The sequence below is a fragment of the Bubalus bubalis genome, chromosome X (genome assembly GCF_019923935.1).
Source record: "Bubalus bubalis isolate 160015118507 breed Murrah chromosome X, NDDB_SH_1, whole genome shotgun sequence".
Classification (NCBI taxonomy): domain Eukaryota; kingdom Metazoa; phylum Chordata; class Mammalia; order Artiodactyla; family Bovidae; genus Bubalus; species Bubalus bubalis.
In genome coordinates this window covers 74,239,698-74,528,055 of record NC_059181.1, presented here as the reverse complement: position 1 = coordinate 74,528,055, position 288,358 = coordinate 74,239,698, and the positions used below count along the sequence as shown (strand labels likewise).

The window sequence follows — 288,358 nt, the reverse complement described above, 5'->3', positions numbered from 1 at the left end:
TTTCTCTGATGCTACCTACTTCATTTATTCATTTTCCTTCTTTAGAGTTATTATTAAAAAAAGTCCTGGTGCTCAAAGACTCAAAATCTTCAGCTTCAAATTGATGTTCCAATTGAGGTCCAGACCACAACATTTCATCATGTGATTTGAGGCCAATTTTATAGAAATTTAAAATGTTGACAGCTTGTGTGCTCTTGGAGGGTTTTCAGGATCCCAAATTTTGCTAAGTAACTCTTGACTCTTTATTAGGTATTCAAGCTATTGAGCTTGAGTGAACAAACTTTCAAAAAGTTTGCAAATTAATTCTCTTCTTATAACTCAGTATATTAAAAGTAAATGATTAGATGTCTTTTACTGTATCATACAATAATTCTATTTTTAATTGTTTTAAGAATCTCCATGCTGGTTTCCCTAGTGGCTGCACATCAACTTACATCTCCACCAAGAGTGTACAAGGTTCCAATTTCTCCTGTCCTTGCCATCACTTGTTATCTTTCAGTTATTTACTTTTATAGATGTGTGATGATAGCTTGTTGTGGTTTTGACTTCATTTCCCTGTTCATTAATGATATTGATCAAACATATTTGTATTTATCTTTTGGCCATTTGCATGTCTTCTTTAGATAAATGTCTATTCAAATCTTTTGTGCATTTTTTATTGGGAAATTTGGAGTCCACCCCCCCCCTTTTTTTGCTATTGAGTTGTAAGAGTTCCTTTTATATATTTAGGCATTAACCCTCTATCAGATATATAGTATACAAATGTTTTCTCCAACTCCACAGATTGCCATTTTATTCTGATGGTTATTTCCTTGACCATGCAAAAGTTTTTTTTGTTTGTTTTTTTTTTTTTTTTTTTTAGTTTGAGTTAGTCCCACTTGTCTATTTTTGCTTTTGCTGCTAGTACTTTTAGTGTCGTATCCAAGAAATAATTGCCTAGGACCATATCATGAAGTGTTTCCCTTATGTTTTCTTTCTAGGAGTTTTACAATTTCACATCTTAATTTAAATCTTTAATTGATTTTTACACGGTTTTTAAGTTTGGCAAAGACAGGCTCCAAATTCATTCTTTTGTATACAGATATCCAGTTTTCCCAAAATATGATCTAGCAATTCCACTTCTGCGTATACATCCAAAAGTATTTAAGTCAGAATCTGAAGAGATAATTGCACTCTCATGTAAACTGCAGCATTATTCACAATAACAAAGCTATGGAAACAACCTAAATGTCCATTGGAGGATGCATTAATAAAGAAAATGTGGTATATGCATTCAAGGGAATATTATTTAAACAAAGGAAATCTTACCATATGTGACATGGATGAACATGTGGAACAATACACTAAATAAAATAAACCAGTCCAGAAAACAAATACTGCATGACTCTATTATATGAGAAATATTATAAAACAGTTCAGCTCAAAAACAGACAGTAAAATGGTAGTTTCCAGGCATTGAGGAGAGGGGGAAATAGGAGTTCCATTACTATGGATGAAAGATTCAGCTATACAAAATGAATAAATTATAGAGATATGCTGTACAATATTGTGCCTATAGTTAGTATTACAATATTGTGTACTTCCAAATATAAGTATGTTGAGTGTAAAGAAAGCTGTGGTACATATACACAATGGAGTACTACTCAGCCATTAAAAAGAATACATTTGAATCAGTTCTAATGAGGTGGATGAAACTGGAGCCTGTTATACAGAGTGAAGTAAGCCAGAAAAACACCAATACAGAATACTAATGCATATATATGGAATTTAGAAAGATGTTAATGATAACACTGTATGCGAGACAGCAAAAGAGACACAGATGTATAGAACAGTCTTTTGGACTCTGTGGGAGGGGGAGAGGGTGGGATGATTAGGGAGAATGGCATTGAAACATGTATAATATCATATATGAAATGAATCGCCAGTCCAGGTTCGGTGCATGATACTGGATGCTTGGGGCTGGTGCACTGGGACGACCCAGAGGGATGGTATGGGGAGGGAAGAGGGAGGGGGGTTCAGGATGGGGAACACGTGTATACCTGTGGTGGATTCATGTTGATGTATGGCAAAACCAATACAATATTGTAAAGTAATTAACCTACAATTAAAATTTTAAAACACTGTTCTTATCAGAATAAAAAATTAGTTGCCTACAACATTTTTATTTGGCATGTTACTGATTATAAACAAAGGGACCTTTCAGATCTTATTTTTATGAATGGTAGTGTTGAATCAGGACAGAATAATCCCCAAGTCTTTATCTCTTATTGTTACAGTTGGGATCTGAGTGGTTTACAAATGAGTTTAGAAACTCAAAGGCCAGGAAAACTTATCCAGAAATTAACAGATTAAAAGATAATTTGGGGGGCTAAAATATCTGAATTTGTATGTATTACTAGCAAGTGATTAAACCTTCAGAACCTACAGAATTGGTGAGTTGGATGTATTGTCTATACATCCCAAGGATTTAGAGCTCTAAAGGGAGTGGTGTATTTCTTGATTTCTTTAAATGAAGTTTATGACAGATACCTCCCATCATATATAACATACTGTTAATGGGCCAGATGCCGGTATGAAACTGTCATGGAAATTCTTTTTTATTTTTGAAATAAGAAATCCTGAGATTTATGTATATTTTCTCAATGTTTTCTATCCTCTCATTCTCTTTTTTTTTAGTTGGAGGATAATTGCTTTGCCATGTTCTGTTGATTTCTGTCATACATCAACATGAATCAGCCATAGGTATATATATGAATCTCCCTCCCCTCTCCCATCCCATCTCACCCCTCTAGGTTGTCACAAAGCACCAAGTTGAGCTCCCTGTTTCATACAGCAAATTCCCACTGGCTATCTATTTTACATGTGGTTATATATATATATATATATATATATATATATAATTTCAGTGCTACTTTCTCAGTTCGTCCCACCCTCTCCTTCCCTCACTGTGTCCACAAGTCTGTTCTTTATGTTTGCCTCCATAGTATTGCCCTGAAAATAGGTGTGTCGGTATCATTTTTCTAGATTCCATATATATATGCATTAATATATGATACTTGCTTTTCTCTTTTTTACTTACTCCACACTGTAAAATAGGCTCTAAGTTCATCTACCTCACTAGAACTGACTCAAATTCATTCCTTTTAATGGCTAAGTAATATTCCATTGTGTATATGTACCATAACTTCTTTATCCATTCATCTATCGATGGACACCTAGGTTGCTTCTATGTCCTGGCTATTAAAAATAATGCTGCAATGAATATTGGGGTACATGTGTCTTTTTCAATTATGGTTTCCTTGGGGTTTATGCCCAGTAGTGGGATTGTTAGGTCATATGGTAGTTTTAGTCCTAGTTCTTTTAAGGAATCTCCATAGCATCTTCCATAGTGGCTGTATCAATTTACATTCGCACCAACACTGCAAGAGGGTTCCCTTGTCTCCACATACTCTCCAGCACTTGTTTGTAGATTTTTTGACAATGGCCATTCCATTTTTTGACATGTGATTTTTTTGACAATCACATCATCAGTGTGAAGTGATAACTCACTGTAGTTTTGGTTTGCATTTCTCTAATAATAAGTGATGTTGAGCATTTTTCATGTTTTTGTTAGCCATCTGAATATCTTTGGAGAAATGTCTGTTTGGGTCTTCTGCCCTTTTTTTATTGGGTTTGTTTTTCTGATATCGAGCTGCATGTATATTTTAGAGGTTAATCCTTTGTCAATTGCCTCATTTGCAATTATTTTCTCCCATTCTGAGGGTTGTCTTTTCATCTTGTTTATGGTTTCCTTTGCTGTGCAAAAACTTTTCAGTGTAAATAAGCCTAATTTGTTTATTTTTGTTTTTATTTTATTTACTCTGGGAGGTGGCTCATAGAGGATCTTGCTCTGATTTATGCCAAAGAGTGTTCTGTCTATGTACTCCTCTAAAAGTTTTATAGTTTCTACACTTACATTGAGGTCTTTACCACATTTTGAGTTTATTTTTGTGTATGGTGTTAAAAAGTGGTAATGTCTATTATACTTTCTGTCTCTATGAATTTGTCTACTCTAGTAACCACATATAAAAATTATATAATATTTGTGTAGATAATATCCTCAAGGTTAATCCATGTTTTAGCATATGTCAGAATTTCCTTTTTAAGGCTGAATAATAGTATGTGTTATACATAAAAATATATGCACATGCATGTATATAAATATATATAATAAATATTACATTTTTAATCATTCATACATCATTATGGTTATCCAGTTCATTAAGACTTCTTTTGTGTAGTATTTCTGTGTATTCTTGCCACCTCTTCTTAATCTCTTCTGCTTCAGTTAGGTCCTTACCATTTCTGTGCTTTATTGTGCGCTTCCTTGCAAAAAATGTTCTCTTGATATCTACAACTTTCTTTTCCCATTCTATTGTTTTACTCTATTTCTTTGCATTGTTCATTTTAGAAGGCCTTATGTCCCATTTCTATTCTCTGGAACTTTGCATTCAGTTGGGTATATCTTTCCCTTTCTCCCTTGCCTTTTGCTTCTTTTCTCTTCTCAGCTATTTCTAAAGACTCCTTATACAAGCACTTTGCCTTCTTACATTTCTTTTTCTTTGGAATGCTTTTGCTCGCTACTTCCTGTACAATATTACAAACCTCCATCCATAGTTCTTCAGGCACTGTCTATCAGATCTAATCCCTTGAATCTACTTGTCACCTCCACTATATAATCATAAGGGATTTGACTTAGGTCATACCTGAATAGACTAGTGGTTTTTCCTATTATCTTCAATTTAAGCCTGAATTTTGCAATAAGGAGCTCATGATCTGGGCCACAGTCTGCTCCAGGTCTTGTTTTTTTCTGACTGTATAGAGTTTCTCTGTCTTTCACTGCAAATAACATAATCAATCTGATTTCAGTATTGACCATCTGGTGATGTCCATGTGTAGAATCATCTCTTATGTTGTTGGAAAAGGGTGTTCTCTATAACCAGTGTGTTCTCTTGACAAAACTCAGCCTTTGCCCTGCTTCATTATGTACTCCAAGGCCAAGCTTGCCTGTTATTCCAAGTATCTCTTGACTTCCTACATTTGCAATCCAATCCCCTATGTTGGAAAAGACATATTTCTTTGGTATTAGTTCTAGAGGATCTTGTAGGTCTTCATGCTGCTGCTGCTAAGTCTCTTCAGTCGTGTCCGACTCTGTGCGACCCCAGAGACAAAAGCCCACCAGGCTCCCCCGTCCTTGGGATTCTCCAGGCAAGAACACTGGAGTGGGTTGCCATTTCCTTCTCCAATGCATGAAAGTGAAAAGTGAAAGGGAAGTCGCTCAGTCGTGTCTGACTCTTAGCGACCCCATGGACTACAGCCTACCAGGCTCCTCCATCCATGGGATTTTCCAGGCAAAAGTGCTGGAGTGGGGGTGCCATTGCCTTCTCCGGTAGGTCTTCATAGAACAGGCCAACTTCAGCTGCTTCAGCATCAGTTGCTGGGGAATAGACTTGGATTACTGTATAGGCTCGGATGTTGAATGGTTTGCCTTGGAAAGGAACTGAGATCATTCTGTCATTTTTGAGATTGCAGCCAAGCATTGCATTTCAGACCCTTTTGTTGACTGTGAGGGCTTCTCCTTTTCTTCTAAGGGACTCTTGCCCACAGTAGTAGATGTAATTGTTATCTGAATTGAATTCCCCCAGTCCTGTCCATTTCAGTTCACTGATTTCTAAGATATCAATGTTCAACCTTGCCATCTCTTGCTTGACCATGTCTAATTTACCTTGATTCATGTATCTAACATTCTAGGTTATCCTATGCAATATTGTTATTTACAGCATTGGATTTTACTTTCACCTCTAGATATATCCACAGCTGATCATCATTTCGATTTTGGCCCAGCCACTTCATTCTTACTGGAGCTATTAGTAATTGCCCTCTACTCTTCCTCAGAAGCATACTGAGTACCTTCCGACCTGGAGGCTCATCTTCCAGTGTGATATCCTTTTGCCTTTTTTTTTTTTTTTTTTTTACTATTCATGGGGTTCTCCAGGCAAGAATACTGAAGTGGGTTGCCATTTTTCCCTCCAGCAGATCACTTCTTGTCAGACCTCTTCACTATGACCCATCTGTCTTGGGTGGCCCTGTGCAGCATGGCTCATAGGTTCTTTGAGTTATGCAAGCCCCCTTGATTTGACAAGGCTGTGATCCATGATGAGGATTAAGTCATACATTTTATTTTTTTTCAAACTTTTTCTACTCATTGTTTACTTTTGTAAATTGCATTAGATCTGTTTTATCAAGCCTGTTGACCCACTTTTTTTCCCTTTAATCATTATAGTTTTTCTTTATATATATATATATATATATATATATATATATATATATTTGAAGTATAGTTGACTTACAATGTTTCACGTGCACAGCAAGGAGATTCAGTTATACATATACATATATATATATACTTTTTGAAATTATTTTCCATTACACATTATTATAAGATATTGACTGTAGTTCCCTGTGCTATAGAGTAAACATTTCTTACTGGTTAAATATCTATTTTTTAAACTAGAAATCTAGCATTCTATTCATACTAAGTCAAACAAGTGAAATCAAAACATCATTTTTTAGTTAGACAAAAATTCATGTTTTCCAGAAAATATATTATACATATTATTTATATAAATGTATACAAAAACTTATCAACTATGCTTGATAAAAGCTTGAGAAAGAACATAAAAAAAGAAAATATGGAGAAATTAAAAGACATAAACTAAATGTAGTGGAAGAACTGAATGTGAAATAGAAGAAATGAAAAGAAACTAGGTAAAAGTAAAAGATGATCATATTTTGTTGTTGTTCAGTCACTCAGTCATGTCCAATTCTTTGTGACCCCATGGACCACAGCATGCCAGACTTCCCTGTCCCTGACCATCTTCCAGAGCTTGCTCAAACTCATGTTCATGGAGTCAATTATTCCATCCAACCATCTCGTGCTCTGTCATCCCCTTCTCTTCAATCTTTCCCAACTTCAGGGTCTTTTCCAATAAGTTGGCTTTTTGCTTCAGGTGGCCAAAGTACTGGAGCTTTAGCTTCAGCATCAGCCCTCCCAGTGAGTATTCAGGGTCTATAACCTCTAGGATTGACTTATTTCATATCCTTGGAATCCACAGGACTCTCAAGAGTCTTCTCCAACACCACAGTTTGAGAGTATTAATTATTCAGCATTCAACATTCTTTATGGTCCAACTCTCATATCTGTACATTACTATTGGAAAAACCATAGCTTTGACTATATGGACCTCTGTCAGCAAAGTCAAGTCTCTGCTTTTTAATACACTGTCTAGTTTTGTCATAGCTTTTATTCCAAGGAGCAAGGGTATTTAAATTTCATGGCTGCAGTCACCATTTACAGTGATTTTAGAGCCCAAGAAAATAAAGTTTGTCACCACTTCATCATATAGCTCAGTTGCTTTTAAACATGATGCTCATTAGAAACATACCTGGAGCTATGGCGAAAAAAAAAAAGCAATATCTGGGCATTTTTATTTTTCAAAAAAATTCCAAGATAGTTCTGATATGCATCTGCAATTCATAAAGTGATTACAGGCTTTTCTATTTAATGGTAGTTTTAGTGATAAAGAGTTCTATTATTTTCCTGTTGACCAATCATGATACAATTCTATTAAGTGAGTAAAGTTACATAATCACAATAGTAAAAGATGTTTATCAGTTTTCACAGTCAATAGCCATACAAAAAAAATAAAAGATCATTACAATTGTAAGCCATAATGGGAACCTGATTAACCTAAGGATATAAAATAATTTTACACAGTTTGGGGTGGGGGGGGGAAGCAGGTCAAGCAAAGTGATGTGGTAAGTGAAAGTGCATACATGCACATGTTTTCATCTGCCCATAATATAGAAAAAGAATGAAAGAAATGAAGACAACCTAAGAGATCTCTGGGACAACATTAAACACACCAACATTTCCATTATAGGCATTCCAGAAGGAGAAGAGAGAGAGAAGGAACCTGAGAAAAATATTTGAAGAGATATATGCCCATCCAGTCTATGTCTTTTGGTTGGTGCATTTAATCCATTTATATTTAAGGTAATTATTGATATGCAAGATTCTATTACTTTTTTCTTAATTGTTCTAGGTTTGTTTTCTGTAGATCCTTTCATTCCCTTGTGTTTCTGGTCTAGAGAATTTCCTTTAGCATGTGTTTTAAAGCTAATTTGGTGGTGCTGAATTCTCTTAATTTTCGCTGGTCTATAAAGCTTATGACTTCTCTGTCAAATCTGAATGAAAGTCTTGCTGGGTAGAATATTCTTGATTGAAGTTTCTTCCCTTTCATCACTTTAAATATATCATGCCATTCCCTCTGGCTTGTAGAGTTTCTGTTGAGAAATCGCTGATAGCCTGATGGGAGTTCCCATGTATGTTAGTTATCATTTTTCCTTTGTTGCTTTTAATATTTTATCTTTGTATTTAATTTTGACATTTTGATTACCATGTGTCTCGATGTGTTCTTCCTTGGGCTTACCCTGCCTGGAACTCTCTGTGCTTAATGGACTTTGTTGAATATTTCTTTTCCTATATTTGGGAAGTTTTCAGCTATTATCTCTTCAAATATTTTTCTCAGGTTCCTTCTCTCTCTCTTCTCCTTCTGGAATGCCTATAATGGAAATGTTGGTGTGTTTAATGTTGTCCCAGAGATCTCTTAGGCTGTCTTCATTTCTTTACATTCTTTTTCTATATTATGTTCTGTGGCAGTGATTTCCACCATTCTGTCCTCTAGGTCATTTATCTGTTTTCCTACTTCAGTTAGTCTGCTATTAATTCCTTCTAGTGTATTATTCATCTCTTTTGTTTGTCCTTTAGTTCTTGTAGGTCTTTGATAAACATTTCTTGCATCTTCTCCACTGTTTCCCCAGATCCTGCAACATCTTCACTACCATTATTCTAAATTCTTTTTCTGGAATGTTGTTTAACTTCATTTAGTTGTTTCTCTGGGGTTTTATCTTGTCCCTTCATCTGGCACCTAACTCTCTGCTTTTTCATCCCAATTAACTTTCTATAATGTGGTTTTGTTTTAGCCATTGTGGGACTGTGGTTCTTCTCATTTTTTCTGTCTGCCCTCTGATGGAGGAGGCTAAGAGGCTTGTGTGAGCTTCCTGATGGAAGAGACTGGCACTGAGAATAACTGGGTCTTGATCTTGTGGGCAGGGCCTTGATCAGTAAAGCTTTAATACAATTATTTGCTGATGGGTGTGGCTGCAGTCCCTCCCTGGTAGTTTGGCCTGAGGTGACCCAACCCTGGGCCAGGAGACTTCCCTGGTGGCTCAGATCGTAAAAGTGTCTGCCTACAATGCAGGAGACCTGGGTCTCCTGGGTTGGGAAGATCCCCACTTCAGTGTTCCTGCCTGGAAAATTCCATGGACAGAGAGCCTAGTAGGCTACAGTCCATGGGGTTGCAAAGAGTCAGACGCAACTGAGTGACTTCAGTTTTTTCATTTGGACCCATCCCTGAGCTCTATAGGCTCTATGGTAGGGTTAATGGTGACCTCCAAGAGAGACCTCCAAGGGAGATTTTCCAGGACTGCTGCTGCCAGTGCCCCTGTCCCTGTGGTGAGCCCCTGCTGAAACACCCCTCCACAAGAGACCCTCCAACACTAGCAAGTAGCTTTGGTTCAGTCTCTGTGTGTTCACTGTTTCTTTTCTCTGGTATTGGTGCATGCAAGATTTTGCTTGTGCCCTCGAAGAGTGGAGTCTCTGTTTGCCCCAGTCCTATGGAAATCCTATAATCAATTTCCCCTGGCCTTCAATGTTACATTCCCTGGGGACTTCCAGTCCCTTTGCTGGAAGCCTAATGTGGGGCTCAGAACCTTCACAACAGTGGGAGAACATCGTTGGTATTATCTTTCTCCAGTTTGTGGGTCACCCACATGGTGGGCATGGGGTTTGATTTTAGCAAGATTGCACCCCTCCTACCATCTTGCTGTGGCTTTTTATTTGTCTTTGGACATGGGATATCTTTTTTTGGAGAGTTTCAGCATCTTCCTGCCAATTGTTGTTCAATAGCTAGGTGCAATATTGGTTATCTCACAGGAGGAGATGAGCACACATCCTTCTACTCTGCCATCTTGAACCAGAAGATGCTGAACCACTTTTTATAGTTTCTTATTCCCTCCAAAATAGTTAGTATTCTCTCTTTAATTCTTTAATCCTAGTAACCACTTGTTTTAAAGGTATTTCCTCAGATACTATTATTTGAAGGGTTTTTTGTGTGCTATTTTTTTCCCACTAGTTTTTCTTTTGGTATCTGGGTTCTTAATATATTCATTGTGTGTTGCTTATTGTGCCTTGAACAATTAACTGTGGAAATAACTTGAGATCTAGAATGAAAGTAACTTTATCCAGCAAGAATTTGCCTCTGCTTTGAATACCTAGGGATCCTACAATTCTTTCCCCTTATTGAACTAAATTCACAACTTGAGGTGTTCAGGATGATACAGGTGATGTGCATTTGTGCAGCAAAATAGTAAACTTATGTTTTACTTTTACTCTGAGTACCCTGAGGGTCTATATTTTGAGGGCTCCGCTTCCAAATTTAAAATTTTTCTAGTTTGCCAAATGTTCTCAGGGTCAAAATAGTTTGGGTAATGACCTCTCTGGATTCTCACTTTTCCTTCAAATTTTATCTACTACCAAACTGTGTTTTCATTTCTTTCTTGTTTATAAATAGATTTTTTTAAACAGAAGATATATTTTATCCAGTACAGTAAGTCCCCCATATATGAATATTCAAGTTGTGAACTCTCAAAGATGTGAAAATGTGTTTGCTTGTCCAATCATGTGTAGTTCATGTATATGGTGTACATTGTCATGGGTGTTCATCCTCTACAAGTGACTATGTTTTTGTGTACTTTACTGTTCAGTACTATATAGAGTACAGTAGCACAATATCTGTATTTCAAGCCCAGGTTGTCTGGAAGCAAGCAGAAAAGCAGTTTGATGTAGCTGGTACTGCTGAGAAGTGCCAAGTGATAACAATGGAAACATAAGTAAAAATAATTGAGAGAGTGGAGTAAGGTGAAAAGATGGCAGACATCACTCATTCCTATAACATGAATCATTCAACCATTGGCACTATTCTAAGCAAGCTGTGAAGTCTACTGTGTCAATGATGTCAACAATAATGTTGAAGAAGTGTGGCAAAGTGATGTAGGATATGGAGAAACTTCTCAGTATGTGGATGCAGGATAAACATCAGCATCAAGTCTCTCTCAGCTTAATGCTGATTTAAGAGAAAACTAAAAGCCTTTGTGAAGACTTGAAGAATAAACATGGCAAAGAATCAGAGGGCACATCATTTAATGCCAGCCATGGCTGATTTCATTGGTTCAAGGCTAGAGACAACCTCCACAACGTAAAAGTAACTGACAAGGCAGTGAGTACAGATACAGTAGCTGCCTGGGAATTTCCTTAAATGCTTCAAGAAATTATTGATGAGGGTGCATATTTATCAGAATACTTTTTAGTGTGGATGAGGCAGGACTGCACTGGTAGAGGATGCCAGACCAACGTTGTATCAGTAAAGAGGAAAAGATGATGACAGACTATAAAGCAGCAAAAGATAGCCTAACTCTGTTATTTGGCAGCAGTCGTTCTGGCAGTATGAAGCTGGAGCCTCTCTTAATTTATCATTCAGAGAACCCAAGAGCCCTTAAATCGTAGCCAAAGTCTCTCTTCCTGTTGTGTGGAAGAGTAACCATAAAGCCTGTGTTACACAGGGTATTTTCCAGGACACGTTTTTCCACTACTTTATCCCAGAGGCATGGGAATATTTCTTGGAGAAGGACATCCCATTCAACATTCTTTTCCTGCTTGACAATGCTCTGGGCCACTGTCCATTCATACATGACTTTCATCCCAATGTCAAAGTAGAGCATTTGCCACTGAATATTATGTTGCTCATCTAACTTATGGACCAGGGAGTAATAGCGACTTTCAAGAAACATTATTTACCTCACACTTTTTGTCAGGCATTAAAGGCAAGTGACAATCCTGTGAGAATTTTGGAAGAACTATAACATCTACAAGGCCATAAAATCATTGACTTTGCTTGGTATGAGGTTATAGCCATCACTGTGAATAGGGTGTGGAAGAAACCTTGCCTGCCATTTGTTCATGATTTTCATGGATTTAAAGAAGGTTGATGAGGAATTCAAAGAAGTCTTCCGCAACTTAGTGACCCTCAGCTAGAAGCTGGAGCTAGATCTGCAAGAGGATGACTTCACTGAACTCTTTGCTGGGCAACACGGGGAGTGAACTAATGAAGTCCTGATGGAATTGGAGACTCAGAGAAAGGATGAAGAGAAACAAGAGGAAGAGGTAACTGAAGAGCCAAAGAGAATTACAATGCAGGAATTGACAAGCGGGTTTCTTTCTTTGAGGAGGCACTGTTAGTTTTTGAAACATAGGACCCTAAAGTAGAATGGAACACGAAGGTTGCAGCAGCCATTCTGAATGCAATCCAGTGTTACTGTGTCAACTGTGATGGGAAAAAAATAAACTATTACCTAGACATCAATGGATTTTTTTTTTTTGAGAGAACAAGTAGAATTTAGTCCATTAGGAACCAGAACCTGTGCCATGAATGTAAGGCATGAGTGAAATTGCAGCTTGCCCTCCTTCTCCTATTGCTGATGATCCTTCAGCTCTGCCATCCTTCATCCCCCTCCCTCCTCCAGTCAGTAACTCTTCTTGCATGTTCACTTGATGCCAGCACCTGTATGCCAGCTGTTGTACTGTACCACTGTACTTTTCAAGGTACTGTACTATAAGATTAAAAATGTTTTTTTGTTGTTGTTTTTTGTGTCTGCTTGTTTTTTCATGCATTATTTGTGTGAAAAGTATTATAAACCTATTACAGTGCAGTATTATATAGCTGATTGTGTTACTTAGGTACCTAGGCTAACTTTGTTGGACTTACAAACAGAACTGGATTTACAAATGTGCTCTCAGAATGGAACTTGCTCATATGTAGGGGATTTACTAATATCTTAATTTGTTTTCTCAGGGGTGTTTGGTGAGAATAAATTCATATTTCATTATTAAAATGTAAGTCATTCCTGTACTTTTTTGCAAGATCACCTATGCATTTAAAAAGGATGTTGTTATTTTCCCAGCATTCTAAGTGTACAACAGTAAGAGACTTTTCATGTTTCTGACCATAATGCTGGAAATATAAGTCTCCAGGTTTATATTAAGAATATACACATTAAGATGTTACAGCAATCTGAGCCAAAGTATGTATGAGCCTCTAGGCCACTCTTGTTCCTTTAGGCCAATGCTCAGATTAAGGAAGTCTGAGGTACCTATTCTGTACCTCGCTTTAACTAAGTCTTCTTCTGGAAGCAGAATTTTCTAAGCTGCCCACATGAGCTTTCCCCTGTGATTTACCCAGGTCCAGGGTTTCCCAGTCCTATCTTACCACATCAAAAACTTGTAAAGGAAAAGAGATACTTAAGAAGTCTAGAGGTAAAGTCTAAAGTCTAGAGGTAAAGAAGTCTAGTACCCTAGAGGTACACTAGAGGTAAAGAGGTAAAGGGGTAAAGAGTCACTAGAGGTTAAGAATCGGCCTGCAATGCAGGAGACGTGGATTTGATCTCTGGGTCAAGAAGATTCCCCGGAGAAGACATGGCAACCCAGTCCAATATTCTTGCCTGGGAAATCCCACTGAAAGAGGAGCCTGGTGGTCTATAGTCCATAGGGTTGCAAAGAGATGGACACAACTTGGCAACTAAACTATAACAGCAAATTAGGAGGAGCCAAGATGGCGGAGGAGTAGGACGGGGAGAACACTTTCTCCCCCACAAATTCATCAAAAGAGCATTTAAACGTCGAGTAAATTCCACAAAACAACTTCTGAATGCTGGCAGAGGACATCAGGCACCCAGAAAAGCAGCCCAACTCTTCGAAAGGAGGTAGGAAAAAATATAAAAGACAAAAAAAGAGACAAAAGAGGGAGGGACGGAGTTCCGTCCCGGGAAGGGAGTCCCGTCCCGGGAAGGGAGTCTTAAAAAGAGAGAAGTTTCCAAACACCAGGAAACCCTCTCACTGCCGAATCTGTGCCGAGCTTTGGAAGCACAAAGGGCAACATAAAAGGGAGGGGAAAAAAAAATAAACAATTAAAAATCACGGATTGTGAGCCCTACGGTAACTCCCCCAGCGGAGAAGCAGCGCAGACACCTGCACACGCCATTAGCAAGCGGGGGCTGGGCAGGGAAGTGCGGCGCGGGCTGTGTCCCTTAGAGTAAGAATCGGGCCGAATGTCCTGAGCGCTATCTGAGCGAAATAATTAGGGCTAGCAAACCAGACTGTGGGATATCTACCACGCGAAAAGCCAGCCCTAACCTAAGACACCGCCAGGCCTGCGCACAGAACAAAGGACTGAACAGAGATAGCCGGCTGCAGACCTTCCCCCTCCGGTGACAGGCAGCCAGAGCCGGAAGGGGGACATCGCAGCCCCAGAGAGACACTATCTATAAAACTGTAAGCAGGCTTCTTTGCTAACTAAAACTTCTTGGGGGTCTGGACGGTCAACAGCTGCCTGAGAAGGTGCGCCGGTTTTACACCCAGATAACCGAGTGGCGGGGAGGCGATAAGTCGCAGCATTGGCGCCCGCCAAACACCTCATCACCTGAGCTGCTCGGATCTGGGAAGAACACAAAACGCAGGCCCAACCGAGTCTGCGCCTCTGAGGACTACCCGAGTGCCTGAACCTGAGCGGCTTGGACCTGGGAGCTCAGCCCAGGGCCGGCCTCTGATTGTTCCCGGCGGAACAACCTAGAGCCCGAGCAGTGTGGGCAGGGAGGCTACACGCGCCGTGAGCGGGGGCAGACCCAGTGTGGCTGAGGCACTGCGAGCGCACGCCAGTGTTATCTGTTTGCAGCATCCCTCCTTCCCTCCCCACAGCGCGGCTGAACAAGTGAGCCTAAATTAAAAAAAAAAAAAAAAAAAAATAGTGTCCTCAACCATCCCCTTTGTGTCAGGGCGGGAACCAGACACTGAAGAGACCAGCAAACAGAAGAAGCTATAACAGAGGGAAACGCCTTGGAAGCTACAGGCCATAAATTAAAACCCTGTGGTTACTACGGATTACATAGGAAGGGGCCTATAGATCTTGAGAAATATAAGTCGGACTAAGGAACTGCCAAAAATGAACTGAACCCACAATACTCACAACAAAACCAGAGAAAGACCTAGATATATTTTTACTATTTTTACGATCAATCTTTCTTTCTTTTTTTTTTTTAATTAAAAAAAATTTTTTTAAGTCCTCTATTGTCCTTTAATTTTCACTTTTATAACTATTACTTTGCAAAAAAAAAAAGACCCTATTTTTTTTTCTTCTTCAGCAAACTTCATATATATATTTTATAATTTTTTGACCGTGTTTTTTTTTTTTTTCTTTTTTCTTTTTCTTCTTTTCTTTAACATTGTATTTTTGAAATTCCAAACTCTACTCTAGATTTTTAATTTTAGCCTTTTGATATATGTTATCAATTTTGTACCTATAGTTTTTTTCATAATTTCTGTGACTTTTTTTTCCTTCTGTTTCTTTCTCTTCTTCTTTTATATAACATCGTATATCTGCAATTCCAAACTCTACTCAAGATTTTTAATTTATGCTTTTTGGTATTTGATATCAATTTTGTACCTGTATTTTCTTTATAATTTTTGCGACATTGTTTTTGTTGGTTTGTTTGTTTTCTCTCTTTATTTTTCTTCTTCTTCTTTTTTTTTTTTTTAAACGTTGTATTTTTGAAATTCCAAACTCTACTCTAGATTTTTAATTTTTGCTTTTTGGTATTAGTTATCAATTTTGTACCTGTAGTTTCTTTATTACTTTCACGACCTTGTTTGTTTTCTTTGTTCGTTTTTTCTCTCTTTCTTTTCCTTCTTCTTTTCATTAACATCACATTTTTGAAATTCCAAACTCTACATTTCTAAGTTTTGTTTTTATGTATTTGTTACCAATTTTATACCTTTAAGAACCCAATCTTCAGGACCCATTTTTCACTAGCGTACGAGATTACTGGCTTGACTGCTCCCTCTCCCTTTGGACTCTCCATTTTCTCCACCAGGTCACCTGTATCTCCTCCCTAACCCCTCTCTACTCTACCCAACTCTGTGAATTTCTGTGTGTTCCAGACGGTGGAGAACACTTAAGGAACTGATTACTGGCTGGATCTGTCTCCCTCCTTTTCATTTCCCCCTTTTATCCTTCTGGCCACCTCTGTCTCCTGCCTCCTTCTTCTCTTCCCTGTATAACTCCGTGAACATCTCTGAGCGGTCCAGTTGTGGAGTGCACATAAGGAAGTGACTACTGGCTAGCCCACTGTCTCCACTATTGATTCCACCTCATCTCATTTGCGTCACCTTTAACTCCCTCCTCCCTCTTCTCTTCTCCATGTAACGCTGTGAACCTCTCTGAGTGGAGGTTCTCTCACAGTAGAGAAACTTTTCATCTTTAACGTAGATGTTTTATCAGTGGTGCTGTATAGAAGGAGAAGTTTTGAAACTACTGTAAAATTAAGACCGATAACTGAAAGTAGGAGGCTTAAGTCCAAACCCTGACTCCAGGGAACTCCTGACTCCAAGGAACATTAATTGACAGGAGCTCATCAAACGCCTCCATACCGACACTGAAACCAAGCACCACACAAGGGCCAACAAGTTCCAGGGAAAGACATAACAAGCAAATTCTCCAGCAACAAAGGAACACAGCCCTGAGCTTCAAGATACAGGCTGCCCAAAGTCACCCCAAAACCATAGACATCTCATAACTCATTACTGGACATTTCATTACACTCCAGAGAGAAGAAATACAGCTCCATCCACCAGAACATCGACACAAGCTTCCCTAACCAGGAAACCTTGACAAGCCACCTGAACAAACCCACACACAGTGAGGAAACGCCACAATAAAGAGAACTCCACAAACTGCCGGAATACAGAAAGGACACCCCAAACTCAGAAATTTAAACAAGATGAAGAGACAGAGGAATACCCAGCAGATAAAGGAACAGGATAAATGCCCACCAAACCAAACAAAAGAGGAAGAGATAGGGAATCTACCTGATATAGAATTCCAAATAATGATAGTGAAATTGATCCAAAATCTTGAAATTAAAATGGAATCACAGATAAATAGCCTGGAGGCAAGGATTGAGAAGATGCAAGAAAGGTTTAACAAGGACTTAGAAGAAATAAAAAAGAGTCAATATATAATGAATAATGCAATAAGTGAAATTAAAAACACTCTGGAGGCAACAAATAGTAGAATAACAGAGGCAGAAGATAGGATTAGAATTAGAATTAGAATTAGAAGATAGAATGGTAGAAATAAATGAATCAGAGAGGATAAAAGAAAAACGAATTAAAAGAAATGAGGACAATCTCAGAGACCTCCAGGACAATATTAAACGCTACAACATTCGAATCATAGGGATCCCAGAAGAAGAAGACAAAAAGAAAGACCATGAGAAAATACTTGAGGAGATAATAGTTGAAAACTTCCCTAAAATGGGGATGGAAATAATCACCCAAGTCCAAGAAACCCAGAGAGTCCCAAACAGGATAAACCCAAGGCGAAACACCCCAAGACACATAGTAATCAAATTAACAAAGATCAAACACAAAGAACAAATATTAAAAGCAGCAAGGGAAAAACAACAAATAACACACAAGGGGATTCCCATAAGGATAACAGCTGATCTTTCAATAGAAACTCTTCAAGCCAGGAGGGAATGGCAAGACATACTTAAAATGATGAAAGAAAATAACCTACAGCCCAGATTATTGTACCCAGCAAGGATCTCATTCAAGTATGAAGGAGAAATCAAAAGCTTTTCAGACAAGCAAAAGCTGAGAGAATTCTGCACCACCAAACCAGCTCTCCAACAAATACTAAAGGATATTCTCTAGACAGGAAACACAAAAATTGTGTATAAATTCGAACCCAAAACAATCAAGTAAATGGCAACGGGGTCATACTTATCAGTAATTACCTTAAACGTAAATGGGTTGAATGCCCCAACCAAAAGACAAAGACTGGCTGAATGGATACAAAAACAAGACGCCTACATATGTTGTCTACAAGAGACCCATCTCAAAACAGGGGGCACACACAGACTGAAAGTGAAGGGCTGGAAAAAGATTTTCCATGCGAATAGGGACCAAAAGAAAGCAGGAGTAGCAATACTCATATCAGATAAAATAGACTTTAAAACAAAGACTGTGAAAAGAGACAAAGATGGTCACTACATAATGATCAAAGGATCAATCCAAGAAGAAGATATAACAATTATAAATATATATGCACCCAACACGGGAGCACCGCAGTATGTAAGACAAATGCTAACAAGTATGAAAGGAGAAATTAACAATAACACAATAATAGTGGGAGACTTTAATACCCCACTTACACCTATGGATAGATCAACTAAACAGAAAATTAACAAGGAAACACAAACTTTAAACGAGACAATTGACCAGTTAGACCTAATTGATATCTATAGGACATTTCATCCCAAAACAATGAATTTCACCTTCTTCTCAAGCGCACATGGAACCTTCTCCAGGATAGATCATATCCTGGGCCATAAAGCTAGCCTTGGTAAATTCAAAAAAATAGAAATCATTCCAAGCATCTTTTCTGACCACAATGCGGTAAGATTAGATCTCAATTACAGGAGAAAAACTATTAAAAATCCAACATATGGAGGCTGAACAACACGCTGCTGAATAACCAACAAGTCACAGAAGAAATCAAAAAAGAAATCAAAATTTGCATAGAAACGAATGAAAATGAAAACACAACAACCCAAAACCTATGGGACACGGTAAAAGCAGTCCTAAGGGGAAAGTTCATAGCAATACAGGCACACCTCAAGAAACAAGAAAAAAGTCAAATAAATAACCTAACTCTACACCTAAAGCAACTAGAAAAGGAAGAAATGAAGAACCCCAGGGTTAGTAGAAGGAAAGAAATCTTAAAAATTAGAGCAGAAATAAATGCAAAAGAAACAAAAGAGACCATAGCAAAAATCAACAAAGCCAAAAGCTGGTTCTTTGAAAGGATAAATAAAATTGACAAACCATTAGCCAGACTCACCAAGAAACAAAGGGAGAAAAATCAAATCAATAAAATTAGAAATGAAAATGGAGAGATCACAACAGACAACACAGAAATACAAAGGATCATAAGAGACTACTATCAACAATTATATGCCAATAAAATGGACAACGTGGAAGAAATGGACAAATTCTTAGAAAAGTACAACTTTCCAAAACTCGATCAGGAAGAAATAGAAAATCTTAACAGACCCATCACAAGCACGGAAATTGAAACTGTAATCAAAAATCTTCCAGCAAACAAAAGCCCAGGTCCAGACGGCTTCACAGCTGAATTCTACCAAAAATTTAGAGAAGAGCTAACACCTATCCTGCTCAAACTCTTCCAGAAAATTGCAGAGGATGGTAAACTTCCAAACTCATTCTATGAGGCCACCATCACCCTAATACCAAAATGTGACAAAGATCCCACAAAAAGAGAAAACTACAGGCCAATATCACTGATGAACATAGATGCAAAAATCCTTAACAAAATTCTAGCAATCAGAATCCAACAACACATTAAAAAGATCATACACCAGGACCAAGTGGGCTTTATCCCAGGGATGCAAGGATTCTTCAATATCCGCAAATCAATCAATGTAATACACCACATTAACAAATTGAAAAATAAAAACCATATGATTATCTCAATAGATGCAGAGAAAGCCTTTGACAAAATTCAACATCCATTTATGATCAAAACTCTCCAGAAAGCAGGAATAGAAGGAACATACCTCAACATAATCAAAGCTATATATGACAAACCCACAGCAAACATTATCCTCAATGGTGAAAAATGAAAGCATTTCCTCTAAAGTCAGGAACAAGACAAGGGTGCCCACTTTCACCATTACTATTCAACATAGTTTTGGAAGTTTTGGCCACAGCAATCAGAACAGAAAAAGAAATAAAAGGAATCCAAATTGGAAACGAAGAAGTAAAGCTCTCACTGTTTGCAGATGACATGATCCTCTACATAGAAAACCCTAAAGACTCCACCAGAAAATTAATAGAACTAATCAATGACTATAGTAAAGTTGCAGGATATAAAATCAACACACAGAAATCCCTTGCATTCCTATACACTAATAATGAGAAAACAGAAAGAGAAATTAAGGAAACAATTCCATTCACCATTGCAACGGAAAGAATAAAATACTTAGGAATATATCTACCTAAAGAATCTAAAGACCTATATATAGAAAACTATAAAACACTGGTGAAAGAAATCAAAGAGGACACTAACAGATGGAGAAATATACCATGTTCATGGATTGGAAGAATCAATATAGTGAAAATGAGTATACTACCCAAAGCAATCTATAGATTCAATGCAATCCCTATCAAGCTACCAACAGCATTCTTCACAGAGCTAGAACAAATAATTTCACAGTTTGTATGGAAAAACAAAAAACCTCGAATAGCCAAAGCGATCTTGAGAAAGAAGAATGGAACTGGAGGAATCAACCTACCTGACTTCAGGCTCTACTACAAAGCCACAGTTATCAAGACAGTATGGTACTGGCACAATGACAGAAATATAGATCAATGGAACAAAATAGAAAGCCCAGAGATAAATCCACGCACATATGGACACCTTATCTTCGACAAAGGAGGCAAGAATATACAATGGATTAAAGACAATCTCTTTAACAAGTGGTGCTGGGAACTCTGGTCAACCACTTGTAAAAGAATGAAACTAGAACACTTTCTAACACCATACACAAAAATAAACTCAAAATGGATTAAAGATCTAAATGTAAGACCAGAAACTATAAAACTCCTAGAGGAGAACATAGGCAAAACACTCTCTGACATACATCACAGCAGGATCCTCTATGACCCACCTCCCAGAATATTGGAAATAAAAGCAAAAATAAACAAATGGGACCTAATTAACCTTAAAAGCTTCTGCACATAAAAGGAAACTATTAGCAAGGTGAAAAGACAGCCTTCAGAATGGGAGAAGATAATAGCAAATGAAGCAACTGACAAACAACTAATCTCGAGAATATACAAGCAACTCCTACAGCTCAACTCCAGAAAAATAAATGACCCAATCAAAAAATGGGCCAAAGAACTAAATAGACATTTCTCCAAAGAAGACATACAGATGGCTAACAAACACATGAAAAGATGCTCAACATCATTCATTATCAGAGAAATGCAAATCAAAACCACTATGAGGTACCATTTCACACCAGTCAGAATGGCTGCGATCCAAAAGTCTACAAGTAATAAATGCTGGAGAGGGTGTGGAGAAAAGGGAACCCTCTTACACTGTTGGTGGGAATGCAAACTAGTACAGCCACTATGGAGAACAGTGTGGAGATTCCTTAAAAAACTGGAAATAGACCTGCCTTATGATCCAGCAATCCCACTGCTGGGCATACACACTGAGAAAACCAGAAGGGAAAGAGACACGAGTACCCCAATGTTCATCGCAGCACTGTTTATAATAGCCAGGACATGGAAGCAACCTAGATGTCCATCAGCAGATGAATGGATAAGAAAGCTGTGGTACATATACACAATGGAGTATTATTCAGCCATTAAAAAGAATACATTTGAATCAGTTCTAATGAGATGGATGAAACTGGAGCCTATTATACAGAGTGAAGTAAGCCAGAAAGAAAAACACCAATACAGTATACTAACGCATATATATGGAATTTAGAAAGATGGTAACAATAACCCTGTGTACGAGACAGCAAAAGAGACACTGATGTATAGAACAGTCTTATGGACTCTGTGGGAGAGGGAGAGGGTGGGAAGATTTGGGAGAATGGCATTGAAACATGTAAAATATCATGTATGAAATGAGTTGCCAGTCCAGGTTCGATGCACGATACTGGATGCTTGGGGCTGGTGCACTGGGACGACCCAGAGGGATGGAATGGGGAGGGAGGAGGGAAGAGGGTTCAGGATGGGGAACACATGTATACCTGTGGCGGATTCATTTTGATATTTGGCAAATCTAATACAGTTATGTTAAGTTTAAAAATAAAATAAAATTAAAAAAAAAAAACAAAAAACTCAACATTCAGAAAACGAAGATCATGGCATCTGGTCCCATCATTTCCTGACAAATAGATGGGGGAAACAATGGAAACAGTGAAAGACTTTATTTTCTTGGGCTCCAAAATCACTGCAGATGGTTACTGCAGCCATGAAATAAAAAGACACTTGTTCCTTGGAAGAAAGCTATGACCAACCTAGACAGCATATTAAAAAGCAGAGATTTTGCCAACAGAGGTCCTTCTAGTCAAAGCTATGGTTTTTCCAGTAGTCATGTATGCATGTTGAACCATACACAAAGCTGAGCATAGAAGAACTAATGGTTTTGAATTATGGTGTCAGAATAGACTCTTGAGTCCCTTGGACTGCAAGATCTAACCAGTCAATCCTAAAAGGAATCAGTACTGAATACTTATTAGAAGAACTGATGCTGAAGTTCCAATATTTTGGCCACCTGATGTGAAGAACTGACTCATTGGAAAGACTCTGATGCTGGGAAAGATTGAAGGTAGGAGAAGAGGATGACAGAGGATGAGATGGTTGGATGACATCACCAACTCAATGGACATGAGTTTGAGTAAGCTCTAGGAGTTGGTGATGGACAGGGAAGCCTGGCGTGTTGCAGTCCATGGGGTCACAAAGAGTCGGACATGGCTGTGAGACTGAACTAAACATATTACAAGTTTACTTCATCTGAAATTAAATATCGATATTGATCATTTTGCTAAAACATAAAAAAAATGGATTTGGGATGCCTAAAAAAATTCAAAAATCTACTATAAGCTTTGATATTATCTTCATTTTATCTTGAAAAAAAAAAAAACAAAAAAAAAACAGCAAATTAGTCTAGTACATATTCTCTTTACTTGATTTAATAAAAGCTCCACTTCATGAAACTGTACACCTAATTTTATGTCTTTGAGGACTCTATTTTGTCTGAATCATTATCATTATTTCTATTACTTGGGAGTATATTACAGAGGGTGAGTGGCTGATAGTAGTAGTGGTAATGGAGAGACTTATGCATATAAATACTCTAAGGATTGTGTGTAACCGACATTAATCTTGTCCTGTAGTTTGGAAAATTTACAAGAATAAGTTCACATGGTATCCAAATTCATGGTCCTTGGGATATTTGCAGTATTTCAGCAATCTACATGTGATAGGAGTTTGTAGTCCCCCACCCTGTCCCAGTTGTTTTTCCCTATGTAAGAACATTTTCCTAGATCTAAGATTCGCTTTTTAAAAAAATAGGATGGTAGGGTGGGCAAGGCATAATGAGCATATTATTACTTCAGATAAATTGTTCTTATTTCTAGAAATTCCTTGACCACATATTTGCCTTTCATCTTTTGTCAAGGTATTGTGTTGCTTTTTATAAAGTTGTGGTTTGTAAGGAAGTTTACTATTTACCATATGATTTAATTTAGATTAAAAATGTCTTCATTGATAAAACATGGGTTTAAAAACTGAATAATTTCCATTTATCACCTCAGCACTCAATAAATTTGTATATTGATTACTTAAAAAGAAGTACATGTAATCCTATTTGCACATGATCTAATAGTTTCTTCACATTTATAAGGAATTTCACAAGTGTTTTGCTAGTGTGTTCACTCCATTCTAATAAAACATGTAATATATTACCATTCTAGCTCTTCAAATGACAGGTAACTTTCTTAAGGTATTTATAAATTATTAAAAATTTGATTATTCTTTAAAATTTGATAACTCAAATATTCACACTTCAAATTGAGAAGTAGGCAAAACCTGTCTTTGCTTCCACCTTTTCTCTATAATATCTACCCCTCTTAATCTTCTATCCCTTTCATGGTCTTACTGCCTATCTGTTCTCTCCCTCTACCCTAATCCAATAAAGGGGCTCACCCACTATTGTTAAAATATACTTCAGCATTAAAATTTTCCAGATCATAGGGTAGCAGTGTAAGAAATTGCTTCTTTTTCTTTTTTCCTTACTCTAAAGCAAGATGAACAAAGCTGAAGCAAGGCATCAGTCCCACCCTAGACCCAGGTAACAAATATACATCAATGAATACTGAGTATGGATCTTTATCTGTCTGAGGAGCAGGATACCTGGGGCCCTCTTACCAACTTTTTCAGTGACCTTAAGTAATTCTGGAGATTTCAGACACTCTGAGATTCTAAAGCCTTTAATGGTCTGATTCAATGTCCTTAGCCAAGACTGATGATGATTAGAGATCCGTATTGTCTTAATCTTTCTTTAGAATGGGAATTGGTACTGTATTGTTCAAGCCATCTAAAGACCCTGGACACTTGAACATATTATACCACCATCATCTGGCCATCACAGGAAAGCTACCTCTTCCTGAGCTCCCAACTTATTTATACTTGAGCATACAGTAATGATTGCAGCCATGAAATTAAAAGATGCTTACTCCTTAGAAGGAAAGTTATGACCAACCTAGATAGTATGTTGAAAAGCAGAGATATTACTTTGCCAACAAAGGTCTGTCTAGTCAAGGCTATGGTTTTTCCAGTGGTCACGTATGAATGTGAGAGTTGGACTGTGAAGAAAGCTGAGCACCAAAGAATTGATGCTTTTGAACCATGGTGTTGGAGAAGACTCTCAAGAGTCCCTTGGACTGCAAGGAGATCCAACCAGTCCATCCTAAAGAAGATCAGTCCTGGGTGTTCATTGGAAGGAATGATGCTAAAGCTGAAACTCCAGTACTTTGGCCACCTCATGTGAAGAGTTGACTCATTGGAAAACACTCTGATGCTGGGAGGGATTGGGGTCAGGAGGAAAAGGGGACGACAGAGGATGAGATGGCTGGATGGCATCACGACTCAATGGACATGAGCTTGAGTAGACTCCAGAAGTTGGTAATGGACAGGGAGGCCTGGGGTGCTGTTATTCATGGTGTCACAAAGAGTCAGACACGACTCAGCGACTGAACTGAACTGAACTGATAGAGTAATGAGGGCTTCCCAGGTGGCGCTATTGGTAAAGAAACTGCTTGCCAATAGAGGAGACATAAGACACAGAAGTTTGATCCCTGGGTAGGGAAGATCCCTCAGAGAAGGGCATGGCATCCAACTCCAGTATTTTTGCCTGGAAAATCCCCATGGGCAGAGGAACCTTGTGGGCTACAATCCATAGCGTCACAAAGAGTAGGACATGATTGAAGCAACTTAGCATGCACATACAGTAATGGATTTAATGTATTGTTTTTTTGCCTAGTGGCAGAAATTCACAAATGACTGAAGCTAGCCCTTTATTCATTTTTCATTCATTCATAAAATATTTATTGAGTGCCTACTATGTGTCTAGCTTCTTGGAATGTAAATGTGCACAAGTCAGACAAGATCCTATCCCTCATGGAATTTAGAGTATAGTGGGGAAAGAAAAGCACATTAACAATTAGCATGTAAATATATAATATAATATTATATAGTGATAGGTTGTATGTGGTAAATTAAGTCTGTTTAAGGTGTTATGAGAAAGCCAGAAGGGAGCGTTACTATTTTGAGTGGACAGGACATACTGAACATGTTATATAACTTAATGTAGTTATGGATTTCTATTATTTTCAATACCTTTTGGCACCCAAGACCTAAAGTACCTCATTCCTGGTAGCAAATTTGGAATGTGTATCTGCTGCTTCTGCTGTGTATGACCCTTTAGATAGAAGGCACGAGGCAGATAAGAACATGAGAACCTAATCCCTTGGCCACTGAGGTGGAACTGAGGGCCATAGAATGCTTGAAGACATTAGGTTCATGACTTCTTTAAAAATAATAATTATGAAAATGTTACATATAGACAAATGTAAAGATGGAATAATGTTGAAGCCCCCCATACAACCATAACTCAGATTCAACAGTTGTCTTTTTTTTTTTTTTTTTTTTTTTTGCTAAATTCGCTTTATCTAAACCTTTCTTTGGCTGAAATATTACAAAGTGAAGCCCACACATCACATCTTTTCACTGCTACATATTTCTGTATGTATCTCCTTTAAGAATGAGCATTTTCTTACATAATCACTATTAACTTCATCCCTAATAAAATGAAAATTATTTCCTGGTATCATCTATTACCCAGTCCATAATCAGATTTCCCCAATAGTATCTTTTTTTTTTTAAAGAATATGAATATCACATAAGCACAGAGGCAATATAGGAAAATGCTTATAAATGATGGACTTTGGAGTCAGGTGAGAATAAGGTTTAATCCAGGATTTCTTATTTACAAATGTTGTGAGGTTAACCTCTCTGAAACTAGATTCTTCCTCTGAAAATGAGGCTAATAATACCTCAACACTGTTGTTGAGCTTAAGTGAGAGAATATAGTAAATAATTTATTTAGTATCTGATATGAAATTATCATTCAATTGGAGTATTACCATCACTCTATGTGATATGAGAAAAAAGGAAAGAAATACAACCAAAAACAGGAAAATGTGGGCTTTGCTTTTTGTAAGTGATGGTTATTTTTTAAAAAATCTAAAACCTGTTTGATGATACAAAACTCATGCTAATTAAGATCATTTTAATAAAATGCTGCAACTTTTGCTTTATTGTCTTCAGTAGAATAATGGTTATTCATATTTAATATTCTTATTTGTAAAACAGACTTAACTCTTCTGAAGACTGAATGAGATGACATATGGGAACATATCCAGGATGATGTTCAATATTGTGGGAGCTTAATAAATGTAGATCATATTTGAATTTTAAAAGGCTTTGTAAGATTTATTTGATTACTACACAAAGAATTCATGTATTCTGAGTTTTCATAGTTTATTGCTCATGACATACACATGCAGACTACATCATGTGAAATGCCAGGCTGGATGAATCACAAGCTGAAATCAAGATTGCCAAGAAAAATATCAACAACCTCAGATATGCAGATGATACCACTTTAATGGCAGAAAATAAAGAAGAACTAAAGAGACTCTTGGGCTTGCCAGGTGGCGCTAGTGGTAATGGACATGCCTGCCAATGCAGGAGAGGTATGAGAAACAGGTTTGATCCCTGGGTCGGGAAGATCCCTTGGAAGAGGGCATGCGATGCACTCCAGTATTCTTGCCTGGAGAATCCCATGGACAGAGGAGCCTGTTGGCAACAGTCCATATGGTCTTAAAAAGTCGGACACAACCGAAGGAACTAAGCACAGCACACACAAAGAACCTCTTGAAGACGGTAAAAGAGGAGAGTGAAAAAGCTGGCTTGAAACTCAACATTAAAAAAACTATGATAATGGCATTTGGTCCTATCACTTCATGGAAAATAGGGGAAAAGTGGAAGCAGTGACAGATTTTATATTCTTGGGCTTCAAAATCACTGCAGATGGTGACTGCAGTCATGAAATTAAAAGATGCTTGCTCCTTGGAAGGAAAGCTATGACAAACCAAGACAGTGTATTAAAAAGCAGAGACATCACTTTGCCGACAAAGGTCCGTATAGTCAAAGCTATGTTTTTTCCAGTAGTCATGAACATGTACAGGTGTGAGAATTGGACCATGAAGAAGATTGAATATGCAATAATTGATGCTTTTGAATTATGGTGCTGGAAAATACTCTTGAGAGTCTGTTGAACTGCAAGGAAATCAAACCAGTCAATCCTAAAGGAAATCAATCCTGATTTTATTGGAAGGACTGATGCTGAAGCTGAGGCTCTAATACTTTGGCCACCTGATGCAAACACCCAACTCATTGGAAAATATCCCAATGCTGGGAAAGATTGAAGGCAAAAGGACAAGAGGGTGGCATAGGATGAGATGGTCAAATAGCGACTCAATGGTAATGAATTTGAGCAAAGTCCAAGAAATAATGAAGGACAGGGGAGCCTGGCGTGCTACAGTCCATGGGGTCACAAAGAGTTGGACAAAACTTAGAGACTGAACAACAAATACACAAATTAAAATTATTACTGAAATATTGCTAAGAAACAGGTTTATTTAGAAACAGGAGAATTGGCTTGAATGCTTGTGATTCCTGTTCTAAGTTATATTAAACAATTATCTTCCACAGTATTATACTACTAATGATGTTTGTCCAAGTAGAAATTATATTTAAGATTTGAGAATATTGGCCATTATCTCCAGGTGAGTTTGTTCAGCATATCCGGGGTAGCCTCACTAATAAAGGCACTGATTAACAAGTAGGTCTAAGCCATGTATCTCTAAAAGAGTTCTGGCCTGTTTCAGTCTTAACACTCACTTCAGATAAGCATGTTAACTTTACTATCATATTATTTTATACATTATTTCAACATCCAACTCTGTTTTTGCAGTGCTTGCTTCCATTTCTTATCACTTAGTTCCAGATCTTGCTTTTAACTATAGCTCACAATTCTGACCCATTTGACGCAGACCTTGCCAGGACCAGCTTAAATTTAAAATTATTTTGACCAACATCCTTTTCAATTCACCTCTCTCAAATCAACTTCCTTAGAAGATATACTCATTATCCCAGGTTTCACATTATTTAGGAATGTGTATAATTCTTTTTTTATCAAGCTAGAGGTAAAACTTGAGGTATATTATTATACCTCAAGATAACATATTATTATCAAATAACTTACCTACTCGATAATAATATTCAAAAATTAATTAGATTCAATTCACTTGCTAGATAAGTTATTCTATTTTAAATTAGAAAAATTAATTTGCAAGCACAAATAGAATGCAACGTTTTCACTTCTTCCAAATATAGGTTCAGTTTTCAGCTGCACCTCATATTTTAATAGTAATGAAAGTAAGTTAATAATCCCTCCCAATTAGCCCTCAAACTACTTCCCCATACTATTCCATAAATTCAGAAAGGAGTATGTCAAGGCTATATATTGTTACCCTGCATATTTAACTTATATGCAGAGTATATCATGTGAAATGCTGGGCTGGATGAAAAACAAGCTGGAATCAAGATTGCTGGGGAAAATATCAGTAACCTCAGATAGGCAGATGACAACACCCTTATGGCAGAAAGTGAAGAGGAACTGAAGATCCTCTTGATGAAAGTGAAAGAGGAGAGTGAAAAAGCTGACTTAAAACTCATCATACAAAAAACGAATGGCATCTGGTCCCATCATTTCATGGCAAATAGATGGGGAAATAATGGAAACAGTGAGAGACTTTATTTTCTTGGGCTCTAAAATCACTGCAGATGGTGACTGCAGACATGAAATTAAAAGACACTTGTTCCTTGGAAGAAAAGCTATGACCAACTTAGCATACTAAAAAGCAGGGACATTACTTTGCTGTCAAAGGCCCATCTAGTCAAAGCTATGGTTTTTCCAGTAGTCATGTATGGATGTGAGAGTTGGACTATAAAGAAAGGTGACTGCTGAATAATTGATGTTTTTTGAACTGTGGTGTTGGAGAAGACTCTTGAGAGTCCCTTGGACCGCAAGGAAATCAATCCTGAATATTCATTGGAAGGACTGATGCTGAAGCTGGAATTCCAATACTTTGGCCACCTGATGCAAAGAACTGACTCACTGGAAAAGACCCTGATGCTGGGAAAGATTGAAAGCAGGAGGAGAAGGGGACAACAGAGGATGAGATGGTTGGATGGCATAGCTGACTCCATGGACATGAGTTTAAGCAAGCTCTGGGGGTTGGTGATAGACAGGGAAGCCTGGAGTACTGCAGTCTATGGGGTTGTAAAGAGTCGGACACAACTGAATAATTGAACTGAACTGAACTTTTCCATACACTGTCCTCATATTTTCCTTTTCCTATACCCTCAGTGTGCTGGTAAATACTTAAAGTGACTCTCTGGTAAAGGGAAATCCTGATTTGTACTGTTTCCTAATTTTCATCATGTTATGATCCCCACCATAGCTAACTTGAAGTTACCAAAGTGTCAGAATTGAGAAAGCATGCATATAATCAGTTGTCCTGAGCAAGTGCTAGTAGATGCCAGCATTAAACTGTTTTTATTCATCCACTTAGAAGAATAATGTGTCTAGTTTTCTAATTATCAAATTTCTTTGGATATAATACTTTTGAGGACAAGAAGAAGTAAATAAGTGAGTACAGATATAAATGAGTAGGGATATAAAAGACTACATTAATACTTAAAACTTAAAGGCATTAAAATGGCAGATCCATTGAAGCTGCTATTTATTCAATATAGCAGATTCCCCATGTTTTAAAGACACAAATAACTGTGCTTCTGAATTTGCTACACAAGATTTTAACACTAAAGCTTTGGCTGTGAAAAACAAAATAATGGTAGGCTACCATAAGCACCAGCTATGTATAACCTTAGGCTAGATTGCTAGTTGAATATGTTAATGTTAACAAAATGACTCTTAGACTAAATTGCTGAATCCTAATTAGAAATCTGTTAAACTATAGAATCTGCTAACACTGTGAACTTAGATTTTTGGAACCTACAGAAAGAAAGCTCTCATGTATCATACCAGCTCAGGGAAAATGGTTATATAACAGCATAACTCAAACAAGCTCATTACATTTCACTTTCTATGCATTGTGTCACCAAATAAATTTGAGGTGATAAAAAAGTAAACTCAGTTACAGTGCTCAAAAAAGGGATGTGACTCTTGACAACATAACACCTATTGTATTGAAGGAACAATATTAACAGTAAAATTTCTCAGGACTTATCAGGTGACTCAGTGGTGACTCCCCACTTCCAGTGCAAGGACATGGGTTTGATCCCTGCTCAGGGAACTAAGATCCCACATGCTTCATGTCTTGGTCAAAATAAATAAATAAATAAAAGGAACAAATTTCCCCAATCAATGTGGTACTGCTGCTGCTGCTGCTGCTAAGTTGCTTCAGTCGTGTCCAACTCTATGCGACCCCATAGACGGCAGCCCACCAGGCTCCCCCGTCCCTGGGATTCTCCAGGCAAGAACACTGGAGTGGGTTGCCATTGCCTTCTCCAATGTATGAAAGTGAAAAGTGAAAGTGAAGTCGCTGAGTCTTGTCCGACTCTTAGCGACCCCATGGACTGCAGCCCACCAGGCTCCTCCATCCATGGGATTTTCCAGGCAAGAGTACTGGAGTGGGGTGCCATTGTCTTCTCCATCAATGTGGTACACCACATCATTAACAAAAGAAGGAAAAAGATTACATTAGCATCTCAACAGACACAGAAAAGCATTTGATAAAATTCGACATCTATTCATGAAAAAACTCTCATCCAGTGGGATTAGAGGTACTGTATCTCAAAATAATAATGAGCATTTATGATAAATCCACAGCTAACATCATACTCAATGGTGAAAAGCTGAAAGTCTTTCCTCTAAAATCAGAAGCAAGACAAGGGCACTCACTCTTTTTACTTCCTAGAAATCAGACAAGAAAAAGAAATAAAAGGCATACATTAACAAGCTGCATTCACCATCTCTTTTGTTAATATTATTCTCCCTAAAGATTCACAAAGTCATTATAAATTTTCACTTCCACACATGTGTCATTTCACATGTAAAACAAACAACAAAATTGATTTTCTCTCTAACCTTATTATGCAATGAATGAGCCTTAGGACTTCAGATGTTTACTTTTTGAACATAAAAAAATTATAGAATTAGCTAAAAGCAATTATTGCTACATGTCTACCCAACTCCAACCATTTTAATAAAAAATAGATTTATATTTGCAACATGATGTGCAAGCTATAAACAACAAAAAAACAGAGACTGTAAAAGTGAATGAGAAAAGCCTATGCAGTATGGAGTATATTAAAGTTACAATTTGCTGAAGCAGGATTGTTTTTCATCCTTTTTTTTCCCCAAAGAATTTACTATTTACTTTACTATTATCAAAGGAATGCATATATCAAAAGGTGTGTATGTATATATATATATATATATATATATACTTTAAATCTGAAAAAAAAAACAGAATTAAGTGTAAAATGTGAAATATAATAGGAAATTATTTTATTTAGATAAGTGATAAAACTATCAAAAAGAATGAAATACCTAGGAAAAAACCTCACCAAGGAGATGAAATACGTATACTCTGAAAACTGTAAAACATCAATGAAGGAATTTGAAAAATATAAAAAGAAATGGAAAGATATTCTCGCATTCTTGGTTTGGAATAATTAATATTGTTAAAATGGTCATACTACATAAAGCAATCTGCAGATTTAATGTAATCACTATCAAAATACCTACGATGTTTTCCCCAGAACTAGAACAAATAATCCTAATGTTTATATGCAACCACAATAGACCCTGAATTGCCTGAACAACCTTGAGAAAAAACAAATTTGGAAGTACCACACTGCCTGACTTTAGGCTACACTACAAAGCTGCAGTAACCAAAACAGCTTAATACTGTCACAAAAACAGACACCTAGACCAAGGGAACAGAACAGAGAGCTCAGGAGTAAACCTATGCACTTAAGGTCAATTAATTACCATAAAGGGGACAAGAATATACAACAGAGAAGAGACAGTGTCTTAAATAAGTGGTCTTGGGAAAACTGGACAGCTACATGTAAAAGAATGATGTTAGACCATTTCCTCACACCATGTGCAAAAATAAACTCGATGTGGATTAAAGATCTAAATGTAAAACTGGAAACCATAAAAATCTTAAAAAAGAACATTGAGGTAATATTTTTTTGGATCTGTCTCCTAAGGCAAAAGAAATAGAAGCAAAAAAAGAGAGAGAGAGAGAGACCTAATGGACTATATAGCCTGCTAGGCTCCTCTGTCCATGGTATTCTCTAAGCAAGAATACTGGAGTGGATCGCCATGCCCTCCTCCTGGGAATCTTTCCGACCAAGGGATTGAGCCTGGGACCTCCCTGCATCTTCTGCATTGCAGGTTCTTTACTGCTGAGCCACCTGGGAAGCCCACAGATTAGTAAATTGGTGCAGCAACTAAGAAAAACTGTATGGAGTTTCTTGTAAAAACTAAAAACAGAACTACTATATCATTCAGCAATTCCACACCTAGGTATATATCCAAAGAAAAGGAAAACATTAATTTGAAAATGCATGCACCTTAATAATTCATAGGAGAATTATTTACAATTGTCAAGATATGGAAACAACCTAAAAGGTCCATCGACAAATGAATGGTAGAAGATATGGTATATCTTCTATGGTATATATATATACATGTATATATATACAGTGAAATCCTACTCAGCCATAATAGTGAAATTCTATCGTTTGTAATAGTGTGGGTGGAACTAGAGAGTATTATGCTTAGTGAAATAAGTCAGAGAAAGACAAACAGTCTGTGTTACCAGTTATATGTAGAATATAAAAAATAAAATAAACATATATATAACCAAATAGAAACAGACTCACAGATGCAAAGAACAAACTAATGGTTACCAGTGGGGAGAGGCAAAGGGAAGCAGCAAAACAGGGGTATAGGATTAAGAGATACAAACCACTATGCATAAAATAGGTAAGCAACAAAGATATATATTGTACAGCTAAGGGAAATATACCCTTTATTTTATAACTTTAATTGGAGTACAATATATAAAAATATTGAATTACTATGCTGTACACTTGCACCTTATAAATCAACTTTACTTCAATTACAAACAAAATAATAAAAATAAACTTCTTAAGGTAAGCTTATAAAATAATTTTCATACAGCCTGTATAATGGAAGGTGTTTTTATAGAACAGTATAAATATTTTTAAAATTGGAGAAGGCAATGGCACCCCACTCCAGTACTCTTGCCTGGAAAATCCTATGGACGGAGGAGCCTGGTAGGCTGCAGTCCATGGGGTCGCTGAGGGTCAGACACGACTGAGCGACTTCACTTTCACTTTTCACTTTCATGTATTGGAGAAGGAAATGGCACCCCACTCCAGTGTTCTTGCCTGGAGAATCCCAGGGATGGGGGAGCCTGGTGGGCTGCCGTCTATGGGGTCACACAGAGTTGGACACGACTGAAGTGACTTAGCATAAATGTTTTAAAAAGAGTCATAAAAAATTTATTTACCAAGTTAATTTTCTGTGTGTCATTTAGAAATTTTACTCTAATGGGAACAATGATACCCATTTAATTTTGAAAGAAAGATGTGATTAATATAAATTTTTATAAGACATCCAAAACACTTCATATTTTCCTTTGGGTGTAATTATCAGATTATGACTGCCAAAAGCTGCTACTTTTATGGCTGTGATTTCTTGATTTGCCTTAACTCCAACCACACACTTTCTTGATTGTTTATTAAAGCAAATTGGCCTGGCCTGAATTTATCTTGTTTATAGTCTCTGGGTTTGTTTATTTGTTTGTTTAGCTTGGCTTTTAAAAATTAATTAATTTATCTTAATTGGAGGCTAATTACTTTACAATATTGTAGTGGTTTTTGCCATACATTGACATGAATCAGCCATGAGTGTATTTGAATCTGCTCAACTTTGGCCTGCCAACTTAAATCTTAATACTGTTTTCCCAATATTTTTCCTGCTTTCTGATACTTATATTCTTTAACTGAGTTCTTGATTTCTATAAACAAATCTGGCATCTCTAGATCAAGAATTTTGCTGCTGACTTTTGCTACATGTCTGATATGTTTTCTCTAACTGCCTATAATTTAGGCCTCACTGTCTGGTTCTGACTATTGGACATTTTATGTGCACTTAATTTGTTTTATTCACATGGTTTCAAATCATTGGTTCTACCTTAACTTAGACCCAGCCCTTAGATCCATTAACTCACCTTGCCAATCCTTAGCTCTTCAACTTGCATCCACTACCTAGGCCTGGAAATGACATGATTATTAATAGTCACTTTCAAAAGATCATCAACTCTATTTGATCAAAAGTATATCATTTAGTAAATTACTGATCCATTGACCTTAGGTGATTCACTTTGCTTTATTTTCCCTATCCAGAAAAATTGATGGCAAATGATGTGAAAAATGAAATAGATTTTTTTCCTTATTTGATCTACCTGGAAAATAGCCATCTTGATCCTTTATATTTTTAGTGCAGAGTCATTTTTCAAAAGGTTGTCAAATGACTCTGGATTTTTAAGAACTCTTCCTTTCCTTCTCTGATTCTTCCTGTACTACAAATTCTGGATTGGAATAATTAGATTTTTTTATTCTTCTTTTATAAAACAGATACCAAAGAATGTATTTGGGTACTTCTTCACACACATTTTGCTTGCTTGGGCAAAGGTAATCGCAAAGTATCTTCCTTATTTTGACCTGAGGACTACTGGTCCATTCAACTCCTCAGATCTTTTAGTTCCACAAAAAGATAAATAATTTCAGATAAAATTATGGGTGTCTGGTTGGATTAAAGGGTGAGAACTAGTAAAGGATACTGATTTGATGTTTTCTTCATGGCCCACACTTCATAGTGCTAAATAAATAACTAATCCCTCTCCGGGCAATTTATCCAGGCTACTACTAGCACTCATTACCAAATAAATCACTTTATGGATCATCTCAAAGCACGTACCACCAAAGTTATTTCCTAGAGTATAACCAGGCCAGCAAGTTCACAGATGATCTATAGGAAATCCATGGTCTCCTCCCACAGCAAATATCATGCAAATTTGTATGTGTGTACGTTTCTGGGGAAAGTATCCAAGGCTGTGTCATATTAGCAAAAGCATCACTAATCCCCCAAGTGGTTGAAAACCACTTTAAAATGTAAAGAAAGGCAATTTAACCTTGATAAAGCAGTATATTTCCTTTCCCATATAAACAGGGTTCAAGTGGCTTCCAGTAGGCAATCAGTATAATTATGCAGGTGTCCTAGATGTTTGGCAAGAGGCAATGCAGGAGACCTTGGTTAAATCCCTGGGTCAGGAAAATCCCATGGACAAGGGAATGTCAACCCACTCCAGTATTCTTGCCTCGGGAATCCCATGAACAGAGGAACCTGACGGCTTACAGCCCATGAGGTCACAAAGAGTCAGACATGGTTGAGTGACTAACACTTTCACTTTCTTTCTACAGGTAAATTTCAGTATGGAATTAGAGAAAGAAGTGAATCAATTTCATAGTCCCATCTAAAGAGAGATATTTACAAGTGGATTTTTTATGGATATATACACATTGTTGATTTTTTTTGGTTTTTATTTTTTAGTAGTTTGTGTTGCATAACTGCTAAATTAGATAACTGAGGCTCTGGTCTCTCACTTTTTCTGGCATTTATAGTATGACTAAAAGGGAAAACATTCAGAGAAGTATCAGGAATACAGTTGTTGACATCAGAAATAGAACTCCACTCTGCAAAAGCTGATCACTCATATTCATAGTTCTAGTTTGCCTAGTCCTCTCAATTCCCATCTCTATATCACTATTTTGATGCTGTACTAGACTATGAATATTTTGTGGACAAAATTCATGTTTTAGTAAATTCTCTGTGGCTGACACATAATAGGAGATAAATAAATGTTTGTGGAATAAAATTGCCTCCATTATTCCCCTTTATACTTAGATCTTAATGTATTGAATCTCAGCCTTTTTCATACATAAGAATTTCATGTATGGCTGGCTAAATACTGGTTGTCAGGCCCGACTCTCAGAGTTTCTGAATCTGTACAAAGGGCCCCCAAAATTGCCTTTCTATAAGTTCCCAAGTGATGATACAGAGAAAGTATACTCAGTTTTAGTAGAAACAAACAGGAATGTTAGTAATATGTCACATCTCAAAAACCACAGTATAACTCATAAATCAGTTTCATTTTGGAAATTTGCTAAGTGAACAAGTTTCATTAATACTTTTTCTATAATATGAAGTACTTTAATATGTAAAATATAAAATATAAACTTAATATTCTGGAGAAGTCATTTATAGAATCATTATATCACAGTATATGCTAATGATTCTGAAGGGTTTTCCACTAAATGCTTGCACCAGAGAATTCTTTCCTCTTAAATGTACTTTGACCTGCCCCCACAGTAAGGTGAGAGAAGTTCCTTCAAGGGGCATCTCTTTAACCAAAATATTAAGAACAAGACTCATGGATAATTGAAATCCATTGAGAACATATAAATTTAATATTTCACTTTCATTTTTAAGTTATTTCCTTCATGCTTTGAATTAAGAGAGTTTAAAAGGTCAGCACTTAATGTTCTCATCAATTTTTGGTGTACAACTTTGATTGGAGATGCCCATAAGCTACAAAATGCTTAAAAGTTGCACAGCAAAAAATGAAAGAGACAAAGAGCTTAAGTAACCTAGAAACAAAGCATTGAACTTCAGATTAATGATAATCAGCTCGACCAGAAAAATTAACCTGATTTTAAATAGCTTAGACATTAGTTCTTCTAACCTAGCAAGTCATATTGTTTAGAGCTGTGTTCTGGACTTAAATGGGCAGGTTTCACATATATCAGTGAATGGTTGCTTTCATTAAAACAAATTGGCAGATGAATTGCTTACTAGTAAGAAAAGTTGAAACACGATAAATGAAAGTTAAAAGCATTTTATTTGGTGTGTGCAACCCTATACTGACCAAAATGCACCAAGAAGATGTTTTTAATTAATTTGTTCTTTATTGAAGGATAATTGTTTACAGAATTTTGCTGTTTTCTTTCAAAATATGCTACCTATTGAAGAATAGTAGATTATTTGCCTTTTATTAATGGTATTCCAATCTAGAGCTTTCTTCCCATTCAATTCCACTAAACCAAATCCTAAAGGACCAAATCTACCTTTAAGGTATTTTCTTTTTTTTTAAATATAAATTTATTTATTTTAATTGGAGGTTAATTATTTTACAATATTGTATTGGTTTTGCCATACATCAACATGAATCCACCAAAGGTATACACGTGTTCCCCATCTTGAACCCCCCACCCTCCTCCGTCCCCATACCATCCCTCTGGGTCATTTCAGTGCACCAGCCCCAAGCATCCAGTATCATGCATTGAACCTGGACTGGCAACTCGTTTCATATATGATATTATACATGTTCTTAATTCCTATATGACATGATCGAAATGTCAGTTAAGTCTATATTGGAATGAACTTTAGTAGTCACTCATTGCAGATTATTCTTCATTCCTGACTGATATTCATTATGCAAGAATATTCACAATGATTGAGATCTTTGTCTTTACAAAGCAGTCCCTATCATTTTTGAATGCTTGAATGTTAAGCTGAAAATTGTCTCCCTGTAAGTTGTCAAGACCAGCTCGACAAGCAGGGTTTCCAAAAGCAAGATACGGTGAGAGAATGAGAAACAAGACACAAGAATTCAGAGAAAAGTGAGGATCAGGGGACCAACACCTCTCCAAGGTGAAGGTGCCGAAACTGAATCCAAGCCAGCTTTATTATACTTTCAGCCATGAATGAAAGAATATGTGGTGAGTTAAACTATAACTCATGTGGCCTTCAGGGCCAAAGAACAAAATGATCATTAACCGTTGAGTAGTTAAGAAACGATCATCATGGTCAACAAAAGAGTCTGAAATGCAGTACTTGGATGCAATCTCAAAAACGATATAATTATCTCTGTTCGTTTCCAAGGCAAAAGATTCAATATCACAGTAATCCAAGCCTATGCTCCAACCAGTAATGATGAAGAAGCTGAAGTTAAATGGTTCTATGAAGACCTACAAGACCTCTTAGAACTAACACCCAAAAAAAGATGTCCTTTTCATTATAGGGGACTGGAATGCAAAAGCAGGAAGTCAAGAAACACCTGGGGTAACAGGCAAATTTGGCCTTGGAATACGGAATGAAGCAGGGCAAAGGCTAATAGAGTCTTACCAAGAGAATGCACCGGTCATAGCAAACACCCTCTTCCAACAACAAAAGAGAAGACTCTACACATGGACATCACCAGATGGTCAACACTGAAATCAGATTGATTATATTATTTGCAGCCAAAAATGGAGAAGCTCTATACAGTTAGCAAAAACAAGACCAGGAGCTGACTGTGGCTCAGATCATGAACCCCTTATTGCCAAATTCAGACTTAAATTGAAGAACGTAGTAGGGAAAACAACTAGACCATTCAGGTATGACCTAAATCAAATCCCTTATGATTATACAGTGGAAGTGAGAAATAGATTTAAGGGACTAGATCTGATAGATAGAGTGCCTGATGGACTATGCAATGAGGTTCATGACACTGTACAGGAGACAGGGATCAAGACCATCCCCATGGAAAAGAAATGCAAAAAAGCAAAATGGCTGTCTGGGGAGGCCTTACAAATAGCAGTGAAAAGAAGGGAAGCGAAAAGCAAAGGAGAAAAGGAAAAATGTAAGCATCTGAATGCAGAGTTCCAAAGAATAGCAAGGAGAGATAAGAAAACTTTCCTCAGCGGTCAATGCAAAGAAATAGAGGGAAACAACAGAATAGGAAAGACTAGAGATCTCTTCAAGAAAATTAGAGATACCAAGGGAACATTTCATGCAAAGATGGGCTCAATAAAGGATAGAAATGGTATGGACTTAACAGAAGCAGAAGATATGTGGCAAGAATACACAGAAGAACTGTACAAAAAAGATCTTCATGAAGAAGATAATCACAATGGTGTGATCACTCACCTAGAGCCAGACATCCTGGAATGTGAAGTCAAGTGGACCTTAGGAAGCATCACTAAGAACAAAGCTAGTGGAGGTGATGGAATTCCAGTTGAGCTATTTGAAATCCTAAAAGATGATGCTGTGAAAATGCTGCACTCAATATGCCAGCAAATTTGGAAAACTCAGCAGTGGCCACAGGACTGGAAAAAGTCAGTTTTCATTCCAATCCCAAAGAAAGACAATGCCAAAGAATGCTCAAACTACTGCACAATTGCACTCATCTCACACGCTAGTAAAGTAATGCTCAAAATTCTGTAAGCCAGGCTTCATCAATACATGATCTGTGAACTTCCAGATGTTCAAGCTGGTTTTAGAAAAGGCAGAGGAACCAGAGACCAAGTTGCCAATATCCACTGGATCATTGAAAAAGCAAGAGAGTTCCAGAAAAACATCTATTTCTGCTTTATTGACTATGCCAAAGCCTTTGACTGTGTGGATCACAATAAATTGTGGAAAATTCTGAAAGAGATGGGAATACAAGACCACCTGACCTGCCTCTTGAGAAACCTATATGCAGGTCAGGAAGCAACAGTTAGAACTGAACATGGAACAACAGACTGGTTCCAAATAGGAAAAGGAGTATGTCAAGGCTGTATATTGTCACCCTGTTTATTTAACTTATATGCAGAGTACATCATGAGAAATGCTGGGCTGGAAGAAGCACAAGCTGGAATCAAGATTGCTGGGAGAAATATCAATAACCTCAGATATGCAAATGACACCACCCTTATGAAAGATAGTGAAGAGGAACTAAAAAGCCTCATGATGAAAGTGAAAGAGGAGAGTGAAAAAGTTGGCTTAAAACTCAACATTCAGAAAACCAAGATCATGGCATCTGGTCCCATCACTTCATGGGAAATAGATGGGGAAACAGTGGAAACAGTGTCAGACTTTATTTTTGGGCTCTAAAATCACTGCAGATGGTGACTGCAGCCATGAAATTAAAAGATGCTTACTCCTTGGAAGAAAAGTTATGACCAACCTAGATAGCATATTCAAAAGCAGAGACATTACTTTGCCAACAAATATCAATCTAGTCAAGGAATGTGCTTTTTCCAGTGGTCATGTATGGATGTGAGAGTTGGACTGTGAAGAAAGCTGAGCACTGAAGAATTGATGCATTTGAACTGTGGTGTTGGAGAAGACTCTTGAGAGTCCCTTGGACTGCAAGGAGATCCAACCAGTCCATTCTAAAGGAGATCAGTCCTGGGTGTTCATTGGAAGGACTGATTGTGAGGCTGAAACTACAATACTTTGGCCACCTCATGCGAAGAGTTGACTCATTGGAAAAGACTCTGATGCTGGGAGGGATTGGGGGGAGGAGGAGAAGGGGACGACAGAGGATGAGATGGCTGGATGGCATCACCGACTCGATGGACATGAGTCTGAGTGAACTCTGGGAGTTGGTGATGGACAGGGAGGCCTGGTGTGCTGCACTTCATGGGGTCGCAAAGAGTCGGAAACGACTGAGTGACTGAACTGAGCTGAATCAATAACAAATCAGTAACTAAGACTAATATTCTTATCCATAGATTTTCCACCAGATACGTAAACATGTGACTCTGAGACGCCAGTTGAGAAACAGTCTGCGGTCGATTTTCCGACCCCAGGATCATATCTTGTTTTCAAGATTATGAACTGTTCCCTCTGGACTTGTTCCAAGTCTCATGCCTTATAACATTCAGTTTATCAAGAATTATACATTTCTTTTGCAGCACTTGCCAGGACCTGCTTTTGTTTTATTCTTCCTGTCTCCTACAGTTATTTATCTTTGTGGTCTTGGTTTTGCATTCTGGAGAACCACACAATAAGTCACATGTGTCTTTTCCCCAGGGTAGTTCAGTTAAGTTCAGTCGCTCAGTTGTATTTGACTTTTTGCGACCCCATGGACTGCAGCACACCAGGCTTCCCTGCCTCTCACCAACTTCTGGAGCTTGCTCAAACTCATGTCCATCATGTTGGTTATGCCATCCAACCATCTCATCCTCTGTCGTCTCCTCTCCTCCCACCTTCAATCTTTCCCAGCATCAGGATCTTTTCCAACGACTCAGTTCTTTGCATCAGGTGGCCAAAGTATTGGAGTTTTAGCTTCAGCAACAGTCCTTCTGATGAATATTCAGGATTGATTTCCTTTAGGGTTGACTGGTTGGATCTCCTTGCAGTCCAAGGGACTCTCAAGAGTCTTCTCTAACACCACAGTTCAAAAGCATCAATTCTTCGGCACTCAGCTTTCTTCACAGTCCAACTCTCACATCCATACATGACTACTGGAAAAACCATAGCTTTGACTAGACGGATATTTGTTGGCAAAGTAATACCTCTGCTTTGTAATATGCTGTATAGGTTGGTCATAGCTTTTCTTCCAAGGAGCAAGCATCTTTTAATTTCATGGCTGCAATCACCTTTGGCAGAAAATAAAGTCTCTTACTGTTTCCATTATTTCCCCATCTATTTACCATGAAGTGATGGGACTGGATGCCATGATCTTAGTTTTCTGAATGTTGAGTTTTAAACCAACATTTTCACTCTCCTCTTTCACTTTCTTCAAGAGGCTCTTAAGTTCTTCTTCGCTTTCTGCCATAAGGGTGTTGGCATCTGTGTATCTGAGGTTATTGATATTTTTACCGGCAATCTTGATTCCAGCTTGTGCTTCAGCCAGCCTGGCATTTTGCATGATGTACTCTGCATATAAGTTAAGTAAGTAGGGTGACAAAATATAGCTTTCACATACTACTTTCTAGATTTGGAACCAGTCTGTTGTTCCATATCCAGTTCGAACTGTTGCTTCTTGACCTGCATACAGATTTCTCAGGAGGCAGGTCAGGTGGTCTGGTTTTCCCCCTTTCTTTAGGAATTTTCCACAGTTTCTTGTGATCCACATAGTCAAAAGCTTTGGTATAGTCATTAAAGCAGAAGTAGATGTTTTTCTGTATCTCTCTTGCTTTTCAATGATCCAACAGATATTGGCAATTTGATCTCTGGTTCCTCTGACTTTTGTAAATCCAACTTGAACATCTGGAAGTTCATGGGTCACCTACTGTTGAAGCCTAGCTTGGAGAAATTTGAGCATTACTTTGCTAGTGTGTGAGATGAGTGCAATTATGTGGTACTTTGAACATTCTTTGGCATTGTGAACATTCTTTGGCATCGCCTTTCTTTGGGGTTGGAATGAAAGTTGACCATTTCCAGTCCTGTGGCCACTGCTGAGTTTTCCAAACTTTCTGGCATAGTGACTGCAGCACTTTCACTGAATCATCTTTTCGAATTTGAAATAGCTCAGCTGGAATTCTATCACCTCCACTAGCTTTGTTCATAGTTATGCTTCCTAAGAACCGCTTGACTTCACATTCCAGGATGTCTGGCTCTAGGTGAGTGATCATACCATCGTGGTTATCTGGGTGATGCAGATTTTTTTTTGTACAGTTCTTTTGTGTATTGTTGCCACCTCTTCTTAATATCTTCTGCTTCTTTTAGGCACATACCATTTCTGTCCTTTATTGAGCCCATCTTTGCATGAAATGTTCCCTTGGTATCTCTACATTTCTTGAAGAGACCTCTAGTCTTTCCCATTCTGTTGTTTTCCTCTATTTCTTTGCATTGATCACTGAGGAGGGCTTTCTTATCTCTCCTTGCTATTCCTTGGAACTCTGCATTCAAATGGGTATATTTTTCCTTTTCTCCTTTGCCTTTAGCTTCTCTTTTTTCATCAACTATTTGTAAGGCCTCCTCAAACAACCATTTTCCCTTCTTGCATTTCTTTTTCTTAGGAATGGTCTCTATCTCTGCCTCCTGTACAATGTCACAAACCTCCATCCATAGTTCTTCAGGCATTCTGTCTATCAGTAGTCTTTCAAATATTTGAAGATACGTTCTCTCCAGATCTTGCTCTCTTTAAATTAAGCAATCTCAACTTCTGGAGCCTTGTCTCATATCATATTTTTTTAGGTGCCTCATCATTCTTGATTTCGCTTATATAGATGCAGCCATCTGTGAATATTTCCTTTAAAATAAGAAGCAATCAACTGAACAGAGTAAATGTGGTCTGATCAAGGTACAGGATACCTTAGTAGTTTTCTTGCTTTATATGTTTTTTCATAATGAAGTTTGTCTCAATTATCTTGTTTATGATCTATGGTATCCTAGAAAATATTGGATTATAAGATTTTTAAATAAAGCATTTCCCACCTTAAATATTTATTGCCCATCATTTACTTCTGTAACTGACTTTCACAAACATAAATGAAATACTTACTGTTGATCCCTGTCAAACTTGATCTTGTTCCATTTGTATGTTGAGTCTTTTGAGATCCTTGAAATCTCAGTTAATATATATGCTTCAAATATTCCTCCTAGATTGCTTTCACATACAAATTCAATGAACATTTAATTAACATATTGTGAACAGAGTAGGTACAGATGCATAAGTCATGATACTAGAAACATCTCTGATTTCTCAATGTTTATTACTTTAGCCTAGATTGAATCACACAATCTATACTTTCCTATATTCGCTCATTCAAAAAGGCTCATTGAATGCTTACTACATGCCAGGTGTCATTCTAGGTACTGGGGCTATAACAGTAAATAAAAAAGATAAAATCCCTACCCCCTTGGGGAAGAGCAGAATAAGCATGCAAGTAAATTACGTGATTTCTTATAGTGATGTTAAAAAATAAATAAAGCACAACAGGAGGATAAAGGAGAGAGACTGATTTGGGGATACTATTTTAAGTATATTGGTCCCTGAAGATACATCTGAGGAGGCAAATTTTAGCAGACACTCTGGGTGAAGAAATGTGCTATGTGGAGATTTGAGGGAAGAGTTTTCCAAGAAGGCACAAATGTAACATATATAAAGACAGAACAGGCTTCCCAGAAAGAAGTGTGATGGAGGCAAAGGCTTAGTTACAACATAGTGAACTAAGGCAGGAAAAAGTGGTGACAGTTAAGTAGTAACAATGATTTAGAACTTTATTTTTACTCTAATGGGAAACATTTGGAGGGTTTTAAACTGGGAAATGATATGATCTGATTCAATGTTTTAAAGAATGTTTTAACTGATGTTAAGAGAAAGTATTAAAGAAGGACAATAGAAGAGTATAGGAAATCATGTAAGATGCTTTTGTATTGTATCTATTCAAGCTAGAAGTGATAGTATATTTTGTATAGTAGGAAAAAGGAAGTAAAGAGTGCTCACATTTGGAGCATATTTTGAAGGTACAGCATACAGAATTTACTAATGTCTTGGATATGAAGTGTGAGGGGAAAAGAAGAATGATTAACTACCAAAAAAAACTACCTCATTTTGTACTCTGGTTTATTAATTTTTCAAGGGTAAGGAAGCTGCCACTTTTCTCTCAAATCACTTCAGTTCAAGGTATGCAGTAGATACTTAATGAGTATGTTAGCTTGTCATAGGTAGCTCGTCTCTAAATTTTCCACTTCCACTCTTATTATTCCTTCTTTGAAATATCTCAACTTCAGTTATTTCTCTTCATTTATGCTCTTAACATCCTGATCTAGACTCAAGTCATACAGAACCTGGATTACCACTACAACTATCTAACTGATCTCTGTCACAATCAGCTACCCCCAATCTGATTCAAACAGCAAATTGATGACTGACAGATCATTTGAAAAATCTTTCAGTCATTCTTTCAAAAGCTGCTTACTGATTTGTCTACTTTGTGTCCAGGACTCTTCTAAATGCCAGGGATATAATAATAAAACAGAAAAAAAAATGCTCACCCCTGTAAAGCCTATATTTTCAATAAATATACATAGAATATGTAGCAATAAGTGCTATAAAATAAAATTTAAAAAGGAAGGGGTATAGGTAGGTATAGGGAGTGTGAAAAAGATAACAATTTGAAATATGTTGATGTGTAACCTCTTTAGATTTTAAAGAAGTTACATATAATTAATGCATTTTAAAGAGGTTACATTTGAGCAGAGATGTGAATCAAGTAAGGAACTAAGTCCTAAAAAGATCAGAGGGAACAATAGTACAAGGGCTCTGATGAGGTCAGGAGCTTAATTTGTGTGAGAAATGGAAAATAGGCTGTGTGACTAGAAATTGAGTTAGTGGTAGAGTGGCAGGAAAGGAGGCTAGAGAGATGGGAAAAGCCAGATCATTTAAGACCTTGGGGTTAATTCGTATTTTGTAGCATATGTGAATGAAGGCCATTGAATAATCTGGAGCTGGTCATGATCTAAGTTTTGTTTTTAAAAACACTTAAACTGCTCTATAGATTGACTGTAAAAGTTTGAGGTACCTTGCCCTAAGGCCCTTAACAGCTTTTAATAAGATCAAAGTTCTCTGCTTACATTCAAAGGCTTTAGTATCAATCTACCTTATCTCCCACTGGTTCCCAAAATATGCACTCTGTTTGTTAGGCTGATTTCATCATGGACCTCCTGTGTGTATGTATATATATATATATATACACTTTCCTACTTTTGCCTATCTTCCCCTTTAAGACGATGTTTTCCATCCTTTTGAATCCTTTCCACCATTCAACAATCAGCTTACTTTTCAATACAACACAGAATTCTGCCACAACTATCCTCACCTCACTGATGCTTTCAGTCGTTAAATGACGTAACTCTTGTCTGTCTTTTATGACTGAACACATGGTCATGTACTTTATTGTATTGTTGTGAAAGCTTAATGTGTGCTAGTCATACTGTATCTATGAATGGTAAGTTCTATAATGGCAGAAGATCAATGAATTCTGTATGTCTAGTGGCAATATCTTTCAGCATATTTTGGGAGTGTATCAAGTGTGTTAACAGGTAACATATAGCTTGAGGGTTTTTTTTCTGTTATGGTATAATGGTGATTACTCAAACTTCCAACAAAACAGATATTAAGGTTAGGTGAACAGAAACGATAATTTTAATTTCTTCAGTTGTCAGAATCAATGGGAGACATAAACCAATACACTCACTCTTAGACTTGTTTCAACAATACAAAAACTCTAAAGGCTCAATGGACACCTTGATTTCAGTAACATTTGTCTGATGTTCAATACATTTGTCAATTGAACACGGACCGCAAAAAAAAAAATATATATATATATATATATATATATATATATATTTCTGTATGTGATCACTTGATTTTGGCAGTATGCAACAATTCTGCTGCAAGCGAATCTCAACTTGGAAGACCAGGCAGGACCTGCTCAAATGGCTGGCATATAACTACTATAGTCACAGGGATGCTGGGCGTTCACTTCTACTCAGGAAGCGATAGGTACTGAGAGACCTGGCTTCAGATGTAGCTGATATGTGCCGGGAGAGGCAGCCCCATAACAGGCAGCTATCTCTCCTCCCCCCTACCCACTCTTGGGTCCTGGGCTGAGGCCAGGGACTGTCCGGAGCTGATCTCGGGCTCCCATTGGCCGCTGTCTTTTGTGACGTCACGATCATGATGAGAATTGATGATCGGACACGCTGATTTCATTGTCTGAGGAGGCAGTGAAGACCCAGGAAAAATCTCGCTGAATACGCCTGCCCCAGAACTGCCTTGATCTGGGATCTTCTTTCCTTCCGGTGACCGCACCACGCCCGAGGTAAGCACCCTGCATGTGTGGGTGTGAAAGGTGAAGGAGGGCGAACAAGGCGCCGAGCTAATGCTCTGCCCAGTGCCAGGCACGGAGGTTCAGCGGCCTAAAAAGGCTGCCAACAGACTGGTGCGGCTTTTGGGGAACCAACTGCTTCTACCCTCCAAGTGAAGCCTAGAGGCAGCATGAGGTTAAAAACGAGCTGATGAAAGGGATACAGTAGACACTGGCAGAGAGCGAAGGATCTTGCTCCTAGAGAGGGCGACGTTTGGGACACGCTTCTGGCCCCAGAGTAAGAGGAAGTGGCGCCTCTGTCTCGGAAGAAAGGAAAGAGGTGAATTCTACCACTTCTAGATTTCACTGGATTGTAGATTTCGCACAGCCCTACTCGAACGCGCAGAAGGTGCCGCGCCTGCGCAATAATAACCTTTGTGGGGCGGGAGCTGGGGTGTGGGTGGGTGAGGAGTTCCTGGCTAGGAGAATAGGCTTAGAATTTGCGCATGCTCTTTTTCCTTTATCTGGAGGGGGTGGGGCTGAGTTCTGTCTGAGCAGAATTTGGGAAGGGTTGGTTGGTAAACTGGCCTTCAAGCGCTAATTGATGGAAAGAATCTACCAGTTACTTTAAAAGAGCATATCCAGCCCCAAGTGGGCCTGAGAATTTTAGGAAGGCAAATTCTTAATCTTCACTTATCGGATTTAGAATAATGGAAAGAACTCAGAGAGGAGTTTGGAATAGAAATTATTGAGATGAGAAACTATTTGGAGAAAACACTAATTATTCAAGTGAATCCAACTTTTAGTTTTCAAGGAACTCTGATTAGGTGTGCCACTCAGTGATGTTTGACACTTAAACTGTTTGGAGAGACTCAAAGTGAAAAAAAAAAAAAAAATCCTTACCTGTCTCCTTTTTTCCTTGAAAAAGCCTCTTATAAAGCTTTGGTCTCTGTTTCAGGCTTGGTGCTAAGTCCTTTTCCCTTCTTCCTTTGCGCCACTTTTAGAGCCAAGGTTAAATCTTATTTTGAGAGACTCCTGTTCAACTTCCCTTCATTGGGAGGGACTATATTACTCAGCAAACATGAGGAACAATCCTGCCTATCTGCCCTTGTTCTGTCCTTGGTGGATAAATTGTATAGTAGTGTTAATAATTCTGCTCCAGGGTCTGATCATGAACTCCTAATTATTTTATAAAGAAATCTGGATTTTTACCCCATTTCTCATAGTTAAAGGGTTATTAAGTCCTGGTGAGTTTTCCTTTGAAAGCCTCTTCTACCATTTTCCCCTTAGTTTGCAGTCTAAACTCTCATCACTGTCCATCCAGTCATTCCAGGAGCCTCCCAGCCAGCCTTCTAATTCATCCTGACAGTCTAATGGCTTAAGCACTTCCTTCAACAAATCATTTTTCTTCACCAAAATATTATTGGCTCCTTATTTTCTATTGTTCAAAGCCCAGGTATACTTGGATTGCAAAGAGCTTCCTAAACTGACTTAATTGTACCACAGGAACATTATCTTTATTTCTCAGTGCACAACTCTCCCTAATGACCCCTGAACAATCTACCTAAAGAACTTCACTCCTTGTACCACTACCACTTCCTTCACCTAGGATGCTCTCTCTTTGTCTAATCAAATCTTACCCACTTTGAAAGCTCAACTTAAGTTACACCTCTCATAAGTACCTCCTAAGTATAATCCAACTCTTATTAAGCTCAACTTTTCTAGAACTCCTGTGTCAGTTCTTACATTTGCCACTTTTCTTATAGCCTGCATTAATTTTTGACTGTGTGTGTGTGTTAGTCAAAATTCCTCAACTGGATTTTAAATCTGTCCTTAAGAGTTGGTACCATGCCATCTACCATGTATTTCTTTATATCCAAAGTACCTGGATGACTATTTGAAATATCTATTGCTATATGGTCTTTGTTTTCCACTTTCTTGGGAAATGAAGTGATATAGTTATAAAGAACTGTATATACGTGGGAACTTATTCATCATTGGTCAAGCAAGGGACCCTCCAGTGACTGAATAAACTTCAATATGAGTCAAAGAAAATGCAATACAGATATCTCTATATATTGGGTGGCTTGTGAATATATTTTGTCCTCATAAACAAGACCAAAGTAACATTATCCCAGAAGTGGTTCTGTCTGTAATTTTCTCAGTTTGAAAAGTACTAAGACATTTTCCTATTTCTGTTTTTCTCTTTGATAACATTGCTTTATGCAGTTCTCTTAAATATACCAATTATTCACTCTTTTTATTGCAAGATTTCTTGCATTTGCTGCTTTACATTGACTGTCACTGATAGTTTTCATCTTGAATCAGAGCTAATCATTGTGATGGTTTCCATAATTGCTATTTTATAACATTTCAACTGTCACTTTCCTACTCCTTGGGCTTCAAACTGAATTGTTTCACGGACCTCAATTTTATTTGAATGAAAGTGATTATGGTTTAATATGGAGGATTTCTATAGATTTTGCTTTGCTACTTCATTTTGAGGCACCATCCCAATATCATATCAAGGTTTGAGGTTGAGGAACATGCATGAAATGCAGTTCAAAGGGTATTATTATAACTTGTAAACTTGAAAATTATTGTCAAGTAAACTATGAATATTAAAAAAATATTTAATTAATTCTGCTTTTTGAAAATTCTACTCCCAGAGGGAATTATGTTTTTTTGTAGTAATGTATTTTTTATGTATTTATGTATTTTTGTGATCCCCAACAGGATAAAAATATTTGAATTTTTTATTTTGATTTTACTGTAGAGTCTGATAAACATGAAACTAGTGGTGTCTGAATACACTACATCTAGCATAGTGATTTGGAAGTAAACTGTGAAAATTCTAGAGAGATATGTTCTGCATACAAAGGGAACTGGAGAGGTTAGTATATTCAAAAACTGTCACCAACAACTGGGACCTTTCTAGCCTGCATAAAATTTCAAGACAATACACTGAAACCTGTCTATGCAAATGGAATCATTTTTGTGCCCAAAAGTAGCCAAATTGCCTGGATTAACCAGAGATCCAGGTACATAGCAGCTGAACAATTAACATTATACTGTGTCAGTCAAATGCTATTTTGTGCCAATCAGATGCTATAAGTTACATTTGACATCTGTAAAGAAATTTACAACAGCAGCTGTCTTACCTTCTTGATCTCCTATCGTTTTTCATGAGATTTATCTCCAACTGGGTTGATCCTTAGAATCGTGTTATTTTTTAGAGAGGCAAAAATTGAGGAAAATATTTTATTAGCTTCTCTTCCCTTGGAACTGGGGGAAATTTGCTTTAAGGTTCTTAAAACATCCATGGAAACATGTAACTTACATGCCCTGTGTAGGCACTTTTCTCAAGCAGACAAGCATTTGTGTATGGTGCTTGCCCCAAATCATACAAGTAGTAAGTGGCAGAGCCAGTATTTCAAAGCAAGCATCATTCTAGAGGCTTCACTCTTAACTACTAGGTTCTAGATTGGAGAGCTAGAGCGAGGCTGATCTTCATTTATTGTTTTAAAATATTGTGTGTGTATAAAATTTCTCCAGACTTATCTCTATTTATGATTCCGTAATGCCTGTGACATATTACTTTCTCTCTTAGTGGAAATGAAACTTTTTTAACAGATAGGCTGAGTTTTAGGAGAAGGGATCTTTGTTTTGACTCCAGTGGCTTCGATGGCAGAAGGCATATAGACCCATACATTATTTTTCCTACTGTCAAGTACCAAGCACTAGTGAGAGTATTTCTTCACAGAGTTTTGTGAAAGGACAGATTGAGGTGTTTCATCCTACAATAATACATTGCTTTATATATTATACTTTCTTATTTGGTTAGCTTGGTCTACCTATTATGTCTTTTATGGATAAAATTTGTTGTTGTTTAGTCACTAAGTCATGTCTGACTCTGCAATCCCATGGACTGCAGGACACCAGATTTCCCTGTCCTTCACTATCTCCTGGAGTTTGCTTAAACTCATGTCCATTGAGTCAGTGATGCCATCTAACCATCTCATCCTCTTTCGCCCCTTCTCCTCTTGCCCTCAGTCTTTCCCAGCAGCAGGGTATTTTTCAATGAGTCAGCTCTTCACAATAGGTGGCCAAAATATTGGAGCTTCAGCTTCAGCACCATTCCTTCCAATGAATATTCAGGATTGATTTCCTTTAGGATTGACTGGTCTGATCTCCTTGTTGTCCAAGGGACTCTCAAGAGTCTTATACAGCACCACAGTTTGAAAGAATTAATTCTTTGGTGCTCAGCCTTCTTTGTAGTCTAACTCTCACAGCCATACATGACTACTGGAAAAACCATAGCTTTGATATACACACCTTTGTCAGCAAAGTGATGTCTCTGATTTTTGATACAGTGTCTAGATTTGTCATAGTTATTTTTCCAAGGAGCAAGTGTCTTTTAATTCTGTGGTTACAGTCTCCATCCGCATTGATTTTGGAGCCCAAGAAAATTAAAAATCTGTGACTGTTTTCACATTTTTCCCCATCCATTTGCCATGAAGTGATGGGGCCAGGTACCATGATGTTCGTTTTTTGAATGTTGAGTTTTAAGCCAGCTTTTTCACTCTTCTCTTTCATTTTCATCAAGAGGCTTTTTAGTTCTTCTTCACTTTATGCCATTAAAGTGGTATCATCTGCATATCTGAGGTTGTTGATATTTCTCCCCACAGTCTCAATTCCAGCTTGTTCTTTATAGCCTCACATTTCGCATGATGTACCCTGCACATCAGTTAAATAAGCAGGGTGACAATATACATCCTTTCCCAATTTTGAACCAGTTCATTTTTTCATGTCCAGTTCTAACTGTTGCTTCCTGACCTGCAAACAGATTTCTCAAGGAGGCAGGTAATGTTGTTTGGTATTCCCATCTCATTAAGAATATTCTGCAGTTTGTTGTGATCCACACAGTCAAAGGCTCTAGTATAGTCAGTGAAGCAGAAGTAGATTTTTTTTTGTTGGAATTCCCTTGCTTTTTCTATGATCCAGTGTATGTTGGCAATTTGATCTCTGGTTTCTCTGCCTTTTCTAAATCCAGCTTGTACATCTGGAAGTTCACAGTTCACGTATTGCTGAAACCTAGCTTGAAGGATTTTGACTATTACCTTGCTAACGTGTGAAATGAGTGCAATTATATGGTAATTTGAATATTCTTTGGCATTGCCTTTTTTTGGGATTGGAATGAAAACTGAACTTTTCCAGGCCTGTGGCCACTGCAAGTTTTCCAAATTTGCTGGCGTAATGAGTGCAACACTATAACAGCATCATCTTTTAGGATTTGAAATAGCCCAGCTGGAATTCCATCATCTCCACTGGCTTTGTTTGTAGTAAAGGTTCCTAAGTCCCCCCTGACTTCACACTCCAGCATGTCTGGCTCTTGGTGAGTGACCACACCATTGTGGTTATCTGGGTCATGCAGATCTTTTTTTGTAAAGTTCTTCTGTGTGTTCTTGCCACCTTTTCTTAATCTCTTCTGTTTCTGTTAGGTCCTTGGGTTTTTGTCCTTTGCCTATCTTTACATGAAATATTTCCTTGGTATTTCCGGTTTTCTTAAAGAGATCTCCAGTCTTTCCTATTTTATTGTATTCTTCTCTTTCTCTCAGTGTTCACTTAAGAAGCCTGTCTAATCTGTCCTTGCTATTCTCTGGAACTCTGCATTCAGTTGGGAATACATTTCCCTTTCTCCACAGTATGAAATGGATGAAATAGCTATGCCAATTAGGAGAGTAATTATCTGAGACTCATTCTCTGAGTAGCTCTTCCCATTCATAAACCAATTGTTTGTTGTGTTGATATCCCCTCAACAGAGAAACAGTTAGACAAGATCTAAGTAATTGTATATTGTGGTAGAAGAAATATATTCTACATTAATGGGCAGTATTACATTAGGTATAGAATGTTCAGCCCTGACTCATCCTCACTATTCTAAGACAACATGAAGTTATTTTTAATATGCATGTGTTATGAACATAATAAGTCAAGCATTTTAATTAGAACTTAGAGGCTCACTCTTATCACCAGTGAATTCTTAAGAGATGCTCCCTGGTGGCTTAGAGGGTAAAGCATCTGCTTGCAATGCAGGACACCTGGGTTCAATCCCTGGGTCCGGAAGATCCCCTGGAGAAGGAAATGGCAACCCACTCCAGTACTCTTGCCTGGAAAATCCCATGGACAGAGAAGCCTGGTAGGCTACAGTCCATGGGGTTGCAAAGGATCGGACATGACTGAGCGACTTCACTTCACTTCAAAGATCAGGTTTTTTTTTGTTTTGTTTTGTTTTTTGTTTTTTCCTTTTCCCAACTAGGAGTTCTTAATGTAGAGAGAACTCAGTGTTCATTGTCATTTGGAGCCAGTTTACTTTTCTGGTAGGGTTTGGTGCTTCTGTGTCTATTAAATCCTTGCTATTCAAAGTGTGTTCCATGGAGTAGTAGCATGGGCATCACTTGGAAATTTCTTAGAATATTGCTGAATTTCTGGCTCCACCCAGGACCTACCAAATCAGAATCTGCATTTTAATAAGATCCCTGCATGATTCCCATGCATGTCAAAGTCTAACAAACACTGTTATAAAGTGAAATATGAATTCCTGTACAACCTAAACTTTTAGGAGCTGATAATCATAGAAAAAAGTGAACTTCCTTTTGTCCATTTTCACATGTGTAAAATAATATATAATCAAAGTATTATCTGTTTAATATGCATCAGTTTTGCTCCATTCTAGAGACAGCATTATCTCATTGAGAAGATAGCTACACCTATGTGATGGGTAAAATTGTTAAAAGTCTGAAAGAATCCATTTACTTTGTTGATAGTAACGACTTTACTATTGAAATGTTATGTACCCTAATTACTTGACTTGTCAACAGTGTTACGGAAGAGTATAGCTTTACTGAGGTCACTGTCACTAATATCTTCAAGAGGAACTGAATTAGTTTTCTATTTGCTCCTGTAATAAATTACCACAAACACAGTGACTCTAAACTACACATGTATTATCTTACAGTTCTGGTGGTTAATGGTCTGAAACAGGTCTCACTGAGTGAAAATAATGATGTCAACAGGGCTTTCTTTTCTGGAAGTTCTAAGGAAGAATATATTTCCTCATCTTTTCTAGCTTCTAGGAGCTATCCACATTTCTTAGCACGTGGATCTCTTTCATCTTCAAAGTCAGCAATGACTGATCACATCTTTCACATTGCATCACTCTGACATTCTTCTGCCTCCATCTTTCAGATTTAAAGAAAACTGTGATTACACTAGGCCCACTAAAATAATCTAGGATAATCTCTCTACTTTAAGGTCAACTGATTATCAGCCTTAATTCCTTCTGCAACTTTAATTTGCTTTTCCCATGGAGCATAAAATATTCACAGATTCTGGGAACTGGGAAACAGAGAGGTAAGAGTCTGCACAGGAACTGATGGCCTTCGGGGCTGATAAAGGAAGCCAGTGTCTAATCTTGTTATTGGGAGAAGCAATTAGTCAGTATTAAGGGAGAATGCCATGTAAATAGGAAAACGGCCATTTACAAGCCAAGGAGAGAGGCCTACATCCCATCTTTCCCTCACTGTCCTCATAAGCAACCAACCCTACCAACACCCTGATTACAGATATCTAGACTTTAGAACTGCAAAACAATAAATGTCTGTTTAAGCCACCCAGTTTTTGATACTTTGTTATAACAACCCTAGCAAACTGATATAGTCAAGATAGTCCTTTAGTTGATATCTAAGTTGATATCATCCTCAAAATCACTTATTTAATAATTTTGTGTTTTATAATATGCTAAGTATTGTATAAAGTGAATTAGACATCAAAGTGTTTATAATATATATTAGGCATTTTTGTAAAACAAAGTAAAATATCACATCTGGCCTTGTTTATTCAACTGTGAAATGAGGGCACAATCTTCATAATACCTAGCTTTAAAATCTATGATTATATTTATTAATTAAATTTTAATGTTATTAAATTAATATATTAATAAAAAGCATTAAGTGCAGTCAAAATTATGTTAATGTTCTCTTCAGGAAACAGTATTTTAATAATTACCATTCTTGCCATCCATTTCCCATTTTCTAACTCTCACCTTTAAAGAGAAGCAATAAAGATGTTATTGAGAAATACTGTTGTTCTTTTTACTCTCTTGACCACTTTAAAATTAAGACATGTTCAGAACACAGTACATTAATACCACTATAATATGCAAATATATGCTTAAGAAATACATTTTAAGTGAAAAAATTAAAGTGTGTGGTGTTACACTTATATTTCGGCAACTTTTGAGAGCAGTGACTTGGAGAGGAAAGGATTACTTTGCAAAAAGTTTTGCTCTGATTTCTCACTCTGCAAAATATATTAAAGCAATATGTGTCCTCAAAATTCACAGGTGAAGCTATACTTTCTAGATAGCCTTGAGAATATTTTTTACAAATTGTTATCAAGTTACATGAATCAAATTAGCAGTAAAATAACAATTGCTGAATATGGTCATGATCAAACCTTGGATAATATAGTCAATATGTTCAGATATGGTCTGATTAACACCAGTGAATATAATTGTGATGAAATACCCAGCAGCACCTTTGTTATGTAACAGTCTGTTGTGCTTCATATCCAAGTGAAAAATATGACTATGCAAGAGAAATGCAGTGCCAACAAAATCATTAGGGGTTACTATTTATCCCATTCTTCAAGCATACATACATTTATGATTTGGCTATAGGTTAAGTTTTCTCTTAATGTCAAAGGCTTAACATAGGGTGGTGTCTCTGAAATTGCAGTCTGCAGATCATAGGGTTCCAAGGACATGTTCTTAGGGGTCTGCAAGTTTTATGAAGATTTTTAAATTTGAGGGTTTTATTTCACTGATAATCTTGAAAAGAAAATCCATAAGATTCATGTATTCACTCACACACAGAGTCTTTCTACCAGGTATGGTGACAAAACTCCTCTTTTATAGTCATAAATCACAATTAAAATACATTTGATGGAATGAGTTAAGTACATTAAGACAGAGTTCCTCAAATAGAGACCCAAAGGTAGATTTGGACAATGTAGGAAAAATTTTGTTTTTCCTTTTTTTTTCTCTTTTAAAGGAAAAAGAAAAAAAAAATTACCTGTGACTATCAGTTTTGAGTTGTACTCCATGAGTCTTTTAAACTACTATACAGTTTCTTAGTCTATTCAAATTATTTGTAGGGATAAATTTATGCTTCCACTGTTTGATGAATTAAAAGTGTGTGTGTGTGTGGTTTCAACACTATGCATATTATAGACAGTGTCCTTTGAGAAAACTTTCTCAAAATTCCCTGAAGAATAGGATGTATATTTTTACCCTCAAAGCCTTTGCAGTTTTTGCAGTAAAATCAGAAATTGAAATATAAAAAAATCAAATAATTCATCTCTTTGATTCTAGGTTTCTACCCTTAAGTCTTAATATATACTATGTAAATCTGATTCACAAAACATTAAAAGACTATCTGGTTTAAGTGAATAAATATGGCTTCAACATTTTAAAAACAAATTTTAATTACCTATGAAAACTCTTGCCGAGAGTGAGAAAGAGTTAGGAAAGAGTAGGATAGAGTTATGTAGATGATAAGAAAAGGTTGAGAGAACTAAAAAGGATAAATTCATAGTACAGTGAAATTCAAGAGATATATAATTTTGATATAATGAGTTACTCATTAATAATTACTTTTGCAGTGTGCAACTCTGAGAAATTTTATAAAGCTCTCAATAGTAAATTAAAATGCAATCTGCATTTAAAAGTCTTAATTTAGAATGTTAATTACTAGATGTTAGTGGTCAGGGCTTATGGCAATGGCATCACTATCATGAACTGGTGAAAGATAGAAATGATTTACTTGCACAATTTGCTTGGAGCTAAAAATGTAAAAAGGAATAGAAATTAGCCATCAAATATATATGGATCAAGGTAGTATTTAACTCATTGGGAGATGCTATGTAACAATGGTCACATATTCTGTATGATTGTATGTAAGTAGAGCTGAAGAAAACAGGAAAATCAGTTTTCCAGGTGAGGCCCTGTTTATGCTTCTGTTGTCCAACAGGTTATCTGTTTGAAATTAATCTTTTTTACTTTGTTATGAGTTTTGATATCTGAGTGTATTGATAAGATATTTGTAGTTTAATGGTATTTTATTATTTGTGATAAAAGCAGCATCATTAAAAGCTAACAAATTATTAAAATTGATGAAATATCTGAGATCAAACATCTACTTGCCAATACTTTTTTGAACATTTATATGTGGCTATAGATATATGTCATTGTAGATATATCCTTTCATCTGCTTATATGAACAATGTATACATAATATTGTCTTGGAATTTGCGCCATGTCACTATGAATATATATTTAACTTTTATGTAACTGGATAATATTAACATCAATTGTAGAGAATTTTAAAGTGTTTTTTAAAATGAGATCAGTGTACAATTTCTTCATGTCCTGTGAAAATTATATAGATTGTTAAAATTTCTTCTTTCATATGTCTATCTTAGTGATTGAGGCCAATTATATCTCTATTAAAATGGAAGATAACAGATGTGTACAATGCATTTCAGTAGTTATAGCCCAATAAACAAATAAAGAATATCCTTTCATAGTCTTTGAATAGATGCAATGCCTGTTACTTGACTTCATGCTTAGAAGATGATGAAATTTATTTTTTTGCAATATTTGCAAATTCTGATAAGTTAATTATAAAATAGCTAAATAGAAAACTGCTATTTGTAAAGATGAGGATCATTAAATGTAAATGATAGATTAAAGTGAGAGCTTCTGAGAACAGATTTGCCATAGCAATTCTTTTGCCTGTATTCAAATTTCATGAAGTTCAAAGTGTCAGTTCATTATTGCATTTTTAATAAAATTTGTTAAATAAAACACTATTTAATAACTTAGTTTTTAATAGAATTCTGCTGTAATATAATATCCTTTAATTTTCAACATTAAATTTACATTAACAAATTATACAGAAACATCTATATCATCAACTCAATGGATATGAGTTTGAGCAAATTCTGGGAAATAGTGAAGGACAGGGAATCCTGGTGTTCTGCTGTCCATGGGGTTTCAAAGAGTTGGACATGACTGAGGAACTAAACAACAATAAATCTACATACATGGATGCCATGCCTGTTGGTGTTGTGCTTAATTTTTTGCATTCTCCCAAATTTTAAAAGATCAAACTCTCATTACACAGAAGATCCAAATTGCAATTCTAGAGACAAATGTAAAACTACTATGGAAGCAAACTAGATGTCCATCAGTAGATGAATAGATAAATAATTTGGAATATTACTCAGCCATAAAAAGGAATGCATTTGAGTCAGTTGTAGTGAGGTGGATGAACCTAGAGTCTGTTGTACATAGTGAAGTAAGTCAGAAAGAGAAAAACAAATTTCATATATTAATGCATATATATATATATATATATATATATATATATATATGGAATCTAGAAAAATGGTACTGATGAACCTATTTGCAGGGCAGGAATAGAGATGCAGATATGGAGAACAGACTAGACATAGTGGGAGAAGGAGAGGATGGGACGAAGTGAAAGAGTATCACTGACATATATACACTACCATGTGTAAAATAGCCAGTGAGAAGGTGCTAATATGGGCACAGGGAGCTCAACCCAGTGCTCTGTGACAACCTAGAGGCATGGGATGGGGTGGGGGATAGGGAGGAGGTTCAGGAGGAAGAAGATTTATATGTACTTGTGGCTGATTCATGTTGTTGTAAGGCAGAAGCCAACACAATATTGTAAAGCAATTATCCTCCAATTAAAAATAAATAAAAAACTTTAAAAAATACTAATGGACCATTAATTTTCTGCCTATAAAGTCAACCACCTAAAGTAAATGTACATATTCTTTGAAAGACAGAAATTATCAAATCTTGTTTGAGAAGAAATACAATAACTGAACACTTTATTAAATAAATTGACTTTATCATTAAAATTCTTCCTTTGAATAAACCTCCAGACTTCCCTGGTGGACCAGTGGTTAAGACTCTGCACTTCTAATGCAGGGGATGTGGGTCTGATCCCTGGGCAGGGAAGTTCCACATGTCACATGACAAGGCCAAAAAAAGATAGAAAAGGAAACAAAAACAAAAACAACTTTGTCTGAATCACTGCACTAGTGAATTAACTCTACAAAACACATAAGAATGATAAAAATTTACAGATTCAAGATCCCTTGAAACAAGTTAAACTCAAAGGAAATCATGACCAGATATTATAATCAAATTGCTAAAAATCAAATGTATTGTGTTGAAAACAGCTGGAGAAAAATAAATATATAGGGAAACAAAGATTTGAAAGTGACCATGAATTTGTCCCTGTGCAAGGATGACATGCAAATTCATGAAGTGTTCCATATTTTAGACTTTTCTGTAGCTCAAATCGTAAAGAATCTGGCTATGATGCAGAAGATCAGGGTTTGATCCCTGGGGTGGGAAGATCCTCTGGAGAAAGGAATGGCAGTCCACTGCAGTATTCTTGCCTGGAGAATCCATGGGCATAGAAGCCTGGTGGGCTACAGTCCAGGGGGTCACAAAGAGTCGGACACGGCTGAGTGACTAACACACACACACAATGAATTTCTCATGACAAATCATAGAGACCAAAGTCAGTGAAAAAAGCACTTCAAAAATATAGAAAGACATGTACCCGAAAAGCCAATGAACTAAACTATTCCAAAAACACTTTCAGATAACAAAAAGGAAGGTGGGAAAAGGGAAATAGAACAAAAAGTCAGAAGGACCAACAGAAAACAGTTATTAAAATAATATGCCTAAATCCATCCATATTAGTAATTATATTAAATATAAGTGATCTAAACACACTAGCTTAAAGACATATTGTCATACTGGATGTTTTTATAGTTTACTTATATAATTTTTTATTGTCTGTATCCCTTTATTATAGTATCAGTTCCAGGAGATTCTTCTCCCAACTTCTATATCTCCAGTGCATAGAACAGAACCTGACATATAATCTGGCCTATAACCTGGCATATAATGTATTTCATTCATTCAAACAAGCACAATTTTTCCTCATATACTAAGACTCATCCAAATGTTAGGGGGTTTATAGTCAATAATATTAAAGTTGACTGTAAAAATATGGAATGCTTCACGAATTTGTGTGTCATTCTTGCTCAGGGGCCATGCTAATCTTTGTATCACTGCAATTTTAATATATGTACTGCTGAAGTGAGCACGTCATATTGGATTTTTAAAGCTCAACTGTATCTTACATACAGGACAACTATATATGAAGGCATAAGTTAAAGGTAAAATGATAAAAAATTATATTCAATAAAAGAATATTCAAAACAAAGCTGAAGTATATCCTTCAGTGTCAGACAAATTAAAATATAGAACAAGGAATAGTATGAGGAATAAAGAGGGCATATTACATAATGAATAAAGGATCAATTTATCAAAAGACGGTTAACAATATTAGTTGTGTATGTGCCTAAAAAAAATCTTCAAAATACATAAAGCAAAACTAATACAATTAAAAGTTGAAACAGACAAGTGCACAATTATACTTGGGGACTTCACCATTCCTCTTTCAATAACTGATAGAACAAGTAGTCAGAAAATCAATATAGATACAGAAAATCTGAGCAACATTATTAACCAACATGAACTAATTGACATTATTGGAACTGCCTTTCCAACAACAGCCAAAGATACATTCCTTTCAAAATGTACATGGAATATTCTTTAAAATATTCCTTACATATTCTGCCTGGGCCATAAGACAAATTGTAAAGAACTTAAAACAGTTGAAATAAGTACACTGAACTGGAAATCAATAACAAAGATATCTAGAAAACACTTAAATATTTTAAACAATAAATGGGAAAATCAGTATTTTGAACTGAATGATGATTAAAATAAATCATGTCCTCATAGTTTTGCTTCACATTTGCCTGATGCTTAATAATGTTGAGCATCTTTTAAATACCTGTTGACCATTTGTATGTCTTTTTCAAAGAAATATCTGTTTAAGCTCTTTGCTCACTTTTAATTGGATAATTAGTTATTTTTGCTATTGAGTTTTAGGAGTTCCTTACATATTTTTGAAATTAACCCTTACCAGATATATGGTTTCAAATATCTTCTTTCATTCTGTAGGTTGTGTTTTCATTTACTTGATTGTTCTTTGCTAGGCAGAATTTTTTGGTATGATGTAATCCCATTTGTCTATTTTTGCTTTTGTTGCCTGTACTTTTGGTGATATAACCAAGAAATCATTGCCAAGACCAGTGTCCAGAAACTTTTTCCCTGTGTTTTGTTCTAGGAGATTTACAGTTTCAGGTCTTCTGTTTAAGTTTTTTTTTTTTAATTGATTTCTGTGTGTGTTTATGGTATTAAACCTGTTAGAATGCCTATTATTAAACAACCAAAAGATAAAAAATATTGGCAAAGCTGTGGAGAAATTGGAACCCTTGTACTTTGTTGGTGGGATATCAATTAATGTTCAGCAGCTATGGCAAACAATATGGAGATTCCTGAAAAATAATAAAAATAGAATTACCATATGATTTAGCAATCCCACATCTGGGTATATAGTCATCTTTTTGTTTTCATGGATGTGGAACCCAGGGATAGGTTGATATAGAGAGTCAATTATAATGGACTTGAGCATCCTTGGATTTTGTTATCTGTGGGGGTTCCTGGAACCAATCTCCTGCAGATAGCAAGGGACAACTATATCCAAAAGTATTAGAATCAGGATCTTGAAGAGATAGCTGCACACCCATATTTATTGCAGCACTAGTCACAATAGCCATAATATGGAAATAACCAAGTGTCTATCCACAGATGAATGAATAAAATGTAATATATACCTACAATGGGATGTTATTCAGTCCTTAAAGAGAAGGAAATTTTGCCATTTGCAACAACATGGATGAACCTGAAGGACATTAAAGTGAAACAAGCTAATCACAGAACAAATACTGCATGATTCCACTTAAGTGAAGTATCTAAAATAGTCAGAAGCAGAGAATGCAATGGTGGTTGCCAGGAATGGAGGGTGAAGGAAATAGGAAGTTGTTATTCAATGGGTAGTTAGTTTCAGTTATGCCAAATGAATAAATTATAGAGATCTGTTTTAGAACATTATACCTATTGTTTACAATACAGTATTATGCACCATGAACATGAATTTGAGCAAACTTCAGAAGATAGTAGAGGATAGAGGAGCCTGATGTGCTACAGTCCATGGGGTTGCAAAGAGTCAGACATGAATGACTTAGTGACTGAACAACAACAACAATGTTGCACACTTAAAAATTTGTTAACAGAGTAGGTCTCATTTTAAGTGTTCTTATTACAGAACAAATAAACAATGAAACACAAGGAAATTCTGGGGGGGAGGGTGTTGGAAATGTTGACAACTTTGATTATGGTAATGGTATCACTGGTTTTTTGTTTAAGGCTAAACTCATCAATTTATAGACATTGAATATTGTGCAACTTTTGTACATCAGATATACTTCAGTAAGGCTGTTAAAAAATACAGCCTATCAAAATTTGTAGAATGCAGCCAAATTAGTACTTAGAAGTAAATTTATAGCATTAATTGCTTATAATTAGAAAAGGAGACAGGTCAAAGATCAATAATCTAAGTTCCCATCTTAAGAAACTTAAAAAAAAAAAAGACCAAATTAATTCCAAATAAAACAGAAAGAAAGTAATGGTAAGAGCAGAAATCAATGTAAATTAAGACAGAAAAACAACAGACAAAAGTCAGTGAAACGAAAAGCTAATTATTTCAGAAGATCAATAAAGGTGATAAACCTCTTGTCAAACTGACCAAGACAAAAGAAACAAATTTCCAGTATCAAGAAGAAGAGTACCACAATATACCCTACAATATTAAATGGATCATAAAGAAATGGTCTATAAGAAACTTTGCACCTTTAAATTCAGCAACTTAGATAAAACAAACAATTTTTTGAAAGGCACAAACTATACAAACTCAATCAAGAAGAGCTAGAGAATCTGAATAATATAGAAATTAATGCATAGTTTAAAACTTTCCAAGAAAGAAAGTTCCATGCTCAGATGGCTTCATTGGTAATATCTAACAAAGATTTAAATTGAAATAATTCTATGTAAACTCTTCTAGAACATGAAAGTAGAGAAGGAACATTTCCTAACTTATTACTCTGTTCCAAACCTAATACAAAATCACAAACATCCCTCATGAATGCAAACTCAAAACTTTTAACAAAATATTTATAAATCAAATAAATATATAAAAGCAATACATCACAACCAAATAGGGTTTATTCCAAGAACAGAATACTGGTTCAACATTTGAAAATCAATGAGCATAACTTACCATATCAAGAATGTAAAGAACAGAACAGTATCTATACAATTATCTCAATAGATGCAGGAAAAAGTATTTGACAAAATGCAATATCCATCGATTATAATGATGATAGTGACATTGCTGTTGTTCAGTCACTCGGTCGTGTCCAACACTTGGTGACGCCATGGACCACAGCACACCAGGCTTCACTGTCCATCATCAACTCCAGAGCTTACTCGAACTCATGTCCATCAAGTCAGTGATGCCATCCAACCATCTCATCCTCTGTTGTCACCTTTCCTCCTGCCTTCAATCTTTCCCAGCATCAGGGTCTTCTCCAATGACTCAGTTCTTCGCATCAGGTGACCAAAGTATTGGAGTTTCAGCTTCAGGAAAAATTCTTCCAATGAATATTCAGGATTGATTTCCTTTAGGATTGACTGGTTGGGTCTCCTTGCAGTCCAAGGGACTCTCAAGAGTCTTCTCCAGCACCACAGTTCAAAAGCATCAATTCTTCAGTCCTCAGCTTTCTTCATAGTCCAACTCTCACATCAATACATGACTACTGGAAAATCCATAGCTTTGACTAGATGGATATTTGTTGGCAAAGTAATGTTGGCTTTGTAACATGCTGTCTAGGTTGGTCATAGCTTTTCTTCCAAGGAGCAAGTGTCTTTTAATTTCATGGCTGCAGTCACCATCTGCAGTGATTTTGGAACCCAGAAAAATAAAGTCTTCCACTGTTTCCATTATTTTCCCATCTATTTGCCATGAAGTGATGGGACCGGATGCCATGATCTTAGTTTTCTGAATGTTGAGTTTTAAGCCAGCTTTTTCAATCTCCTCTTTCACTTTCATCAAGAGGATCTTTAATTCTTCTTCACTTTCTGCCTTAAGGATGGTGTCATCTGCATATGTGAGGTTATTGATATTTCTCTCAGCAATCTTGATTCCATCTTATGCTTCATACAGCCTGGCATTTCACATAATGTACTCTGCATAAAGTTAAATAAGCAGGGTGACAATATGCAGCCTTTACATACTCCTTTCCTGATTTGGAATCAGTCTGCTGTTCTATGTCCAATTCTAATTGTTGCTTCTTCACCTGCATACATATTTCTCAGAAGGCAGGTCATGTGGTTTGGCATTCTCACCTCTTTAAGAATTTTCCATAGTTTGTTTAGATCCTCACAGTCAAAGGCTTTGGCATAGTCAATAAAGCAGAAGTAGATGTTTTTTTTTTTTCTGAATCTCTCATTATTTTTCAATGATCCAACAGATGTTGGCAATTTGATTTCTGATTCCTCTGCCTTTTCTAAAACCAGCTTGAACATCTGGAAGTTCACAGTTCACCTACTGTTGAAGCCTAGCTTGGAGAATTTTGAGCATTACTTTGCTAGTGTGTGAGATGAGTGCAATTGTGCGGTAGTTTGAGCATTCTTTGGCATTGCCTTTCTTTGGGATTGGAATGAAAACTGATCTTTTCCAGTGATGTGGCCACTGCTGAGTTTTCCAAATTTGCTGGCATATTGAGTGCAGCACTTTCACAGCATCATCTTTTAGGATTTGGAATAGCTCAACTGGAATTCAATCACCTCCACTAGCTTTGTTCATAGTGATGCTTCCTAAGGCCCACTTGACTTCACTTTTCAGGATGTCTGGCTCTAGGTGAGTGATCACACCATCGTGGTTATCTGGGTCAAGAAGATCTTTTTTGTATAGTTCTTCTGTGTATTCTTGCCATCTCTTCTTAATATCTTCTGCTTCTGTTAGGTCCATACCATTTCTGTCCTTAATTGTGCCCATCTTTGAATGAAATATTTCCCTGGTATCTCTAATTTTCTTTAAGAGATCTATAGACTTTCCCATTCTATTGTTTTCCTCAATTTCTTTGAATTGATCACTGAGGAAGGTTTTCTTATTTCTCAGTGCTGTTCTTTGGAATTCTGCATTCAAATTGTTATATCTTTCCTTTTCTCCTTTGACTTTAGCTTCTCTTCTTTTCTCAGCTATTTGTAAGGCCTTCTCAGACAATCATTTTGCCTTTTTGCATTTCTTTTTCTTGGGGATGGTCTTGATCACTGCCTCCTGTCACAATCCTGTCCATAGTTCTTCAGGCACTCTATCAGATCTAATCCCTTGAATCTATTTCTCACTTCTACTGTATAATTGTAAGGGATTTGATTTAGGTCATACATGAATGGTCTCATGGTTTTCCCTACTTTCTTCAATTTAAGTCTGAATTTGGCAATAAGAAGCTCATGATCTGAGCCACAATCAGCTCCTGGTCTTGTTTTGCTGACTGTATAGAGCTTCTCCATCTTTGGCTGCAAAGAATATAATCAATCTGATTTTGGTATTGACCATCTGGTGATGTCCATGTGTAGAGTCTTCTCTTGTGTTGTTGGAAGAGGGTGTTTGCTATGACCAGTGTGTTCACTTGGCAAAACTCTGTTAACTTTTGCCCTGCTTTGTTTTGTTCTCCAAGTCCAAATATGCCTGTTACTCCAGGTATCTCTTGACTTCCTACTTTTGCATTCCAGTCCCCTATAATGAAAAGGACAATTTTTTTAGGTGTTATCTCTAGGAGGTCTTGTAGGTCTCCAAAGAACCGTTCAGCTTCAGCGTCTTCAGCATTACTGGTCGGGGCATAGACTTGGATTGCTGTAATATTGAGTGGTTTGCCTTGGAAATGAATGGAGATCATTCTGTAATTTTTGAGATTGCATTCAAGTACTGCATTTTGGACTCTCTTGTTGACTATGATGGCTACTCCATTTCTTCTAAGGGATTCTTGCCCACAGCAGTAGATATAATGGTCATCTGAGTTAAATTCACCCATTCCAGTCCATTTTAGTTCACCTTTTCCTAAATGTTGATGTTCACTCTTGCCAGTGCCTGTTTGGCCACTTCCAATTTGCCTTAATTCGTGGACCTAACATTACAGGTTCCTATGTAATATTGTTCTTAACAGCATTGGACTTTACTTCCATCACCAATCACATCCACAACTGGGTGTTATTTTTGCTTTGGCTCCGTCTCTTTGTTATTTCTAGAGTTATTTCTCTACTCTTCTCCAGAAGCATATTGGGCATCTACCGACCTGGGGAGTTCATCTTTCAGTGTCCTATCCTTTTGCCTTTTCATTTTCATTTAAACATTATACTCTAGGCCTTAGCCAGGCACAATAAGAAATAAAAGGCAGATGTATTGGAAACGAAGAAATAAGTCTTTCTCTCTTTGTGAATGACAGAATTATTTAGAACAGACCAGACAATCAATTAAAAAGGCTTCTGAAACCAATAAATGAGTTATTGAAGTCAATATACCAAAATCAGTTGTATGTTGATATATTAGCAATGAAAATTGGATTTTTTTTAAAAAGGACTCCAGCTCTATTGACATATAATTCACAAATGAAAATTGTGTATGTTTAAGGTGTACAATGTGATGTTTTGATATGTATTATGAAATGATTAGTACAATCAGGGTAATTCATATATCCATCAACTCACATTCTTCTGTTTAGTTCTTTTTTTTTTTTTTTGGTATAGTGAGACCACTTGAAATCTACTCTCAGTAAATTTCAATATACACTATGTTATTTTTAACTATAGTAACCATGATTTTAAAAATACCATTTATAATAGTCTCCTTAAGTCCCCCCACACACAAGAAATGCATAGGTATGTATTTAACAGACTATGTACTGACTCTGTATACTGAAGACTATAAAACTCTGAGGAAAGAAATCAAAGAAGATCTAAATAATTATAGAGAAATATATCATATTCATGCTTTAGGAGACATACTAGTTGTCCCTACACTGATTTAAAGATTCAATCCAATCCCACCAGAAATTTTGCAGGTACCAAGAATCTGATTCCAAAATTCATATCAGGATGAAAAGGTTGTTAATAGCTAAATTGATTTTTAAAGTACAGTGTTGGAAGAGTTACACTTCCTGATTCAAGACTTACAATAAATCTATAGTAGTTAAGACAATGTGGTTTTGATTAAGGAATTAACACTTTGATCAATGGAACAGTAAAAAGTGACCAGAAAGAGAGGCATACTTAGGTGGTTAAATGACTTTTAACACAGATGAAAAAGCAGTTCAATAAATTTTCTTTCAATTAGTGACACTGGAACAATTGTATATCACAATGCAAAAAATAAATAAATAAATAAATAAAACTTTGACCTGTACTTCATACCTTATACAAAAATCAACTCCAAATGGATCCAAAATCTAAATGTGAAATACAAAAATATAAAGCAACTAAAAGAAAACATAGGAAAAATATTTGTGACCTTGTGTTAGATAGAGATTTCTTAGATAAGACACTAAAAGCACAGTCCATATAATGAAAGAGTAGTGATAAATTGGACTCCATCAAAATTAAAAACTGCTCTGTAAAATACATTGTTACTAAAATAAGACAAACTACAAATGAGGAAAAAATTTAATTGCAAGTAATATTTCCATAAAGGACTTGTAGGCAGAATATGTAATGAACCCTGCAAGTTCAACAAGAAGAAACAACCAATCCAATTTAGAAACTTGAAAAATATTTGGAGACTTCTACAGAGAAGGTGTGAATGACAAATAAGCATATTAAAAGATACTCAATATCGTTAGTTACTAGGGAAATACAAATGAAAGCTACAATAATAACATACAATTACACAACTATTAAAATGGTTATTTTAAAAAAATCTGATAATAATATAGTAAGGAATTGAAAGACTTGAAACTTCCATAGAATGTTGGTGCAAAAACAAATTTGTACAGAGACTTTTGAAAATGGTTCAGCAATTTTCTATAAAGTTAAGCATACATTTACTGAATAACCAGCAATCATAATCCTAGGTATTTACTCAAGAGAAAAGGAAACATATTTGGAGACAGAAACCTGAACGCAAATGTTTTTAACAGTTTTATTCATAATAGCCACACGTCCTTCAATGAATGAATGGATAAACTCTGGTATTCTTACCATGGAATGCTCCTCTGCAAGAAAAGGAGAAAACTTTTGATAAAGACAACATAGATGAATCTCAAATACATTATGCAAAGTGAAAGAAGCTAGTCTCAGAAAAAATACATACTGTATTATTCTGTCTATATGGCATTCTATAAAAGTGAAAATAGTAGGAACAGTATAGTAATTGTCAGGGACTTGGAGGCTAGAGAGACTGATTACAAAGAAGGAGCATAAGGGATATTTTAGAATGACAAAACTGTTTGTTGTTGTTGTTGAAAGTCTTCAGTTCTGTTCAGTTCAGTCATTCAGTCGTGTCTGACTCTTTGCGCCCCCATGGACTGCAGCATGCCGGGCTTCCCTGTTCATCACCAACTCCTGGAGCTTGCTCAAACTTATGTCCATTGAGTCGGTGATGCCATCCAGCAATCTCCTCCTCTGTCGTCCCCTTCTCCTCCTGCCTTTAGTCTTTCCCAGCATCAGGGTCTTTTCCAATGAGTCACTTTTTTGCATAACGTGGCCAAAGTATTGGCACTTGAGCTTCAGCATCAGTCCTTCCAATGAATTTTCAGGACTCATTTCCTTTAGGATTGACTGGTTGGATCTCCTTGCAGTCCAAGGGACTCTTGAGAGTCTTCTCCAACACCACAGTTTAAAAGCATCAATTCTTCAGCACTATGCTTTCTTTGTGGTCCAGTTCTCACATCCATACATGACTACTGGAAAAATCAAAGTTTTGACTAGACAGACCATTGTTGGCAAAGTAATACCTCTGCTTTGTAATATGCTGTCTAGGTTGGTCATAGCTTTTCTTCCAAAGAGCAAGTGTCTTTTAATTCCATTATTGCAATCACCATCTGCAGTGATTTGGAGCCCAAGAAAATAAAGTCTCTCACTGTTTCCATTGTTTCCCTATCTATTTGCCAACAAGTGATGGGAAAGGATGCCATGATCTTCGTTTTTTGAATGTTGAGTTTTAAGCCAGCTTTTTCCACTCTCCTCTTTCACTTTCATCAAGAGGCTCTTTAATTTCTATTCACTTTCTGCCATAAGGGTGGTGTCATCTGTGTATCTGAGGTTATTGATATATCTCCTGGCAATCTTGATTCCAGTTTGTGCTTCATCCAGCCTGGGATTTTGCATGATGTACTGTGCATATAAGTTAAATAAGCAGGTTGACAATATACAACCTTGACATACTCCTTTCCCAATTTGACATCAGTCTGCTCTTCCATGTCTGGTTCTAACTGTTTCTTCTTGACCTGCATACAGATTTCTCAGGAGGCAGGTAAGGAATTTTCCAGTTTGTTGTGATCCACACAAAGGATTTAGCATAGTCAGTGAAGCTGAAATAGATGTTTTTTTTTTTTCTTTCTGGAATTCTCTTGCTTTTTCTATGACCAATGGATGTTGGCAATTTGATCTTCGAATCCTCTGCCTTTTCTAAATCCAGCTTGAACATCTGGAAGTTCACAGTTCACCTACTGTTGAAGCCTAGCTTGGAGAATTTTGAGTATTACTTTGCTAGCATGTGAGATGAGTGCAACTGTACAGTAGTTTGAGCATTCTTTGGCATTGCCTTTCTTTGGGGTTGGAATGAAAACTGACTTTTCCAGGCCTGTGGCCACTGCTGTTTTTCACATTCGTTGGCGTATTTGGTGTAACACTATAACAGCATCATCTTTTAGGATTTGAAATAGCTCAACTGGAATTCCATCGCCTCCACTAGCTTTGTTCGTAGTGATGCTTCCTAAGGCCCACTTGACTTCACACTCCAGGATGTCTGGCTCTCGGTGAGTGATCACACCATCATGGTTATCTGGGTCATTAAGATCTTTTTTGTATAGTTCTTCTGTGTATTCTTGCCACCTCTCTTAACATCTTCTGCTTCAGTTACGTCCATACCATTTGTCCTTCATTGTGCCCATCTTTGCATGAAATGTTCCCTGGTATCTCCAAGTTTCTTGTAGAGACCTCTAGTCTTTTGCATTCTACTTTCCCCTCTATTTCTTTGCATTGATCACTTAGGAATGCCTTCTTATCTCTCCTTGCTATTTGGAGCTCTGCATTCAGATGGATATATCTTTTCTTTCCTCCTTTGGCTTTTGCTTCTCTTCTTTTTTATTTGTAAGGCCTCCAAACAACCAGTTTTCCTTTTTGCATTTTTTTCCTTGGAAATTGTTTGAAGCTTGTATTCAGGACAAAAACGGACAGTTAGAACCAGATGTGGACCTGCCTGGTTCAAAATTGCAAAAGGAGTATGACAAGGCTATATGTTGTCACCCTGCTTATTTAACTTATATGCAAAATGCTGAATCACAAGCTGGAATCAAGATTGCTGAGAGAAATATAAAAAAGTCGCAGATATGCAGATGATACCACTCCATTGGCAAAAAGTGAAGAGAGTAAAGAGCATCTTGATGAGAATGAAAAATGAGAGTGAAAGAGCTGGCCTGAAACTCTACATTAAAAAACTTAAGACCCATGGCATCTAGTCCCATCACTTCATGACAAATAAAAGGAGGAAAATTTGAAGTAATTTCAGATTTTATTTTCTTGGGCTCCAAAATCACTGAAGACTGTGACTGCAGCCATAAAATTAAAATATACTTGTAAGGAAAGCTATGACAAACCAAGATAGCATATTAATAAGTAGAAACATCACTTTGCTGACAAAGGTGTGTATAATCAATGCTATCATTTTTCCAGTAGTCATGTATTAATGTGATTGTTGGACCATAAAGAAGGCTGAGTGTTGAAAAATTTATGCTTTGGAATTGTGCTGCTGGAAGAAAACTCTTGAGAGTCCCTTTGATTGCAGGAAATCAAACCAGTCAGTCTTAAAGGAAATCAACCCTACATATTCATTGGAAGGACTGTTGCTGAAGCTGAAGCTCCAATTCTTTGGCCACCTGATGTATAGAGCTGACTCATTGGAAAAGACTCTGATATTGGGAAAGATTGCGGGCAAGAGGAATAGGGAGCAGCAGAGGATAAGACAGAAAGCATCACCAACTCTATAGATATAAATTTGAGCAAACTCCAGGAAATAGTAATGGACACAGGAGCTTAGTGTGCTACAGTCCATGGGGTCTCAACAAGTCGGACACAACTTTGTGACTGAACAAGAAATTTCAAAGTGAATAATAATAATGGATTAAAAAGACAATGCTAATAGACCTCTATTGGCCAAGATAAAGATATTCAAGTTATTAACCTAAAGCTCAATCATGTGTAAAGAAATAAAGAAAAAATTTAAAGCTGATGTTGGAAATAATGTCTTCTATTTGAGTTGTTGATGATTTTATGGATTCACTCCATTTTCAAAATCAGGTTTTTGAAGAATGAGTACTTAAGAATATATATATATATATATATATATATATATATATATATATTTTTTTTTTTTTTTCCAAATGGTTTAGCCCCTTAATACATTGCAAGTGCATGTAATTCGCTCAGTTGTGTCTGACTCTGTGTGACACCCTGGACTGTAGCCTGCCAGTCTCCTCTCTTCATGAAATTCTCCAGACAAGAATACTGTAGTGGGTAGCCATTCCATTCTCCAGAGTACCTTCCTGACTCTGGGATTGAACTGGGGCCTCCTGCATTGCAGGCAGATTCTTTACAGTCTGAGCCACCAGGGAAGCCCACTTAATACAATTTAAGGTGTTATTAAAACTGGTTTTAAGTATGATATCTGATATATAAAAACAGTGTTTCATAGGAATTTATCTGAAATATTCCAATGTGAAAATACAGTCTTAGCTATCTGGAACTCCTAAAGAGAGAGTCATTCCTCAAAGTTGTATTTTTCAAGTACTTCCAAAGCAGTATATCTAAAATATTTCACTCATTGCTCTGCTTGGTTGCATAGAACATGCTGAACATAATTTAATCATTTCCCAGTGGCTCAAGGTCTTCATTAAAAAGCCAAATTCTAAAGCAGAGAGCAACCTAAGAAATTTCATATGAATATGATAGATAAACTGAAAGGTCTCATTATCCTAAAAATATATAAATATGTTACAACTGTAACAAGCTTTAGAATTTAAGAAAAATAGGAATTCCCTCACAGTCCAGTGGTTAAGACTTCACACTTCTACTGCAGGGTGTTCGGGTTCAATCCCTGGTCAGGGAACTAAGATCCTGGAAGCTGCAGGTCACACACACACACACACACACACACACACACACACACAAACTAAGAAAAATCAGCTCATATATCTTAAATTATTTGTAACAGTCCAAATTGGTAAATAAAACAAGTCATATAATCCAGAATTTTACTGAGTAGGAGATGCATGCTCATAGAAATTAAGTGATTTACCAAATAGTCTCCAGTGAAGCTAAAAAGTAAGGCATAGGTTGTCTTATTACTTGTGGGATGGCATATGTTCAGTGGTTGCTACAGTGCAAAGAGTATTTATTATACTCATGAGGTAAAGCTAAATGACTTGCTATTTTGATATTTAATCCTTTAATTCAGTTACCTTTCCTCACTCAACCCAGTGGGTCTCAATTTTCATGAATCGAATGGGTTGTCATTTTATCTCCCACATAAATAACAACACAACTTTTAAAATGAAAAATTTTTCAACTCTTCCTGATGTTTGTACAGATGATTAAGAACTTCATGCATTCAATAACTTGCCTCTTTATAGGCCAAGATAATGAGGGCAGCAGGAGATAATAAGTTATCTTGATTATAGGGTATATTTAGTTGAGCAGGTAAAGAATGAACTTTTTGAGAAAAAAATTCATAACATTTCTAAAATACATAATATTATACACACTATGTGTGTGTACAAAAGCTTAAATGAAAAAAATATATAACATTTTGGTTTCACTTCTTGACTAAAATATGAATAGAATGCTAGATTTCTAATTTACATTCACTCAAAACTTTGATATATTTCCATTTATTCTGGCATCTGTTATTACTGCTAAAATCTAGAAAGCTTATTATTTTAGTAATTTAAAAAATATTTGAATGATGTTTGAAACATCTAATACAAATCTTAGAATATAAAGAAATACTATGTTGTAAATAAAACAAAATTTACATGTTAAACAGTATTATTAACTAGAGATATTGTTCAAATTTCACAAAACTTTATGCTAGTATCCATTATTTGTTTTCGAATTATTCAAGATTCCTCATTGCATTTAGTCGCACTGAACAGTTTCAGCTGTATGGAAAAAATTTTGATAAATGTTTTCTTTCTGGAATTGAGCTTCACTTGTATATTTTTGAGATTAAGTCAGAAAGAAAAACACCAATACATATTAACGCATATATATGGAATTTAGAAAGATGGTAATGATGACTCTATATATGAGACAGCAAAAGAGACACAGATGTAAAGAACAGACTTTTGGACTCTGTGGGAGAAGGCAAGGATGGGATGATTTGAAAGAATAGCATTGAAACATGTATATCATCATCTGTGAAATAGATCGCCAGTCCAGGTTCAATGTATGAGACAAGATGCTCAAGGCTGGTGCACTGGGATGACCCTGAGGAGTGGGATGAGGAGGGAGGTGGGAGGGGGTTTCAGAATGGGGAACACATGTACACCTATGGCTGATTCCTGTCAATGTATGGTGAAAACCACTACAATATTGTAGTGGTTTAGTAATTAGCCTCAAATTAAAATAAATTAATTAATTTAAAAAATAAATTAAAAAATATTTTTCTTTCCATTTTTGTACTGTTGGATATTTTCTAATTTTCTTTGTTATGACTTCTTAGATACACCCAGCATTTAAAAGCAGACATTTAATCTACAAATTCATGGGATTTTTAAAGTATCTTTGATATTACTTTCTCATTTTGATATTAGTTTCTCATTTAAATGCTTTCTTCTCTGCAATCACCCTCTGTGTTTTTTCAGTCTTTTAACTTTATTGAGGCTTTCAATGGCTAAATCAAAGATTTCTCTTGGTAAATGTCACATTGCACTTGAAAATATGAGGGTCATTTGTTAATATCTTTTGATATTGATTTCTAACATAATTTCACAGTGATAAGAGAACAGACTCTATGATTTCAATACCTTTAGACCATGAAATTTTTCACCTTGTTTTATGTCCCTGGATATGGTCCAGTGTCTCCTGGCTTATACTCTATGGGAACTTGAATAGAATTTGTATCCTGCTGTTGTTTGAAAATTATATAAACCTTAACTATGTTGAATCGTTTCACAGTGCTTTTCCAGTCTACTGTATTTTTCTACTTTTTTGTCTATTCATTCTATTAATTTTTGAGAGTTTGATATTGAAACTCCAACTAAAAGTCTTAATTTATGTAATTAAAAAATCAATTGTAACATATAGTTGAACTATAATATATGTAACTTTGTTCTATATTTTCCCAAATCTCATTCCAAAGTACCTTACTTCTTAATCCACACCAGATGAGGTATTTCAGGTATCTGAACTTCATCTCCTGATTGTAGCTGAACCATTTAGGAAAAGGAACCCGAAATTGCTCTGAAAACTGGCATACATGATAGTAATATTGCTTTGATGAATATTGTCCATACACTCTGGCCCAAACATTCTTGAAAATTTGGTCAGTTTTCAGATAAGAGGTTTACATTTCCACATTGGCATTCTCTTTGTAATTTGTTTCTGAATGTTCCTACCCTCTTCTACATGTGAATTTCTCTCATCAAATCTCTTAACATTATACAGGAAGACATTTGTATGGTCAAGAAAAAAAAAGCCGTATGTACAGATTGCACTGGATATCTATATGACTATCTTTAATTTCTTTATGAAACTTCTTTATTGTTCAACATTTTTTTAAAAGGGAAGTTATTTTCCACATCAGTGTACTTAGTTGTTTGCATACCCAGCATATTAGAATGATTTCTGTTTGGTTTGTTTTTGTTGCTGCTGTTTTCCTAATTTTAAAAGGATTCATTCCTTGGAAAGAAGGTTTTCTTTCAGCTTTTAGGAACAACAGTTTTGATGTGACAACTTTTAAAAGAAACCTGAAATTTCCTTTATCTAATTATGTGTTCATCTTTGTAAAATATACTACTGGAATTCATCTCCTTTATGAAGAGCTTGGCTTGCCTCTTATTTGTGAGATTCACAGAGTTGTTCCCTTAATATGAAACATCTTGCCTATTAACAGGAAGAGTACTGTGTTTTTTAAAAAAAATTTCTCTTGCCTAATTATGAGTCAGTTACAAGTACATGGTTTATTTTTAGGAAAATGTACATGATTTTTAATTTGGGTTTACATACTGCAGCTGTTAAAAATAATTATTTTGTTTAGTATTGCCTAAAGCAAACACATTTTCACAGTCACTGAACCTTCCTGGTTACTTTTAAGCTTTAAAGAGAGATTTTGACTTCTGTATAAAATGAACCCCTTTATCCCAGAAAAAAGAAAAAAAAATATAATAAAAGCACTTTTTTGTTCCAGAGCACAGCTTCTATCTGTAAGACATATGCCAGATGCTTTGCTTGACAAAGAACAGTGAGTTTCCCTGTCGATAATTGAACATCTCTGGCTTTACTAGCCATAAATATTTATTTTGGTGAAAGAACTTTTTTTTTCCTTATGCACTGACACTATCCAAATAAGGGCTTTCTTATTTTTGTCTTTAAAGTTGATATTTTTTTCTGAACAAGTTCAGTAAGTGTTCACATTATGCATGATGTTCAGTGAGAACCTGTCTCCCTTTGGCACACAAATTATTGCCCATTACTGAAAAAATTTCACTTAAAAAAATATAACAGCTTGAAAGCACTAAAGTTATTTTAAAAAACAAAAACATGCAAATTCTACACATACCCATTTTTTATTCCAATTTTCAGAGTATCTTCTTTTATTTTTAGATGAATCTACGTTCTGTATTTACTGTAGAGCAACAAAGGATTTTACAACGTTATTATGAAAATGGAATGACAAATCAAAGTAAAAATTGCTTTCAGCTCATATTACAGTGTGCACAGGAGACTAAGCTGGACTTCAGTGTAGTCAGGGTAAGTATTCAGGTCTTAAACTCTTGAATTTAATACTTTTTATTGCAAGGAATAATTGCTTAATATGAGAAAAACTATCAGGGTATGAAGTCACTAACTTTATAAACAGCTTAATTTCCCTTGTATAAAATTACTAGTTTTAATAAAGACAATTATTTAGTATGTTTTTTTTTCTACTAGCTTGAAAGCACTAAAATTTTTCATTTTAAATATATCTTTAAAAAAATTCCAGTCCTTTGAACTAATAGGTACCTTTAAGATTAGTTGTTGATCTCATGCTTTGTTTATACCTAGAATAATATAGATATAACCCTTCAAATTGATATCAGTAAAACATGCATTTACCAAGGGACTTCGCATGTTTTCTTGATGTGTTTAAATTTTTTCATCGGGCACTTATGACTTTAGTATTTATGTCTTTTTAGGAAAACCTAGCCTTTTATAAATGCCACATCTCCTTCTAAGTAATATATGTATTTTAATGGGTTACAAGATAAGGGACAGAAAATCCCTAGGGAAAAAAAAATTTCCTTTTTTTTATAATCATAGTTATTCAGCTATTAAAAATTAGAGCTGCTACACATTTGGCAAAGGCAGTGAGAAGGTGACAGAGAGGATGCAAGAGATAAATGTAACAGAACTAGTCACAGATTTCATAGTGAGAATATAGGTCCTTTTATGATTGTCTGAAAATGCTATAAATCCTGCTGGTTTGAAAATTTAGGGATTCAAAGTTTAGCAACTTCCCCAACTTTGTCATTCATTAGGCTAATTTGGTAACAGAAAGGACTCTAAGTTTATTTTTCTGTTGAAGTAACATTCAAAGACCCCCAAAGATAAAATATCTTGATAAGAATTCTTTGGAAAATCTATTATTTTGACTGAAGGATACATTTACCTTCATATAGGGGATTATGCCACCAATTCTAGTGGGGGCGGGGGTGGATATCCAGGATATCTGTGCTGAGATCATACTCAGATTTGTGTAAGAACTACAAATGTCTCTTACTGATAGCTCTAAATTACCTATTTGTAGTCCCTTTGGTAAATTTGAGGGAAAAAACTAATTGACTTAGGAAAATTTTTAAATGTGTAATATTTCAAGTTGATGAGATTTCTATTTTATAAGTAAAAACTAGTTTTGTTTTTTTTTTTTTTTCCTGCAGCAACTTCTTTATTTTCTTATCTCTCTCTCTTTTTTTTTTTTACCATTATTTTAAAGTGAAAAGTCTTAGGCAGCTACTTTGTGGACTGTGACTTTTCATATTTCCAAATTTCTATTGCAGTCTTCCTACTAATGACTTATTTGACTGTACTTGAATATTGAGAGTGTTGAAATACAAAGGCTTATATTTATGTTCCAAACGGTGTGAAATCTAAATAAATAATGGAAATGAAAGAAAGGAACTTTATAGAATGCAAGTTTGCAAGTAAAATATTACATAAATTATATGGAATGGTGTAAAATGGATTCATTCTCTCTGTTCTAGGCAAGCGTAAATTCTACAGAAATTCCGTCTTCCTAATCTAAATTTCAGCACAATTTTGGTGGCTTTTTAGCCAGAGGAGAAGTGAATTGTTTATAGACTCACTATTCCACAACCTCCCCTGCCTCTGATATTTTGCTAGGTCTACATATTCTACTTGAAAGAGATCTTCCCTTACTATTTTAATAGAGTACTTATTGTGCTTTTTCTCAAAAGAACTGAAATCTCACTGTACTAAGATCTTGATCCCAATGTGTAAAGAACTTAAAAGGTTAAAACACCTAGTCTACATATATATATATATATATATATATATATATATATATATATACACACACACACACACACACATATATACATATATATGTGTATGTATATATATATGCTTTCCTGGTAGCTAAGCTGGTAAATAATTCACCTGCAATGCAGGAAACCCCAGTTCAATCCCTGGCTTGGGAAGATTTCCTGAAGAAGGGATAGGCTACCCACTCCAGTATTCTTGGGCTTCCCTGGTAGCTCAGATGGTAAAGAATCTGCCTGCAGTGCGGGAGACCTGGGTTTGATCCCTGGGTTGGGAAGATCCCCTGGAGGAGGGGATGGCAAATGAACACCAGTATTCTTGCCTGGAGAATCCCATGGACAGAGGAACCTGGTGGGCTACAGTTCATGGGGGTTGCAAAGAGTCAGACATTACTGAGTGACTAAGCACAGCATATCTATATATCTATATATAGATATATATTGTGGGGGTAAAAGAACAGGAAAACAAAGAAGGAAGTATAGAAAAAGGAAAAGTTTGGAGACATTGAATTTCTAAAAAGTTGACTGAAAAATAATTTTATGGACACCAAGGATAGGTTACCCAAGTTCATTATCTTTCTTTTTTTCTATGTAGTATCATTTTATTAGTTCCAAATCCCAAATGCTCATCATATCAATTTTGATTGACCCATTTTTTTCCCTCTCACCAATGAAACTTTTGGAATGAGAATCATTTATACTCTATATGCATTGGTCAATTTTGGATCCTGTAGCTGAATGACTTAGTAAAATTTAATTCAGTTATTGGGAACCCTTAGGCAATGAAATTGCTTTATTTTTGACGTTTTAATATAAAGTATTTCTTAACTATATACTTTCCTACTTTATTTGAATAGAGACTATTGAAAATAACTGAATCTTTACTTTTTGACTCAGTTTTACTGTGGAAATCAATTACTATACTGTGCTATAAAATAATAATACTTATAACATGGTAAGGTATACAAGGTGATTTTCTCCTTTACTGAAGAACCCCAGACATTTAACGATTTCTCACATCAGTTCTCTTATGATTTTCCTTTCTTCTTTTTAGTGAGTAATATTTAATGAAAATTATTAGTTTTAGTGCTATCAAGGTGCTTCCAACAGCAATCACAATTACCAATGCCCCTCTTGTTTTGTTATTTCTAATTTGCTATAGATTAGGATACCAGGTTTGGTAAAAATTATGTGTAAAATAAGATTAAGTGTTTTAAGATCAAGGATTTTCCTTTCAGTAAAGTACATGGATCTTGTGACATCTATATTGGCTGCATTCTGAACAAGTGAGATTGTTAGATACCTGAGTTTCATATTCATTTGATACTCTATTGCATTTTGCTTTTCATGGGTATATGATATAAATATCTAGTAAACTATTTAAGTAATTACATATGTGAACTATAAAACTATTAAAGTAAGCCATACATTTGCAATGTAATAATATCACTCTTAAAATTCTTGTGTTAAGATAGATACTATGATGGGAAAATGATAGGTTGTTTGTTTTCTTAGAAATCTTGCCCAGAGCTGCCCTGCAGATGTAGTTGATCTTGAGTTCGAATTTTATCAATTCACTATGCTTTCCAATTGGAAATTTTTAAATTTTAAAATTACAAAGCATCATGCTTCCTGTGCATATTCTTCTTACTTGAAAAGTCATAACACAGTGACTTATTTTGAGTATTTGTAATATTCACCTTTTTGAACCATAAATTGAAATTATTCTTATTCATAAACATTTATTTTTAAATATTACTCTTGAGTATATACTTTAAAAGCTTGTATTTTTTCCCCTTACCTCCTTCTCTTGTGACATTTATATTCATTTGTCTCTCTGCTTGTAATCCTCACTTCTACTCTTTAGTAAACTACATAAGAGTGAGTTTTAAATTCCCACAGCCTCATGTGAAGCAAAATGGAGTGAGCACCTCTGTTTCTGGAACATTTTATTAGATAAGCACTAATTATAAAATTAAAATGACCCACAGAAATGGCCAACTCCATTTCAGGAATTTCTCACCATAGTGAAAGAATAATGTTCATTGAGGTCAAAATTAAATTGATTTTGATTCCTTGCTCTGCCGATAACTGGTCAGGAGATCCTTCTACAAGCTACTTAACATTTCTGAATCTCAGTTTCTTCATTTATAAAATTAGAAAAATTATGCCTAGCAAAGTAGCTTATATGTATGAACACATAATGGAATTCAGTGTTAGCTTTTATTTATAGTTTTACAATATCTGATGTTGTATACAATACAAATATACATTGAAAATTGGATGACTTGTGCAGTCTTCAAAAGTACATCCCATTAAATTAACCAAATACACCTAGTACCATGTTTATGCAAGACTAGGTCATTTAATGTTTTCACTTATTTATTTTTTGAAGTTCTTAAATAGATTAATGGGTTTTAGTAGTTTATAAGATGATATGCATTTAAAAATAATTATAAATTTTGCTGATTGTTTTATGGAGTGTAATATTTATTGTACATTTTAAGAGGAATAATGATTCACTGTAATAATACTAAGATTGTTATAATACTTATATAAAAGTACATATTTTGTAATCAAATCTTAAATGCCAACCACTGGTATTATTTTTACTGATTTTTTTGTTTATACCCATGGCTGATTCTTGTTGACATTTGACAGAAAACAACAAAATTGTGTAAAGCAATTATCCTTCAATTGAAAAATAAATAAGGTGGCCAAAAAAAAGACAGAAAAAAGAAAGGCTAAAAGAAAACAAAAGTAATATATATTCAATGTATAAAATTCAGTAAGTAGATAAAAGCATAAAGAAGAAAATAGCTACCATAAATTAATGACAAACTGGAAAAGTTTTTGCAACTTGTGACAAAGTGCTGCCAACTCTAGTAGAAAATTGCTCTTATAAATCAATTAAAAATGACAAACACCCCAATACAAAAATTAGGTTTTTTTTTAACTGGTATAGGTAACATGTAAGCAATTCAATGAAAGTAACCATAGAAACTAAAATCTAAACAGCAATTATATACCTTTTCTTAACTCCTGGGCTAATAGATACTACAAAAGTATAATGCAAAGTGTTGTTGAGGTGTGGGGAAACCAGTACTTTTATAAATTGGAGGGTAATTTGAAAAGGTCAAAAAGTCAAGCAATTTTCCTTCTAAGATGGCATTCTAATGGACCAATAGAACAATGATGCATGTACAATGTTGTATTTCAATATGTCTTATAATAGTGAATATTTCTAAAAGTAATCTAAATTCTTAGCAATATTAAATTAACCAAGTTATGATATATTCATAGAACAGAAGTTCTTGCTACAGATTAATTGGCTGGATTTTGAGGAGAAGAAAAAAAAAATACTATTCAATCAAAGCTTCTGGGGCTTCCCTGAAAGCTCAGTTGGTAAAGAATCTGCCTGCAGTACAGGAAACCCTGGTTCGATTCCTGGGTTGGGAAGATCCACTGGAGACGGGATAGACTGCCCACTCCAGTATTCTTGGGCTTCCCTTATGGCTCAGCTGGTGAAGAAGCCACTTGCAATGCAGGACACTTGGGCTCAATCCCTAGGTTGGGAAGATTCCCTGGAGAAGACAAAGGCTACCCACTCCAGTATTCTGGCCTGGAGAATTCCATGGACTGTATAGTCCATGGGATTGCAAAGAGTTGGACACAACAGAGCAACTTTCACAAACAATTCACATCAAAGTTTCTAGATATTTATTACGTGCTGGTTCCTGATGGTCTCCGACCTTATATTTTACTTTTTCTTTTACTGTATATTTTTTTCTTTTAAATTTGTATAGGCCTTGATTTTATGACAAATGAGAATATAAGCTATCACATAGAAATTGATTTTCTTGGTTTTTTATTAAGAACTTTTCCATAATATATATATATATATACACATATATTTTTATTCTTCCAGACGTGGGTTGGCAATAAGAGAAGAAAAATGAGTAGTAAGAATTCTGAATCAGGAGCAACAACAACAGGAACTGTTTCTGGTACTTCTTTGGCGGCTCCAGATGTTACAGTCAGAAATGTGGTTAATATTGCTTCACCCTCAAGTCAACAGTCTTCTTGGATATCGCCCAATAATGATGTCATCATAACTGGTATATACAGTCCAGCTAGTTCATCAAGTAGACAAGAGACAACCAAGCATTCAAATACACAAATTACAGAAGCACATAAAATCCCTATTCAGAAAACAGCCAGTAAAAATGATACTGAGTTTCAGTTGCACATTCCTGTTCAAAGACAAGTAGCACACTGTAAAAATGCCTCTTTACTCTTAGGTGAAAAAACAATTATTTTGTCAAGACAGACAAGTGTGCTAAATGCTGGAAATTCTGTATACAATCACAGAAAGAAAAACTATGGAAGCTCTTCAATGCAAGCCTCTGAGATGACAGTACCTCAAAAGCCATCTGTGTGCCACCGATCTTGCAAAATTGAACCAGTTGGAATTCAAAGATCATATAAGCCTGAACACACAGGTCTTTCATCACATAACTTATGTGGGCAAAAACCATCTGTTAGAGACCCTTACTGCAGAACACAAAATTTGGAAATCCGTGAAGTATTTTCACTGGCAGTTAGTGATTACCCACAGAGAATTCTGGGAGGAAATCCCCCACAGAAGCCTCCTAATTCGACAGAAGGAACTTGTTTGTCCATTGCAATGGAGACTGGAGATGCTGATGATGAGTATGCCAGAGAGGAAGAATTGGCATTGATGGGAGCACAGATACCAAGCTACTCAAGATTTTATGAAAGTGGCAGTTCCCTTCGAGCTGAGAACCAAAGTACAACTTTGCCTGGACAAGGAAGAAATATGCCAAATTCACAAATGGTGAATATTAGAGACTTGTCAGATAATGTACTGTATCAAAACAGAGAAAACCATTTGACACCACGGACCTCATTACATACAGCATCTACTGCAATGTACAGTAATACAAATCCATCACGAAGTAATTTTTCTTCACATTTCGCATCATCAAACCAATTGAGGTTATCACAAAACCAAAACAATTACCAGGTAATGTGTAAGTTTGTTTTATAAAGGTTTTGTAAAAATTTGTTGGTATAAAAATTGTTTTGGTAATCAATTAGACTTGAGACCTGGGTCACTTAACTCATATTTTGAAGTAATTTGAATTATTTTTTCTTGTAAATGGCAGTTTGGGGTCAACTCTTTAAAGAATTTTATGCTTTCTTTGTCATGTTTAAAAATGGTGAGTCCTTTTTTTCATGGAAGTTAGTAATTTTTATAAGAGCAATCTTCTCCTGACATTTAAAATGATTTGGTCCAGGCAATAACAGCCTTATGGGAAGCATGGCATTTCTCATCACTAAAATAGGACTAAATTGGCTAGATGCATCCTCTTGAACATAGATAATTCTTGTTATGGTTTTTACTTGCAGTTTGGGAAGATGTCACTAGATGAATGGTGCCTTCCCTGGGTACATATAGCCAGGCAAATCAATCATTGTGCTAGGTGACAATAGTTGAGAAGTCAGAGCCTGTGATAACTCAGCCAACATGTTTTTTTTTTTTTTTCTTTTTGAGTAAATGCTTTATTAAAACATTAAGTGCAGCAGTAGCCAAACTGTTTTTTTTTAAACATTTACTTTTTATTGTTTTAAATTTATTTATTTTTAATTGGAGGATAATTACTTTACAATACTGTGCTGTTTTATAAGGAAGAGATAAGTTCAGAGTGAGAAAGCAATTTTAGACCTGTGCAAAAATAAGTGTTATTTCTTTACTTGTTCCCATATTCAGTTGTTTATATATGCTTCAAATAATCTCAACAGTGAGGTATAAACCTACCTCAATATCTCTTAAGGCCATAGATCATCTCTGAAAAATCTGCTTCAGAAAACTTGAATAGCAGGACAGGAATGTTTGCTATTTTTTCTTGCTACTAGCTAGACCCTTTAGTTTTCAAACATAGTATTTTGTATCTGTATTTAAAATGCTTCCAGGCTATTCTCAACCAATATAAGGAACCAACTTCTCTTGACTCCTTTTATCTTATAGCTACTTGCTACAAAATGAAAAGCAATAAAAGAGCATAGGAAGTATCCCTCTGGCACCTACCTCTAACAGAAGAGTGCTCCATCATCATTAGTAGACACTTCTTATTAAGGATCTTTTCATTTTTCTGTTTGTTCTTTCCTAAGGCATGATTAAAGTAACATTGAACCATATCTGTAGGATCCTCCACAATGCCCCCTTTCATTCACCTAACTCTTTTGGATTTCTTTATCCCCTCAGTGTTGCTCCTAACAATCATAACAATAACATTTATGATTTGTTGAGGACCTTGAATGTACTAGGCACCATCAGTAAATTTATATACTTCATCTCATTTAATCTTCATGGCAGTTTGATCATATAAACATTTTATCCATATTTTAATATCATGTCTAGAATCATACAGCCAATACATGACAGAACCAAGATTCCAACTCAGAAATGCATCATGTGGGGTTTCTTTTTTCTACTTTACCATACAGCTTAACAATATAGAATATTTGGAGGCTTGAGAGTGCAGAGTTTAATTTTTAGTTTTTCTTAAACTGATTGCTCCTGTGGTTTTACATTTTTATAGTTTTTATCTTTTTTCCTTACTGAAAGTTTAAAGAAATTAAGTTTATTTTATATGAAAGAAACTTTTAAATGGAATAAAACTTAGCTACATTTTTTTTTGAAAAGTAGTCTCTTTAAAGAAAGACAATCTGACATAAATTAGGACATGGATTTAGAACCAGACAGACCTGGATTCAAATCTAGGCTCTGCTACTTTCTACTTGTGTGCCCTCAGACAAACTCTCTGTGTAACAGTTTCTTCATTTGTACAATGCATTTAAGAATACCTGTTTCACAGGAATGCTGTACATGAAATGACAATCTGTGCAAGGCTCCTTGTACATTCCTGGCAAATAAACTTTCTTATACTTGTTACATCATGGTTGGAAAGTTAATGAACCTCTGCTAGTCCAGGTCTTTACATTCCATTTCAAGTAGAATATTGCACAGCCCACAGTTATCACAGGGTGGTTGAGAAATAAATAACTGAAAGAAGACTGGAGATCAGCTCTCAACTTCACCATTATTTATGTATTAAAAGCCCATATATTTCTATTTCTATTATAACAGACCTCCTCCGACTTGACCTGAGACAGTATGGTAGACAGCATTTGCAAAATTGAAGTATAATTGACACATTAGTTTTATGTCCCACCTTTATTTTAATTAATGGATATCTTAGGAAACCTAGGCAGCCTGGGGAAGTGTAGTCCATGAAGATTAATGGCAGTCCATTTGGGTTCCTAGTACAAAAATATCATAGACATGGTGATTTAAAACCCAACACACATTTATTTCTCATAGTTCTGAAGTCTGGGAAGCCCCAGATCAAGGTGCTGGCTGACTTAGTGTCTGGTGAGTGCCTGCTTCCTAATTCATAGATGACTATCTTTTCAGTGACTTCTCACGTGTTAGAAGTGCCAAGGGAGCTCTCTGGGGTCTCTATTGTAAGGAAACAAGTCCCATTCTTGAGGGCTCCATTCTCATGACCTAATCATCTCCCAAATGCCCCACTTTGAAATGCCAGCACCTTGGGGATTAGAATTCAACATGTGAATTCAGTTGGGACACAAACATTCAGCCCCGGTAGTTATCCTCCAAGATTTTGATGATGTTCTATTACCTACCTGTATTATTAGTAGATCAGGACTTAGAAAGATAAAACCTATGACCATCTTGTCATCTTTCTAGCTATGAAAGTATAAGCAAGAAAGCAATTTTCTAAGTTTCTGACCTTGGGACTATATGACAGAGATATCTGTCTCTTTTCTCTGTTGTGCCAAGTATCTTCAAGCTGAGGTTCTATTCCTGGAGTATAGTCTAGTTCACGGCTATGCTGCTGCCAAGTCGCTTCAGTCGTGTCCGACTCTGTGCGACCCCATGGACTGCAGCCTACCAGGCTTCTCCGTCCATTGGATTCTCCAGGCAAGAACACTGGAGTGGGTTGCCATTTCCTTCTCCAATGCATGAAAGTGGAAAGTGAAAGTGAAGTCACTCAGTCGTGTCTGACTCTTAGGACCCCATGGAATGCAGCCTACCAGGCTCCTCCATCCATGAGATTTTCCAGGTAACAGTACTGGAGTGGGGTGCCATTGCCTTCTCCCATTCCAGGCTATATAGGTGGCTAAATACAAATTGAGGAATACATGAGGAAGCTAGGAAATTAAAATTGGCTCTGCTTCAGAGTCACTGTGGAATACCACATTAAGGGTTGAAGTGATGATACAGAAACTGTCAGGAGGTAGTTATACCAGGATACTCTAGCCCAGTTCTATTTCAGGCTGACCCTATTCCTTTGGGGCTAGATTGCAACGGTATTGGGCTCCAAGCTGCCATTTATTTTCCATATTATGTTCATGCCAGTACACCTATTTTTATTGTGTTATGTTGATAACAGATTAATAATTGATGATAACCTATGTGAAGATATTGGAAGACAAATTTTATAAATTCAGGTTTGTTGCAATTATTATTGTTACTTAATAATTAACTGTCTTCTCAACTCTCACGGACATCATAGGAACTTAGAAGTTAATAGAGTTATAGCATTTTGAACTTTCTTTAAAAGGTACTAAATAAGTACAATGTATCCCTAACAGTAGAAGTACTTTGATAGTATCCTCCAAATTTATTCAGTGTTTATAGATTTAAGTGCATTTTAAAAATAAACATGGAAATTTAATGGCTGTAAAACCTTTAAACATCATTTCTAAACCAATACAAATGGTATTTTGACCTGAGGAAAGGGAGTGCCAGTAAGATTGAATGACTTCGCTAAAATAACTTTCAGGCAATATTCAACTTTTAAAAAGTAATAGTAATCTGTGTTGAATAGATGTAGTTAGCGTATTTAGTTGCTAAGTTGTGTCTGACTCTTTTGCAACCTCATGGACTGTAGCCCATCAGGCTTCTCTGTCCAGGGGTTTTCCAAGCAAGAATATTGGAATGGGTTGCCATTTCCTTCTTCTGGTGATCTTCCCGACTCAGGAATCGAATTCATGTCTCCTGGATTGCAGGCAGATTCTTTATTGACTGAGCCACTAAGGAAGCCCTTGTAGTTAGCATGGAGAATTTTAAATGACTTTATTGAGATATAGTTCACATAGTACAGTGGTCACACATCAAAAGAGTACAATTAAATAGTTTTTAATATATTAACAGATGTGTTCAAGCAGTATCAATCTAATTTTAGAACATTTCATTACTTCAAAAATAAACTACATACTCATTAGCACACCAAATCTCCCATCCCAGCACTAGATAATCATCAATCTTTCTCTTTCTATGGATGTACCTATTCTAAATATTATTATAAATGGAATAATGCAATATGATGGAGTTTTGTAACTGGCTTCTTTCAGGTAGCATAATGTTTTCAAGGTCCATTTTATAGTATGTATCAATAATTCATTCTTTTACATTGCTCTATGATATTCCCTGGAGAAGGCAATGGCACCCCATTCCAGTACTCTTGCCTGGAAAATCCCATGGATGGAGGAGCCTGGTAGGCTGCAGTCCATGGGGTCACTAAGAGTCGGACATGGCTGAGCGACTTCACTTTCACTTTTCACTTTCATGCATTGGAGAAGGAAATGGCAACCCACTCCAGTGTTCTTGCCTGAAAAATCCCAGGGACAGGGGGAGCCTGGTGGGCTGCCATCTGTGGGGTCGCACAGAGTCGGACACGACAGAAGTGACTTAGCAGCAACAGCATGATATTCCATTGTGTATATATAGCATTGATTGTTTATCCATTCAATAGTTGATGAACATTTGGGTTGTTTCCACATTATCTGTTATGAATAGTGCTGCTATGAGCATTTATATACAAATTTCTGTGTGGAAATATTTTTTCATATTTCTTGGCTATATATCCTGGAGTACATTTCTAGTTCATATTGTAATTCTATGCTTAAAGTTTTGAGGAAATACCAATTTTTTTTTTTTTTCTGAAGTGGTTGTATCACTTTACAATCCAACCATCAGTGTAAAAGGATTCCAATTTCTCCACATCCTGACAAACACTTGTCACATCAGTGATTTTGATTATAGCCACTGTAATGGAAGTCTTCATCTGCATTTTTATAACAGCTAACAATTTTAATTCTCTTTTCATGTGCTTATTGGTCATTCAAATATCTTATTTGGAAGAATGCCTATTCAGAGAATTTAGCAATTTTGTAAGTGTTCGTTTGTTCTTTGAGTTGTAAGTGTTCAGTTCATATTCTCTATACTAATCCTTATCAGATACATGACTTACAAATATTTTCTCCCACTTTATACATTATCTTTAAACACAAATGTTTTTAATTTTGATCAAGTCCATTTTATCTGTTTTTTTTTTTTTTCTGTTGTTTCTTGTGCTTTTGGTATTGTATCTAAGAAGCTATTACCTAAGCTGAAGTAACAAACACGGACTCATATATTTTCTTCTAAGAATTTTATACTTGTATCTCTCACATATAGATGGTTCATTTGTTTTGAGTTTGTTTTTGTGTATATTACGAGGTAGAAGTTTTTCTTGATTATATAGCATATGAATATCCAACTGTCCCATCACCATTTATTGAAAAGATTATACTTTCCCCATTGAATGGTCTTGTCATCCTTCTTGAAATCAATTGATTATATGGAAGGCTTTATTTCTGGACTCTCAGTTCTATTGTTTTGAGACTATGTATGTATGTGTGTGTGTGTGTGTGTATATATATATATATATATATATATATATATATATTTCTTCTTATGCTGATACAACACTATTTGAATTACTATACCTTTGTAGGAAGTTTTGAAATTGGGACATGTGAGTCCTCCCAATGTCTTCTACTTTATCTAAATTACTTTAGCTATTCTAGGTCCCTTAAATTTGCACATGAATTTTAAGATTAGCTTATCACTTTATGAAAAAACAAATGGAATTTTGATAGTCATCATGCTGACCTGTGGATAAATTTGGGGAATATTCTTGTAATAATAATAATGTGTCTTCTGATCTGTGAACATGGTATGCCTTTATACTTGTTAGATCTTCTTTAATTTCTTTTAACAGTGTCTTGTACTTTTCAGTCAAGTCTTGCCCTTATCGTTTTAAATTTATATATAAATATATAACTTTTAATGTTATTTTAAATGGAATTTCTTAATTTAATTGTTGGATTTGAAGATTGAATTTTGTACATTGGTATTGTATCCTGAAAAAGTACTGAACTAATCTATTAGTTAAATACTAGTGTATTTCTTAAAGTTTTATTTATATAAAATCATGCCATCTATTAACATAGATAGTTTTACTTGTGTAAAACCTTACTGCATTTTATTTCTTTTTATTAGCTAGTTGCTAGAACCTTCAATATAATGCTGAATAGAAGCAGTAAGACATCTTTATCGTCTTGATCTTAAATGGAAAACAATCATTGTCTAACCAATACAATGTTATCTGTGGGGATTTTGTAGATGGTCTTTATCAGGATGATAAAGAATAAAAGTCCCCTTTTATTCCTGGTTTGTTGAGTACTTTTATCATGAATATGGTTTGGACTTTTGTCAAATGCTATTTCTGTATCTAATAAGATATGTTCACGTGCATTTTTCTATTTATTTTGTTAACATGGCATATTGCATTTTTTTCTTTTCATTTTCTTTTTGATATTTATTTTGTATATCTTTTCTCAGTTTTACTAAGATATAATTAACATACAGTACTGTGCAAATTTAAGGTGTTCAGCATAATGATTTTATTCACATGAAATGATTACTAACCAATTCAGTATTTATTACTAAGCAATACGCTTAGTTAATATCCATTATCTAATGTGTATTTTTTTTAAAAAGAAAAAAATCTTTCTTTCCTTGTGATAAGAAATCACGGAAACTACTCTCTTAACAATTTTCAAATATTCAAGGCAACAGCAGTGTTAACTATAGTCATGATGCTGCACATTACATTCCTAGCACTTTGTTATCTTACAAGTAGAAATTTGTACCTTTCATCACCTTCATCCAATTCCCACTCCCCAGTTCCCTGCCTCTGGTAAGCACAAATCAGATATCCTTTCCTATGAGGCTGGGTTTTTTAAAATCTGTTTTATATTCCACATATAAGTGAGATCATTTATCAGTTGTCTTTCTTCTATTTATTTCATGTAGCATAAGGCCCTAGAGGTTCACTCGTGTTATTGTGAATGGCTGAATTTCACCATTTGTGGCTGAATAATAGTCCATTCTCTGTATATTTTATCAGAGAAGGCAATGGCACCCCACTCCTGTACTCTTGCCTGGAAAATCCCAGGGATGGAGGAGCCTGGTGGGCTGCCGTCTATGGGGTCGCACAGAGTCGGACATGACTAAAGTGACTCAGCAGCAGCAGCATATATTTTATAGTTTCTTTATCCATTAATCTGTTGATTGGCACTTAGGTTGTTTCCATGTCTTGACTATTTTAAATAATGTTGCTATGAATATCAGGGTGCATATCTCTTTTCTTAAAAAAAAAAACTTTTTATTTTGTATTGGGGTATAGCTGATTAACCATGTTGTGATAGTTTCAGATGAACAGCAAAGAGATTCAGCCATACATATACATGTTTCCATGCCCCCTAAACTCCCCTCCCATCAAGGCTGCCACAAATAATTGAGCAAAGTTTCAAGTGTTGTACAGTACGTCCTTGTCTCCATTAGATATAGTCCCAAAAGTGAAATTGATTGATTATATGGCAGTTTTATTTTCAAATTATTGAGGATCCTTCATACTGTTTTGTGTAATGCCAGTACCAATTTATAATCCCACCAACAGTGTGCAAGTGTTCCCTTTTACCCACATCTTTGACAGCATTTTTTATCTCTTGTCTTCTTTGATGATAGGCATTATAACAATCGAGGTGAAATCTCATGGTAATATTAATTTGCATTTACCTTATGATTAGTGATGCTGAGCACATTTCATATACCTGCTGACTATTCATCTGTCTTCTTTGGAAAATGTCTGTTGAGGTCCTTTGCCCATTTTTAACTGGATTATTGTTTTTTTGCTATTAAGTTGATGAGTTTTTAAAGCCTATTTTGGATATTGACCCTTAACCAAACACATGTTTTGAAAATGTTTTTTCTAATTCCATAGGTTGTCCTTATATTTTGTCAGCCATTTCTTTTTGCTGTGCAGAAGCTTTTTAATTAATGTAGTTCTTCTTGTTTATTTTTTATTTTGTGCTTTAGGTGTCATATACAAAAACTCATTGCCAAGATCCATATTGAGGAGATTTTTTTTTCCTATTTTCTTCTAGGAGTCTTACAGTTGCTAGTCTTCAATTCATTTTGACTTAATTTTGTGGGTAATGTAAAATAGGGGTTTAGTTTCATTCTTTTGCATATGAATATCCAGTTTTCCCAGCAACATTTATTAGAGAGATTGTTTTTTCTTCATTGAGTAACCCTGGTTTTATAGTTAAATATTATTTGAACTTATATGGATTAGTTCATTTCTGAGCTCTTGATTCTGCTCCATTGAGCTATGTGTCTGTATTTTATGCCACTGCCATACTGTTTTGACTACTGTAGCTATTTCCCTTCCAGTTTTATATAGATATAATTGACATACAGAACTATATAAGTTTTAAGGTGCACAACTTAAAGTTTTGACTTACATATGTCATGAAATGATTACCATTATATTATATATACATAGATTTTTATAAAAGAATAAAGTGTTTTTCCTCGTGATGGGAATTCTTAAGATTTACTCTCTTAATGACTTTCATATATAGCATACAACAGTGTTAATAATATTAATTATGTTGTATATTATATCCCTAGTTCTTGCTTATCTTATAATTAGAAGTTTGCACATCTGACCACCTTTATCCATTTTTCCTTCTCCTCTCCCCGCATCTGGTAACCACAGATCTGATCTTTTTATGAGCTTGTTTGCTCATAATTGACCTATAACACCATGTGAGTTTCTGGTATATAACATAGTGTTTCTATATTTCTATACATTACAAAATGACTACCATGATAAGTCTAATTAGCATGTCACCATGCAAAGATATTACATTATTATTGACTACATTTCCCCACACTGAACATTTCTTCCGCATGACTCATTTGTTTTACAACTGGAAGCTGTGCCTCTTAATTTCTCTCACCTATTTCCCTCATATGCCCCTCCCCACATCAACCACCTGTTTGTTCTTTGTCTCTATGACTCTGTTTCTGTTTTGTTATGTTTGTTCATTTGTTTTGTTTTTTAGATTCCACATATAAGTGAAATCATATATTTGTTTTTCTCTGACTTATTTCACATAGCATAATATTGTCTAGGTCTATCCATGTCACAAATGGCAAAATTTCATTTTTAATGACTGAGTAATTGTCTGTGTGTATCAGATTTTTCTTTATCCAGTCACCTATTGATGAACACTTAGGTAGCTTCCATACCTTGGCTATTGCAAATGGCACTGCAGTGAACATAAGGATGCATATATTTTTGAAAAAATGCTTTGTTTTCCTCAGCAAAATACCCAGAAGTAGAATTACTGGATCATATGACAGTTCTATTTTTAATTGTTTAAGGCTCCTCCATACTGTTTTCTATAGTGATTACTATAGCTTTTTAATATAGCTTGAATTCAGGGAATGTAATACCACCTGCCCTTCTCTTTCTCAGAATTGTTTTGGATATTTGGAGTCTTTTGTGCTTCTACAAAAATTTTAGGATTATTTTATACTTCTACCAAAAAAAAAAACAAAAAAACCATTGAAATCTTGATAGGTATTGCATTGAATCTATAGATATCTTTAGGTAGTACTGACTTTTTAACAATATTAATTTTTCCAATCCATGAACGCAAGATACCATTTTGCTTATTTGTGTCTTGTTATATTTCTTTCATTAATGTCCTATAGTTCACAGAGTAGACACTTTTCACCTCCCAATTTAATATATTCCTAAGTATTTTATTATTTTGATGCAATCATATATGGGATTATTTTCTTTATTTCTTTTTTGGATAATTCAGTTTTTAGTATGTAGAAATGTTACTGATTTTTGTGTGGTAGTGTCATGCTACTTTACTGAATTCATGGATTAGCTCAAACAGTTTTTTGGTGGACTCTTTGGGATTCTATATATAAAATTTTGGCATATGAAAATAGATCCAACTATATGTCTTACTTTCCAATTATGTTTTTTATTGATTTTTCTTGCCTTATTGCTCTGGCTAGGACTTCCAATACTAGCTTGAACAGGAATGATGAGTTGGCACCTTTGTCTTATTCCTGATCTTAAAAGTGAGGCTTCCACCTTTCACCATTGAATGTGTTAGCTGTGAGCTTTTCATACATGGTTTTATGTTGAGAAATGTTCCTTCTATATCTGTTAAGAGTTTTTTTTTTAATATAAATTTATTTTTTTATCATGGAGATTCTGATGTCACCTATATGGCAACATGAAAGTGAAAGTGAAAGTTGCTCAGTCATGTCTGACTCTTTGTGATCCCATGGACTATATTGTTTATGGAATTCTCCAGGCCAGGATATTGGAGTGGGTAGCCTTTCCCTTCTCCAGGGGATCTTCCCAACCCAGGAATCGAACTAGGGTCTCCTGCATTGCAGGCAAATTCTTTAACAACTGAGCTATGAGGGAAGCCCCTATAAGTTGTTCTTAATTTCATTTCCCCTCACAATGAAAATATTAACAAGTATTAACAACTAACAACTCAAGAATAAGATACTACTGAGTGAATAGTAGAACATAGGAATGAGACTGAAGCATCCTCTTGCACCACAGAGAATAAGACAGACTGCATTAGAAGGGTAAGAGAAGTAGCTACATGTTGACTGCATTGTCTCTCACCAAGGCCAGCACAGCACCATGTGTACAGGTCTCCACTGGGCCTTTGTTCCTGCTGTGGGAAGACAGAACTAGGAGACAACTGAGGGACAACAAACCCACCCCCAGCATTTTGGAGCACTTTGCAGGCACACCTAATCTGCAACATGGGCATTCTCATGAGAATATGTGAGGCTTGACCACTACAAATCTGATTATGATGAAGAAAGGGGGAGGGGCTTGCAACAACCAGCACATGCTGCTGCTGCTGCTGCTGCTAAGTCGCTTCAGTCGTGTCCGACTCTGTGTGACCCCAGAGACAGCAGCCCACCAGGCCCCGCCGTCCCTGGGATTCTCCAGGCAAGAACACTGGAGTGGGTTGCCATTTCCTCCTCCAATGCATGAAAGTGAAAAGTGAAAGTGAAGTCTCTCATTTGTGTCTGACTCTTAGTGACCCCATGGACTGCAGCCTACCAGGCTCCTCCATCCATGGGATTTTCCAGGCAAGAGTACTGGAGTGGGTTGCCATTGCCTTCTCTGACAAACTGCATTCATGTTTGCAAATATGATAGTGTATTTGCTATATAGTAATTCCAACCAGCAGTTTTGTTCATCTGTAGAACCAAGTTAAGGCTGCATTCTGACCATGATGGGGTACAGATCTGTCTAATTTGAATTCTCACAGAGGAGCTTTGCTGACCAACCTACTGTGGAAAGTGTCTCCTGGCCCTATCTGAAAGAACTGGTAACAACTCCTGGAAGCTCTGGGGGCCCAACAGCACTTGAGCTAAGAGGTGGGAAGCAGAGCCAATAGTTTTTAGAACATCAGTGGTCCTGTTCAGTAGGGGAACTTTCGGTGTGGGTTGGCTTGGGTTAAGACAACAAACAAAGAGTCTTTCTGACATTGGAGATGGTTCTTTTGCTTAGTATAGACAGGGAAGATAATTTGTAGTCAAACCCATTTCTGAGTATAACCTTCATTCCAACTGAAGAGGGAACCTAATCAGAGCATATGAGAAGCTATATAACCCATCCAACAACCATGCTTACGGTAGAACTTAAAAAGAGAGCATAGCCATGACTTAGTCCATCTGCAAAACAAAATCTGGAGCCTGTATGGCCACAGAATTCAGAACATAATCTTGCCTGATTTGGGTCCACAAACAAAGTGATATGAAAGTCATAGAGCCTATTCTGCTGGCCTGACAAGGCAGGTAATCAAATTCATAGCCATGCCTACACTTGAGTATAGTTCCCAGTCCTAAATACCTAGTTAGCCTGAACAAAGAAAGCAAACAACTGAAGAGTACATTCTGTAGCCTCACATAAGCAAGATACTAAGCCAGCAGTTCTATCCAACTATTCTGAGCGAGTGGCATACACCCTCATCCCTGTCTTCAGAGTTCTTGGATAGTGACCTTGCCCCAAAATAGACCCTGATAAAAGTCCCACTTGCCCAAGGACATTACCACAGATATGCCCAAAAATCCAGCCTGAGTTGATGGGTGAAGAACTATCTCTACCAAAGAGAACCTTTAAAGTCTGAGGGAGGAGACCACTTATTAAAATGGACAGGTGCCAACTTAAGGAATCAAGGATCACTAAAAATCAGGTAGATGTGACATCACCAAAAGGAAAATAATTTAGCTCCAGTTCAGTGCAGTTCAGTTACTCCATTGTGTCTGACTCTTTCAGACCCCATGAACTGCAGCATGCCAGGCTTCTGTGTCCATCACCAGCTCCTGGAGCTTGCTCAAATTCTTGTCCATCGAGTCAGTGATGCCATCCATCCATCCATCCACCTGACCTTAAAGAAATAAAGACCTCTGAACTTTCAGAAAAAATTAAGTGGCCATGTTAAGGAAGTTTTGTGAACTATGTGAAACCACAGAGAAATAATTTAATGAAATAAAGGAAACCATGTATAAACAAAATAGTTCAAAGAGGAAATAACCATATAAAAAAATAGAAATCTTAGAGTTGAAAAATACAATAACTGAAAAATTCAGTATGGGTTAAAAAAAATAGGTTTGAACATACATAAGAAACATTCAATGACCTGAAAGACAGAACAATGGAAATTACACTCAGAGTGGCAAAAAGAAAAAAGAATGAAAACGAGTGAGGAAAGCTGATGGGAATTATGGGACATGATGAAAAGCAAACTATTCACATTATGAGAATTCCAGAAGGTAAGAGAAAGGAGAGAACGTATATTTAAAACAATAATGGTAAAATTTTTTCCTGAATCCGAGGAGAGAAAAGGATATCCGGATACATGTGACCTAAGAAATAGTTTGAACCTGAATAGAGCCTCAGTGAAAGACACTATGATTAAATTCATGAAAGTCAAAGACAAAGATCAAATTTTAGAGTGCCAAAGAAAGAGAGCAATTACATAGAAAGAACACCTATACAACAATTGGTGGATCTTTCAACACAAAATTTTCAGGCTTGGAGACAATAGAATGGCATATTCAAAATATTGAAAGAAAATATCAACCAAAAATTCTATACCCAGAAAAGCTGCCCATCTGAAACAAAAGAGAGATAAAAACAAGCCAAATACAATAGAGTTCCTCACAGTTACACCTGCCTTACAGGAAATGCTAAATTGAGTTCAAGTCAAAAGATAGTATTAAGAACATACTAATGGAAAGGTAACTAGTAATGTTAAATAGTCATAATTATAGTCTGCAATATAGTACTGGCAGTGCTTAATATATTTATAACTAGCTTATAAGTTAAAAGGACTTCCCTGGTGGCTCAGACGGTAAATCATCTGTCTACACTGAGGGAGACCTGGGTTTGATCCCTGGGTCGGGAAGATTCCCTGGAGAAGGAAATGGCAACCCACTCCAGTACTCTTGCCTAGAAAATCCCATGGACGGAGGAGCCTGGCGCAGGCTACTGTCCACAGGGCCACAAAGAGTTGGACATGACTGAGCAACTTCACTCACTTATAAGTTAAAAACTTAGCCAAAATAAACATAACCACTGTAAATGGAAAAATAATTAAAACTAAAATTAAGGAATCCTATTGAAGTTAAGTTGATCAATTTAAAATAAGGCATTATATATTTAAGATATTTTATGTAAACTTCATGTTCAACAGAAGGGAAAATCCTGTAGCAGTTACATAAATGAACATGATAAAGAATTCAAAGAATGCTGATCTCAAAAGAGGAGAGTAGGTTAAAAAAAAAAGGAACAATGGATCTACAAAATATTCATAAAACAGCCTTGAAAATGACAATATTAAGTACTTACTTATTAATAAATAGGATAAATTATTCAAATAAAAGACACAGTATGGTTGAATGAATGAATGACAGAGCAAGATCCAATGATATGCTGCCTATAAGAGACTCACTTTAGCCTTAAAGACCCACATAGATTGACAGCAAAGGAATGGAGAAAGACATTTCAGGCAAATGGTAACCAAAAGAAAGCATGGGTAACAATATCAGAAAAGAAAAGAGACTTTAAAATGAAAATGGTAAAAGGAGATAGAAAAGTTCTTATAATGAAAATGGGGGCAATTCATTAAGAAGATATAACAGTTGTAAATATGTATGTAGCCAATGTTAGAGCATCTAAATATATAAAGCAAAACTAACAGAGCTAACAAAGAGATAAACAGTAATAAAATAATAGGGACTTTGTAATCCACTCTCAACAATGGAGATAGCATTCAGAGAAAGAAACAATAAGAAAACAGTGTGCATAAACAATGCTATACCAAATAAACATAGCAGACATATATAGAACATTCTAATAACAGCAGAATACATACTCTTCTCAAGCACACATAAAACATTTTCTAGGATAGACTGCATGTTAGAACACAAAACAAGTCTTAGCACATTCAAGAAGATTTAAATATATCAAGTATCTTCTCTGACCACAGTGGCATGAAAATAGAAATAAATGAGGAAAGCTGAAAAATTTAAGAGCAAAGTGAAATTAACACTCTCCGAAACAGCCAAAAAATCAGAGAAGTAATTAAAAGGGAAAAAGTTTCTCAAGACAAACTAAAATGAAAACACAATATACTAGCACTTGTGGGAGTCAGCAAAAGCAATTCTAAGAGGTAATTTTATAGCAATAAATGCCTATATATTAAGAAGCAAGAAAGACTGCAAGTAAAATAATCTAACTCTGTGCCTCAAAGGACTAGAAAAAGAAAAACAAACTGAGCCAAAAGTTTTGGAAGGCAATATTGAAGATAAGATCAGAAATAAGAAAATGAAAACATAGGAAAGATTAAAATAATTAAGAGATTCTTCTTCGAAGATGCAAACAAATTTGAAAAAAAAAAAAAAAGAACTTTAGCTAGACTATACAAGGATGAAAGAGAGAGGATCCAAGTCAACAAAATTATAAATGAAAACGGAAACATTACTACTGATACCACAGAAATACAAAGGATCATCAGAGGCCACTATGAACAACTATACACAAGCAAATTGGACAACCTAGAAGAAAAAGAAAAATTCTTACTAACATGCAATTTTCCAAGACTGAATAAAGAAAAATTTGAAATGTGAAAAGACCAATTACTAATAAAATGATTGAATTAGTAGTCACTAATTTCTTAGTGAATAAAATCCCAGGAACATTTTGCTTCTCCAGTGAATTTTACCTCACATTAAAAGGAGCATTAACTCCAATATATCTCAAATTCTTTCAAAAAATCAGAGTAGAGATGTTTCCCAAACTTATAAAATAAGAAGCCAGTGTTATCCTGAAACTAACACCAGAAAAGGATACTGGTAGAAAAGTGCAGGCCAATATCCCTGATGAATATAAATACAAGAATCATCAATAAAATACTTGAAAACTGAATTCAGCAGTATTTTTAAAGTATTATTCACCATGATCAAGTGGGAATTATCCCTGAGATGCAAGGATGCTTCAACATATCCTTGTTCAACATTTTCAACAAATCCTATGTTCAACATATTCAACATATTTAACATCAACATAATGATGTTAATTGACATTTTAATATATTAAAGCACATTAATAAAATGGAAAAATGATCATGTGACCATCTCAATAGACACAGAAAAAAGACTTTTAACAAAAGTCAACACCCACTCATGATAAAAACTTTTTAAAATTTGAAATGAAGCAAGTTTAATTATTTAATTTTTTAATGGACATACATTACTGTATAAGGCTTACAACATGAAGGTTTCATTAACATATATTGTGAAGTGATTATCATAATGGGCTCAGCTAACATCCATATTCTCATATAGATATAATTTTTAAACTTTCCTTTTGATGACAACTCTTAGGATTAACTTTTAAGAACTTACTTCTATATCATACATCAATGTTAGTTATCATCATGACATTGTACATTATATTCCTAATATTTATTTACATTATAATGGGAAGTTTGTACAATTTTGACCACTTTCCTCCAATTCTCATGCCCTCTATATCCAACTTTGGTAACCACAAGTCTGATCTCTTTTTCAATGATTTTTGTTATTTATTAAGATTCCACATATAAGTGATATTGTACAGTATTTTATTCTCTAACTTATTTTACTTAGCATAATGCTTTCAAAGTCCATCCATGGTGTCACAAATTGTATGACTTCCTTGTTTTTTAATGACTGAATAATATTCCATTGCACATATATGCCACAACTACTTTGTCCATTCCTCCACCAATGGACAATTAGGTTATTTTCATACTGTAAATACTACTGCTATGACATGGAGTACAGATTTTTTTCATTTTAGTATTTTCATTTCTTTTGGATGTATACCTATAAGTGGAATTGCTGGATCATATGGTAGTTCTACTTTTAACTTTTTGAGGAAACTCTACCATTTTCCATACAGGTTGTACTAACTTATAACCTCGCCAGAGGCTCCAATAATTTGCCCACCTGATGTGAAGAGCTGACTTATTGGAAAAGACCTTGATGCTGGGAAAGACTGAGGTTATGAAGAGAAGGAGGTGACAGAGGATGAGATGGCTGGATGGCATCATTGACTCAATGCACATAAGTTTGAATAAACTCCAGGAGATAGTAAGGAACAGAGGAGCCTGGGGGTGCTGTAATCCATAGGATCACAAAGAGTCAGACACGACTTAGTGACTGAACAACAAAGCACTGTACAAGGATTCCCTTTTTCTCATGTCCACTTCAGCATTTGATTCAATTCAGTTCAGTCACTCAGTCCTGTCCAACTCTTTGTGATCCCATGAATCACAGCACGTCAGGCCTCCCTGTCCATCACCAACTCCTGGAGTTCACCCAAACTCATGTCCATTGAATCAATGATGCCATCCAGCCATCTCATCCTCTGTTGTTCCCTTCTCCTCCTGCCCCCAATCCCTCCCAGCATCAGAGCCTTTTCCAATGAGTCAACTCTTCGCATGAGGTGGCCAAAGTACTGGAGTTTCAGCTTTAGCATCATTCCTTCCAAAGAGATCCCAGGGCTGATCTCCTTTAGAATGGACTGGTTGGATCTGCTTGCAGTCCAAGGGACTCTCAAGAGTCTTCTCCAACACCACAGTTCAAAAGCATCTATTCTTCAGCACTCAGCCTTCTTCACAGTCCAACTCTCACATCCATACATGACCACTGGAAAAACCATAGCCTTGACTAGACAGACCTTTGTTGGCAAAGTAATGTCTCTGCTTTTCAATATGCTATCTAGGTTGGTCATAGCTTGTCTTCCAAGGAGTAAGCATCTTTTAATTTCATGGCTGCTCTTGTCTTTTTGATAATGGCCATTCTAATAGGCTTGTGGTGATCTCTCATTGTGTTTTTAATTTGCACTTCCCTAATTTTGGCCACTTGATGCGAAGAGCTGACTCATTTGAAAAGACCCTGATGTTGGGAAAGATTGAAGGAAGTAGGAGAAGGGGACAACAGAGGATGAGATGGTTAGATGTCATCACCGATTCAATGGACATGAGTTTGGGTAAACTCTGGGAGTTGGTGATGGACAGGGAGGCCTGGTGTGCTGGGGTTCATGGGATCACAAAGAGTCAGACACGACTGAGTGACTGAAATGAACTGAACTGAATGACTAGTGATGGTGAGCAATTTTTAATGTATCTGTTGGCCTTTTGTATATCTTCTTGGAGAAAAGTCTATTCAGGTCCTTTACTCATTTTGTGGGTGGCGGGGGGGTGGGGCTTCTTCGATGGCTCAGTTTCCTTTTGTATACTTTCTTTGGAGAAATGTCTGTTCAGGCCCTTTGCCCATTTGGGGGTGGCGGGGGGCTTCCTCGATGGCTCAGTGGGAAAGAATCTGCCTGCAATGCAAGAGACACAGGAGATACAGGTTCGATCCCTGGTTTGGGAAGATGTCCTGGAGGAGGAAGATGGCAACCCACTCCAGTATTCTTGCCTGAAAAATCTCATGAGCAGAGGAGTCTAGTGGGCTACAGTCCATGGGGTCACAAAGAGTTAAGACACTTTTTTAATCGAGTTATTTAGTTTTTGGCTATTAAGTTGCATGTGTTCTTTATATGTTTTGGATGAAAGCTCTTATCAGCTACATTGTTTGCAAATGTTTTTCCTATTCCATAGTTTATCATTTTTGGATCATTCTTTTGCTATGCGGAAATATTTTAGTTTGATGTAGTCTCACTTGTTTATTTTTGATTCTGTTTCTTATGGTTTAGTTATCATATATAAAAAAATTATTGCCATGATCTATGTCAGTTTTTTTCCTATTTCTTGAAGGGCTCTTATGGCTTCTGGTTTTACACTTAAGACCATTTTCAGTTAATTTTTGTCAGTGTTAGATTCATCATCTTTTTGCATATGAAATCTAATTTTTTCAGCACCATTTAATAAACTATCTTTTCTCCTTTGAGTATTTTTGGCTCCCTTGTAAAATATTAGTTGACTATGAATCCTCTGTCTTACTTCTGTTGTCAAATAGAATACACTGTATATATCTGTTACAGCCATTTTTTTCCTACAGTATCAGTTAAATGCTTTGCTTTTTTATTGATATTCTGCCTGAATGATCTATCCCTTTCTAAAAGTGAGGTATTAAAGTCCAGCTATTCTTGTATTGTTGTTTATCTCTTCTTTCACTTGTGTTAGTGTTTGCTTTATATATTTTATGAATTTCAGTATGATATATATATATATAATATTATATATATACATATATATATATAATAAATGTATTTATGTATTCCAATGTTGGGTGCATACATGTTTATAATCATTATTGCTTCTTGATGGACTCATGCCTTTGTCATTATATAATGACTTCCATTGTCCCTTTTACCAATTTCATTTTGAAGACTATATTTTCTATTATAAGTATAGCTAACTCTGCTTTTTTTAGGTTGCCGCTTGCTTGAAATTTTTTTTTTTTCCATCCCTTCATTCTAAGTCTATGTGTATATTAGGTTAAAATGAGGCTCTCACTAGTTTTCAGTGGACCTTGTTCTTTCATCCTTTCAGCCATTCTGGTTCATTTGACTGGAAATTTAATCAATTTGCATTTAAATTCGTTATTGATAAGTAAGGATTTACTATTCAGTTCAGTTGCTCAGTCGTGTCTAACTCTTTGTGACTTCATGGACTGCAGCATGCCAGGACTCCCTGCCCATCACCAACTCCCAGAGCTTGCTCAAACTCATGTCCATCGAGTTGGTGATGCCATCCAACCATCTCATCCTCTGTTGTCCCCTTCTCCTCCTGCCCTCAATCTTTCCCAGATTCAGGGTCTTTTCAAATGAGTCAGTTCTTCTCATCAGGTGGCCAAAGTATTGGAGTTTCAGCTTCAGGATCCGTTCTTCCAGCAAATATTCAGGATTGAGTCATTTGATCTCCTTGCAGTCCAAGGGACTCTCAAGAGTCTTCTCCAACACCACAATTCAAAAGCATCAATTCTTCGACACTCAACTTTCTTTATAGACCAACTCTCCCATCCATACATGACTACTGGAAAAACCATAGCTTTGACTATGTGGACCTTTGTCAGCAAAGTAATGTCTCTGCTTTTTAATATGCTGTGAAGGTTGGTCATAGCTTTTCTTCCAAGGAGCAAGTGCCTTTTGATTTGATGGTTTTAGTCATCATCTGCATTAAATTCTATTCAAGTTCCAGTAGACTATAAGATAGGAGACATTGGAATATATCCAGGGACATAAAACAAGGTGCAAAATTTTCATGGTCTGAAGTTGTAGAAATTATACAGAATCTATTTACTTATCACTGTGGAACTATGTTAGAAATCAATATCAAGATATATTTGAAAATAGCCTACATATTTTCAAGTATAGTGTGACATTTACTGAGAGAGATCTTTGACTTTGCCATTGAAAGCCTCAATAAAGTTAGACTGGAGAAAGCACAGGGGGTGATTGCAGAGAAGAAAGCATTTAAATGAAAAATTAGTATCAACATGAGAAATTAATATTAAAGATACATTAAACAAAATCTCATGTATTTGGAAATTAAATGTCCACATTAAATGATGAGAGTATCTAGAAAGTCATAACAAGGAAAATTACAAAATATTTGTAATAGAATAAGAATGAAAAGATAATTTGTCAGATTTTGTTGCCTGCAGCTGAAGCTGCTCAATGTATTTAAATACAACTTGACGTCTTCAATGAGGTATGAAAATATTAATGGACATTAGCTAAAATTTTGTGAAATTTGAAATAAAATCTGTGCTTTCATTTTTAATACTGTAATATTGTTAACTCCCTGTTTTTTTATAACATAGTATTTCTTTATATTCTCTAGAAGTTTCAAGCCTCATTAAAAATTTTTTTAAGTCACCAAGATAATAAATTTTCTAGACTTTTAGTCATAATACTAGATGCTGAAATACATTGAATTATATCAAAGTTTTGAGCGAATATAAATCATAAATCTAGTATTCTATTCATACTAAGCTAAACAAGTGGAACCAAAATATAATTTTTTGACTAGGCAAAAATTCATAACTTAAAAAAATATATATATTATATTATACATTGTTGTTGTTTAGTCACTCAGTCATATCTTACTCCACCAGCTCCCACCAGGCTCCCCTCTCCATGGGATCTCCCAGGCAAGAATACTAGAGGGGTTGCCACTTCCTTCTCCAAGGGATCTTCCCCACCCAGGGATCAAACCCGGGTCTCCTGTATTTGAAGGCAGATTCTTAACCACTGAGCCACCATGGATTGCTTTTTTCCCCAAAACTCCAGATTTGTTTCTAATGAGCAGCCATGTTTTAAAAAATGGATTATATGATCATCTTTTATTTTTATCTAGTTTCACTTTTTCTATCTCATATCCAGTGCTCATTTAGTTTATGTTTTCCAATATCTGTCTCTTTGTTGTTGTTATTCTTTCTCAGTCCTTTATCAAATGTAGTAGAAAAACTTCTGTGTGCATGTATGTGTGTATATATATGTGTGTATATATATATATATATACATATATATATGTGTATATATATATGTGTGTATATATATGTATATGTATATATATGTGTATATATATATACACACACATACATACATATACTAAAAATATATATATGCTTATGTATATATATGCTATTTAAAAATGCTATATATATATTTATAGTCTGTGTGTATATATAAATAGATTAAATGCACCAATCAAATGTTATAGACTGGCTAGGTGGATGAGAACTTGTGCATGTATTCACTTCCACTTACCACATCACTCTACTTAACCCCCAAAATTGTATGTAATAATTTTATATTGTTAGGTTAATTATGCTTTTATTATGGCTTGCAGTTGTAATTATCTTTTATTTTTTTATGTCTGGCTATTGATTGTGAAAACTGATAAACACCTTTTACTATTGTGATTATGTAACTATTATTTGCTTAATACCATTTTTGCTTAATACCATTTTATACCATTGTATAGCATTGGTCCACAGAAAATAATAGAATCTATATCACTAAAGCTACCATTTAATAGAAAAACTCCAATAACTTTAAAAAAATCCAGATGCATATCAGAATTATCTTGGAATTGATTGATTTATATTGTGTATGTCTTTTCCTTCTCTTGTGTTTCCTTCCTAGGGAAGTTTCTTTAGTATTTGTTGTAATGTTGGTTTGGTGGTGCTGAGTTCTCTTAACTTTTGCTTGTTTGGAAAGCTTTTGATTTCTCTATCAAGTCTCAATGAGAATCTTTCTGGCTAGAATATTCTTGGTTGTTGGTTTTTCTCTTTCACCAATTTAAATATATCATGCCTTTCCCTTCTGGCTTGTAGAGTTTCTGTTGAAAAATCAGCTGATAAACTTATGGGATTTCCCTTGTAGTTTATTTGTTGTTTTTACCTTGGTGCTTTTAATATTTTATCTGTCTTTAATTTTAAAATTTTGATTAGTATGTGTCTCAGTGTGTTCCTCCTTGGGCTCATCCTGCCTGGGACTCTTTATGTTTCCTGGACTTGGTTGACTATTTCTTTTCCCATGTTAGGGAAGTTTACAGCTATTTTTCAGGTATTTTCTCTGGTCTTTTCTCTCTCTCTTCTCTTTCTGTGATCCCCATAATGCAAATATTGGTATGCTTAATGTTGTTCCAGAGGTCTTTTAGGCTGTTTCCTTTTTTTTTTTTTTTCCATTCTGTTTTTCTATATTCTGTTCTGCAGCAGTGATTTCCACCATTCTGTCCTCCAGGTGATTTATCCATTCTTCTTTCTGAGTTATTCTGCTATTGACTCCTTCCAGTGTATTATTTATCTTTGTTTGTTTGTTCTTTAGTTCTTCTAGGTCTTTGGTAAGCATTTCTTGCATCTTCTCAGTCTTTGCCTCCATTCTTTTTCTGAGATCCTGGATCACCTTTGCTATCATTATTCTGAATTATTTTTCTGGAAAGTTGCCTATCTCTTCTTCATTTGGTTGTTTTTCTGGGGTTTTATTTTGTCACTTCATCTGGGACAAAACCCTCTGCTTTTTCACCCTTGTTACCTTTTTGTAATGTGGTTTTCATTCTAGTCACTGTCAGATTGTGGTTTTTCTTGCTTCTTTTGTCTGTCCTCTGATGGATGAGGCTAAGAGGCTTGAATAAGCTTTATGATGGGAAGCATTGGTGGTGGGAAAAACTGAGTCTTGTTCTTGTGGGCAAGGCTGTACTCAGTAAAACTTTAATCCAATTATCTACTGGTTAGTGGTGTTGTGCTTCCTTCCTGTTAGTTGTTTTGACTGAGACAACCCAGCCTTGGGGTCTAACAGTGGGCCCTATGGTTGGAGAAGGCAATGGCACCCTACTCCCGTACTCTTGCCTGGAAAATCCCATGGGTGGAGGAGCCTGGTAGGCTGCAGTCCATGGGGTCGCTAAGAGTGGAGCACGACTGAGGGACTTCCCTTTCACTTTTCACTTTCATGCATTGGTTAAGGAAATGGCAACCCACTCCAGTATTCTTGCCTGGAGAATCCCAGGGACAGAGGAGCCTAGTGGGCTGCCATCTATGGGGTCACACAGAGTCGGACACAACTGAAGAGACTTAGCAGCAGCAGCAGCAGCATGGTAGGGTTAATGGTGACCTGCAAGAGGACCTACACCAAAGGCCCCCTTCCAGGACTGCTGCTGCCATTATCCTTATCCCCACAGTGAACTACTCCTGACCCACAGGAAACCCTCCAACACTATCAGGTGGGTCTGGTTCAGTCTTCTATGGAATCACTGTTCCTCTCCACTGGGTCTTGGCATGCACAAGATTTTATTTGTGTCTTTCAAGAATGGAATCTATGTTTCCCCCCATCCTGTGGAAGTCCTATAATCAAATTCTGCTCATCTTCCAAGTCAGATCCCCTGGGGATTCCCAGTCCGTTTGACAGATCTCCATGATGGGAAACCTGATGTGGGGCTTAAAACCTTTACAACAGTGGGAGAAATTCTTTGGTATTATTGTTCTCCAGATTGTTGGTCACCCACCTGGCAGGTATGGGATTTGATTTTATCGTATTTTGCCCCCACTACCATCCCATTGCAGCTTCTTCATGTCTTTGGTATGGGGTGTCTCTTTTGGTGGGTACCAGCATCCTCCTGTTTATGGTTACTCAACAGCTAGTTGTGGTTTTTGTGCTTTCATAGGAGATGAATGCACATTCTTCTACTCTGCCATCCTAAACTGGAATGTCTTAGACTTTTGACTATTTACAGGCATACATCACAGCTATTTTGGGTTCGGTTACAGGCCACCTTAAAAAAGTGATAGCAATAAGGTGAAACACATTAAATTTTTGGTTTCCCAATGCATACAAAAGTTATGTTTATACTATACTGTAATCTGTTCAATGTGCAATAGCATTATGTCTAAAATACAATGTATATAGCTTAATTTAAAATTGCTTTACTACTAAAAATGCTAACTATTTTCTGAGCCTTCAGCAAGTTATAATCTTTCTGGTTAAAGGTCTTGCTTCAATGTTCTTGGCTGCTGAGTGATTAGGATGCTGGTGGCTGACTGTTGGGTGGTGCTGTGGCAGTTTCTTAAAATAAGACAGCAATAAATTTTACCACAGTAACTGTTCCTTATATTTGAACATGTAGAGGACACTGTAGGCTTATCACTTGGCCTACTTTCTATATTGTTGTGCCTCAGGTACTAGGCAGGCCTGAGGAGAGGCAGAGAAATGACGAAATGGCTGGTTGGTGGAGCAATCAAAGCACTCAAATTTATTGTTTGCCATCTTATATGGACATGGCTTATGGTACCCCAAAACAATTCCAATAGTAACATCAAAGATCACAGATTACCATAAAAATACAATAATATGAAAAAGTTTAAAATATTGCACGAATTACCAAATGTGACACAGAAACATGAAGTGAGCAAATGTTGGACAAATAATGCTGATAAATTTATTTGATGCAAGGTTGCCACAAACATTCTATTTGTAACAAACACAATACCTGCAAAACACAATAAATGAAGTGCAATTAATGGAGTGCAAGTGTAGTTATAATATATCTTAGTGTAGCCTTATTCATTTTCAACTTATTTGGGATTCTTTATGTTTCATGGATCTGGATGTCCATTTCTTTCTCCATTTTTGGGAAGTTTTCATCCATTACTACTTTAAATACACTTTCTTCCACATTCTCTCTCTTCTCTTTCTGGAATTTCCAAAATATAGATATTTTTATTGTGTCCTATAAATTTATTGGGTTTCTTCATTCTTGTTAATTCTTTTCTCTTTTTAATTCTTTTTTTCTCCTCTGACTGATATTTCCAAATATCTGGTCTTCTAGGTCGCTGAATCTTTTTGTGCAACCAAGTCTTCTTTTGAAGCTCTGTATTGAATTCTTCATTGTATTTTGCATATCTAGGATTTATTGTTGTAGTTTTCTTATGGTTTTTAATCTGTTACTCATTTTGTTCTTGTATTATTTTCCTAATTTCATTTGTATGTCTATTTTTGTAGTTCATTAAACTTCTCTAAAAATTTTATTTTGAATTCTTTGTATAAGCTAACAATTTCCATTTCTTTAGGGTCAATGGAGTATTATTAGTTCTCTCTGGTGATATCATGTTTGCCTGATATTTTATGATCCTTAGTTCTTTACTTTTGTATCTGCTCATTTGATGAAGTTTTCTCTTTCAGACTTTACAGGTTGTCTCTGGCCAAGACAGTTCTTCACCAATCAGCTCAGGTTGCATTTCTGAACATGTCTGTTGGTTATGTCCTTGGGCAGGTGGGTCCTGGTATCAGAGTCTATTTTGAGGTGAGGTCACTGACTGAGCTCTTTTTTTGGGCGGGATGCAAAGAATGCATGAGAATGGTTGGATAGTACTACTGGCTTGGTTTACTACTCTAGCAAAGCTGTAGGATATAATAGCTCTGTAGTTGTCTGGATCCTCTAGACAGGTTTTCTAGATATTCAGGTCTAGGTTATATACTCAGGAATTGGTGAGGCTATGAATTTTATTCCCTGCCTTGGTGGTGCAGCAGGACAACACCAAGGACCTATACAGTTCATTCTCTGGGGACCAGAATCATGTTAGAGTGTGCACTGAATTCTCTGGTTAGATGAGGCCTATGGTTTTGCTCTGCAGATGGAGGAAGTCATGGGTTGTGCTATCTTTTTGAGTGCCACTGTACACAGGGCTGTTGAATTGGTTGTGCAGCTTCCTGTGTGTTCTGGTTAAGTTCCTCAACTGTGCAGTTTGAGAGCTATATTCAGCCATGAACAGGAGTGTGAGTTAGTTGCCCTACCTGGAGCAGCTGGAGAAGCAGCTTCAAAACTGGTAGAGCTCTTTGTTTTTGGTCTTGACTCAAGGCAAACCACTCTGCCAAGTTCCCTGAATAAGTGGGACCATTGGCTTTGCTATGTGGATGATCAATTCTGCTTGCTGGACTCTACTTGAGCATTGATGGACTCTCTGGGAGTATTGGTCAGCCTTTTTTGTTGAGCAAGGCAGGGAGGTACACTCAGCAGTGAATAGCCTTGTTAACTAGCTCCCCTGCCTGGGCAAAACAGGAGGACCAGCCCCAAGAAGCTTCTCAGGTATTCTGGATCAGGGTGTCTTGTCTTGTGGGACCTGCAGCTACACTCAGCAATGGGTGGAACTAGAATAAGCTCCTCTGCCTGAGCAGAATAAGTAAACTGACTCCAAGCTGGGCAAGGATATTTATTTGTAATCTTGAATCAGCTGACCCTGCTCCCAAAGCTTTCTGGCTGAAAAGTGCCTCTAGGTTTTCTCTGTGGGTCATCAGTTCTGTCTGCTCAAGTGTTGTTCAGTCAGCTGACAACACTTTGTTGGAGATTCTGGTGTTATTATTATTTTCCTTGTTTAAGCCCATTCAGATTTTTTATTTCTTCTTGGATCACTTTTGAGATTTTAGATCTTTCTAGATATCTATTTTGTCCAAGTTATATAGTTTGCTGACTGAACTGGTCAGCTTTCACTTCTTCTTACCAGCCTTTCTGGTCAGGTGGGGCTGGGAGCCACTCTCAGCAGTGGATTGGACTATGACTCAGTTTTCCTGTCTGAGTAAGGGAAGACCAGGATCCAGGACTGGAATGCTGTTCTTTTGAGGACCCAAATCAGGCAAACCTTCATCCCGTCAAATCCCCTGGTCAGACTGTGCCACTGACTTGGCTCTGTACATGACCAAAACCACTGGTTGGGACCACTTCTTGGGCGCTCTAGGTCTGAACTTGGTTTGGTTGTTGCTAGCCTCCTCTCCTTTCTGTATCACAATCAGATTCATAGTGGTCAAACCCTACAAACTTACCCATAATTCTTGTGAGATATACAAGAGTGGGGAATCCCAAGAAGTGACCCACAATACAGGGGGTGCTGGATGTCTACTTTGAGCACTCTCTTTTCACTGGATGAACTGGAGCATCAGAGGAAACATCTTGGTGTAGTGCTGTGTCAGCCTAGGGGAGGGGCAATGTGGTTAGCATGTGGCCACTGCTCTTACCATTCTAATGTGGTCTCTATTGGTCTCTGTGATGCAGGGGGCTGCTTTAACCCCATAATGGTGTTTTAAACTTCTCTGTGGTGTCTTGTCCAGTAAGAGTTGTTATTTGTTCTTGTGTGTTGAGGGGCCAAGTAAGAAAGACCTATGTCCCATCTTAGTGACATCACTCCTGAGTAGCTTTTATATGTTGAACCAACCATAAACTCTTGGAATAAGCTACACTGGGTCATTGTGAATAATCTTTAAAAAATATTTTTTTCTGTACCCATTGAGATTAACATGTGGTTTTTCCCCATTATGCTAGCAATATGGTGTGTATGTTAACTGATTTTTAGATGTTCAATTACCCTTGCATTCCTGTGATAAGTCTCACTTAAACATGGTGTAAATCCCTTTTACATGTTGCTGGATTTGGTTTTATACTATTTTGTTGAAGATTTCTGGGGATATATTCATAAGAGATATCATCATATAGCTTTTTTTATTATAATACTTTGGTTTGATATCAGTGTAAAACTGCCCTGATAGAATGAGTTGTGAAGTGTTCTATCCTACTTTTTTGGATTATTTTGTAAATAATTTTTATTAATTCTCTAAATGTTTATTAGAATTCACCAGTGAAGCTATCTTGGCTGGAACTTTTTGTTGGAAATTCTGGTGTTATTAATTTTTTTACTTGTTTAAGCCCATTCAGATTTTTTATTTCTTCTTGGATCACTTTTGGGATTTTAGATCTTTCTAAATATCTATTTTGATCAAGTTATATATTTGCTGGTATAAGGTTTTGCATAGTATTCCCTTTTCATGTTTTAAATGTTTGTAAGTTTGGTAGAGAGTGCCTTCTTTCATTATTACTTTTAGTAATGTGTTCTCATTCCTTTCCCTTTCATTAGTATATTAATTTCTTAGGGTTTCTATAAAATATGACCACAAATTGAGTGACTTAAAACAGTAGAAATGTATTCTCTTACAGTTCTGTAGTCAGTGTATCCTCAGGGTTGTCCTCTGATGGCTCAAGGAGTGAACACTTCTTTGTTTTTTTCAATTTCTTGTGGCTCCAGGTATTCTTTGACTTGTCACTTCATAACCCCAATCTATGCCTCCATCTTCCTCTGACTTCCTTTCATGCCTTCTCTTCTTTCTTTTGTAAGGATACTAGTCCTTGGATTTAGAGTCCACCTAGATATTCTGGTATGATCACATCTCAAGATCCTTAACTTAATTACATCTTCAAAGGTCCTTATTCCAAATAAAGTCACAATCACAGATTTCAGTTGTTAAGATATGGGCATATCTCTTTGTCAGTCATCAGTAAACACACTATAGTCAATCTACCTAATTTTTTTTAATGTATTGCTCTTGAAAAAAATTTGTTTTCATTGATTTTTCTATTGTTTTTCTTCCATTCTCTATTGTATTTTTCTCCTCTAATACTTTTCATTCCCTTCCTACTCCCTCCTTTCCTTTAGTTTGATCTTCCTTAGCCATTTTTAATCAGATTGCTTGTGTATTGTTTAGATTGTAAGGGTTCTTTATAAATTGCAATATTAATCTCTTATCAAATATATGACTTACAATTATTTTCTGTCATTACACAGATTGCCTTTTTGTTCTACTGATATTATCTTTTTGATGAACAAAGTTTTTAATTTTAATCTAGTTAAACGTATCTAGTTTTTGTTTTGTTCTTATCTTTTTGGTGTCATATCTAAGAAATCATTGCTAAATTCATTATCATGAAGTTATTCTGCTATATTTTCTTCTAAAATGTTAATAATTTTAACTTTTATGTTTAGGCCTTTGCCCCATTTAAGCTTGTATTGTATATGGAGTAAGATAAGGTTCCTTAGATCTATAGTGAGTCTGTTGTAGACAGCTTATAGTTGAATCCTGCTTTTTATCCATTCTTTTAACCTGTCTTTTATCAATAATTTTGGAAATCAATCCATTTGCATGTAATTACTGAGAGTGAAAGACTTACTAGTGTCCCTTGTGTTACTTACTTTCTAAAAGCCTTATATATTTTTGTCCTTTATTTCATCAATTACTACCTTCTTTTTTGTTTAACTGTCTTTTTAATAGTAATTCTTTTTAGTTCCTTCCTGATTCCCTTTTATATATATATATATTTTCTATACATATTTTCCTTGTGTGTACCATGGGGGTTACATATATAATGTCTTAAAATTATAGCAATCTATTTTAAATTGATAGTAATTTAACTTCAGTTGCATACAAAGATTTTAATCCATTACATCTCTGTCATACCACTTTAATGACATCACAAATTACATTTTTATATATTGAGTATATATCGAGTACCAATTAATGTGGGTTTATATTTATTTTACTCCTTCATCTATAAATTCATTTAGAAAAATGAAAAATGGAATTACAGTAATACTGGTTTTTATATTTGTCCATGTGTTTTCCTTTACTGGAGAAAGTTATAATTTCATATGGCTTCAATTTAATGTCTAGTGTTTTTTCATCTCAACTTGAAGGACTTCCTTTAGCATTTCTTGCAGAGCAAATTTAGTGGTAATAAATTGACTCAGTTCATATTTATCCGGAAATGTTTTAATTTCTCCATTATTGAAGGACAGTTTCCTAGATATATAATTGTCAGTTGGTAATTTTTTTTTATCACTTTAAACATATTATCCAACTTCCTTCTTACCTACAAACTTTCTGCTATGAAATCTTCTGATAATCTTATTAAGAACCCCTTTGTGTGATGAGTCACTTTCACTGTTTCCAATAATCTTTCCTTGTCCTTATCTTTTGACAGTTTGATTATGTGTCTCTGTGTGGAATTCTTTACATTTATCCTACTTGGAGTTTTTTTTTGTTTGTTTGTTTGTTTTTTAAGTTCTTGGATTTGTATAACAATGACTTTTCTCAAATTTGAAAAGTTTGATTCAGATAATTTCTCTGACTCATTGTCTGTATCTTTTCCTTCCAAGACTTTTATAATGTATATATTGTCTGCTTGTTAATGTTCCATTAGTCTCACAGGTCTTGTTCACCTTTTCAAGAATTCTTTTACCTTTTTTGTTCCTAAATCTTTGTAAAATCAAATGACCTCTTTTCAAGTTCAGTGATCTTCTCTTTTATCTTCTTTTGAAAACTTTCAATGAATTTTTCAGTTCATTTATAGTATTTTCAGCTTCAAAATTTCTGTTTGGTTCCTTTTGTAATTTCTGTCTCTTTGTTGATATCCTCGTTTTGTACATATATTGTCACTCTGATTGATTTCATCTCTTTGTATTTTTTTCTTTAGTTTGTTGAATATATTTAAGATAATTATTTTAAAGTTTTTGCCTAGTAATTCCAATGTTCACGTTTCTTCAGGGACATTTTTCTGGACATTTATTTTATTCTTTTAAATGACTGATGTATTCCTATTTCTTTGCATATTTTGTGACTTTTTAAATTGGGCACTTGAGCAAATAATCACCTCCCCAAGTCTTTGCCATCTGTCTTCACATCTGAAGACTTTCACTAATTAGACTGGAGTAAAGGCTTAAGGTCTCTGTAGGCTTTTCTTGGGCATGTGTCTCCTCTGGTCCTGTGTGCATGTTTTCTGCCGATTTCCCTTTGTACATGGCTACATTTAAATATTTTTATTTTCCAAAGAGTCTCATTTTTGTTTCTCTTAGACCCTTGGAAGGCCTAGTGTATGCATCAATAATCTCTTCCTTGCTATTTTTTTGAGTCTTGCCTGCTGCTTCCTGCCACTTTCCCTAGCCTGAGATCTGAGCTATGCCACTCTTCACTGTGTGAACTCCAACTTAGGAGCTAAAGAGAGGAAACTCACAAGCAGGCCAAAGTCAGGTTAGAATGTTGTAAGTTCACTTTATTCTGCTCTCTTTGGTTCACATAAGGGGACTGGTGACCAAATAACACTTTCGGTGATCCATGTCATGCCACACAAGGAAGAGAGTACAACGTTTTTTAAATGCCATGAAATTTCCTACTTTTTTGTGTGCTCCTGCAAATACTCGGTCGTATTTGACTCTTTGCAACACGATGGGCTGTAGCTCACCAGGGTTCCCTGTCCATGAGATTTTCCTGGCAAAAATACTGGAGTGAGCTGCCATTTCCTCCTCCAGGCGATCTTCCCAACCCAGGGATTGAACTCATGTCTCCTGTGTCTTCTGAATTGCAGGCAGATTCTTTATGTGGCTTTTTCTTGATTTTTTATTTGTTTGATTGCTATTTTTTTGAGTCTTGCCTGCTGCTTCCTGCCACTTTCCCTAGCCTGAGATCTGAGCTATGCCACTCTTGGCTGTGTGAACTCCAACTTAGGAGCTAAAGAGCTGAAACTCACAAGCAGGCCAAAGTCAGGTTAGAATGTTGTTTGATTGCTACCATGGTGTTGTTCTTTTCAATTTCTATCTGTTAATTTAATGTTTCCATGGTAAGGGAATCTGCTTAATCCATCTTGTTGTCTTTGCTGTTTTTCTTTTAAATTACATAGTAAATGTATCAGTACATAAACTACTATCAGCAATAAACTACCATGGTGTTTGATGTCTTTTAAGTACCTATCTTTTGGTTCAGCAAGGACCCATGTACAAAGCAAAGACAGGAAACCATGATTCATGTTAAGAATGCTAGTCCAAAGCAGAGAATATTGTAGTTTGATAAAAGCTATAAAACTTTTGCTGTTTTTTTAAAAGAAATTTATCTCTGAATATACATGTAATAAAACTTTTAATTTCAGTTGTATATATATAGAGAGAACTTAAATATAAATCTGACAATTTATTTTCTAAAGTTAGTAAAGAATGCTTATATTTTCTCAATTTTTTTTTACATAAGAAACATTAAGATAAAATTCTAAAATATTTTAGAAGACATAATTTCAAGGGATAGAGATATGTATTTCTATATTCCCCAGTTCCTTGGCATTAAAACACATATTAATTTATATTTTTTACTATATCTCTCCATTATTTTTAACAGGCAATATCTCTAAAATCAATATGATAAAACCAGATTTGTTATGTCATCTGTGAGTACTTTTATAATTCCGGTGAAGTGTCTTGCAATTCAAGTTTCCCTGATCTTACTCTCTTGTAGTTTGTGAACTTTTAAGTACTAAAATTGCGTACTAAAAAAAAAAAATAGCATTTTGATTGTCAACTGCAAGAATTTGTCAGGCTAGTAAACTTCTCTAAACACTAATTTCATATGACTTAATAGAGAAAAAACCCATATGCTTAAAAAACATGTTAGTTGCTTGGCCAAAAGTTATAATTAAAATTTCAATTGTAAAGATTACTTACTTCCTTTTCTACACTTGGTAGAGAGAAAAGAGAGAAATATTTTATTTCTTTTCTTCTTTCTTCCAGGACACATTATTGTCAACCAGAAGCAACTTATTCCCTTCCTCTCAAATGCCTACCCTATATTTCCACTCTTGGCCTTTGTTGCATTTTGGCAAGTGAAGCTAGTGAACAATAAAGGAACAAGTTAATTTGATCAATCAATTAGTATATATTTATTGATTGCATGTTGCATGCCCAGCAGTGTCCTCTATGCTCTATATCTCACAATTGAAAAAAGTCTAGGAAGCCCTGCTGATTATAGCAGAATGCTTGACAGGCTTTAATGCTCAACTGATACCAAAGCAACTGATGGAAAACTAAAACATTAATTTGTGAATTGCTTAGTGCTGAAATTTACTGAGAGGTATGGTTATTATCTGAATGTTTCAGATAATTAAATTCTGTATAAGCACATGTTAAATACTTAATTTTCTGGCTTATCTAAAATATAGTATATTTCAGATAGGAGCTTTGTTACACCAATGAATTCTGGATTCTTTACCAGCTGAGCCACCAGCAGAGGCAACTGTAAGGTCTAAATGGTATATAATTAAATATAATGAAAATTCCTTAAAAAATTCCTTAAGTCACCCATAAAAGTAACTATGTGGATGCTTTCTTGTGAACATATAACTATGCATATTAATGTATACATATAATTTATAACTAATATTCTGATATATGGTATCTATTTTAAGTATGAGAAAGTTTGTTGTTCCAGTTGCTAAGTCATATCTGACTCTTTGAAACCTCATGGTCTGCAGCACACCCGGCTTCCCTGTCTTTCACCATCTCCCAAAGTTTGCTCAAACTTATGTCCATTGAGTTGGTGGTGATGCTGTCCAACCATTTCATCCTTTGTCATCCCCTTCTTCTCTTGCCCTCAATCTTTCTCAGCATCAGGATCTTTTCCAATGAGCTGGCTCTTCAGATCAGATGGCCAAAGTACTAAAGCTTCAGCTTCAGCATCAGTTCTTCCATTAAGATTGACTGGTTTGATCTCCTTGCTGTCCAAAGGACTCTCAAGGGTCTTCTCCAGCACCACAATTTGAAAGCATCATTTCTTTGGCACCCAGCTTTCTTTAGCTTCTATGCTGAAGCCTAGCTTAAAGGATTTTGAGCATAATCTTACTGTCATGCAAACTGAGTGCAATCGTATGGTAGTTTGAACATTCTTTGGCATTACCTTTCTTTGAAATTGGAATGAAAACTGACTTTTTCCAGTCCTGTGGCCTCTGCTAAGTTTTCCTAATTTGTTAACTCATTGAGGGCAGAACTTTAACAGCATCATCTTTTAGGATCTAAATAGCTCAAAGAAAGATAAGTGTTTTATAGTTGGATTCACAAATCTTAACTATCTATATGATGTGACTCCATTTTACATCCAAATAAGTTTGTTATATACTTTAGTGTATCCACTCTTAGCCAAGAGAAGCAGATTTCCAACATTAAGCACTTTCTTTTTTTTTTTTTTTTAGTTTTCTGAATATTGAGTTTTTTTTTTTTTTTTTTTTTAATTTTATTTTATTTTTAAACTTTACATAACTGTATTAGATTTGCCAAATATCAAAATGAATCCGCCACAGGTTTACATGTGTTCCCCATCCTGAACCCTCCTCCCTCCTCCCTCCCCATTCCATCCCTCTGGGTCGTCCCAGTGCACCAGCCCCAAGCATCCAGTATCGTGCATCGAACCTGGACTGGCAACTCATTTCATACATGATATTTTACATGTTTCAATGCCATTCTCCCAAATCTTCCCACCCTCTCCCTCTCCCACAGAGTCCATAAGACTGTTCTATACATCAGTGTCTCTTTTGCTGTCTCGTACACAGGGTTATTGTTACCATCTTTCTAAATTCCATATATATGCGTTAGTATACTGTATTGGTGTTTTTCTTTCTGGCTTACTTCACTCTGTATAATAGGCTCCAGTTTCATCCACCTCATTAGAACTGATTCAAATGTATTCTTTTTAATGGCTGAATAATACTCCACTGTGTATATGTACCACAGCTTTCTTATCCATTCATCTGCTGATGGACATCTAGGTTGCTTCCATGTCCTGGCTATTATAAACAGTGCTGCGATGAACATTGGGGTACACGTGTCTCTTTCCCTTCTGGTTTCCTCAGTGTGTATGCCCAGCAGTGGGATTGCTGGATCATAAGGCATGTCTATTTCCAGTTTTTTAAGGAATCTCCACACTGTTCTCCATAGTGGCTGTACTAGTTTGCATTCCCACCAACAGTGTAAGAGGGTTCCCTTTTCTCCACACCCTCTCCAGCATTTATTACTTGTAGACTTTTGGATTGCAGCCATTCTGACTGGCGTGAAATGGTACCTCATAGTGGTTTTGATTTGCATTTCTCTGATAATGAGTGATGCTGAGCATCTTTTCATGTGTTTGTTAGCCATCTGTATGTCTTCTTTGGAGAAATGTCTATTTAGTTCTTTGGCCCTTCTTACATTCACATTCAAAGCTGTGACTCTCCAACTCTCCATTAGTTTGAGCAGGCAGCCATTTGTGGAGAAAGTTTTATGATGACCATTAAAAGACTGTTTCAGTAATCACCAGATTGTTTAGTTTTCTTGTATCCCATGCACATGATCTTTTTAGAAATATGTTTTATATTTCTCTTCTCAATTCCCACCTCTTCTAACCTTGCTCCAAGCCTGGGTTATCTCTTGCCTAAATTATTGTAAAAGTTTCCATACTTAATTCAGTATACTTAATTACATGCATTTAATCACATTAATCACCTTATGTATAAAACTACAATTCTGAACATATAATTCATCTGCTTAAAAACTTTCAGTGACTCCTTATTTTCTACAGAATTAGATACACATGTACCTTGGCATTCATACACTCCACAAAGTGACCTTAACTCCCTTTCTAGATATACCTGAAATGATCATAGCCAAACTAACCCTATCCTTTTATAATGGCAGTGTTCATGCCATTCTTTCCCCCATGGAATGCTTTTTTATTTCTATCAAAATTTTGTTCATCTTTTAACATTCAGCTGAGATATAAATCCACAAGTGACACAATTTTGCCACATCTTGAACTCCTACTGCACTTCATTTATTGTACCTCCTTTGTGTCATTATCATAGTTTTCTTTGTATTACAGTCATTCATGCACATGTCTCATCTTTCCCTCTAATATCATAATTCTTCCCTCCAGGAAATTATGTTTTACCCATCTTTTTGTTTCTTGTAGCACCTATAACAGCACCTAGTACAGAGATGCTTGATAAATATTTGAACAGAATTCAAATTAGTTACCTTGGAAAGTTATATTTACTTATGTCAATTTCAATAATGTTCAACTTGTCAAAAGTTTTTGAAGTTCTTTTACAATTGCTTTAAGGTCCTGTGGGATTCTTTTCAGTGCTTTCAGTGGTGACAAACCTTCATCGTTTTAGGGAAAACTTGATTTTGGAAAACAGAATTCATTCTGAACCACATTTAGTGAATAATATGGATGCTCAATCTGAGCTGTTATATTTTTAGTTAAACAAAAGGAATATGACTGAGACAGAATATCTGGATGAGTCATGAACTAACAACTAAAAAAAAAAAAATCCCAAGGTGCTTTCAATAATGTGGCATCATTGTAATGACTTTATAACTTCCTAAGTTTTTTACTTTGAAACACACAGTACTCATTTGGACATGTAAGTTCTAATATGTTTGTTAAATCAGTCTTGTCTTCTTGTGGATTCATTTTACAATTTTCAAAGCCAGAGTGTTGACAACTGTTTTTGGAACTTCAATATCACTTAAATGAGAAGTATATTACCTGACTCATCTGAAATACTGTATTTTATAACTTTTTATGAGGGAGAAACCTTGTCATCACTAATGCACCAAAGAAATCTTTCCAAATTTGAGAGAAACATTTATACATTACTATGATTCTTAAAAAACCTACAAATTAGCTACTATGCTCGGCCATTCCTGAGTTCTAGCAGAAATATAAGGAACTGAAGAATTAATATGAAATAAGAGTAGAGGGTAGTTAATGGATTTCTTCCTGGTTCGGTCTTGGGAGACTGTACCTTTTTAAACATTTGTCTGTTTCTTCCAGAGTGTCCAATTTCTTGGCATTCAGTTGCTCATAGCAGTCTCAGTTTTTCTGTGGATTCATTTGTAGATTATTTTCCATTTCTACTTTTACTGACTTGAGTCCTCTCCTTTATTATTTATTTTCTTGAAGAGTCTAGCTAAAGGTTTATCAATTTTGTTTAACTTTTAAAAGAACTGACTTTTGGTTCCATTGATCTTTCCAATTGTTTTCTTTGTCTCTATTTCAATTATTTCTACTCTGATCTTTGTCATTTCTTTCCTTTTAATAACTTTAGGTTTTCTTTGTTCTTCTTTCTCTAGTTGTTTTAGGTGTAAGGTTAGGTTTTCTACTTGATATTTTTCTTGTTTCTTGAGGTAAGACTATACTGCTATAAACTTCCTTCTTAGAACTGCTTTTGCTGTATCCCATAGGTTTTGGACCATTGTGCTTTTGTTTTCCTTTGTCTCTAGGTATTTACTGCTTTCCTCTTTGATTTCTTCAGTGATGCATTGGTTGTTTAGTAGTAAGAGCATGTTGTTTAGCCTCCACATGTTTCTGTTTCTTATAGTTTTTTCCTTGTGGTTTATTTCTTTTTGTTTTTAATTTATTTATTTTAATTGAAGGCTAATTATTTTATAATATTGTAGTGGTTTCTGCCATACATTGACATGAAACACCAATGGGTGTACATCTGTTCCCCATCCTGAACACTCCTTTGACCCCCATCCCTCTGGGTCATCCCAGTTCACCAGCCCTGAGCACCCTGTCTCATGCATCGAATCTGAACTGGTGATCTGTTTCGTATATGATAATATACCTGTTTCAGTGCTACTCTTTCAAATCATCCCACCCTCGCCTTCTCCCACAGAGTCCAAAAGACTGTTCTATACATCTATGTCTCTTTTGCTGTCTCACATATAGGTCATTACCATTTTTCTAAATTCCATATATATGCAATATTATACTGTATTGGTGTTTTTCTTTTTGACTCACTTCAGTCTGTATAATAGGCTCCAGATTCATCCACCTTATTAGTAATGATTCAAATGTATTCTTTTTAATGGTTGAATAATATTGCATTGTGTATATGTACCACAGCTTTCTTATCCATTTGTCTGTCAATGGACATCTAGGTTGCTTCCATGTCTTGGCTATTATAAACAGTGCTGTGATGAACATTGGGGTACACGTGTCTATTTCAATTCTGGTTTCCTGGTGTATGCCCAGCAGTGGGATTGCTGGGTCGTATGGCAGTTCTATTTCCAGTTTTTTAAGGAATCTCCACACTGTTCTGCATAGTGGCTGTACTAGTTTGCATTCCCACCAACAGTGTAAGAGAGTACTCTTTTCTCCACACCCTCTCCAGCATTTATTGTTTGTAGACTTTGAATAACAGGCAGTTTGACCGGCATGAGATGGTACCTCATTGTGGTTTTGATTTGCATTTCTCTGATAATGAGCGATGTTGAGCATCTCTTCATGTGTTTCTTAGCCATCTGTATATCTTCTTTGGAGAAATGTCTGTTTAGTTCATTGGCTCATTTTTTGATTGGGTCGTTTACTTTTCTGGAATTGAGCTGTAGGAGTTGCTTGTATATTTTTGAGATTAATTCCTTGTCAGTTGCTTCCTTTGCTATTATTTTCTCCCATTCTGAAGGCTGTCTTTTCACCTTGCTTATAGTTTCCTTCGTTGGGCAAAAGCTTTTAAGTTTAATTAGGTCCCACTTGTTTATTTTTGCTTCTATTTCCATTACTCTGGGAAATGAGTCATAGAGGATCCTGCTGTGATTTATGTCAGTGAGTGTTTTGCCTATGTTTTCCTCTAGGAGTTTTATAGTTTCTGGTCTTATGTTTAGATCTTTAATCCATTTTGAGTTTATTTTTGTTCATGGTGTTAGAAAGTATTCTAGTTTCATTCTTTTTTTTATTTTTTATTTATTTTTATTTTTTAAATATATATTTATTTATTTTAAATTGATTGATGATTGGCTTACAATATTGGCTTGATTTCTGTCATACATCAACATAAATTAACCATAGGTGAACATATGTCCCCTCCTTCTTGAATCTCCCTCACACCTCCCGCCTATCTCCACTGCTCTAGGTTATTACAGAGCCCCTGTTTGAGTTTCCTGAGTCATACAGGAAATTCCCATTGGCTGTCCATTTACATATATTAGTGATATTCATCCACACTACTCTCCGCATTCTTTTACAAGTGGTTCACCATTTTTCCCAGCACCACTTGTTAAAGAGATTGTCTTTTCTCCATTGTATATTCTTGCTTCCTTTGTCAAAGAAAAGGTGTCCATAGGTGCATGGATTTATCTCTGGGCTTTCTATTTTGTTTCATTGATCTATATTTCTGTCTTTGTGCCAGTACCATACTGTCTTGATGACTGTGGCTTTGTAGTATAGCCTGAAGTCAGGCAAGTTGATTCCTCCAGTTCCATTCTTCTTTCTCAAGATTGCTTTGGCTATTTGAGGTTTTTTGTATTTCCATACAAATTGTGAATGCATGTTACCATTTTCTTAATTGCTTTCGGTTTATTTTTTGTAGGTTTTTGCCTTCTCTTGTGTTTCCTGCCTAAACAGGTTCCTTTGGTATTTGTTGTATAACTGATTTGCTGGTGCTGAATTCTCTTAACTTTTGCTTGTCTGGAAAGCTTTTGATTTCTCCACCATATCTGAATGTGAGTCTTGCTGGGTAGAGTATTTTTTTTTTTTTTACCATTATCATGAGGCTTTTTATTCCCAACATTTTATTATGAAAAATGTCAGATATATAGAAAAGTTGGAATAATTTTACTGAGAAAATTCACCATTTAGATTCTAAGATTAATGTGTTACATCACTTCGTCTATCTACCTATCAATCCTTCTATTTATCAATCAATTCTTGGATACATTTCAGTGTAAGATGCATTCCTGAGTACATTACCCCCTAAATATTTCAGTATAAGCATCATAAACCAGAGTTATTACATATTTAAAAGAGTTTAGCATTTGTTTAAAGCTATTTTTTTTTCTAGAGGTAAAATTCACATAGCATAAAATCCATAAATCCTAAAGATGCTATTTGATGAGTTTTGACAAATGTATACACCCATGTAACCCAAACCGCCAACAAGATACAGAAAATGACTATTATTCCAACCATTCTGTTATGCCTCTTCCCAGGCAACCCCTCCCCATCTCTCCAGAGGAAACCTCTGTTCTGATTTTCTTCACAACAGATTAGTTTTGCCTATTACAGAACTCCATACAAATGGAATCATAAAGAGCTATGATTGTAGGCTTTTCCCTTTCATAAATTTTAAATATATCATGACATTCCCTTATGGTTTATAGAGTTTCTGTTCAGAAATTACCTGATAACCTTATGGCAGGTCCCTTGTATATTATTTGTTGTTTTTCCCTTGTTACTTTTAATATTTTATCTTTGTCTTTAATTTTTGTCAGTTTGATTACTATATGTCCTGGTGTGTTCCTCCTTTGGTTTATCCTGCCTGGGACTCTGCAATTCCTGGACTTGGTTGATTTTATCCTTTCCCATGTTAGGGAAATTTTCAGCTATTATCTCATGAAATATTTTCTTTGTCCTTTCTCTTTTCTCCTTCTGGAATCCCTAAAATGCAAATGCTGGTGTGCTTAATGTGGTTCCAGAGGTCTCTTAGTCTGTTTCCATTTATTTTCATTCTTTTCTTCTATATTCTATTTTGCAGCAGTGATTTCCACCGTTCTGTCTTCCAAGTAACTTATCTGTTCTTCTGCCTTTTATGGATTCATTCCAGTGTATTATTTGTTTCTGTGTGTTTGTTCTTTAGGTCGTCTAGGTCTTGGTAACCATTTCTTGAATCTCCTCTGTTATTTTTCCAAGATCCTGGATCATCTTCACTCTCATCATTCTGAACTCTTTTTCTGGAAGGTTGCCAATTTCCAGTTCCTTTAGTTGTTTTTCTTGTATTTTATCTTGTTCCTTCATCTGGGATATAATCATCTGCCTTCTCATTCTGATTAACTTTGTGTGATTGTGATTTTCATTATGGAGGCTGTGAGACTGTAGTTCTTACTTCTTCTGTCTGCCCTCTAGTGAATCTACATTTTGTATTCTTAAATGTATAATAAGGTCCATATTTCAAGAAATTCAATTACCTTGTTTATTATATATATCATTTGTTTCACATTAATTTTTGAGTTCAGTTCAGTTCAGTTGCTCAGTCATGTCCGACTCTTTGTGACTCCATGAACTGCATCACACCAGGCCTCCCTGTCCATCACCAACTCCCGGAGTTCACCCAAAATCATGTCCATTGAGTCAGTGATGCCATCCCACCATCTCATCCTCTGTCATCCCCTTTTCCTCCGGCCTTCAATCTTTCCCAACATCAGGGTCTTTTCAAATGAGTCAGCTCTTCACATCAGATGGCCAAAATATTGGAGTTTCAGCTTCAACATCAGTCCTTCCAATGAACACCCAGGACTGATCTCCTTTAGAGTGGACTGGTTGGATCTTCTTGTAGTCCAAGGGACTCTCAACAGTCTTCTCCAACACCATAGTACAAAAGCATCGATTCTTTGGCACTCAGCCTTCTTCACAGTCCAACTCTCACATCCATACATGACCACAGGAAAAACCATAGCCTTGATTAGATGGACCTTTGTTGACAAAGTAATGTCTCTGCTTTTTAATATGCTGTCTAGGTTTATCAATAACTTTCCTCCCTTTTGAGTGGTTACTAGTTTATGAGGGAGGTGTAACTCATTTGGTTTAACATATTTTCTCCAGCAACTTAACATAATGAGTTTTAAAATATCCTCAGTTATAGGTAAAATTAGATATACATATATCCAGTTGGATATCTCTATTTTTTTCAAGAGTATATTATATGACTATTTTAGCAGATTTACCCCCTTCATTGAGTCTAGCAATCAATTTACTTTGCAAACATTGTATCTTACACCAAGTATTAGTAATAGGATAGGAAGATGTAACTTTTGAAGTATTTTTCTGTAGAAATTTTTAATTCTCAATTAACCATTAAAAATCAATTATTCAAACTTTCTCATGCCCTCAAACATTTGAGTTAATTGCTATTATACTTTAATGGGATTTTTAACTTGAGTAAAAGTTTTCCTTACAAGTATTATTTGGAGTTTATATAATTTTTAACTGGTTCTTAGCATATTGATGTATTTTAAAGTCAAAATGGCAAGTCTGATAGTCAGGGACAGTAATCATTTACCTGGAATTTCAGTAATATCACTTTACAATTTACCTTGACTTTTGAGCATCACTTCTTATAAATAAGCATAATACAGATTCATTGACCATTGCTGAATATAATTTATCAAAAACAAAAAATGTTTTATTGAATATCACATTCCTTCACCACTACCACTTAGAAAGGCTGATTTGTCAGTCTCTTGAGAGCCATATGTTTGGGAGGGAAGTAGAGTGCAAGTGGAGAGTTTTGAGTACTCCCCAATCCTTGTATGTCTTAGGAAAAGGTGTGGTTAAGTATAGGCTAACCAGCGTCATTGCTCTCAGAAACACTTTGGTCTCTGGAATCACTCCCCAGAATCCTATGAGAGTAGCATCTATCTCCTTATGTGGCAATGCTGATGTAATATGGTTTTACTAGCTATTCACCTTAGTAGTTTCTACTTAAAAAGGGCCTTGCAGTTATGTAAGATGAATAAATGTAGAAAGGCAAAATATAGTACAATGACTGTAGATAATTATTTGATGATTGTAACTCATTTATACCACAGAGCAATGAAGTTTTATTATAATAATTTTATTGTCCATAGATTTCCAAACCATATTTCCAGGCCTAAAAAACGTCCTCAAAATTTTCTTGAATTTTCAGAGGAACTACACTACTTTTTGAATTTTGCCATGAAGGAAGGCCTTTTAAAGCTCTTGCTTTCAATAAGGTAACAGCATTTGTCCACATAGGGGATATGCTCTGAATGCAGACCTATCTTGACATCTTGTGTGAATTCTTTGGTATTGATCAGCATTCCAAATAGTATCAATGCATACCTTACTGAGACTCCATTTGTTGTTTCCACAGATTTCAGGAAACCTTACTGTGCCTTGGATTACAGGGTGTTCTAGAAAAAGAGCAGTAAGTAATCTTTCATTTAAAGCAGCAAATGGGTTTCCCCCATCTCATTAGTAGGAATGCCATTGAGAAAATTGTCATGATATTTAAAAAGTTGGCAATACTGAGCTTCAATTAGTTAATTAATCCTAATCTCAAAGGACATATTTTGAGATCATAATATTTATATAAAATAAAAAGGTAACCTTAAATAAAAGACAGTAATTAACCACATTGTATAAACTTTAAGCAGTGTTTTCAGTTTTAAAAAATTAAAGATATTTCATAAAATATCATAATTTTATACATCTAATAAGACCAGTTAATTTTATCATAGAATTGAATCATGATTCATATAAACATCTCAATCAAAGTTAAATAAATTACATTACCATATATTTGTGTATTTCAGTATTTAGAAGTGGTGAGTAACTAATATTTTAACAATATTGTTCTCTGGCTTTCTGCTACAACTGTTATGATTCTTATTATACTAATCTAACATAATTTCATTAAAATTGTGTTTTCCTAAAGAATCTCATTCAGTTGCTCTGTGTAGCACCTATAAATCTAACAGGCAGGAGATTTTGATGTAACTTTTCCTTAGAAGGGAAAGTATTAAAAGATTTCAGCAGTTTAAAACAACAACAACAACAACAATGTGAGTAGACTTTTAGAAAAATATCTCAAGTTATTGCATGGTAAATAGCTTTGAAATAATGGAAAAGAATTGAGAGTGCAGAAATAGTTGTTATATTTATAGGGAACTGATTTTATAAAAAATGTTAAGACAATTCATTGTGGAAGGGAAAGATGTCTGTTTAATGAATGGTGCTTGGACAGTTGGATATACACACAAAAAAAATACTTCAAAATAGATTAGAGACCTAAATGGAAGAGCTATACCAATAACATTTTATGAAAAAAATAAGAGAAAATATTTGAGACTAAGAGTTAGGTAAAGATTTCTTAGATACTAAGTCAACAGTGCAATCCATAAAATTGAAAAATGAATAAATTGGGTCTCAACAAAATTCAAAACCTTAACACTTTGAAAGATACCATGAAGAAAATGAAAAGATGAGCAACAGCCTAGAAGGAAATATTTGCAAATCACTTATCCATTAATGGACTTTTATCCAGCATATACAAAACACTTATAAGGACAAATGATCTGATTACAAATGAACAAAAGATATGAGCCTGATATTTCAACAAAACTGATACATGAACATTCAATAAATATGTGAACAGCTGCTCAAAATTATGCATCATTCAGGAAATGCATATTAAAACCAAAATGAGGTATTTCACACTCTCTAGAAAAAGAATTATTGGCAAAGATATGGAGATAAAGGAACAATCATACATTGATTGTGGGACTGTAAAATAGTACAGCAACTTTTGAAAACATTTTGGCAGTTTTTTTAAAAGCTAAACATACACCTGCCCTATTATCCAACTATTCTGATAAGTCTTTGCCCAAGAGGTGTGATAGCACTTATCCTTATAAAAACTTTTACATGAATGTTTATAGCAGCTGCATTTATAATAGCCTAAAAGTAGAAACAAGCTAAATGTTCATTAACAGGTGAATGGATAAAAAATTTTTGTTCATATAGGGGAATAGTAATCAACAATTAAAAAGTGAACTATTGACATGCACATCACATGATTGAATCTTAAAATAATCAGCTTGAGTCAAAGAAACCAGATTTAAAAAAAAGAATACATACTGTATGCTTCCATCTATATAAAATTATTGAAAATGCAAACTAATGACAGGAAGCAAGTCAGTGGTTGCATGGTCATGTAAGCGGACAAAAGGTAGGGCACATTGATTGAAAGAGAGCATTAGGAAATACTTAAGGGTATGATGGGTATGTTCACACAAGATTGTTTCTTGACATATACACAAAGGAGAACATCAAATTGTACAATTTAAACATGTGTAATTTAGTTTTCATTAGTTATGCCTCAGCAAAACTTAAAAGGCTAAAAATTCAGTTACTGGAAAACGGGTATTTGAATCTACTTTTTCAATTGTAAATCTTGTGAAACTTATGTATAGGTCAAATTTGTATGATGAAAATTTAGCATTCAAGCTGACATATGCTACAAGTATAAAATAGGTGATTTCAAAGATTTTGTAAAAAGAATATATAAATGTCTAAATTTTATGCTAATTGCATGTTTAAATTATAAAATTTTGAATATACTGAGGTAAGGTATGTAATTAAAATTAATTTTACCAGGAGTTTTTCACTCTTTTAATGGAAGCCTATATATTTATCTCATATTCTATTTCTATTGTACTCCAGAAGTCTACAATGTGCCAGATATTGTGCTTGACCTTAGGGATACAATGATGAGAAAAGCCAGATATTTTCACTGCTCTTATGGAACTGATGTGGAGAAGGCAATGACACCCCACTCCAGTACTCTTGCCTGGAAAATCCCATGGACGGAGGAGCCTGGTAGGCTGCAGACCATGGGGTCGCGAAGAGTCAGACACGACTGAGCGACTTCACTTTCACTTTTCCCTTTCATGCATTGGAGAAGGAAATGACAACCCACTCCAGTGTTCTTGCCTGGAGAATTCCAGGGACGGGGGAGCCTGGTGGGCTGCCATCTATGGGGTCGCACAGAGTCGGACATGACTGAAGCGACTTAGCAGCAGCAGCAGCATGGAACTGATGATCTAGATTTAATAGGAAGAGAGGTATTCATGAAATAATTACATAAATATAAAATGCCACTGTGACAAACACCCATGTTGATCACTTTCTAGCTTCTCCTGGAAGCACACTTTATCCACACAATGAAATATAACCATCATCTGAAAATTCTTTGGCTTACTTCCAAGGAAAATTTACCACTGTCAGTGTCCCTCAATCAAATCATAAGAATAAATCAGTAGTGAAATAAGCTATGTTTATTACTTGTTGCAGCAAAGAAGAATACATAGCATAGAGAACCATGATTTATCTCAGTAAGAGGATGGTAGAAATACCTAACTGGATGATTTGGACTTTGGCTGGGTAATTTAGGGGAGGATATAATGAAGTGAGCATTTGCTCTAAATTGGATGTTTTGAGAGCATTTGCTCTAAATTGGATGTTTTGAGAGTGCTAAGTCTCTTCAGTCGTGTTTGATTCTTTGTGACCCTATGGACTATTACCTGCCAGCCTCCTCTCCCCATGGGGTTTTCCAGGCAAGAACACTGGAGTGGGCTGCGTTTTCCTCTCCAGGTGATCTTCTCAACTCAGGGATCTAGCCTGTGTTTCTTACATCTCCTGCAATGGCAAGCAAGTTCTTTAACCCAGGGATCGAGCCTGTGTCTTTTACATCTCCTGCAATGGCAAGCAAGTTCTTTACCACTGTTGCCACCTGGAAAGCCCCAGGAGGGGCAATTCAATGATAGGGTATTTAGAATGTGGCATTGCAGCCTTGGTTTTGTCTGTCTAGACAAAACTATGAAGTAGCCTTGTTTTATTTCCTGTTATCATGGTCTCCGTTGACTATGATGGCTACTCCATTTCTTCTAAGGGATTCTTGTCCACAGTAGTAAATATAATGGTCATCTGAGTTAAATTCACCCATTCCAGTCCATTTTAGTTCGCTGATTCCTAAAATGTTAACGTTCACTCTTGCCATCACCTGTTTGACCACTTCCAATTTACCTTGATTCATGGACCTAACATTCCAGGCTCCTATGCATTATTGCTCTTTAGAAGATCAGACTTTACTTCTATCACCAGTCACATCCATAATTGGGTGTTGTTTTTGCTTTGACTCTGTCACTTCAAAAAGGACAGAAATGGTATGGATCTAACAGAAGCAGAAGATATTAATAAGAGGTGGCAAGAATACACAGAAGACCTATACAAAAAAGATCTTCATGACCCAGATAACCACTATGGTTTTATCACTCACCTAGAGCCAGAAATCTTGGAATGAGAAGTCAAGTGGGCCTTAGGAAATATCACCACAAACAAAGCTAGTGGGGGTGATGAAATTCCAGTTGAGCTATTTCAAATCCTAAAAGATGATGCTGTAAAAGTGCTGTACTCACTATGCCAGCAAATTTGGAAAACTCAGCAGTGGCCACATGACTGGAAAAGGTCAGTTTCCATTCCAATCCCAAGGAAAGACAATGCCAAAGAATGCTCAAACTACTGCACAATTGCACTCATCTCACACACTAGTAAAGCAATGCTCAAAATTCTCCAAGGGAGGCTTCAACAGTACATGAACTGTGAACTTCCAGATGTTCAAGCTGGATTTACAAAAGGCAGAGGAACCAGAGATCAAATTGCCAACTTCCATTGGATCATTGAAAAAGGACGAGAGTTCCAGAAAAACATCTACTTCTGCTTTATTGACTATGCCAAAGCCTTTGACTGTGTGGCTCACCAAAAACTGGAAAGTTCTGAAAGAGATGGGAATACCAGACCACCTGACCTGCCTCTTGAGAAATCTGTATGCAGGTCAGGAAGTAACAGCTACAACTGGACATGGAACAACAGACTGGTTCCAAATAGGAAAAGGAGTATGTCAAGGCTGCATATTGTCACCCTGCTTATTTAACTTATATGCAGAATACATCATGAGAAACGCTGGGCTGGATGAAGCACAAGTTGGAATCAAAATTGCTGGGAAAAATATCAATAACATCAGATACTCAGATGACACCACCCTAATGGGAGAAAGTGAAGATGAACTAAAGAGCCTCTTGCTGAAAGTGAAAGAGGAGAGTGAAAAACGTGGCTTCAAACACAACATTCAGAAAACTAAGATCATGGTATCTAGTCCCATCATTTCATGGCAAATAGATGAGGAAACAGTGGAACCATTGGAGGACTTTATCTTTTTGGGCTCCAAAATCACTACAGATGGTGACTGCAGCCATGAAATTAAAAGACACTTTCTCCTTGGGAGAACAGTTACGACCAAACTAGACAGCATATTAAAAAGCAGAGACATTACTTTGCCAACAAAGGTCCATCTAGTCAAAGCTATGGTTTTTCCAGTAGTCATGTATGGATGTGAGTGTTAGATTATAAAGAAAGCTGAGTGCTTAAAAGTTGATGCTTTTGAACTGTGGTGTTGGAGAAGATTTTTGAGAGTCCCTTGGACTGCAAGGAGGTCCAACCAGTCCATCATAAAGGAAATCAGTTCTGAATATTCATTGGAAGGACTGATGCTGAAGCTGAAGCTCCTAATGCAAAGAACTGACTCATTTGAAGAGACTCTGATGCTGGTAAAGATTGAAGGCAGGAGGAGAAGGGTACAATAGAAGATGAGATGTTTGGATGGCATCACTGACTCAATAACATGAGTAAACTCCGGGAGTTGGTGATGGACATGGAAGCCTGGTGTGCTGCAGTCTATGGGGTAGCAAAGATTCAGACATGACTGAGCAACTGAAATGACCATGGCCTCTGAGTAATCTTGTTTTAGATTGTAGTCTGTGAAATTAAACAGTGTGTTCAACAAGAGAACAAAATGGTCCAACCCTGAGTGTCAATCTAGCATATAATGTTGTAGTCTAGCTGAACCTCAGTTCAATTTTGAATGACATGGTTTTTTCTATCTTACTAGTATACATCTTGACATTATGCACACTGTGCTTGATGTTCTATTCATATTACAGTTATTGTCCATGTACACCTTCTTGAAAAGTCTTAGTGAACCTGATTGTTAAACGGATGGTTTCTATCAATAAGTGTCCAAGAAGGTAAACAGAAAGCTTACCAAAAGAATTTAATTGTATAAACTGTTTAGACAGGTTTTAGAGGATTTAAAAAAGCAAAAATGAAACTTTGAAGCAACAAGAGTGTTAATTCAGGAAGTAGCTATCACCCCTTGGGCTAGGAAAACAAAGAGTAGTTTCTATTTTCAGAAACTATAAAATTACAGAAAAGGTTTGCTGATATGGGACTGATTTCTGAGTTTGGTACACTGCCAGCTAGTAGTGGTACCTTTTGTGTTATAATGAGGTTGATTCTGATACTGCACAAAAAGAGGAACCGACTGCTACTATTACTAACAGCCAATGCCAGGATGGAAAGTTGTTCTTTGGGTGATACTGATAGGAATAGAAAGCAAAACAGAAAGGATCATCTTCCTTCTTCAGTCATCTAGTCTCCTTGTACTGTTCTCTATTGGCAGAATCTCATTCAAAGACATTTTGTTGTTGTTCAGTCACTGTCATGTCCAACTCTTTGTGACTCCATGACTGCAGTACACGAGGCTTCCCTGTCCTTCACTATCTCCTGAAGTTTGCTGAAATTCATATCCATTGAGACAGTCAATTTCATCTGTTCAAAGACATTTAGTAAAGCAGAAATGTGGTTTGCAGAGTTTCATCAAAAACATTGTATAGAACAGTGTGTTTGGAACTGAGAAAATGTAGCTTAATTACCAATACAGAAGAAACGAGCAATTTTCGTTTGCTTTAGTTTTTTTGTAAAACCAAACTGTATGAGTATATGTGGAGTACATGTGGAATGAAAGTTGGTCTATATAAATTATGGAGTTGTTAGTGACTTTTTGAAATCTCAGTACTGTCTCTTTGACTTTTGAAAACTACAAACTGTTCTGATTGTTCTTATTATAACAAACTATGCATGTTAATACTACTCATATTAGGTTGTGGCTCTTCAATAGTAAAAATAATACTAGCATATGTATAGTATAGGGCTTCCTTGATGGCTGAGATGATAAATAATCTGCCTGCAATGCAGGAGACCCAGATTCAATCCCTTGTTTGGGAAGATTCCCATAGCAACCCACTTCAGTATTCTTGCCTGGAGAATTCTTTAGACAGAGTAGCCTGGTGGGCTATAGTCCAAGGGATCACAAAGAGTCAGACTCGACTGAGTGACTAACACACACATGTACCATATTTTAGAGTTTTAAGCAGGGGTCTCCATCCCCTGGGCCACAGACCACTGGTTCATGGCCTCTTAGAAACCAGACTGCATAACAGGAGGTGAGCAGCAGACAAAACTGAAACCACTCCCCTTCATTCCCAAACTGTGGAAAAGTTGTCTTCTATGACACAGGTTCCTGGTGCCTAAAAGATTGGGGATTGTTGGTTTAAAAGCATTTTACTTTGATGATCTCGTTCTGATCCTCCCCACAATTCACAGATGCAGATAGGACAGGCATTTCTATTTAGACTTTATAGATGAAAATAAATTCAGGATGTTATTTGACTGCTGTCTCTGTGGCCCAATCTGTTAGCACCTTCGGCTGTTAACCAAAAGGTTGGTGGTTCTAGCCCACCCAGGGGCTCTTTTCAAGTTGCTTGAAAAGACTATGAATATATCTAGTAGAAGTTTGAATTTGGATTAGAACTCAAGTCTTTTTCGACTTGTAGTCCCACTATCTTTAGTATTTTGCCTCATAGTAGCATCAGGAAAGGGGGAAATCTACTGTTTATTTTAAGCAGAAATCCTCAGCTTTTTGTTTCTTGTTTTGTTTTTGAGTAAGAACACCTTTTTAGTTTTCTTTCTTTGGAGTCTCAACATGCCTGGAACAAAACAAAGTCTGAGCTAAAAGGAAAGTGGAAGGATGAATGTGGTTAATTATCTCTTTCAGTCAATTTTCGAAATATATGGAAATACAACCTTTTAAGTAAGTCATTGCAAATGGGTTCTAATGGTAACTCTATTCTCTTCAGCCCCTGCAATGAAGGTAAAACCAGGAGAAAGCAGTCAGTAATATGAAGACCCATCCAGTCATATGTGTTTCTCAGCCTTGCCTGATCATAAGAATCATTGGAGCTCGTATGTTGGGGGTGATGGCTTGTTAAAAATAAATGTCTGGATACTACCCAGTATATTCCTAATCAGACGCTCTAGAGGAAGACCTGGAAGTAGTATTAATAAATGGCCCAGTTATTCTTATGATGAGCCAAGGTTGTTAAACACTGTCCTGATTCTAGTGGTTGGGGTACACTGATCAGACTCCATTGTCTAGCAAAAATTGAACCATATTATGAAAATTAATTCCATGAAACTTATTTTTAAATTTTATACATGAAATTTATTTTTAAAAACATCATAAAATTATGATACTAATTAAAATTCAGGACTAGAGGGGCTTTTTTACTTCTTGCATGTTACATCCTTATATATACGCTTCCTTCTATAAAGCAAATACTGATTTTCTAGGACACATGGACTGTAAGGATATCCCATTTACTTTATCATACATTAAGCACACAGTAGCATCAAAATTGGAGAAGGAAATGGTAACCCACTCCAGTGTTCTTTCCTGGAGAATTGCAGGGATGGGGGAGCCTGCTGGGCTGCCGTCTATGGGGTCGCACAGATTCGGACACAACTGAAGCGACTTAGCAGCAGCAGAATAATAATATTATTATAAGTAATGATGTCAATAACTATCAGTGCTAATATAATTAATGAAAAAGTTAATTTTTTTCACATGCCCTTCTCATTTCCCCTATATTTTCTATATATTTGTTTTTAATTGATTAATAATTGCTTTACAATATTGGTTTGATTTCTGTAATAATACATCAATGTAAATTAACCATAGGTGAATCTCCCTTCCATGTCCAGCCCTTTCCCACCCCTCTAGGCTATTACAAAGCCCCAGTTTGAGTTTCCTGAGTCATACAGCAAATTTCCGTTGGCTATCTATTTACATATATTAGTGTTTATGCTTCCATGCTACTCTCTCCATTCATTTCACCATCTCCCTCTTCTCCCACACCCTTGTCCATAGTCTGTTCTGTATGTCTGGGTCTCCATTGCTGCTCTGTGAATAGGTTCTTCAGTATCATCTTTCTAGATTCCATATATATGGATTAATATATGATATTTGTTTTTCCCTCTTTGGCTTTCTTTGCCCTCATTAATAGGCTCTGGGTTCATCCACATCATTAGAAGTGACTCAAATGTACTCCTTTTTATGACTTTGTAAGATCAGAGATATCAAAGGAACATTTCATGCAAAGATGGGCTCGATAAAGGACAGAAATGGTATGGACCTAACAGAAACAGAAGATATTAAGAAGAGATGACAAGAATACACAGAAGAACTGTACAAAAAAGATCTTCACGACCCAGATAATCATGATGGTGTGATCACTGACCTAGAGCCAGACATCTTGCAATGTGAAGTCAAGTGGGCCTTAGAAAGCATCACTACAAACAAAGCTAGTGGAGGTATTAGAATTCCAGTTGAGCTATTCCAAATCCTGAAAGATGATGCTGTGAAAGTGATGCACTCAATATGCCAGCAAATTTGGAAAACTCAGCAGTGGCCACAGGACTGGAAAAGGTCAGTTTTCATTCCAATCCCAAAGAAAGGCAATGCCAAAGAATGTTCAAACTACCACACAATTGCACTCATCTCACACACTAGTAAAGTAATGCTCAAAATTCTCCAAGCCAGGCTTCAGCAATATGTGAACCGTGAACTTCATGACATTCAAGATGGTTTTAGAAAAGGCAGAGGAACCAGAGATCAAATTGCCAACATCTGCTGGATCCTTGAAAAAGCAAAAGAGTTCCAGAAAAACATCTATTTCTGCTTTATTGACTATGCCAACGCCTTTAACTGTCAATAAACTGTGGAAAATTCTGAAAGAGATGGGAATACCAGACCGCCTGACCTGCCTCTTGAGAAACCTGTATGCAGGTCAGGAAGCAACAGTTAGAACTGGACATGGAACAACAGACTGGTTCCAAATAAGAAAAGGAGTACGTCAAGGCTGTATATTGTCACCCTGTTTATTTAACTTATATGCAGAGTACATCATGAGAAACGCTGAAATGAAAGAAACACAAGCTGAAATCAAGATTGCCGGGAAAAATATCAATAACCTCAGATATGCAGATGACACCACCCTTATGGCAGAAAGAGAAGAGGAATTAAAAAGCCTCTTGATGAAAGTGAAAGAGGAGAGTGAAAAATTTGGCTTAAAGCTCAACATTCAAAAAACAAAGATCATGGCATCTGGTCCCCTCACTTCATGGGAAATAGATGGGGAAACAGTGGAAATGGTGTCAGACTTTTTTGGGGGGGCTCCAAAATCACTGCAGATGGTGATGGCAGCCATGAAATTAAAAGATGCTTACTCCTTGGAAGGGAAATTATGGCCAACCTAGATAGAATATTCAAAAGCATAGACATTATTTGCCAACAAAGGTCCGTCTAGTCAAGGCTATGGTTTTTCCAGTGGTCATGTGTGGATGTGAGAGTTGGACTGTGAAGAAAGCTGAGCACCAAAGAATTGATGCTTTTGCACTGTGGTGTTGGAGAAAACTCTTGAGAGTCCCTTGGGCTCCAAGGAGATCCAACCAGTCCATTCTAAAGAAGATTGGTCCTGGATGTTCTTTGGAAGGAATGATGCTAAAGCTGAAACCCCAGTACTTTGGCCACCTCATGGGAAGAGTTGACTCATGGAAAAGACTCTGATGCTGGGAGGGATTGGGGACAGGACAAGAAGAGGACGACAGAGGATGAGATGGCTGAATGGCATCACCGACTCGATGAATGTGAGTTTGAGTGAACTCCGGGAGTTGGTGATGGACAGGAAGGCCTGGCATGCTGCAATTCATGGGATTACAAAGAGTCGGACACGATTGAGTGACTGAACTGAACTGAACTGATGGTGGTTTTATTCCTAGTTTTTAATGGAATCTCCATACTGTCTTCCATAGTGGCTGTATCAACTTACATCCCACCAGCAGTGCAAGAGGGTTCTCATTTCTGCACACACTGCCCAGCACTTGTTGTTTATGGATTTTAAAAATAATGACCATTCTGACCAGCATGAGATGATATCGCATTGTAATTTTAATTTTCATTTCTCTAATAATGAGAGATGTTGAGCATCTCTTCATGTGTGTATGAGCCATCTGCATGTCTTCTCTGGAGAAATGTCTGTTTGGTTCTTTTGCCCATTTTTTTATTGTGTTGTTTGTTTTTCTGGTATTGAGTTATTTGAACTGCTTGTATATCTTGGAAATAATTCTTTGTCAGTTAATCCATTTGCTATTATTTTCTCCCATTCTGAGGTTTGTCTTTTTACCTTGTTTATAGATTCATTTGCTGTTCAAAGACTTTTACGTTTAATTAGATCTCACTTCTTATTTTTGATTGTTTTTATTTCTGTTATTTTAGGAGGTGGGTCATAATGGATCTTGCTATGATTTATGCCATATAGTGTTCTGCCTACCTTTTTTTCTAAGAGTTTTATAGTTTCTGGTCTTATATCTAGGTCTTTAATCCATTTTGAGTTTATCTTTGTGTATGGTACTAAGAACTGTTCTAATATCATTCTTTTACAGATAGTTGTCCAGTTCTTCCAGCACCACTTACTGAAGAGACTATCTTTTTCCCATTGTATTCTTGCCTCCTTTGTAAAATACAAGGTACCCATAGATGTGTGGGGTTATCTTTGGCTTTCTATCTTGTTCCATTGGTCTATACTTCTGTCTTTGTGTCAGTAACATACTTTATTGATGACTGTAGCTTTGTAGTTTTGTCTAAAATCAGGTAAGTTGATTCCTCCAGCTCCATTCTTCTTTCTCAAGATTGCTTTGACAATTTGGGGTCTTTCATGTTTCCATATGGATTGTGACATTTTTTTTTGTTCTAGTTCTATGAAAAAAATGCCATTGGAAATTTGATAGGGATTGCATTGAACCTGTAAATTGTGTTTGGTAGTACACTAATTTTCACAATATTGATTCTTTCAACCCTGAAACATGGAATTTCCTTGCCACTGTTTATGTCATCTTTGATTTCTTTCATCAGTGTCTTATAGTTTTCTGTATAGAGCTCTTTTGTCTCCTTAGTTAGGTTTATTCCTAGATATTTTATTATTTTTGCTGCAGTGGTAAATGGAATTGATTACTTAAATTCTCTTTCTGAATTTTCATTGTTATTATTTTCATTAGGAATGCAAGTGATTTCTGTGGATTGATTTCTTTATCCTGTGACTTTACTAAATTCATTGATTAGTTCTAGTAATTTTCTGATAGTATCTTTAGGATTTTCTATGTACAATACTATATCATCTGCAAATAGTGAGAGTTTTACTTCTTCCTTTCCAATCTGGACTCCTTTTATGTCTTTTTCTTTGATTGCCATAGCTAAGCCTTCCAAAATTATGTTGAATGATAGTGGTGAGAGTGGGCATTCTTGTCTTATTCCTGAGAGGGAATGCTTTCAGTTTCTCACCATTGAGAATAATGTTTTCTGTAGTTTGTTGTATATGTTCTTTATTGTGTTGACATAAGTTCCTTCTCTGCCCATTTTTTTGAATAGTTTTTATGATAAATGGGTGCTGAATTTTGTTGCAACCTTTCTCCACATCTATTGAAATTATATGGCTTTTATCTTTTAATTTGTTAATATGGTGTATCACATTAATTGATTGACATATGTTGAAGAATCCATGCATCCCTGGGATAAAGCTGACTTGATCATGTTGTACGATCTTTTTAATGTGTTGTTGATTTCTGTTTCCTAGAATTTTGTTGAGAATTTCTGCATCTATGTTCATCAGCGATATTGGCCTGTAGTTTTCTTTTTTGTGATATATTTGTATGGTTTTGGTATCAGAGTTATTGTGTCCTTGTAGAACTAGTTTGGAAGTATTATTTCCACTGCAATTTTTGAAAGAGTTTCAGAAGGGTAGGCGTTCAGTTCAGTTCAGGCGCTCAGTCATGTCCGACTCTTTGCGACCACATGAACCATAGCACACCAGGCCTCCCTGTCCATCACCAACTCCCGGAGTTCACCCAAACTCATGTCCATTGAATCAATGATGCCATCCAGCCATCTCATCCTCTGTTGTTCCCTTCTCCTCCTACCCCCAATCCTTCGCAGCATCAGGGTCTTTTCTAATGAGTCAACTCTTCGCATGAGGTGGCCAAAGTATTGGAGTTTCAGCTTTAGCATCAGTCCTTCCAAAGAACATGCAGGACTGATCTCCTTTAGAATGGACTGGTTGGATCTCCTTGCAGTCCAAGGGACTCTCAAGAGCCTTCTCCAACACCACAGTGCAAAAGCATCAATTCTTTGGCACTCAGCTTTCTTTACAGTCCAACTTTCACATCCATACATGACCACTGGAAAAACCACAGCCTTGACTACATGGACCTTTGTTGGCAAAGTAATGTCTCTGCTTTTGAATATGCTATCTAGGTTGGTCATAACTTTCCTTCCAAGGAGTAAGCGTCTTTTAATTTCATGGCTGCAATCACCATCTGCAGTGATTTTGGAGCCCCAAAAAATAAACTCTGACCTGTCTTCTCTAAATTTTTGATAGAATTCACCTGTGAAGCCATTTGGTCCTGGGCTTTTGTTTCTTCAGATTTTTTTTTTTTTAATCACAATTTTGATTTCAGTACTTGTAATTGACTTGTTCATAATTTCTATTTCTTTCTGGTTCAGTCTGGAAGGTTCAACTTTTCTAAGAATCTAAATTTTCTCTATGTTGTCCATTTTATGAGCATATAGTTGCTTGTACTAGTCTGTTATGATCCTTTGTATTTCTGCATTGTCTGTTGTAACCTCTCCTTTTTCATTCCTGATTTTCTTGATTGATTCGATTTTTCTCTCTTTTTTTCTTGATGGCTAATGGTTTGTCAATTTTGTCTATCTTCTCAAAGGGCCAGCTTTTAGTTTTATTAATATTCACTATTATTTCTTTCATTCTTTCTGCTCTGATCTTTATGATTTATTTCCTTCTATTAAGGTTGGTTTTATTGTTGTTGTTCTTTATCCAGCTATTTTAAGTGTATAATTAGGTTGTCTATTTGATGTGTTTTTTCTTTCTTTCTCTTTTTTTTTTTTTAAACTCAGGTAGGATTGTATTGCTATAAACTTCCCTCTTAGAACTGCTTTTGCTAAATCCCATAGGTTTTGGGTCGTCAGGTTTTCATTGCCATTTTTTTCTGGGCATCTTTTGATTTCCTTTCTTATTTCTTCAGGAACTTCTTTGTTACTTATAAATTTATTGTTTAATGTCCATGTGCTTGTGTTTTTTTTTTTTTTTCTTTAATTGATATCTAGTCTCATATCGTTGTGGTCAGAGAAGATGCTTAATATGATTTCAATTTTGAGATTTACTGAAGTGATATGTGATCCAAGAAGTGGTCTATCCTGAAGAATGTTCCATGTGCATTTGAGGAAAAAGTTTATTCTTCTCTATTTTTATGGAAAGTCCTGAAGATATCAACTAGGTCCATTTGGTCTAATGTTTAATTTAAAATTTGTGTTTCCTTATTGATTTTGTGTTTTGATGATCTGTCAATTGGTGCAAGTTGAGTGTTAAAGCCCCTTACTGTCATTTACTCCTTTTTATGTCTATTAGTGTTTGTCTTATGTATTGAGGTGGACCTATGTTGGGTGCATAGATATTTACAATTGTTATGTTTTTTTCTTGGATTTATACTCTGATCATTACATAGTGTCCTTCTTTATCTCTTATACGTTATTTTAAAGTTTATTTTGTCTAAAATGAGAATTGCCACTCCAGATTTCTTTTGATTTCCATTTGCATGGAATATGTTATTCCATCCTTTTACTTTCAGTCTATATGTGTCTCTAGTTCTGAAGTGGGTCTCTTGTAGACAGCATATATATGTGTCTTGTTTTTGTATCCATTCAGCCAGTCTGTATCATTTGGATGGAGTGTTTAACCCATTTACATTTAAAGTAATTATTGAAATATATGTTCCTATTGGCATCTTCTTAATTGTTTTGTCTTTGTTTTTGTAGGTCTTTCCTTTCACTTGTGTTTACTCTCTATATAAGTTCCTTTAATATTTGTTGTAAGCTGTTTTAGTGGTGTTAAATTCTCTTAAGTTTTGCTTGTCTGTTAAGCTTTTGATTTCTCCATCAATATGAATGAGATCCTTGCTGGGTAGAGTAATCTTGGTTGTAGCTTTTTTCTTTCAGTACTTTAAATATATCCTGCCATTCCCTTCTGGCCTGCAGAGTTTCTGCTGAAAGATCAGCTGTTAATCTTATGGGTTTTCCCTTCTATGTTACTTATTGCTTTTCCCTTGCTTCTTTTAATATTCTTTCTTTTCCTTTACTTCTGTTAACTTGATTAGTATATGTTTCTCAACGTGTTTCTCCTTGGGTTTACCCTGTATTGGCCTCTTTGCCTTTCTTGGACTTGATTGGTTATTTCTGTTCCCATGTTAGGCAAATTTTCAACTATAATCTCTTCAAAAATTTTCTCAGTGCTTTTCTTTTTCTCTTCTTCTTCTGGGATTCTTCTAGCTTGAATATTGGTGTGTTTAATATTGTCCCAGAGGTCTCTGGGTCTATCCTCAGTTCTTTTCATTCTTTTTCTTTTATTCTGCTCTTGAGCAGTTATTTCAAACATTCTCTCTTCCAGCTCACTTACCTGTTCTTCTGCTTCAGTTATTCTAGTTTTGGTTCCTTGTAGAGTATTTTTAATATCCATAATTGTGTTATTCATCTCTATATGTTTATTCTTTGTTTTCTCTATGTCTTTGTTGATTGTATTAATTGTGTTAATTGCTTCTTGCATTATGTCCATTCTATTTTTGATGCTCTGGAACATCTTTACTATTATTATTCTGAATGCTTTTTTAGGTAGTTTACCTAGTCCTTCTTTGTTTATGTCGTCTTGTGAGTTTCTACCTTGTTTCTTCATTTGTGCTGTATTTCTCTGTCTTTTCATTTTTTCCCCCTAACTTATTCTGTTTGAGGTCTCCTTTACCCAGGCTTCAGGGTTGTATTGCTTTTTCCTTTTGGTTTTTACCTTCAGTGGGAAATGTTGGTTCAGTGGTTTGTGTTGACTTCTTATTAAGGGTGCCTTGTACCTGTGTTCTAGTGGGAGGAGGTGAGGTTTTTTTTCTTTTTCCTCTGATGGGTAGGGCTGTGTGAGGTGGTATATTTTGCAATGTCTGTGGAATCCTGTCTGCTGATGATCATCTTTGTGTTTTGGTCTTACTTATTGTTTTGGTGAGGTGCACTACCCTGGATGCTGTTGGCAGCTGGGTGATATCAGGCTTTGTTTACAGGTGTAGGCCAACATCCTTTGGATCTTAGAAAAAGCAAGAGAATTCCAGAAAAACATCCACTTCTGCTTCATTGACTATGCTAAAGCCTTTAACTGTATGGATCACAACAAACTATGGAAAATTCTTAAAAAATGGAAATACCAGACCACCTTATATGTAGTCACCCTGCTTATTTAACTTCACACACCTCAGATTCTCACATCTTTCAAATTCTTACTCAAATCAAAATAATTACTCATGGAACTTGAAAGATAATGGTAGTTAAACACAAAAACATTTACATAATACCCCTTGCTTTATCCTTTTCACTTATTTTAAATAACTTCATAATTTGTTTCTTTAAATAGATAATATAATAAACTATAATTTATTTTAACATAATTCCCATGTTCATGCATGCTTTCAATTATTCATTTAGCAAATATTTTAATTTGAAGTTCTCACTATGTTCCAGGCATTGATGGAATATTTGGCATATAATAGGAACCACACAGTAAAAGATCCCTTCCTTTGTGGAGCTCACTTTGTAGTCAAGAGACATATATAATAAACAAATAAAATAAGCAAATGAATTATATTTCAGAAGATATTAAGTACTATGGAGAAAAAAAATAGCAACAGTTTAGGGATGAAAGGGGCAGCCTGTAGTAGTAAATAGGCCTAACTGCAGTGAAAGAATATTTACTACAGTGTGCATGTTGATACTTGACTGTTCCACTACTCAAAAGGTTTTTTTTATTTTTGCAATCTCAGGAACACTACTGTGGAGTTTCTCTAGAGTTATGAAAACTAGGGGTTTAAAAAATATAGTGCATTACATATATATGAGTTATTTGTCCATTGTTTAATAATTATATCTCAGTCTTTCATTTGGAATTCATAGTTATGTTCCTTTCTCTTGTGATATTTGAAATAAAAGTTTCCCCAGTTTGGTTTCTGTAATTCTGTTTAGCATTTATATAGTTTCTTTCATATCCATCTTATGTTGATGCAGCCACTGTGCCTCCTCATTGCTTATGGAATCTAATAAAATTTATTCTAGCATTAGAACTCGCTATTTTCTGGTTCCACCCTGACTGTTTAAGTGTATTTTTCAGTGGAGGTTGTTGCCTCCTTTTGTCACTTGAGCAAATCTATTATATTCTCTGGTATCCTCACCTGCACTTTTACTATTTCCACTTCCTCTCATCTTTCCCAATAAAATCTTACTCGTGCCTCAAACCTCAACTCACAGTCCTCCCCAGTGACCACCTACATAGCTCTCTTTCATCTGAAATTTCATAATGCTTACTTTTTGCATCACACATTTCAGTCTTTAATGCCATTTAGCCTTCAGTTTATGTTTGTTTATCCAATCTTCTCAGCAAGCTTTTCTTTCATCACCTATAATACTTAATAAAGTTCTGAGGCTTTACTTGTAAGTATATTGAAATGAATTGATAATGTATTATATTACAGTATTCTCCATCTGAGGACCTTAGATTGCTGTTTTGACTTAAAATTGATCAGTCAATTACTGGACAATAATAAATTTGATGAGATTTCAGAAACTCTGCTGATTGTTTCTAAATTTGTTGAGTCATACCACTGCTTAAATATACTACAGATGTGACAAACTTGTGGTATTCGGAAAATAGTAGAAACTGTATGTAATATGAGATATGTATATGTTAATGATACAAAGGTTTGTAATGCCAGAAAAACAAACAACCCAATCAAAAAGTGGGAGGAAGCCCGAAACAGACATTTCTCAAAAAAAAAAAAACAAAAAAAAAAAAAACACAAAACACAGTACAGATGGCCAGCAAATACACAGAAAGATGCTCAACATCCCTTATTATTAAAGAAATGCAAATCAAAATTACTATGAGATAACACCTCACACTGGTCAGAATGGCCACTACAAAAAATAAATGCTAGAGAGGGTGTGAAGAAAAGGGAACTCTCTTGCACTGCTGTGAATGTAAATTGCTGCAACTACTAGGGAGAACATTATGGAAATTCCTTACAAAACTAGAAATAAAGCTAACATATGACCCAGCAATCCCACTACTGGACATATACCTTGAGAAAATCATAATTGAAACACACACACACACACCCCAGTGTTCATAGCGGCAGTATTTACAATAGCCAGGACATGGAAGCAACCTAGATGTCCATCAATAGATGAATGGATAAAGATGTGGTACATATATGCAATGGAATATTGCTCAGCCACAAAAATGAACACATTTGAGTCAGTAGTAGTGAGGTAGATGAATCTAAAACCTGTTACACAGAGTGAAGTAAGTCAGAGAGAGAAAAACAAATTTTGTATATTAATGCATATATATGGAATCTAGAAAAATGGTATTGCTAATCCAATTTGTAGGGCAGACAGAGAACAGACTATGGACACAGCAGAAGGAAGGAGAGGGAGGGACAAATTGAGAATATATCACTGAAATATATATATATATATATATATATATCTCGCCATGTGTAAAATGGATAACTAGTGGGAAGTTGCTATATAGCACAGGGAGCTCAACTCAGTGCTCTGTGACAACCTGGAAGGTTGAGATGGGGTGGGGGTTGAGGGAGGTTCAGGAGGGAGGGGACTTATGTATACTTGTGGCTGTTTCATGTTGTTTTATGGCAGAAGCCAGCACAATATTGTAAAGCAACTATCTTCCAATTAAAAATAAATTTAAGAAGTATTTCAAACACACACACACACACACACACACACACACAATATATGTATCTCCTTTGAGCAACAAGGATGGACCTTGTCATACTGAGTGAAGTAAGTCAGAGAGAGAAATAGAAATATCATATGACATCCTTTAAATGCAAAATCTAAACATAAATGATACAAATGAACTTACTTACAAAACAGAAACAAACTCACAGACTTAGAAAATGAATGCAGGGAGCAGGAGTGTGGGGAAGGGAGAGTTAGGTAGTTTGGGATGGACATGTGCACTTTACTATATTTAAAATGAATAACCAATAAGCTCGTACTGTATAGCACCAGGAACTTGGCTCAATGTTATGTGGCAGCCTGGATGAGAGAGGAGTTTGGAAGAAAAGGAATACACCTGTAACTTCAGATACACAGATGACACCACTCTTATGGCAGAAAGTTAAGAGGAACTAAAGAGCCTCTTGATGAAAGTGAAAGAGGAGAGTGAAAAAGTTGGCTTAAAATTCAGCATTCAGCAAACTAGTACAACCACTATGGAGAACAGTGTGGAGATTCCTTAAAAAACTGGAAATAGAACTGCCATATGACCCATCAATCCCACTGCTGGGCATACACACCGAGGATACCAGAATTGAAAGAGACATGTGTACACCAATGTTCATCGCAGCACTGTTTATAACAGCCAGGACATGGAAGCAACCTAGATGTCCATCGGCAGATGAATGGATAAGAAAGCTGTGGTACATATACACAATGGAATATCACTCAACCACTAAAGAGAATACATTTGAATCAGTTCTAATGAGGTGGATGAATCTGGAGCCTATTATACAGAGTGAAGTAAGCCAGAAAGAAGAACACCAATACAGTATACTAACATATATATGGAATTTAGGAAGATGGTAATGATGACCCTATATGCAAGATAGCAAAAGAGACTCAGATGTATAGAACAGTCTTATGGACTCTGTGAGAAAAGGCAAGGGTGGAATGATTTGAGAGAATAGCATTGAAACATGTATATTTTCATATGTGAAACAGATCGCCAGTCCAGGTTTAATGCATGAGACAGGGTGCTCAGTGCTGGTGCACTGGGATGACCCAGAGGGATGGGATGTGGAGGGAGGTGAGAGGAGGGTTCAGGATGGGGAACAGATGTATACCCATGGCTGATTCATGTCAACGTATGGCAAAAACCACTACAATATTATAATGTAATGAGCCTCCAATTAAAATAAGAATTAAAAAAAAAAACTCAGCATTCAAAAAACTAAGATCATGGCATCCAGTCCCATCACTCCATGTTTGCAAATAGATGGAGAACCACTGGAAACAGTGACAAAATTTATTTTCTTGGGCTCCAAAAATCACTACAGATGGTGACTGCAGCCATAAAATTAAAAGACACTTGCTCCATGGAAGAAAAACTATGACCAACCTAGACAGCATATTAAAAAGCAGAGACATTACTTTGCTGACAAAGGTCCATCTAGTGAAAGCTATGGATTTTCCGGTAGTCATGTTATGGATGTGAGAGTTGGACTATAAAGAATGCTGAGTGCCAAAGAATTTATGCTTTTGAACTGTGGTGTTGGAGAAGACTCTTGAAATTTCCATGGACTGCAAGGAGATCAAAGCAGTCAATCTTTAAGGAAACCAGTCCTGAACATTCACTGAAAGGACTGATGCTGAATTTGAAGCTCCAATACTTTGGCCACCTGATGTAAAGAACTGACTCATTGAAAAAGTCCTGATACTGGGAAAGATTGAAGGCAGGAGGAGAATGGGATGACAGAGGATGAGATGGCTGGATGGCATCACCAACTTGATGGACATAAGTTTGAGCAAACTCCAGGAGTTCATGACAGACAGCGAAGCCTGGTGTGCTGCAGTCCATGGAGTCGTAAAGAGTCACACACGACTGAGCGATTGAACTGAACTGAACTGAACTGAATACATGTCTGTATGGCCGAGTCCCTTCTCCATTCACCTGAAACTATCACAATATTGCTAATCGGCTATACTGCAATATAAAATAAAAATTAAAAAAAAAATTAAGATTTCTCTGCTCCAAAAATTCTGCTGCAAAAATCTATACTATTTTCACAGTTTACTACAGATCTGTTAATCAATTACTCATAGGATTTCATCCACCATGGAATGTGAATTCTCCAGTTGGCCTATACAATGCCATGTAATTACCATCAATGCTCTAAATCTAAAAAGGTATAAAATGAAAGCATCTGCTTTTAAAAATAGGTAAATAAAAATATTTTTAAAATTCAGATACATTTTTTGGTCTAAGAAGCTATCTAGATTAATCTATTCTTTTTGATCAAGAGTTAGATGATTAGAAGTTACATGTCAATTAAGATAGACTTTCTTTGTAAAGGGTTAACCAAAAAATAAGAATTAGGAATTTTTTAAAATGAGATTTCCAGTTCAGTTTTTTTCAGAAACACTCTAAAAATCCACAGTGTCTTTTCCTTTTTGTCTTTCCTCTATCCTAAATCAATGTACTATCCTTTATTTTTCTGGTTTAGTATTTGGTGTGTAAGTATTAGTACTGGGCTTTCCTTGTGGCTCAGCTGGTAAAGAATCTGCCTGCAATGCAGGAGACCTGGGTTTGATCTCTGGGTTGAGAAGATTGCCTGGAGAAGGGAAAGGCTACCCACTCCAGTATTCTGGCCTGGAGAATTCCATGGACTGTATAGTCCATGGGGCCACAAAGAGGTGGACACGAGAGAGAATTGTTACTCTCCTAACAATTTTCAAATATACTATATGGTGGTGTTAACCATAGTCATCATGTTGTACATTACTTATAAATGCTTATTTATCTTACATCTGGAAGTTTGTACCTTTTGACCAGACCACCTTCATCCAAGTACCCTTACCATTTTTTAATGTTACATAAAGCATAAAAAACATTCTATTTAACCCTTATTTTTTATAATGGTGCTTGTTAACTTACTCATTTATATTACAATTGCTTGTTGTTTCAAAGCTACTGGAAAGTTTGACCAGAGTCTAAGATTTTCTGTATGCAGGTAGCAAATACTTTATTCTAGTGTGATTGATAAAATGAATTAGTTACTGTGATGTTTCCCAAAATCATACTGGAGTGAATAGTTCCAGACTTTTTAGAATATTTTCTAAGCAAGCATAAATTTTAGCATAAGCACAAATTTAAGTTCAAATATAAAATTATAGTTTTAAAAATTATTTGGGGAAAAATTCACACAAAGATGACTTTGCAAAGTACCAGTGTCTTTAGTATGAAAATTCCATGTGATTTAAAAGAATTCATTTATTTAATTATTAATTTATTAATTTAGAATTAATTTATTTTTTTAATTTGAAAGTAATTACTTTACATTATTGTGATGGGTTTCCCATACATCAACATGAATCAGCCATGTATATCCATGTGATTTTTTGATTGTATATATTCTAAGTCAAAACGTTATAGACCCACTAAAATGGCTAAATCCAAAATGCTAAGATAGCATTTTTTGATGAGGAGAGACAGGAAATTTCATTTATTGGTGATGGGAATATAAAATAGTACAACCACTTTGGAATACATGATCCAGCAGTCACACTCTTGGTCATACTCCTAACTAATTTGAAATTTTATTTCTACCCAAATCTTGCATGAAAATGTTCACATAAGCTTTATTCATAATCATAAAAAACTTGAAGCTACAAAGATGTCCTTCAATAAGCAAATGAATCAACAAATTGTCATACTGAATACAATTGGAATACTATTCAATGGTAATAGGGAATGAGCTATGAAGTCATGAAAAGACATTGATTAATCTTAAACATATATTGCTAAGAGAAACAGCCAGTTTGAAAAGGCTTTACACTGTATAATTCCATTTTCCATTCCTCAGAAGGCTGTATAGATACCCATAATTCCTTCAATGCATTGCACAATATTTTAGCCTTTCAAGTTAAATTGACTGAAGAGTAGTTCTCAATTTCTACATTTACCTGCTTTAATCAGTAACACCTCCACATTATAGATTTTAGTCTTGTTATGAGACAAGTCTTCGTTTGAATACTTTATTGTTAAACATGCTAAAGTTATCTAAAATTTATAACTCTCTAAGCTATTTTCCTATGCAAAAGAATTTTTATATGAAAAATAATTAAGCCGGTTATTTTACTTATAATTTAATTACAGTGGGTTGCAAACGTTTTCACACTTTAAAACCTTCTGGTTACTTGAATAGATCCTCCTTCCTTCTTTTATACTCTGGATAACCATACATGAGTACTTATACATATTTATCTTGGATAATTTTGAAATTGTCCAGCCTGGACTGGGGAATTGCTAGTGATCTACTTTCTCTGCGGTTCTATGAGTCACATGCCTACCCCCAAAAAATTCTGCTCTTAAATCTATGCTAAGTGTTATACAAAGAAAAAATTCTTTCAGTCTCTGCCTTCTAGTAGGTTCTAGTTAAAAGCTAAACAAATTTTTGGAATATGATAAAAAATATTTATACCATAACAAGTGCAGCAAAGCAAAGGTTACTTAACTACAACATTGGAAATAGGAATTAACTTTTTTTCTTTCTTGCTATGTTGGGTCATTGTTGCTGCATGCAGGCTCTCTCTAGCTGCAGCAAGTAAGGGCTAATCTCTAGTTATTGTGCATGGGCCTTTCAGCACAGGTCTCAGCAGTTGCAGCACATGGACTTAGTTGCACTGTGGCATGTGGGATCTTCCTGTATCAGGGATCAAACACATGTCCCCTGCATTGGCAGGAAGATTCTTAACCAGTGGATCACTAGGGAAGTCCAAGAATTAACATTTTAAAATTTTCCTGCAAAAGATTATTTAGCATAGGACAGAGTAAAACTGGATATTATTGCCTTGATGGCATTTATCATTTGTTTTATTCTTTTCAGCTTTTGTTGTTGTTCAGTCAGTCAGCCGTGTCCGACTCGTTGCAACCCCATGGACTGCAGCACACCATGCTTCCCTGTCCTTGACCATCTCCTGAAGCTTGCTCAAACTCATGTCCATTGAGTCAGTGATGTCATCCAACCATCTCGTCCTCTGTCATGCCCTTCTCCAGCCTTCAATCTTTCCAGCATCAGGGGCTTTTCTAATGAGTCAGATATTCACATTAGGTGGCCAAAGTATTGGAGCTTCAGCTTCAGCATCAATCCTTCTAATGAATATTCAGGACTGACTTCCTTTAGGTTTGACAGCTTGATCTCCTTGCAGTCCAAGGGACTCTTGAAAGTCTTCTCCAACACCACAGTTCAAAAGCATCAATTCTTCGGTGCTCAGCCTTCTTTATGGTCCAACTCTCACATCTATATATGACTACCAGAAAAACCATAGCTTTGACTATACGGACTATTTTCAGGAAAATAATGTCTCTGCTTTTTATTTGATGTCTAGATTTGTCACAGTGTTTGTTCCAAGGAGCAAGCGTCTTTTGATTTCATGGCTGCAATCACCATCCGCAGTGATTTTGGAAACCAAGAATATAAAATCTGAAACTGTTTCAATTGTGTCCCCATCTATTTGCTGTGAAATGATGGAACGAGGTACCATGATGTTTGTTTTGAGTTTTAAGCCAGCTTTTTCACTCTCCTGTTTTACTTTCATCAAGAGGCTCTTTAGTTCCTTTTCGTTTTATGCCATAAGGGTGGTTTCATCTTCATAGATGAGGTTATTGATATTTCTCCCAGAAATCTTTGATTCCAGCTTGTGCTTCATGCAGGCCAGGATTTCACATGAGGTATTCTACATATAAGTTAAATAAGCAGGGTGACAATATGCAGCTTTGACGTACTCCTTTCCCAATTTGGAATGAGTCCATTGTTCAATGTCCTGTTCTAAATGTTGTTTCTTGACCTGTTTACAGATATCTCAGGAGGTGTGTAAGATGGTCTGGTATTCCCATCTCTTTAAGAATTTTCCATAGTTTGTTGTGATCCACACAGTCAAAGACTTTAGCATAGTCAATGAAGGAGAAATAGATATTTTCTCTGGAATTCTCTTGCTTTTTCTATGATCCAGTGGATGTTGGCAACTTCATCTCTAATTCCTCTGCCTTTCTTAAATCCAGCTTGAACATATGGAAGTTCTCGGTTCACATAATGTTGAAGCTTGGCTTGGAGAATTTTGAGCATTATTTGATAGCATGTGAAATGAATTCAATTGTGTGGTAGTTTGCACATTCTTTGGCATTGCCTTTTTTGGGGATTGGAATGAAAACTGACCTTTTCCAGTCCTGTAGCCACTGCTGGGTTTTCCATATTTGCTGACATTTAGTGCAACAATATAACAGTGTCATCTTTTAGGATTTGAAATAGTTCAGCTAGAATTCCAACACCTCCACTAGCTTTGTTCTTGTGATGCTTCCTAAGGCCCACTTGACTTCACACTCCAGGATGTCTGGCTCTAGGTGAGTGATCACACTGTCATGGTTATCTGGGTCATGAAGAACTTTTTCTTATAGTTCTTCTGAGTATTGTTGCCACCTCTTCTTAACATCTTCTGCTTCTGTTAGGTCCATACTATTTCTGTCCTTTAGTGAGCCCATCTTTGCATGAAATGTTCCCTTGGTATTTCTAATTTTCTTGAAGAGATCTCTAGTCTTTCCCATTCCATTGTTTTTCTCTATTTGTTTGCATTGTTCACTTAGGAAGGCTTTCTTATATCTCCTTACTTTTTTGGAACTCTGCATTCATATGGGTATACCTTTCCTTTTCTCCTTTGCATTTCGTGTCTCTTCTTTTCTCAACTATTTGTAATGCCTCTTCAGACAGCCATTTTGCCTTTGTGCATTTCTTTTGCTTGTGGATGATTTAGATCACTGCCTCCCATACTATGTCACAAACCTCCATCTGTAGTTTTTCAGGCACTTTGTCTATCAGATCTAATCCCTTGAATATATTTGTTACTTCTACTGTATAATCATAATGGATTTGATTTAGGTCATACCTTGATGGCCTAGTGGTTTTCCCTACTTTCTTCAATTTAAGTCTGAATTTTGCAATAAAGAGTTCATGATGTGAGCCACAGTCAGCTCCAAGTCTTTTATTTATTTATTTATTTTTTGCTGACCCTATAGATCTTCTCCATATTTGACTTCAGAGAATGTAATCAATCTGACTTTGGTATTGACAATCTGGTGATGTCAATGAGTAGAGTTGTCTCTTCTGTTGTTGGAAGAGGGTGTTTGCTATGACTAGTATATTCTCTTCGCAAAACTCTGTTAGCTTTTGGCCCGCTTCATTTTGTACTCCAAGGCCAAACTTGCCTCTTGCTCCAGGTATCTCTTGACTTCCTACTTTTGCATTCTAGCCCCCTATGATGAAAAGCACATGTTTTTTGGCATTAGTTCTAGAAGGTCTTGTATGTATTCATAGAATCATTCAACTTCAGCTTCTTCAGCATTACTAGTTGGGGCATAGACTTGGATTACTGTGATATTGAATGGTTTGCCCTGGAAACCAGTAGAGACCATCTTGTCATTTTTGAGACTGTATCCAAATACTGCATTTCAGACTCTTGTTGATTATGAGGGCTATTCCATTTCTTCTAAGGGATTCTTGCTCACAGTAGTAGATATAACGGTCATTTGATTTAAAATCATCCATTGCAGTCCATTTAGGTTCACTGATTCCTAAAATGTTGTGCTCACTCTTGCCAACTCCTGCTTACCCATGTCCAATTTACCTTGATTCATGGACCTAATATTCCTGGTTCTTATGCAGTACTGTTCTTTACAGCATTGGACTTTACTTTCACCACCAGTCACATCCACAACTGGTTGTTGTTTCTGCTTTGCCTGAGCATCCTCATTCCTTCTGGAGCTATTTTTTTGCTCTTCTTCAGAAGCATATTTGGCACCTACCAACTGGAGGAGTTCATCTTTCAGTGTCATATCTTTTTGCTTTTTCATACTGTTCATAGGGTTCTCAAGGCAAGAATGTTGAAGTGGTTTGCCATTCCATTCTCCAGTGGACCATGTTTTGTCAGAACTCTCCACCATGATCCATCCATCTTGGGTGGCTGTGCACAACAAGGCTCATGGTTTTCAGCTTTATAGAAACAGAAGTGACATATAACATTGCATTTATCCAAGTATAATATGTACATAATTGACAGTATATATAACATAATGATTTGATATATTCATAGCATGAAATTATATCAACAATAAGTTTAGTTAACATAAATCACAACAATTTAGTAGAAAAAATGAAATTTGTCATTGCACTTATCAAAGTCCATAGAACTGTATGCTTTAGAACTAGATGCATGTGTGAATAGACATTGAGATTGTTGTTGCTTCTAGCTACGCCATGTAAAATTAACAAAATACCAACAGTAACAGGTAAATGTAGTCAGCCTTATGGTCTTGATAACTTTCAATATTTTTACTACTTATTCCTAAAGTTAACAGTGAAACTGCATGTGATATACATTAATGTAATATTATAGTAGACTTGGAGCTTCCCAAGTGGCTCAGTGGTAAAGAATCCACCTACCAATTCAGGAGGTGCAAGAAATGCATTTTCAATCTCTGTGTCAGGAAAACCCCCTGGAGTAGGAAATGGCAACCTACTCTAGTATTATTGCCAGGAAAATTCCACGGGCAGAGGGGCCTGGTGGATACAGTCCATAGGGTTGCAAAGAGTCCGACACGACTAAGTGACTGAGCACGCATGAATGCATAGGAGACTTGAAAAGAGTTGTTGTTGCTATTGTTGTTTCAGTTTTACGTACAGAATGCAATAAACTAATGTACATTCTTTTGGAAGCTGTTTTTAGATTTGGATTGTGTGCAGATTTCTCTGTGGTTTGTTATCAGGTATGAAATCATGTTTCAAAATTCATGTGTGATATTATAAAATTACCTAAGAACAGTCTCTTCTCCCTTTGGCTAACTCAATTTCAGTTATCTGTAAACATTCCTGTTAATTCTAAACATTTGTTAGTGTAAATCTCTGTTCCCAAAAGATTTTCTTCCTGTATTGATGATGACATCATTCTACAGATAGAGTAGGAAAGGCCAGAATTGAAAAATAAGCTTTCTATTTTATACATACCACCTTAAAATGCATATAATTGTTCATATTTTCAGAATGGTCACAATTTAGTTATCAAAACTATTTTAAGAATTACTTTTTGCTTTTTTATGATAAGCTTTCTAAGCGATTCAAATGCACTTTGTAATTTGGATTTTTAATGTACATGTTATTTAGCTATCACATTCAAAGTTTCAAGATTCAGAAAGTAAATATTTTTGTTTATTTGCATTTCCTACTAGATTTCAGTGTTTCTAAACATGGATTGAAGCCCATATAAAAGCAAGGTTTTCCAAACACATAGTTACAAAAGTGGATGTTGAGGGTGGGGGAAGAAGACAGGGAGAGAAATAAATTAGGAGTTTAGGATTAACACATATGCACTACTATATATAAAAGAGACAACTAACAAGGATCTACTGTACAGCACAGGGAACTCTACTTGATTCTCTGTAATAACCTAAATATCAGTTTAGTCTCTTAGTCATGTCTGACTCTTTGCAACCCCATGGACTGGCAGCATGCCAGACTTCCCTGTCCATCACCAACTCCTGGAGTTTACTCAAACTCATGTCTATAGAGTTGGTGATGCCATCCAACCATCTCATCCTCTGTCACCCCCTTCTCCTCCTGCCTTCAATCTTTCCCAGGATCAGGATCTTTTCCAGTGAGTCAGTTCTTTGCATCAGGTGGCCAAAGTATTGGAGTTTCAGTATCAGTCCTTCCAATGAATATTCAGGACTGATTTCCTTTAGAATGGACTGGTTGGACCTCCTTGCTGTCCAAGGGACTCTCAAGAGAATTGAATCACTTGGCTGTATGCTTGAAACTAACACACCATTGTAAATGAACTATATTCCAATATAAAATAAAAGTTAAAATAATAAAAATAGATTAATAGCAGTGACTTACTGTATAGCACAGGGAACTATAATTGATATATTATAGTAACTTATAATAGAGAAGGCAATGGCACCCCACTCCAGTACTTTTGCTTGGAAAATCCCATGGACGGAGGAGCCTGGTAGGCTGCAGTCCATGGGATCGCTAGAGTCAGACACGGCTGAGCGACTTCACTTTCACTTTTCACTTTCATGCATTGGAGAAGGAAATGGCAACCCACTCCAGTGTTCTTCCCTGGAAAATCCCAAGGTCGGCAGAGCCTGGTGGGCTGCCATCTCTGGGCTCACACAGAGTCGGACACGACTGAAGCAACTTAGCAGCAGCAGCAGCAGTAGTAACCTATAATGGAAAAGAATCTGAAAAGGAATGCATATATGTATATATAACTGAATTACTTGGCTGTACACCTGAAATTAGCATGCCACTACATATTAACCATACTTCAGTTTTTTAAATGATTATATATAATTTAACATGATATCAGTTGATGTCAACTCCATGTAAAACATAAATAAATAAATTTTAAAAAACAATGTTTTCAATAAAAGGTACACCAGTCAAATGAACTTGGATTTTTAATCTATTGTGCTACTCTTCAAAATAGCTCTGTTCTTCATTCCTTCACACTTGAGTAGGTTAGGGGCATCCTGGCAGGTAAGGCATGGTTTTCCCCTAAACTGGTTCTTATTCTTTAGAAAATGTTAATGGATTTGTTTGGTTTGGTGTTAATCTGTTTCAAAACGTCAGCCTTTATGAATAAGTTATTTTAGTATGGCATACTTTAATGCAAGGGAAGTAGCTCTAAGTTTTTTCAACTTAATGATATTAACTATATTAATGCCGTCATTTAAGGGAATAAGTATTTTAAATACAGTTATAAAAATAATTATGAACTTTTTTTTTTTTAACCTGAGGATTTTAGGATAGTAGTATGAGTGACAGGATAATTTCCTGATCTATAGATATTTTATTAAATTAAGCTGTCTTATTTCTCACATGATGCAAATCAAATGTCTAATTTTATGATTGTATTTGTTTTATACTCATTGCAAAATCTTTCCCATTCTCAGGTAAGAACACTGACTTAAAAGTCCTACCTTCTGATAAACCTTTTGGAGCCTAGTTACATTTTACAACAATTATTCTCATTTTTAGGTCTATATTATACATTAGTTCAGTAAGATAAGGATTTTTTAAATAGAGAATGCAATGTTAAGAGAATATATACTCTTTTGTTTTAAGCCACTCAGTTTGTGGTGCTTTGTTACAGAAGCCAAGGAAACAAATAAAGAGGTTTATTTTTTTTAAATTTTATTTTATTTTTAAACTTTACATAATTGTATTAGTTTTGCCAAATATCAAAATGAATCCGCCACAGGTATACATGTGTTCCCCATCCTGAACCCTCCTCCCTCCTCCCTCCCCATACCATCCCTCTGGGTCTTCCCAGTGCACCAGCCCCAAGCATCCAGTATCGTGCATCGAAAAAGAGGTTTTAAATCAAGGATCAACAATTTAACTGATAACCAATAGACTATTCTGCAAGAGGGAGTGATGAGATACAAACATTGCTTTAAGTAGCTGGTTTCTGCTGTGGTAAAGGCAGAGTAGAGATGCTGCTAGAGATGAAGTCATGGCAGGATCAGTTAAAAACAAGAGAGAAATAGATGAAGTCATGGCAGGATCAGTTAAAAAACAAGAGAGAAATAGAAAGAATGTAAGAACAAAAAAGAATCTATACAATGCATTGAAATTAAAGAAAAGAAGAATTGAAATCACAGAAGTCTGCTTTATATTAGAGAATCCTCAACCACACATGGGCTTCCCTGGTGTCACAGAGGTTAAAGCATCTGCCTGCAATGAAAGAGACCTGGGTTCTATTCCTGGGTCGAGAAGATCCCCTAGAGAAGGAAATTGCAACCCATTCCAGTATTCTTACCTGGAAAATTCCATGGATGGAGGAGCCTGGTAGGCTACATTCCATGGAATTGCAAAGAGTCACACACGACTGAGCATCTTCACTTTTTCTCAACCACACATGAGTTTTAGTGACAACAAATGTAAACTTATAAACAGTATAGCTGTATACTTATGTATCACCCAGTAGGCAGCCAATATTGTTGACTGACAAAATTTCCCATCTAGTGGAAGGTTTACCACGACTTTTTCTTCTCACTTAAAGTTATACAAAATTACTTTCATTAGGTATGTCTTAATTTGCATATTAAGTATGGATGTGCATAACTTGGTATCTATATTTGATGCCAGGAATGTACTTAACATGGAAAAATAAATAGCACTTTCTCTTATTGGATTAAAATTATGAAAAATACATAAAGAAAAATTATGTAAGTTTTTCTCACTGTTGAACTACCTGATTTGCTACTATGCTTACCCACTTTGTGTCTAATGCTGTGATCCTGTATTTTACTTGCTATTTTATTGGATCTGAACATTCTGAGATGTCTACAAGCTTATTCTATTGTATCAATGAGGGTAGCATGGAAATGTCAGGTCGGTTTATTTCTCTTCCTCAGTTCTTGTCTCATTGCAACAAAAATTTGGAGCAATGGACCCAAAGTTTTAGGACAACAGACAAGTTACAGCTCAGTTCAGCTCAAGCAGACAGGTCTTTTATTAGTCTGACACTCCCAAAGGAGTCTTCCTCATCCTTCCTGTCAAGTCCTCCTTGGCTTCCTGCTTTTATATTTTCAGTTTCCTCCTTTTGGTTACACCTGGTTCAAAGTAAGGCTTGTACCCACCACCAGTCAATGAAAGTGAATACAAATGGGCATATGCTCAAGGCTGATTGACAATTATAAGTTGTATAACAGCAGTCTGCATTGTTTATGCTTTTCCAGATGTCTTCCCATAATTCCATTTGTTATAATTAGGTGTAGAATAGTCACCAGCCCTTAATGGGCTCCTGGCTGTCTAAGGTTACTTGGATAAACCCCTGTGGTCATTTTGTAACAATTGTGTGCCTAAGGCACATGTGCAGGAGTTGAAAAGTCTTTGTAGTTATGTTGTAGCATATCTGTGAGCTCTGCTGAGTGTATCTGGGATGGAGTTTAGAGATCGGCTTGCATCTTTTGAGCCAGGCCTAGATTATGTCTAACTTGTCTAAATTTATACCTAATAGAAATATATACATTATCATATGTAAAATAGATAGCCAGTGGGAATTTGATATATGATTCAGGGAGCTCAAATTGGTACTGTGTGACAATCTAGAGGGAAGGGATGCAGTGGGAAGTGGAAGGGAGGTTAACAGGGAGGGGGCCTTTGGCTGATTCATGCTGATGTATGGGAGAAATCAACACAACACTGTAAAGCAATTATCCTCCAATTAAAACTAAATTTAAAAAATAAGAGAATCCTCTCAAATTACATTCAGTTCATTTCAGTCACCCAGTCATGTCCGACACTTTGTGACCCCATGGACTGCAGCATTCCAGGCCTCCCTGTCTATCATCAACTACAGGAGTTTACCCAAACTCATGTCCATTGAGTTGGTGATGCCATCCAATCATCTCATCCCCTGTCGCGCCCTTCTCCTCCCACCTTAAATCTTTCCCAGCATCAGGGTCTCTTCAGATGAGTCACTTCTTCGCATCAGGTGGCCAAAATATTGGAGTTTCAGCTTCAGCATCAGTCCTTCCAATGAACACCCAGGACTGATCTCCTTTAGGATGGACTGGTTGGACCTCCTTGCAGTCCAAGGGACTCTCAAGAGTATTCTCCAACACCACAGTTCAAAAGCATCAATTCTTCAGCGTTCAGCTTTCTTCACAGTCCAACTCTCACATCCACACATGCCCACTGGAAAAACAATAACCTGGACTAGATGGACATTTGTTGGAAAAGTAATGTCTCTGCTTTTGAATATGCTATCTAGGTTGGTCATAACTTTTCTTCCAAGGAGTAAGCATCTTTTAATTCCATGGCTACAGTCACCATCTGCAGTCATTTTGGAGCCCAAAAATAATAAAACCTGCCACTGTTTCCCCATCTATCTGCCATGAAGTAATGGGACCAGATGCCATGATCTTAGTTTTCTAAATGTTGAATTTGAAGCCAACTTTTTCGCTCTCCTCTTTCACTTTTATCAAGAGGCTCTTTAGTTCTTCTTCGCTTTCTGCCATAAGGGTGGTGTCATCTGCATACCTGAGGTTATTGATATTTCTCCCAGCAATCTTGAATCTAGCTTGTGTTTCATCCAGCCCAGCATTTCTCATGATGTACTCTGCATATAAGTTAAATAAGCAGGGTGACAATATACAGCCTTGAAATACTCCTTTCCCAATTTGGAACCAGTCTATTGTTCCATGTCCAGTTCTAACTGCTGCTTCTTGATCTGCATACAGATTTCTCAAGAGGCAGGTCAGGTGGTCTGGTATTCCCATCTCTTTCAGAACTTTCCAGTTTGTGGTGATACACACAGTCAAAGGCTTCGGCATAGTCAATAAAGCAGAAATAGATGTTTTTTCAGGAAATCTCTTGCTTTTTCGATGATCCAACGGATGCTTGAAATTTGATCTCTGGTTCTTCTGCCTTTTCTAAAACCAGCTTGAACATCTGGAAGTTCATGGTTCACATATTGTTGAAGCCTGGCTTGGAGAATTTTGAGCATTACTTTACTAGTGTGTGAGATGAGTGCAATTGTGTGGTAGTTTGAACATTCTTTGGCATTGCCTTTCTTTGGAATTGGAATGAAAACTGACCTTTTCCAGTCCTGTGGCCACTGCTGAGTTTTCCAAACTTGCTGGCATAGTGAGTGTAGCACTTTAACAGCAGCATCTTTTAAGATTTGGAATAGCTCAACTCGAATTCCATCACCTCCACTAGCTTTGTTCGTAGTGATGCTTCCTAAGGTCCACTTGACTTCACATTCCAGGATGTCTGGCTCTAGGCAAGTGATCACACCATCGTGATTATCTGGGTCATGAAGATCTTTTTTTGTATAGTTCTTCTGTGTATTCTTGCCACCTCTTATTAATATCTTTTGCTTCTGTTAGGTCCATACCATTTCTGTCCTTTATTGAGCCCATCTTTGCATGAAATCTTCCCTTGGTACTCTAATTTTCTTGAAGAGATCCTTAGTCTTTTCCATTTTTTGTTTTCCTCTATTTCTTTGCATTGATCACTGAGGAAGGCTTTTTTCTCTCTCCTTGCTATTCTTTGGAACTCTGCATTCAAATGGATATATCTTTCATTTTCTCCTTTGCTTTTTGCTTCTCTTCTTTGCACAACTATTTGTAAGGCCTCTTCAGACAGCCATTTTGCTTTTTTGCATTTCTTTTTTTGGGGATGGTCTTGATCACTGTCTCCTGTACAATGTCATGAACCCCCATCCATAGTTCATCAGACACTCTGTCTATCAGATCTAGTCCCTTGGAGTATAGTTGATTTCCAACGTGTTAGTTTCAGGTGTACAACAAAGTGAATTAGTTTGTGTGTGTGTGTGTGTGTGTGTATATATATATATATATATATATATATATATATATATATATACAGTCATTCATTTTTAGATTTTACCTCATATAGGCCTTTACAGAGTAGTGAGTCAAATTTCCTGTGCTATACACTAGGTATTTATTTGTTATCTATTTCATATATAGTTGTGTTTTGTTTAATCACTAAGTTGTGTCCAACCTTTTGCAAACCCATGGAGTTGCCAGGCTCCTCTGATCATGGTATTCTCCAAGCAAGAATACTGGAAGGGGTTGCCATTTTCTTCTCCAGTGGTTCTTCGTGACACAGGGATCAAACCTGCATCTCCTGCATTGGCAGGCTGATTCTTTACCACTGAAGCCCATAGTAGTGTGTATATGACAATCTCAATCTTCCATTTTATCCCTCCCCTTCCTTACCCCTAGATAACCATAAGTTTGTTTTCTACATCTGCAACTATATTTCTGTTTTATAGATATGTTCATTTGTACTCTTTGATGTGGACTTCCTACTTTGATTTATTTTTAACTAACTTTTCCCTAATTTTATTAATTGCTAAATTAATATTGGAAAAATATAGCCAATTATAAGAACTATGGGGCTTCCCTGGTGACTCAGATGGTAAAGAATATGCCTGCAATGCAGGAGACATGGGTTCAATCCCTGGATCAACAAGATCCCCTGTAGAAGGAAATGGCGACCCACTCCAGTATTCTTGCCTGGAGAATCCCATGAACAGAGGAGTTTTGTCCATAGGGTCACATAGAGTCACCTTAGATGACTGATGTGACTTCACACAGTGTATTACTAATGATAGGAAACATATTCCATATGATTAAAAATACCCTTATTTACAAAAAAAAAAGATATCTAACATATGTTTAGCACAGTTCTTGTCACTAAGAGTATACAAATTTAAAAAATAATAAGTAAAAAATGCATCATACTTTAGATAAGCATTTTTCAGAAAAATAAATTCATAAGGCCGTTAAGCATACAAAAACCCTTGGTCTTATTTAAAGAAATACAAATCAAAACAGCAAGATACAATCTTTCACTAAACTAGCAATAATTATAAAGTTGGATAATCCCTAGCATTGATAAAGATACAGGAAAATAGGGACTGTCATATATTTCAGCCCTTATCCAAGGGCAATTTGTCTATATTTACAAAATATTTTAAATGCACATACTCTTTGGGCAACCAATTCCATTTTGTCCTGTAAAATCTAAAATTAAGTTACCACATTATTTGTGTATTGACAACTGGGAAAAGCCAAGAGGGTCTTGAATTATGGCCCAACCCCAAGTTCTCCTTCCCATCCTGTTTCTGCAGATGAAATACCATATTCAAACAACTCTCCTTAGCACAGGGACAAGACACAGTGTCTATTTATCCCTGGATGGCAAGCTTCAGTTCCCTGCTAGCCGACAAAATGATTCAAACAAGTCGATCATATACTCTTATGGGAAAGAGAGGTTTCACCACGCTTCAGGGTTACACCACTGCCCTTGCTTGTTCATTCTGTTTTCAGTATTCTCATATGTTCCTGTATGGCGTACAGTGTTCTCCTCTTACAGGCTGTGAGTATATGTGACTCACATATACATGGTGGTTTCATCTGTCTGGTGTTGGGAATCCTTTCCTTGTCAACTTGAAGAACTGGAAACACATAGCTTGGAATTTCCCGTTATACATAACTGCAAATATTAAGCAAGATATGTACCAGAATGTCCATTTCAGCATTGATTTTAATAACAATAACCTGAAAATCACCTAATGTCTATCCTTAGATAGCTAAATTAGATAACATAATTCACTTCAGTTCTGTTCAGTCACTCAGCTTCAGGCATCAATGAATATTCAGGTTTCAATGAATATTCAGGACTGATTTCCTTTACGATTGACTGGTCTGATCTCCCTGCAGTCCGAGGACTCTCAAGAGTCTTCTCCAACAGCACAGTTCAAAAGCATCACTTCTTTGGTGCTCAGCTTTCTTTATAGTCCAACTCTCACCTCCATACATGATGACTGGAAAAACCATAACTTTGACTAGATGGACCTTTGTTGGCAAAGTAATGTCTCTGCTTTTTAATATGCTGTCTAGTTTGGTCATAGCTTTTTTTCCAAAGAACAAACGTCTTTCAATTTCATGGCTGCAATCACCATCTGCAGTGATTTTGGAGTCCAAGAAAATAAAATCTGTCACTGTTTCCATTGTTTCTCCATCTATTTGCCATGAAATGATGGGACCAGATGCCATGATGTTAGTTTTTGAATGCTGAGTTTTAAGCCATCATTTTCACTCTCCTCTTTCAACTTTCAGCAGGAGGCTCTTTAGTTCCTCTTTGCTTTCCGCCATAAGGGTGGTATCATCTGCCTATCTGAGGTCATTGATATTTCTCTTGGCAATCTTGATTCCAGCTTGTGCTTCATCCAGCCCAGCGTTTCATATGATGTACTCTGCACATAAGTTAAATATGAAGGGTGACAATATAGAGCCTTGATGTACTCCTTTCCCAATTTGGAACCAGTCTGTTGTTCCAAGTCTGGTTCTAACTGCTGTTTCTTGACCTGCATGCAGATTTCTCAGGAGACAGGAAAGGTGGTCTGGTATTCCTATCTCTTTAGGAATTTTCGACAGTTTGCTGTGATCCACACAGTCAAAGGCTTTGGCACCATCAGTGAAGCAAAAGTAGATGTTTTTCTGAAACTGTCTTGCTTTTTCTATGACCCAACCGATGTTGGCAATTTGATCTTGGTTCTTCTGCGTTTTCTAAATCCAACTTGAGCATCCAGAAGTTGACGGTTCATGTACTGTTGAAGCCTGGCTTGGAGAATTTTGACTATTATTTTGCTAGCATGTGAGATGAGTATAATTGTGCTGTAGTTTGAATGTAGTTGAATGAATCACTCTGTGACATTGCTTTCTTAGGGTTGAAATGAAAAGTGACCTTTGCCAGTCCTGTTGCCTCGTCTGAGTTTTCCAAGTTTGCTGGCATATTGAGTGCAGCACTTTAACAGCATCATCTTTTAAGATATAAAGTAGCCCATATAACATAATTAGATAATATTAAATAACAATTGCATAAGTAAATTGTATAGTGTCCATGTGATGGAATACAGTGTAACAGTTAAAATGATTGAAGTGTATCGATGGTATCCTGATGATATACACATGATATAATGATGATATGGAAAGATCTTCTAAATATAATAAGTGAAAGAAGTTAAGTTTATAGTATCATTGGTTTGTTTTTTCTAAGTGTATATACATTTTTACCCTGGAAACTTACTCAGGAAGCTACTGACAGTGTCAGGATTGGAGTTTGTACGTAAGAAAGGAAGAGAGATTGTAGCCCATTTTATATCCTTCTGTTTGAATTTGTTAAACAAGTACATAATTACTTTCATTTTTACAATGAGAATAAAAGCAAAAATGCATGATACCTCCTATTAAGTAGCCCATTATCTAGCATTATCTAGAGGGAAAATGAATAAGCTTTCACAAAGCTAGTTTGAAATCTCAGCAGCATACATTACTCTTTGGACTGCTGGTTGGGATATGACAGAATAATGCACATCATATGGAAAACTGAGGGAGTAAGGAACTGTTAGTTGAGTTTAACATTTGTAATAGTTCTTGTTTCAAAAGGATTGCTTCTGAGTACAAATATATAATTCATTTCTACATTTAACTCTAATAAGACACATACTTAAAACAAGAAACTATGCTCCCCAATATCAGAGTTTTGTCACTCAGTTTTATTTAAAAAGAAAAATCAAAGAAGTAAATTCCTTGAAATGTTCTTAAAATTGGTGAAGAAGTCAGAAGATTTTTTTTTTCTATTGTTTTACAATATAATCCAAGTGAAATCAAAATAATTACCTGGTCACATAGGCCAAACCTCAGCTTTAACCTAGGTTTCCAGGGTTACTGGAATGTTACTCCTCACAAAAATCAACAAGATAATTGACTAATATGTCTCCATCACTTAAATCAGCAGTTTAAGCTGAGGGATGTCTTGTAAAGTGAAAGTGGCTTAAGTCCAATAGAGAGACAAAGAGACTTCCCTGGTGGCTCAGACAATAAAGAATACACCTGCAATTCAGAAGACCCAGGGTCAATCCCTGAGTCAGGAAGATTCCCTGGATAAGAGAATGGCAACATACTCCAGGGCCTCAGAGTCGGATGTGACTGAGTGACTGAGCATGGCTCACAACTCTTCAGAGAGACAAAACTGATTTCATCTTCAGGTTTCCTCAGGGAAGTATTCACCTTAAGTATACACATTTTTTTCTTCTTTAAATGAGTATTCAGTTTTAATGCTAGTTGATTTTTATTACCTTACTTATTATCTTAGTTAGAATATGCTCTTAGGAGCTTTAAAAATAATTTCCCTTTCCCCCATAAGCTTCTACTTAACGGGCGTTGTCATAATAGGTCACCTTCAGTATTGCTGATGCTAAGATCCTAGCACATTTCTAACAAATCAAATCAAGTTTTATTTAGTTCAATTTAAGGGATGAATCGGCTTTGGATGTCCCCTAAATGAATTACAACTTAACTTGCTGAGTGTATTCACTGTTCTGTTGATTATTCTTTCCATTTCGACAATAATGTAAGCTAGCTTGCAGTGGAGAATTTGGTACAATGGAAAAATATGGGAATATTTATGCTGGCTGTTATGATGAATTATTTGAATCTACCTAGAACAATGCTCCCATTAATTTTGCTCTCTGGTTTTGAAATTTTCAACCCCACAACTATTGTACAAACAATAAAGGAGTTGTTCAGTTGCTTAATTTCATCTGACTCTTTGTGACCTACACAGAAGGCAGCACACCAGGCTTCCCTGTCCTTTACTTTTTCCCTGAGTTTTCTCAAATTCATGTCTATTGTGTCGATGATGCCACCCAACCATCTCATTTTCTGTCGTCCCCTTCTCCTCCTGCCCTCAATCTTTCCCAGCATCAGAGTCTTTTCCAGTGAGTCAGCACTTTGCATCAGGTGGTGAAAGTATTGGGGCTTTAGCCTCAGCATCAGTCCTTCCAATGAATATTCAGGACTGATTTCCTTTAAGACTGGATTGACTGGTTGGATCTCCTTGCAGTCCAAGGGACTCTCAAGAGTCTTCTCCAGTACCACAGTTCAAAAGTATGAATTCTTCAGTACTCATCCTTCTTTATTGTCTAACCCTCACATGACTATATGGACCTTTGTCGGCAAAGTGATGTCTTTGCTTTTTAATATGCTATCTAGGTTGGTCATAGCTATTCTTCCAAGGAGAAAGTGTCTGTTAATTTCATGGCTTCAGTCACCATATTCAGTGATTTGAGAACCCAAGAAAATAAAATCTGTCACTGTTTCCATTGTTTCCCCATTTATTGCCATGAAATGGTGGGACCAGATGCCCTGATCTGAGTTTTTTTGAATGTTGAGTTTTAAGCCAGCTTATTCACTCTCTTTTTTTCACCTTCATCAAGAGGCTCCTTAGTTACTTTTCACTTTCATGCATTGGAGAAGTAAATGGCAACCCACTCCAGTGTTCTTGCCTGGGGAATCCCAAGGACGGGGGAGCCTGGTGGGCTTCCATCTCTGGGGTTGCACAGAGTCGGACACGACTGAAGTGACTTAGCAGCAGCAGCATTCCTCTCTTTTTTTCACCTTCATCAAGAGGCTCCTTAGTTACTCTTCATTTTCTATCATTAGGGTGCTGTCATCTTATATCTGAGGTTATTGATATATCTCTCAGCAATCTTGATTCCAGCTTGTGCTTCATCCAGCCCAGCATTTCACATGATGTACTCTGCATAGAAGTTAAGTAAGCAGTGTGACAATGTACAGCCTTGATGTACTCCTTTCCCAATTTGGAACCAGTCTGTTGTTCCAGGTCCAGTTGTAACTTTTGCTTCTTGACCTGCATAAAGCTTTCTCAGGAGGCAGGTAAGGTGGTCTGGTATTCCCATCTCTTTCAGAACTTTCCACAGTTTATTGTGATCCACAGAGTGAAAGGCTTTGGCATAGTCAATGAAACAGATGTTTTCTGTAATTCCCTTGAAACTTACCCTCCCATTTTCTATGAACCAATGGATGTTGGCAATTTGATCTCTGAGTCTTGTTTTTTGTGCCCTCCAAGAGTCTCTATTTCCCCCAGTCCTGTGGAACTTCTGTAATCAAATCCCGCTCACCTCCAAAGTCAGATTCCCTGAGGATTCTCAGTCGATTTGCCAGATCCCATGGTTGAGAAGTCTGTTGTGGAGCCTAAAACTTTTGCAACAGTGCAAGAACTTCTTTTGTATTATTGTTCTCCAGTTTGTGGATCACCCACCCAGAGGCTCTGTTGTGGGGTTAATGGTGACCTCCTTCAAGAGAACTTATACCTCATACTATGGCTCCCAGGACTGCTGTTACCAGTGCCCCTGTCCCTGCAGCAGGCCACTGCTGACCCATGCCTCCATAGGAGGACTTCAAACACTCACAGACAGATCTGATTCTCTCTTGTGGGGGGTCACTGCTCCTTTCCCTGGGTCCTAGTGCCCACAGGGTTTTGTTTATGCCCTCCAAGAGTCTCTGGCAGGTATGAAGTTTGATTTTAAACATGACTGTGCCCCTCCAAGAGTGTTGTGGCTGCTTCTCCTTTGTCCTTGGATGTGGGGTATTTTTTTTTTTTTTTTGGTGGGTCCCAACAGCTTCCTGTCAATGGTTGTTCAGCAGCTAGTTGTGATTTTGGTGTTCTTGCAGGAGAAGATGAGCACCGTCCTACTCTGCCATCTTGCCAAACTCTGATATAGGAAAGGCACATAAAATTTTTATGTTATAAATAACTTGATCATTATTTTACTTGATTTTAAAAAAAAACTTGGATGACATACTTTGATTCTTTTATTGTAAACATGTAATTTAGTACTAGTACTTGTAATAGATGTTACTAATCAGGGTTTGTTTGTTTGTTTTTAACTATAGCGGGGAGAAGAGATCTAGCCGATATTGAAATTCATTAACACACAAAGAAAAGCTGTATTATATGTCTTACTGAGAGACATATGTTAACCATACAGTTTAACTTCATTTTCTTGATAGTAAACTGAGAATTCATATATTGCTTTTTCATCCTGATAGCTAAATTTTGTTTTCAAAAATTGTAGCTTTAAAACAAATTTGCACCTGTTGTTTATTATTATATCAGTATTAGCTATGATAATGGGTTTCCCTGGTGGCTTAGACGGTAAAGCGTGCCCGGAATGTGGGAGACCTGGGTTCAATCCCTGGGTGGGAAAGATACCCTGGAGAAGGAAATGGCAACCCACTGCAGTACTTTTGCCTGGAAAATCCCATGGACAGAGAGTCCATGCAGTTGCAGACAGTTGGACACGACTAAGCAACTTCACTTTCATTAGCTATGATAACTCTTTTTAAGTATGGTTTACATGTTTTATATACTACCTTTCATTGTTACCTGAAATGAATTTAGAAGAGAGTTCCATTTTATGTATTTATTTTTTTTTTTATTTTTTAACATTACAATATTGTATTGGTTTTGCCATATATCAACATGAATCCGCCACAGGTATACACGTGTTCCCCATCCTGAACCCTCCTCCCTCCTCCTTCCCCGTACCATCCCTCTGGGTCGTCCCAGTGTACAGCCTCATTTTAAATTTCAGTTAAGGAAGAAACGTTCAAAACTATTTATGTCTAGGAAGGCTTTGAAGTCTAACCTCTGTGCGGGACCAGATCATTTATTCTTAGGCAGAAGGCAGCAACAGAACCTTATACCTCATGCCATGATTTGCCACTTTAATTCTCTACTCCTTCACTCTCACAGGCTTTCTCCGACTTTCTCATCACTCTCACTCTTTCATCACAAACATACATATACTCATACAAGATTTTACAGGATATATATTTTTAATTAAAGTTAATTTATAGATTTTTTAACCACCCCTTGAAATAATTGGAGACATCATAGGGATAAAACTACTAGAAAAAATCAGATATATATGTCTATTTCTAACTACCATGATATCTCTGTGCTCTGTTGAAAGAAAGTCCTTTGTCCTTTCTTTTCATGTCTTCTTATTCACAAATAAAAGTCATTATTCTATCATGCTTCTAACTTATTTCTTGGGGATGCCCCTAGGATTCATTGAATTAAAACAATATATAAAGTCCATAGTTACTTGGTTTTTAAAAAGCTAAGAATTAAAAAGACAGGCTTATTCTGAAACTTTCTGAAGACATAAATGTGATTGTTCTTTTTTTTATGATATTAAAAGAACATTATCTTCTTGCATTTTTCTTATTTAATATTTTAATTAATTATAACTAATTGGAGCTTATCTATAGTAAATCTAGATCAATTTATCAGAAGACAACACTGTGACATGTGATTTTTAATATATGCAGTGTGAGTATGAATATATGCATTATAGAGAAAAGTTTGAGAGAATATAATTATAATTAACAAATGTAATTTCCAGGATGGTTAGTGATTTAAATTATCTTCTTTTAAAAATGCATTTGTATCTTCTACAATTACCTGTATTATTTGTGTGATTACAACCATTTAAAATCAGCATTGCTTAATTTCTATCAGTTAACTTTTTTTACCTATTTTATTCTAGCACATGTTCATCGCATAGAAATAAATACCATGAAAATGTCCACTTCAGAATGGGGAAACACAGAATAAGAATTATGAAATCAATTTATGCATTGAAAGTAACCTAGCACATCTTGCTCTGATGATGCCCTTTAATATTTGATTATTGATTATTCTAATTTTTAAAAATGTTCTTTACAGCTACAAGATCGCACTCAGTTCAGTGACCAAGACTTAGCCACTCTTAAGAAGTACTGGGACAATGGCATGACCAGCCTTGGCTCTGTTTGTCGAGAAAAAATTGAAGCAGTTGCAACTGAATTAAGTGTTGACTGTGAAATAGTTCGGGTAAGGGATTTTCAATAATTTTCATGTTGTAGTTGATGAGTGTCATAAATGAAAGCCTTAAAAATTTCATCATTTGTGTTTCTCTAATAATTTGTAATGTTGAACATCTTTTCATGTGCTTTTTTGGCTACATGTATGTCTTCATTGGAGAAATAGCTACATAGAACATCTGTCCATTTTTTGATTGGGTCTTTTTTTTTTTTTGGATATTGAGATGCGTGAGAGGTTTGTACATTTTGGAGATGAATCCTTTGTCAGGTGCTTTGTTTGAAAATATTTTCTCCCATTCTGAGGATTGTCTTTTCATGTTGTTTATAGTTTCCTTTGCTGTGCAAAAACATTTAAGTTTAATTAGGTGCCATTTGTTTATTTTGGTTTTTATTTTCATTACTCTAGGAGGTAGACTGAAAAAGAGCTTGCTGTGATTTATGTCAGGATGTTCTGCTTATGTTTTCTTCCAAGAGTTTTAGAGTATCCATCCTTAAATTTAGGTCTTTAATCCATTGAATTTATTTTTTTGTGTGGTTTCTGACTCTTTGCAACCCCATACAGTCCATGGAATTCTCCAGGCCTTTCCCTTCTACAGGAGATCTTCCCAATCCAGGGATCAAACCTAGGTCTCCCACATAGCAGGCAGATTCTTTACCAGCTGAGTCACCAGGGAAGCCCATATGGTATTATTTCCGTTCAGTTCAGTTCTGTTGCTTGGTCGTGTCCGACTCTTTGCATCCCCATGGACTGCAGCACGTCAGGCCTCCCTGTCCATCACCAACTCTTGGAGTTTCCTCAAACTCATGTCCATTGAGTTGGTGATGCCATCCAACCATCTTATCCTCTGTCATCCACTTCTCTTCCCGCCTTCAATCTTTCCCAGCATGAGGGTCTTTTCCAGTGAGTCAGTTCTTCGCATCAGGTGGCCAAAGTATTGGAGGTTCAGCTTTAGCATCAGACTTTCCAATGAATATTCAGGATTGATTTCCTTTAGGATGGTTTGATCTCCTTGCAGTCCAAGGGACTCTTAAGAGTCTTCTCCAACACCGCAGTTCAAAAACATCAATTCTTTGGTGCTCAGCTTTCTTTATAGTCCAAGTCTTACATCAGTGTTCTAATTTCATTCCTTGACATGCAGCTGCCCAGTTTTCCCAGCACCACTTATTGAAAAGACTATGTTTCCTCCACTGTATATTCTTGCCTCCTTTCTCATAGATTAGGTGACCATAGGTGTGTGGGTTTATCTCTGGACTTTCTATCCTGTTCCATTGATTTTGTACTATTTTGTACTGTTTTTGTACTATTACCATACTGATTTGATTATTGTAGCTTTGTAGTGTAGTTTGAAGCCAGGCAGCCTGATTCTTTCAGCTCCGTTTTTCTTTTTCAAGATTACTTTGGCTATTTGGGTTCTTTTGTGTTTCTATACAAATTCTAAAATGTTTTGTTCTAGTTCTTTGAAAAATGCCTCACACCAATTACAATGGCCATCATCAAAAAATCTACATACAAAAGCTGCAAAGGTTATGGTTCCCAATCCAGGGATCCTACACTGTTGGTGGGAATGCAAATTAGTACCACCATTATGGAGAAGAGTATGGAAGTTCCTTAAAAACTAAATATAGAACTACCATATGACCCAGAGACCCTGCTCCTGGACGTATATGTGAGGAGGACTATAATTCAAAAAGATACATGCACTGCAATGTTCTTTGAATCACTGTTTACAATAACCAAGACATGGAAGCAACCTAAAGTGTCCATTGGCAGAGAAATGGATAAAGAAGATGTAGTACATACATACAACGAAATATCATTCAGTCATAAAAAGAGAATGAAATAATGTTATTTGCAGCAACATGGATGGACCTAGAGATTATCATACCAAAGATAAATATTATATGATATTACTTATATGTGGAATCTAATAAAAATAATACAAATGAACTTATATACAAAATAGAAACAGACTCACAGATTTTGAAATCAAACTTATGGTTGCCAAGGGAAAATGGAGAGGAAGTTATAAATTAGGAAATTGGAATTAACATATACACACTGCTATATATAAAATAGATAACTAACAAGGACCTACTGTATAGCACAGGGAACCTTACTCAATATTCTATAATAACCTATATGGGAAAAGAATCTGAAAAAGAATTGATATACATAAAATTTATTCAATTTACTGTACATTTTAAACTATCAGAACATTATAAATCAACTATACTCCAATAAAAATTAATTGCAAATTGTATGAGGTGCTTTAAACAATGCTACCAATAAAGTGAAAAAACCACAGAATGGGAGGAAATATGTGTAGATCATATATCTGATAAGGAATCATATCCAAAATATGTAAAGAACTCTTACATCTCAATAATAAAAAGGCAAATAATGCAATTAAAATGGGCAATGGATTAGAACAGACATTTATCCAAAGATTTACAAATGACCAATAAATACATAAAAACATGCTCAACATCAGTTGTCATTATGGAAATCAAAACCACAATGAGATAGATACCTCTTAACACCCACTATGATGGCTATAATAATAATAAAAAAAAAAAACAAATAATAACAAGTATATACCAGGATGTGGAGAAATTTGAACCATTATACACCTCTGGTGAAAATGTAAAATGTCTTAGCCACTTTGGAAAATGGTCCTCAAAACTGTTTACACAGAGATATATGACAGAAATTCCATTCTTAGGTAATACTCAGAAGAAATGAAAACTATGTCCACTCAAAAACTTTTACATGGAGATGCAGAATCTCTGGCTATGGAAGGCCAACTATGGGACTTGACTATCCATGGATTTTCATATCCCTGATGGTCCTGGAACCAATCCCCCTATGGTTACTGTCTGACTGTAGATTTACATAACTAAGGTGTTCCAGACATACTTAAAATGTTTCCAATAAGTGCATCAAGTAAAAAAATTAAAAGGTATTTTTTTTAGTGTTTAATCTACATTGACAACATTGATTAATCTGTTTCAAGAAAAAACGATTTAAATTTGAAGCAAAAGTAGTTTATCAGTTTCAATATTACATCTGTTCAAGTTAAATAAAACTACTAATTCTTATGTCAATTCATAAGTTTTACATTGTGTTCTGTTTGGAGCCGGATGATAGAGCTTGTGCTGTCCTGCTCCATCCCACCTAGGATGTGAATCTTCCCTTTCTCTGGTGTATTCATGCTGTATATTCTACCCACACATTAATCACTTAGTAGTCCTCTTGGTTATCAGATTAACTGTCATGGTATCATGGTGCTTGTGTTCAAGTAACCCTTATTTTACTTAATAATTGCTCCAAAGCTTAAGAATAATGATGCTGGCAATTCAGATTTTCTCCTACTGCACCTAATTTATAAATTAAACTTCATCACAGGTGTGTGTATAGAAAAAACATAGTATATATAGAGTTAAATACTATCCCTGGTTTCAGACACTCACTCAGAGAGTGGGACACTACTGTGCATTTCACATACTATATAATGAATGATAGATTGAAAATTATAGTGATCAGTCATGGAAACTGTAGCTTACATTCCATTTGAAAGATATTAATATTTGTGTAAGATTTAGGTAATGACAGTACTGTGCTGGTAAGTATTTAACAACATTTTTTTAAGGAAAATAACTCTGATTTGTATCATTTGTTGATTTCTATGATATAAAGATTCCTGCCATGGCTGATTCCATGGCTCATTTAATGCAGATTTCAGAAGAGATGCTAACAGATGGCTCTTGTGAGCAAGTAAACGTAGTCTTCAGCTCACACAGAAGGATCATTGCAGAAAATCAAGAGGTAACTACTATTAAAGAAGAAAAAACAAAATACAGAACTCTTCCAGAGGAGAAAATATTTCCTCATACATATATACATGAATAAAGAGGGAGAAATATAGGGGAAAATCAGAGCATATTTCTAAAACTAAATAATATTCTCAAAATAAATACTGTCATGACCAGACCTTTGCTTTTTATTTTTTTAGGGTTCAGATGAGAAGTCAAACTAAATCCTGTATTTACTGAGCATGCTGCTGCTGTTTAATCATTAAGTTGTGTCCAACTCTTTGAGATTTCATAGACGGAGAATGCTATGTGTTATACATACGAACTGGGAAATAGAAATACAGTTCAGTTCAGTTCAGTTCAGTCACTCAGTCATGTCCGACTCTGCAACCCCATGAATCGCAGCACGCCAGGCCTCCCTGTCCATCACCAACTCCCGGAGTTCACCCAGACTCACATCCATCGAGTCAGTGATGCCATCCAACCATCTCATACTCTGTCATCCCCTTCTCCTCCTGCCACCAGTCCCTCCCAACATCAGGGTCTTCTCAAATGAGTCAGCTCTTCTCATCAGGTGGCCAAAGTATTGGAGTTTCAGCTTCAACATCAGTCCTTCCAATGAATATTCAGGATTGATTTCCTTTAGGATGGACTGGTTGGATCTCCTTGCAGTCCAAGGGACTCTCAAGAGTCTTCTCCAACACAGACACATCCTATTTCTAAGGAGCCTGAAGTCTAGCAAAAGAGACAACAAAAGAATATAGGTACCTGAAGAGGAATTGGAGTGAGACCATGGTATGTGGTGCCTAAGCGAATGCCACAATTATGGAAATACAGAGAATGTGTTTTTGTTGTCATTGTTGTTTTTAATCAAAATTATATACACACATAGTTCAAGGAGTTAAGTTCTGTAGAACTTGCTACAAAACCAACATGCTTTACTTCTCCCCTCCTACCATTTTGTGGCAGCCAGAATCAATTATTTCCACCCTTTAGATGATTCCTTTGGTATTTACCTCTATCTGTGAATAATTCTATGTTAATTAGAATTAGGTTTTGCTGTGAATAGCAAAAAGACTCAAAATAAATAGACATTTATTTTAAAACTATTATTAAAATAATATTTTAAACAATATATTTCAAGTCCATGTACAAATCTAGAGCTGGCATGGCAGTTCTGCCCTGTGAAGTCCTCAGAGATTCTGATGCCTTTCATCTTCCATTCTGCCATCCCTATGATGTAGCTCTTGTCCTCAGGGTCCAAAATCATGACATTTATGGTCCAGGTAGCATGACAGAGATGAGGAGAAAGAAGGGACAAAAGTGTGTACCAGCTATCTTTTAAAAGGGATTCCCAGAAACTGCTACAAGACATGTTCACTTAAATCCCATTGGCTAAAGATGAGTCACATGGTCATATCTGCTGCTGCTGCTGCTGCTGCTAAGTCACTTCAGTCGTGTCCGACTCTGTGTGACCCCATAGACGGCAGCCCCCCAAGCTCAGCCGTCCCTGGGATTCTCCAGGCAAGAACACTGGAGTGGGTTGCTATTTCCTTCTCCAATGCATGAAAGTGAAAAGTGAAAGTGAAGTCGCTCAGTCATATCTAACTGCAAGGAAAACAGCAAATGTAGTTATATTATGGAGATCCAATGTGCCCAGCTAAACTTTCTATTATATTGGATGAGGGATAAGTATATTGGAGAACACCTAGCAGTTTCTTCTGTTTATATCACTGCTTCTTGATTTTTTCAGTGTTAGGCATTGCTGATTGATATTTTACTATGAAATGCAAGATATTCTAACTCTTTCAAGATCTCGTCATTGATCCTTTTCACCTAAATCCATATTTCTTCACTTCTTACTCTCACAGTATAATTATTTCATAATTTTGGTTAGTTTGATATTCAGTGTTAACATTATTATGACTATGTAAATGCTTTACCATTTATCTTATGTAGTATAATATATTTTTTGTCCTTTTCTGAATAGTATTATTTTGTTTCCTTGAAATCTAATATTTACTTATTTTTTGGTTTTTGTATATTTGCTTGCTTAATTTTCTAGGTACTGACTACTAATTTATCCTGATACCCTTTCCCACTTGTACATGTCTCCTTTCAGTATATTCATACACATTTGGTAGTGCAACAATTTTATCATCTTAAAAAAATTTTCCTGGAATCTTCTGATATGCTCCAACTTGAATTGATTACTCTGCACCTGGAAGACAACGGTTACCCTGAGATTTCCATTTTCAATCTGTTCACTGTTTTGTTATACTTTCAATAAGATATCTTCAAAATTTATCTTCCAAATTTCCACTGAGTTTTCTTTTTATTTTTGTTCTTATTCAATCTGTCACTGATACTAATAAACTCCATAAACCATGACAGCACCTTTCAGATTCCTTGGATTGTCAGACTAGTTCCTTGAGACCCCATACTCCAGGAGAGGAGACACAGAGACAGAATATTACTGAAAACATACTCTCCTGAAATGAAGGATAACCACAGGATTCCTAGCTAGGATTTTATTTGATATAAAATAGTTTTAGGCATAATTGATGTTAAAAATGGCCAAAGCCATTGACTGTGCAGAAACCTTTATCCCTATAGAAAACTCTAACATACAGGAAAAGGAAGAAGTATTACAATTTTCTTCTTGTCTGTGGCTAGTTAAAACTTATATCAAGAGGGAGGGGACATATGTACAGCTATGGCTGATTCATGTTGATGTTTGACAGAAAATTACAAAATTCTGTAAAGCAATTATCCTTCAATTAAAAAATAAATTAATTAAAAAAACTTCTATTATAGGAAAGACAGTGAACTGCTTACTATCCTTTTATTTTTAGGGATTTTTAAAAATGCAGCATGCTAATGGAAGAAAGAAACTTTGAAAAGATGATGTGTTTTAAGAGATCTCTTTTTTTATTATTAGGTAGATAAACTGCAGACAAGAAAATGTTTGCTAGATAAATATATTCCTGAGATATTGGGAGAAACTATGTAGATGTTTTTAAGTCTAATAGACCTTCAAATTATTTATCACCAAAATAAACTTTGCCTCAGGATGTCTAGTCAACCATTACTTGTGGAATAATGTGGAAATTTTGGATTCATGTTTTCTTGTAATAGCTTATAATTCTAAAAATTCTTGGAAGCAAACTTGGCGTATTTTCCTTTTAACTTCATTGAATGTTACTATGTGTATATATTTCTTTAATTTGGAATGTTTCCCAGGTTAGTGTCGATTATTTACTGACTTACTCACTCACCAAAGGTAAACCAAACACTTATTATATTCTCAAACTCTTCTAGATGCCATGGGAAAAACACAGCTCCCCTTAGGAATTTGTAAATTAACATGATCAAATTTTTAATGTCTCTGTGCTTCAGTTCACAGTAAATGGACATGATATAATTAAGGGTTGTTTTGAGATAGTAATAATATATATGGATAATAAGTGTAAAGCACCATATGTCTTTCATAAATTTAGTTCCCTGCCCTATCTCTCTGAAATTTAGTTTAATGCCTTGCCTTTCTGTCTATGTTAGGGTTATAGTGGACAGATGTCAAAACGAACTCTTGTGTGTCAAGTATTTGCATTAACAGTACGTTTCAATGTTTTAAATGCATTTTGAAAGGCAAGTAAATTTCATGGAAAATAGATGTATGTTTTTAAATTTTTGATTATATTTATTTTCCAAAGATTATGACTAGATTTGACGTCTTTAAATAGAAGACTGCTTTTCACTTATACTGTTTTTACCTTTTTTTTTTCATTAAATATATGACCCTCTGCCACTAATGTATATATAAAACAAATTGCCAATGGTTGACTATATACCATATATAGTATACCACATACCATGGACGTTGAATTAAAGCTGGTGGGCATCTTGAGATTCAATTTCATGCTCTTATTTTATATAAGAAAAGTGTGGTTAGATAGGGGTATGTCTTGTTGACGGACACACAGCCAATTGGTTTATTAGATGCCAGATTTCCTTATTACCAATCCAACATTACCATTTCACTAGCGTATGTTTTACCATAAGAATTACTTTGCATACTTCTTAAAAATGCTGATCACCCCATCCCAGATCATGCTTGCAGGGAAGGGTCCTAGGATCTGAATGTTTCCTTTCCCCTAATAATTTTTATGACATATGACTTTGGAAAGGATTTCACTTTACTACACTCTGTGGCAAAATATTCTAGTTGATTCTTTCCCTCCATAATACTTGGTCAAATTTTGTGATTTGTATTTTTCTTGTCTATTTATTTATTGTCTATACATCTACCAAATTGTACATCTAAGTCCAACAATGGGCATATATGAGGCCTACTTGTTTACTACTGTATCTCTGGCTCTAACACAGTGCTTATACATCCTTGATGTTCAATAATCTTTGTGGAATGAAAGAATGAATTTTTTATACAATTTTAAGGGTTATACTTCATTGACAGTTATTACAAAACATTGGCTATATTCCTCATGTACAATACATCCTTATAGTCTATTTTACACCCAATAATTTGTACTTCCCACTGCCCCATCTCTATATTGCCCTTACCCTCCCCTCCACTGGTACTCACTAGTTTGTTCTTTATATATGTGAGACTGCTTCTTTTATGTAATATTCACTAATTTGTTGTATTCTTAGGTTCCACATAAGTGATATCATGCATATTTGTCGTTCTTGGTCTGACTTACTCCACTTAACATAAAGCCCTACAAATCCATGTTGCTACAAATGGAAAGATCTTTGTTCTTTTTATATGGCTGAGTAGTAGTCTACTGTGTGTGTTTATGTACACATGCCACAACTTTTTTATCCATTCATCTGCTGATGGACACAGGTTGCTTCCATATCTTGGCAATTGTAAAGAATGCTGCTATGAACATTGGAGTGCATGTACTTTATTTTTTATTTTATTTTTTAACTTTAAAATATTGTATTCGGAGGGTTCAGGATGGGGAACACATGTATACCTGTGGCGGATTCATTTTGATATTTGGCAAAACTAATACAATTATGTAAAGTTTAAAAAGTAAAATAAAATAAAAAAAATTTTCAGGTTAAACAGCAAAAAAAAATAAAATAAAATATTGTATTCATTTTGCTATTTATCAACATGAATCCGCCACAGGTATACACGTGTTCCCCATCCTGAACCCTTCTCCCTCCTCCCTCCCCGTACCATCCCTCTGGGTAGTCCCAGTGCACCAGCCCCAAGCATCCAGTGTCGTGCATCGAACCTGGAATGGCAACTCGTTTCATATGATATTATATATGTTTCAATGTCATTCTCCCAAATCATCCCACCCTGTCCCTCTCCCACAGAGTCCAAAAGACTGTTCTATACATCAGTGTCTCTTTTGCTGTATCATATACAGGGTTATCAGAGAAGGCAATGGCACCCCACTCCAGTACTCTTGCCTGGAAAATCCCATGGACAGAGGAGCCTGGTGGGCTACAGTCCATGGGGTCATGAAGAGTCAGATATGACTGAGTGACTTAACTCTCACTTTTCACTTTCATGCATTGGAAGGGAAATGGCAACCCACTCCAGTGTTCTGGCCTGAAGAATCTCAGGGACTGCGGAGCCTGGTGGGCTGCTGTCTATAGGGTTGCACAGAGTCAGACATGACTGAAGCAACTTAGCAGTAGCATACAGGGTTATTGTTACCATCTTTATAAATTCCATATATATGTGTTAGTTTTTCTTTCTGGCTTACTTCACTGTGTATAATAGGCTCCAGTTTCATCCACCTCATTAGAACTGATTCAAATATATTCTTTTTAATGGCTGAGTAATACTCCATTGTGTATATGTACCACTGCTTTCTTATCCATTCATCTGCTGATGGACATCTAGGTTGCTTCCATGTCCTGGCAATTATAAACAGTGCTGTGATGAACATGGGGGTACACGTGTCTCTCAATTCTGGTTTCCTCGGTGTGTATGCCCAGCAGTGGGATTGCTGGGTCATAAGGCAGTTCTATTTCCAGTTTTTTAAGGAATCTTCACCCTGTTCTCCATAGTGGCTGTACTAGTTTGCATTCCCACCAACAGTGTAAGAGGGTTCCCTTTTCTCCACACCCTCTCCAGCGTTTACTGCTTGTAGACTTTTGGATCACAGCCAATCTGACTGGCGTGAAATGATACCTCATTGTGGTCTGGATTTGCATTTTTCTGATAATGAGTGATGTTGAGCATCTTTTCATGTGTTTGTTAGCCATCTGTATGTCTTCTTTGGAGAAATGTCTACTTAGTTCTTTGGCCCATTTTTTGATTGGGTCATTTTTTTTTTTTTTCTGGAATTGAGCTGTAGGAGTTGCTTGTATATTTTTGAGATTAGTTGTTTGTCAGTTGCCTCATTTGCTATTATTTTCTCCCATTCTGAAGGCTGTCTTTTCACCTTGCTTATAGTTTCCTTTGTTGTGCAGAAGCTTTTAATTTTAATTAGGTCCCATTTGTTTATTTTTGCTTTTATTTCCAATATTCTGGGAGGTGGGTCATAGAGGATCCTGCTGTGATGTATGTCAGAGAGTGCTTTGCCTATGTTCTCCTCTAGGAGTTTTATAGTTTCTGGTCTTACGTTGAGATCTTTAATCCATTTTGAGTTTATTTTTGTGTATGGTGTTAGAAAGTGTTCTAGTTTCATTCTTTTACAAATGGTTAACCAGTTTTCCCAGCACCACTTGTTAAAGAGACTGTATTTTCTCCATTGTATATTCTTGCTTCCTCTATCAAAGTTAAGGGGTCCATAGGTGCGTGGATTTATCTCTGGGCTTTCTATTTTGTTCCATTGATCTATATTTCTATCTTTGTGCCAGTGCCATACTGTCTTGATGACTGTGGCTTTGTAGTAGAGCCTGAAGTCAGGTAGGTTGATTCTTCCAGTTCCATTCTTCTTTCTCAGGATTGCTTTGGCTATTCGAGGTTTTTTGTATGTTTTTAATTTAATTTTATTTTTTTGATATGTATCCAGAGATGAATTGTTGGGTCAAATATAGGGTTTCCGTGGAAAAATGCATATTTAACAGAAAGGTATGCCCTCTCTGCATAGTACACAGAAAACAGTATATAATAAAATGCATTTAAACTAACAGCATTTTGGAATATTATTTTTCTATTTTTAATAGAAATGTACTTAGAAGCTTATAGGGCCTGAGAGTTCTCATTTTTAATAGTCATTATATTTGTCCTGTTAATACAGGGGAAGTTCTGAATGAAAAGATATAGTTATTATATAAACTTATGAGCAACTGTGGAGGGGTAAATATTATCCAGGAGACTATAGATTTGGAAACCAGTTATATCAATTTATAGATTCTTCAGATAAGGAATTTGAGGCCTAGAATGATAAAATAACTTAACCTTGAGTCACATAAAATGGTTGAAAAACTCTATATTTCAAAACCCTATGAAACAAAGAAATAAATACTCAAATTCCTCGATGTCCTAGTGGTTAGAATTTGGTGATTTCGTTGATATGGCCCAGGTTCAATCTCTGCTTGGGGAACTGAGATCCTGCAAGGCACATGGCATGCCCCTCCCCCAAAAGGAATAAATCTTCTTTACATAATTGATAGTTGAAATGCAGAAAAGACTATTTCAGATAAGGTGGTTCCAGAGTGAAAAAAATGGAACCAAGGCTTAGATTAATAGGACAATAGATACAGTCTAAGGAAGAACATTTTGGAAAAAAAAATGGACTGGGAAAATCTTGCAAAGTAGTATGCTTCATATTCCTGAAATTTTCATGCAAAGACTAGCCATTCACCTACATTGCTAAAGAAGGAACTTTTACATTAAATGGAAAGTTAGACTAGTTGGCTTTTAAGATTACTTCTATCTTCTACGATTCATTGAAAGTGTAATAAAACCATTAACATTATATTTGTACACCAAATTATTTTCTCAGTGCCTTCCAGTTTTAAGAAATATCCAGAAAGGAACTATTTGAGTCCTAGTATGTAATAAATTCTCATATAATCCTGGTGTTCACATGAAATATTATTTTACCTTTATCTCTATGCATTCCATAATTACTCATTTCTCCCAAGATGGTTGAAAAAAAAAGTTGAAAACAAATCAAAACTGGTTTCTGTTTTCTTTTCCTCTTTTCCCAAATCTTCATGACCTAAAGGAAACAAAAAATATCCTAAGAAAATTGTATTGGTCTTCTGCCCACATCATCATTTTTCCAAGCATCTATGGCTAAGATTATTGTGAAAAAGAAGCTTCTGCATTTAAAATTTGATAAGCATCAGTATTCAAAGAGAGAAAATAGAGAAAATACATGACATTTTAATGGAGCTTTAGTAAGAAGTTGAAATTCTTTACTTTTCCTGAAGTCTAATAGCTTATTCTCATTGAGATCACGTGAAGGAAAATTGAAACAGAACTATACTCTTTATTTTTTTTTTAATTTTATTTTATTTTTAAACTTTACATAACTGTATTAGTTTTGCCAAATATCAAAATGAATCCACCACAGGTATACATGTGTTCCCCATCCGGAATCCTCCTCCCTCCTCCCTCCCCATTCCATCCCTCTGGGTCGTCCCAGTGCACCAGCCCCAAGCATCCAGTATCGTGCATCGAACCTGGACTGGCAACTCGTTTCATACATGATATTTTACATGTTTCAATGCCATTCTCCCAAATCTTCCCACCCTCTCCCTCTCTCACAGAGTCCATAAGACTGTTCTATACATCAGTGTCTCTTTTGCTGTCTCGTACACAGGGTTATTGTTACCATCTTTCTAAATTCCATATATATGCGTTAGTATACTGTATTGGTGTTTTTCTTTCTGGCTTACTTCACTCTGTATAATAGGCTCCAGTTTCATCCACCTCATTAGAACTGATTCAAATGTATTCTTTTTAATGGCTGAATAATACTCCATTGTGTATATGTACCACTGCTTTCTTATCCATTCATCTGCTGATGGACATCTAGGTTGCTTCCATGTCCTGGCTATTATAAACAATGCTGCGATGAACATTGGGGTACACGTGTCTCTTTCCCTTCTGGTTTCCTCAGTGTGTATGCCCAGCAGTGGGATTGCTGGATCATAAGGCAGGTCTATTTCCAGTTTTTTAAGGAATCTCCACCCTGTTCTCCATAGTGGCTGTACTAGTTTGCATTCCCACCAACAGTGTAAGAGGGTTCCCTTTTCTCCACACCCTCTCCAGCATTTATTACTTGTAGACTTTTGGATCGCAGCCATTCTGACTGGTGTGAAATGGTACCTCATAGTGGTTTTGATTTGCATTTCTCTGATAATGAGTGATGTTGAGCATCTTTTCATGTGTTTGTTAGCCATCTGTATGCCTTCTTTGAAGAAATGTCTGTTTAGTTCTTTGGCCCATTTTTTGATTGGGTCATTTATGTTTCTGGAGTTGAGCTGTAGGAGTTGCTTGTATATTCTTGAGATTAGTTGTTTGTCAGTTGCTTCATTTGCTATTATCTTCTCCCATTCTGAAGGCTGTCTTTTCACCTTGCTAATAGTTTCCTTTGATGTGCAGAAGCTTTTAAGGTTAATTAGGTCCCATTTGTTTATTTTTGCTTTTATTTCCAATATTCTGGGAGGTGGGTCATAGAGGATCCTGCTGTGATGTATGTCAGAGAGTGTTTTGCCTATGTTCTCCTCTAGGAGTTTTATAGTTTCTGGTCTTACGTTGAGATCTTTAATCCATTTTGAGTTTATTTTTGTGTATGGTGTTAGAAAGTGTTCTAGTTTCATTCTTTTACAAGTGGTTGACCCGAGTTCCCAGCACCACTTGTTAAAGAGATTGTCTTTAATCCATTGTATATTCTTGCCTCCTTTGTGAAAGATAAGGTGTCCATTTGTGCCTGGATTTATCTCTGGGCTTTCTATTTTGTTCCATTGATCTATATTTCTGTCTTTGTGCCAGTACCATACTGTCTTGATAACTGTGGCTTTGTAGTAGAGCCTGAAGTCAGGTAGGTTAATTCCTCCAGTTCCATTCTTCTTTCTCAAGATCGCTTTGGCTATTCGAGGTTTTTTGTATTTCCATACAAATTGTGAAATTATTTGTTCTAGCTCTGTGAAGAATGCTGTTGGTAGCTTGATAGGGATTGCATTGAATCTATAGATTGCTTTGGGTAGTATACTCATTTTCACTATATTGATTCTTCCAATCCATGAACATAGTATATTTCTCCATCTGTTAGTGTCCTCTTTGATTTCTTTCACCAGTGTTTTATAGTTTTCTATATATAGGTCTTTAGTTTCTTTAGGTAGATATATTCCTAAGTATTTTATTCTTTCCGTTGCAATGGTGAATGGAATTGTTTCCTTAATTCCTCTTTCTGTTTTCTCATTATTAGTGTATAGGAATGCAAGGGATTTCTGTGTGTTGATTTTATATCCTGCAACTTTACTATAGTCATTGATTAGTTCTAGTAATTTTCTGGTGGAGTCTTTAGTGTTTTCTATGTAGAGGATCATGTCATCTGCAAACAGTGAGAGCTTTACTTCTTCTTTTCCAATTTGGATTCCATTTCTTTCTTTTTCTGCTCTGAATGCTGTGGCCAAAGCTTCCAAAACTATGTTGAATAGTAGTGGTGAGAGTGGGCACCCTTGTCTTGTTCCTGACTTTAGAGGAAATGCTTTCAATTTTTCACCGTTGAGGATAATGTTTGCTGTGGGTTTGTCATATATAGCTTTTATTATGTTGAGGTATGTTCCTTCTATTCCTGCTTTCTGGAGAGTTTTTATCATAAATGGATGTTGAATTTTGTCAAAGGCTTTCTCTGCATCTACTGAGATAATCATATGGTTTTTATTTTTCAATTTGTTAATGTGGTGTATTACATTGATTGATTTGCGGATATTGAAGAATCCTTGCATCCCTGGGATAAAGCCCACTTGGTCTTGGTGTATGATCTTTTTAATGTGTTGTTGGATTCTGATTGCTAGAATTTTGTTAAGGAGTTTTGCATCTATGTTCATCAGTGATATTGGCCTGTAGTTTTCTTTTTTTGTGGGATCTTTGTCAGGTTTTGGTATTAGGGTGATGGTGGCCTCATAGAATGAGTTTGGAAGTTTACCATCCTCTGCAATTTTCTGGAAGAGTTTGAGCAGGATAGGTGTTAGCTCTTCTCTAAATTTTTGGTAGAATTCAGCTGTGAAGCCGTCTGGACCTGGGCTTTTGTTTGCTGGAAGATTTTTGATTACAGTTTCAATTTCCGTGCTTGTGATGGGTCTGTTAAGATTTTCTATTTCTTCCTGGTCGAGTTTTGGAAAGTTGTACTTTTCTAAGAATTTGTCCATTTCTTCCTCGTTGTCCATTTTATTGGCATATAATTGTTGATAGTAGTCTTTTATGATCCTTTGTATTTCTGTGTTGTCTGTTGTGATCTCTCCATTTTCATTTCTAATTTTATTAATTTAATTTTTCTCCCTTTGTTTCTTGATGAGTCTGGCTAATGGTTTGTCGATTTTATTTATCCTTTCAAAGAACCAGCTTTTGGTTTTGTTGATTTTTGCTATTATCTCTTTTGTTTCTTTTGCATTTATTTCTGCTCTAATTTTTAAGATTTCTTTCCTTCTACTAACCCTGGGGTTCTTCATTTCTTCCTTTTCTAGTTGCTTTAGGTGTAGAGTTAGGTTATTTATTTGACTTTTTTCTTGTTTCTTGAGGTGTGCCTGTATTGCTATGAACTTTCCCCTTAGGACTGCTTTTACCGTGTCCCACAGGTTTTGGGTTGTTGTGTTTTCATTTTCATTCGTTTCTATGCAAATTTTGATTTCTTTTTTGATTTCTTCTGTGATTTGTTGTTTATTCAGCAGCTTGTTGTTCAGCCTCCATATGTTGGATTTTTAAATAGTTTTTCTCCTGTAATTGAAATCTAGTCTTACTGCATTGTGGTCAGAAAAGATGCTTGGAATGATTTCTATTTTTTTGAATTTACCAAGGCTAGCTTTATGGCCCAGGATGTGATCTATCCTGGAGAAGGTTCCATGTGCGCTTGAGAAGAAGGTGAAATTCATTGTTTTGGGATGAAATGTCCTATAGATATCAATTAGGTCTAACTGGTCTATTGTATCATTTAAAGTTTGTGTTTCCTTGTTAATTTTCTGTTTAGTTGATCTATCCATAGGTGTGAGTGGGGTATTAAAGTCTCCCACTATTACTGTGTTATGGTTAATTTCTCCTTTCATACTTGTTAGCATTTGTCTTACATACTCTTTAAACTAGTGCTTTTTCCATGGGAGAAGTTGCCAAAGCTAGCAAAATTAATATTCATGATTTTTTTTTCTACCAGGTAGTTTTCACTTGGTAGCCTACAAAGCAATCCATGTGTTTCAGGTTTCACATTTAACATGGAATGCTAAATATATCAAAGGTACTACAGTCCCTAGAATATGAAGAGAAAATGCACACCCAAATATATAAATAATTAATCTTCTTAGATTGACTGAATAGTTCTGTTTTGACTTGCATTTTGTTTTACAAAATCTTACCAAGTAAAAGTTAACTTTATTCATAATTTTTATTTACATTTGATAAATAATGTAGAGCCTTACATCTAAGGTTATTTTGTATATATGTGAACCTTGTGATATAGAAGAAATTCTACTTGCTACACAAAGAAAGGGTACTATAATCAAATTTAGACCTGAAATTATGAAATGCTATTGAGTGACTTTCTACACTCAAAGAAAATACACAGGTTTTAAGAATTCTTTTACTTTGTAGATTGGCATGACAATTATTCTTCATAGGATATCATAACAAAACTATAAAGGTTATGAGCTTTTTGAAAATTACATGAGAAACTTGAGTATAAAATTGGTTTTAAACTGCTGCTTTCAAAAAATGTTGAGGTAGACATAATTTTCTACATAATTTTCTTAGTTGTTTAGTCACTAAGTCATGTCCAACTCTTTGCAACCACCAGGCTCTTCTTTCCGTGGGATTTCTCAGACAAGAATACTGTAGTGGGTTACCATTTCCTTTTCTAGGGGAGCTTCCTGATCAGGGATCGAACCTGCATCTCCTGCATTGGCAGGCAGGTTCTTTACCACTGAGCCATCATGGAAGCCCTATTCAATTATTGATTGTTAACCATTTTTAATTGAATTATAGTTTATTTACCATGTTGTATTATTTTCAGATGTACAGAAAACTGATATGGTTTTATATATGTATGTATGTGTTTGTGTGTATTGTGTGTATGTTAGTTGCTCAGTCATGTCCGACTCTTTGCAACCATGGACTGTAGCCCACCAGGCTCCTCTGTCCATGGGATTCACTAGGTAAAAATACTGGATGGATCGTCACTCCCTTCTCCAGGGGATCTTCCCGAACCAGGGATCAAACCCAAGTCTCCCGCATGGCATGAGGCTTCTTTACTATCTGTACCACTAGGGAGGCCATCACACACACACACACACACACACACACACACACACATATATATATATATATACATACATATATATATAATGTATATATATGTATGTATATATATATATACACACACACATACATTTTTTTTTTCAGATTCTTTTCCATTATACGTTATTGCAAGATACTTACTATAATTCCCTGTGCTATATAGTGGGTCCTTTTTGGTTATTTATTTTATATATAGTAGTGTGTGCATGTTAATCCTAAACTCATAAATTTATCTCTCCCTCCCATCCCACTATTCCGTTGGGTAATAAGTTTGTTTTCTGTGTCCATGAGTCTATTTCTATTTTGTGAATAAGTTAATCTGTGTAATTTTTTTAGATTCCACATTTAAGTGATATCATATGACATTTGTCTTTGTCTAATTTACTTCACTCAGTATGGTAATCTCCAGATCCAGGCATTATTTCATTCTTTTTTATCGCTGAGTAATATTACATTGTATATATGTATATATACCACATTTCTTTATCCATTCATCTATTGATGGAGATTTAGGTTGCCCTATTACTATTAAGAAAATTGAATTCATCATTAAAAAATCTCTCCCCAAAATAAATCTACAAGCACTCAAAACCTACTGTTAACATCATATTTTAATGGTGAAAAATAGAAGCTTTCCCCTGACACCAGAAACAAGATGTTCACTCTGGCCACCTTTATGAAGTAATGGAAGTTCTAACCAGTACAATAAATCAAGAAAAGTAAATAAAAGATACAAGATTGTCTGTTTAGAAAGTCCTAAAGAAATAAAACACTCCTACACCTAATAACTGAATTCACCAAAGTCTCTGGATACAAGATCATCATATAAAAATCAATTGCATGTCTGTATAGTTAAAAACAAACACAATCAAACTGAAATTTAAGATACATGCTTTGCAATCACTCAAAAAATCAAATACATGTAACTCCAACAAAACATGTATAAGACTTAAATGCTGAAAACTACAAAACACTGATGAAAAGAATAAAAGTAATTCTAAGTAAATGGAGAGACATTCTGTGTGCACATACTGGAAGACCCAACATAGTAAAAATGTCAAGTCTTCTCAAATTGTTATTCAGTTTTAACATAATCCCTATAAAATTCCAGCAAGATTTTTTGTTGATGTAGACAAGATATCTCTAAAATTCATATGGAAAGGAAATATGCTAGTATAGCCAAAACAGTTCTGGAAAAAAATAATAAGTGGAAGAAATTCATTTACCTAATTTCAAGACTTATTATATAAGTACACTAATCAAGACTGTATTAGCGGGATGATAGATGTATAGATCATTGGAACAGAATAGAGAATCCAGAAATATTCCTGCACAACCATGGCCAGCTTAGCTAAGTTTGACAAAGATGATGCAAAAGCAGTTCAGTGGAGGAAGTCTTTTCAAGAAATGTTCTGGAACAACTGCATTTCTATTGGAAAATGTAAATTACCTTAGACCTAGGCCTAACACCTTAAACAAGAATGAATTCATAATGGACCAGGAATTTAAATGTGAAAAATAAAACTATAAAAAAATTAAATATTAATACAGCTTGGTGAAGAATTATTAGGAATGGTACTAAAAGCACAATCCATAAAAGAATAAAAGTGATAGCTTCAAGTTTATCAAAATTAAAAAAAAAAAAAAAAAAAAACTTTTGTGCTACAAAAGACCAAGATGATGAAAATACAAGTTACAGACAAGGAGAAAATATTTGCAAGCCCCATATTTGGCAAAGAACTCATATCTGCTACAAAATGGAAGAAAATTTTGCAAAATCACATGTCTGACAAAAAATCATATCTAGAATATATAAAGTACTCTCAAAACTCAGTACTAAAAGACCAACTTTATCACAAAATGGGCAAAAGACATGAAGAGACAGTTCACTGATAGGTGGATGGCAAAAAGTATGTGAAAACACTATCAATACTACTAGCCATTGGGAAAACCAAATTAAGAACTTGATCATTACTATATGCACAAGTGAGAACAGCTAAAAAAAAAAAAAAATACTTATAATACCAAGTCCTAGCAAGAACACCAAGAAATTGAATCTCTCAATCATTGCTGGTAAGAATGTAAAATGGTACAACTTTTATGGAAACAATTTGGCAGTTCCTTTTAAAAATTAAACATATAATAACCATTTGACCTAGAAATTTCATTATTTGGCATTTATACTAGAGAAATGAAAACTTACATTAGCACAAAAACCTGTACAAAACTGTTCATAGGAGCTTTATGGTTGTATATAATAGCTAAAAAATGGAATCAAGTGTCCTCCAACAAGTGAAGGGTTAAATAAACACTGCAAAGAACAGGAAAGAAGCTGTATCATGGAAGACTTCTCAGCAATAAAAAGGAACGGACTATAATTACATGTAAATTGAATAAATCTCCATGAAATTATGTTGAACGAGAAAAACCAATTTTTTGAATTTTTTTGCAGTCACGTGCTGTATTACTTTATTTATATAGCATTCTCAAGATGACGCAATTATAGATGTGGAAAATACATTGATGGTTGTCAGGAGTTGAAGATAGCAGAAAGGAGGAGAAGAATGGTATGATAAAGGAAAATAAAATTGTCAATACATATTGTACAATATCAATTTCCATTTTCTGTTATGGTATTATAATTATGTAAAATGTAAATTGAAGAAAATTGAATGAAGACCAATTTTTGTAACTTCCTATAACTCCAAACTTATTTTAATATAACAAGTTTTAAAAATTTGTTCTAAACCTAATAAAATGGAATGTTATAATACTTAAAATACCCAGGTAATCATCGTGGAGCCAAAAAAAGTTAGTAGAAAGCACATTTTCACCTAGGAAGATCAAGATTGGAATTAGGATATGAAATATATTTAGAGCTGCATGCCTGGTCACTTTTGGGAAAGAATCAATTCATGTTTCTTTTGAAATATTTGGTGGGTTATTTTCTCCAGAAAGAAAACAAAAGCAAAAAAGTATTCTGCAATGGGCTGCATGTTGCTTGAAAGTCTGATTATTAAGATAATTTAAAAAAAATTTAAATAGAAACATTTATATTTCAGTTTATTGAGTAATAATAAAACTGCACTTTTCTCAGTACCTGTTTATTCTTTACAATCATATTTTATGTAGCATCCATTCATTATTTTAATGGTAGAACTACTAAGGTTTCTATTTTTACAAAACTTCCTCTTGTATTTCTCTTATAAAGACATGGATTGGGAATCGAAGAAGGAAATATCGTTTAATGGGGATTGAAGTTCCACCTCCAAGAGGAGGCCCTGCTGATTTTTCTGAGCAGCCCGAATATGGTTCTTTGTCTACACTCACACCAGGAGAGGAAGCTGGTCCTGAAGTAGGAGAGGATAATGACAGAAATGATGAAGTATCCATCTGTTTGTCTGAAGGAAGTTCTCAAGGTATTTTATATGCTGCACCTCCTAATGATATCTTTTGTGTATTTGATGCATTTTTACTTGCTTTTCAGTTTATTGTGCTTCAAATCTAAAGTCATCAAAACATTTGGTTAAATAGACATATTTTATTTATTTTCATTATATTTTAAAATAATATTCATATATATTTAAAGTGTACAGGTTTAGATATAAATATACATAATGAAATGATTACTATGGTCAAGCTAATTAACGTATCCATCTCTTCACAATGAGAGCACCTGAAATCTACTCCCAAAGCAAATTTCCAGCATACAATATAGGCCATACAGTTGATCCTTAAACAACATGGGTTTGAACCGCACTGGTTCACTTTCAATAATACTTTGGAAAAAGTTTTGGAGATTTGCAACAATTTGGAAAAACCTGCAGCAAAACCATGTGGCCTAGAAATATCAAAAAAGAAAAAGGTATGTCATGAATATATAAAATATATGTAATATATATAACCCATACAAAATATGTGTTAGCCAATTGTTTATGCTATTGGTAAGTCAACAGTAAGCTATTAGTAGCTTAGTTTTGGAAAAGTCAAAAGTTATACTTGGATTTTTAACTGTGATGGGGCTTCCATGACGCTAACCCTCATGTTGTTCAAAGGTCAACTATATTGTTAATTTTTGTCATCATGCTCTATATTAGTAACCTAGACTTATCCTAGGTAATTGAAAGTTTCCACCCTTTGACCAAAATTTCCCCATTTCCCCCATGTCCTCACCCTGGTACCTACCATTCTACTCTGCTTCTGTATATTTGATTTTTTTGATTCCACATATAAGTGAGATCATGCAGTATTTTTCTTCCTGTATTTGGCTTATTTAAGTTAGTATAATGCCCTTTAGGTTCATCCAAGCACTTGCAAATGGCAGGATTTTTAAAAGACTGGATAATATTCCATTGTATATATATGCCACAGTTTCTTTATCCATTCATCTGTCTATGGACACTTGCTTGCTTCCATACCTTGGCTACTGTGACTAATACTGCAATAAACATGTAAATGCAGATACCTCTTTGAGGTACTAATTTCATTTCTTTTGGATATATACCCAGAAGAGGGATTGTTGGATTTAAATTAAAAATTTAAATAAGAAAATCATTATTAATTTTTTAAGGAACTTTCATACTGTTTTTCATAATGGCTCTAACCCTTTTGTCACCAACATTCATTTTTTTGATTTTTAATGCTTCCACCTAAGCAGTCTCCCACATCATCATCACAAAAAGTAAAACTGATCTACCACAATAATGATCTCCCATGCTTAGAAAATATTTGCTATTACAACAATCCATAGATTATAGTACATGATTATTTTAATTTTTGGAATTTTAGTCAGTTTAAGTTAGAACATTGTAACGAAAAACAGTATGGCATAATGTGATAAACAACAGGCTAGTAGCTGGGCAACCTGGGTGCAAGTCTTTGATCTTCTACTAGCTGATTATGTGACTTCAGGCAAACTATTTAAATCATCAGGCCTTAGTTTTCTTATCCACAAAATAAGGGAGTTAGGCTAGATCATCTTTATAATACTTCTTCAGTTCAGTTCAATTCAGTCACTCAGTCGTGTCTGACTCTTTGCAACCCCATGAATCACAGCACGCCAGGCCTCCCTGTCCATCACCAACTCCCGGAGTTTACTCAAACTCATGGTTCATCGAGTCAGTGATCCCATCCAGCCATCTCATCCTCTGTCGTCCCCTTCTCCTCCTGCCCCCAATCCCTCCCAGCATCAGGATCTTTTCCAATGAGTCAACTCTTCGCATGGAGTGGCCAAAGTATTTGAGTTTCAGATTTAGTATCAGTCCTTCCAGTGAACACCCAGGACTGATCTCCTTTAGAATGGACTGGTTGGTTAATGCTTCTTAGTGTTTCCCTAAATAAGAATTCAAATAATAATATGTAATTATATCATTTGTCCATAAGAAGAATTGTTTGTTTGATTTCAAATACAGAAACAGTCCTCTTCTGACACCTTTATGAACACTTTTATTAAGGTTTAATTTACATAGAATAAAATTCATCCATTTCGAAAGTAGAATTCAATGGTTTGATTTAGTCTCTCAGTCATGTCCAACTCTTTGTGACCCCATGGACTGTAGCCCACCAGGCTCCTCTCTCCATGGGATTCTCCAGGCAAGAATTCTGGAGTGGGTTGCCATTTCCTTCTCCATGATTTTTAGTTAATTATATGCAGTTGTACAATCATTGCCATTTCTAAAATTGAATTTTAGAATAATCACTAAAATCCAATTGTGGAATATTTTTACCACTTCAAAAAACTAAAATCCAATTATATAATGTTTTCATCAGTTCAAAAAATTCTTGAGACCATTTTCAGTCAATATCCACTCCCACCTCAAAACCTAGGTAAAAACTGATCTGATTTCTGACTATATAAATTTGTATTTTCTGGGCATATCATATAAGTGGAATTATATAATATATAGTGGGTTTTCTTTTTGCATCTATGATAGAGAGAATTTTGCATTGGATTTTTTTAAATTCTATTGAACAGGATAGTAACACTATATTTTCTAATTTATTTTTACCTTCTAAGTTTGTTTATGGAGTTTCAACAGTCACAACTTTTGCTTGTAATTTTTCTGTTGTCAGATATACCAGCTTTTTTTCCTATATGGTTTGTGACCTTGGCGTCATGATTAAAAAAATCCTTCCTGTACTACAATTATGTAAACATACCCCATATATCCTTCTTGTTTCCTTATGGATTAATTTTTACTTGATATTTATCCCACCTAGAAATTGTTTTGCTTTAAGATGTGTGAAGAAAGTACCTAATTTTATTTTCCAAATGATTACCCAAATGCCCCTACAATATTTGTTGAATTGTCCAGCATGTTTCCAGTGAGTCTGTGTAGCTTTGAAAAGCAAAGATGACAGGAAAACAGCTCAACAGTCATCTTGTTTAGGCCACCTGCCACTTGGAGGATATAAATGTCAAAAGGAAGCAGATGTTATGTGTGCAGACTGATGCATTTACCTGTGTGCTGGATAGGTGCCCTATCTCTATCCTACCATTTGAAGGAAATTCCAAAGTTGAATAATCAAGTGACTAGCAAAAGAGTTCCAGAAAAAGAATTTCTCTTCTAACTAGTACAGTGCTTCTTAGATAGCCATGTCTCCAAGACCCATGTCTCCAAATTGAGCAGGTGTTACACTTCCTCACAGCCTGATGGTCTGACAGCAATCATTGGAGTATTGCAGAGATAATTTTAACATACAATTTATACCAAATAAATATGAAGATTGAAGAGAGGATGGGACTATGAGAACTGAGAAGCAGATATCCTGAGACCCGGCTCAGACACAGATTTTCTAATGTCTCCTTCTGTCAGCACCCAGTCCTACCTTATTGAAGACAGTGTTTCTGACCATTTTTGGACTATATCCTGCTATCTGTTCCCTCAGGAAACAGGATACTGAAGAAAGAGAAATTAACAATGAAGAGTAAGATATAACAGGTGAGAAGAATATCATTTAATAAAGAGATCAAGCCCTGAGCCTTTGGAGTGGAAGCACTGACTCCAAGACCCTAAACTACAAGAGAACTAACCCTAGGGAGTATCAAAGAGTGAGAATCCACACAAAGGAAACCACTTTAATAAAAGACTCAGCATCATCCAACCACCAGTAGTACTCTGTGCTGGACACCTCATCTAAACAACAAACAAAACAAAAATACAAACCCAATAATCAGCAGACAAGATTACCACCTCACTCGGCCTTGCCCATCAGAGGAAAAACAAACAAACAAACAAAAACTCAGCAAAAATCTTACTCTATAAGAAGCATACACAGACCACTGGGCCAACCTTAGGAGGGCAGAAACCAAAAGGAAGAAAGAATTCAACCTTGCAGCCTGGGAAAAGGAGACCTCAAACACAATAAGTTAAAAAAGAAAGAAAGAAAGAAAGAAAATTCAGAGAAACACTACACAAATTAAGAAACAAGCTAGGAACACAGAAGTCAAAATAAATGAAGAGAAAAAGTGAAAGTGAAGTCAATCAGTCATGTCCGACTCTTTGCGGACCCCATGGACTGTAGCCTACCAGACTCCTCCATCCGTGGGATTCTCCAGGCAAGAATAGTGGAGTGGGTTGCCACTTATTTCTCCAGGAGATCTTCCCAACCCAGGGATCTAACCTGGATCTCCCACATTGCAGGCAGACGCTTTACCATCTGAGCCACCAGGGAAGCTCTAATAATAAATGAAGAGGAAATAGGAAAATTACCTGAAAAAGAATTCAGAATAATGATAGTAAAGATGATCAAAAACTTTGAAAACAAAATGAAGAAAATGCAAGAATCAATTAACAAAAACCTAGAAGAATTAAACAATAAACATGCAGAAACAAACAACATAATTATCAAAATTAAAAATACTCTAAAAGGAATCAATAGCAGAATATCTGAAACAGAAGAACAAATCAGTGAGGTGGAAGATAAAATTGTGGAAATAACTACTGAAGAGCAGAATAAAGTAAAAGAATGAAAAGAACTCAGGATAGTCTCAGAGAACTCTGGGACAATAGCAAACACACCAACATTTGAATTATAGGGGTCTCAGAAGAAGAAGAAGAAAAAAGAAAGGGTATGAGAAAATTTTTGAAAAGATTATAGTAGAAAATTTCCCCAACATGGAAAAGGAAATAGCCAATCAAGTCCAAGAGGCACAAAGAGTCCCATACAGGATAAACCCAAGGAGAAACACGCCAAGGCACATATTAATCAAACTAATAAAGACTAAACACAAACAAAGAATATTAAGAGCAGTAAGGGAAAAGCAACAAGTAACATACAAGGGAAATCCCATACATTTAAGAGCTGATCTTTCAACAGAAACTCCACAGGCCAGAAGGGAATGGCAGGATATATTTAAAATACTGAAAGGGGAACATCTCCAACCAAGATTATTGTACCAGCAAGTGTCTAATTCAATACTGATGGAGAAATAAAAAAGCTTTTCTGACAAGAAAAAGTTAAGAGAATTCAGTACCACCAAACCAGCTTTACAACAAATGTTAAAGGGACTTATGTAGTCAAGAAATAGAAGAGAAGAAAAAAGATCTACAAAATCAACCCCAGACAATTAAGAAAATGGCAATAGGAACATATATATCAAGAATTACTTTAAATGTAAATGGTTTAAATGCTCCAGTTGAAAGACACAGACTGGCTAGTATATAAAAACAAGAAACATATATGTGCTGTCTACAAGGAAACCCACTTTAGACCTTAAGACACATATAAACAGAAAGTGAGAGGATGGAAAAATATATTCTATGCAAATGGGAAGCAAAAGAAAGCTCGAGTAGCAATTCTCATATAAGACAAAATAGACCTTATTTTTTTTCTTTTTTTTTTCTTTCTTTTCTTTTTTATTTCTTATTACTTTACAATATTGTATTGGTTTTGACATACATCCACATGAATTCACCACGGGTGTACACATGTTCCCCATCATGATCCCCCTCCCACCTCCCTCCCCATACCATCCCTCTGGGTCATCCCAGTGCACCAGCCCCGAGCATCCTGAATCCTGAATCAAACCTGGACTGGCGATTTGTTTCTTATATGATATTATACATGTTTCAATGCCATTCTCCCAAATCATCCCACCCTCTCCCTCTCCCACAGAGTACAAAAGTCTGTTCTATACATCTGTGTCTCTTTTGCTGTCTCACATACAGGGTTATCATTACCATCTTTCTAAATTCCATATATATGCGTTAGTATACTGTATTGGTGTTTTTCTTTCTGGCTTACTTCACTCTGTATAATAGGCTCCAGTTTCATCCACCTCATTAGAACTGATTCAAATGTATTCTTTTTAATGGCTGAGTAATACTCCATTGTGTATATGTACCATTGCTTTTCTATCCATTCATCTGCTGATCGACATCTAGGTTGCTTCCATGTCCTGGCTATTATAAACAGTGCTACGATGAACATTGGGTTACATGTGTCTCTTTCAATTCTGGTTTCCTCAGTGTGTATGCCCAGCAGTGGGATTGCTGGGTGATAAGGCAGTTCTATTTCCAGTTTTTTAAGGAATCTCCACCCTGTTCTCCATAGTGGCTGTACTAGTTTGCATTCGCACCAACAGTGTAAGAGGGTTCCCTTTTCTCCACACCCTCTCCAGCATTTATGGCTTGTAGACTTTTGGATCGCAGCCATTCTGACTGGAGTGAAATGGTACCTCATTGTGGTTTTCATTTGCATTTCTCTGATAATGAGTGATGTTGAGCATCTTTTCATGTGTTTGTTAGCCATCTGTATGTCTTCTTTGGAGAAATGTCTGTTTAGCTCTTTGTCCCATTTTTTGATTGGGTCGTTTTCTCTGGAATTGAGCTGTAGGAGTTGCTTGTATATTTTTGAGATTAGTTGTTTGTCAGTTGCTTCTTTTGCTATTATTTTCTCCCATTCTGAAGGCTGTCTTTTCACCTTGCTTATTTCCTTTGTTGTGCAGAGGCTTTTATTTTTAATTAGGTCCCATTTGTTTTTTTGTTTTGTTTTGTTTTGTTTTTGCTTTAATTTCCAATATTCTGGGAGGTAGTTCATAGAGGATCCTGCTGTGATGTATGTCTGAGACTGTTTTGCCTATACTCTCCTCTAGGAGTTTTATAGTTTCTGGTCTTATGTTTAGATCTTTAATCCATTTTGAGTTTATTTTTGTGCCTGGAGAAGGCACTGGCACCCACTCCATTACTCTTGCCTGGAAAATCCCATGGATGGAGGAGCCTGGTAGGCTGTAGTCCATCGGGTCGCTAAGAGTTGGACACGACTGAGTGACTTCCCTTTCACTTTTCACTTTCATGCATTGGAGAAGGAAATGGCAACCCATTCCAGTGTTCTTGCCTGGAGAATCCCAGGGATGGGGGAGCCTGGTGGGCTTCCGTCTATGGGGTCGCACAGAGTCGGACACGACTGAAGCAACTTAGCAGTAGCAGTAGCAGTATAGTGTTAGAAAATGTTCTAGTTTCATTCTTTTACAAGTGGTTGACCAGTTTCCCCAACACCACTTGTTAAAAAGATTGTCTTTTCTCCATTATATATTCTTGCTTCCTTTGTCAAAGATAAGGTGTCCATAGGTGTGTGGATTTATCTCTGGGCTTTCTACTTTTTTCCACTGATCTATACTTCTGTCTTTCTGCCAGTACCATACTATCTTGATGACTGTGGCTTTGTAGTAGAATCTTAAGTCAGGCAGGTTGATTCCTCCAGTTCCATTCTTCTTTCTCAAGATTGCTTTGGCTAGTCGAGGATTTTTGCATTTCCATACAAATTGTGAAATTATTTGCTCTAGCTCTGTGAAAATACCGTTGGTAGCTTGATAGGAATTGCTTTGAATCTATAGATTGCTTTGGGTAGTATATTCATTTTCACTATATTGATTCTTATGATCCATGAATGTGGTATATTTCTCCATCTATTAGTGTCCTCCTTGATTCCTTTCACCAGTGTTTTGTAGTTTTCTATGTATAGGTCAAGTAGGCCTTAGAAAGCATCACTATGAACAAAGCTAGTGGAGTTGATGGAATTCCAGTTGAGCTATACCAAATCCTGAAAGATGATGCTGTGAAAGTGCTGCAATCAATATGCCAACAAATTTGGAAAACTCAGCAGTGGCCACAGGACTGGAAAAAGTCACATTCATTCCAATACCAAAGAAAGGCAATGCCAAAGAATGCTCAAACTACTGCACAATTGCACTCATCTCACTCGCTAGTAAAGTAATGCTCAAAATTCTCCAAGCCAGGCTTCAGCAATATGTGAAGCGTGAACTTCCTGATGTTCAAGTTGGTTTTAGAAAAGGCAGAGGAACCAGAGATCAAATTGCCAACATCTGCTGGATCATGGAAAAAGCAACAGAGTTCCAGAAAAGCATCTATTTCTGCTTTATTGACTATGCCAAAGCCTTTGACTGTGTGGATCATAATAAACTGTGGAATATTCTTCAAGAGATGTGAATACCAGACCGCCTGACCTGCCTCTTGAGAAACCTGTATGCAGGTCAGGAAGCAACAGTTAGAACTGGACATGAAACAACAGACTGGATACAAATAGGAAAAGGAGTTCGTCAAGGCTGTATATTGTCACCCTGTTTATTTAACTTATATGCAGAGTACATCATGAGAAACGCTGGACTGGAAGAAACACAAGCTGGAATCAAGATTGCCAGGAGAAATCTCAAGAACCTCAGATATGCAGATGACACCACCCTTATGGCAGAAAGTGAAGAGGAACTCAAAAGCCTCTTGATGAAAGTGAAAGTGGAGAGTGAAAAAGTTGGCTTAAAACTCAACATTCAGAAAACGAAGATCATGGCATCCGGTCCCATCACTTCATGGGAAATAGATGGGGAAACAGTGGAAACAGTGTCAGACTTCATTTTTCTGGGCTCCAAAATCATTGCAGATGGTGACTACAGCCATGAAATTAAAAGACGTTTACTCCTTGGAAGGAAAGTTATGACCAACCTAGATAGCATATTCAAAAGCAGAGACATTACTTTGCCAACAAAGGTTTGTCTAGTCAAGGCTATGGTTTTTCCTGTGGTTATGTATGGATGTGAGAGTTGGACTGTGAAGAAGGCTGAGCGCCAAAGAATTGATGCTTTTGAACTGTGGTGTTGGAGAAGACTCTTGAGAGTCCCTTGGACTGCAAGGAGATCCAACCAGTCCATTCTGAAGGAGATCAGCCCTGGGATCTCTTTGGAAGGACTGATGCTAAAGCTGAAACTCCAGTACTTTGGCCACCTCATGCGAAGAGTTGACTCATTGGAAAAGATTCTGATGCTGGGAGGGATTGGGGGCAGGAGGAGAAGGGGACAACAGAGGATGAGATGGCTGGATGGCATCACTGACTCGATGGATGTGAGTCTCAGTGAACTCCGGGAGTTGGTGATGGACAGGGAGGCCTGGCGTGCTGCGATTCATGGGGTCGCTAAGAGTCGGACATGACTGAGCCACTGATGTGATCTGATCTGATCTGATGTATAGGTCTTTAGTTTCTCTAGGTAGATATATTCTTAAGTATTGTATTCTTTTCGTTGCAATGGTGGATGGAATTGTTTCTTTAATTCCAGTTTCTATTTTCTCATTATTAGTGTATAGGAATGCAAGAGATTTCTGTGTGTTGAATTTGTATTCTGCAACTTTACTATATTAATTGATTAGCTCTAGTAATTTTTTGGTGGGGTCTTTAGGGTTTTCTGTGTAGAGAATCATGTCATCTGCAAACAGTGAGAGTTTTTCTTCTTTTCCAATTTGGATTCCTTTAATTTATTTTTCTACTCTGATTGCTGTGGCCAAAACTTCCAAAACTATGTTGAATAGTAATGGTGAAAGTCTGAATTTAGCAATAAGGAGTTCATGATCTGAGCCACAGTCAGCTCTTGGTCTTGTTTTTGTTGAATGTAAAGAGCTTCTCCATCATGAACTCCTTATTGCCAAATTCACACTTAAATTAAAGAAAGTAGTAGGGAAAACCTCTAGACCATTCAGGTATGACCTAAATCAAATCCCTTATGATTCTACAGTGGAAGTGAGAAATAGATTTAAGGGACTGGGTCTAATGGACAGAGTGCCTGAAGAATTATGGACAGAGGGCCATAACATTGAACAGGAGACAGGGATCAAGACATTCCCCATGGATAAGAAATGCAAAAAAGCAAAATGGCTGTCTGAGTAGGCCTTACAAATAGCTGTGAAAAGAAGAGAAGTGAAAAGCAAAGGAGAAAACGAAAGATATAAGCATCTGAATGCAGAGTTCCAAAGAATAGCAAGAACAGATAAGAAAGCCTTCTTCAGTGATCAATGCAAAGAAATAGAGGAAAACAACGGAATGGGAAAGACTAGAGATCTCTTCAAGAAAATTAGAGATACCAAGGGAACATTTCATGCAAAGATAGGCTTGATAAAGGACAGAAATGGTAAGGACCTAACAGAAGCAGAAGATATTAAGAAGAGGTGGCAGGAATACACCGAAGAACTGTACAAAAAAGATCTTCATGACCAAGATAATCACGATGGTGTGATCACTGACCTAAAGCCAGCCATCCTGCAATGTGAAGTCAAGTGGGCCTTAGAAAGCATCACTATGAACAAAGCTAGTGGAGGTCATGGAATTCCAGTTGAGCTACTTCAAATCCTGAAAGATGATGCTGTGAAAGCGCCGCACTCAATATGCCAGCAAATTTGGAAAACTGCATTGGCCACAGGACTGGAAAAGGTCAGTTTTCATTCCAATCCCAAAGAAAGGCAATGCCAAAGAATGGTCAAACTACGGCACAATTGCGCTCATCTCACATGCTAGTAAATAATGCTCAAAATTCTCCAAGCCAGGCTTCAGCAATACGTGAACCGTGAAGTTCCAGATGTTCAAGCTGGTTTTAGAAAAGGCAGAGGAACAAGAGATCAAACTGACAACATCCACTGGATCATTGAAAAAGCAAGAGAGTTCCAGAAAAACATCTATTTCTGCTTTATTGACTATGCCAAAACCTTTGACTGTGTGGATCAAAATCAACTGTGGAAGATTCTGAAAGAGATGGGAATACCAGACCACCTGATCTGCCTCTTGAGAAACCTGTATGCAGGTCAGGAAGCAACAGTTAGAACTGGACATGGAACAACAGACTGGTTACAAATAGGAAAAGGAGTTCGTCAAGGCTGTATATTGTCACCCTGCTTATTTAACTTCTATGCAGAGTACATCATTAGAAACGCTGGGCTGCAAGAAGCACAAGCTGGAATCAAGATTGCCGGGAGAAATCTCAATAACCTCAGATATGCAGATGACACCACCCTTATGGCAGAAAGGTAAGAGGAACTCAAAAGCCTCTTGATGAAAGTGAAAGTGGAGAGTGAAAATGTTGGCTTAAAGCTCAACATTCAGAACACGAAGATCATGGCATTTGGTCACATCACTTTATGGGAAATAGATGGGGAAACAGTGGAAACAGTGTCAGATTTATTTTGGGGGGGGCTCCAAAGTCACTGCAGGTGGTGACTGCAGCCATGAAATTAAAAGATGCTTACACCTTCGAAGAAAAGTTATGACCAACCTAGATAGCATATTCAAAAGCAGAGACATTGCCAACAAAGGTCCATCTAGTCTAGGCTATGGTTTCTCCAGTGGTCATGTATGGATGTGAGACTTGGACTGTGAAGAAAGCTGAGCGCTGAAGAGTTGATGCTTTTGAATTGCGGTGTTGGAGAAGACTCTTGAGAATCCCTTGGACTGCAAGGAGATCCAACCAGATCATTCTGAAGGAGATCAGCCCTGGAATGTCTTTGGAATAAATGATGCTAAAGTTGAAACTCCAGTACTTTGGCCACCTCATGCGAAGTGTTGACTCATTGGAAGACTCTGATGCTGAGAGGGATTGGGGCCAGGAAGAGAATGGGATGACAGAGGATGAGATGGCTGGATGGCATCACTCACTTGATGGACTTGAGTCTGAGTGAACTCCGGGAGTTGGTGATGGACATGGAGGCTTGGCATGCTGCGATTCATGGGGTCCCAAAGAGTCGGACACGACTGAGGGACTGAACTGAACTGAACTGAACTGAATGGTGAAAGTGGGCACCCTTGTCTTGTTCCTGACTTTAGGGGAAATGCTTTCAATTTTTCACCATTGAGGATAATGTTTGCTGTGGGTTTGTCATATATAGCTTTTATTGTGTTGAGGTATGTTCCTTCTATTCCTGCTTTCTGGAGAGTTTTTATCATAAATGGATGTTGAATTTTGTCAAAGGCTTTATTTGCATCTATTGAGATAATCATATGGCTTTTATTTTTCAATTTGTTAATGTGGTGTATTGCATTGATTGATTTGTGGATATTGAAGAATCCTTGTATCCCTGGGATAAAGCCCACTTGGTCGTGGTGTATGATCATTTCAATGTGTTGTTGGATTCTGATTGCTAGAATTTTGTTAGGGATTTTTTTCATCTATGTTCATCAGTGATATTGGCCTCCAGTTTTCTTTTTTCGTGGCATCTTTGTCAGGTTTTGCTATTAGGGTGATGATGGCCTCATAGAATGAGTTTGGAAGTTCACCTTCCTCTGCAGTTTTCTGGAAGAGTTTGAGTAGGATAGGTGTTAGCTCTTCTCTAAATTTTTTGGTAGAATTCAGCTTTGAAGCCGTCTGGACCTGGGGTTTTGTTTGCTGGAAGATTTCTGATTACAGTTTCAATTTCCGTGCTTGTGATGTGTCTGTTAAGATTTTCTATTTCTTCCTGGTTCACTTTTGGAAAGTTGCACTTTTGTAAGAATTTGTCCATTTCTTCCAAGTTGTCCATTTTATTGGCATATAATTGCTGATAGTAGTCTCTTATGATCCTCTGTATTTCTGTGTTGTCTGTTGTGATCTCTCCATTTTCATTTATAATTTTATTGATTTAATTTTTCTCCTTTTGTTTCTTGATGAGTCTGGCTAATGGTTTGTCAATTTTATTTATCTTTTCAAAGAACCAGCTTTTGGCTTCGTGGATTTTTTCTATGGTCTCTTTTGTTTCTTTTGCATTTATTTCTGCCCTAATTTTTAAGATTTCTTTCCTTCTGCTAACCCTGGGGTTCTTCATTTCTTCCTTTTCTAGTTCCTTTAGGTGTAGAGTTAGGTTATTTATTTGACTTTTTTCTTGTTTCTTGAGGTATGCCTGTATTGCTATGAACTTTCCCCTTAGCACTGTTTTTACAGTGTCCCACAGGTTTTGGGTTGTTGTGGTTTCATTTTCATTCATTTATATGCACATTTTGATTTATTTTTTGATTTCTTCTGTGATTTGTTGGTTATTCAGCAGCGTGTTGTTCAGCCTCCATATGTTAGAATTTTTAATAGTTTTCCTCTTGTAATTGAGATCTAATCTTACTGCATAGTGGTCAGAAAAGATGCTTGGAATGATTTCAATTTTTTTTTAAAATTTACCAAGGCTAGATTTATGGCCCAGGATGTGATCTGTCCTGGAGAAGGTTCCATGTGCGCTTGAGAAAAAAGTGAAATTCATTGTTTGGGGGTGAAATGTCCTACAGATATCAATTAGGTATAACTGGTCTATTGTATCATTTAAAGTTTGTGTTTCCTTGTTAATTTTCTGTTTCATTGATCTATCCATAGGTGTGAGTGGGGTATTAATGTCTCTCACTATTATTGTGTTATTCTTAATTTCCCCTTTCATACTTGTTAGCATTTGTCTTACATATTGTGGTGCTCCTATGTTGGGTGCATGTGAAGTTGCTCAGTCATGTCTGACTCTTTGTGACCCCATGGACTATAGCCTACCATGCTCCTCCATCCATGGGATTTTTCAGGCAAGAGTACTGGAGTGGGTTGCCATTTCCTTCTCCAGGGGATCTTCCAGACCCAGGGATCGAACCTGGGTCTCCTGCATTGTAAGCAGATGCTTTACCATCTCCGCCATCAGTTGGGTGCATATATATTTATAATTGTTATATCTTCTTGGATTGATCCTTTGATCATTATGTAGTATCCTTCTTTGTCTCTTTTCACAGCCTTTGTTTTAAAGTCTATTTTATCTGATATGAGTATTGCTACTCCTGGTTTCTTTTGGTCTCTATTTGCGTGGAATATCTTTTTCCAGCCCTTCACTTTCAGTCTGTACGTGCCCTCTCTTTTGAGGTGGATCTCTTGTAGACAACATATATAAGGGTCTTATTTTTTAATCCATTCAGCCAGTCTTTGTCTTTTGGTTGGGGCATTCAACCCATTTACGTTTAAGGTAATTATTGATAAGTATGATCCTGTTGCCATTTATTTTTTGTTTCGGTTTTGAGTTTATACACCCTTTTTGTGTTTCCTGTCTAGAGAAGATCCTTTAGCATTTGTTTCAGAGCTGGTTTGGGGGTGCTGAATTCTCTAAGCTTTTGTTGTCTGTAAAGCTTTTGCTTTCTCCTTCATATTTGAATGAGATCCTTGCTGGGTACAGTAATCTGGGCTGTAGGTTATTTTCTTCATCATTTTAAATATGTCTTGCCATTCCCTCCTGGCCTGAAGAGTTTCTATTGAAAAATCAGCTGTTATCCTTAATGGGAATCCACTTGTGTGTTATTTGTTGTTTTTCCCTTGCTGCTTTTAATATTTGTTCTTTGTGTTTGATCTTTGTTAATTTGATTAATATGTGTCTTGGGGTGTTTCGCCTTGGGTTTATCCTGTTTGGGACTCTCTGGGTTTCTTGGACTTGGGTGATTATTTCTTTCCCCATTTTAGGGAAGTTTTCAACGATTATCTCCTCAAGTATTTTCTCATGGTCTTTCTGTCTTCTTCTGGGACTCCTATGATTCGAATGTTGGGGCATTTAATATTGTCCTGGAGTTCTCTGAGATTTTCCTCATTTCTTTTAATTCGTTTTTCTTTTTTCCTCTCTGATTCATTTATTTCTACCATTCTATCTTCTACTTCACTAATCCTATCTTCTGCCTCTGTTATTCTACTATTTGTTGCCTCCAGAGTGTTTTTGATCTCATTTATTGCATTATTCATTATATATTGCCTCTTTTTTATTTCTTCTAGGTCCTTGTTAAACCTTTCTTGCATCTTCTCAATCCTTGTCTCCAGGCTGTTTATCTGTGATTCCATTTTGATTTCAAGATTTTGGATCATTTTCACTATCATTATTCAGAATTCTTTATGAGGTAATTCCCTATCTCTTCCTCTTTTGTTTGGTTTGGTGGGCATTTATCCTGTTCCTTTACCTGCTGGGTATTCCTCTGTCTCTTCATCTTGTTTATATTGCTGAGTTTGGGGTACCCTTTCTGTATTCTGGCAGTTTGTGGAGTTCTCCTTATTGTGGAGTTTCCTCACTGTGGGTGGGGTTGTAAGGGTGGCTTGTCAAGGTTTCCTGGTTAGGGAAGCTTATGTCGGTGCTCTGGTGGGTGGAGCTGGATTTCCTCTCTGGAGTGCAATGAACTGTCCAGTAGTGAGTTATGAGATGTCAATGGCTTTGGAGTAACTTTGGGCAGCATGTATATCGAAGGTCGGGGCTGTGTTCCTGTGTTGCTGGAGAATTTGCGTGGTATGTCTTGCTCTGGAACTTGTTGGCCCTTGTGTTGTGCTTGGTTTCAGTGTAGGTATGAAGGCGTTTTATGAGCCCTTGTTGATTAATGTTCCCTGGAGTCAGGAGTTCTCTGGTGTTCTCAGGATTTGGACTTAAGCCTCCGGCTTCTGGTTTTCAGTCTTATTTTTTCAGTAGTCTCAAGACTTCTCCATCTCCTTTCAAAGACAATGGGCTGCTTTTCTGGGTGCCTGATGTCCTCTGCTCCCATTCAGAAGTTGTTTTGTGGAATTTACTCAGCGTTTAAATGTTCTTTTGATGAATTTGTGGGGAAGAGAGTGATCTCCCCGTCCTATTACTCCGCCATCTTTGCAGGCAGCCAAAATAGACCTTAAAATAAAGAATATTACAAGAGATGAGGAAGGACACTACATAATTATCCAGGGATCAATCCAAGAGAAAGACATAACAATTGTAAATATATATGCACCCAACACAGAAGCACCTCAATACATAAGACAAACACTAACAGAAATAAAAGGAAAAGTTGACAGTAACAAAATAATATTAGGAGACTTTAACACCCATTCACACCCATGGACAGATCATCAAAACAGGAAATGAATAAGGGAACACAAGTCTTAAATTGTACATTAGATGAGATGTATCTCATGGATATCTTCAGGACATTCCATCCAAATGCAGAAGAATACACCTTCTTCTCAAGTGCACATGGAACAATCTCCAGGATAGACCACATCCTCGGTCACAAATCAAACCTCAGTAAATTTAAGAAAATTGAAATCATATCAAGCATCTTCTCTGACCACAAGGCTATGAGACTAAATGTCATTTACAAGAAACAAACAGTAAGAAACAAACACATGGAGATTAAACAATATATTTCCAAATAACCAACAGGTAACTGAAGAAATTAAAAGGGAAATAAAAAATGTTCTAGAAACAAATGACAATGAAAACATGACAACTCAAAACCTATGGTATACAGGAAAAGCAGTTCTAATGGGGAAGTTTATAGCAGTACAATCCTACCTTAAGTAATGAGAAAAACATCAAATAGACAACATAACTTTACACCTAAAACCACTGGAAAAAGAACAAAAAATCTCCAAAATTATTAGAAGGAAAGAAATCATAAGGATCTGAGCAGAAATAAATGAAAAAGAAATGAAAGAAACAGTAGTAAAGATTAATAAAATTAAAAGCTGGCTCTTTGAGAAGATAAACAAAATTGACAAACCCTTAGCCAGACTCATCAAGAAAAAAGAGAAGAATCAAATCAATGAAATCAGAAATGAAAAAGAAGAGGTTACAGCAGACAATGCAGAAACACAAAGGATTATAAGAGACTATTATGAACAACTGCATGGCAATAAAATGGATAACCTGGAAGGAATGGACAGATTCTTAGAAAATTTCAATCTTCCATGACTGAACCAGGAAGAAAGAGAAATTATGAACAACACAATTACAAGCACTGAAATTGAAGCTGTGATCAAAAATCTCCCAAAAAAATGAAAGCCCAGGATCAGATTGCTTCACAGGAGAATTCTATCAAACATTTAGAGAAGAGCTCGTGCCTACCGTTCTAAAACTCTTTCAAAAACTTGCAGAGGAAAGAAAACTTCCAAACTCATTCTATGAGGCCACCATCATCCTGATACCAAAACCAGACAAAGACAACACGAAAAACGTAAACTACAGGCCAGTATCACTGATGACCATAGATGAAAAAAATCCTCAAGAAAATTTTAGCAAACAGAATTCAGCAACACATCAAAAAGCTCATACACCATAATCAAGTTGGGTTTATTCCAGGGATGAAATGATTCTTCAATATACAGGAATCGGTAAATATGATGAACCATATTAATAAATTGAAAGGTAAAAACCATCAGATAATCTCAATAGATGCAGAAAAAGTCTTTGACAAAATTCAGCATTCATTTATGATTAAAACTCTTAAAAAAATGTTCATAGAAGGAACCTACCTCAACACAGTAAAGGCCATATATGATAAGCCCATAGCAAATATTATCTCAGTGGTGAAAAACTGAAAGCATCCCCCCTAAGATCAGGAACAAGACAAGAGTGTCAACTATCATCACTATTATTCAACGGAGTTCTAGAAGTTCTGGCTACAACAATCAGAGAAGAAAAAGAAATAAAGGAATCCAGATTGGAAAAGAAGTAAACCTTTCACTGTTGGCAGATGACATGACACTGTATGTAGAAAACCCTAAAGACAGTATCAGAAAATTACTAGAGCTGATCAGTGAACTCAGCAAAGTTGAAAGAGCAATATATTATATATATTGCTCTTTATATATATACAAAAGCAATACACATAAATCAGTTGCATTTTTATCTCAGTTCAGTTCAGTTGCTCAGTCGTGTCCAACTCTTTGCAACCTCATGAATTGCAACACGCCAGGCCTCCCTATCCATCACCAACTCACGGAGTTCACTGAGACTCACGTCCATCTAGTCAGTGATGCCATCCAGCCATCTCATCCTCTGTCGTCCCCTTCTCCTCCTGCCCCCAATCCCTCCCAGCATCAGAGTCTTTTCCAATGAGTCAACTCTTCGCATGAGGTAGCCAAAGTACTGGAGTTTCAGCTTTAGCATCATTCCTTCCAAAGAAATCCCAGGGCTGATCTCCTTCAGAATGGACTGGTTGGATCTCCTTGCAGTCCAAGGGACTCTCAAGAGTCTTCTCCAACACCACAGTTCAAAAGCATCAATTCTTCGGCACTCAGCTTTCTTCAGAGTCCAACTCTCACATCCATACATGACCACAGGAAAAACCATAGCCTTGACTAGACAAACCTTTGTTGGCAAAGTAATGTCTCTGCTTTTGAATATGCTATCAAGGTTGGTCATAACTTTCCTTCCAAGGAGTAAGCATCTTTTAATTTCATGGCTGCAGTCACCATCTGCAGTGATTTTGGAGCCCCAAAAAATGAAGTCTGACACTGTTTCCACTGTTTCCCCATCTATTTCCCATGAAGTGATGGGACCAGATGCCACTATCTTCGTTTTCTGAATGTATCCTGAGGAAACAAAAATTGAAAAAGGACACATGTATCCCATTGTTCACTGCAGCACTATTTACAGTAGCTAGAATATGGGAGCAACTTAGATGTTCATCTACAGATGAATGGATAAAGAAGTTGTGGTACATATACACAATGGAATATTACTCAGCCATAAAAAGGAACACATTTGAGTCGGTTCTAATGAGGTGGGTGAACCTAGAACCTATTATACAGAGTGAAGTAAGTCAGAAAGAGAAAGGTAAATATCATATTATAATGCATGTATACAGAATCTAGAAAAATGGTAGTGAAAAGTTAATTTACAGAGCAGCTTTGTGGAAACAGGCATAGAGAATAGACTTATGGACATGGGGAGAGGGGAGAAGAGGGTGAGATGTTTGGAAAGAGTAACATTACCGTAAGTAAAATATATAGCCAATGGAAATTTGCTGTATGGTTCAGAAAACTCAAACAGGGGCTCTGTATCAACCTAGAGGGATAGGATGGGAGGAAGATGGAAAGGACATTCAAAAGGAAGGGGATATATATATATACCTATGACTGATTCATGTTGAGGTTTGACAGAAAACAACAAAATTCTGTTAAGCAATTGTCCTTCATTAAAAAAATGAATTAATTTTTAAAAAGATAATAGATAATACACATTCATGTATATATACATACAGAGGTAATTAAATTCTGGTTTTCCTGTTGTGTTACATTGATATGATTGTTTATAATTATAGTTTTATAAAATACCTTAAGATCTACCAGGCTTTCATTCTTAGCTCTTGTAGCACACTGTTTCTTCTAGGTAAAATTAGTTCATACTTTACCCAATCGCCCTCCCCAAACTCCTTTAAGATTTGTGTTGGTAATACACTAAATGGATAATGTAGAAAGATGAATGCAGTTTTGCATGTGCTGAGTTTTAGATGATGCAGGACATCCATGTTGGGCTGTCCAGCAGAGTCTTGGATAATATGGTCCTGGAGATCAGAAGAAGGGGTAAAATATGAGAAAAAATATTGGAGTCACCCACATCGAGGACAAAAAAAAGTCTAGCCATAGAAATAGGTGATAAAATAAAAAACAAGGAAGAAGATGGACAAGGACAGTGTGTTGAAAAATACCCAGATTTCTGAAGGAGAAAGGAGAACCATTGAAAGAACTTTCAGATATAAGAGAATCAGAATAGTACTTTATTGTTAAAACCAAGGACAAAAAATATTTCAGAAAGAAGAGGTGTGTTTATCTCAACCGTCTCTTAGAAGTGAGTAAAAAATTCCTCTTATATTGTTGTTCAGTCACTAAGTCATGTCTGACTTCTTGTGACCCCATGGACTGTAGCATGCCAGGCTTCCCTGTCCTTCACTGTCCCCCAGAGCTTTCACAAACTCATATACATTGAGTCAGTGATGCCATCCAACCATCTTATCCTCTGTCATTCCTTTCTCCTCATGTCCTCAATGTTTCTAAGCAGCAGGGTCTTTTTTCCAGTGAATGGGCTCTTCACACCATGTGGCCAACCTATTGGAGCTTCAGCTTGAGCATCAGTCCTTCCAATTAATATTCAAGGCTGCTTTCCTCTAGAATTGACTGGTTTGATCTCGTTTGCAGTTCAAGGGACTCTCAAGAGTCTTCTCCAGCACCACAGTTCAAAAGCATCAATTCTTCGCTGCTCTGCTTTCTTTATGGCCCAACTCACAACTCATATGACTACTGAAAAAACCATAGCTTTAACTGTATGGACATTTCTTGGTATAGCTTTGACTGTACGGACCTTTGTACAGGCTTCCCTCATAACTCAGTTGTTAAAGAAGCGGCCTGCAATGCTGGAGACCCCACTTCAATTCCTGGGTAAAGAAGAGCCACTGGAGAAGAGATAGGCTACCCACTCCAGTATTCTTGGATTTCTCTTGTGGCTCAGCTGGTAAAGAATCCGCTTGCAATGTAGAAACCTAGGTTTGATCCCTGGTTTGGGAAGATCCCCTGGAGAAGGGAAAGGCTACCCACTTCACTATTCTAGCCTGGAGAATTCCATGGACTGTATAGTCCATGGGGCTGCAAAGAGTTGGACACGACTGAGTGACTTTCACTTTCACCTTTCTGGGCAAAGTGATGTCTCTGCTTTTTAATATGCTGTCTAAGTTTGTCATAGTTTTTTTCCAAGGAGCAAATGTCTTTTAATTTCATGGCTGCAGTCATGGTCTTCAGTGATTTTGGACTTCAAGAAATTAAAATCTGTCACTGTTTCCACTTTTTACCCATCTATTTGCCATGAAAAGATGGGATCGGATGCCATGATCTTAGATTTTTTAATTTGAGTTTCAAGCCAGCTCTTTCACTCTCCTTTTTCACCCTTATCAAGAGGCTCCTTAGTTCTTCTTTGAGTTTTGCCATTAGGGTGATATCATCTGCATATCTGAGGTTATTGATATTTCTCCCAGAAATCTTGATTGTACCCTGTGAGTCATCCAACCCAGCATTTCACATGATGTAATCTGCATATAAGTTTAAAAAAAAAATACAAGTTGACAATATAGAACCTTGATGTACTCCTTTCCGAATTTTGAATCAGTCTCTTTTTCCATGTCTGCTTCTAATTGTTGTTTCTTGTCCTGCATACAGGCTTCTCAGGAGGCAGATAAAGTGGTCTAGTATTCACATCTCTTTAAGAATTTTCCACAGTTTGTTGTGATCCACACACAGTCAAAGGCTTTCACGTAGTCAATGAAGCAGAAGTGTATGTTTTTTGCTGGAATTAATTCTCTTGCATTTTCTATGATCCAACGGATGTTGGCAATTTGATCTCTGGTTGCTCTGCTTTTCGAAGTTTAGCTTGAACATCTGGACATTCTCAGTTCATATACTACTGAAATCTAACTTGAAGGATTTTTGTCAAAATCCTGCTAGCATATGTAATGAGTGCAATACTAATGTAATGTGAACATTCTTTGTCGTTGCCTTTGTTTGGGATTGGAATGAAAACTGACCTTTCCCATTCCTGTGGCCACTGCTTTATTTTCCAAATTTAGCATGTTGAGTGCAGCACTTTCACAGCATCATGTTTAGGGTTTGAAATAGCTCAGCTGGAATACCATCACTGCCATTAGTTTAGTTCATAGTGCTGCTTCTTAAGGCCTATTTGACTTCACACTCCAGGATGTTTGACTCTAGGTGTGGTTATACCCTCATGGTTATCTGTGTCATTAAGACATTTTTTTGTATAGTTATTCTGTGTATTCTTGTCACCTGTTCTTAATATATTCTGCTTCTATTAGGTCCATACCATTTCTGTCCTTTATTGTGCCCATCTTTGCATAAATGTTCCCTTGGTATCTCTCATTTTCTTGAAGAGATCACTAGTCTTTTCAATTCTAATATTTTCCTCCATTCCTTTTCATTGTTCAATTAAGAAGGCTTTCTTATCTCTTCTTGCTATTCTCTGAAACTCTGCATTCAGTTGGGTATATCTTTCCCTTATCCTTTGCCTTTCACTTCTCTTCTTTTCTCACATACTTGTAAGGCCTCCTCAGACAACCACTTTGCCTTCTTGCATTTCCCTTTCTAGGAGTGATTTTGGTCAATGCCTCTTGTACAATGTTATGAACCTCCATCCATAGTTCTTCAGGCACTCTGTCAGATTTAATCCCTTGAATCTGTCACTTCCACTGTATAGTCATAGGGATTTGATGTAAGTCATACCTGAATGGTTTAGTGGTTTTCCCTACTTTCTTCATTTTCAGCCTGAATTTTTTAATAAGGAGCTAATAATCTAAACAACAGTCAGCTCACAGTCTTGTTTTCTACTAATTGTATAGAGCTTCTCCATTTTCAGCTGCAAAGAATGTAATCAATCTGATTTTCTTATTGACCATCTGATGATGTCCATCTGCAGAATTGTCTGTTGTGTTGGTAGAAGAGTATGTTTGCTATGACCAGTGCCTTCTCTTGTCAAAACTCTGTTAGCCTTTGCCCTGCTTCATTTTGAACTCCAAAGCCAAACTTGCCTGTTATTCCAAGTATCTCTTGACTTCCTACTTTTGCCTTCCAGTACCCTATGATTAAAAAGGACATGTTTCTTTGGTGCTGTTCTAGAAGATCTTTAGGTCTTCATAGAGTCAATTCAGCTTCTTTGGCGTTAGTGGTTGAGACATAACCTTGGATTACTGTGATATTTTATGGTTTGTGTTGGAAATGAAGAGATCATTCTGTCGTTTTTGAGACTGCACCCAAGTACTGCATTTCAGACTCTTTTATTGATTATGAGGGCTACTCCATTTCTTCTAAGGGATTCTTGCCCACAGTAGTAGAGGTAATGCTCATCTGAATTAAATTCACTCAATCCTATCCGTTTTAGTTCACTTATTCCTAAAATGTTGATGTTCACTCTTGCCAACTCCTGCTTGTCCATGTCCAATTTACCTTGATTCATGGACCTAATATTCTAGGTTCCTATGTAATATTGTTCTTAACAGCAGCAAAATTTATTTTCACTACCAGACACACCCACAGCTGAGCCACGTTTCTGCTTTGGCCCACCCTCTTCATTCTTTCTGGAATTGTTTCTCCACTCTTCCCCAGTTGCATATTGGATACCTACAGACCCGGCGGGCTCATCTTTCAGTGTCACCTCTTTTTGCTTTTCATGCTGTTCATAGGGTACTCGAGGCAAGAATACTGAAGTGAATTGTCATTGCCTTCTCAGTGGACCACATTTTGTTAGAACTCTCCACCATGACCCATCTGTCTTGTGTTGCCCTGCACAGCGTGGCTCATTTTATTGAGTTGCACTAGGCTGTGATCCATTTGATTATTTTGGTTAGCTTTCTATGATTGTGATTTTCATTCTGGAGGCTGTGAGATTATAGTTCTTACTTCCTGGTGGGAGGGACTGGCTTTGAGGAAAACTGGGCCTTGCTCTAGTGGACAGAGCTGTCCTCAGTAAATCTTTAATCCAGTTGTCTGCTGATGCATGGGTCTGTGTTAGTTGTTTGGCCTGAGGCGACTCAGTCCTGGAGTCTGCAGGCTCTATGGTAGGGCTACAGCCTACAGGACTGCTGCTGCCAGTGTCCCTGTCCCCATGGCAAGCCACTGCCATCCCACACCTCTGCAGAAGATCCTCAAACACTCACAGGCAGGTCTGGTTCAGTCTCTTTTGGGGTCACTGCTCCTTTGCCCTGTGTTCTGGTGCACACTGGATTTTGTTTGTGCCCTCCAAGAGTCTCTTTCCTTCAGTCCTGTGGAAGTTCTGTAATAAAATCCCACTGTCCTTCAAAGTTAGATTCCCTTGGGATTCCAAGTCCATTTGTGAGATCCCAAGGTTGGGAAATCTGATGTGGGGCCAAGAATGTTTGCAACAATATGTGAACTCCTTTGTTATTATTGTTCTCCAGTTTGGAGCAACTGATGTGAATTTTTTTCTGTAAGGGAAATTCATGATATGCCACCAGGGAAGTGGAAATGCCAAGAGAGTGAGTCTAGGGTAAGCTTATCATCAAACAACTCAGTCTTTGAACCTTGAGTGACATTTCAAACTCTGTGAAGCTTATGCACCACTGATGCATTTTGAAAGCTTCTAATGGTGTTTGCCAACTTCTCCCCACCTGTTTACCTCGTTCTCAGCCATGACAAGCAGGCACATGCCCTTCAGATGCCCCAGGTGGCCAGAGGACACATGCCTAGGTTCCCTGTTGTCCCACTGTTTGTCCTCATTGAGCACATAATCCTTCACCTGCTGCTACCGGGTGTCAGTGAATGTGCTGCCCACCAGCCCAGGTAAAGGCCCTCCTGGAGTCACTGGGAAGGGAGTCAAGGGAAGGCTGGAGCTGAGGTGGGAGGATGCCCGTGAGTGGAGGGCTCCCGGCTTCACTGCTGCAGCTGGCTGCCCCAGGGCCATTCTGCCACCTGCATGGCCCACTGCCAGGCTGAGCTCTGACTCTCTCTTGCTCATCTTGTTTATGACACCAACTACCTTGCTGTTCATGCTGTACACACTGTTTGCTGGACCCAGGGTGGGCAAGGCTTGAGCTAAGAGATTGGAAGAAGATGCAAGGAGTTGTAGGGACTGAAGACAAGATTATTCTCTCCTGGGTGGCATGGCAGGCATAATATAGCCTCTCTCCTGGCTGATTAAACAGCCATAACGTAGTCATAACATAACCTCACATAATGTAACTGTGATGTCATTCCAATATAGCCCCAGTGTAGCAGCATCCAGGGCTTTTCAGGTGAAGCTTATATATACTTATAGAACAAAAGTAGCCAGTGGCCAAGCAAGTACCTCATGACATGCATGTGCAGTGCTATAAGTGATCTCAGCTGATACATAGCTGTGCAAAGTCATTGTTTACAGAACATGGGGAGAGAGGGCATGAAAGTGTGATACAAGAGGGCCTAACTGGCACAATCTTGTTAATTTCCCCACACTCCACCCCTTCAGGATCCCTTGTCCCACAGATTATGCAGGGTTTGCCCTCTGCGACATCCTCCTAGCACACAATGCCACCACTTGAACCCACATCCCACAACAACAGAACAGACTGCAAAAACAAACTGCTAGGCTGAAACCTAAACACACAATACAGAGTAAAACCCAATGCCATGTACTGCACAGGCCGGCTCAGTACTCCTGTAGTGGGTCTCCATAAGGCATTGCACTTCATGAATTTCTTGTGTCATGTGCTGTAATGCTACTGTAACATTTTATGATTATCTAGTATATACACAAAACATTCTGTAATCAGTAATACACACGTGCCACCTTGTGTGGCAGTCAACAAATCAAAGACTATTTGATTCTGCAAAACTGTTTTCCCTGTGGGATGCATTACTTCATCTAATGGGGTTAAGGCTTCAGTTCAGTTCAGTTGTTTGCCACCCCATGGACTGCAGCACACCAGGCTTCCCTGTCCATCTCCTATCCATCCAACTCCTGGAGTTTGCTCAAACTCATGTCCCTCTAACTGTTGCTTCCTGACCTGCATACAGGTTTCTCAAGAGGTAGGTCAGGTGGTATGGTATTCCCATCTCTTTCAGAATTTTCCACAGTTTATTGTGATCCACACTGTCAAAGGCTTTGGCATAGTCAATAAAGCAGAAATAGATGTTTTTTTGTTTGTTTGTTTGTTTGTTTTTTAACTCTGTGGCTTCTTTGATGATCCAACAGATGTTGGCAGTTTGATCTCTGGTTCCTCTGCCTTTTCTAAAACCAGCTTGAACATCTGGAAGTTCATGGTTCATGTACTGCTGAAGCCTGGCTTGGAGAATTTTAAGCATTACTTTACTAGCCTGTGAGATGAGTGCAATTGTGTGACTAGTTAGAGCATTCTTTGGCATTGCCTTTCTTTGGAATTGGAATAAAAACTGACTTTTCCAGTCCTGTGGCCCCTGCTGAGTTTTCCAAACTTGCTGGCATCGTGAGTGCAGCACTTTAACAGCATCATCTTTCAGGATTTGAAATAGCTCAACTGGAGTTCCATCATCTCCACTAGCTTTGATCGTAGTGATGCTTCCTAAGGCCCACTTGACTTTACATTCCAGGATGTCTGGCTTTAAGTGAGTCCTCACACTATTGTAGTTATCTGGATCATGAAGATCTTTTTTGTATACTTCTTTTGTGTATTCTCGCCACCTTTTCTTAATATCTTCTGCTTCAGTTAGGTTCACACCATTTCTGTCCTTAATTTTACCCATCTTTGCAAGAAAAGTTCCCTTGGTATCTCTAATTTTCTTGAAGAGATCTCTAGTCTTTCCCATTCTATTGGTTTCCTCTGTTTCTTTGCATTGATCACTGAGGAAGGCTTTCTTATCTCTCCTTGTATTCTTTGGAACTCTGCTTTCAAATGAGTGAATCTTTCCTTTTTTCCTTTGCCTTTTGCTTCTTTTCTCAGCTATTTGTAAGGCCTTCTCAGACAGCCATTTTGCCTTTTTGCATTTCTTTTCCTTGGGAATGGTCTTGATCCCTGCCTTCTGTACAATGTCCTGAACCTCCATCCATAATTCTTCAGGCACTCTGTCTCTCAAATCTAATCCCTTGAATCTATTTCTTACTTCCACTATATAATCGTAAGGGATTTGACTTAGGTCATACCTGAATGGTCTAGTGTATTTCCTTACTTTCTTTATTTTAAGCCTGAATTTGGCAATAAGAAGTTCATGATCTGAGCCATAGTCAGCTCCTAGTCTTGTTTTTCAGACTATATAGAACTTCTCAATCTTTGGGTGCAAAGAGTATAATCAATCTTGTGTTGGTATTGACCATCTGGTGATGTCTGTTGGAAGAGGGTTTTTGCTATGACTTGTGTGTTCTCTTGGCAAAACTCTGTTTAGCCTTTGCCCTGTTCATATTGTACTCCAAGGCCAAATTTGCCTGTTACTCCAGGTATCTCTTGACTTCCTACTTTTGCATTCCAGCCCATGATGAAAAGGACATCTTTTTTGGGTGTTAGTTCTAGAAGGTGTTGTAAGTCTTCATAGAACCACTCAACTTCCGCTTCTTCAGCATTATTGATTGGGGCATAGACTTGCATTACCATGATATTGAATGATTTGCCTTGGAAATGAACAGAGATCATTCTGTCATTTTTGAAACTGCACCAAAGTACTGCATTTCAGACTTTTGTTGACTATGAGGGCTACTCCATTTCTTCTAAGGGACTCTTGCCCACAGTAGTTGATGTAATAGTCATCTAAATTAAATTCGCTCATTCCAGTCCATTTTAGTTCACTGATTCCTGAAATGTCAGTGTTCACTTTTGCCATCTTCAGTTTGACCACTTCCAATTTTCCTTAATTCATTGACCTAGTATTCCAGGTTCCTATGCAATATTGTTCTTAACAGCATAAAACTTTACTTCCATCACTAGTCACATCCACAACTGGGCAATGTTTTTTGCTTTGACTCCATCTCTTCATTCTTTCCGGGGTAATTTCTCCACTCTTCTCCAGTAGCATATTGGGGACCTACTGACCTGGAGAGTTCATCTTTCAGTGTCCTATTTTTTTGCCTTTTCATACTGTTCGTGGGGTTCTCAAGGCAAGAATACTGAAGTGGTTTGCCATTCCCTCCTCCAGTGGACGATGTTTTGTCAGAACTCTCCACCATTACCTGTCCATCATGGGTGGCCTTACACAGGATGGCTCATAGTTTCATTGAGTTAGACAAGGCTGTGGTCCATGTGATTAGTTTGATTAGTTTTCTGTGATTGTGGTTTTCATTCTGCCTGTCCTCTGATGGATAAAAATAAGAGGCTTATGGAAGCTTTCTAATTGGAGAAACTGACTGGGGGAAACTGGATCTTGTTCTGATGGGTGGGGCCATGCTCAGTAAATCTGTAGTCTAATTTTCTGTTGATGGGCTGGGCCGTGTTCCCTCCTTGTTGTTTGACCTGAGACCAAACTATGGTGGAGGTAATGAAGATAATGGCAACCTCCTTCAAATGGTCCCATGCATGCATCGTTGCACTCAGTGTCCCAGTCCCTGCAGCAGGCCACTGCAGATCCACACCTCTGATGGTGACTCCTGGACACTCACAGACAAGTCTGGGCCAGTCTTTTGCGGGGTCACTGTTCCTTTCTCCCGGGTCCTGGTGCACACAAGATTTTGCTTGTGCCCTCCAGGAGTCTGTTTCTTCAGTCCTGTGTAAGTTCTATAATCGAATCTCACTGGCCTCCGAAGTCAGATTGCTTGGGGGTTCTCAGTCCCATTGCCAGATCCCCAGGTTGGGAAATCTGTTGCTATTCCTAGAACTTTCTTTACAGTGCAAGAGTTTCTTTGGTATAATTGTTCTGCAGTTTGTAGGTTGTCTGCTCGGTGACTCTATGGTGGGGTTAATGGAGACTTCCTCCAAGAGGGCTTATGTCACAGGCTGTGTGACACAGGTCTGCTGTACCCAAAGCCCCTGCCCCTGCAGCAAGCCACTGTTGACCTATACCTCTGCAGGAGACACTCAAACACCCAAAGGCAGGTCTGGTTCAATCTCTGTGGGGTCTCTGGGTCCTGGTGCACACAAGGTTTTGTCTGAACCCTTCAAGTGTCTCTGGTGGGTATAGGATTTGATTTTAAATGCGATTTTGGGGTTAAGGCTTGGTGTGTATATAATTCAAAGCATGGACAGTATGCAAAGCAAGAGCAGTAACTTGTGCCTCAATAATCTTAGCTACTCCTTGGAGCAAAAACAGCGCCCAAAAACAGTATCACCAGAGGGTCTTTTTTACTTGGCACCATGCATGGACTGTGTCCAGATTGGCAGGTCAGTGTGGGAGAGATACATATATCAAGGCCGGAAGGTGGGGTGGGCCCCAAGTGTACTGTCAGGTCCAATTCCCATGTAAGTATGGCCACCCATATGACTCACATACCCATAAGATGCCATGAGGGACAGGGGTTACACTATTAGCCTCTCTATAGCCCTGGTCAATGCTAACATTAGCAAAAAGAGATGGGAGTGTCCATCCTGCCAGCTCAGTACCATCCCTTTTTTCCACACAAAGAGGTTCAATATCCCATAATTCAGCACTCACAGCCAGAAACCTGGAAACCCCATCCCATAATACATGTTCTCCTTGGGGGCAAGGCATGCTCCATCATTTCTGCACATCTTGTATGATCACATGCTTTGTCTCATTCCACTCAGCCATCTTCTGCCCTTGCCAGAAAGTGCTGTGTTTCCAGGTCCAATTAGCCATAGTCATAGGCTGAATGCTTAAGGGGAGTCCTGTGGAGCTCCAACAGGGAGCTCAGTGCAGACCCAACATGCCAACATATTTTGTACTGTCTTGCAGGTGTGTGCCCAATCTACAATCATATCAGTCATGACACACTTGCAGGTGGAAAGACAAAGAGGTCAAATGCACCAGCATAGGCAATTCCATTCCGTCTAATAGAACACATGCAAGCTTGTGTCTTGCCAGTTCCTGGTACCTGGGGTTTACCTGGCTCTGTATACCACACATTGTTTACCTGACTGCTCATATCCAGTGGTTCTATATGAAGCATAACAGGAGAACTCATAGTGAAAGGTTGTTGCTGAACCACAAAAGACACCGGGATTCTTGGCCTCTGGAAGAGAAGAATTCAAACCGGAGCCAGAGACAAGGCTTGATCGCTCAGAGTTTTTGTGTAATAAAGTTTTATTAAAGTATAAAAGAGATAGAGGAAGCTTCTGACATAAACATCAGAAGGGGGCAGAAAGAGCGCCCCGCTTCTAGTCTTTCAGTCAAGTCAAAGTCATTCAGTCTTGTCCGACTCTTGCGGCCCCATGGACTGAACCCCTCAAGGTTCCTCTGTCCATGGGATTCTCCAGGCAAGAATACTGGAGTGGGTTGCCATTTCCTTCTCCAATGGTGATCAGCTTAAGTCAGGTTTAAATTCCTTATGAGTTTACCGATGGCATTTTGTTGATGCTGATCACCACAATTCTTTCTCTCAACTACCATACTACAATGCCCTGTATTTTTTTTTTTTTTTAAGGAGGCAGGTGTTTAAAAATGGACTCATTTGTTGTTTTTTTAAGACAATTTCACATAATGTTACTAGTGGGCTAATGATGGAATTCAGCTTGACACCCCCCCACCCCCGCCAGGCCACTCTTCAAAGCAAGCTGCTTTATAGAACTTTCCCAACTGTGCAAGAATTTTGGAGTTAACTGCTAGTCTTTAGCTGGATGTTATATAGCTACTAGCAGTCTGCTAATTAAAGAAAGGAAATGTCTCAAAACTCAGAGAATGGCACCAGGCCCCTCACCCACAAGATGCACTGAGATAACCTTGGCACCAGGTGAGTCATCCTGGGGCATAAATTGATTGATATGAACCTTGAAGAAAGGCAGATTTCCATACAAATATATAGGTTCATTAACATATATTAGGAGAACAATGTATGAGTATAACATACCGGTTTGTCAAGTTGGTTCTGAGCCTTTAGGAGGAATCAACCTGAAAACAGAGTCTGGGGTAAATACATAGCACATTAACATAGCTTAAGACAAACATTTCATAAGAAAAATGCATTGGTTAGCTCAAGGTTTGAGAAAAGTTAAGTTCAGGTCGAACCAGGTATCATTATGGCAACACAGAATTTTAAGAGAAACCTCCTTTTAAATTTGTATAGAGAAGGGGAAACATATAACGCTAGTTTCTTTCCTCCTGTTGTTTAAGAGAGAGATAAAAAATGTCTGACACTTGCAGCCTATTTCCTCCGTTTGGAGACCCCTGGCCTTCCTGCCTGTTACTCTCTCAATAGTATGCCACAGGGAGCGTACAAATGCACCTTCAGCACCAAGGTGGCTCCCTGCAGTCCCAGCCAGGTAACTCGCACATGAGGGAAACAGGTGCCTGTAACCCAGGGTACAACTTGATTGCAATCTTTGCCCTCATGGCTACCCACTGCATGTGGTGTGCCTTTATCTTCCATGGCCAAATCCAGTCCACCATCTATCCTTGTGAAATCTTGGTTAGATCTGGCAACAGGATACTATCTTGGATTCTGTATCCAACCTTTGACAGAATGTCTGTTGTTGTCACTTGCAGTTGTATAGGTGCAACAGTACAATGCAGAAGAGCCTCCACAGGGGCAACATCAACCCTTCGAGGTTTCTAGTTAAGGACTTGAAAAACTTCCCATAAGCTTCATGCCCACTCCTTCAAGGAGGGGATCTTTGCAACGTTCACAGCCCACCCACATGATTCCAAATGCTTTTATATTGTTCCACATCTGCAAGAGAATCAGAGGTTAGTAGCACATCATAGGACACAGCCTTTACCATATAACTCCACATAAGGAGCCATCCAATTTCCAAAGGTAAGGACACAGCTTCTGGCTTGCAATAAACAAGGTTTCATTCAGCACCAGTGCCAACCAGGGCCATTACCCTCTGTACATTAGCTGGTGACCAGTGAATTGCAAGTTCTACATGGTGCCTCTGGTTCCTTCTTGGGCTCTTCAGGAGAGCACCTTGATCTGAGCCCTATTCAAAGTGGAAAAGATCATCATCTAAAGGAACATCCTTGGGTGCTGTGTAATCTTTTCACTGAACCATCAGGATCTTTTGCTGTGGGTGCTTCCCAAACTTGATAAACTACTGCTCCCATCTCAGTTACCTCCATATCTCTAGAAGCAAAGCATTAGGCTATCTATCCATTTTATATCTGTCAACTCCCACTGGCAGCAAAACAGCCCACATTTGCATTCTCATCACACAGATGGGGCCTTTACCAACTCTGGCCCCCTTCAAGGTCTTCACACTTATAATTCCATTTGCCTGTCATTGTCATTCTATTTCTCCCAATCTAGGCACATAGATGGGGAACCCCACATAGGTTGCAAGAATAGCGGTCAAGGATCCAAAACTGGTGGACAAGGTATTGTTCAAACTGACGTCTCAAGCTGCCAGTAAGATGCTCATCATCTGGGCCTCGGGTATTTGAGTTAAATATTGACTGCTTCATGCCCAGGTCTCTCACCACTTTGGTCAACTCGGCATAGGTATGCCATCTACTCACAGTATCCAGGAGCTCTGCTACGTTTGACCACATGGTGCAAATGGCAGTGTTAATCCATTCCATGAGGGTGTGCCTTTGGTTCGGTGCCCCTTGCATGAGTCACCTAGGGTTCTGCAACCTTTGTCTCAATGAGGGGTGAGTGGTTATAGATGCCATCCATTCTATTTCATACCCAAAATGTATGATACTGTCCACCCTTGAGTCCCAAAGTAGCAAGAGCCATGCTGCCAAGGGTTCTCCTTGCTTTTGCTGAAGTTGAGTACCTGTCAACCAACTCCACCTGAGTATATGGTCAATATGTTGTGAACTCAGTTACACTGGGGGGCCCCTTGAGGATGTCCCCCCTGGGCCCTAGGCTGCTCATGCTTCACTTTCTGCTGCACTGGAGCCCACATGAGAGTCTGCTGCACTGGAGCCCACATGAGAGAATCGTGGCCACATGGTACCACATGTTATATGGTGGCCACTGACTTCCTCCTTCCAGTGGAGTCTCAGGCTTTTCTACCTGCTGGGTATCCTGCCAACTATGCCAATTGTCTTGCTGATCCTGTTTGTAATACTAGTTGTCTTGCTGGCCCACATTGTTTGCTGGATTCAGAGTAGGCAAGGCTTGAGCTAAAAGATTGAAAGAAGACGTGAGGAGCTATGGGAACTGCAGGCAGTTTTATTCTCCCCTGGCTGGCATAGTGGCCATAATACAGCCTCTCTCCTGGCTGATGCAGCAGCCATAACATAACCATAACATAGCCATAACATAGTCATGACATAACCTTACATAATGTAACCATGATGCTGCCCCAATGTAGCCTCAACACAGCAGTAGCCAGAGCTTTTCAGGCGAAGCTTATATATACTTACAGATCAAAAGTAGCCTGTGGCCAAGCGGGTACCTTGTGATATGCATGTGCTGTGCTATAAGTGATTTCAGCTGTTACATAAACATGCATAGCCATTGTTTATAGAACATGGAGTGAGATGGCATGAGAGCGTGGGGGAAGAAAGCCTGACTAGCACCATCTTGTCAATTTCCCCACACCCTCCTTTCCTCACCTCTGGCTACTTGGCACTATTTCCCAGGCTGGTGAGTCCAGCCACCCGAAGCGGGTCGCATAGTGTTCCTCTCAGATAAGACATCTAAAATAGTCAAAGGTATATAATTGAACGGTAGAACTGTGGTAATAAGAAATGGAGGGAGAGAGATATGGGGAGTTTTTGTTCAATGGATATAAAGTTACAGTTACACAAGAAGAGTAATTTCCAGAGAACTGCTGAACAACTCAGTGCCTTTAGTTAGTATTGTAATTATATAATAAGTGATGGTATACTTAAAAAATTAAGAGGGTAAATCATGTTAACTGTAACACAAAAAAAGGGACACAAAGAAATTTTTGGAGGTGATAGATATGTTTATTACCTGGATTTTGGAGATAATAACAAAAATATATACATATTCAAACTCATCAAATTGTATACATTAATTATATGCAGCTTCTGTGTACACATTATACCTCAATAAAATTTAAAAATTAAAATTAAAAAAGAATGAGAAACCATTGAATTTGGTGTTCAAGGGTTCTTAGAAAAAGCAGTTACATAGCGAGGGCAGGCAAGCAGATTCAGTAGGTTGAGTAATGAAAGGGATATAAAAGCTGTTAATGTTGAGATGATCATGTATTTTAATATCAAGTGTTTTTGGAAAGTTTTGTGAGTTTTCAGGTTCATTCTGTCTCTCTCTCTCTCAGCATTTTATATTGATGAAGATATTAACACATAATTTAGTGTATAGCTAAACTATGATGCAAGGAAAATAGAGAAGAAGCTACTGTATCATTTATAAACCCCTTAATTCTAATTCAGTTGGTTCATGAAGCCATTTTTAACTTCTTTTAGCCTTTACAAATTGCATGTACCTGAGAATACTTGAAAGTTTTCAGTGATTCTAAATAGATCCTTAGAGAATAATGTCTGGCAGCTATTTGAGGGATAGAGGAGCAGTAGAGATTTGTGTGTTTCTCTCTGTGGGTGGGAATGCTATGTGGAAATATTCTGATAAAAGGAAACTACAAAAGCCCCTAAGGGGGGTTTCATTCCCCAACTCCAACTTACCCATCTAAAAGGGAATTAAAAAAAAATAGTTAATTGGAAAGAAAAGTGAGTTAATTTTAAGATTGCTAATAGACCACTGCTACTACATGGGCATCCTTTGTCATTTAATAGCATGTTCTAAAGACAGTTGGCATAATAAGCAAGACTTAATGAGAAAATGGAGAGAGAATTTAATGCATGAATCAAAAAACACTTGATGGGAAGTGAAATTGCCTAGAATTCCTCTTGGTGGCTTATTTTTCACTGCTTCATGATAATTTTTTCATTCTCATCAGAAATTGCAAAATAAAAGCATGAAAGAATTTTCAAATACTGAGAAGGGTCTTTTTCTGTAAGATTTCCTACTGGTTATTTCCTGTTATTGTCTTCATTTTGCTGATGGAGAATACTAATGTGTTTGATTTAACTGTGTGCTTCTCTTGTGACAATTAAGTAAATTGTATTATCCAGCCTAGACTAATATAATAACTTTAAAATATGCTAACCATATTTGTTTCCAGTTATGAAAATGTAGTCAAATATATGCTTGCTTTGAGTCTTCATTAATTATGTCTTAGAGATATAGAGACAGGATAAGCACAGTAACTTGACATACTATAATATTTCAAAAAACTAACAACTTGAAACTCAGAGTCCTTTATAACACAGCTTTTGAGTCAATAGACTTAGAGTCTTCTAAATGTCTTAGAAGAAAAAAATGTCTTTAAATCAGGCTTACATTTTTTTATTTCAAAAAACAATCAAAATCACTTTAAAATATTCTAGGAAAAAAACTGCAAGCAAATATAAGGGTTATTTTTTAGAACACAGTAAAAAGCAGGGTTAGCCAAAGTCATGAAACAGTGCTAGTGATCTTTTAGGAGTTTCAAGTCCATATTTTGCTTCTAGGAAAGTAGGCACTTCCCTGATACAGAGCTTCTGACTTACCTCTAATTTCCACCTTCTACTTCCCACCTTTGCCTCTTCCATTTCCTTTGTCTTTCCATGTATGGAGATAAAGTGAAAGGAAATGTGGTTGGGATTGATAAAGAAAAAATTAACAGGATTCACCTACCCTTATGTTTGTGCTCAGTTGCTCAATCATGTCAGACTCTTTGTGATCTCATGGACTGTAGCTAACCAGGATCCTCTGTCCATGGAATTTTCCAGGCAAGAATACAGGAGCAGGTTGCCATTTCCTACTCCAGAGGATCTTCCCAACACAGGGATTGAATCCACATCTCTTGCATCATCTCCTGCTTTGGCAGGCGGATTTTTTACCATTGTGCCACCTTGGAAGACCCTCACCCCTCCCCACCCACCCAACTGCAAACTTTAGCAAAAGCAATAGATGACTCAGTTTCTTAATTTCAAGTTTTATGTCTACCAAATATATTTTATGGTTGAGGAAATCTAAAAAGTTTATACTATCCTGAGAGGCAAGCTGTCTAAAGTATAGGAACAATTAACATCTATAACGTTAACTTTTATAAATGGCCTCTTTCAGCTGTATCTATTTTGTATGTGGGTGTGCACATGAAAGATAATTCTACATACAATTACTTAGTGTGAGCATGTGGCTACCACATAGAGTGCCCTCTAGAGTTTTCACTTCTTATTTATTCTACTTATTTATTTTCCAATTAAGAGAGCTGCTTTTTTTGAATAATAACCAGATACATTGCAGTGTTTAGCTTTCAAATTTTTACTAATATGTAAGCTGCTGCTACTGCTAAATCACTTCAGTCGTGTCCGACTGTGCGATCCCATAGATGGCAGCCCACCAGGCTCCGCCGACCCTGGGATTCTCCTGGCAAGAGTACTGGAGTGGGTTGCCATTTCTTTCTCTAATGCAGGAAAGTGAAAAGTGAAAGTGAAGTCGCTCAGTCTTGTCCAACTCTTAGCAACCCCATGGACCGCAGCCTACCAGGCTCCTCCGTCCATGGGATTTTGCAGGCAAGAGTACTGGAGTTGGTTGCCATTGCCTTCTCCGAATATGTAAGCTATCAGTAAGCAAAAGAAAATGTACCTTATTCAGCTATATAATTCCATACCTTTTTATTTTATAAATCCTAAAAACAGTTTTATATGTATCTTACAAAATAATGAAATAATGAGTGAATATGTTGCTAGTAAAGCAGAACCATGTACCAAGTTATGAGCAAGTGAGCACAGAAATGTAAGGCAAATCTCTAAGGAATGAATCCAGTAATAATCAGTTGATGAGCAATATAATTCCTATTCTGAGGGCACAAATACTAATACCAACTCTGCAGCTAAATCTGATGACAATTTTCACTTCATGTATTTAATTTACTTGCTGATTACATAGGACTTGAAGTGCAGTGATTTGAAATGTCAAAATAATGAATAAGGTTTCATTTATCTAGGAACCACTCTTTTTGTGTGTGAAATTTGAACAAAATCTGTACTTTAGTTAATAATAAAACTGTATCACATATTAATTTCCTGTTGTTGTTGTTGTTGCTGTTGTTTTTCACAATATAGTATTGCTTTATATTCTCAGACTTGGTTTAGAAGGTTTTTAAAAAAAATTACTAAGTTAATAAATTTTATAGACTTTTAGCAACAATACTAGATGCCATATATTTTTCATGGAATTAATTTATATCAAAGTTTTGAGTGAATATAAATTAGAAATCTAGCATCCTATTCATGCTAAGTCAAACAAGTCGAATTAAAATGTCATAAATTTTTTAGCTATGAAAAAATTCAAAATTTTTCTAATATATATTATATTATACATGTTATTTATATACAGATGTATACCAAAGCTTTTGTACTACACATGATAAAGACTTGAGAAAGAACACAACAAAAAGAGAGGTAGAGAAGTTGGAAACATAGACTAAATGAAATGGGAACACTGAATATGCAATAGAAAAAGTGAAACAAACTAGATAAAAGTAAAAGATCATCATATAGTCCAGTTGTTTTTAAACATGGCTGATCATTAGAAATACATCTGGAGCTTGGAAAAATACCTGGGCATTTGTATTTCTCAAAAAATTCCAAGATATTTCTGATATGCATCTGTATTTTAAAAAGTGATTTAGATCTTTCTATTAAATGGTAGACTTAGAATTCCTTTATTTTCTGTTGACCAATCATGATACAAGGTATTAAGCAAATAATAATTGCATAATCACAATAGGAAAAGATGTTCAACAGTTTTCACAATCAATAGCCAGACAAAAAATAAAAGATAATTATAATTGCAAGCCATAATGGAAACACGATTAACCTAACAATATAAAATAATTACATACAATTTGGGGGGTTAAGTAAAGTGATGTGGTAAGTGGAAGTGCATACATGCACATGTTTTCATCTGCCCAGCCAAACTGTCTTGTGATTGGTGCATTTAATCTGTTTACATTTAAGGTAATTATTGATATGTATGATCTTATTGGAGAAGGAAATGGCAACCCACTCCAGTGTTCTTGCCTGGAGAATTCCAGAAATGGCGGAGCCCGGTGGACTGCCATCTATGGGGTCGCACAGAGTCGGACACGACTGAAGTGACTTAGCAGCAGCAGCATGATCTTATTAGCATTTTCTTAATTGTTTGGATTTATTTTGTGTAGGTCTTTTCTTTATCTTGTGTTTCCTGCCTAGAGAATTTCCTTTAGCATTTGTTAAAACTTGCTTGGTGGTGCTGAATTTCCTTAACTTGTGCTTATATGGAAAGCTTTTGATTTCTCCATCAAATCTGAATGGGAGTCTTGCTGGGTAAAGTATTATTGGTTGTAGGTTTGTCCTTTTCATCACTTTATATTGCACCATTCCCTTCTGGCTTGTAGAGTTTCTATTGAGAAATCAGCTGATAACTTTATGGGAGTTCCCTTGTATGTTATCTGTCATTTTTCCCTTGGTGCTTTTAATATTTTATGTTTAATTTTTGTAATTTTGATTACTATGTGTCTTGGTGTGTTCCTTCTTGGGTTTATTCTGACTGGGATAAACTCTGTGCTTCCTTGACTTGGTTGACTATTTCTTCTCCGATGTCAAGGAAGTTTTCAACTATTTTATCATCTCTTCAAATATTTTGGGTCCTTTCTCTCTCTCTTCTCCTTCTGGGACACCTGTAATGCAAATGTTGGTGTGTTAAAAGTTGTTCCACAGGTCTCTTAGGCTGTCTTCATTTGGTTTTTCATTCTTTTTTCTATATTTTGTTCTGCAGCAGTGATTTCCACCTTTTTGTCCTCCAGGTCATTTATCCATTCTTCTTTCTGAGTGATTCTGCTATTGATTCCTTCTAGTGTATTTTTCATCTCTGTTTGTTTTTTCTTTAGTTCTCCTTTGATAAACATTTCTTTCATCTTCTCCATTCTGTTTCCAAGAATCTTGATCATCTTCACTATCTTTATTTTGAATTCTTTTTCTGGAAAGTTGCCCATCTCCACTTCATTTAGCTGTTTTTCTGGGATTTTACTTTGGCCCTTCAACTGGGACATAACTCTATACTTTCTCATTCTCATTAACTTTCTGTAACGTGACTTTCATTCTAGCCACTGTGGTTCTTCCTGCTTCTTTTGTCTGCCCTCTGGTGGATAAGACTAACAGGCTGGTGTAAGCTTCCTGATGGGAGGGATTGGGAAAACTGGGTCTTGCTCTGGTGGAATAAGACTCTGGTGGAACAAAATTTTAATCTAATTACCTGCTGATGAGTGGGGTTGTTCTACCTCCCTGTTGGTTGATTGGCCTGAAAAGACTCAGCTCTGGGGTCTACGGGCTCTATGGTAGGGCTATTGGCAACCTCCAAGAGAACTTACAACAAGAGGCACCTTCCAGGACTATTGCTTCCAGTGCCCCTGTCTCTGCAACTAGCCACTGCCTACCCACACTCCAGAGGAGATCATCCAACACTGGCAGGTAAGTCTGGTTCAGTCTCCTGTGGAGTCACTGCTCCTTTCCCCTGGTTTTTGTGAGCACAAGATTTTGTTTATGCCTTCCAAGAGTGGAGTCTTTTTTTCCCTCAGTCCTGTGGAAGGTCTGTAATCAAACACTGATGGCCTTCAAAGTCATATTACCTGGGGATTCCTAGTCCCTTTGCTGGATCTCCAGGCTGGGAAGCCTGACGTGAGGCTCAGAATCTTTACAACATTGAGAGACATTCTTTGGTATTATTGTTTTCCAGTTTGTGAGTCACCTACCAGGTGGGTATGGGATTTGGTTTTAGTGTAACTGTGCCCCTCCTACTGTCTTGTTGTGGCTTTTTCTTTGTCTTTGGACTTGAAGTATCTTTTTTTTTTTGGGGGGGGGGTTCCAGTGTCCTCCTGTAGATGATTGTTTAACAACTAGTTGGAATTTTGGTGCTCTTGCACTCTTGCAGGAGGGAGATGAGCACATGTCCTTCTACTCTGCCATCTTGAACTGGAAGCCTAGAAACCACTCTTTTCTAGAAAAAAAAAAATGAGTTTATAGTAGACTTTGTATTAAAACTCTGGTAAATTTTCCCTGAATATCTTTAGTTCTCAATGCACTCATATGTGAGTTCCTGGACGAGCAGTGATTACCTCCTAGTCATCCTCCATGTTTGTACAGGGACTCATATCTCTTTCCATGGGAAGGGATAGACTCAAAAAATCTTAGAACTGATAACTATTTTGTTCTGCTTTCTATGGTGAATTAAATTGCTCATTACCAAGGAGCTGAGAACTTCCACTAATTTATCCATATAATGTTCATGATATGGTGTTCAGAAATAAAAGAGAGAAACATTACTCAGCTGTTTTTCTAAGAGGTAGAGGTAGAGGAAATCTAAGACAAAGAATTATCTTGTAGGCACACTATGCTGTGAATTAGCCACTTCTCCAACTCAGCATGAAGCTTTTAGTAGACTGATTTTTCTAAATTGATTTTCTTTTTTTTTTATTTTCTCATTTTTAACTATTGAGTTTTTTAAAAAAAAATCATTGCTGTCTTATTGTTATTTAATGTGACAGTCAGACATTGACTACTCATTCAAATTTACAGTTTGCTAACTTCCTTTTCCAGTTTTGTTGAGATATAATTGACATACAACACAGTATAAGTTTAAGGTGTACAACATAATGGTTTGAATGCATACATCATCAAATGATAACCACAAAAGTTTTTGTAAAAGCTCCTCACCTCAAATAGAAAAAAAGTGTTAAAGAAATAGAAAACAAATTTTCCTTGCAATGGGAGCTCTTAGGATTTACTCTCCTAACAATTTTCATTTATAACACACAGCCATGTTACATCACTTTGCTGACAAAGGTTCCTATAGTCAAAGCTTTTCCAGTAGTCATGTACAGATGTGAGAGTTGAACCATGAAGAAGGCTGGGTACTGAAGAATTGATGCTTTTGAATTGTGGTGCTGAAGAAGACTCTTGAGAGTCCCTTGGACTGCACAGAGATCAAACCAGTCAGTCCTAAAGGAAATCAACCCTGAATATCTATTGGAAGGACTGATGCTGAAGTTCCAAAATTTTGGCCACCTGATGCAAAGAGCTGACTCGTTAGAAAAGACCCTGATGCTGGAAAAGATTGAAGGCAGGAAGAGAAGGAAATGATAGAGGATGAGATGGTTGGATGGCACCACTGACTCAATGTACATGAGTTTGAGCAAGCTTTGTGAGATGGTGAAGGACAGGAAGGCCTGGCATGCTGCAGTCCAAAGAAGTTGGACATGACTGAGAAACTGAACAACAGCAACAAGATTACATGGTAGTTTTATTTTTTAATTTTTGAGGAGTCTTCATGCTGTTATTCATAGTTTCTGCCAGCACCAAATGTACATTCCCACCAACAGTGCAGGAGGGTGCCCTTTTCTCCACATCCTGGCCGACAGTTGTTATTTCTTGTCTTTTTGATAACAGACATTCTGACAGATGTGAAGTGATATCTCACTGCTGTTTTGATTTGCATTTCCCTGACGATTAATGATATTGACCATATTTTCCTGTTGGTCATCCATATATTTTCTTTGGAAAAATGTCTACTCACTGAAAAATGTCAGTTTTTCATTGGGTTGTTTGTATTTTTTATATCAAGTTCTATGAGATATTTGTATATTTTGGATCTTAATTCCTTATCAGATACATCCTTTGCAAATAATTTGTCCCATTTCAGTAGGTGACCTTTTCATTTTATTGAGTTTCCTCGTGTGAAAACATTTATTTTGATGTAGTCTCATTTGTTTATTTTTATTTGTATTTTCCTTGATTGAGGATATATATCCAAAAAATATTGCTGAAACTGATGTCAAAGAGCAAATTACCTATGTTTTCTAGTAGAAGTTTTATGATTTCAGATATTACAGGTACATCTTTAATTTGTGTTGAGTTTTTGTATATGCTGTGAGAAAATAGTCTATTTTGATTCTTTTTGAATTAGCTGTCAAGTTTTTTCAATAGTATTTACTGGAGAAGCTGTACTTTCTCCATTGTATATTCTTGCCTCCCTTGTCATAAATTAATTGCTCATATAAGTGTGGGTTCATTTCTGGTTCTCAGCTTGGTTCTGTTGATCTATGCATCTATGTTTGTGATAGAAACTTACTGTTGAATACTGTAACTTTGTAGTATAGTATGAAATCAGGGAGCATGATATCTCTTTTTTTGTTGTTCTATTAAAATTGTTTCACCTATTCAGGGTTGTTTGTGTTTCCACACTAATTTTAGACATATTTCTAGTTCTTTAAAAAATGTCGTTGGTATTTTGTTAGGGAACATGTTGAATCTCTAGATTACCTTGCAGAGTATAGTTCTTTTAACAATACTAATTCTTCCAACCCATGAACACAGAATTTCTTTCCATCTGTTTTGTCATCTTCAATTTCTTTCTTCAGTATCTTATAATTTTTGAGCACAAATCTTTTACTTCCTTAGTTAGATGTATTCCCTGGTAATTTATGCTTCTTGATGTGATTGTGAATGGGATTGTTTTCATAAGTTCTCTTTCTGCTAATCCACTATTAGTGTATAGAAACACAACAGATCTCTGCATATTAATTTTCTGTCCTGAAACTTTACCAAATTCATTGATGAGTTCTAGTACTTTTTGATGGTGTCTTCTTGGACTTCCCTGGTGGCTCAGACGGTAAAGCATCTGTCTATGATGCAGGAGACCCGGGTTCGATCCCTGGGTTGGGAAGATCCCTTGGAGAAGGAAATGGCAATCCACTCCAGTACTATTGCCTGGAAAATCCCATGGACAGAGGAGCATGGTAGGCTACAGTCCATGGGGTCACAGAGAGTTGGGCACGACTGAGTGACTTCACGTTCACGTTAGGTGGCTCAGATGGTAAAGCATCTGTCTGCAATGCAGGAGACCCAGATTCAATCCCTGGGTTGGGAAGCTCCCCCGGAGAAGGAAAGGACAGCCCACTCCAATACTCTTGCCTGGAAAATCCCATGGACGGAGGAGCCTGGTGTACTGCAGTCCATGGGGTCACAAAGAGTCAGACATGACTGAGTGACTTCACTTTCACTTTAGTATTTTCTATGTACAGTGCCATAACATCTTTAAATAGTAGCAATTTTCCTTGTTCCTTTCAAATTTGGATATCTTTTATTTCTTTTTGTTATCTGATTGCTGTGGTTAGGACTTCCAATACTATGTTGAATAAAAGTGGCAAAAGTGCCATTCACTGGTGAACAGAGTTGGGTCCCACAGTCTCTGGCTTCAGGGCCCTAGGAGTCCCAGGGTTAGTGCAAGTGCACTGTTGATCTGGGCCAGGTCCTGGGCATTCTGGTAGATGTGGCCAGGTCCTGGAGCAACAAGGAGTTTAACCACTCCTAAAGCAATCAGTCTGCTGGTTGGTGAGACTGTGTCCCCACCTGGCTAGCTGTTTGGCCTGGGGCATCTCAGAACTGGGGGTGGGGGATTCCAAAATTGTGCTTACCAGCACCAGTATACTTATGGTGGAATGAACTCCCCCTAATGGCTACTGCTAGCTTCTATGTTTCCAAGGTGAGTTTCATTTGCCGCCTGCCTCCAGGAGGATTTTCAAAATCAGAACCCAAGCTCTTTTCAAATTACTGCTTCTTCCCTGGATCTTGGAGGGTGAGATTTTGTGTGCCCTTTATGAATGGAGTCTTTTCCCCACTGCCCTCTGACTCTTGAATGTAAGCCCTGCTGCCCTTCAAAGTCAAACATTCTGAGGGCTCATCTTCCCAGTGCAAGACTCCTAGACTGGAGAGCCTGATGTGGGGCTCAGATCCCTCTCTCCTTGGGAGAGAATCTCTGCAATTATAGTTGTCCTCCTGTTTGTGGGTTGTCTTCCCCAAGGGTATAGGTCTTCACTATACTGTGTCTTCACCCCTCTGACCCTTCTTCTTGTGATCCCTTCATTATATTTCCAGCAGTTGATCTTTTCTGCTTGTCCTCATATTGTTCTCAAGGGTAGTTGTAATTTTGGTATGTCCATGAGAGGAGGTTAGCTCATCTTGGCCATACAGTATGGGGGTACTAAATTTTGATAATAAAAGGAATACACATTCATTATAGAAAATTTTGGAACACACAATGAAAAATTTAGAAAAAAAATCATACCTCTTAGTGATATCCATTCTTGAAATGGGGGTGAGAAAGTATTTATGCCAGTGCTTTCTCTTTGCATATATACAGGATTGTTTATGTGTGTCTGTGTACACTCGTATACACATTCCTTTTTACAAACTTGAAAATGTACTATTTTTATAGTTTTATATCATGTATTTGAACATTATTTTATCACTTTTTTCTTGTTAAAATGAGCACTACATGTTTATTGTAAAAATATTTAAATATAAATAAACAAATGGAAGAAAATAAGAATTATCAAAGCAAGTAAATTAGATAAAATGAAGAGCAATAAAATTGTCTGTAATTCCATTCAGAAATAATAATGGCAATGCCTTGGTGTAAATAGTGTCAGTATTTTTTTTTCCATGAAAATATATGCTTTTCCTCTTAAACAAAATTAAAATCACAGTGTACCTACATAGTAGATTTTGTCACCTTCAGTTTTTCTCTTTCCAATAGGTATGAATATTTTCTTTATTATCAACTATTCTTCTACTTCATTTTTTAGTTCTTTTATAGCATTTATTGTAAGGATAAGCCCCACATGATTTATCCAAGCCTCTATTGTTAACCATATAAACACTTCAGATTTTTCAATTATAAACATCACAGTGATGATCATCCTTAAATTTGAACCCATCCACACTTATTTTCTTAGAATACACTGTTAGAAGTAGAATTGCCTTTTGTGTCTTTTTACAATAGAGAAATTATTAAAGTAATTTTGAAAGAAAGTTTTCAATAAAGATTTAAGGAATGAAAAATGAAATCATGGCCTTCTTTGTTTCTATAGAGGAATCAAATGAAGTTGTTCCAAATGAGGCAAGGGCTCATAAGGAAGAGAACCACCATGCAGTATCTGCAGATAATGTGGTACGTACACTTTGGGATTCTTTCCTCATTACATGATGGATTGCAAGGATTTATTTCCGGTTGGTGACAATATCAGCATTGTCAGAAATAAGTCTTGCTTTACAAATCAAAACAGATCTGTTACCAATGCAACAATATATCTTATAGGGTTTAATAAATGAAATTCAAAGTGATATAATCTGTACCTCTTTTTATGTAATAGCTTTGCAAATATGAAAATCTAATGCCTACTATATATGTGACATTTTAAGCATAACAAGTTATTTTGCTTCAACATATTCAGCAAATAGCCAATTTCTTCTCATTTGACAGATGGCAGAACTTTAAAAGTTTAGCATGAGACCATGAAAGAAGTCATTATTAGGTCTGGAACTTGTATCCATGGATTCCTGATTCTTGTGTTCTCTGTTCAGACCATACATGTCTCCACTGTGTTTGGAAATCTTTCTTCTTTTTAGTTAAATTGGACTCAGCTAGTCATCTTAAAAATTGTAGTAATAGAGGAAAGGTAGTATTTGATATATGGCAAATCTAATACACTTATGTAAAGTTTAAAAATAAAATAAAATTAAAAAAAAAAAAAATAAAAATAAAATAAAATTTAAAAATAAATAAAAAAAAAAAAAAAAAAAATAAAAAATAAAAAACTGAATAGCAAACAGACACAGCCTACATGTGGATTAAACTAGGTTTTGTAAAAATGTAAACATTATTGGTATATAGAGATGCTCTCAAAGTAGCTGTTTTAGCATTATCTGTTTATATTCTGACTCAATCAAGTAATTCAGAAATCAAGATGTTATTAACCCAAAGTCAGACATAAAGGAAAATGTCATTGTGCTGTTGTTTTTGTTTTCAAATCAGTGTTTTTTGCTTCATTGTAATCTTTACAATTGGTCCATATAATGGATTTTTCTGTTACAAAATGGCTGCAACTTCAAAATTTACCCTGGCTTCCACTACGAACATTATTTATCTAACATTATAGTTCTGTCACATCACTTTAATAAAACTTGAGTACATCAAATACAGTTTTGTTCTTTTTTGTTATATATAAATAATATATAACAGTGTTTTCCATATACAGAGTGTAGTTTAGGATTGTATTTTACTGATTTCAGTCCTGATTTAAGTTGATGGTTGACCTAAATATATTGAATGGGGATATAGGAAAATAAGCTTTTATTTTGTGGCAAAGTTGTGTTTTCATTAGATAGCTAGTAATAATTGTTTTCCACAATTATTAATTGTGTCAATATTCTTAATTCCACTATTTAATAATCTCCTTTGCTCTAGATTTGAGTAATACTATTACAAATTATATCCAGTTATTTATAAATTGGAAACTTTTTTCCCCTAAAGATATGCTCATTTTCTGTCTGAATTTCTCAGCATTGAATCTCCCTTGTGGCAGACATTTGAAAACAATGAATGAAGTCCTGGCATGGGATGACTCACAGTCACTTAAGCATCTAATTTATCAAAAAAAAAAATTGATTTTCAGAGACAAAACTTCAAATTTTCAAAGGTTGATTTCCTCTGCCTATAGCTTTGAGTGTCCTCAATTATGGACGGCAAATCACAAAGACATACAAGACCTGTTTATATGCACAAATCTATACAGTGGCCCCTCAAGCCTTCTCCCTTGATTACTTAGCTCTTTTTGCCCAAAACCTATCCAAATAGAAAAACCTAAACAACAACATCAAAAAAAAAGATATCAAATCGGTGTTATGGTGAGAGCCAACATGAGTAAGCCCCAAGTTTTTAGTTATTATAATAGAAAACAAAACATTAGATTCATCTCCAGGCAGCAGTACAAAGCAATTCCTTTGTAGCTGTCTTTCTAACTCAGAAGCCTGCTGGTAACAAACCCTGTTATGGTATCATATCCCCAAAGGCAATATATCAAATATAATCATTCCAAGTTCGTTTGTGATTTTTAATCACCATATCAATTTCTGGCTAGGAAATTTTATTTCAAATTCTGCCTGTGACATGTTGCTATTAATGTGATTGTTCTTAAAAGACTGCCTAGTGACTAACTCTAGCTTAGCTTTTCTCTTTTTAAATTTTCTTTTGGGTTGGCAGGGTTTAAATGTTTAAAGTGTTTTTTTTTTTTTTTAACTGCATTATTCATATGCAAAAGAAAAATTTGAAGCAGATTTTGTCTTTGGGTTTTGGTTTCCTTTAAAAAGAATTCTATGATTAGAGATTTTATGGTTGGAGCTTATCGGCCATTCTTTCCATTGATGTTAAGCTGTTATGTTCATTCTTTTGACAAATATTTAATTAGTACCTACTGTTTGCAAGATACTATATAAACTATGCTGTACATCAGTTCTGAAGCTAAGGGCAGTTTCTTTTTCTTGGGGGTGGACTTGATCCCTGCCTCCTGTACAACGTCACGAACCTCCATCCACAGTTCAATGTCCACTATGGACAGAGGTTCATGACAATGTACAGGAGGTAGGGATCAAGACAATCCCCAAGAAAAAGAAATGTAAAAAAGGCAAAATGGTTGTCTAGGAAGACTTACAAATAGCTGAGAAAAGAAGAGACGCTAAAGGAAAAGGAGTAAAGGAACGATATCCATGTGAATGCAGAGTTCTGAAGAATAACAAGGAGAGATAAGAAAGCCTTTCTCAGTGATCAATGCAAAGAAATAGGGGAAAACAATAGAATGGGAAAGACTAGAGATTTTTCCAAGAAAATTACAGATACCCAAGGGACTATTTCATGCAAAGATGGGCACAATAAAGGACAGAAATTGTATGAACCTAATGGCAACCCACTCCAGTACTCTTGCCTGAAAAATCTCATGGACAGGGAACCTCGTAGGCTACAGTCCATGGGGTCGCAAAGAGTCAAACACGACTGAGCGACTTCTTTCTTCACTTCTTCTTCAACAGAAGCAGAAGATATTAAGAAGAGGTGGCGAGAATACACAGAAGAACTATAGAAAGAAAAAAAAAAAAATGTTCATGACCCAGATAACCACAATGGTGTGATCACTCACCAAAGAGCCAGACATCCTGGAATGCAAAGTCAAGTGGGCCTTAAGCATCACTATGAACAAAGCTAATGGAGATGATGGAATTCCAGTTGAGCTATTTCAAATCCTAAAAGATGATGCTGTGAAAGTGCTGCACTCAATATGCCAGCAAATTTGGAATACTTAACAGTTGTCACAGGGCTGGAAAATGTCAGTTTTCATTCCAGTCCTAAAGAAAGACAATGCTGAAGATTGTTCAAACTACCACACAATTGCACTCATTTCACATGCTAGCAAAGTAATATTCAAAATTCTCCAAGCCTGGCTTCAATAGTATGTGAACCATGAACTTCCAGAATTCAAGCTGGTTTTTGAAAAGGCAGAGGAACCAGAGATCAAATTGCCAACATCCATTGGATCATTGAAAAAGCAAGAGAGTTCCAGAAAAATATCTGCTTTATTGACTATGCCAAAGCCTTTGACTGTGTGGATCACAATAAACTGTGGAAAATTCTTCAAGTGATGGGAATATTAGGCAACCTGACCCACCTCCTGAGGAATCTGTATGCAGGTCAAGAAGCAACAGTTAGAAAGGGAGATGGAACAACAAACTGGTTCCAATTTGGGAAAGAAGTACTTGAAGGCTGTATATTGTCACCCTGCTTATTTAGCTTATATGCAGAGTACATCATATGAAATGCTGGGCTGGATGAAGCACAAGGTGGAATCAAGATTGCTGGGAGAAATATAAATAACCTCAGATATGCAGATAACACTACTCTTATGGCAGAAAGTGAAGAAGAACTTCTTGATGAAAGTGAAAGTGGAGAGTGAAAAAGTTGTCTTAAAGCTCAAAAAACTCAGGTCTTGGCTTCTGGTCCCATCACTTCATGGCAAATAGATGGGGAAATAATGGAAACAGTGAGAGACTTTATTTTCTTGGGCTCCAAAATCACTGCACATGGTGACTGTAGCCATGAAATTAAAAGACACTTACTTCTTGGAAGAAAAGCTATGACCAAATTAGATAGTATATTAAAAATCAGAGACATTACTTTACTGACAAAGGTCTGTCTAGTCAAAGCTATAGTTTTTCCAGTAGTCATGTATGGATGTGACAGTTGGACTATAAAGAAAGCTAAATGCCAAAGGATTGATGCCTTTGAACTGTGGTGTCGGAGAAGACTCTTGAGAGTCCTTTAGACTGCAAGGAGGTCTTACCAGTCAATTCTGAAGGAAATCAGTCCATCCTGAATATTCTTTGGAAGGGCTGATGCTAAAGATGATTCTCCAATATTTTGGCCACCTAATGAAAAGAATTGACTCATTGGAAAAGACCCTGATGCTGGGAAAGATTGAAGGCAGGATGAGAAGGGTACAACAGAGGAGGAGATGTTTGGATGGCATCACTGACTTGATGGACATGAATTTGAGCAAGCTCCAGGAGTTGGTAATGGACAGGGAAGCCTGGTGTGCTTCAGTCCACGGGGTTGCAAATAGTTGGACATGACTGAGCAACTGAACTGAAGGGCAGTTTAGCGTTTCTCTTGTTCTTGCTTTCTCTCTTCTCACTTACTATCCAGTGAAGGAAACAAATCACCATACTCATCACCATTACATTATAAATGTCTGCTTTCAATTATCTCACTAATGGAGTGCTGTGAATAAGTGGATATTAAAAAAAAACACATTTGACTTTGCAATGCATGTCATATGTTGATATTTTGCATTACAAGTTGCAAAGAGAAATATGAAAGTGTAAAGAAGAAAGTTCTGCCAGGCGATTAAATTTTTAGACTACCTTTACAGAAAACAAATTCCCTGTTCCTGAAGGGCACTATTTAATCAAAGTTTGATTGCTTATTTTTTTAAGGATATTATGAAACTGTTTTTTCTATTTTAAATTATATTACAATAATTTTCTATTACTAAAGGAGGTGGCTCAGACACATACTAGGTGTAAAGCTGAGGAGCCAGTCAGTTAGAATTTACTCTTGATAAACTAGACTAGAAAACCCCATTGTTAAAACTGAACATTGAATGATATGCTCTATACATTATTGAGTGCAATGGGGATAATAAGATATATATTTATGAAAACTTCTCTACTTGTGTTACAGAAAATAGAAATTATTGATGATGAAGAAAGTGACATGATAAGTAATTCTGAAGTAGAGCAAGTGAATTCTTTCTTGGATTATAAGGTAAAAGTAATTTCAGATCCTTAATTTTTTAAGAGAAGGTATTAAACGAGGTTGGTGATGGACAGGAAGCCTGGCATGCTGCAGTCCATGGGGTTGGAAAGATTCAGACATGACTGAGCGACTGAACTGAACTGACTGATTAAAGGAGGTAGACTTTTACAGTATCTATGTACCAGCTTTTTTCACTTCCATTTTCCATTCGGTAAATTAAGCATCCTGGGGCTCTGCATTGACTCTCTCAGGCACCTGGATATCCATTATGGTGCTGGGTATTTTAATTAATGCTGGTCAGTTTAGTGGTTATGGCTTCAAGAACAATTTGCTGAGCAGCAGTAAGTACTGATGCTGCATTGCAAGATGAGGCATAGTGGTGGTTAATGTGAAATTTATGACAATACTTTTTTTAAAGCCCATGTTCATTTTAAAATGATTATAAAGGGAATATTTTTTCTAGTGTTCCTTGCTAATTTTATCTTGAATTTCAATTTCTGAAGATTTTTTTAATATAATAATATACCTGTTTTAGAAGAAGTTTAAAAACAATCCCCATGGCAAATACTGAATGAATATGAATACAGATGACCTTTTCTTAATGTCACTTGTTATTAAAATGAAAGACTTACTTTGACAGCATGCCATGCATAATTTTGTTTTTTAAAAATTTTTGATGTAAGCCATCAGTCTAGATGTCAATATGTTTTTCATAGATGTTTAATTGTTGTCCCTTTGTTAATCCATGTCCTATCTTACTAGGTAACTTTGGGATCTTCTGAAATTTTGACCAGAGTCATTTTTTTCATAGAGAATAGTAATCTTAAAATGTTAACAAAAGATAACATTTAATCAGAAAGACAGCAGCTGTCATTAACCTTTTCAGTTTTACTATAATTGAAAGCTATGTAATTCAACAGATTCTGTTTTTCAACTGTTTATGACATGTCAGACTTCAAAATATTGAACATTGTAAACACAGAAGGAAATGATTTTTTGAAATTTATTTTCTAAGTGATCCAAAAACACAATATAATCCTGTATTTAAACTATATTTTAACAAATATAATTATAAGGTTGTTGGTTTTGAAGTACAAGAGATCATTCTTATCTCTCCTTCATGGTCATATAACATTTATAAATGTCCAGTTCAGGGTTTAAATGGCTTTGCAAACCATCACTTGGCACAGGCTATGGAAACTATAGATTAGAGGACTAGGTTGCACAGCTATTAAGTGTACTCTACTCAGTACTCTCAAGCAGGTCAGATAGGACTGGTCCCAGAACTCAGAGGGTTTTTTCCAGGACCTTTTCCCGCTGGGGTACCAGCTCACTTGAAAGGTTTGAAGCTGAAGATATCAGCAAGCCAGAGTATCCAGTCCAGAAATATCAGTTATCATTTTCATTGAATTCTAAAGGACATTTAAAGATTCAGTGTTTTCCATTTTGGTGAATGCTGTAGAAACAAGGGGTTTTTTGCTCCCTTATTAAGATATCTTTTAAAACACATCATCATTCTATACAAACTTTTATTTAACTCTTAAAAATTAGCACCTATATAGAAAATATGTCTCTCTATAATCATTATTCAAGATATTTCAGTTCACTTCATCAGTGAATTTTGTCACTTTAATTCTAAATAACTATAAGAGAAACCTCATATAGCAGTTCTCTTTGCTGATTTCAGTACGTGATTTAAGACACCCTTACAAGTTTGGAAATTTGATCTTCCTTCAAAGAACGTCATTTTATTCTCTTTGTTTACACATGCTAGCCTCCTTTCTTTAGGGTTCAGAATCATTTTGTTGATTTCTTGAATATATTCACCATAAGTTTCTTGAAGTCAGATACATATCTTATTCATGTATACGTTACCTGATCTAGTGCCTAAGTCATAAGGATCCAGTAACAAGTTCCTAAGATAAATTAGTTTTCTTTGGAAATATATTTAACATTATTGCTCAAGTGTTCATTTAATATGCAAGTGTTTTATTTTTGCATTTGGAAATTACTACTATACAACCATCAATATTCATTATTGGCATAGTGGAGCTTCTGATTTAGATATTTGCCAGGAATCCATATTACTAGGAGTTCTAACTAATCTGAAATGCTTGTGAGACAAGTGAATGAACTGTTTCTCAGGCATGATTAGCTATGTCATAATACCGCAGGTTTAGCTGCCATTTTAAAAATATTAATTTATTTATTTTAATTGGAGGCTAATCACTTGACAATATCATGGTGTTTTTTTGCCATACATCTACATGAATCAGTCATGGGTGTACATGTGTCCCACCATCCTGAACCCTCCTCCCACCTCCCACCCCACACCAGCCCTCTGGTTTGCACAAGGGCACCAGCTTTGAGTGCCCTGCTTCATGCATCAAACTTGCACTGGTCATCTATCTTGCATTTGGTAATACACGTGTTTCAATGCTATACTCTCATACTGTCCCACCTTCACCATCTCCCACAAAGTCCAAAAGTCTGTGTTTTACATCTTTGTCTTTTTGCTGTCTTTCACATAGGGTCATCAATACATCTTTCTAAATTCCTTATATACGAGTTTATATACTGTATTGGTGTTTCTCTTTCTGGCTTACTTCACTCTGTATAATAGGCTCCAGTTTCATCCGCCTCATTAGAACTGATTCAAAAGCATTCTTTTTAATAGCTGAGTAATATTCCATTGTGTATACATACCACATCTTTCTTATCCATTCATCTGCCAATAGACATCTAGGTTGCTTCCATGTCCTAGCTATTTTAAACAGTGCTGCAATGAACATTGGGGTACATGTGTCTCTTCCAATTCTGGTTTCCTTGGTGTGTATGCCCAGCAGTGGGATTGCTGGGTCATATGGCAGTTCTATTTCCAGTTTTTTTTAAAGGAATCTCCACAATGTTCTCCATAGTGGCTGTACTAGTTTGCATTCCAAACAACATTGTAAGAGGGTTCCCTTTTCTCCTTCCTCTCCAGCATCTATTGTTTGTAGACTTTGTGATGATAGCCATTCTCAATGAGATGGTACCTCATCGTGTATTTTTTTTTCCTGTTTTTTTAATGTTTATTTATATAATTTTTATTTAATTGGAGGCTAATTACTTTACAATATTGTGGTGGGTTTTGCCATACATTCACATGAATCAGCCATGGGTATTCATGTGTCCCCCATCCTGAACACCCCTCCCACCTCCCTCCCCATCCCTTCACTCAGGATCATCCCAGTGCACCAGCCCTGAGCACCCTATCTCATGCATTGAACCTGGACTGGCGATCTATTTCACATGATAATATACATGTTTCAATGCTAATCTCTCAAATCATCCCACTCTCACCTTCTCCCACAGAGTCCAAAAGTCTGTTCTTTACATCTGTGTCTCTTTTGCTGTCTTGCATATAGGGTCATCATTACCATCTTTCTAAATTCCATATACATGCATTAGTATACTGTTTTGCCATTTTTCTTTCTGACTTACTTCGCTCTGTATAATAGGCTCCAGTTTCATCCACCTTATTAGAACTGATTCAAAAGCATTCTTTTTAATAGCTGAGTAATATTCCATTGTGTATATGTACCACTGCTTTCTTATCCATTCATCTGCCGATGGACATCTAGGTTGCTTACATGTCCTGTCTATTATAAACAGTGCTGCGATGAACATTGGGGTACACGTGTCTCTTTCAATTCTGGTTTCCTCCGTGTGTATGTCCAGCAGTGGGATTGATGGTTCATATGGCACTTCTATTTCCAGTTTTTTAAGGAATCTCTACAGTGTTCTCCATAGTGGCTGTACTAGTTTGCATTTCCATCAACAGTGTAAGAGCGTTCCTTTTTCTCCACAACCTCTCCAGAATTTATTGTTTATAGATTTTTGATATCAGCCATTCTGACTGGAGTGAGATGGTACCTTACTGTGGTTTTGATTTGCATTTATCTGACAATGAGTGATGTTGAGCATCTTTTTGTGTGTTTGTTAGCCATCTGTATGTCTTCTCTGGAGAAATGTTTGTGTAGTTCTTTGGGTCTACTGTGTAGTTCTTTTGGGTCTAATTTTTTGATTGGGTCTCTTATTTTTCTGGAATTGAGCTGCAGGAGCTGCATGTATATTTTTGAGATTAATTCTTTGTCAGTTGCTTCATTTGATAATATTTTCTCCCATTCTGAAGGCTGTCTTTTCACCTTGCTTATAGTTTCCTTCTTTTTGCAAAAACTTTTAAGTTTAATTAGGTCCCATTTATTTATTTTTGCTTTCATTTCCATTACTCTGGGAGGTTGCTCATAGAGGATCCTGCTATGATTTACGTAAAAGGGTGTTTTGCCTATGTTTACCTCTAGGAGTTTTGTAGTTTAGATCTGGTCTTACATTTAGATCTTTAATGCATTTTCAGTTTATCTTTGTGTATGGTGTTAAAAGTGTTCTAGTTTCATTTTTTACAAGTGGTTGACCAGTTTTCCTAGCACCACTTGTTGGAGAGATTGTCTTTTCTCCATTGCATATTATTGCCTCCTTTGTCAAAGATAAGGTGTCCATAGGTGTGTGGATTTATCTCTGGGCTATCTATTTCGTTCCATTGATCTATATTTCTGTCTTTGTGCCAGTACCATACTGTCTTGATGACGGTAGCTTTGCAGTACAGCCTGAAGTCTTGCAGGTTGATTCTCCAGTTCCACTCTTCTTTCTCAAGATTGCTTTTGCTATTCAAGGTTTTTTATATTTCCATATAAATTGTGAAATTATTTGTTCTCAGTTCAGTTCAGTCACTCAGTCGTGTCTGACTCTTTGCAACCCCATGAATCGCAGCACGCCAGGCCTCCCTGTCCATCACCAACTCATGGAGTTCACCCAGACTCACGTCCATCGAGTCAGTGATGCCATCCAGCCATCTCATCCTCTGTCGTCCCCTTCTCCTCCTGCCCCCAATCCCTCCCAGCATCAGAGTCTTTTCCAGTGAGTCAACTCTTCGCATGAGGTGGCCAAAGTACTGGAGTTTCAGCTTTAGCATCATTCCTTCCAAAGAAATCCCAGGGCTGATCTCCTTCAGAATGGACTGGTTGGATCTCCTTGCAGTCCAAGGGACTCTCAAGAGTCTTCTCCAACACTACAGTTCAAAAGCATCAATTCTGCAGTGCTCAGCTTTCTTCACAGTCCAACTCTCACATCCATACATGACCACAGGAAAAACCATAGCCTTGACTAGATGGACCTTTGTTGGCAAAGTAATGTCTCTGCTTTTGAATATGCTATCTAGGTTGGTCATAACTTTCCTTCCAAGGAGTAAGCATCTTTTAATTTCATGGCTGCAGTCACCATCTGCAGTGATTTTGGAGCCCAAAAAATAAAGTCTGACACTGTTTCCACTGTTTCCCCATCTATTTCCCATTAAGTGATGAGACCAGATGCCATGATCTTCGTTTTCTGAATGTTGAGTTTTAAGCCAACTTTTTCACTCTCCACTTTCACTTTCATCAAGAGGCTTTTTAGTTCCTCTTCACTTTCTGCCATAAGGGTGGTGTCATCTGCATACTGTTGGTAGCTTGATAGGGATTGCATTGAATCAATAAATTGCTTTGGGTGGTATACTCATTTTCACTATATTGATTCTTCCAATCCATGAACATGGAATATTACTCTTATAGTTTTATATATACAAGACTTTTATTTCTTTAGATTTATTCCTAAGTATTTTATTCTTTTCGTTGCAATGCTGAATGAAATTGTTTCCTTAATTTCTCTTTCTGTATTCTCATTGTTAGTGTATAGGAATGCAATGGTTTTTTGAGTGTTAATTTTATATCCTGAAACTTTACTATATTCATTGATTAGCTCTAGTAATTTTCTGGTGGAGTCTTTAGGGTTTTCTATGTAGAGGATCATGTCAACTGCAAACAGTGAGAGTTTTATTTCTTTTGCAGTCTGGATTCCATTTACTTCTTTTTCTTCTCTGATGGCTGTGGCTAAAATTTCCAAAACTATGTTGAATAGTAGTGCTGAGAGTGGATATCCTTGTCTTGTTCCAGACTTACAGGAAACACTTTCAGTTTTTCACTATGGAGGATAATGTTTGCTGTGGGTTTATCATATATGACTTTTATTATATTGAGGTATGTTCTTTCTATGTCTGCTATCTGAAGGGATTTTTATCATAAATGAATGTTGATTTTTGTCAAAGGCTTTCTCTGCATCTAATGAGATAATCATATGGTTTTTATAATTTAATTTGTTAATATAGTGTATCACATTGATTGATTTGTGATATTTAATAATCCTTGCATCCCTGGGAAAAAGCCCACTTGGTCATGATGTATGATCTTCTTAATATGTTGTTGGATTCTGTTTGCTAGAATTTTGTTGAGAATTTTTGCATCTATGTTCATCAGTGATATTGGCCTGTAGTTTTCTTTTTTGTGTGGCATCTTTGTCCGGTTTTGGTATTAGGGTGATGGTCACCTCATAGAATGAGTTTGGAAGTTTAGCTTCCTCTGCAATTTTCTGGAAGAGTTTGAGTAGGATAGGTTTTAGCTCTTAATTAAGTTTTTGATAGAATTCAGCTGTAAAGCAATCTGGTCTTAGGCTTTTGTTTTTTGGAAGATTTCTGATTACAGTTTCAATTTCTGTGCTTGTGATGGGTCTCTTAAGATTTTCTTTTCCTTCCTGGTTCAGTTTTAGAAAGTTATCCTTTCTAAGAATTTGTCCATTTCATCAAAGTTGTCCATTTTAGTGGCATATAGTTGCTGATAGTAGTCTCTTATGATCCTTTGTATTTCTATGTTGTCTTTGTGATCTCTCCATTTTCATTTCTAATTTTGTTGATTACATTCTTCTCCCTTTGTTTCTTGATGAGTCTGGCTAACAGTTTGTCTATTTTATTTATCTTCTCAAAGAACCAGCTTTTAGCTTTGTTGATTTTTGCTATGGTCTCCTTTGTTTCTTTTATATTTATCTCTGCCCTAATATTTATGATTTCTTTCCTTCTACTAAACCTGGGGTTCTTCATTCTTCTTTTTCTAGTTGCTTTAGGTGTACAGTTAGGTTATTTATTTGATTTCTCTCCTGTTTCTTGAGGTAGGCTTGTATTGCTATGAACCTTCCCCTTAGCACTGCTTTTACTGAATCCCGAAAGTTGTTCTGTGTTCATTTTCATTCATTTTTATGCATATTTTGATTTGTTTTTTATTTCTTCTGTGATTTGTTGATTATTCAGATGTATGTTTTTTAGCTTCCATATGTTTGTATTTTTAATAGTTTTTTTTTTTTCCTGTGGTTGACATCTAATCTCACTGCTTTGTGATCAGAAAAGATGCTTGAGCTGATTTCAATTTTTTTAATTTACCAAGGGTAGATTTATGTCCCAGGATGTGGTCTATCCTGGAGAAGGTTCCGTGTAGACTTGAGAAAAAGGTGAAATTCATTATTTTGGGGTGAAAAATCCCATAGATATCAATTAGGTCTATCTGGTCCATTGTATCATTTAAAGTTTGTGTTTCCTTGCTAATTTTCTGTTTGGTTCATCTATCCATGGGTTTGAGTAGGGTATTAAATTCTCCCATTATTATTGTGTTACTGTTAGTTTTTCCTTTCATATTTGTTAGCATTTGCCTTACATATTGTGGTGCTCCTATGTTGGGTGCATATATATTTATAACTGTTATATCTTCTTTGTGGATTGATCCTTTGATCATGATGTAGTGTCCTTTGTCTCTTTTCACAGGCTTTATTTCAAAGTCTATTATATCTGATATGAGTATTGCTACTCCTGCTTTCTTTGGTCTCCATTTGTGTAAAATATATTTTTCCAGCCCTACACTTTCAGTCTGTATGTGTCCCTTGTTTTGAGGTGGGTCTCTTGTAGACAACATATATAGGGGTCTTGTTTCTGTATCCATTCAACCGGTCTTTGTCTTTTGGTTGGGGCATTCAACCCACTTACATTTAAGGTAATTATTGATAAGTATGATCCCGTTGCCATTTACTTTGTTGTTTTGGGTTCAAGTTTATGCACACTTTCTGTGCTTCCTGTCTAGAGAATATCCTTTAGCATTTGTTGAAGAGCTAGTTTGGGAGTGCTGAATTCTCTCAGGTTTTGCTTGTCTGTAAAGCTTTTGATTTCTGCTTCATATTTGAATGAGATCATTGCTGAGTTCATTAATCTGGCTTGTAGGTTTTTCTCTTTCAACACTTTAAGTATGTCCTGCCAGTCCCTTCTGCCTTGAAGAGTTTCTATTGAAAGATCAGCTGTTATCTATATGGGAATCCCCTTGAGTTTGATTTGTTGTTTTTCCCTTGCTGCTTTTAATATTTGTTCTTTGTGTTTGATCTTCATTCATTTGATTAATATGTAACTTGGGGTGTTTTGCCTTAGATTTTCCTGTTTGTGGCTCTCTGGGTTTCTTGGACTTGGGTGGATATTTCCTTCCCCATTTTAGGGAAGTTTTCAACTATTATCTCCTCAAGTATTTTCTCATGGCCTTTCCTTTTGTCTCTTCTTCTGGGACTCCTATGATTTGAATGTTGGGGCGTTTAACATTGTTCCAGAGGTCTCTGAGGTTGTCCTCATTTCTTTTAATTCTTTTTCTCTTTTTTTTCCCTCTGCTTCATTTATTTCCACCATTCTATCTTCCACCTCACTTATCCTATCTTCTCCCTCTGTTACTCTACTGTTGGTTCCCTCCCGAGTACTTTTGATCTCAGTTTTTGTATTATGTGCCAGAGTCCAGCTCCAGCAACCAGGGATTCAACCTGAAGAGATGGACAGTGTTGGCAGACAATGATGTAGCCTCTGACTCATAGTACGGGACTACATCAGAGGACAATGATGTAGTCTCTGACTCATAGTATGGAACTACATCTTGATGTAGCCTCTGACTCGAAGTACGGGACTACATGTTTATTTCAAGCTTCAGGTTATCTTTTATACTTTGACAAAAGCATTAGGTCAGAGGTTTTTAGTTTCCCCCACCCTGATTTACTGTACTTAACTTGTGATTACATTGTAACTCATGCTACATTCCTCAGTTTCTTTCTTATCTTTCTAAATCCTGTTTGCCCCTAGCATCTTAAGATCATTATCTCCTAAAAAGGCTTCTAGCTATTCTTAATTAACCCTAAACTCAGCAAACTTCTTTTGCCATAAACATTCCCTTCACAAACAGATCTCAGATAATAATCCTTCCCATGGCCTCAAGCTTCGGCCTACATGCTCATCCTGGGACATTCTTTGTAAAGATCCTTGAACAAATTATTTTCTGGGCACAACTGCAAAAGGCTTTGTGTTTTCTCATGTTTCTCTAAAGCACCTTAACATTCTTTCGAGCCAACTCAACCGAAGAAAGGAAAGAATAAGTCAGAATCACAAGGCCTAACTCCTTCATCCCGGGACCATGCCTGCAAGATGAGGAGAGGGAGTTGGGGCCGTGCCTCCATTTTGTCAGTAATGCCTAATGCAGCTCCTGACAATTATTCATTATTGGTTGACTCTTTTATATTTCTTCCAGGTCCTTGTTAATTTTTTCTTGCATCTTCTCTATCTTTGTCTCCAGATTATTTATCTGTAACTCCATTTTGTTTTCAAGATTTTGGATCATTTTTACTATCATTATTCTGAATTTTCTTTCAGATAGACTATCTCCTGCTGTTTTGTTTGGTTTGGTGGACATTTATCATGTTCCTTTACCTGCTGAATATGTCTCTGCCTTTCATTTTGTTTAGATTGCTGTGTTGTGTGTCCCTTTTCTATAGCCTGGAAGTTTGTGATTCCTCTTTATTGTAGAGGTTCTTCCCTGTTGATGGGGTTGGACGAGTGGTTTTCAAGGTTTCCTGGTTAGGGAAGCTTGTGTCAGTGTTCTGATGGGTGGAGCTGGATCTCTTCTCTCTGTAGTGCAATGGAGTGTCCAGTAGTGAGTTTTGAAGTGTCTATGGGTTTGGTGAGACTTTTGGCCACCTGTGTTTTAAGGCTCAGGATTATGTTCCTGAGTTGTTGGAGAATTAGCTTGGCATGTCTTGCTCTGAAATTTGTTTGCTCTTGGGTAGAGCTTGGTTTCAGTGTAGGTATGGAAACTTTTGGATGAGCTCTTGTTGATTAATGTTCCCTGGAGTCAGGCATTTTCTGATGTTCTCAAGTTTTGGGCTTAATTCTCCTGCCTCTTGCTTTCAGTCTTGTTCTTACAGTAGCCTCAAGACTTCTCCATCCATAGAGCACCAGTGATAGAATATATAGGTTAATGGTGAAACGATTCTCCACAGTAAGTGACACCTAGAGAGGTTCAAAGAGTTACATGGAGAAGAGAAGTGGAAGGAGGGAGATAGAGGTGACCAGGAGGAGAAGAGGGGGAATCAAAAGGGGAGAGAGCAATCTAGCCAGTAATCAATTCCCTATTTGCTCTCCGGAGTCTGGAACACTCTGAGAGGTTCACGGAGTTCCAAAGAGAAGAGAAGAGGGAGGAAGGAGACAGAGGTGACCAGGAGGAGAGGAGGGGGAGTCAAAAGGAGAAAGACCAATTTAGCCAGTGAGCAGTTACTTAAGTGTTCTCCACAGCCTGGAACACCCAAAGAGATTCACAGAATTAAATAGAGAAGAGAAGGGGGACAGAGGAGATAGAGGTTACCTGGGGGAGAAAAAGGAGAATCAAAAGGGGAGAGAGAAATAAAGCCAGTAATCACACTCCTATGTAAAAATGAGTATTGAAGATTGGTTTCCTAAAGGTACAAAATTGATAACAAATATCAAAAAGCAAATATTAAAAATCTAGAGTAGAGTTTAAACTCTCAAAAAAAAATTAAAAAAAATTCACAAAAATTATAAAAAATATACATATGAAATTAGCTTTAAAAATAGGGTCTTTTTTTGCAAGGTAATAGTAGATTATAAAAATGAAAATTAAAGGTGTAATAAAGAACTTAAAAATAAAAAAAATTAAAAATGATAATAGTAAAATATATCTAGGAATTTCTCTGGAGCTGTTGAGGGCAGTGTGGGGTCAGTTCAGTTTCAGATAGTTCCTTGTTCCAGCTTATACTTCTTCTCAAGGTCTATAGGCCCCTTCCAATGTAGTCAGTGCTAACTACAGGGTTTTAATCTGTTGTACCTGTCACTTCCAAAGCAGTTCCTTCTTCATTGTTTATTTTGGCTTCCCCTGTTTGCACGCCTCTTCAGTGTCTAATTTCCACCCTGACACAAGGTAACGAAAGTGGTCATTTATTTAGGCTCACTTGTTCAATTGTGCTGCGGGGAGGGAGGAACACTGCAAAAAAATATCACTGGTATATGTGGGGAGTGCTTGCAGTGTCTGGGCCACACTGGGTTTGTCCCCGCCCATGACCTGTGTGCTTTCCAGGTCTATACTGCTCAGGCTCCAGGTTGCTCTGCAGGGGAACTGCCTAAAGTGGGCCCTGGGTTGTGTGCACTTCCCAGGTTTAAGCCACCCAGGTTCAGGTTCTCGGTACTCCACAAGGGCACAGACTCGGTTGGGCCTGCTTTTTGTGCCCTTCCCAGGTCCGAACAGCTCAGGCGACCAGGTGCTTGGCAAGAGCACACTCCTCAGGTAAGCGGTGAATCTTATCACCTCCCCTATCCCAGCTGCTCAGTTTCCTGTATGTGCAGCGGGAGCGCCATCTCAGGTGTGCTGTGTGTCTCCTCTGGGGAGCTGATCTCTGGCTGCGACCCTCCTGGCAGATGTCAAGCATCAAGGATCCCAGGAAGACTTGGTTAGCAACTGGGAGCCTGCTCACAGTTTGGTAGAGGATGCCACCTCTGGGGTCAAGGTTGCCCCTCGCCTTCTGGCTCTGACCTTCACCTGCCTGCCTCTTTGCCTCTGGTGGGGGATGAGCTGGTCCACTGCCAGTCCGCTGCTGGCTAGCTTTCCTCTGGTATTCACTCAATCCTTTGTTCTGTGAGTGGGCCCAGCAGTGACTTAGGTTAGAGCATTTTGTGGGAAAATTCTTTCTTTTTTTTTTCCATCTCTGGCTATCCCACATTTTGGGTTGCTATCTCAACATTAGCTCCCTCAGACTTTCCTCAGGGCATTCAGGCCTGGTCCTTACCCTAAGCAATTCAGCCCACACCTCCCTGTTCAGCCCCCACTTGCTGGTGGGGGATGTGAGTGTCTGGGCTACTTCACTGGGAGTTGTGGTTAGGCACATAATCTGTGGATTTTATTTATTTATTTTTTCCTCCCGGTTATGTTGCCCTCTGAGATTCTGAAACTCCCCACAGACCTGCCCATGAGAGGGTTTCCTGGTGTTTGGAAACTTCTCCTCTTTTAAGACTCCCTCCCTGGGTAAGGTCTCCATCCCTAACTCTTTTGTCTCTCTTTTTATCTCTTATATTTTGTCTTACCTCCCTTTGAAGACAATGGGCTGTCTTTCTGGGTTCCTGATGTCCTCCACCAGCTTTCAGAAGTTGCTTTGTGGAATTTGTTCAGTGTTCAAATGATCTTTTGATGAATTTTCTTGGGAGGAAGTGGCCTCCCCATCCTATTCCTCCTCCATCTTTGCACTCCTCTCATTGTGGTTTTGATTTGCATTTCTCTGATAATAAGTGATGTTGAGAATCTTTTCATGTGTTTGTTAGCCATCTGTATGTCTTTTTTGGTGAAATGTCTGTTTAGTTCTTTGGCCCATTTTTTGATTGGGTCGTTTATTTTTCTGGTATTGAGCTGCTTGTATATTTTTTAGATTAATTCTTTGTCAGTTGTTTCATTTGCTATTATTTTCTTCCATTCTTTTTTTTTCTTTTTTTAAATTTATTTATTTTATTTTTTAACTTTAAAATATTGTATTGGTTTTGCCATACATCAACATGAATCTGCCACAGGTGTTCCCCATCCTGAACCCTCTTCCCTCTCCGTACCATCCCTCTGGTCGTCCCAGTGCACCAGCCCCAAGCATCCAGTGTCATGCGTTGAACCTGGACTGGTGACTCTTTTCGTATATGATATACATGTTTCAATGTCATTCTCCCAAATCATCCCACCATCTCCCACAGAGTCCAAAAGACTGTTCTATACATCAGTGTCTCTTTTGCTGTCTCGTATACAGGGTTATTTTTACCATCTTTTTAAATTCCATATATATGCGTTAGTATACTGTATTGGTGTTTTTCTTTTTGGCTTACTTCTCTGTATAATAGGCTCCAGTTTCATCCACCTCATTAGAACTGATTCAAATGCATTCTTTTTAATGGCTGAGTAATACTCCATTGTGTATACATACCACTGCTTTCTTATCCATTCATCTGCTGATGGACATCTAGGTTGCTTCCATGTCCTGGCTATTATAAACAGTGCTGCGATGAACATTGGGGTACACATGTCTCTTTCAATTCTGGTTTCCTCGGTGTGTATGCCCAGCAGTGGGATTGCTGGGTCATAAGGCAGTTCTATTTCCAGTTTTTTAAGGAATCTCCACCCTGTTCTCCATAGTGACTGTACTAGTTTGCATTCCCACCAACAGTGTAAGAGGGTTCCCTTTTCTCCACACCCTCTCCAGAATTTATTGCTTGTAGACTTTTGGATCGCAGCCATTCTGACTGGCGTGAAATGGCACCTCATAGTGGTTTTGATTTGCATTTCTCTGATAATGAGTGATGTTGAGCATCTTTTCATGTGTTTGTTAGCCATCTGTATGTCTTCTTTGGAGAAATGTCTACTTAGTTCTTTGGCCCATTTTTGGATTGGGTCATTTATTTTTCTGGAATTGAGCTGTAGGAGTTGCTTGTATATTTTTGAGATTAGTTGTTTGTCAGTTGCTTCATTTGCTATTATTTTCTCCCATTCTTAAGGCTGCCTTTTCACCTTACTTATAGTTTCCTTAGTGGTGCAAAAGCTTTTAAGTTTAATTAGGACTGTGAAGAAAGCTGAGCATTGAACAACTGATGCTTTGGAACTGTGGTATTGGAGAAGACTCTTGAGAGTCCCTTGGACTGCAAGGAGATCCAACCAGTCCATTCTGAAGGAGACCAGCCCTGGGATTTCTTTGGAGGGAATGATGCTACAGCTGAAACTCCAGTACTTTGGCCACCTCATGCGAAGTGTGGACTCATTGGAAAAGACTCTGATGCTGGGAGGGATTGGGGCCAGGAGGAGAAGGGAACAACAGAGGATGAGATGGCTGGGTGGCATCATCGATTCAATGGACATGAGTTTGGGTGAACTCCGGGAGTTGGTGATGGACAGGGAGGCCTGGCGTGCTGTGATTCATGGGGTCGCAAAGAGTCGGACATGACTGAGCGACTGAACTGAACTGAACTGAGGCCCCATTTGTTTATTTTTGTTTTTATTTCCATTATTCTGGAAGGTGGATCATAGAGGATCTTGCTGCGATTTATGTCAGAGTGTTCTGCCTATGTTTTCCTCTAAGAGTTTTATAGTTTCTGATCTTACATTTAGATCTTTAATCCTTTTTGCGTTTATTTTTATATATGGTGTTAGAAAGTGTTCTAGCTTCATTTTTTATGGGTGATTGTCTAGTTTTCCCAACACCACTTGTTAAAGAGATTGTCTTTTCTCCATTGTATATTTTTGCCTCCTTTGTCAAAGAAAGATCAAAGTGCTGGTCCATATGAAACCTTGAGTGCTTCCTACAGTCATCTTGGAGAATAATTGACAATACTTAATGGAAATACAGGGACGATTTTAATAAGAAAAATTAGCTAGGTCTTATTTTGTGAAATCAGTGACTGATGTTTATCTTACTACTTCCTCTCAAACCATTAACTTAGGCAAATCTTAAAAGGCCACACAAATCACTTCCTGTAATATAGGAAGTGTTTAATAGGCTTGCAAATCACAGCACCAAGAAGAAAATGTCTGTAATATTAAATTATCTTAAAGCTATTTATGTTTTAAAACATTACATAAATACTAAGGAAGAGGAATAGTTCGAGGAGAAATTAGAGGTATGCATAACAAAAGATGCTTCCTGACTTCTCCAAATGTGAATTGTTTTTTAAATGTTTCTAGTGAACAGTGAGTGTAGCTCAGATAGACTTATGCTTTCAAAGGAGACACTGGGATAATGAAGATAGATATCTCCTGTATTCAAAAAGACTTCCTGACCAGTACTTTGCTAATACTGTTGTTCTGACAATAAATACTAATAAAATAAAATGTTTAGAATTAGTCAAATGTATTATGGCAGGAACAAGTGAAATTTTATTATAATGCTTACCTATAGTTTAGATTACTGTAGAATGCCTTTAAATAAAGAATTTAGCTTGAAGCATTTGCAGATCATTCACTTGATATTAAATGATCTGAAAAGGAAGCCGTTTTATTAGGGTAAATAAGTTCTAAATTGTATTGATATAACTGATGCAGTAAGCATGTCCATAGATTGAATGTGGTTAATACAACTGTATCCTCTCAATTGTAAAAGGAATGCCCATGGAATTAACAATTTTTAATATATTTTCTGCAGCTTTTTGAGCAAATGATGTTAAAGTTCCTGCTATTCTCTTTGAGACAGATTCTCCAGTTGCAGAGGATGCTCATAGCTTATTTTCAATTATTAGCTGGCTAATAATTTTTAATAATGTTTTTGATATAATAATTTACATATAATAAAATTCATCTTTTCATACATTTAGTTTTGACATTGGACACAACTGTGTAAGCATGACCACAATATATTATTCATCTGATGATGAACATTTGTGTTACATCTAGTTTGGGGCTATTATAAATAAAGCCTCTATGAATATTCATGTATGTCTTTTTGTAGACATGCATTTTCACATCCCTTGGGTAAATACTTAAGAGTAGGATTGCTGAGTCAAATGGTAAGAAAGGCTATATTTAATTTTATAAGAAACTGCAAGACATTTCCCAAAGTGGCTGTATGGCTTTACCCTCCCACCAACAAAATATGAGACTTTTAATTGCTCCACATTCTTCTCATCAGCACTTGCTATTGTCAGCCTCTTTAGCATAATCTATTGTAGTATGTTGGTGGGAATACCAGACCACCTTACCTGCCTCCTGAGAAACCTGTATGCATGTAAAGAAGCAATAGTTTATATAACAGAACATGGAACAATGGACTGGTTCAAAATTAGGAAAGGAGTATGTCAAGGATGTAATTATCACTCTGCTTATTTAACTTATATGTAGACTATATCATGCAAAATACAGGGCTGAATGAAGCACAACCGGAATCAAGATTGCCAAGAGAAATAGTGCAGATAACATGTGCAAATGACACCACCCTAAAGGCAGAAAGCAAAGAGGAACTAAAGAGTCTCTTGATGAAGCTGAAAGAGGAGACTGAAAAAGCTGGCTTAAAACTCAACATTCAAAAAACTAAGATTATGGCACCCGGTCCCATCACTTCATGGCAAATAGATTGGGAAACAAGAGAAACAGAGACAGACTTTATTTTCTTGAGCTCAAAAATTACTTAAAATGGTGACTAAAGCCGTGAAAATAAAAGATGCTTGCTCATTAGAAGAAAAGCTATAACAATCCTAGACAGGGTATTAAAAAGCAGAGGCATCACTTTGCCAATGAAGGTCCGTTTAGTCAAAGCTTTAGTTTTTTCAGTAGTCATGGATGGATGTGAGATTTGTACCATAAAGAAGAATGCTGAAGAATTCATGCTGTTGAACTGTGATGCTGGAGAAGACTCTTGAGAGTCCCTTGGAGAGCAAGGATATCAAACCAGTCAATCCTAAAGGAAATCAATCCTGAATATTCATTGGAAGGACTGATGCTGAAGCTGAAGCTCCAATACTTTGGCCTGATGCTGGGAGATCATGATCAGAAAGATTGAAGGCAGGAGGAAAAGGGGATGACAGAGGATGAGATAGTTGGATAGCATCCCTGACTCAAAGGACATGATTTTGAACAAATTCCAGGAGATGATGAAGGTCAGGGAAGCCTGGCATGCTGCAGTCCATGGAGTCACAATGAGTCAGACAAGACTGAGTGATTGAACATCAACAATAACAGTATGTTGGTGGTAGCATCTCTTTGTGGTTTTAATTTGCATTTCCTTTATGACAAACAATATGAAACATTTTCAAGTGTTTATTGGTCACTCTCATATCTTCTTTGATAAATTGTATATTCAAATATTTCACCTGATTTTTATTCAGTTGGTGGTCTTATATTTGTTCTATAAGAGCTCTTTATGCATCCTGAATACAAGTCCTTTATCATATTTGTGATTTACAAATTTTTCCTCCTAATATATAGCTTGTATTTTCATTTTCTTAATAGTATCTTTTGAAAAGCAATGATGTGGGATTTCTCTTTTTTTAATGAATTCATGATTTTTGTGTCTTATTGAAAATTTTTTGCCTAACCCAAGGACATAGAGAGTTTTCCCTCAGTTTTCCTCTAGAAGTTTTATAGTTTTTGGTTTTATGTTTAGGTCTGTTATCCACTTCTCATTATATTTTGTATATTATGTGAGTTAAGGTTTGATAATCTTTTTTGAAGGGGGTATGGATTTACAAGTTTTCAACCACTCTTTTTTGAAATGTTGAAAGATTATTCTTTGTGCATTGAATTACCTCAGCATCTTAATCAAAAGACAACCAAATTTGCATGTGTGTGTACATATATATACACATATAATGCAATATATAATATATATTTCTGAACTCTCTATTATGTCCATTGATCTATATGTCCACACTTTCACCAATATCACAGGTTCTTAACTTCTGTAGCTTAAATAGTAAATCTATATAGAGCAATTTCATGGCCATTATCTTATTTGACCCTTATAACCCTCAATCTAGAATTGCCAATGATTACTAGTATTATATCCATTTTATTGATGAGTATATACAATCACAGGTTAATTGTCCTGCCCTAGTTTACACAATTATCAATAGGTCTGGCACTAAAATCCTCCCAAACCTAGTTTATTTTTCTTTTCCTACACAACTAGGAAAAATAGTGAAGAGAGACTGAGTTTCAAATCATTGTACATTTGGAGATATTTTCTGAATAACAGACTCTTACAAAAGGGTGGGGGGCTCAGCAAACTATTTGATAGTCTTATGAAAAATTTCAGTCCCTCTTTGTTACAGAATAATAACCTTTTTACTTCTCAATGTTTGACTTTGTGAATGATACATCCAGCATTACTGCATCTGCTATTGCTCTTTACTTGAGGTAAATTGGGCTCTATCTATTCTTAATCCTAATCTGAATGCTGATTAGGTTTAATGTAGGATGAGTCTTTCCAAGAAGGGAACTGCTTCTTGATTTTTCTCTTACCGGAATTTATTTGATTGGATTTTTGACCTTGCAGATTATTTTCTGTTGGTGATTTGCTTAAAAGGCAGCCTTTGAGTAATAGGATAATTTACTTCTGTGTTCTAGAATCCTTTATGCTAAACTTTTATCTTTTTATTGTCTCTATAATTTGATTGCTTTTTAAAAGTTTTATTGTGCATCAAACATGTGTAGTCCTAGGTTTGCACAGAGTAATTTATTATTTGATGCTTTCTCCTTCAGAATGAAGAAGTCAGATTCATTGAAAATGAGTTAGAGATTCAGAAGCAAAAAAATTTTAAACTTCAGACATTTGTAAGAAGCTTGATACTAGCTATAAAAGCTGACAATAAGGAACAACAACAGGTAAGCAACAGAAGAGAATAGTAAATTATAACATATAATGTTGAAAAGTGGCAAGTCACACTTGGGTTCTTCATATTCTTTTCATTTTTATACCTCATTCCTGCTTGTCATCAAGGAAGGATTTGTTACCTCCTGACTTGTTAATATAGCTTTCTTGGGAATAAATACTCAGATTTTGTGTGCTGCTTTAGTGGAAAATCAAAATGATTAACATACTTTGTTAATTCCAAGCCAGTATCAAGTAGGGAAAACATTTTACATTTTTAAAATATAATTATTGACTCTATTCTCTATCTTGTACATATTATTTCATTTAATTAATTTTAAAGAAATTCTCAAAACAGTTGTAAAGATGGGGTTACACTAACTGGAGAGGCACATATTTTAGGACTTCCTATGAATGAAAGAAGTGAGGCATTTGCCTCTCTTCTGGATTTCAGTTACCTTCCAGCCCCTACTAAAGTTCACAGGTGTTTGAATACCTTCTATTTCATGATATGTTGCACATCACTAAAAAAATTGAAATTGCTTTGTGAAATTCTTTGTAACCACAGTGCAGCATTTACTTTTCCCAATTTAACTATAGTGTTTGATTCCACTACCCCAAAGATGAAATGAAATGTCTTCTGTTTGTCACTGTGGATTTTTTTTTTTTTGGCAAATTCTTCCCAGATTACATTTTCTGCCTCACTTTTTCTGTTAAAATTTGTGTAATAATTTATTAATCTTACTAAAAAGGAATATGTTAGTGTCACTCAGTCATGTCTGACTCTTTGCAACCCTGTAAACTGTAGCTTGCCAGGCTCCTCTCTCCTTGGGATTTCCCAGGCAAGAATATTGGAATGGGGTGCCATTTCCTACTTTAGGAGGTTTTCCCAACCCAGGGATCAAGCTCGGGTCTTCTGCATTGCAGGCACATTCTTAACCATCTGAGCCACCAGGTAGCCTAAAAAAAAAAAAAAGAATATAGAATTATGTTAAATGTTATATTTAATACTAAATATGTTATATTTAATACTAAATGATACCAAATATGCCTCTGAGTTGTGGACTACCATGTTGATTCCTGATTATCAGAGAAATTCAATGTAAGTAGTATATTACACAGGTAAGCCTTAATTAGGAAGCAGTCTCAGTGGTTTCTATTCAGCTAGAGTACAAGCATTTATTCCTTATATCCAAGCAAGACGTATGTAGCCTATTCCAGTCATCTCCAAGGAAAAAGATTAGTCTTAGCATCCCAGAATTCTCCTGCTTTTCATAAGGAAAATGTCTTTATATATTTCATCAAAGTACTGAACCACAAAATTTAAGCTATAATTTACTCATGAGGCTTAATCTAGCATGTACATTATGTGTCCAGTTTCATGAATTGTGCTCTCCCCATTCTGTACACACACAGACATCCCAAGATGGTAGTTACCAGTCATATTTGCCAGTTTTATTTAAGCATTTTGGTTTATTATGTGAGCTAAGCATATTCCATGGCATATTGAAAATGTATTTGTTTTTTAGGAATCTAAAGTACAGATTTTATTTTTTTTTTTTTTTTTTAATTTTATTTTATTTTTAAACTTTACATAACTGTATTAGATTTGCCAACTATCAAAATGAATCCGCCACAGGTTTACATGTGTTCCCCATCCTGAACCCTCCTCCCTCCTCCCTCCCCATTCCATCCCTCTGGGTCGTCCCAGTGCACCAGCCCCAAGCATCCAGTATCGTGCATCAAACCTGGACTGGCAACTCGTTTCATACATGATATTTTACATGTTTCAATGCCATTCTCCCAAATCTTCCCACCCTCTCCCTCTCCCACAGAGTCCATAAGATTGTTCTATACATCAGTGTCTCTTTTGCTGTCTCGTACACAGGGTTATTGTTAATGATAGTCTTGAATTTGGTCCCCAAAGAACTGTAATTTTTAATTACATTAATATTAAAGAAAGGAAAAGTAGAATTAGGTTCAATATGGGAGTAATTTGGAGTGTGGTCCTAGTCCTAAAAGTCATGCATGGCTTGTATTTCAGAGTTGTGTGGTCAGCTTATTCACAGTTGTCTATGACTTTTTATATCTAGCAATAGCACACAAGCTGCATTTTATTTTTTTATTCTAACCTGGCTTTATCCTTCCCCCAGAACTACAAAAAAAAAAATAAGAAAAGTACCTATTGTACATTTTACTTTTGCCTTTTTCTTCTACTTTTCCTCTGAAAAAAGGCTGATGAACTAAGATATGGACAAAACATTGGCTGGGGGAGGGGGAAGAGATAGTTATACAAAAACTGTACTGAAAATCATAGCCTGTATAATCAGCATCCAAATACAAAATACTGATTTTTGTACTTGAGATTGAGTATAATGGATCTCCAAATACAGTCTAAAAATATAGAAGATACCAACACAAAAGTTACCCAAGTCAGCTCTTAAATTACTGATCTTTACTCTATGAAATGCTTAAAGGTTTATTTCTGGAAGGACTTGATTTTTATTCTGCCTAATAAAAGAGAATCATTGTGTCATTGGTTTCTCATTTTAAAAATCTGTTTTTCTGTTAATCTTGATTTGGGTAAGTTGAGTGAGATGAGTGGTCCACAGAGTATTTTGCCCCCATGAAACAGTCCAGGATTTGAAAATATATGATAATGTCTGACTGAATATTAGATTATCCAAACCAATAGAGATTTTTAAATAAAAATAATGTTGTCAGCACTGTACTAAGTCATTAGTTATGATCTTTTTTCCCTTGATAATTCACTATGTGATTATATTCTATTTGGAAATGTTATAATCTCTTGGGAAGAATGGCAGTAGGTCACACTCTGACTGGTAGAGAACCAGGAGTGAAGCAAGTTCATTGTGTTCACTTTAGTCTATGAAAAAGACAGTTCTAGCAACTGACAAAATCTGAAGATTTGTTCAGGGTGCCAGTGTTGCAATCCAGAAAGATATCGAAAAGGAATATTTTTAAATGGACCCCATGCATTAGTAGTGCCTCGTTCTGCCCCAGATATTAAAGTTTTCCTATTTCATACTGTACTGATTTTGTCAGGCAACTACATTAAATGCAATGACAAAGAAATACATAGTAGTGTTCTTTGATTTGAAGGTCTCCCCGCTACAATTTGAATGTCGTTAAGTCTACTCACCTATATGACTCTCCAGTATGCTAGGCTTTGTTCATTGGAACACTTTGCCCTCTTTAATATGGCTTCTTTGCACTTGCAAAGTGAAATAAATCCAGTGATGTATTTCTCATAAACTATGATCAACCATTGTCAGCAAAGGCTTTGTTGAACTATACTGGGTTAGTGGTAAACAACTGACCTAGAAGAAAATGGTTCTGTGCTCTATTACTGCAACCTAGAAACCTTAGAAAGCATGTAGCACCTTTAGGTGACTGCTTTGTAAACAGTACTCTCAATTTCACCAAGAAGTTCATGAACCATTTAATAGCAGAAAATAAATAAATTTTTGTACAGACAGGAGTTAGCCTTTCCTTTTGCAGCCTGACAGAAAGTTCTAATCTTACCTCTTTTCTCTAAAACAAAAAACTATAGGATTTACAACTGTCACTTCTTTTAATAAAGAGAATAGGAGAGTACTGTCTTATTTCAACAGTGGATTTAACATGTTCTCTAACATGCCCTGTCTTTCTGTTCATTATTTGGGTAGAAGCAAACCTGCACTGGGTCTTTTTTTTTACTATTGCACCCAAAGCTAACACTACAACTAATGTTGTCTAAAAATTGTCGAAATACATTACATTATTTTTAGTATTGGGAGCAGCAAGTCATTCATTTAGTTTGCCATTTCTGATGGTCAAATGCACATCAGCACTGCCAGCCAGATAAAACTTGATTATTTATTTCTCTAGTATGAATGCATGTTCTGCAACTCCAGATGGAACAATTACACCATGACAAAACTTCGTTCATGGCTCTTCCCTTATCCTAATTACTCCAAAAGAGAGATGAGCAGTCCTCTAGAAACATCATTACACAGCCAAATTCACTGGTTCAGCAGAGCCTTTGTGAATGCTTGACCATAGCCTAAGGAAAGAAAAAAAAAATCACTTGGACTTTTAAAATGCTAAAATTTTATCTAAAATAGAATAGCTGAACTTTTCCCCTAATTGCTTAATTATTTCTCCCACTGAAGTTCAAAACAGTCTTGTGAGCTGTGTTTTAGTGTGATGGACAGTATAATCGGGCAGGGGTATTTTAATAAGTTATATATAATTTTAAAGTCCTCTAGCAGTGATCACTGAACAATCAAAACTGGTATGAAAATCACTTATCTCAGACACTTCAGAGCATTTGGTTCAGAGTAGTTGCTCATTTCTCTCCTTACTCCCTGTTTGTAGGTTGCACTCTACATAATCCACACTCTCAAGATCTAATATTTTATTACTTCCTTAATAGTATATGATGAGTTTTTCTCTTAGAAAAGATGTTGTATAAAGTTCTGAGAGAGAAATGCTCCTTTCTTTAAATCTGTAAGAATAAATCAATGTGAAAGGACCACAACTATAAAGTTGGAAAGATATATCCAAATACTAATTCAAAACAATTGATTTTTCTGACTTAGGCATTGCTGTCAGATTTACCTCCTGAATTAGAAGAGATGGATTTCAATCATGCCTCGCCGGAGCCTGATGATACCTCATTCAGTGTGTCTTCTTTATCAGAGAAAAATGCCTCAGACAGTTTGTGATTGGGGTGGGGGAGGGATATATGATACAGCCTTTTGGCTACCCAACAGGTATGCATTTCAAGATAGTTGCATCGTGCTGCCCCAAAATTCTTCAGTTGGAAAAATATATTGTTGAAGCAATGTATTCTGTGAAGGATGAACCAGATATAATGGCTGTGGTGCAAAATGGTACAGATGGTACAAAAAAAAGTTTGTAAAATTTAAAAGCATTGTTTGAGAGTTTTTTTCCAAACTGATGGAACTCTGGAGGAAAATGTATTTAATTTTCAGCAGTTTAGCTAGGAAATGCATAACGCCTAATTTCTGAGGGGTCTTTTTTGTTTGTTTGTTTTATAGATGAATCTTAGTTTTAGTAATAGCTTTGACCAGAGACACAAAAAGATATTTCAACATAGCTTATCAAGTTACTGAAGCTTGACTAGTCTTCTTTTTGTAACCATTACATCTTTCTTCCTCTCTCCTTTTCCTGTCATCCACATACACTTTTACTCAGGAAAGTAGGCTGAAAATTGAAAACAAAACATTAAAAACGTTTTAACCTAGATAAATCTTGGGGCTCATTTTTAAACTTCTGTGAAATTTCGACTTAAGTTAATGATTGAAAATTGAAGTGATTGCTAGTACACAATTGCAAAATATTGACATTCTTCCATTATTAACCCAAATATTTGGGGGGAGGAGGAAGAGCATTATGGAAAAGTAATTTAACCAACATGAAGTCAAATAAATTGTTAAATGTATAGAAAAAAATGTTGTAAAAGATTTATCTTAATGGGAACTCTTTATTGCTGCAAGTGACAAATATTGATAAGATTCACATTCTACTACTAAATTTGTATAACTAACTTAGATGAAATGTTACACAAGTATTATAAGTTTATCACCATCATCATAATATTTTTTCAGTTCTTAGATTTTATGAAACAGGAAGTCAAGTTAAGCCACTGAGTTTTCTTTTTTTTAATCTAGTCACTGAGCTTTGCCACCAAATTTAGCTCATTTCCATATGAGCCTTGTACAGAGTTATCAGCCCAAGGATACTACCCAAAATAATTATACCACTTTGGTTGTAAATCACAGTTCTCTGAATTTCCTGAATACTATTCTATGAGTACACTCCTAAAATGGGCATTCTACCCAGTTGTTCTATTAGTGGGTACCAGAGGGCACAACACAATTTTTTGCAGACCTTCCCTTCCAGGGTGCCAGATCACATTACCAAGACCTATAGAAGGGAAAATGCCAGTTTCTCCCTGTGCACACAATATCACATATTTGTGAGCTGGCAGTGTGGAACTGTATCATATGGTTAAATTGCTATCTATACTTAAAAGAGCTTCCTGGGTCTGGACGATCCCCTGGAGAAGGAAATGGCAATCCACTCCAGCACTCTTGCCTGGAAAATCCCATGGACGGAGGAGCCTAATAGGCTACAGTCCATGGGGTCGCAAAGAGTCAGACAGGACTGAGCAACTTCACTTTCACTTTCACTTATACTTAAAAGATTAATAAAGTAGCTAGATGGCGCTTTTGACCATCAAGTTTCTATGTCAGATATTTCATAATTTGTAAGTAAAGCCAACTTTGATCTTGGAATTCACAGATGCCAACTTATGAATACAGAAAGGCAGTCATGGATGTCTTTGACCTTGAAATGCCCCTCCACCACACACAAATAAATAAGGTTCATTGATAATCTTTCACTTTGTCAGCTATTTGTCTGATTTAGTATTTCTGCTACTCTACTATTATGGTTCTTTGTTAGCAAAAATATTTCAGTTGTTAGGTATGCTCCCTTTTAGCTGAGAGCCATATAGTTCTTTTTAAACAATGTATAGTACACCTTGTTGACAAGTCAAATTCCATTCAGAGAAAAGAGGGCTGAGTAACGGAACCTGGGATACTAAGTTTAAATTTATCAGTCACACTAATTCCCCTATGAGATAAAAAGTCCCTACTATATACAGCAAACTTAGAAAACATTTCTTAAGGTAACATGAACAAATTCAAGGCCTTCAAGTCTCTCTTAGGACTTTTTACTAGTTGTTGAGGTTATCTTTAGACTGATTTTTTCCTGCTTCATTTTAAACCCCTTATTATTTAGTTCTTGCCACAAAGTAAAAAGAGGTGATTCTCTTATACGTCTTTTAATGCTATGGATTAAACTTGTCACACCTCAGCAACTAGTCAATAAATCAAAAAATATTCATTGAACTCTTACAATAGGGACACTGGATTTCTACTCCTCAGCAAGCCATAAACTTCAGAATAAATTGTTTATTTTCACTTTTTCAGGAATATAAATAAAAATTATGGAAGTTTCAATTTTAATAGATTTAAAGATTTTTGCTAGATATGATTCCTGGAAGGAATCCTAGTCTACAACTTTGAGAGGAAGTGTAGATGATTCACTTGTCCCTGTTTAAAGTTACATTAAAAAAGAAACAGCATAAATCATAACAGTACACTTAGGAATCCTTTTGTATTGACATTTGTGCTTCAGCATTTTCTGTAGCAGGAACCAAAGGAAAAAGATTGTATCCAGAAAAACAACATTGGCAGGATGAAATTATATACCATAGATTTTGAAAAACATTCCAATGTTAAATATTAAAATCTATTATGAGGAAATGTATTTTCACATGTATAGATTGGAATGTTTTGAGACAATTCAGAGCAGAAAAGTATGTTTATGGACTGCTTTGTGAACATCTTCATGACTGGGAGGCAAAAACAACTAGTGTTTCTTTCTTTAGGGCTTTGAAACCATAATGAAGAACAACCTGTCTGAAGCTATACTATCTCTCACAAAGGCAGAGGCAAAAAATGGAGAAAAAAAAAAAAAGAAGACAACTTTCTTTTTTTCTGTTCACTACCCTTTGATGTCTGCAGTTGGATTAGGATTGTTGTTATTTAGTTGGTAAGTCGTGTCCAACTCTTTTGCGACCCCATGGACTATAGCCCAGCAGGCTCCTCTGTCCATGGGAATTCCCAGACAATAATACTGAAGTGGGTTGCCATTTCTTTCTCCAGTGGATCTTTCTGACCCAGGAGATCTTTTCAAACCCATGTCTCCAGCATTAGAAGGTTGGTTCTTTACCAATGAACCACCAGGGAAACCCTGGCTTAGGATAGCCAATTAGTTTCTAAACAGGAAATGTGTAGCTAAGAGCACTTTTCAAAGTGTGTATTTTTAAAAAAGAACCAAAAGTAACCTTTCTCATTTCAACAAAGCTAAAATTAGTCCCAAGAAAATGAGAACTGCAGTTACCCTGGAGATTAGGAAAATTAGCACATGCAAGGAAAACATTATAAGAAAATTGGCCTTTTCATGGAATTTAGGAATATTTTGTTGTAAGATCAGTTATCAACAGCATGACTTTTGTACTACCATTGAAATCTTGTGATAGAAATGTTATTGTTGAGGAAGAAAAGGCCACAGTCCAGTCACATCCTGTGCTCTGTATATTACAAAGACCTCAAAAGATGTCCAATAGGTAATTTCTCCAGACGGTAAAATTTATTTTAAGGCACTTTCACAGTCAGCAGTATGTAAGTTTGTATGAGAAAACATAAGTGGTATATTTAAAATAATTCTAGGCTCTAAGACTGACTTGGTTGCACCTTTTTAAGGAAGACAAAGTAATCAGCCCATTTCCAAGGAAGAGTTTCTTCATCTTGGCCTGATAGCTTATGATCATATTTAAGAAGAATTCTGAAAACTCCTTCCTTCCTCCATATTGCAGTGATAGTATACAAGGAATATTGCTTTTTTTTTCTTCTTACAAATATTAAATTTTCATTCCCATCCCCAAAATGCCAAATTCTGATAGATTAGCTTTTTAAGGGAGCTTTTAGTACCATTATGTCTAAATGACAAATAAAAAGGTTTATCTTTGAAGCTGGTATTATCCTTGGCAGACAGCACTGTATCATGCTCTTCACCAAGCTATGCTCTGTGATGTTAAAATGCAGGAGGCTAATAACTTGTGAGCCTACAGTCAACATACCATTGCCCCAAACAAACCTTTAATAAGAACATATTTGTGGAAGGATAAAAGAGAATAAAATGATATTTTCATGGAAACATATTTGGATTGTTCCATTAAAGTGTACTGAGTATATATTGTTTGATACTGAAATTTTATGTTGTATTAACTTGCTAATTTCTTTTAGAATCTTGTGTCCCACTTTACTGGCACTACCTCTGAAACATACTATCATGTTAAAACCATATCAGACAGTAATGTGAACTTTTTGTAGAGTTTTTATTTAAACTTTTATAGAGGCAATAAATGATTTCCAGCTAATAGAAACATCTCTTTCTTTCAATGTTTATTTTTCTACAGATAAATTTTTCCTCCCCAAGATAAAGTTCTGATAAAAAGACTAAAAAATGAAGAGAATAATAAGGTATTTGGAGGCAGAGAAAGGAGAACATGGAGTGCTCAAATGGAAATTTGGATGATTACCTAGCTGACATGTGTATCATCCTTAATTGACTTCACATAACAGAGAATTACTCCAACACCAGTGGAATAGAATGAATATTCATTAATAGACAATAAATTTGTCCATGATAGTATATTCAAATGGTAAAGCCAGCAAGTAAATAACCACAGTTTAAACAAAGAATGCTATTTTTACAACATTCAAGTGGCAATGTTTCATTGAACTTCTAGCTCTCTTTGACACTGGTTGAATATGCTTTTAATTTGGATGAAATACACCCATACATTTTTGGTTAAAGTCTTATACCAGTTAAAACTTTTCATGTTGTTAAATGGGGGAGGGCAAGGGATGAGCTTCAAATAGCACATCAGCAGTTTTCTTTCCCAGTTGATACACTTTCAAGAATCCTTGAAGGCTCTTCAAATGACCTAAGTCTTTCTCATATCTGCAAAAAACATTGGCTTAAGGTGGTGAAATCCTTTGATTTTATAAAAATGAATGGGAATCATTACAAATATATTTAAAAAACAAGTCAATGGTTGAGTATGTCTATAAAATTGAATGATGTTTTCAAACATTTTGAGACAATTTTTTTGTGTTTCTTGTTTATATCATACTATAAAGATAATACATGTTCATTGTAGACATTTTATAAAATACAGATAAAAGAAAAGCATGGCAAAAACTATCACAATATTGTAAAGTAATTATCCTCCAATTAAAATAAATTAATTTTTAAGAAAGAACACATGCAATTCCACCCCTTAATAATAAGCATTGTTAACATATTAGTATATCTAATTCCAGTCATTTATTCTGCATATTACATACATCCAGCAATACAGGAATTATACTAATTGTACAGTTACAAGTCCTGCTTTTTTTCTTAACAATTTATTGAAAGCATTTTCCCAGGTGACCAGGGGATTTTCTGCTTTTTAATTGATACAAGAAAAAGCAAACCAGCTACTACTGAAAATGCATTTATTCTAGAGAATTAACAAGTGTCTGCTTTACATAAATATTATATACTTTTTTTTACCATAGATTTATAACAAATGATACTATTTCTTTACTTTCACGATAATAAAGTAGCTATATTTTGGATGCAAGTTACAAGGTACTTCTCCTTAATACTTCTACCAAATTAATGTTTTTATCATCTATACTAGTAATCTATTCTAAACCTGATCTGCCTCTTCAGAAATTTGTATGCAGGTCAGGAAGCAACAGTTAGAACTGGACATGAAACAACAGACTGGTTCCAAATAGGAAAAGGAGTTCGTCAAGGCTGTATATTGTCACCCTGTTTATTTAACTTATATGCTGAGTACATCATGAGAAACGCTGGACTGGAAGAAACACAAATTGGAATCAAGATTGCCGGGAGAAATATCAGTAACCTCAGATATGCAGATGAGACCACCCTTATGGCGGAAAGTGAAGAGGAACTCAAAAGCCTCTTGATGAAAGTGAAAGTGGAGAGTGAAAAAGGTGGCTTAAAGCTCAACATTCAGAAAACGAAGATCATGGCATCCGGTCCCACCACTTCATGGGAAATAGATGGGGAAACAGTGGAAAGAGTGTCAGACTTTATTTTTCTGGGCTCCAAAATGACTGCAGAATGTGACTGCAGCCATGAAATTAAAAGACGCTTACTCCTTGGAAGGAAAGTTATGACCAACCTAGATAGCATATTCAAAAGCAGAGACATTACTTTGCCAACAGAGGTTCGTCTAGTCAAGGCTATGGTTTTTCCTGTGGTCATGTATGGATGTGACAGTTGGACTGTGAAGAAGGCTGAGCACCAAAAAATTGATGCTTTTGAACTGTGGTGTTGGAGAAGACTGTAGAGAGTCCCTTGGACTGCAAGGGGATCCAACCAGTCCATTCTGAAGGAGATCAGCCCTGGGATTTCTTTGGAAGGAATGATGCTAAAGCTGAAACTCCAGTACTTTGGCCACCTGATGCGAAGAGTTGACTCATTGGAAAAGACTCTGATGCTGGGAGGGATTGGGGGTAGGAGGAGAAGGGGACGACAGAGGATGAGATGGCTGAATGGCATCACTGACTCAATGGACATGAGTCTCAGTGAACTCCAGGAGCTGGTGATGGACAGGGAGGCCTGGCGTGCTGCGATTCATGGGGTCACAAAGAGTCGGACACGACTGAGTGACTGATCTGATCTGATTCTAAACTTGAAAAATAAGATCATTTTAGGCATGAAAGGTCTCATATTGCGTACACCATTATGTACTTGGAGAAATAATTTTTTTTGAAGTCAGTTAGATTGTAATTCCAATTATTCTCTAAAGAATAAGACTGTTTCTTTTTATTATATTGTTCTGTTTCAACCAGTTTGGGAAATTTGGAAAATGCTACCAATTCTGGATCTTTTTGTGAAATAATCAATATTTATATATCTATTTTATCACATAATACGATGTATACAAATATGAAGACTATCATAATCAAGTACTTACTCTTGTTAGCTTAAATCAGATAGCTCAGAGTTCTGAGACACAGGTCACAGGTTTGATCTCCATTCAGATGAGTCAGTTTATACAAAAGGGAATTTACATTCCCACCAACAGTGCAAGAGGGTTCCCTTTTCTCCACATCCTCTCCAGTATTTATTGTTTGTAGTTTTGTTTTTTTGTTTTTGTGTGTGTGTGTTTTTTTTCCCCTCATAATGGCCATTCCAATTGGTGTGAGGTGATATCTCATTGTAGTTTTGATTTGCATTTCTCTAATAATGAGCAATAGTGAGCATCTTTTCATGTGCTTATTGGCCATAAGTATGTCTTCTTTGGAGAAATATCTATTTAGGCCTTCTGTCTTTTTTTTGATTGGAGTATTTGTTTTTCTGATATTGAGCTGTATGAGTTGCTTATATATTTTGGAGATTAATCCTTTGTCAGTTGCTTCATTGCAATTATTGTTTCCCATTCTGATGGTTGTTTTTTAATCTTATTTATTGTTTCATTTGCTGTACAAAGCTTTTAAGGTAAATTAGGTCCCACTTGTTTATTTTTGTTTTTATTTCCATTGCTCTAGGAGGTGGATCAAAGAGGAACTTTCTGTGATTTATGTCCAAGAGTATACTGCCTATGTTGTCCTCTAAGAGTTTTATAGTTTATGTCATTTGTGATTCCTGCCTCCTTTGTCAAAGATAACATATCCATGGGTACATGTGTTTCTTTCTGGGCTTTCTGTCTTGTTCCATTGGTCTGTATTTCTGGTTTTGTGACAGTATCAAACTGTCTTCATGACTACAGCTTTGTAGTATAATCTAAAGTCAGGAAGGTTGATTCCAGCAGCTGTTTTTCCTTCTTAAGATTGCTTTGGCTATTTAGGGTTCCTTGATTACCCATAAAAATTGTGAATCTTTTTGTTCTAGTTCTGTAAAAATGCCATTGGTAGTTTGATAGAGATTGCATTGAATTTTTGCAATATTGATTCCTCCAATCCAATAACATGATATATCTCTCCATCTGTTTGTGTCATCTGTGATTTCTTTCATCTATGTCTTATAGTTTTCTGTATATACAGGTCTTTGACTCTTTGGGTAAGTTTATAATAGGTATTTTATTCTTTTTGTTGCAATGGTGAATGAGATTTTTTCAATTACTTTTTCTGAGTTTTCACGGTTAGTGTATAAGAAGGTAAGGAAGTTCTGTGTATTAATTTTATATTCTGTGACTTTACTAAATTGAATGATTAATTCTAGTGATTTTATGGTGGCATCTTTAGGGCTTTCTATATATAGTTTCATGTCATCTGCAAACAGTGAGAGTTTTACTTCTTTTCCAATCTGGTTTCCGTTTATTTCTTTGCTGTGGTTATGACTTCCAAACGTATATTGAATAATTGTGTGAACCCTTGTATTGTTGCTGATCTTGGAAGAAATACTTTCAGTTTTTCACCATTGAGAATAATGTTTTCTGTGGGCTTGCTAGATATAGCTATATTATGGTGAGGTAGGTTCTTTCTATACTACTTTTCTGGAGAGTTTTCTATCATAAATTGCTGTTGAATTTTGTTGAAGCTTTCTCTGCATCTATTGAGATATTCATATGGTTTTTATTTTTCAATTTGTTAATATGATGTATCACATTGATTGTTTGCATATATTGAAGAATCCTGGCATCCCTGGGATAAACCCCACTTGTTCATGCTGTATGATCTTTTAATGTGTTATTGAATTCTGTGTGCTAGAATTTTGCTAAGGATTTTTAAATCTATCAATATCACATCAGTGATATTGGCCTGTAATTTTGTGTGTGTGTGATGTCTTTGTCTGGTTTTGGTGTCAGGGTAATTGTGGTCTCAAGTGAAAGAAGAGAGTGAAAAAGTTGGCCTAAAGCTCAACATTCAGAAAACGAAGATCATGGCATCCAGTCCCTCTCTTCATGGCAAATATATGGGAAAACAGTGGAAATAGTGGCTGACTTTATTTTTCTGGGCTCCAAAATCACTGCAGATGGTAATTGCAGCCATGAAATTAAAAGATGCTTACTCCCTGGAAAGAAAGTTATGACTAACTTAGACAGAAAATTAAAAAGCAGGGACATTACTTTGCCAACAAAGGTCTGTCTAGTCAAGGCTATGGTTTTTCCAGTGGTCATGTATGGATATGAGTTGGACTATAAAGAAAGCTGAGTGCTGAAGAATTGATGCTTTTGAACTGTGGTGTTGGAGAAGACTCTTGAGAGTCCCTTGGACTGCAAGGAGATCCAACCAGTCCATCCTAAAGGAGATCAGTCCTGGGTGTTCATTGGAGGGACTGATGTTGAAGCTGAAATTCCAATACATTGGCCACCTTATGCAAACATCTGACTCATTGGAAAAGACTCTGATGCTGGGAGGGATTGGGGGCAGGAGGAGAAGGGGACGACAGAGGATGAGATGGTTGGCTAACATCACCGATGCAATGAGCCTACACAAACTATAGGAGATGGGGAGGGAGAGGGAGGTCTGGAGTGCTGCAGTTCATGGAATTGCAAAGAGTTCGACATGACCGGGTGACAAATAACAAAAACATTGTTTCTGTTATTTCTTTTTTCTGTATTTCTGCTCTGATGTTTATGATTTCATCTCTTTCTCTAATTTTGGTAGTTTTTGTTCTCTTGCCTTAGATATAAGGTTCACTTCAGGTCACTCACTCAGTCGTGTCCGACTCTTTGTGACCCCATGAGTCGCAGCACGCCAGGCCTCCATGTCCATTACCAACTCCCGGAGTTCACTCAAACTCATATCCATCGTGTCAGTGAGGCCATCCAGCCATCTCATCCTTTGTCATCCCCTTCTCCTCCTGCCCCCAATCCCTCCAAACATCAGAGACTTATCCAATGAGTCAACTCTTCGCATCAGGTGGCCAAAGTATTAGAGCTAAAGCTTCAGCATCAGTCCTTCCAATGAACACCCAGGACTGATCTCCTTTAGGATGGACTGGTTGGTTCTCCTTGCAGACCAAGGGACTCTCAAGAGTCTTCTCCAACACCAGAGTTCAAAAGCATCAATTCTTTGGTGCTCAGCTTTCTTCACAGTCCAACTCTCACATTCATACATGACCACTGGACAAACCATAGCCTTGACTAGATGGACTTTTTTTCGCAAAGTAATGTCTCTGCTTTTGAATATGCTATCTAGGTTGGTCATAACTTTCCTTCCAAGGAGTAAGCGTCTTTTAATTTCATGGCTACAATCACAATCTGCAGTAATTTTGGAGCCCCCCAAAATAAAGTCTTACACTATTTCCAATGTTTCCCAATCTATTTGGCATGAAGTGATGGGACCAGATGCCATGATCTTAGTTTTCTGAATGTTGAGCTTTGAGTCAACTTTTTCACTCTCCTCTATCACTTTCATCAAGAGGCTTTTTAGTTCCCCTTCACTTTCTGCCATGAGGGTGGTGTCATCTGCATATCTGAGGTTATTGATATTTCTCCTGGCAATCTTGATTTCAGCTTGTGCTTCTTCCAGCCCAGCTTTTCTCATGATGTACTCTGCATATAAATTAAAAACGCAGGGTGACAATAAACAGCCTTGACGTACTCCTTCTCCTATTTGGAACCAGTCTGTTGTTTCATGTCCAGTTCTAACTGTTGCTTTCTGACATGCATATAGATTTCTCAAGAGGCAGGTCAGGTGGTCTGGTATTGTCATCCCTTGAAGAACTTTCCATAGATTATTGTGATCCACACAGTCAAAGGATTTGGCATAGTCAATAAAGCAGAAGTAGATGTTTTTCTGGAACTCTCTTGCTTTTTTGATGATCCAACAGATGTTGGAAATTTGATCTCTCGTTCCTCTGCCTTTTCTAAAACCAGCTTGAACATCAGGAAGTTCACGGTTCACCTATTGCTGAAGCCTGGCTTGGAGAATTTTGAGCATTACTTTACTAGAGTGTGAGATGAGTACTATTGTGCGGTAGTTTGAGTGTTCTTTGGCATTGCCTTTCTTTGGGATTGGAATGAAAACTGGTATAAGATTAGGTTGTTTATTTGCTGTTTTCCTATTTCTTGGGGGTAGACTTGTGTTGTTAAAAACTTCCCTCTTAGTACTGTTTTTACTGCATCCCATAGGCTTTAAGTTGTCATGTTTTCATTGTAATTTTTCTGGGTATCATTTTATTAATATTATTTCTTTGATTTCTTCATGACCTCTTGGTTATTTAGAATCAAATTGTTTTGCCTTCAACTACTTGTGTTTTTTTACATTTTTTTTCTTCCTGTGATTGATATCTGATTTTACAGCATTGTGGTAATAAAAAGCGCTTCATACAATATCAATTTTCGCAGGTTTACTAAGGCTTGATTTGTGACCCAGCATGTGATCTATCTTGGAGAATGTGCCATGTGGATTTGAGAAAAAGTTAATTCTATTGCTTTTGGATGAAATGTCCTGTAAATATCAATTAAGTACTTCTGATCTGCTGAGTTATTTAAGACTTGTGTTTCATTATAAGTTTTCTGTCTGGATGATGTGTCCATTGATGTGAGTGGGGTGTTACAATCCCCCACTATTATTGTGTTACTGTTGATTTCCTCTATTATAATTGTTAGCATTTACCTTATGTATTGAGGTGCTCCTATGTTGGGATAAATAAAAGCAAGGAGAGACAAGAAAGTCTTTCTAAGTGATCAGTGCAAAGAAATAAAGGAAAACAATGGAATGGGAAAGACTACAGCACACTCCAAGAAAACTAGAGATACCAAGGGAGCATTTCATGCAAAGATGGGCACAATAAAAGACAGAAACAGTATAAATCTAACAGAAGCAGAAGATACAAACAAGAGGTGGCAAGAATACACAGAAGAACTATACAAAAAAAGATATTCATGACCCAGATAACCATGATGATGTGATCACTCACCTAGAGTCAGACATCCTGGAGTGTGAAGTCAAGTGGGCCTTAAGAAGCATTGCTACAAACAAAGCTAGTGGAGGTGATGAAATTCCAGTTGAGCTATTTCAGATCCTAAAAGATGCAGCTGCTAAAGTGCTGAACTCAATATGCCAGCAAATTTGGAAAACACAGCAGTGGCCACAGGACTGGAAAAGGTCAGTTTTCATTCTAATCCCAATGTTAGACAATGCCGAAGAATGTTCAAACTACTGTACAACTGCACTCATCTCACATGCCAGCAAAGTAATGCTCAAAATTCTCCAAGCTAGGCTTCAACAGCACATGAATCGAGATTTTCTGACGTTCAAGCTGGATATAGAAAAGTCAGAGGAACCAGAGATCAAATTGCCAACATCTGTTGGATAATATAAAAAGCAAGAGAATTCCAGGAAATAACCTACTTTTGCTTCATTGACAACATGAAAGCCTTTGACTATGTGGATCACAATGAATTGTGGAAAATTATTAAAGGGATCAGAATATCAGACCGCCTTATCTGCCTCCTGAGAAATCTGTATGCAGGTCAAGAAGCAAGAGTTAGAAACTGACATGGAATGATGGACTGGTTCAAAATTGGGAAACGAGTATGCCAAGGCTGTATATTGTCACCCTGCTTATTTAACTTATATGCAGAATACATCATGAGAAACGCTGGGCTGGAAGAAGGACAAGCTGGAATCAAGATAGCAGGGAGAAATATCAATAACCTCAGATAGGCAGATGACACCACCCTTACGGCATAAAGCAAAGAGGAACTAAAGAGCCTCTTGATGAAAGTGAAAGAAGAGAGTGAAAAAGCTGGCTTAAAACACAATATTAAAAAAGAAAAAAAAGATCATGCCTCCCAGTCCAATCACTTCATGCAAATACATGGGAAAACAATGGAAAAATTGACAGACTTTATTTTCTTGGGCTCCAAAATCACTGCATATTGTGACTGCTGCCATGAAATTAAAATACACTTGCTCCTCAGAAGAAAGGTTATGACCAACCTAGGCAGCATTTTAAAAAGAAGAGAGACATTACTTTGCAAACAAAGTTCTGTTTAGTGAAAGCCACAGTTTTTCCAGCAGTCATGTATGGATGTGAGAGTTGAACCATACAGAAAGCTGAGTGCTAAAGCATTCATGCTTTTGAATTGTGATGTTGGAGAAGACACTTGAGAGTCCCGTGGACTTCAAGGATGTCAATCCAGTCAATCCAAAAGAAAAAAGTCCTGAATATTCATTGAAAGGACAGATGCTGAAGCTGAAACTCCAATACTTTGGTCACCTGATGCAAAGAACTGACTCCTTGGAAAAAAACCTGATGCTGGGAAAGATTGAAGGCAGGAAGAGAAGGGGACAACAGGATGAGATGGTTGGATTGCATTACTGTCTCCATTGACATGAGTTTGAGCAAGCTCCAGGAATTGGTGATGGAGAGATAAGCCTGTCATGCTGCAGTCCATGAAGTTGCAGAGTTGGACATGACTGAGCAACTGAACTGAACTGAACTTATGTGGGTGCAAATATATTTACAATTATTATATCTTCTTTTCAGATTGATTCCTTGATCATTGTGTAGTCTCTTTCCTATCTCTTTTAATCAGTTCATTTCAGTCGCTCAGTTGTGTCCGGCTCTTTGTGACCCCATGAATTGCAGCACGCCAGGTCTCCCTGTCCATCAACAACTCTTGGAGTTCACCCAAACTCATGTCTATTGAGTCGGTGATGCCATCCAACCATTTCATCTTCTGTTGTCCCCTTCTCCTCCTGCCCTCAATGATTCCCAGCATCAGGGTCTTTTCAAATGAGTTGGTTCTTCACATGAGGTGGCCAAAGTATTGGAATTTCAGCTTCAGTGTCAGTCCTTCTGAAAGGTTGTTGCTGAACTACAAAAGATGCCAGGATTCTTGGCCTCCAGAGGAGAAGAATTCAATCTGGGGCCAGAGACAAGGCTTGATCACTCAGAACTTTTGTGTAATAGAGTTTTATTAAAGTATAAAAGGGATAGAGAAAGCTGCAGACATCAGAAGGGAGTAGAAATGTTAGCAATGGAATTATATACTCTCCAATTAGTTATTACAATGAATCAGAAGAATGTCCTGAGGTTACAACGATCTTAATAGATGCACTCCTACAATACACATTTTAAGATAACGGGATTAGCCAGAAGGCCCTAAGGAAGGAGACAAATCCTTAGTACAGAGTTCAAACTGAGTTGTTACTTGTGTAATCATTGGTTCCAGGTTTAAAGATAAAAACAGTTTATGTGACTAAGACTAAAGAATATAGAGGGAAAAAACGTTTGTCCTTTCCTCCTCCTTGAGAATTCTAGACCCCTATCTCCTTGGGGACCCCGGGACTTCTTATCAATGTACCTAGGAATTGACTCTCTCACTTCCAATGAACACCCAGGACTGATTTTAGGATGGACTGGTTTGATCTCCTTGTAGTCCAAGGGACTCTCCAGAGTCTTCTCCAACACCACAGTTCAAAAGCATCAATTCTTCTGCACTCAGCTTTCTTTATAGTCCAACTCTCACATCCATACGTGACTACTGGAAAAACCATAGCCTTGACTAGATGGACCTTTGTTGACAAAGTAATGTCTCTGCTTTTTAATATGCTATCTAAGTTGGTCACAACTTTCCTGCCGAGGAGTAAGAGTCTTTTAATTTCATGGTTGCAATCACCGTTTGTATTGATTTTGGAGCCCCCCAATATAAAGTCAACTGCTGTTTCCACTGTTTCCCCATCTATTTCCCATGAAGTTATGGGACTGGATGCCATGATCTTATTTTATGAGTGTTGAGCTTTAAGTCAACTTTTTCACTCTCCTCTTTCAATTTCATCAAGAGGCTCTTTAGTTCTTCTTCACTTTCTGCCATAAGGATGGTGTCATCTGCATATCTGAGGTTATTGATATTTTTCCCAGCAATCTTGATTCCAGCTTGTGCTTCTTCCAACCCAGCATTTCTCATGATGTACTCTGCATATAAGTTAAAAAAAACAGGGTGACAATATACAGCCTTGACATACTCCTTTTCCTATTTGGAACCAGTCTGTTTCGTGTCCAGTTCTAACTATTGCTTCCTGACCTGCATATAGGTTTCTAAGGAGGCAGGTCAGGTGGTCTGGTATTCCCATCTCTTGAAAAACTTTCCACAGTTTATTGTGATCCACACAGTCAAAGGCTTTGGCATAGTCAGTAAAGCAGAAATAGATGTTTTTCGGGAACTCTCTTGCTTTTTCCATGATCCAGCGGATGTTGGCAATTTGGTCTCTGGTTCCTCTGCCTTTTCTAAAACCAGTTTGAGCATCAGGAAGTTCACGGTTCACATATTGCTGAAGCCTGGCTTGGAGAATTTTAAGCACTACTTCACTAGCGTGTGAGATGAGTGCAACTGTGCAGTAGTTTGAGCAGTCTTTGACATTGCCTTTCTTTGGGATTGGAATGAAAACTGACCTTTTCCAGTCCTGTGACTAATGCTGAGTTTTCCATATTTGCTGACATATTGAGTGCAGCACTTTAGCAGCAGCATATTTTAGAATTTGAAATAGCTCAACTGGAATTCCATCACCTCTGCTAGCTTTGTTTGTAGTGATGCTTTCTAAGGCCCACTTGACTTCACATTCCAGGTTGTCTGGCTCTAGGTGAGTGATCACACCATCGTGATTATCTGGGTCATGAAGATCTTTTTTGTACAGTTCTTCTGTGTATTCTTGCCACCTCTTCTTAATATCTTCTGCTTCTGTTAGATTTATACTGTTTCAGTCCTTTATTGAGCCCATCTTTGCATGGAATGTTCCCTTGGTATCTCTAATTTTCTTTAAGAGATCTCTTAGTCTTTCCCATTCTATTGTATTCCTCTATTTCTTTACATTGATCACTGAGGAAGGCTTTCTTATCTCTTTTAATAGTCTTTTTTTTTTTTTTTAGTTTATTTTATCTGATATTAGTATTGCTATTCCCGCTTTTTTTGGATTTCCACTTACATAGAACATCTCTTCCCAGCTCCTCACTTTTAGTCTGTATCTTTCCTTAGGATTCATGTGTGTCTCTTGTAGATAGGATAGCTTGTTGCTGTTGTTTTCATTCACTAAGTCATGTCTGACTCCTTGTGACCCCATGGACTATAACCTGCCAGGCTTTCTGTCCATGGGATATCCCAGGCAAGAGTACTGGCATGGGTTGCTATTTCCTTCTCCAGGTGATTTTCCTAATCTAGAACTCGAACCCACATTTCCTGCATTGGCAAGTGAATTCTGTACCACAGAGCCACCAGGGAAGCTCAGATAGTGTATATTAGGATCTTGATTTTGTATCCATTCAACCAGTCTGTCTTTTGTTGGAGCATTTAAACCATTTACATTTTAGGTAATTATTGATATGTCTGATCACCTTACCTTTTACTTTATTATTTTGGGGGATTTTTTGATAGGTCTTTTCTTTCTCTTGTAATTCTTATCTAGAGAAGTTTCTTTGAGATTTGTTTTAAAGCTGGTTAGAAGTGAAATGAAGTGAAGTGAAGTCGCTCAGTCGTGTCAGACTCTTTGTGACCCCATGGACTGTAGCCTACCACGCTCTTCCATCTATGGGATTTTCCAGGCAAGAATACTGAAGTGGGTTGCCATTTCCTTCTCCAGGAGATCTTCCCAACCCAAGGATTGAACCCGGGTCTCCCGCATTATAGGCAGATGCTTTACTGTCTGAGCCAGCAGGGAAGTGAGATTAAAGCTGGTTTGATGGTGCTTAATTCTCTTACCTTTTGCTTATGTATAAAGCTTTTGATTTCTCCACTGAATCTAAATGAGATCTTTGTTTGGTAGAGTAATCTTGATTGTAGGTTTTTTTTTTCCTTTCATCACTTTAAGTATATCCTACCATTCCTTCTTGGCCTGTGGAGTTTCAGCTGAAAGATCAACTGTTAAACTTATAGGGATCCCCTTGCATGCTATTTGTTGCTTTTTCCTTGCTTCTTTTCATACGTGTTCTTTGTGTTTATTTTTTGTTGGTTCAATTAGTATGTGTCTTGTCATGTTTCTCTTTTGGTTTATTATGTATGGGAATATGGGATTCCCGGATTTCGATGGATATTTCCTTTCCCATGTTAGCGATATTTTTTACTATAATCTTCTCAAATATTTTCTCATACCTTTTCTTTTTCTCTTTTTCTTCTGTGACCCCTAAAATTCAAATATTGGTATGCTTAGTGACCCAGAGGTCTCTGAGGCTGTCCTCATTTTTTTCTTGCTTTTTCTTTATTCTACTCTGCTTCAGTTATTTGCACCATTCTATCTTCCATTCGTTTGCCTCAGTTATTCTGCTACTGGTTCCCTCTATTGTATTTTTTATTTCAGTTATTATGTTGTTCATTGCTGAATGTCTATTTTTTATTTCTTCTAGGTCCTTGTTAAACACTTCTTTTATCTTCTCAGTCTCTGCCTCCTTTCTGTTTATCTGTACCTGTATTATTTTGGATCATCTTTACTGTCATTACTCTGAATTTTTTTTTTTTTTCCAGGTAAACTGCTTATCCCCTCTACATTTGTTTGTTCTGGTGTGTTTTTACTAGGCTTCTTTATCTGTTGTATGCTTCTCTTCTTATTCATTTTGTTTAATTTACTGTGTTTAGGGTCTCCTTTGTGCAGGCTGAAGATCATAGTTCGTCTGAAGTTGTGAAGTCTGCCCCCAGTGGGTGGATTTGGATCAGTGGCTTGTAAAGGTTTCCTGGTGGGGTGGATTTGTGTCTGTGTTCTGTTGGGTGGAGCTGGATCTTGTCTCTCAGTGTTGCATCCAAAGGCATGTTTTGGCATATCTGTGAACTTAGTATTGTCGAGACCAGCTCGACAAGCAGGGTTTCCAAAAGTACGATACGGTGAGAGAATGAGAAACGAGACACAAGAATTCAGAGTAAAGCAAGGATCAGGGGACCAACACCACTCCAAGGTGAAGGTGCCAAAACTAACTCCAAGCCAGCTTTATTATACTTTCAGCCGTGAATGAAAGAATATGCTGGGAGTTAAACTATAACTCATGTGGCCTTCAGGGCCAAAGAACAAAATGATCATTAACCATTGAGTAATTAGGAAACAGTAATCAATAACAAATCAGTAACTAAGACTAATATTCTTATCTATAGATTTTCCACCAGATACGTAAAACATGTGACTCTGAGACGCCAGTTGAGAAACAGTCTAGGGTCGGTTTTCAGACCCCAGGATCATATCTTGTTTTCAAGATTATGAAATGTTCCCTCTGGACTTGTTCCAAGAGTCTCATGCCTTATAGCATCCAGTTTATCAATAATTATAAATTTCTCTTGTGGCCCTTGCTGGGGCCTTCTTTTCTCTTATTCTTCCTGTCTCCTACAAGTATGACTTTGAGTCACCTGTCTGCTAATGGGTAGAGTCATGTTCCTATTTTGTTAATTGGTGTGAGGCATCTGGCACTGGAGTTTGCTGGCTGTTGGATGGGGCCAGGTCTTGTTGAGATGAAGGCCTTTGGGAGAGCTCTCTCTCTGATTAGTGTTTGCTGGAGCACCAAGACTCTACAAGCCACACAGCACAGAAGAAAAAGAGAAAGAAAGAAAAAAAAATTAAACAAGCATACAAACAAAAAATGGATAGACCAAATCCCAAGACAAATGGTAAAAGCAGCACTAAACAGACAAGAATACCCTAAGAATCTCAGTCACAAAAAGGAAAGGAGAGGGAAAAAGAGAAAAAATAATAAAAATGAACCAAAAAAAAGAGAGCAATCAACCCAGTAATCAAACCCATAAATGGAATGAATATTATAAACTATACTAGCAAAAATACTAAACCAAAACCATGGAGGGAAATGCAATACAACAAAAAGTACTGTAGAAATAGGAAAAAATAAAATAATTTTTAAATAAAAGCATTAAAACAAAGAAAAGTAAGTTTAAAAATAAAAGAATATTTTAAAAGAACAGTATGAAAAAGATAAAAAGACAAAAATATATAGATAGAGTGGTTGAAACCCACTCCAGCATTCTTGCCTGGAGAATCCCATGGACGGAGAAGCCTGGCGGGCTACAGTCCACGGGTTCACAAAGAGTCAGACATGACTGAGCAGCTTCACTCACTTAGCTATCCTCACCACACAGTGAGCTGCAGCCAATCTGCCTACTCAGGAAGTCCTCCAATATTTCTAGGATGGTCTCTGCACCTGCTGTCGCCACTGTGGTGTCAATCTAGACTCAGACATGGCCTTACTCAAGCTTGTATTATAGTGATAGTGGTAGTTACTCAGTCGTGTCAGACTCTTTGTGACCCCATGAACTGTAGCCCACCATGCTCCTCTGTCCATGGGATTTCCTAGGCAAGAATACTGGAGTGGATAGCCATTTCCTTCTCCAGGGGATTTTCCTGACCCAAAGATCGAACCCCAGTCTTCTGCATTGTAGGTGGATTCTTTACCACCCGAGCTACGAGGGAAGCCCAGTTTATATTATGCTTACTTCCAAAATCCACAATTGCCCCCAAAGTCCACAGCCTAAAGCTACTTGTGGGGATTTAATCTGCTGCTCCTGTGGCTGCATGAGAGAATTCCCTTCCTCTTCCTCGGTCACACAACCCCTGGTACTCATCTTTGGTTTTGGCCTCACCTCTGTAGACTGCCTTCTGGTGGCATCTGTTACCCAACCATTAAAAAGGAGAGAAAGCAGCAGCTTATTAGTGCTCACTTGTTCAGATGGGCAGGAAAGCGGGAGGGATATGGCAAACATAATTGGAATGTGTGAAGAGTGCCTGCAGTGGAGGAAGCCTGGGGGAAGTTGCTACAGGCTGAAGCAAGTGTGCTCTTCCAGGGGAACGGGCCCAGAGTCATGTATCTCTCAGCAGTGCTAAACTGCATCAGCTCCCAGGAAAAGTATGAGCAGTCACGTTTCCTTGCTCACAGCTTGGTGGTATCTGTGACCTCTGAAGTCAGGACCACAGCAGCGTCTTGTCTCCTGCCTATGGCACTCTTGCAGGCTTTGGCAGCAGCCAACCTGCCCACCTTTGGAATCACAGACTGCAGCTGTGGCCTGTCTTGCCTCTAGCACTTGCTAAGGTCTGCTATCTGCCATCTGCAAGCAAGCCAGAGTTAGAGGGTCCCCTCAGCAATGATCTCTTGCCTCTCTGACTGGCCCAAACTTTTCTCTGGACTCCATCAGCTGTGTCAAACTAGTCCCTTAAGAGTATCTTCATGGCAGCAACCCTAGTCCTCTCCCTGGCTTCTGACCTCTGAAGCTTGAGCCTCAGTACCCAGCCCTTACTTGCCACAGTTGGTGTGTAAACATGCATCTCAGGCTGGGAAGTGCTGGTTGTTACTGATATCTGTAGTGAATTCTCTCTGTTTTGCCTTTCATTCACCTGTTGCTCTGCTCCACTTTGAAGTTTTGAAGTTCTCCCTGTCCCTGCCCTTGAGGGTGTTTCCACGTATGTTGAAATTTTTCCTCCTTCACAGCTCCCTCCAGAGGCACAGGTCTCTTCTCAATTCCTCTGTCCTTTTTTTCCTATATATTTTGTCCTACCCCATTATGTAGAGATTAACATACATTTTTGGAAGTCTGAGGTCTTCTGCCAACGTTCAGTAGGTGTTCTGCAAGAGCTGTTGCACATGCAGATGTATTTTTTGTGTATTTGTGGGGAAGAAGATAATCTCCATGTCTTACTCTGCCATCTTGAACAGTCGCTCTTGAAGTTGTAAATTCTTTAAGCCTCAAATAAAATGGGAATAATACCTGCCCTGATTGCCTCTCACAGTGGCTTTGAGAATTATGAACTAGTTTTAAAAGCATTTTGCAACTTACAAAGCAATACAGAAAAAATATTAACATTTATTAATACTCACTGATTGCCTATATATTCAACACTGTAATAAGCTTGGGAGTGGGCATATGGAAAGCAGTATTTTCACTGATTTCCAGGAGCTTGTCATATTTTTAAAAATTAGGCTTAAACAGTTAAAAGACAACATAAAATTGAGTGTTAAATATTATGGTGTAGTTACTCAGGGATTTGTGAGGAGTTGTTTGGAGGGGACCTAAATAAGGAAGGGAACTCCCTGATAACTTAGTTGAATCTGCCTGCAATACAAGACAAGACCCCGGTTCGATTCCTGGGTGGGGAAGATCCACTGGAGACGAGATAGGCTACCCACTCCAGTATTCTGGCCTGGAGAATTCCATGGACTCTATAGTCCATGGGGTAGCAAAGAGTCAGACATGACTGAACAACTTTCACTTTCACTTTCAAATAAGGGGCAGTTGTCAAAAGAAGCTTTGTGTAAAAGGGTAGGTTTGAGTTGATTGTATCCAGCCAAGAATTCATCCCTCATGGCCACCAAAAGATTATGTGGGGGAAAAAATGTGATTTGTCTTCATAGGTTTAAAGATAGCTCCCAAATATTTTCCTAACTTTCCTTAAGGCATAGTTTATTACATATCTGTCTCTTGAGAACTTATTCAATTCCAGCTTGAACATTTTTATATTTTCTGTCTTCATTCACATAATTAATATTGAATCCATATTATTGCCAGGAATTGTGTTGGCTTCTAGGTTCTATGACCTCCTGAAGCAGGTGTAATTAATTTATTGTCCTCTGTGTACATTCATACAATGTTAGGCCTGAAGACCTTAAAGTTGTGTTGTTAGTCACTCAGTTGTGTCCAACTCTTTGCAACCCCATTGACTGTAGCCTGCCAGGCTCCTCCATCCATTGGATTTTCCAGGCAAGAATACTGGAGTGTGTTGCCAGTTCCTTCTCCAGGAGATCTTCCAGACCCAGGGATCGAACCCAGGTCTCCTGCATTGCAGCAGATGCTTTACCATCTGAGCTACCAGGGAAGCCTGACTTTAAAGACCTTAAAGTTTCTCTTGATCAAATCCCTCATTGTAAAAAGAAGGAAAATTGGGCTCATAGAGATGACATCACTTACCCAAGATCTCACAGATGATAAAAGGCAAAGCCAGGATTAGATCCTAGGTCTCTCCTACCCAGATCACTGTGTTTTTCATCATACTAGATTATAGAATAGTACCTTATCTTACTGATTCTAAACTACCTCTTTAAGACAATGGTTCTCAAACTTAAAACTATATATGAATCATTGGAGAGGGAGTTTAAAATACAATTTCTTAATCCTCATATCCAGAGGTTCTAGAAACTTAGGACATGGACTATGCTTTGAGGTTTTATTGCTTTTTTACTTTTTCTTAACCTTGTGATTTACCCACGTGATTGTGATGTACTTACACACTTGGAAAAACTTTATATTAAAGCTTTAAGTAGTGACTATAAAACCCACTCCAGTGTCCTTGCCTGGAGAATCCCAGGGACAGGGGAGCCTGGTGGGCTGCCGTCTATGGGGTCACACAGAGTTGGACATGACCAAAGTGACTTAGCAGCATACATAGTTTCATTTTTCTGTGATTTGCTGTTACTCATTAATAATCTTCATAACTTTAAGGATTTCATTGATCTGTATCAGTCTTGTTCTTTGCAGATATAAAAGCCTACACTTTAAGTTATTTTCTTACATTGAGGTCTTATAGCCTTGAATCTTTTAGTTCCTTCATCATAGACCGAGTCAGTTGTTCATGAATCAATATCTGTCTGAAGTTTGCAGAAAATTAGAAATGATTCAGTGTTAGAACAGAACTGGTGCCCAGTGCAGACCCTAAAACCACATCTTAATGACAATAGATTTAGGGTTCTAAGGAAGAGGAAGGCCTCTGAGGCCACATTAAAAGTCTATCTAAGGCAACACACATACACACACATAACAATCCACAAATTAGAGTGGCACTAACTAATGAATCAAATTCTAGGAAAATAATTGGGTCACCTGTTGCTGGTAGGTGGGATAACTCTATGTGAAAATATCATTAATGTTGGTGTCTCTGTCTCTCTCTCTTTGGAGATTTTTTTTACCACCTCTTTCTTGACTCTAAGAGTGTCAAGAGGCATGGTCCACTGATACCTGCTGACCTCCTCTCAGGCACATCGTTTCAGTATATTATACTATGCAGCCAGTTGGTGGCTGATCTGACTGATTTGGGCTCAGGAAAAAGACACCTGTTAAGTTTCCAGTTTAAACTTGTTTTCTAATCAGTTTTACACTAATCTTAGCACTAGGTTTTTACAAACCCAGTAAATAATACAAACATACTTCACTTTCTCATTTACTATTGTTTCTCATATGATTTTTCCTTCAGTGAACTCAAGGTGGGAAAAGGGTCTGGCGATTGTTGTGGTGGAGTTTGGATATTGTTGAGTCTCCATAGCACTCCAAAGCTTAACAGTAGCAGCTAAGTAAAGATTGAATATCATTGAACTTATTTTTTTATGAGAGTAGTAAGTTGTCCAAAGTCTAAGAGTTACATAAGAACTCAGGATCCAGTATAGAACCCAGCAGTCTTGTGTTCACTGTCTTAAACACTTTGTACAAAGCAATTACACATGCTAAATGGTTATTTGAGGTTCCCTATTCCCACAGTCAGTAGTACTGGTGGTTTTTGTTATTTCTTTCACTTACCAGAAACAAAATGGAATCACAACACACAATATTTAGAAAACCAACATTCTCACATTTTATCTTAAGGGCTGGAAGCCTTTTTTAAATTAAAAATAACAGTATAATTGCTGATAATAATCATGATAATGTGAACAATAACAAAAAAGGAACCCACCTGTGAGTTATTTCAATTCACATATGGATTTTATTCTTTTTAAAGTTATTTTTAATTTAAGGATAAATGCTTTACAGAATTGTGTTGGTTTCTGCAAAATATCAACATGCATCAAACATAGATATAAATATGTCACATCCCTCTTGAACCTTTCTTCCCATCCCACCCCTCTAAACTGTTACAGAGCCCAGGTTTGGGTTCCCTGAGTCATACAGCAAAGTCTCATTGACTATTTGTTTTACATATAGTAATGTAAGTTTCTATGTAACTCCCTCCATGCATCCCACCCTTTCCCTCCTCCCCCTGCCAAGTGTGCATAAGTCTGTTCTCTATGTCTGTGTCTCCATTGCTGCCCTGAAACTAATTTCATCAGTACCATCTTTCTAGATTCCATATATATGTGTTAGTATATGATATTTATTTTTCTCTTTTTTACTTACTTCACTCTGTAAGATAAGCTCTAGACCACCTCATTAAAACTGACTTAAATGCTTTCCTTTTTGTGGCTGAGTAATATTCCATGGTATATATGTGCCAGAGCTTCTTTATCCATTAATCTGTTGATGGACGTCTAGGTTGCTTCCATGTTCTAGCTACTTTAAATAGTGCTACAATGAACATTGGGATTACATGTGTCTTTTTCAACAATTTATTTGCTCAGGGGATAAGACTAGGAGTGGGATTTCTAGGTCGTATAGTGGTTTTATTCCTAGTTTTTCAAAGGAATCTCCATATTGTCTTCCATTGTGATTGTATCAATGTACATTCCCAAAAACATTGCAAGAGGGTTCCCTTTTCTTCACACCCTTTCCAGCATTTATTGTTGGCAGACTTTTTGATGATGCCCATTCTGACCAGCATGAGGTGATATCTCATTGTAGTTTTGATTTGCATTTCTCTAATAATGAGTGACGTTGAACATCTCTTCATGTGTTTGTTAACCATCTGTATGTCTTCTTTGGATAAATATCTGTTTATCTCTTTTTTCCACTTTTTGATTGGGTTGTTTGTTTTTATGATTTTGAGTTGTATGAGCTGCTTGTATATTTTGGAAATTAATCCTTTGTCAGTTGTTTCATTTGCTACTGTTTTCTCCCATTCTGAGAGTTGTGTTTTCACCTTGTTTATAGTTTCCTTTGCTGTGCAAAAGCTTTACGTTTAATTAGGTCCCACTTGTTTATTTCCATTTTTATTTCCATTATTCTAAGAGGTGGGTCATAGAAGATCTTGCCTTGATTTATGTCATTGAGTGTTCTGCCTATGTTTTTCTGTAAGAGTCTTATAGTTTCTGGTCTTACATTTAGGTCTTTAATCAATTTTGAATTTACCTTTGTGTATGGTGTTAGGAGGGCTTCCCTGGTGGCTCAGATGGTAAAGAATCCACCTGCAATGCGGGAGACCTGGGTTAGATCCATGGGTTGGGAAGATGCCCTGGAGAAGGAAATGGCTACGCACTTCAATATTCTTGCCTGGAGAATCCCTCTGGACAGAGAAACCTGGCAGGCTACAGTCCATGAGGTCACAAACAGTCAGACACGACTGAGTGACTAAGCACACACAGCATATAGTGTTAAGAAATGTTCTAATTTTATTCTTTTACATGTAGCTGTACAGTTTTCCCAGCACCACTTACTGAAGAGGCTATCTTTGTCCCATTGTATATTCTTGTCTCCTTTGTCAAAAATAAGATACCCAAAGGTGTGTAGGTTTGTCTCTGGGCTTTCTATCTTGTTCTATTGGTCTATATTTCTGTTTTTGTGCCAGTACCATTCTATCTTGATCACTCTAGCTTTGTAGTATAGTCTGAAGTCAGGAAGGTTGATTCCTCCAATTCCATTCTCCTTTCTCAAGATTGCTTTGGCTATTCGGGGTCTTTTGTGTTTCCATATGAACTGTGAAATTTTTTGTTCTAGTTTTGTGAAAAATGCCATTGGTAATTTGATAGGGATCACACTGAATCTATAGGTTGCATTTGGTAGTACAGTCATTTTCATAATATTGATTCTTCCTACCCAGGAACATGGAATATCTCTC

At 36.6% G+C, this 288,358-nt stretch overlaps 1 protein-coding gene and 2 non-coding genes across 5 annotated transcripts; 2 read left to right on the top strand and 1 right to left on the bottom strand.

Annotated features, from left to right (window-relative positions):
- Positions 1-46,980: 46,980 nt before the first annotated feature.
- On the top strand, positions 46,981-267,803 carry HDX (highly divergent homeobox). Of its 3 annotated transcripts, XM_006076545.4 has the most exons (10): positions 46,993-47,275; positions 76,497-76,643; positions 82,359-83,477; positions 126,278-126,331; positions 169,294-169,440; positions 189,908-190,115; positions 234,196-234,275; positions 239,391-239,474; positions 257,936-258,058; positions 262,649-267,803. In XM_006076545.4, exons 2-10 carry the CDS (start codon positions 76,497-76,499, stop codon positions 262,772-262,774), a joined length of 2,088 nt encoding a protein of 695 aa, XP_006076607.1. In that variant the 5' UTR covers positions 46,993-47,275; the 3' UTR covers positions 262,775-267,803. The 3 variants fall into 3 exon arrangements, with proteins under 3 accessions (XP_044792569.1, XP_006076607.1, XP_006076608.1); XM_044936634.2 differs by lacking the exon at positions 76,497-76,643 and having other exon boundaries at positions 46,981-47,275; XM_006076546.4 differs by lacking the exon at positions 239,391-239,474.
- LOC112582378 lies at positions 60,435-60,538 on the bottom strand. The gene has a single exon (XR_003106917.1). It is a non-coding gene; the product is annotated as a U6 spliceosomal RNA (small nuclear RNA).
- TRNAH-AUG lies at positions 231,918-231,989 on the top strand. The gene has a single exon. It is a non-coding gene; the product is annotated as a tRNA-His (tRNA).
- Positions 267,804-288,358: the final 20,555 nt, after the last annotated feature.

Bases quoted from the DNA above. Each gene is read 5' to 3' on its own strand.
- HDX (XM_006076545.4), top strand. From the start codon at position 76,497: ATGAATCTACGTTCTGTATTTACTGTAGAGCAACAAAGGATTTTACAA. The intron at 83,478-126,277 runs GTAATGTGTAAG...TTGTTTCCACAG, and splicing joins AAAACCAAAACAATTACCAG to ATTTCAGGAAACCTTACTGT. The intron at 258,059-262,648 runs GTAAGCAACAGA...TTTCTGACTTAG, and splicing joins ACAATAAGGAACAACAACAG to GCATTGCTGTCAGATTTACC.